Source organism: Pleurodeles waltl, chromosome 4_2 (assembly GCF_031143425.1).
Source record: "Pleurodeles waltl isolate 20211129_DDA chromosome 4_2, aPleWal1.hap1.20221129, whole genome shotgun sequence".
Taxonomy (NCBI): domain Eukaryota; kingdom Metazoa; phylum Chordata; class Amphibia; order Caudata; family Salamandridae; genus Pleurodeles; species Pleurodeles waltl.
The window spans coordinates 983,279,340-983,567,697 of NC_090443.1; the positions used below are offsets into that span (position 1 = coordinate 983,279,340).

At 44.7% G+C, this 288,358-nt stretch overlaps 2 protein-coding genes and 1 non-coding gene across 6 annotated transcripts; 2 read left to right on the forward strand and 1 right to left on the reverse strand.

The window, feature by feature from the left end:
- Positions 1-24,832: 24,832 nt before the first annotated feature.
- On the reverse strand, positions 24,833-157,105 carry MUTYH (mutY DNA glycosylase). Its single transcript, XM_069232833.1, has 16 exons — positions 156,656-157,105; positions 131,355-131,470; positions 124,013-124,131; positions 120,509-120,548; positions 115,136-115,209; positions 110,853-110,894; positions 108,097-108,168; positions 97,100-97,213; positions 56,813-56,910; positions 50,435-50,579; positions 43,173-43,260; positions 38,381-38,572; positions 37,022-37,167; positions 34,200-34,367; positions 30,112-30,162; positions 24,833-26,865 (listed from the first exon to the last, which is right to left on the reverse strand). Exons 2-16 carry the CDS (start codon positions 131,461-131,463, stop codon positions 26,743-26,745), a joined length of 1,581 nt encoding a protein of 526 aa, XP_069088934.1. The 5' UTR covers positions 131,464-131,470; positions 156,656-157,105; the 3' UTR covers positions 24,833-26,742.
- Positions 157,106-157,641: 536 nt separating this feature from the next.
- Positions 157,642-224,017, forward strand: TOE1 (target of EGR1, exonuclease). 4 transcript variants are annotated; one of them, XM_069232829.1, is made up of 8 exons: positions 157,642-157,753; positions 177,021-177,142; positions 179,139-179,179; positions 182,768-182,864; positions 191,845-192,003; positions 193,065-193,324; positions 205,949-206,120; positions 223,008-224,017. In XM_069232829.1, the coding sequence occupies exons 1-8, from the start codon at positions 157,723-157,725 to the stop codon at positions 223,812-223,814; spliced, it is 1,689 nt and encodes a 562-aa protein (XP_069088930.1). In that variant the 5' UTR covers positions 157,642-157,722; the 3' UTR covers positions 223,815-224,017. The 4 variants fall into 4 exon arrangements, with proteins under 4 accessions (XP_069088930.1, XP_069088932.1, XP_069088933.1 ...); XM_069232831.1 differs by having other exon boundaries at positions 157,657-157,753; positions 177,016-177,142; XM_069232832.1 differs by having other exon boundaries at positions 157,727-158,015.
- Positions 217,678-217,805, forward strand: LOC138294426 (small nucleolar RNA SNORA11). The gene has a single exon (XR_011203435.1). It is a non-coding gene; the product is annotated as a small nucleolar RNA SNORA11 (small nucleolar RNA).
- Positions 224,018-288,358: the final 64,341 nt, after the last annotated feature.

Genomic DNA, 288,358 nt, shown 5'->3' on the forward strand with positions numbered 1-288,358 from the left:
CCTATGCTGCATTGTCATTTGACTATATACTTAGATTTTTCTTCACTTATGAAATATATTGATACTAATCTGAATTGACTAACCAATTGCTCTTTTTTGCTTTCTGTAATGTTTCTTAACTTGGTATAAACCTTCATGATTTTGACTTTGAATATTGTCCCACATAGGCTTCCTTTAATTACCTTGGGCCCTTGTCCTTTGGGACTTATGCGGTCATGCTAAGCGGCCCTTTGATAATTTATTGGTGCAAAGCATGTGCAGTCAAAAGAGAAGGATCATCAGTGCGAGGGTCACAGACTGAACAAATGGCATAGCATCCTGCTCCAAGAGCCATGTGTACAGTTATCCAGCTGCCTTGATTATCGTTTGGCACACAATGAACCTGCCATACCTCATTATGGGCAAGTATAACACCTGCTTGTCTGTATAGACATCTGTTGAGAAGTGACTGCAATAATTTCATATCCAAGCTGCTTCAGTAGCGCCTGATCTTCACATGGTACATGCGTCTTCAGCAAACAGAATGCTTGCTGTTATATTCTTTATCTCCTTCTGAATCAGGAGTCATTTACTGGGCCTACTAGGCCTCTGTTTTGGTATCTTAATATCAGACATTTAATATTCACTCATTCATCCAATTAGAGAACTCTCCCAAACTCCCCACCGAGATACAGGAAAACCCTGACCCCAATTTTATCTAATTTCTAAGAAAACAAATGCCACTACTAGCAGCCGCCTTCAGTGACAGAAACAAGGCAGCAGTAAGTAGACCAATAGGCAGTGCCAGGTTTCTCCTGTGCCGTTCTTAACCAAGCGGATCATGTCACACGGATCAATCTGGTTGGTAGGACTCAGCATTTTTACTCTACATCGGAGATGACTGTGTATTGCATATTATGCTTTAATCAAGAATGTGCAAACAAATGTATGCCCATTATTCACAACCTGCAGCTTGGCTGGCTCTTGTAAGTAAACCTGAACACCAACATCTTGAAGAGTACCAAGAGTACCAGTCAACTGCTGAAGACACTAGCAGCACCCTACAGTTGTATGATTTAAAAAAAAAAAAATCAGATCTACTGAGAAACGAAATCCCATCACTCTCTGTAGGCTGAGGCCCATATTTACATAGATTCTGCATTTGGTTTGAGTTACTTTTTAATCCAGACCCAATAAATTGGTATTTAATTGGTTTGTAACTAAAAGTAGCACAATGCAGTGCAATGCATCGGGTACCATTCCCGTACATTCACCCATGGATTTTGACTTAAATTCATACCTACACAGAATTATACTCATGGAATTGCGCCATAATACTGTGCCTCCCTCAGGCTGGATGAAAAATATTTTTGTTTCTTCTTGTTTTTCCTCTTTGCAAGTGTGCTCCATTCTGCAGCACATGTACTATGAGGGAATTGCTTTAATGCAAAGTTTTGGTCCAGGACGGAGCCCCTTCCTGCACAAAAACCACACTGATCACAACGCAGATACCCTTGCACTATATCGCAATGGTGCCTGCATTGGTGGTGACTGCTGAAAGTGCGCCAGCACAGAGAGAGAGCAGAACTACACCACTTTTTTCTAGAAATGACACATTTATGCTCTCTCCAGTTCATGCAATGCTCTACAGGAACTTTATTTGCTGCCCTGCGTTGCTTCACGTCTTTGCAAATCTGGGCCTTAGTCTGTTAAGATCTATTGTAAATCATATGCCTATGGAGAAAGTTATCGGTACAAATGCACTTTGCTCTCGACTGTGGCTTGCCTGTATAATTAGTGAAAGTGTGAAAGAAATTTAAGCTAACACAGAACTTGAATCTGAAATCTCAGTTCCACGTGCTTTTTGAAACAGCTCGACCACAAACTATCAGACATCTGCCCCATCCATGCTTCCTTTAACTACTAGATTATGAAGACTTCTCTGGTGTTGCTGATTCTCATTATGTTCAGACTTTGATTGAAAGTCAGCAAACGTAGAACTAGATTTACAAAGGTGTCAAACAAAACAGTGCAGGAACTTAAGTGACTGTTGTGTGAGGGGTAAAAAGCAGGAAAGTGCCATATCTACTATGATATGGCACAAAACTGCTCTCCCCCAGTGCAGACACACAATCAGGCTGCCTAGCGCCATGCACACATCTTTGCACCATAGTGAAAAGGTGTCTGTCACGTAGAGCATAGTTTTTGTACTGGAAGGCTACTCTTCCAGTTCAAAAGCCAATGCTTAAATTAACTTTGAAACTCTCATCACTTAAGATGAGTGCTGTAGAGTGCAGCTCACGAGCAACATGGGAAGGGTTAGTTGAAACAAAAGCATTGCTCTTCTTTAACACCTGCTTCAAAGTGAAGTAACTTTTTGGTGCAAAACCCTGTGTACTATTTTTAGTAGATCTGCTTTTGGGTCAAAAACCACGGGTGGTTGCATAGGAACAGCCAGGTAGAACCCATGGATGCAGAACAATGCAAAGCAGTTCTTTGCCTTACTTTGAGGCAACATTCCAACACAAAGAAAGTAAATCCAAATAAAAAGTGTTTGTCAGAACGGTGTTCTTTTATCCGAAAAAAAACGGGTTTCGTTTTTGACGCAGCATCCGATCTAGAAATATAGTCAAAATGGGGAGCACCCTGTCTTCCATTCCAGCATTTGTGACCCCAAGGCATCATGGTAAATGCAGTCATTAGCACGAATTTGAATATAATACATGACAGCTCATTTTACAACTAAGGTACGTAGAGCCCTTTCTGCAACTGAATGAGGTGGGTGGGGGAACTGGCAATTCAATAGATTAAGGTGGAATTGAGACACTACTTTTGGAAGAAATGTAGGATTGGTACTCAGTACTACCCAATCTTTGTTTAGCTGAAAGAAGGGTTCTTCTAAAGTTAATGCCTGAAGCTCACTGACACATCTGAGTGAAGTGATGGCAACTAAGGAATGTTACCTTCCAGGATAAAAAACTGGAGAGGGCAGGAGTGGAGGGGCTCAAAGGGAAGGCCCGTCAATCTTGTTAATAAAATATTTCTTGTTAATACAACATTGAGAATCCAAGTGGGAGCTGGTGGCACCCTAGTAGGAATAACTATTAAGACTTTCTAGGAAGGCTTTTATGACTGGAATCTTGATTAAGGAATTGTGTTGTCTTTTTTGTAGATATGCAGCTACTGACGCTAGGTGTAGCCTTACAGATGTAAAAGCTAAATCAGAGGTATGTAAATGAAATAAATGCAGACAGTATCTTGAACCTTGGCTGCTAAGGGATTCATGTGTTTGGAATGACAATGGTGAACAAACCTTTTCCATTTAGCAGCATAACACGCACGAGTGGTGAGCCTGCATGCTTCCTTAAGAATGTTCATACATGGCTTTCGTAGATTTGTTGTGGGTTCATCTTAGCCCCTTGCTTGGGCACACTTATTTTAGCTTCAGGCCTGCGTCCTTTTACCCAGATAAACATTTCATTTTGTATATTTGTTTTATTATATTGTAGCATGGCTTGCTTTTAGCAGGAATGTTTTTATTTTCTAATCAACTGCCTTTCTCTGAAAGCTTTGTTGTCCATTCCTTTGCACGCCATTTAATACTGTGCCTCTGCTCAAGGATGTACATGATAGTTTACCTAGTACTGCCAACCCAAGAGTATGGAGCCAACCTTCTAAACCTAGATATATTATTATGTCAGGCCTGTTCTCAGAACACAACACATTTTGTTATAAAAACACCACACAGGCCAAATGAGGGCAGAGGGAACATTCCGCAAACCATCTTACGCTGTGTGCCACTTTGTCGCAGCTTTGCTGAGCTTGGCCTCGTCTATCACACCAACAGCAGCCCAAAAGGTAGACCCTTGCGTTCCAGGAATGGGGTTGAGAGCTCCTTTAATTGACTAGTATGGGCAGAAGGGCCAATACTGCTATGCTCTCATGTTAGATGCTAGAAGTGTATGTAGGAATTCTTAGACTAATGATTCTGCCAGGATGCTGGGACTGTTTATATGTTTTCCTCTAATGGTCGCAGCCATAACCGCATTATGTTTCATCTTCCTAATAATTGCAGATTATGCCTTTTAGCATAGACTGCAGTTGCTTCAATAAAAGACGTTGACACCTATCCTGCATTTCTCTTTCTTCGCCTGTATGAGACTTGCGCAAATGCGGAAAAAGGGTAAGATCTGTTCTAAGACAACTTACCTGAGGAGTTGGAGTGTCATGTGTCAGGCGGCCACAAATCACCTTTACTTTCTAGGTTTGGGTGAGGTGCTGCTAGCTAGCTGACAGCTTCCAGTGGGTGTGGGACTGACTCCCACACGTGGTGGTGGTGCTGCCCAAAACCAAGCAACCTTATACCCCATAGAAAGAGTCCTACAACAGACTTGGGTAACCAAACTCTAAGACTTCAGGAGCCAAATCGTAAGGTTGAGGGACCTGGGTTCTGGGTGTCTGATTTCTTCATGGCTGTGCCTGATAAGGTCCTGCCTGTTCTGCAGTATCTCGTGTGGAACCACTAAGAGTACTAGGAGTGTGATAAACCATGGTTGTCGCGCCCATGGAAGAGCCACTAGGAAGAGGATGAGAGATGTCTGTCGAAGTTTGCAAATTACAAATAAAAGCAGTGGAAGAGGAGGAAAAGCATAAGAAAATTTCCAGGACAAACTCATCCATAATACATGGCCCCTGGACTGTGGGTGTGGAAACCTGGAGTCCCAGTTTGGGCAGTTGGCATTTTCTGTTGTGGCAAAAAGGTCTATTTCTGTCTGAGCAGCTACCACTGCAAGACATTTGGTAAAGCCTCTTAGGGGCGGTTGTGACCCCAAAGAGAATCACTTTGAATTGGAAATGCTGCCTGTTTATTAGAAACATGTGGTATTATTGATGCACGGGGTGAATATAGATGTGGAAATAGGTGTCCTTGAGGTTGAGTGCAGCCTTGAAGTCGCCTCGTTGTGATAATGGTATGGCATCTTGAAGAGTAACCACAGTGAAGTGCTCTGAGAGAACATATTAGTTTAGGGGTCTGAGATCCAAGATTGGTCTGAGGTATCCATCCTTTTTGGAAATAAGGAAGTAGAGGTAAACTCCTGTGAAGTGCTGTTGTACTGGCACTAGTTCTATGGCCACATTTTGAGGAGTGCCTCCTTGAACAACTGTTGGGTGTTCTGGTGAGAGTCTGTGTAGTGAGGCCCTCTTGGACCTAGATTGGTTCCCCATTTTAGCTTTGTTTTATATTTTACACATTTTAGCTGCATCGCTTTTAGCAGTGTCAAGAACCCTCAGAGTTGCAATGTCCTGACTCCTGTAAAGTAAGAACGAAAAGCAAAATACCTGCAGGTCAAGAAGTATCCACAGTGGAAAAGGCGATGTCCTTATTGGCAGATTGTTCTTAGAATTATGTTATAGACATTACACGAAAAGAACGGCGAGAGAAATCCAAGATGGCTGCCAGGTTGTTCAGTTACAAGTTTGCAGGTCTAGTGTTTGCACTCCTAAGATTGAGATGTTAATACGCGCACGTGGCTTAGGTGCCGCCCACTTCAACGGTGTTCTGACTGAATTCCGGAGGAGTTTGGAGAGAGCGCATTACGTGAGGTAAAAGTTTCCAGCAAAGTCCGTGCTACACAGAAATTACAAGGACCATTCAAGTACGCCACAGACAATATTTGTAACTGTTCGAAGCTGATAAAAGTTCCGAAGTATTTGGCAGTGTTATTAAAAGTTTCCAGCAGAGCTCCTGCTATGCGGAAATAGCAAGGACCATTCAAGTAAGCCACAGACAATATTGGTAACTGTTCGAAGCCGATAAAAGTTCTGAAGCATTCAGTGGTGTTATTCTTGGAAGGCTCTTTGAAGGCCAAGAAATCTCAGAAGTCAGAAACTAGTAATTTTGTTTCGCCTTTGAGAATGCATATTAAATTACTTCCATACAGTCGTCTGAATTGAGAGAGGTATGTTCTGCAACACTCGTGTATGGAATACAAGGATATTGTTACCTGATAAAAGTTAATGAAAATACTGTCAGCAATTATCGCATCTTTATAAGTCACGTGGCTATATTCAACTCATATGTATATATATATGGAAAATGTCACTTACCCAGTGTACATCTGTTCGTGGCATGTTGCGCTGCAGATTCACATGCTGTGCACTGTCCCTGCCATCTAGTGTTGGGCTCGGAGTGTTACAAGTTGTTTTTTTTCGAAGAAGTCTTTTCGAGTCACGGGACCGAGTGACTCCTCCTTTTCGGCTCCATTACGCATGGGCGTCAACTCCATCTTAGATTGTTTTCCCCGCAAAGGGTGAGGTAGGAGTTGGTGAAGTAAGGATACTAGAGGTGCTCATGCAATGGAGTAGATATGTATGTACATAGTGTGTAGTAAAGGAATATTTATTTACATATTTACAATTTACATGCAACTAAAACGGCTACAGGCTCCCGGGGAGGTGGGAGGGCGCATGTGAATCTGCAGCGCAACATGCCACGAACAGATGTACACTGGGTAAGTGACATTTTCCGTTCAATGGCATGTGTAGCTGCAGATACACATGCTGTGCATAGACTACAAAGCAGTAATCTCCCCAAAAGTGGTGTTTGCCTGTAGGAGTTGAAGTTGTCAGAAATAATGTTCTTAGTACAGCCTGTCCTACTGTGGCTTGTTGTGTTGCTAACACATCTACACAGTAATGCTTAGTAAATGTATGGGGCGTAGACCAGGTGGCTGCTTTACAAATCTCTGTCATTGGTATATTACCAAGAAAAGCCATTGTGGCGCCTTTCTTTCTAGTGGAGTGTGCCCTTGGAATAATGGGTAATTCTGTTTTATCTTTAAGATAACAGGTCTGAATGCATTTGACTATCCATCTGGCAATGCCCTGTTTGGATATAGGGTTACCTGCATGCGGTTTTTGGAAAGCTACAAACAATTGTTTTGTTTTACGAAATTGTTTTGTTCTGTCAATGTAATACATTAGCGCTCTTTTTATATCTAACGTATGTAATGCCATTTCTGCTACTCTGGCAGTGGAAAGAAGACTGGGAGTTCCACAGTTTGGTTTAGATGAAACAGTGATATGACTTTTGGTAAGAATTGCGGATTTGTATGGAGAACCACCTTATGTTTATGTATTTGTATAAAGGGTTCTTGAATAGCAAACACCTGTATTTTGCTAACTCTTCGAAGTGAAGTGATGGCTATTAGAAAGGCTACTTTCCAAGTCAAAAACTGGATTGACAAGAATGCATGGGTTCAAATGGTGGGCCCATGAGTTGTGTTAATACAATATTAAGATTCCACAAAGATACTGGTGGTGTCCTTGGGGGTATGATTCTTTTTAGTCCTTCCATAAAGGCTTTAATAACTGGGATTCTAAAAAGCAATTTTGTATGTTTAATCTGCAGATATTGCAGTGAGATGGATTTTAATGGAAGAGAAGGCTAGATTGGAATTTTGTAAGTGTAGTAAATAACTTACAATGTTTTGTGTGGAGGCATCCAATGGCATAATTTGATTAGCCTGGCAGTAGCAAACAAACCTTTTCCATTTGTTAGCGTAACAATGTCTTGTTGTGGGTTTTCTTGCTTGTTTAATGACCTCCATACACTCTTTAGAAAGGTTTAGATATCCAAATTCTAAGACTTCAGGAGCCAGATTGCTAGGTTGAGGGATGCTGGATTCGGGTGTCTGATCTATTGGTTGTGTTGTGTTAACAGATCTGGTCTGTTTGGTAGTTTGATGTGGGGTACCACAGATCGGTCCAACAGTGTGGTGTACCAGGGTTGACGAGCCCACGTTGGTGTGCTAAGTATTAGTTTGAATATGTTTTGACTCAGTTTGTTGACCAGATAAGGAATGAGTGGGAGAGGGGGAAAAGCGTAAGCAAATATCCCTGACCAGCTGATCCATAGAGCATTGCCCTTGGACTGAGGGTGTGGGTATCTGGACGCAAAGTTTTGGCATTTTGCGTTTTCTTTTGTTGCAAACAGATCTATGTTTGGTGTCCCCCAGCGGTTGAAGTGATCTTGTAGAATCTGGGGATGTATTTCCCACTCGTGAGTTTGCTGGTGATCTCGACTGAGATTGTCGGCTAACTGATTGTGAATGTCTGGTATGTATTGTGCTATGAGGCGAATGTTGTTATGAATTGCCAAATGTTTTGTGCTAGAGACACAGCTGTGACGAGTGTCCCCCACTGTTTGTTTAGATAATACATTGTTGTCATATTGTCTGTTTTGACAAGAATGTGTTTGTGGGCTAGAAGGGGTTGAAAGGCTTTTAGTGCTAAAAAGACTGCTAACAGTTCTAAGTGATTTATGTGAAGTTGTTTTTGCTGACTGTCCCATTGACCTTGTATGCTGTGATTGTTGAGGTGTGCTCCCCACCCAATCATGGAGGCGTCTGTTGTGATAATGGCGTGAGGAACTGGGTCTTGAAAAGGCCGCCCTTTGTTCACATTTACAGGGTTCCAACATTGAAGCAAAGGGTGTGTTTGGCGGTCTAATAACACTAGATCTTGGAGTTGACCCTGTGCCTGCGTCCATTGTTTTGCTAGGCACTGTTGTAAGGGCCGCATGTGTAGCCTTGCGTTTGGGACAATAGCTATGCATGAGGACATCATGCCTAGTAGTTTCATCACAACCCTGACCGTGTAGTGTTGGTTTGGTTGCATGCTTGATCTTATATTTTGAAACGACTGAACTCTTTGTGGACTTGGAGTGGCAATTGCTCTTTGTGTGTTGAGTGTTGCTCCCAAGTATTGTTGTATTTGGGATGGTTGTAAATGTGATTTTTGGTAATTTGTAGAAAACCCTAGTTTGTGTAGAGTATCTATTACGAATTGCGTGTGAACGTGACATTGTCGTTGTGTTGAGTTTTATTAGCAAATCGTCTAGATATGGGAATACTTGCATGTGATGTCTCCCTATATGAGCTGGTACTACAGCTAGGCATTTTGTAAATACCCTGGGGGCTGTTGTTATTCCGAACAGCAACACCTTGAATTGGTAATGTTTGCCTTGTATTAACAAACCTGAGGTATTTCCTGTGAGATGGATGGATGGGTATGTGAAAATACGCATCCTTGAGATCCAGTATTGCCATGTATTCCCCATGTTTTAGTAAGGGGACTACATCCTGAACTGTTACCATGTGGAAATGATCTGATTTGATGAAGAGATTCAGGCCCGTATTTATACTTTTTGACGCTAAACTGCGCTAACGCAGTTTAGCGTCAAAAAGTTTTGCGCCGGCTAACGCCATTCTGAAGCGCCATGCGGGCGCCGTATTTATTGAATGGCGTTAGCCGGCGCAAGCAGACCGGCGCTGCCTGGTGTGCGTGGAAAAAAACCACGTACACCAGGCAGCGCCGGCGTTGGGAAAAATGGCGCTAGGGCGTCTTAAAAATGGTGCAAGTCAGGTTGACGCAAAAAATCGCCTCCACCCGATTTGCGCCATTTTTAACGACGCCCAGACGCCATTTACATGACTCCTGTCTTAGTAAAGACAGGAGTCAAGCCCCCTTGCCCAATGGCCATGCCCAGGGGACTTATGTCCCCTAGGCATGGTCATTGGGCATTGAGGCATGTAGGGGGGCACAAATCAGGCCCCCCTATGCCAAAAAAAAATATAAAAAAAATAAAAATTATACTTACCTGAACTTACCTGAATGTCCCTGGGGTGGGTCCCTCCATCCTTGGGTGTCCTCCTGGGGTGGGCAAGGGTGGCAGGGGGGGTCCCTGGGGGCATGGGAGGGCAGCTGTGGGCTCATTTTGAGCCCACAGGTCCCTTAACGCCTGCCCTGACCCAGGCGCTAAAATCCGGCGCAAATGCGGGGTTTTTTGCCCCGCCCACTCCCGGGCGTCATTTTTGCCCGGGAGTATAAATACGACGCATTTGCGGCGCAGTCATTTTTTTAGACGGGAACGCCTACCTTGCATCTCATTAACGCAAGGAAGGCGTTCACGCAAAAAAATGACGCTCTTTCCTCATACTTTGGCGCTAGACGCGTCTAACGCCAAAGTATAAATATGGCGTTAGTTTTGCGCCGAATTTGCGTCGAAAAAAAACGACGCTAATTCGGCGCAAACGGAGTATAAATATGCCCCTCAGTGTTCTGATAACGTTTTGTCTTTTTTCGGGATAAGGAAATACAGGGAGTAAACGCCTGTTCCTTTTTGGTGATAGGGTACTAGCTCTATGGCTTCTTTTGCTAGCAGTGCTTGGACCTCTATTTGTAATAGGTCTAAGTGTTGTAGAGACATTTTGTGCGGTCTTGGGGGAACATCTGGAGGGAATGTTGTGAACACTATGCAGTAACCATGTAGGATAATTGATAGGACCCACGTGTCTGTGGTAATGTGTGTCCAATTGTGGTAGTATTTGGTTAATCTCCCCCCTACCGGTGATATGTTTTGGGGAAGTGTGGCACTGAAGTCACTGCTTGCTAGGGCTTGGCTTGGCAGGCTGGAATTTCCCTCTTCCTCTTGGGAACTGTCCTCTGTAGGAACCACAAAATCCCCCTCTCTGGTACTGAGACTGGTAGGTGGGTTTTGTTTGGGAGGTGGATGGTTCTGATGGTTGTTGTCTAAACCCTCCCCTAAACTGTGGTTTCCTAAATGTTCCTCTGTATTGGGCGAAGTAGAGCGCGACCATGGCTTTGGCCGTGTCAGTGTCTTTTTTCATTTTTTTCTATTGCGGTATCCACTTCCGGCCCAAATAGCTGATGTTGATTAAACGGCATATTCAATACCGCCTGTTGTACCTCTGGTTTAAACCCATAATTTCGCAGCCATGCATGCCTTCTAATTGTTACTGCTGTATTGACAGTCCGTGCTGCTGTATCAGCAGAGTCCAGGGCAGACCGGATTTGGTTGTTTGATATGGCCTGTCCTTCTTCGACCACTTGTTGGGCACGGTTTTGGTGTTCTTTGGGCAAGTGCTGGATGATGTCTTGCATCTCGTCCCAATGCGCCCTGTCGTAGCAAGTAGGGCTTGTGAGTTGGCAATTCGCCACTGATTGGCTGCTTGCGATGCCACACTTTTCCCTGCTGCGTCAAATTTTCGACTTTCCTTATCAGGGGGTGGCTCATCCCCTGATGATTGTGAATTTGTCCTTGCAGCCCCCACAACCACTGAGTCCGGAGGGAGCTGTTGAGTAATAAACACTGGGTCTGACGGGGCGTTTTATATTTCTTTTCGACCCTTGGCGTGATGGCTCTCTCTTTTACAGGTTCTTGGAAGACCTGTTGTGCGTGTTTAAGCATGCCCGGTAACATTGGTAAACTTTGCTACGATGCATGCGTCGATGCCAGAGTGTTGAACAGGAAGTCATTCTCCACTGGTTCTGAGTGCAGTGTTACGTTGTGGAATGTTGCTGCTCTGGCCAGTACCTGTGTGTAGGATGTACTGTCTTCTGGCGGTGAAGGGTTTGTTGGATAACACTCTGGGCTGTTGTCCGATATAGGTGGGTTGTATAGATCCCAGGGGTCCGCATCGTCTCGAGTCATCCCAGTATGTGTGGGTGACCTGTGCCATTGGTGTACCCACTGGTGACAACTGTGGTGATTGGAGTGGGGATGTTTGCGGTGAGAAATGTGGGGGTGGTGACCTTTCTCTAACCACTTTGGCTTTTGGTTGCATCTCAGTCTCATGAAAAGCCAGTTTTCTTTTTGACTTGAGCGGAGGGATAGTTTGTATCTTCCCTGTGTCTTTCTGGATTTCTAACCTTTGCTGAGTTTGGTCATGCTCTTCTAAATCCAGTTCCTGCTCAAATCTGTGCCTTTCTTTGAGCTGCAGAGAGAGCACTTGCTCTTCAGTGTAGGAAGACTTTCGGCTCCGAAGCTGTTTTTTTCGGTACCGAAATTCCCATTGAAATTGTCTTTTTCGGTTCCGATAAGCTCTTTCGAGGCTTGCTCGACTCGATGCCAACTTTTTTCGGTGCTGGTTTCACGACCGGAGTCGGAAGTCTTCGGCAAAATTTTGGCCTTTTTCGGTGCCGATATTACTTGGTCACCTTCTTTTCTGTGGGTGGCGCCATGGCCTTCAGGCAGTGGCGTCCCCGTGGCCTTTAGTTTTTTGGATTGACCTTGGGTGTGGGACGGGGCAGGTGTACTCACTTTTTGCGCCGCCGTCGAAGGTCGATCACCGTCGGATTAATCCGAGTCCGATCCTTGGATGGATATCCGCATCTCGTCTTCTTCGACGTTGAGATGTTGTTTGGGCTTCGACGCCATCTGTAGTCGTCTTGCGCGTCGATCCCTTAAAGTCTTCTTGGATCGAAACGCTCGGCAGGCCTCACAAGTATCCTCTCTGTGTTTGGGCGATAAACACAGCTTACAGACCCGATGCTGGTCTGTATAAGGATACTTGGCGTGACACTTGGGACAGAAACGGAAGGGGGTCTGGTCCATTAGTCTTCGATGACGGGTGTGGTCGGGCCGACCAGGCCTCGGTGAAGTGCGGAAGCCCCGAAGGGCCGCCAAAGAGGTCTTGTTGTCGGTGCCGATGTGATGTGATGAAACTAAATCGGTCCCGTACGTAAACAATACCGCCGAATTTCGATGATTTTCTAAGTTTCCCGATTCGAATTACGGAGCGAAGAGGAACACGTCCGAACCCGATGGCGGAAAGAAAACAATCTAAGATGGAGTCAACACCCATGTGCAATGGAGCCGAAAAGGAGGAGTCACTCAGTCCCGTGACTCGAAAAGACTTCTTCGAAGAAAAACACTCCGAGCCCAACACTAGATGGCAGGAACAGTGTGCAGCATGTGTATCTGCAGCTACACATGCCATCGAACATATATATATATATATATGTATAGCAACAATTCGAAACAGAGGAAGTGAAGGCAAAACAAACTGATTACATATACCTGCAAGAAGTCAGCAAAATTCAACAAAATCAAATTGATTATTACTTCAAGTTTAAATACCGTCCTCTGAGCAACCTTTTACTAATATTAACAATTACCATATAAGAGAGAGGCAAATTCCTCAGAAAATTCAGGTAAAGGATTTTGAGGTAGAAAGCAGAAGTAAACATAACACATTTTTAGTTGAATGCTGTAGGATTGTAGAAAGCAGTGTGTCCCTATCAATTGTGGTTGTAATCTTTTCAGGTGCTGCTAACAAGATAATTTGAGAATAGTTTGACAGGCAAAGCTGAAGAAGAAGCAGACCTCTGAGGCAGTCTCTCTTTTCCCCATTCTCCTTCACTCCCCCCCCTCCCCCCCCCCCCGGGTACTCGAAATGGAGAACTCCATCCGTTGTGTGTAGTCTGTGTCGGAATTGAGGACCTTTCTTCTGCTCCTGAGGGAATCGAACTAAGGTATCATGACAAGCAGTGATATTTTACACACTTTGATATTATTCTAGGAATACATTGTGCGAGTTGCTTGTTTTAGTTAGCCTTTTCTTGAAATATAATCAGTACATTCTGTTCAAGGCTAGGAACACAGTACAAGATATCCCAATGCTTGTGTTGCCCATTTGGAGACAGCTTCTAACATCTAGACATATTATTGCATCAGAGCTATGCCTCTAACACAGTGTGGCTTTTAGTATATAAATGATGCAGTGACCGGGAAGGGGCAGAGGGGCACTCCAGCCACCACCATCCTGAGATGAATACTGTGTTCAACATGCACTCGGCTGGTGCTGATCTTCTAGTTTCCAGAAAGGGATTGCCGTCTACACTACATGCTGATTCAGTTTTCTAGGTATGGGGGCTAAGGTTATCCACTTAGATTGGGCGAAGGCAGAAAGTACATACACTATGCTCTCAGTGTATGCTTGGTGTTGGGTAGGAATATCCAGAAATCATTTACCTTGGTTAGACTGTTCATTTTCTTCACCATGTTCATAATGCTAGTAACTTTGCTTTGTTTCATCTGTTTAATTATCGCAGCTTACTCTCTCTGTATTGAAAACTTGTCTCGTACCTCTCATGTTTCACCTGGGCATGCATGAGTAATTCAACGAAAGGGTAAGATCTGTTTCCACGACTTCCTTGGGAGTCAGAGTGTCATGTTCAGGTTGCCATAATCGCCTTCCTCCCCAGTACGATTAGGGGTTCAGGTGAGGCACTGTGAGCTAGCTAGGAATGTGGCCAGCTGCTCCTGATAGTGTGGATGGACTCAGTCCTCAAATTCTGAAGTTCTGTCGTCCTAATACGCAGTCCTATTGTCTTAGTAGGAACCGTATAACATTTGTGTTTGCGAGGTGGAAAGTTTAGAGGTGTGGAGGGGAGCTCCAGGCAATTACCATGTTCGATAATATCCAACACCCACCGGTCAGAGGTGATGTTCTGCCAGGCAGAAAGAACCCTTGAATTTGAGCCACGGCAGGTTATGTGTGGTCAAAGGGTATGGCTGGCAAGTCAGGATTTATTGGTGGAAGCAGCAGATTGGGTAAATCTACCATGCCTCTACCCTTGGTATTGTTGCCCCTGTAGGAGCCTCTGTAGTATTCCCTAGGTGAGCTGATATGTGCCTGGGGTCGCTGGTAGGAGGTGGGGGTATCAGGGGAGATGGTTTTCAATCCTCGACAAAAAGAGGATTGGCGAAAGGAGCCACGTTGCAATGGTGCTTGCAACGCCCCCTTGGTGTTGGCCATCTTGTGTTCCTTGTTATGTTTTTCTAGGAGATTCCCAACCTGGGGTCAAAAAGGTTTCCCCCTTCGAAGAGGAGAATCAAGAGGTTTTGCTGGACCTCAGTATTAAAACCTGAGGCTCAAAGCCAGACATGTCTTCTGAGTAGGACACTGGAATTTATGCCTCTAGCTGCAGTGTCAGCAGCATCAAGGGCACAGAGAATAGTGGTATTAGAAATTAGCTTACCCTCGGAAGCAATCTGATATGCCCACTTTTTTGGTATAGTACTTTACTGGTTTCCAACTCAGTCATACAATAAAGCATTGCAGAACTCATCCTACCTCTCCCCCGAACTCCCACCCCCAAAAGTTGCCAGGTCTTCAATGACCACAATTTACTTGTCCATCCTTTCCACAGTTTATCACAATTGTTAGGACAGCCTCTGTCTTTGTATATTTAGCCTTTTCATGTATGGAACATTTATCCATTTCTCTTTCCCAGTCCGATATGTGTGTTGATAGGAGGTGGCGTCCGAATCTGTCCATATTCTCAATAGTGCCCGAGGGGCCAACTTCTCTAACTTTACTCTAGCCGTCTCTTCCAACCGCTGGTGTACCTTTTCCCAGAAGGCTGCCAAAACCGGGCAATCCCAAAGCATGTGATAGAAGGTCCCCATCTGCCCACACCCACGCGGACAAGAGGGGTCAGGGATCCTCCCTATAGTGTGTGTGTTCTGGTGCAGTATACTCTGTACAGTATTTTAATTGTATTCACTTCGTATTGTGCTTTTATTGCTGCCTGGTTAGGGAATTGTAATGCTTCTAGCCAATCATTATCCTCCAACTGTCCTATGTCCATGTGCCATTTATGTCTCAATGCATCTAAATCTTTCTGGGTAATTCTCATGAGGGTTTGATATGTGCAAAATATAATTTGTGTCACCAGAGGGGCATCCAGTAATCTGTACTCCAATAGAGAGGACTCCATAGTTTCCTCTCCTGGTGATATCTGCGCTTTCAAGGCGTGGCTCAGTTGGAGATATTTGAATCTTTGCGAGGGGTGCATGGAATACTCTGTTTGAAAATGTGAGAATGGTGCTATGCCATTGGCATCCCACACGTCAGCTAGTGTGCTGATTCTTATGACGTTCCACCTTCTAAATCGTTCCAGCGCCGCAACACCCGGCAGTCTAGTGCCCACCCATAATGGGGTCCCTGGGGTCAGTTTATTCTTCCAGCCCATTTCCTTATGTAACTGATGCCATAGTTCCACTGTTAGTCTTGTAGCTGGGGGAGCGATATACCAACTTTTTGTGCCCTTCTGGAAGAGGATCTCCTCCATTTCATCCTAGTGTGCCCTGTCATAGAGGAAGAGCTGGCCAATGGAGTTGCCGATTGTAGGAAGTTGGCTCTGTATGCACTATTTCAAAGTAAGGAATAGTATGCACAGAGTCCAAGGGTTCCCCTTAGAGGTAAGATAGTGGCAAAAAGAGATAATACTAATGCTCTATTTTGTGGTAGTGTGGTCGAGCAGTAGGCTTATCAAAGGAGTAGTGTTAAGCATTTGTTGTACATACACACAGGCAATAAATGAGGAACACACACTCAGAAACAATTCCAGGCCAATAGGTTTTTGTTATAGAAAAATATATTTTCTTAGTTTCTTTTAAGAACCACAGGTTCAAATTCTACATGTAATATCTCATTTGAAAGGTATTGCAGGTAAGTACTTTAGGAACTTTGAATAATCACAATAGCATATATACTTTTTACATAAAACACATTTAGCTGTTTTAAAAGTGGACACAGTGCAATTTTCACAGTTCCTGGGGGAGGTAAAGTAATGTTAGTTCTTGCAGGTAAGTAAACCACCTACGGGGTTCAAATTGGGGTCCAAGGTAGCCCACCGTTGGGGGTTCAGAGCAACCCCAGAGTTACCACACCAGCAGCTCAGGGCCGGTCAGGTGCAGAGTTCAAAGTGGTGCCCAAAACGCATAGGCTCCAATGGAGAGAAGGGGGTGCCCCGGTTCCAGTCTGCCAGCAGGTAAGTACCTGCGTCTTCGGAGGGCAGACCAGGGGGGTTTTGTAGGGCACCGGGGGGGACACAAGCTCACACAAAAAGTACACCCTCAGCGGCACTGGGGCGGCCGGGTGCAGTGTGCAAACACGCGTCGGGTTTTCAATAGGTTTCAAGGAGAGACCAAGGGGTCTCTTCAGCGATGCAGGCAGGCAGGGGGGGGGGCTCCTCGGGGTAGCCACCACCTGGGCAAGGGAGAGGGCCTCCTGGGGGTCACTCCTGCACTGGAGTTCCGATCCTTCAGGTGCTGGGGGCTGCGGGTGCAGGGTCTTTTCCAGCCGTCGGGATTTTAGTGTCAGGCAGTCGCGGTCAGGGGGAGCCTGGGGATTCCCTCTGCAGGCGTCGCTGTGGGGGCTCAGGGGGGACAACTTTGGTTACTCACAGTCTCGGAGTCGCCGGAGGGTCCTCCCTGAGGTGTTGGTTCTCCACCAGTCGAGTCGGGGTCGCCGGGTGCAGTGTTGCAAGTCTCACGCTTCTTGCGGGGATTGCAGGGGTCTTTAAATCTGCTCCTCTGGATACAAAGTTGCAGTCTTTGTTGAACAGGGCCGCTGTTCTCGGGAGTTTCTTGGTCTCTTGGAAGCAGGGCAGTCTTCTGAGGATTCAGAGGTCGCTGGTCCCAGGGAAAGCTTCGCTGGAACAGTTTTCTTTGGAAGGCAGGAGACAGGCCGGTAGGACTGGGGCCAAAGCAGTTGGTGTCTTCTTTCTTCTTCTGCAGGGGTTTTCAGCTCAGCAGTCCTCTTCTTCAGTAAGTTGCAGGAATCCGAGTTCCTAGGTTCTGGGGAGCCCCTAAATACTGAATTTAGGGGTGTGTTTAGGTCTGGGAGGGCAGTAGCCAATGGCTACTGTCCTTGAGGGTGGGTACACCCTCTTTGTGCCTCCTCCCTGAGGGGAGGGGGGCACATCCCTATTCCTATTGGGGGAATCCTCCTTTTACAAGATGGAGGATTTCTAAAAGTCAGAGTCACCTCAGCTCAGGACACCTTAGGGGCTGTCCTGACTGGCCAGTGACTCCTCCTTGTTTTTCTCATGATCTCTCCTGGACTTGCCGCCAAAAGTGGGGGCTGGGTCCAGGGGGCGGGCATCTCCACTAGCTGGAGTGCCCTGGGGCATTGTAACACGAAGCTTGAGCCTTTGAAGCTCACTGCTAGGTGTTACAGTTCCTGCAGGGGGGAGGTGTGAAGCACCTCCACCCAGAGCAGGCTTTGTTTCTGTCCTCAGAGAGCACAAAGGCTCTCACCGCATGGGGTCAGAAACTCGTCTCTCAGCAGCAGGCTGGCAGAGACCAGTCAGTCCTGCACTGAACAATTGGGTAAAATACAGGGGGCATCTCTAAGATGCCCTCTGTGTGCATTTTTTAATAAATCCAACACTGGCATCAGTGTGGGTGTATTATTCTGAGAAGTTTGATACTAAACTTCCCAGTATTCAGTGTAGCCATTATGGAGCTGTGGAGTTCGTTTTTGACAGACTCCCAGACCATATGCTCTTATGGCTACCCTGCACTTACTGGGCATATTTATACTCCGTTTGTGCCGGAATTGCGTCGTTTTTTTTTAACGCAATTTCGACGCAAAACTAACTCCATATTTATACTTTGGCGTTAGACGCGTCTAGCGCCAAAGTCCATGGAGTTAGCGTCATTTTTTAGCGTGGACACCTACTTTGCGTTAATTATATGCAAGGTAGGCGTTCCCGTCTAAAAAATCGACTCCGAGGCATGTGCGTCGGATTTATACTCCCGGGCAAAATTCACGCCCGGGAGTGGGCGGGTCAAAAAAAAATGACGTATGGCCGCTTTTGCGCCGTTTTTTAGCGCCTGCAAAAGGCAGGCGTTAAGGGACCTGTGGGCTCTGAAGGAGCCCAGAGGTGCCCTCCCATGTCCCCAGGGACACCCCCTGTCACCCTTGCCCACCCCAGGAGGACACCCAAGGCTGGAGGGACCCATCCCAGGGACATTAAGGTAAGTTCAGGTAAGTGTTTTTTTTTTTTTTTTTTTGGTGGCATAGGGGGGCCTGATTTGTGCCCCCCTACATGCCACTATGCCCAATGACCATGCCCAGGGGACAGAAGTCCCCTTGGCATGGCCATTGGGCAAGGGGGCATGACTCCTGTCTTTGCTAAGACAGGAGTCATTTCTATGGGGGTTGGGAGTGAAAAAAAATGGCGCAAATCGGGTTGAGGCGAAAAAATTGCCTCAACCTGACTTGCCCCATTTCTTGACGCCCAAGCCCCATATCCCCCTACGCCGGCGCTGCCTGGTGTACGTCGTTTTTTTTTAACGCACACCAGACGGTGCCGGCGGCTAACGCTGGCTAACGTCATTCAATAAATACGGCGCCCGCATGGTGCTTCAGAATGGCGTTAGCCGGCGCTAATTTTTTTGACGCAAAACTGTGTTAGCGCAGTTTTGCGTCAAAAAGTATAAATATGGGCCCCAATGTCTAAGGTTATGCCCTCACCTGTGGTATAGTGCACCCTGCCGTAGGGCTGTAAGGCCTGCTAGAGGGGTGACTTACCTATGCCACAGGCAGTGTGAGGTTGGCATGGCACCCTGAGGGGAGTGCCATGTCGACTTAGTCATTTTCTCCCCACCAGCACACACAAGCTGGCAAGCAGTGTGTCTGTGCTGAGTGAGGGGTCCCTAGGGTGGCATAAGTCATGCTGCAGCCCTTAGAGACCTTCCCTGGCATCAGGGCCCTTGGTACCAGGGGAACCAGTTACAAAGGAACTTACCTGGGTGCCAGGGTTGTGCCAATTGTGGAGACAATGGTACATTTTAGGTGAAAGAACACTGGTGCTGGGGCCTGGTTAGCAGGGTCCCAGCACACTTCTCAGTCAAGTCAGCATCAGTATCAGGCAAAAAGTTGGGGGGTAACTGCAACAGGGAGCCATTTCTTTACACCGATCTTCCAGGGATTTGCAGACTGGGCAGTCACCTTCTTAACCGCTGCATCAATCTTCTACCTCTCTTTATCTGGTGCGGGTGCCTCACCAGATGTTTGAGAGTTGGTCCTCTTACATGCTGTAGCAACTTCCAGTGAATCGGGTGGAAGGTGTCCTAAGGTGTCCTCTTGTGTATGTGGGGTCATTGGGTGACGCCTTTTATTTTTTTGTTGACCCAGGGTGTTATCACATGCGACCTAACAGGGTCGTTGAAAATGTCTGGAGTGTGTTGTAACATGCCTGTCGACAGGTATGGTGGGGAAAGCGTTGGCTGGAGGAAAGAGTCTCAAACAAAATGTGATCCTCTAAAGGCTCAGTGTGTAGCTGGATTTTGTGTTAAATGGGAGCTCTACCTATAAGGTCATGGTAGGTGATGGTGTTGTCTGGGAGAAGGTTTAGCATGATACATCTGTAGCGACAGGTGGGTCTACATTATAAGAGTCCCACGGGTCATCTTGTGGTGGGAAGAAAAAGTGTTATCGCCCTCCCACACATGTAAGAGAGGGTGGAACTCTCTGGAGAGCATGGTGCGGTAGCAAAAGAAGGGGGCTAGTGGTGGACTGAGGTGCACCCAGCTTGTGGCCTTGTCTGCCTTCTTTCTATGGTTTGGTAGTGGTGGGATCTCCAAAGCTTCCTCAAAGGTTATTGTTTGGGTGGCTGTATCCCAGTATGAGGAGCTCTTGCAGAGATAAAAGCTGGTGTCCAGAGGTATCATTATGAGTTTTTGCCTGGAGTCTAACACCTCTTACATCCGTTGCACAGGTTCCACAGGCTCGGAATCATGTGCCAGAAGTGTGTCACTTTGGCTCCGTCGTTGAAGCTTTCGGTGACTGTGTTCTCAATGCTGAAGGTTTTGGGTCGGAAGCAGGAACTTTCGGTGCCGAGGTGGATTGGTGTTTCAAAGCTGAGGATTTCAGCTCCAAAGGTTGGCTCAGCTCCGATCCATGAGGAGATGAGGAGATGGATAGAAGATGTGCGGCATGTTCTGTTTTTTCAGTGCAGAGCCTGGCAAGTCCAAAGCAGCCGGTCAATGCCTACCATGGCCCGAAGGCAGTGGTGGGCCAATGATGGTCTTTGGCCGATCTGGAGTAGGTAGGCAACCCTTTGTTTGGTTTGCTGGGGTGAGGTGAAGGGGGCGCAGTACTCACAGCTTGACCTGGTGTGAGATCCTGCTTCTGTATGTCGGAGCCAGAGGGGTGAAGGTGCCTTCATCAGAGGATGATGCCTGGGCCTGTACCTCGTTCTCAAGGTCCTTATGTCCAAAGAGATCCGGTGAATCTTCAATGTTGCGTTGGGACATCTCAAGGCTTTGAGCTCCACGATCACGCAGGGTCTTCTAGTACCAAAAGGATCTGCAGACCTTGCAGGCAGCCTCCTCGTTTTCATGGGAAAGGCACAAGTTACACATCTGGTGGAGATCAGTGTGTGGGTACTTGACGAGACAGCAAGGACAGAAGTAGAAAGCTGTCTTTCATCACCGTGTGGACATGGTGCAAAGGTAACATTGAAGATATGAAGTCCGCTTCGCAGGGCGAAGGCCCACAGGGGCTGCATTTGACTCGAGTTGCACCGACAAAGTTAACGTTGAACTGACGAAGGAGACAGAGAACAGGCCGCAATCAAGAATAATACCGACGGCAAACCTAGAAAGGATAAGCAATGACCATGTCAAACCAGAGCAGAGGAGCTCAGGTCCGAACCCAACAGCAGAGAAAACAATCTAACATAGTATGGGCTTGTTGACCTCACAGTCAACATTATTAGAAGCCTTTAAAGTTGTTATCCGCAGAGTCTGCATGGCAAGACTGCCTGGCATACTTAAAGTGATCCTGCGCACGTAGCTGGCTATGTTTGAATGGGAACTACGCTCCTTTGAACTGGAATTCTAGACAACAAAAATCATACATACCCAAGCGCTCATTTGGGAGAAACTCTTGGCTTACGACGAGGAGACTCAAATTAAAAACCTTACCTGCACCAGGAGGTGATCGCACGTCCAGGGAAGACACTAGCTAATATACAGCAGAAGCCATGGGCCTCTGCTGTGGATATTATAGATGATCAACAAGGTAGGCAGACATCTCCTGATGGCCTGCTAAAAACATGTCATCCTTCTACTCCCAGCTCTACAGTGCCACAATTGTACTTAACAGGGAAGATCTATCGGCCTACCTGGACACAATCCAGTTGCTTTGGCTGGACCCGACCCGTCACCTGTACCTAGATGCCCCTTCACAATAGAGGAGGTGACGTAGGTCATACAGGGCGTTACCAGTGAAAAAGCGCTGGGTTTGGATGGACTCAGCACCTCCTTCTACAAGGAATACGCCACCCTCTTAGCTCCACACACCCTGGCTGTCTATGAGGACTCCCTGACGTTTCGTGTGCTGCCATAACCATATCGGAGGCAATCATTGTTGAGATACTAAAGCCTGACAAGCCCGGTATCTGCTGCGATTCATACTGACCGCTTTCAATATTTAATGTCAACAACAAAATCTTCATCAAACTCCTTGTGAATTGGCTACTCCCTCTACTGTCAGATATAGCTCGCCCGGATCAACCAGGATTTGTGCTGGGTCACTCCATGGCCCACAACCTTCGCACAATTTTTGCCCTCATGCATGCTATAGATCCCCAACTTGCTGTAGTGGCTGCTCTATTGGATGCCACTAAGGTATTCAACTCCTTGGAGTGGCCATATTTATTCCGCTTACTCCCGTACGAGCTTTGACATTTGATCTACAAAGAGAATAAAGTGATATTTATTTACCAGTGGTCTTATATGATGTGTGCTTGAAGTTGATGAACAGTTGTAAGGATGGTTTCCGATTGAGGAAGCAAGGGTGGCTCTTATTCTCTCCTTGAGCACCAAATACTGGAGACTCTTATCTTAAACTATTATGTCACAGTCACTACCTGTGGTCTTTGCGCCACCATTTCCAGCCACCCACATGTCAAGTCTGATTAGCAGCATAATAAGTTATTTTTTTTGCTAGCACAGCTAAACTATTTAGGGTAGGAACAAGAAACTGTTTACCATGGATTTGACAGTTTATGGATCGTTCATATTCCGGAAGGCTTTGTTTTGTTGCTTTTCCCTCTCCTCTTATAACTACACAATATTTGGGTTGTATCCAGAAGGAGTTAAGGATAAAGTTTAGCACACTATGGGGGTCATTCAAACCCTGGCGGTCCGAGACCGCCAGGGCTAAAATGACAGAAGCACCGCCAACAGGCTGGCGGTGCTTCCTGGGCCATTCTGACCGCGGCGGTAAAGCCGCGGTCAGAAAACCGGGTCCGGCGGTTTCCTGCCGGATTTCCCCCGGTTGCCCAAATCCGCCATGGCGGCGCTGCAAGCAGCGCCGCCATGGGGATTCTGACCCCCTTCCCGCCAGCCTGTTTCTGGCGGTTTTTACCGCCAGGAATAGGCTGGCGGGAACGGGTGTCCTGGGGCCCCTGGGGGCCCCTGCACTGCCCATGCCACTGGCATGGGCAGTGCAGGGGCCCCCTAACAGGGCCCCAGTATGCTTTTCACTGTCTGCCTAGTATACAGTGAAAAGCGCGACGGGTGCAACTGCACCCGTCGCACACCTGCAACACCGCCGGCTCCATTCGGAGCCGGCTTCAGTGTTGCAGGCCCCTTTCCCGCTGGGCCGGCGGGCGCTATATTGGCTAGCGCCCGCCGGCCCAGCGGGAAAGTCAGAATGGCCCCAGCGGTCTTTCGACCGCGGAGCGGCCATATGGCGGTTGTTAGAATGAGGGCCCATGTATGAACCGTCCATGCGACTAACGTGGGCCTTTTTAAATTTACTTGTGCAACTTGAAGTCGAATTTGTGTTTTATCATTTACATTTTGTGGCAGTGGATTCTGATTAACTGATGCTTTAATCTTGTTCTTATGATTCACTGTGCAAATCTTTTTTTTAAATGTTTATTTTTATGGTTATATTTATGGGGTACTCTGCTTGCATTTATGGTATATTACCGAAATAAAGCATTTTTGATGATGATGACAGTCTGGCAAGTGGATGAATTTACCATAGCATGCACACTATGGGAGATCACTGGGGCATGCCAACACACATCAAGGAGTGATAAGGTGTCAGAGAAAAACAAAGAAAACAAAACAGCAGGGTATGGTTCGGGGTGAGGGAGACAAAAGATGCAATGAGCGAAGGGAGGTCAGAATCTATGGGGAATCTGGGTACAGTGGGGGATAATGCACCCCTTGCAGAAGTAATAGCTACAAAAGTGACATGGTGGTGGAGTAGAAAGTGGACACATTTTGAACCGATATTTCGTGGTAGCCGTAAGGTAACACTGAGAGGCTGGGACCCACAGTCAAAACTGTACTGTGCAGGTAACTGTATTTTGTTTCCCTGAGTTTTGGTTTCTTGGTATGTATATTAGATATTTTAGTTTTTTGTAGTAAAAACATTTTTTTTCAAATTAATAAATTAGTTCTGCAATGCAGTTCTTTGCTCCAAAGGTTGACAGCAAAACCCCTGTATTTCCTCAGGTTTCGTGATCAAGGATCAGCTCCACTCCTTCTGTTGAAGATCCCCTCTCAGGGGCTTGTGGTCACTAGACTAGTAAGGCACATTCAGGGCCATTCTAGTTGGGGACTCTAAAGAATAGCAAAAAAATACATCAGTGGCAGTGATAAGCATAAAATTATACACCCATGCTCAGTTGTTAGCTTTATGTACAGGGATTAAGAGGCAATGCGTACGCCTTGAAGGCTTTGAAGAAACAAATGAGTTACATGAACCTATTGAGCCAGAGCAGTGTTCCCGGAGGCTGAGTGCACCATTTTAAGAGTGATGGTGGATTTTATTAGTGGCGTGACTAAATGGGCGGGTCCAGGGAGGTGATTCTAATTGTAAAGTACGGAGGGTGCTGTTCCTAGCCTTCTTCACAATGTGGCAAGATGTTTCCATCTCTTTCCATCTCTTAAGGAAATACAGATGGTCACAGTCCTGAATACCTGTGTGCACAGCACTATTGGCTTAACCCGTTGGGAAGCATCTGTTGGGCGAGTATCCACAGGAGCCTTAGGAGCTGAAGTGGGCTTGGGGTCATCCCACATCATTTTAAAGAACATCTTGACAGCCCCTCTAGCCCAAGTGCAGTTGCATCCACAGAAACCCTACTTTCGGCTGAAAATTACTTTACTGTCAACAGTACCTTATCCCGCAGACAAGGCGACTCTCAGTGCGTAATACCAGAATGTATATGGAATATAAACTTTATTTGTATGAATCAAATGTTTAAAAAAAAACATTAAAAAGCAGAATTTCCAACAACTGATAGACACTATGATGCAAAAAATCTGTTCAGTGGCAGACAGCGATCAACAGGGCAACACATACTGACACAAGTGTTAGGTACTTGAACATTTCTAAACCTCACGTTCATGATGAATTAAAATGTGTCAATGTCCTTTATCTGACAGCGCAGGAGCATACTTGGGACTTCACGTGCTATCCACAGGATGTGTGAGTTCTTGTTCTATTATGTCCGGAGAACATCCTCTTGATGGGTTCTGTATTTTATGGCGGTTCCATTCTCTTTGGCGAACCTGGAAAGCTGTTGAGGCCTCATCGCCATAGTCCTGGGTTCTCCGATGCAGGTAAACATGGGCAGAGCCCTGGACTGGAGTGCTGAACTGCAGTTACTCAGTGCTCGGAAAAGACTCCTTGTCTTGCTACCCTGGCCATCCTTGGCGCATGCGTGTAAGAGCTGGAGGGCTGACAAAAACGAGTAGGCCTAAAAATGGCCACAAGTAAACCCAGATTATTTAGGCGAGTCACCCCGGATTCACCTTTCATAAGTTTAATATGTTGTACTTCTGAAGCGTTCTCTGGTGGTAACACAGACAGCAGTCAATCGTAATGCACACAATATGCACAGAGGGAAACACCCTAAATTAAAAGTCAATAAAAGTACATGGCTTTGGTCTAGTGCTACCAGCTATTGTGTACAATGGGCCTTCGGGTGCTAGCAGTTTGGCTCCTTGCTGCATAGTATTGATAAACTACAGAGAGAGTTGCTTGTAGAGGCAGATCGTGGGGTCTGACTGGAATGTGAAATGCAGCAATTGCCTGTGTTGATCAAAACTACGCTGGCAGGAAATCACAAGGCGCTGGAATTTGTTCAGGGGGTATATGACGTGTTTTAATCTAATGCATTTGAAATAATTTATATTACTCTTAACCTGACAAGCAAAGAGCACTGGCTGCAGCTGGCCATGGTGATGTTGCAGGCACTTCTCGCATGTAGAGTTCTTTCAACTGGATGGAAGGGAGATTTCGATCCCACCAGCCCCATCCCCCCTTAACCTAAAAATGTGGATAGGTCTATCTAATTAAAATCTTGGCATATCAGAGTGCCCTGTACATCACTCTAATGCTACAAGATGCAAAAGTGAATTTCTTGAGTGCGGCACAAATCAAGCATGTCCCACGTGTGGTCATTTTTTAATGTGCTGAGGTAGTGATCAACACTTAATGCATCCTGTGTGTGGACAGCAATGAAAGAGTCTTGTATTTGGCCAGATCTGACCAAGAACCAGCATATCAGGAAGCAAGCATGTCCTGAGATGGGCCAGACCTGACTGTGCCCTGGATATTAGCAGAACTGAGAATATTCTGTGTGTATCCATAATCAAGAGTGTTCCAGTTATGCCATAATGGAGGGGTACCATTGTGGTCAGTATTAAGCACACTGTATATAAGACTGTATGACATACGTCCGTAGTGTGGCCAAGCTTGAGCAGTACATAGTGTGACCCGAACTGGCCTCGTCCTTGTTGTGGCCTGAATCCTCCATGGACCATATGTGCCCAGAGTCGATGGAAGACTCTTGATAAAATTGATTTTCTACACTGTGTCAGAATCAATGCTTACGACACCACGCAAGACCTCTAAAACAACCTAGGGTGGATTCTGTGTTTATACACTGTATGAACGCCCTCAGTTCGGCTTTAAGATCTTTGGACCACTTTTGAGTGTCCCCAAAAACTTCTAACAGATACAGGGAATATCAGCCGGAGATCAACACATGCCACAAACTGCCCGCTTTGACATTGTACCATCCTACCCTACAGATGCCCACTAGTCTAGTGTGCCTTCACTTCACTCACTTTCGGATCACAGGTTTGAAAAATTTGTTAAGCGTTAGCTGCCTGTCCACTTCAGGCTTGTGCTGAGGGCTAGGGGAGGACTTCTCGTCAGTCTTATGGCCACGTTTCCTCTTAGTACCCTGTGGAGACATTTAAAAAATACAAATAATATTAAACGACATTCTAAATCATTAATTACACAATAGGGTTTTTGTAGGAAAACATACTAGGGGGCATATTTATACTCTGTTTGCGCCGGATTTGCGTCGTTTTTTTTTACGCAAATCCGACGCAAAACTAACTCCATATTTATACTTTGGCGTTAGACCCGTCTAGCGCCAAAGATCTTGGAGTTTGCGTCATTTTTTAGCGTGGACACCTTCCTTGCGTTAATGATATGCAAGGTAGGCGTTCCCGTCTAAAAAATGACTCCGAGGCATGTGCGCCGTATTTACACTCCCGGGCAAAAATGACACCCGGGAGTGGGCGGGTCAAAAAAAATGACGTCCAGCCGCTTTAGCGTCATTTTTTAACACCTGGTCAGAGCAGGCGTTAAGGGACCTGTGGGCTCGGAAGGAGCCCAGAGGTGCCCTCCCATGCCCCCAGGGACACCACCTGCCACCCTTGCCCACCCCAGGAGGACGCCCAAGGATGGAGGGACCCATCCCAGGGAACTTAAGGTAAGTTCAGGTAAGTATTTTTTGTTGTTGTTGTTGTGGCATAGGGGGGCCTGATTTGTGCCCCCCTACATGCCACTATGCCCAATGACCATGCCCAGGGGACATAAGTCCCCTGGGCATGGCCATTGGGCAAGGGGGCATGACTCCTGTCTTTGCTAAGACAGGAGTCATTTCAATGGGGGTTGGGAGTACAAAAAAATGGCGCTAATCGGGTTGAGGCGAAAATTTTGCCTCAGCCTGACTTGCCCCATTTTTTGGCGCCCAAGCTCCATTTTCCCCTACGCCGGCGCTGCCTGGTGTAAGTAATTTTTTTTTACGCACACCAGGCAGCTCCGCCGGCTAACGTCATTCCATAAATAAGGCGCCCGCATGGCGCTTTGGAATGGCGTTAGCCGGCGTTAAATGTTTTGACGCACAACTGCGTTGGCGCAGTTGTGCGCCAAAAAGTATAAATACGGCCCTAGGTATTACCATTAGGTATGTACTCGTGGCCCTGAATGCGTCTTGAGAATTCCTGCAGTATCCCCCTTATCAAGTCTATAGGCTGCTGCTAATGTATGTACGTATACTGGGTCGGTTTTTCAGTAAGCTGTGTTCAACTGAGAAATCAAAGAGTGCTCAGTATAGGCCTCTCACTTTATGTATCTAGCGTTTTATTGCACATGGATCAGATCCTATGGAAAAGGCTGTTTCCGTCACATGACTAAGGAGGAATTGCCCTGAAGAAGTGGTAAGACCAACACTGCGAAACACGTGTTGGCTGTTTTGGGTCACAGCAACAAAAGCCCTATGCTGTTTGTCAAATGGAAGAATATTTGACTTGCTTGTTGATTTGTTGTAGCAAAAATATTTTTATGATTAAATGGAGAAAAAGACTATTTAAAAATATTTGATATTAGGTATTGTTTTTGTATTGCATTGCTGGCATAATAAAATGTAAGAATTATAGTATACGGACTAACAATTTCCTTTTTTGATTGAAGGGGTTTGTATATTAGACTTCCGACAATCATAATATCTCAGGGCATGACAGTCTGATCAAAACATACTAAATCAAACTCACTTAATGCATCTTAACGTGTGAATCACAGTGAAGGTAGCACCGCTTAAGACATTTAAGAAATCTAATACGTGTTCATGTTTTAAAATCCAACAAAAATTTTGAAACATGCCAACAAATTCAGAGTTGTCATCTTTTTATTATTAAAATAGTATGGTTTTGGATCTGTCGCTTTCAGCAAGTCATTGCGCGAGGTGGCACTTGGAGCTTTCCAGTGGGAGCATCCTTCCTCGGAATCGCTTATCACCTTGTGACTTTTGGTGTCTCTTTTGAGAACGTCCCTATGTTTGAGTTTAAGGCAACTGTACCACTGGAGAAAGATTTGTGCAAGGAGAGGAAATATGGATGTGATTCTCTTCAGCACACTCAATACAGACCCTTTCTTCTACAGCACAGGATACACCACAGAGTTAAATCCCCACTGAGCTTCACACACTTGTTGGAGGACTGAAAGTGCTTCCGGGTTGTCGAGTAAGAGCTTACTTCACGTCATTGTAACGAGCAATACTCAAGACCTTAGGAAACAACATGTGTGTAGGCCCGCCTGTAAATGCGCAACAAAAGCTGGATTTAAGCCGTTGAGTTTGCGCAAGAACTTGACAGCAGTCGCTTTGAGGCAGGTTCTCATTTTTGTCACTAAACAGAAAATACCACCCAAGAATGAATAAAAAAAAATCAACTCCACCCACAGCTTTTATTTCAACTATGTGACGTCGCGGGTAGCTTAGAGAGTTAAGTTCCTGCTACTGACCTCAGTGTGAGCTGCAGGCCTGATAGAACTGACTCTGCTCTTCACCCTTCAACAGTAGCTACCGTTAGACATTACCCCAACTAAGAGATGGTAGTAGCCACATGTAAGTGGAGTGAGTTTTTGAATGTTTCATTCATTTTCCAACCCGTGTTTGAGTTGAGAAGAAGGAGGATTTGAATTTGTCATGCAAGAGTGTAATCATGCTGATAAACATTTAAAGATTCAGGATCAGCAGGTTTCTGAGCAACAGCCATCCTCCCGACTTCTTTACTTCAAAACTGGTGAAGCTGGAGGGGGGGGAGGGGGGAGGGGGGGGGCACAGCTGCCCTGCTAATTTGTAGCCGCCATTTACTTTAGGAAGTTCTGCACTTGTCATAGTTTAAAGAAAATAAGAAACACATTAACAAGTTCTGATTTAACATGTTTCTATTTAATAAGGAAGCTGCAGCCACATTTTAGCAGAGGCAAAAATGATGAGGATGCTGAAAACATCTGAAACATAAAAATAACATTCAACTAAAATGATATGTAAACTTCAAAAACACGGCTGCGTGTCGAAAGACTGTGACATCCTTCTGTATGTGATTCTGAATCAAGATGGCTGCCAAAGGCAAAAAGCATTTGTACACTTGATGGCCTAAAAACGCATTTGGTGATGACCCTTTGAAGCAAAAGGTTTTTTTAGACGTGCCCTTGACTCACTCAAGGAAATGTTTAACAGCATACCCGAGTAAAGGGGAATAGGTTTGTCAGAAAATAAACTGTCTACATGAAAGGGCATATATTTGGCACTGGAAAGCATGACACAAGTGGGTGCTTAAACCTAGGGCACTTAAGCAAGCCTGGAATCATATATTTTTCGAAAGAGGGGTGTGGGGGTCGACTGAAGGCTTACCTTGGTAGGATCCTTCATGCCAGAGATCTTGCTTTCGTAGGCCTTCAACACCTAAGGAGTGAAAAAAACTAGGTTATCAGGGCTTGACAAATTAGCAAATTTCCTGAAGTACAAAGATATACAGGTTTACTGGTAGGAGAAGGACTTCGATGTAATTTTCACAATGCATTTGTATCCTTTCCCAAGTCTTTATGTTCCCTAGTAATATTTACCCTTGTAAAAGACAAAAATAATTACAATTGATAAGGCTGCATGCTACCATGAGGTCCACGAGCCAACAGTAGAGGGAAAGGATCTGGAATAAGCCCGCTCTGTAATTGATAATATGTTCTTTCAAAGGACCTACCATGCAGCACTAAGTCGTGTATCAGACATCAGACGAAGTCACCACTGGGACCCTCCTGCTCAGATTCAAATATCATCTCATTGACGGAGGCACACTTGTGATGTCACATCGCACAAGTAGACATCTGGATATATTCAGCACATATTCTGCTATGATATCATACAAGGACAACCACCTATACCTACCCTAACTGATACTTGATCTGACATTATGCCAGACACAGCAGGATACACTACACCCAGACCAGCTGGTCGCCTGACCTTCAAAATCATCTCCAGATGCTATCCCGCGATCAGCTCAGTAAAAGACAGGAGAGACTTCTGAGTCCCAAATACAACCTTAGCTCACAAGGAGGGCTCCCACCCTCGTAAGATTCAGGAAAAGGCTGAAGACCTCCTTGTTTGGCTCAGCGGTTTTGTAGACCAGCACCGAGAGACCAGGGGGCGTGGTAGGCGTATCAGAATTAGTCACTCACCCACCAAGTCTGATGTTACAGACACATCTGGGTTTTCCGGACCACGATTGTGATCCACCTTGGCGGCGACTCCTTGTCCGAGTTTGACTCTGCTCCACTAGTTGAGCCAGCCCCATGAAAAGAGGACTGCAATGCCAGCTGTTTGTCTCCCAGGGGAGCTTCACAGATTCTTAGAGGAGCAGACAAGCAAGAATCACAGATTAAGCAGAAGTTGTACACAATGAGGTGTACATGCAAAGTTTGTAGCGTGGTACTGCATGGACGTTTTAACCTGCAGTCGGTATTTAATGCAGAATCTAAGGCAGGTGGCGGCCTCTGGACCCTCCGCCCCTTTCTGCTCACTCATCAGCACTAGCCATACCCTTAGCTAATATGTAACATAAAAACTAGGGTCAGAGCCCAAGGAGTCTTTAGGAAATACTATAGCCCAAACTGGATCCTCTTTTACAGACAGTCCATCCAGCACTGCCAGATGTCCTGCCTGCTTTCAGTTCTGGTAGATGCCACTATATATCCTGATCCCATCAGGACCAGAATAGACAACTGGGAGACAACCAAAGAAAAATAAGAGTGATCTTGCCCAGGAAAAGGGGATTTGTGTGTCTGTCCTCGCCATTACTACCATATTGTGGCCATGCCCTAGAAGGATCATGTCCAATTCTAATCTTTGCTGGCATGATCGTTGGCAGTCCCGAGCCTGGTATAATATGGCCACCCTGGTACATGGTCACTGTCCCTGGCAAGATGATGGGTGTCTCTGAAATTTGGTAAGTACCATCATTACCTGGTAGGCACAAGGTGGGTTCCACAAACATCTTGTTGCTTAACAGGGCTCCTGATGACAGTCCCTATGGTAGACACAACTTGTGCAATGGGGCAACCATTTGCATAAGGCAGCCACCTCTGGCATCTGGTGGGCATCACTGGCATCTTGTGGGCCGCACTGCTAACTGGTCAGCACCAATGCATCAATGGGCCCTCCTAGCACATGATGGTGACACATGAGCTTGCAGGGTAGTATCCATCCTTACTGAAAAGCAGTTAGTGGTGAACTTAATGAAAATGACAATGATTATTGGGGACCATAAAAGCATATTATACTAAATTTGAAACCGTGGTATTTGTATAAAAAAAGAATGGGCTTTCATTGAACGTTAGCTATGAGCTTTTGTTGGTTAATAATAGGTTTCATTATCAAAATGAAAAACTAGTATTTGAGAGTAAAATACTGTAATTTCATTAAAAACAAAAACAGGGGCAAACTAATGCTTGGGGAAACATGTTTATTTACCAGAAATGAAAACACTGTGTGGAAAGATGTGTGTATTTTCAGAAAACTACAAGCCGGTGTTTGTGGACAAGTATCTTTATCTAAATAAATGAAAGCTTGGAATTCACCAGCAAAACTGGTGAATTTTTAGAAAATGGCATGCTGGCCATGAGTCAGCCACATTTCCAAACTCAGTGTAAAGCTGGCACGTGAGTGATAATCCTTGTTGAATTGGGGGCCCTTGATGCTGATGTTATTTCCTTGGCAACTGAAGGCTCTACTGCCTTCGCTTTATTTCACGACCTGGGATGAGCTCTGAACCCATAAGATCGGCATAATCCATAGGATTCCGGATGTCAGAACTTGGACATTTTCTAACCCGAAGAGTTCAGGTTCTGTCAGAGCCTGCCTGAGATTTTAAGATTTTTGTAACATTTCATTTTCCCATCCTGCTCCTTCCAAGAGATTCTGGCCCAGGTTTGCTCTACCAAACTGCAGGTGCACATGCGAATACTAGGTGATACTTGCGCGGCAAATGTCAGCTCCAACCAACCCACTGTGCAAAAATTCCTTTGTGTCAACAGGTGACACCAGGACAGTGCCAAAATCATTCTGGGCTGCGAATGCCAATCCTGTATTATCTATGTAAAGAGGGCGTAACTAAAATATCGTCAGCTGAAACCCTAACCCTACCGTTTTGCCTGAAACCCTAACCGAAACCCAGGGCCTCATTCACGAGGCCTGTGGCGCAGGGCGGTAAAGCAAGTGCTTTGCTGCTCCACCCTGTGCCACTGGAAAAGGGCAGAAATATACCGTATCTACAAAATACAGAGCATTTCCGTCCTCTCCCCCCTGCGCTGGTGCGCAAACTGCTGCCTAGCACCAACGCAGGCATCCTTGCACTGTGGTGCAAGGGTGCCTGCATTGTGGTGATAATTGTTTTTGTGCAGGAAGGTACGCCTTCCTGCACAAAAACAATCACAAGGCGTTTTCCTCATTCTAAGTGTGCTGCAGAATGCAGCACACACCGAAAGAGGAAAAAAACGGGGATAAATAAAGATACTTCTCTCTGTTGCGTCATTTTTACGCCACCCCTGAGGTGGCGTAGTAATCTGGCGCATTCCCAGACTTGTAAATCTGGGAATGCGTCCGATTCCATGGGTGTTGCATGGGAACACCCCAAGCAACACCCATGGAACGCTCCTTTCATGCAGTGTTATGCGTGAAAGAGGTCCATATTTACAAGGCCATGAAAACCAGCGCAAGGTGGCTTTGCGTGGCCTAGTAAATATTGGCTGGCACACTGCGCCACCAGAGCATCATAAAAATAAAATGATGCTCCAGTGGCGTAGTGTGCCGCTAGGGCCTTGTAAATGAGGCCCCCAGTGTTGTGAAGGGACAAGGGGGGTATCTCATTATGTTCCAGCAAGTAATACATATAGTTTATCTGAATGCAGCCAGTAACATGCTCAGCGCACTGCACTAAATATAGCGCTGCACAGTTTATTTTACCCTCCGTGCAATTCACTGCTGCTATTTTTCATGCAGCGCTTCGTGAATCTACATGAAGGATGGAGGGTGTGAAAATGGCGTTTAGTTTTCAGTGGGAGAGAAGGAAAATGCTACACTGACATCATATGAACTGCCCTTAAAACCAATGGCACTTTAGCTAATTTGCAAGGACACTGTTTGACCACTTTTTCACTTTTCTTGAAAAGGACAATCCTAATGACAGGATGGGCTTGCTTATCAAAATATTAAATTCCTGGAGAATTTCACGAGTGACCAGCAGAACTGTACGTAATATATGTGGCAGTGTAGCCAATTCATTTGATGAGTCTTGAGTAAAATCAATCATAAGGTGCCATTTTTCATATTCATCCCTTGGAGCTGGTTGAACTTGCTTGAGTCGCTCACTCACCTGTTCGAAAGTTCCTCGGCCACAATTAGTCTGCAAGCCACTTGGGCACAAAGTGCTGGAATGAGGGGTTCTTTACCTTTTTCATGGCAGTGGAGACAGCAGATGCGTGGAACTCGTCCCTCGTCACCCACTGCGATGGCTGCAGCTCAGTTTCCTCTTGTTTCAATGGGATATTTTCATCTTCCTCAACAGACAGGGAGTACACCAGGTAGGTCTGGTGTATGTGAGAGAATATATGCACAACCTGCATGAAGGGAGATGGCCCAACAAACATGTTAGCTAAGCACCAACTTACACTAGGGAAGAAAGAAAAATAGAAATAGGAGAGGGAGGGTGGTTGCAGAGGAAAAGAAGACCAGATGTTAAGAAGACATTGCTAAAAGAACAAGCATTTGCAATTCAAAAGGTCTTGCTTTAGCGAGAGTTAGAGCTACTGGCGTTGTAAATGATAATGACAATCTCACCTTTGGGGCCTTATAAATATTTAGCCATGAAGCACATTCAATCAGAAATAAGCTGTGTTTGTACATTCCTTCATACACTTGGCATTAGGACAGCCCCTACAGAGCACCACAATAAAAATAGCATTTGGAAGAACATGGCCATGTAACCATATAGTCAGCCCCCAGAGGGCATCATCACATAAAAAGAATGACAAAGAAGATTGCAGTGAAACCATATAATCAGCCCCCTCAGGGCATAGTGTATTACACATTTTCAGGCCTAGCAGGCCTTTTAAATATTATTTAACTGTGGAGTCAGCAGCACAAGTGTTCCCTGTGCAGACAACAGCTGAAGGTGCAGAACCACTGGTCATGGCTAGATGTCCCTGTGGAGCCGACTGAGTTAGTTGTGCATTGGGGCAATTATCATCCTTCAGCCCCTGGAGAGCATAGTGCTTTACACATCTGCAGGCCTGGCAGGGCTGTCAGAATATTATTACAAACAAGGCCCTTATGACACAAACTCCTCTCAGCTGTAAAAACAAAGGCCTATATTTATACTTTTTGACGCAAACCAGCGCTGGTTTGCGTCAAAAAGTTTACCGCCGGCTAACGCCATTCCTACGCACCATGCAGGTGCCTTATTTAAGGATTGACGTTAGCCGACGCTGCGGACTGGTCAGAGTAAAAAAAAAAAAGGCTCAAACCAGGCAGCGCCGGCGTAGGGGAAAATAGGGGTTGTATGTCAAAAAATGGTGCAAGTCAGGTTTGAGGCAAAAATCATGCCTCAAACCGGACTTGAGCCATTTTTTGACGCACCACCTCCACTGAAATGACTCCTGTCTTAGCAAAGACAGGAGTCATGCCCCCTTGCCCAGTGGCCATGCCCAGGGGACTTTTGGCCCCTGGGCATGGTCATTGGGCACAGTGGCATGTAGGGGGCCCAAATAAGGCCACTTAAAAAAAAAATACCCCATCCATGGGTGTCCTCCAGGGGTGGGCGAGGGTGGCAGGGGGTGTCCCTGCGGGCAGGGGAGGGCACCTCTGGACTTCTTCCATGGTCTGAGACCATGGAAGTGAGCCCAGAGGTCCCTTAACGCCTGCCCTGACCCAGGTGTTAAAAAACGGCACACATCAGGCTGTGCGCCGTTTTTTAAGGCCTGCCCTCTCCTGTGCGTCAAAATGACGCAAGAGCATAAATAAGGTGCACAGGCCTTAAAGTCATTTTTTGGGTGGGAACGCCTACCTTGCATGTCATTAACGCAAGGCAGTTTCCCGCATCCAAAAAATGACTCTCACGGAGGAATGTTGACGTCCACGGGCTCCGACGTCAAAGTTTAAATATGGTGCACAGTTTGCGCCAAATGCGCACATTCGGCGCAAACAGAGTATAAATATGCCCCAAAGTTTCTAGCTATAAGAGAGATTAAATATACATTGAATGGTGGAAGAGGTTATGTTTTTTGGGCCCCTCTAACCTATTGTGACCCAGAATATGGCCTGGAAAGAACACGCACATCGTTCTGAATGTTTTGATGGTGGTCACATTGTCCTAGGACCACCACAGGCTGAGTTATGGCCAAAATTGTGGTATAAAAGGAATGCCTGCAAAGCATTATGGAGTGAGTTTCCCTGAGTGCAGTGAATATTGTAGTATCAGCTCTCTGCTGTGCAGGGAGAGCGGTTGCTGAGGATTCTATACCTGGGTTGATTTCATTCTATATAAAGGCACAACAAAAATTTACAAAACACACACACACACACACACGACACAACTACATTCATTTAAAGTACAGACCAAGTTATAGGCACACGCAGAAAACGAACCATGCAGGTGTACATGAGTTCTTACTGACAAACACGAGACCGGGGAAACAAAGAAATATTCAGCCCAAACAACAGAAAAACGATCCAGGCATAATTAAACTGTACTTGGCCGGTGCTCCTCAACCAAGAACAGGAAGTGATATATCGGCTGCCAAACCAATTGAGGCAACAAAACATGACTGACACTGCCTTCAACCTATGGTAAGCGGAAGGCGGGAGCAAAGTCCTTTACTCATTCCAACAGGTCTTGCAGAAAGCGCATGCACGCTGTTTAGGCTCAACCTAAAAAGACATAAAAGGGGAAGAGGAGGAAGGAAAGGAAAAAGGAAAAAGTGAGAACAGAAAGGAAGTGAGATAGGTGGCAAGAGAGAAGAGGGAAGGAAAAAAGGAAACTGCTGTAAAAAGGAAACTGAGTAAAGAAGGAAAATAGAAGAGGAAAAAATGGCATGAGAAAAAGATAGATAAAAATAAAGAAATGCAGATAAAGGACTTTAAAGAAAAACAACTGAAAACACAGGCGTGATGAAGGACTCTACAGAGAAATTGGTAGCAGAAAAGAGGGATGAAAGGGGAAGTAATACTCAATTTTGGTATAATACTGACAATATGAGGATGTTTTGTCACCTACCTCTCCCACATAATGTAGATCGGTGGTAGATGTCACACCTCTTGTCAGGCCAGAAAGCCGCTCACACAGAACCTGTTCTTGCTTCTTCAACGAGAGGTCCGCCTCCAAAAGCAAGCTGGGAAACTCCCACATCCCTGCCAGCAATCCTGAGAAGTAAAGGAGGATAGGGAAGACTTATGAAATGAGCCCAGGCTTAATCTTCACTGCCGCACAAATTTGAGTGACTTTTGGGGTGGACATATCGGGCTGGTAGATATATAATTCAAGAAGCTGGCAACAGGCTTTCGAACAAGGCTGGCTTCAGAGTCCAACAAAAGAGGTGTTCATGGGCTAATACCAGTTCAGCTTCTGAAACCAATAGTGTAGCCTGAGTGTGGCTCAGTGGACTGCTGTTAGTGAAGTTCCTACAACTGGCCCCAGTGAGCCTTTCCAAGTCCAACACCAGAAGAGTTTGCATTTGGGCACAAGTAGGCCTTGTGAAATTGTGCCTCCAAGGTGTCTCTCCGCAACAGTACCAGTCAACTGCTGGGGTTAGGGATGGAATTAGTAAAGGTCAATAAGTGAAGCAAGCAAATGGTTGGGGGGCAGCGACAACTAACCAACCACTAGTCCTAATCTGGCTCAACAACATGAACCTGGACAGATATGAACCATAACTTTCACCCGGTGGCAAATCACTTTGTGTCCCCCTAGACACAGACCTCACCAACCAAGAAAAAACTAAATGCACAGCAATCAGGTTCTTCAACTAAAGAAAGTGAAACCCATACAAACCCTCATACTATGGAATCTGGATCATAGCAATGCCTTGTTCCACACTAACTCCCCCCATCTGTATCCTACATGCCACAGCACACATCATCAACAACTTGGAAGAAATATGACCACTACCATGATGGAACTCCACTGGCTACCTTTGCTGGCCGAAACCATCTTCAAAACCAGCAGCATCATCTATTAAACCATCACAATCAGCACCTTCTGCCTATCTGACTGGCGAGCACAGCGTCCAGGTTCTGCAGCCACATCCTCATATCCATCAGGAATGCCCTGTTCCATTTTAGGAAACAGCTAAAGACACACCTCTTTTTAAAGAGCACTGCATCATGATGCATCATTAATCCATTTTCACTCTTAAAAACCAGCCATCCCTCCTATATCATATAAGCTGTATCGGTGCCTTTGACCCCTGATAGCGCTCCATTGTTTTCACTATACAAATACCAAATAAATTGGATGTATGGACGTGTAAAAACAGACAGGTCTCCTTTGAGTGGGCACAAACGATCCTCAGGAAGGGACTCTCAAGATTAGCATCAATGGATCTAGTGGTTGGCACTGGTTCATTCATGGCTTTACCTGAGCTAGGCCTTTGCACTATCAGATACTCAGGCTCTCCAGACTTTCGTTGTCTCTTTGATACGCATGTAAGCGTCTGCTCCACCCTTGATTGCTTCTTTGAAGATTTCCTGGGAAAGTTGGCCACGCCCAAGGTGGAGTCCCACATTTCTTTTGGAGGAAGACATAAGGAGCATTGCTGTCCCTTGGTCACTGTAAGGAAGACAGCAAATTGGATCAAAAGGGTTAGTAATACCAGAAAGGTGTGTTCACACTCTCACTCTCTGACCCAAACTGTCTATGACAATGACTGCACAATCAGCAGTTGTTCTAGACATCCTCTCACAAACTACAGATTCCCACCCGATGGCCCTCCTCCAGACATCCAAATCTCCAAGCAGCCAAGCACCCAGGGATATCATCCTACAGATGGGCAACCTTGCAGGAAGAAGCCGTACAAGGGAATCCCTTCCTCCACACATCAACACCTCCAGGAAGACAACGGGCCTGATTCACAAAGGTAAACCGAAAGTCTAAACTTAGACCAAAAGTCTAAATTTACTGCTAGTAAAGTCAGACCAAGTCTAAACTTGGACTTCAGGTCTAACCTTAGACTTTTGTTCTAAGTTTACCTTTGTGATTCAGGCCCAACATTTCACACAGGCAACCCTCCAAAGGACACATCCCAGGCAGACAACCTGCAAGATGGAAGTTCATCCAGTCAGAGAATTAAAGTAGCAGAAGGATTTGTCTAAATTTCCAGTGTCGACTTTGGAGTAATACAATTGCAGGGGCAAGCTAAAACATCTTTATTATCATCTAAAGGAAAACAAAGTAAAAACAAGACAGTTTCTGCCCTAAATCAGAATAGCAAAGTTCTCTCCCAATGCCCTTGCGTGATAAGTAGATACTGTTCTGTTCTGCTTGAGGGCTGCAAGTTCAGATAAGCCATCACTGTTGGTTTCTTAAGAGCTACAGAATTTCATGCGGAGCAGGCACGTTCAAAAAAATGATATTTGATTAATTTTATGTCAGCCTTGCGGCCTGACAAAGGATCATCAGAAAGAGATGACTGCCCTGGCTTATGAACATAAGCAAGCCAAGGAGTAATGAGGCCCTTGCCATGATACAAGCAGTCTTTGATCAACGGCTGGTTCAAGCTGTCTTCTTGATTCTGCCATATGGCGATCCATGGAATGATCAGACACAATTTAATGTGGTCCTCAATGTAGCAAAGCACTAATTCTTCATAGCAGATATAATAAGACGTAGTCCGGGGGGTGAGAGAAGCTTTCTGCGAAAGCAGTTTTCCTCACCTGAATGGCTGCTCAACCGGCAATACCCCCAGATACCTGCTATGTATGTTGCAGCGGACACGCACTGCATCTTATAAATGTGCAATTAACAAGGTCAGTACTCTACCACTGGATGGTCTGGATATATTAAATAAAGCCCCAACTGCACGAGAAAGCTTTAACTGACAGTGCACTATGTTAAGGGCACAGGACCATCCAGACAAATCGTATATGACCACCATCTAGGAAAAGCTATTAGTTCTTTCTAAATGTTTTTGGCCAACAGCTACAGTAGGGAAATTCAACTGTTTGGGGTTGCAAGCCATAATATATGATTTATTAAAACTTGTAAATAGTTCTGCCATAAACTTGACATCAAACTGACATAAACTTGTAAGTAGATCTGCCATAAACTGCAAAGATGAGGTTACTAATAGGAGCAGGCATGGCTCTTGCAGTGCGGCCCATTAACACTGCACCGTCGGCATAGAGTAAATCTGGAAGGGGGACGCTGCAAATCCCAGGAATATCTGAGCTAATGCTGCTAAGGAACAGACTTAATTTATTAATGTAGAGTATAAATAAAAGTGGGGCAAGGATGCATCCCTGCCGAACCCCTTGGAAAATTTCAAATTCATCCCCTTTGGTGCCAAATCTGATTCATGCTCTGATGCAAGACTGCTAGAAAGTGCACACGGGCGTCTTCCAGCCTCCTTTCCAACAGAATTGGCCACACATTAGAGCAGTTAACGCAGTCACAATCTATGGAAAAATCCATGAATGCAAGATAGTGTACATTGCTCTGCGATGGTATATTTGCCTATAATTAAACTAAGATTAAGGAACTACTCCATGGTCCGCAGTAGTCTCGTAGGGCCATACTGACACTGATTGAGTATGCTGTTTTCTGATGCCCAGCTGTGGATCCTATTAAATATTACCCTGCCCAAGAGTTTAATTAAGGTATCAACAAGAGAAATCAGCCTAGAGCATTTTGGGTCTGACTGATCACTTTTTTTTTTTTTTTTAAAGGAACAATAATCGAGGAAGACCAAGACCTGGGTGGCACCCATAAATCGGTGTTGGAAAATGGCCTTCTCTTTGCCTTCCTCCTCCTCTTATTCTGACCTCATTGTTTGTTGGCTTTAGGACTCTGGACACTTTACCACTGCTAACCAGTGCTAAAGTGCATGTGTTTGCTCCCTAAAAACAAGGTAACATTGGCTCATATCTAATTGGCATATTTAATTTACTTGTAAGTCCCTAGTTAAGTACACTACATGTGCCCAAGGCCTATAAATTAAATGCTACTACTGGGCTTGCAGCACAGATTGTGCCACCCACATAAGTAGCCCCTTTACCATGCCTCAGGTCTGCTATTGCCAGGCCTGTGTGTGCAGTTTCACTGCCACTTTGACTTGCCATTTTAAACTACTTGCCAAACCTTAAACTCCCCTTTTTCTACATATAGGTCACCCCTAAGTTAGGCCCTAGGTAACCCATAGGGCAGGGTGCTACATAAGTAAAAGGCAGGACATGAACATATGTGTTTTACATGTCCTGGTAGTCAAAAACTCTTTGTTTCTCCTTACTGCGAGGCCTGCTCCTCTCACAGGCCAGCATCAGAACTGCCCTTAAATTATTTTAAGTGTTAGATTCTGATCTGAAAGGAGTAGCACTGTCATGTTTAGAATGGCCAGAATGGTAATGGAAAATCCAACTTACTGGCGAAGCTGGATTTACGATTACTATTTTAGAAATACCACTTTTAAAAAAGTAGGCATTTCTCTGCCCTCACTGCGGTCTGTACCTTACAGTCTGTCTCCAATCCACATATCGTCTGTGCTGGTTGATAGCTCCCCTTATGCATTCTACCCAGCCGTTCATCTGTACTGAGATGGGTTTCCCTGGGCAGGAAGGGTGGAGGGGCTCTCACTTACACTTGCCTGACCCCACACAAAAGACTGATAACCACTCCCCACAGGGATCATGGAAGACAGGGCTGGGTTGAAAGGGGAGCTTGTGCACTTCAAAACAACTCTTTGAAGTTTTCCCCACTTCAAAGGCATTTTTGGATATATATACTGGGTCTCTGTCCCCAACAAATCAGACAGTCCTGGCTCTACAACTGGACTCTGTCAGGGGGACCTCACGGCTTCCCAAGTTACCTATTTGGAAGGACTGCTGCCCTGCTTGTTGACCTGCTGCCCGCTGGCCCTTGACTCTGCTGGAAGAACTCTGCCTTCCTGAGACGTGCTCTCTAAGGGCTTGGACTGAGCTTGCCTCCTGTTCTGATGTCTCGGGGCCAGCAAAGACTTCATCTACTAGCTCCCAGCTAGGTCACTGACTTCAGTGACTCCAGAACCGGTGCCGCTGTCCGACGCCGCACCGCTGCCTGCTCAGGCTCTGTGGTCCTCGCTGCACACACCAACAGCGGCCTGCAACGTAAGTCCGATGTCGCTGTGATACCGCTTAAGTCCTGTGGTGTGACAGCGACATTGCAAAGTCGTACATTGCGTCTTCACTTGCTGGACTCATCGACCTCAACGAGTCACAAAGAACCGACGCCTCGCCACCGATGCCGCATCACCTCACCTGCAACTGGACGGAACCAACACCTCGCCTCTCCTGTGCAGCAGTAAGGAACTCACCTTCCTGGCTGCAGTCAGTAACCGATGCCGCACAGGCCCCAGCAACACCTCATCTCCCCAACTCCATGCTACTTCTTTGTTTCCTTGTTTACCAACAGTACTGATCCTGGAGACCGTGCAACTCCGTGACTGGCCTGCACTCCCCAACGATGGAGCGACTCCATCACCACATCGTGAGTGCCCCAGTTGGAGCTATTGAGTTTCTAAACACTATATTAGGATTTAATCTTACAAAATTCACAATTTAACTTGTGTACATTGGATTCTTGACATTTTGGTCTTATTTTATTCAGATAAATACTATCTATTTTCCTAAACTGGTGTGGAGTAGCTTTTGTGATGTTTTCAGTGTGTTACTGTATGGGGTATTGCGCAAATACTTTACACATTGCCTTCTAAGTTAAGCCTGCCTGCTCTGTGCCGAGCTACCGGAGGGTAAGCATAGGATAATTTGGATTGTGTTGTGACTTACCCTGACTTGGACTGTAGTCCCTTCTTGGACAGGGTGCATACCTCTGCCAACGAGAGACCCGATTTCTAACAATCGGGGTTACATTTTACTGGGCCTGGAGACCCATCGTTTTTTGTGCTTTCTCAGTAATGCTTTGCTTTATAGCTTCAGCAACCTCGATTAATGGAAATGATAAATAGAGTTGTCATTCAAAAGTAAATAGGGAAGCCACATCAGGAGCAGTTGGAGATCCTCCTGTTCTCAAGTGTTGTCATTCAGTTTCACAATATCATCTGAACCAGGAATGTGCCCCACTATTTCCAATATGCTTTTTCTGAAGGGCCAGGTAACCCCACAGCCCTTTCAGTGTAAGTTGGAAACATATGCCTCTGTCGAAAAGAGACAAAATATCTTACCACACTCCTCTATGTCAGTGACCTGGTTGGACTTTGTAGAACATTTTCCAGTCAGCCTCTGGACTGATGAACCAAACTCTTTCTCCACCTAAAAAAATGTAAGTTTGCACAACATCAGTCCCCTGCCCTCTGGAAAAAGGCAAGCTTTAGTGGCAGTCAAAAGGAATACATTGGACAACCTCCCTCCTACCAATACTGAAAATGACTGCCTTTCTACCTTTCGCCATTCCCTGTATTGCTACTCGGGCTCACAAACTAAGGGCCAATTGCGGCACTTCCTAACACAGTCTGACCACTTGGAGCCATCTAATGTTATCTGAAAATAGTGACAGATAGGTTTTGATGAACTTATTAGGGCAGGAGATTTATGAACAGCTATTCAACACACTTAGGCCCTAATTACGAGTTTGCCAGGTGGAAAAGGCTGGCTGCCAAACTCCTGCGGTTGGGTTGCCGCCAGTGTGGTCCCCTTCCTGCGGCCCCTATTAAGAGTTTCCCACTGGGTCAGCGGGAAACAGCCCACAACATTGACACTGGCTCATAAATGAGCTGGCTGCAATGTTGCGGTGCGTAGGGTGCACTAGCACCCGTCGCACTTTTCACTGTGTGCAGACAGTGAAAGTGTGAAGGGGCTGGCTATGGGACCCCCTGCACTGCCCATGCCAAGTGCATTGGCAGCGCAGGGGCCCCCTGCACCCTGTCTCAGCCAGCCTTTACATGGTGATGCTACTGCATGTAAAAGCTGGCGGAGAGGGGACTCGTAATCCCCAGGGCAGCGCTGCTTGCTTCGATCAGGACCGCCAGCCCCTCCAGTGGAGAAGTGGCGGCGCTGGCGGTCTGACTGTGGACCAACCGCCAGGTCATAATTGTGGATATTGGAACACCACATTGGTGGCAGTCAGACTGCCACTGCGGCCCTGGCGGTCTTAAGACTGCCAGAGTCGTAACGAGGGGCTTAGTGACCTCTCCATGCCAAATCATTCACTCATCACCCACTTAGCGGTGACAGATAAGCCCATACCAGCACCTGTGTAGCTAAGCTGGCTTGCTTAGGCTGTCGTGACCTGAATACACTGCAGCACCCATCTCAATATTGTTCTTTCCACGACTACACCTAATGTTATACCCTGATGAACCATTAAGTGTCACTACTGAAATATACTTCGTCTGCCTTCCCTCAGTCAATATGCTACTCCCACTGGTCACTAGGCAGCACATTTTGACTACTCCTGTGAATACTGTTATCATTACATAAGAACACTTACTGACTCCTCTAGGCCCCTTCTGCAGATGTGCTAGCCAATGTGTATGCTTATAGCCATGACAGTGGGAGGTGTGCTTGGTTTTAAAAGTGCATCCTGTACTAATGCAAGTGGTCCTTTAAATACCTCTAACTGATGGCAGACAAAGAAGCATGCACCCTCATCCTTGTGAACATCACATGACCACAGATAGGTAATCACACACTTTTTCTCCACCTGGCTTCTTGACAGGTGGGCACATACAGAGCTACAGCTACAGCAATGAACTCTGCATGCTGCAAGCTCCAGCACACTGGGGCCGATTCAGCCTTCAAGCCTTCTTTGATCAATAAGATGAGGACCACTGAGTTAACAGTGCCAAGAGAAAGTTCAGTTTGCCATGCGTGCTAGATAAATGGCCAAGAGACTCAGCGTTGAGTTGTGTCTTAAGCTGAGAAGACAAACCATCTGGAAGATCATTTTATTCTTGGATGTAAGTCAACGAGCAAGCTGGTAATTAAGCCCCTGGCTCTGTTCTTGTTCCGTTACTGTGAAGAGTATAGGGTAAGGTAATCCATAGGGTGCAAAGCTGGGTCTCCGTATTCTGTGGGCCACACAGCCAAATACTTCCCATCAACCTTCTGTCCTTCTAAGGTGATTCAGCTGAGCTGTGCTAACCCCATAGAACCACTGGGATGTGGTGATCATCCTTCCTCAGCTGCTTTAACAATATTATTGCACCAGTTTACAGGCCGTGACTCAGGCCTCCAAGTTAGAAATATTGGTTCCTTTTTGCCTCACTGACACATGACTGCAAGACGTGCAGGGCACTGGACTCAAGAGAGCTGGTGGATGATCAAGTCACCACAAGTCACTCAGAGGTCACTGGGATCACAGTACACACAACACTATTTCAACAGGCCTCAGACTCCTAGAACTTTCAGAAACTCTGAATTTTACCACTGACTGTTTAGCCTTTGTATAAAATACTCCTCTGGCTACATGCCAAGCTGCAATACCAGTGCTGACAGCTTTCTTGATTACTTCTGGCTCTTTGTTGATTATTTGCATTAATGTGCTGGATTTGTGGGCTTATTCCACCTCTTGCAATGAACGGAGCCTGATCCTAAACAAAGAGAAGGGAAAGCATAGCATAAGGCTTTCAAGCCACATGAATCCATTAGATCAGTGTTTCCCAAACTCTGGGTCTTGACCATGGACGTCAATTCAACAAAATGCCAGCGGTAGCGGAAGTGACGTCACACGCCATTTCATCTTTACTTTCACTCACACACACATGCTTACACAAACATACATTCACTCATGCTCACAGTCTCTTTTACATAAGCACGCTCTCGCCCCCAAGAATGCACACTACATACATTTAAAAGTGTTTTTTACTTGCCTTAGCTACCAAGGAGGGTCATTTTCCAGTTAACTGTACTAAATTTTTTTTTACTACACTAAGAGTGAATAATATATAATTAATTATTAGTGTAACTAAAAACAGTGATTGAAAACAAGGGAGTGGGGCACCAAGCAATGTCCATGAGGACAAACTGCACCTGTGTTCTTTGAACTGATTGTGCCACCTCAGGCGCCAGACTCTTGCACTTGGGGCCAAGGGTGCTGCCCATGTCTGCACTGTAATTATTTTTACATATTATTCCAGTAGGATGGGCCAGATCTACTTCATATGCATCTGCATTACGTTACCTACAGAGCAGTGGTGACCGGGGGGTGAGGGGGGAGGGGGATCATTTCAAAAAATGATCACATGCTTTAGGATGGACCATATGCTCAGGTTGACAATCCTGTCCCTGTGCTGCCCTGTTCTGTTCCCACGCTGCATTGCCACGCCTATTTCCACTCATGTTGTCCCATGTTAGGTCTTGCTGAGGTTTGTGAGGACTTTCAAACACAAAACATGGGCAATGTTGCAGATATAGCCGCCAGCCCTCTGAGGCGGGCTCATAGATGCTTCCTTGTGTGCATCCAGGCTTCTTTCTTCGTTGACAGGGTACCTTTCCTGATATCTGCAACTGAGGGCATGCTAGGCCTCCACTCTATCACGGAGCGCTCTCGATCAGCAATCCAGAATGCAGTCTACCCATCAGGGATGTTCTAATCTTACCCTCACTTGTACCTGTGTAGTTAAACTGTATCACTTGCAAAAAGTGGGGTTAATGTATATATCTGTGTTTCAAAAAATAAGTTACAGAGAACCATGTACATTTGAAAAATGGCAACAATAAATGAGCATGGTAGAGAGGGTGATGTCAGACTGCATGGAAGTTAACAATGCTATTGCACACCAAGTGCTAAGGGGGAGCCACAGCTACAGGAGTACAGAGTTACTTACGCCTGGTTTGAAGATGCTAAAACGTTCTTGAGCTGCTCACAATGATTTTATTAAGATTGACTTCTAATGTTGAGGGGTACAGGGTTCAGGGTAGTGGAGGACAAAAAAAATGATCTGGGACAGCCAGAGAACTGAGGAAGTTAGAGGAAGTGAGGCGATACTGAATTGGCGAGCAGAGTATGGCAGGCTCTGTATAGAGCGAGGACTAAGGGCCTGATTTAGACAGAATAGAATTTAGAATTCGGCAGACAGGATATCTGTCACCGCTGTGACGGAGTAACACCGCCACCAATATCTAAATCAGGCCCTCTATTTTTTTTTAGTATGGCAACGCAATATGTAGATTTGAATGAAGAAAGAAATTGTAGACGGCTCATCACAAAAAGCACAAGCTTTGTGTCTGTCAAAGTACATAGGAGTGCAGGGTACAGGAAAGTGAAACGGAACTAACTTAGCAAAGTTGGATGGTTTCCTTTAGCGAGGCTGAAGTATTGGCAGGCACATGGGCGGAGGGGCAGCAGGGAGCAGGGCATGCTGCTTTTGGGTTTCCCTCCTGAGTGTGGGCAGGGTTAAGAAAGTATGACATCTGTGGAAGGGTGATGATAGAGAGAGGGTGCTGTTGTGGGACATCAAGATGGAAAAGTAGAGCACAGTGGTTTCGGATGTGGCTGTACATTAATCAGTGCAAAGCCAATGTATGGAAATGCAGAGCAAGGGATGGGAAGTAGAAGAACACTTGGGTGCCAATCATCAATAGGTGGCAAGGAAAGCAAAATGAGAATATTATGTCACATAGTGAGGTGTAGGTGCCGCCGAGCAAAGGGACCTGGATCAGAGCTACCGGCAGAGGGAAGTGAGCAATTAGGCAGAGCATCCCGACATAGCGAATGACCATTCAGCGTACTCACCAGCCCATGATTCCTAAGTATCACGTGTTAGGTAGAAGGATGTCCTGGTCAACCGCGTTGATGGTAGGATGTGTTTAAAAGATTAAGGAAGGGGGACAACTGATTGCAACAGGCAGAGGAACGTCTGTTTTACACTATCATAAGGTTGACTCAAAACACTACTAGGGGTCAGGAGTAATGGAAGCGAGAGCCAGAAGGGAGGACAAGAAAGGGCAAGTACAGGGAATAAGGAAGGAGCCTTATCAATAAAGTTGTCTTCCACACAACGCTATCCTTGTAGCAGAGCAATAGCACATTGTGAGTAAATGAATTTTGGCATTTGAGTGGCAGAAGGGATCCTAGAGATGCAGAGCAGAAGACAGCAGCAGTGAAAAGGAGGGAATGAAGTAGAGGTCAAAAAGCACTGGGGAGCTATAATTTGCGACTCATGTAAGGTGGCTACAGCGGAGTGCATTTTTCAGACCCCGAACTGAAACAGAAGTACAGAGGTGGTGGTTGGAGCGGTACCTGCTGATCCTACTCATTTCCAATAAATCTAGAGCGGAAGGGGGCATAAGGTGGCAGCTATATGCAGTGGATGAGTCAGTTTACTGTTTTCATTGTAGTATACAAAAGTGATGGATGGAATGCTTGAATAAATCTCAGCCACTGGTAATTACACACAGCCGCTGCCAAGTCAATCATTATTTTGCACACCATGCCACCTCAGTTTAGACCCAGCTATATGCCAATCAGTCTTGACCCTGCTCCAATAGGAACTGTCCAGCCGAACTGCCAAGCTAGGTCCTACTTGAACCAGAAAACAAGCAACTCAGGTCCGGTTTCGCCCATGTTATGGGTGCATCGGCTGAATATAGCTTGGTTCTGTCCTATTTAGGGTGACAAAGCATCCTAGTCCATCATTAATGTGCACTCTATGCCACCTCAGTTCGGATCCAGCTATATGCAAATCAGTCTTGACCCTGCTCCAAAAGGAACAGTCCAGCCCGAACTGGCAAGCTGGTCCTCATGTGAATTGGAACACAAGCGATCCAGAACTCAAAATAAGGTGACATGGTGAGCAAAATAACAATGGACTGGGATGTGGCCACAAGTTATTACCAGTGGCTGAGATTAATTCAAGCATTACATCAATCACTTTTTCGTGTAACTTAAAACAAGGGGCATAGATGCCTGAATAGAGGCCGGTTGAATAGGCAGGATAGGTGTCTGAGTCCAAGGTAAGTGAGTAGTCTGACGATTTAGGAGTGTGAGGGCCTGGGGTAGGTAAAGGCGGCAAACCAATGTATCAGGAGCCCCTAATACTGATCCTTGGAAATGGAGGTGTGTCATTCCATCAATATGCTGATGACATGCAAATAAACCTGAAAAGAAGTTACTGATTACATCACTACACCTACACCCTGCCCCTACTCAATTATTCTTCAAAACTGGATTTCTAAAAATTTCCTGCTCCCAACCACTGAAAATAGGGTTTCTCCCCTTGCTCCTGTGCAAAATGAATGGCCAATATTTGATTCTCTAAAACTAGGTGACTTCTCTGTCTCACTCTCAACCACTCCGAAATTCATATCTCAAATCAACAATGTGGCAAAATTTGGTAATCTCTTTCTCCATTCCCCTAAGAAAAAATAAACACATATATGCAAGCCATCTAAAATTAAAGTTCTTTGTCTCCAAACTGACATATATTAATAACAGGCGCTCTACAATAACCTATCAGAACAACTCTCCACTCAGAGGGTACATTGATTACATCTAGAAACAAAATTGACTACACCTTCTATTGGCTGTCATTAAACACATTGATGTATGTAATACTTTGCTGAGTTACTTACAAAGCAATATTCTAAAACAATTCCCCCTACCTTTTGAATCTGTTTCTCAGGTGAGAAGCCTCCATAGCTAAACATCTCATAGGGCACTGTAGATTCATAGCATTTGCTACCCAAGTCTTGGAACTCACTTTCACTTAATAACTGAACACAGTATTGCCTCCAGAAAGCATCTTAAAATCAACTGTCCCCTTCCTAAACTAAATATAGTTGCATTATCCCAAAAAAAATTTGTGTTAGGCCAGCCAAAATAAATCTTTTTGTGTTAAGCCAGACCCAACGTACACAAGCTTATCTTTAGACATCCTTACTACCCTCCAGCTGAGAGCACAAAATATACTGTTTCTTGATCAAATTTAAAATCAGCTATATATTGAGCATTCATCTCATTCTTACTTCCTGTTAGTCGATATCTCGCATACGTATTTTTTTTATATTGCTTTCTCTTGCTCCCTCTATGTTACTACGGAAACCATCAATTTTTTTGTAAACTGCCAAAATGCCTCCAAGTGCAGGTGACCTACATAAAAATCTTAAATAAAAATAATTAGATAAATGTGAATTAAGACACATTTAGTTTTGCTTATTGCATGTGAGTTGTCAGTAGTCCATAGACTTTCATGGGAACTAACACATTAACTGTTGGGCCTAACCCATCAAATTTTACTCATGGAGATACATGCATCCCTCCTTCTTGAAACAAGTGATTTTTTTTCTCCAGCAAAATTGTTTCTTAAGTAAGGAGCGCTACCTAATGGGTGGTGCCGAATGAAATAACCGAAAGATCTGCACTGCTTAGGGTTTAAAGATGAAAACATATCCTCTTAAGTTTGGTATTCCGATTAAACTTAATATATAAACAATGGTGACAATCTATTGACTGCTACCTAGACCCAAAAGGAAGTTCATACTGTACCCGTCCATAAGCCCGACAAAGGCTCTTTATAGGGCACTCCTGACAGAGAGCAGCTTTGGGGGTGCACACCATTGCACCCAGCTCCATTAGAGCTTGATTGAAGTCCCCTGGCCTGGAGGGATCCACTAGTGCATTGGCTAGGTGCCTATGGAGTAGAAGAAGTCTGGTTAGGGGCATGTAAGACACAAGAACGCAACTTAATTTGTTGCCAAAAACATGGATACACTTCAATGGAGGGTATAGCTGACAGCTACCAAAAACAAGATTCAATAAATCAATAATCAGAGACGGCACTAGCCAGAAACACTTCACTTTGGAGAAGTTCATACTGAAACTCCGACACCGAGACACTCAGAAAGAGGCTGCCACAGATGAAAGGTTTAAGTTAAAAAAGGAATTATAGGATATCAGAAGATCGCACCAATGTCTTCAAAGAGAAGAGATGGTCAAGCATAAGCAGGAGCGGAAATTTTTAATGATTTCTTTGCCAATCAATAATGTACTGATCATTGATGAACTAACATGTGAAAACGGGTGACTTTTGTAAATGGTCACCATAATTCATTTTGTTCACTGCTTAAGCAAATCTTCAGTTAAAATTGCAGTTATTTTCCGTTGTTCAATGCTTACCTAAAAAAAGTGTGATTAATAGCTTATAGATGTGTAAACCGCTACACCTAGTGGATTGCTGCGTTAGGTCTTACAAGGTCAGATTTATTAAGTCATTATACGAGTTTGACTGTTCTATTGTTTAAAATTTGTCACAGTGGTTGTTACACATTAAGACGTTTCTTCCTGAGAAGAGATGTTTTGACGAGATGGAACAATGGAGCCACAGAAGAGACGGAAAAGGAGAAGTTACTGTTATAATTGTGTCCTAGTTAATACTGCAGTCAGTGTACTTTTGATTATCTAATAGTGGCCCATTGGCTGATGTGTAAAACACCCCATATACTGACCAATCGCAAACTTTTCAAGACTTAATATAACATTCTGTCATTTGTTCTGGGGAAGCATTCTTTTAGTTATTCTTCTTCATTTTCATTCGTGTGGATTGAGGGAATTCTTAATGGTGGTTCGAGTCATATTAGCGATGTGGGTTTAGCTGTCGATGTAGGCCAGACCCTATGAAGACATTCCTGATGGTGTCCCCTTGCTGAAGTAAACTGCATGTTGTTTTCTATGGGTAATGTATGAAACTGAATTGTTATATGTGTCTTATTTTGTTTTACAGATACCAGCTGCAACTTATTGATTAATTGATGCATAATGATGATGATAATTTTTATAATAACCAGAGTTAGTGTGTTTTTCTAAATCTGTGTTTCTAAATTCTTTTCACATGAAGTCCAACATGTTAATGCTAATTTGTGGTTAGTGAGGGAATTTATTTTTACATGCTCATGATTTATATTGACATTCTTTGATCTTTGGCCCAAACGCATAAAATATCACTGTTGCAAATATTGGCGTTGTTAATCAGTGTTATGATACGCGAGATAATTTGCTTTGTTTAAACTCAGATAAATACGACGTTCTAATCAACCATTATTGATTCTATATGCTTATCACTTATGTTTGAGTTATTTTCGTGACACTAGCACTGTTAATATAAGGAAATAAATTCATAATCCTTCTTAATAAACTGTTGTGGTTATTGTTTAGTGTTTGGATTATTGATTATTTTGATTATTGTTGATTACTTAGACAGTCATCATTGACATCCCCTCAATCCAATGTTGCGTCGATCCATCAACCTAAGGTGCGAAATCCACTATTTAGTTTGAAGTAACAGCTAGGATTTCTCGGCGCTTCAGCACATATAGTTGGTTTTTGGGAGACCTTCCTAATTCTTTAAAAAAAAAATACTAAACCTGTGCACATAGTTGTATAATGAATAGGTATTGTAAATGTGTAATAATGAATCTTGGAGGTGCCTACAAGATGTGTTGCGTGGAGTGTACACATTTAGTGATAGTTTCCTAAGACGGGTGCTTTTCTCCATTGCATTCAATACTTATTGAATAGGAGAGCACTTATCATATATCCATACCAAAGTAAAACCCTTTAGCACTACTGCAACACAGATCAAATAGTCAATGAGGACAGGATCATGGGGAACAAAGATCCTCAAAAACAGCCAAAGCTGGAGTCAGTGGTAATGTTAAGGTCCACACAGCAGGGTAAAAGAGCACCCAAAGGAGGCCTGTGTGCCAGTCTTGCAAGTTCACGCCAGAGGAATATGAGATACATGCTGCGGATCTGCTTTGGCTTTAGAATGCAAAAAAGCAATTTAGTGACAATTCTATCTGGAGGTAATTAAATAGAATGATTTCTACTGCATACATTAAAGAACTTGATTAGTTTGCAGGTTTCTAAGCCAGATGTTCCCTAAAGGTAACATGTCCATTCTGCAGAATGAGATCTAAGCATCAGCTGGTTTTGCACAGCATTTGTTAGAGCACTTGCTGCACACAAGTGCCCTTCCAACTATGTGGAACACGAAGGGGCGCCCAAGGGGGCTCAAAAGTGCAGCAAAGCATCGGACAACCAATACTGTTCTGCTAAAGTACTCGGGTAGGCATGTTTCTAAAAGGAAACCCATTATTCTCTGACTATTTGAACTATTAAATATTAATGTGAGAAAATATAAAAGAATAACAATGAAGAGTGATTAGAGTCATGGATTATGGGAGGTCTCTCCCGGCTGGACAGATTTAGATGACAACAGTCCGTAGATCTTGTTTCTTATTTCAGACCCTTCCTTTGCACTTCCCTTCTCTAACGCTGATGAAAAACTCAGAGAGGGGTAAACAATGTACCTGGGTATGGAAAAAGACAAGCCTCACTCAGCATCGGGTGAGGCTGCTGATGAGAAAATGGGGACTGAGTTTCCCAATATTGTGAAGTACTGTTAAGTAGCCAATCTCCACTACATGACTGAGTGGGAAAGACCAAAATCTGAAAAACAATAGAGCATCATAGACCAAATTACAGTTGGGAAACAAATATGTTTGTGAAAGAAAGCATCACATTTGACAATGTTACTCCTCCGCTATCACCAAGAATACACTTATGTACAGTGGCTGAGGTTAAAGCAAGCATTCCATCCCTCACTTTTGCATACTTTAGTTTGTTGCCCTAAGTAGGATGGGTATGCCCAGCGACTAGGACGGCTTTGAAAAACTTGTTGGTGTAGCGGTCAGAGTGAGTCAAAGGCAGGGTGCATATAATAGATAATCAGAGAAAAAAAGGGAGGTGTGAGGGGGTTGGACACTGGAGTAGGGCAAATAAGGATCAATATCTCTGGTGTGTGCAAAAAGGATAAAGAAATGTCTTCTGACCACGTTAACCTTTTGGGTGCTATGGACGTGACTGAGCCATCCCCAGCACCAGTGCTAAGGTGCTGCGGATGGCTCAAGCATGTCTGTGCACCAGAGGCAGGAAATCCCTCTGGCGCTCTCACTAGAGGGGTTTCCTTTTATTTATTTCAGACCTGGGAGTTAGGGAAGAGCTTCCCCAGAATCAGAGGCTCTTTTTTTGTCTGCAATTACATTGTTGCAGAGAAAATGACCCAAAATCTTCCTCGGGGAACAACTCAACAACACATGTGGGGTAGCATTTTTATCGGGACAAGTGGGGGAATGCTGGGTAGTAGGAATTTTGTGGATTTGTACTGAGCCCAAACATTTAGGTCAAAGAAATGCAAGGAAAATGTGCATTTTTAGGCAAAGTTTAAGGTTTACAGGGCATTATGAGTAAGAAAACTTTGTGGGATCCACGTGAGGTACACTGCCCTAAACTCCACTGGCTGTCTAGTTTTTAGAAGCATCTGGGTTTGGTAAGTTTCCCTGGGTGACCGTCAATCCTCAGCCAAATATACGCTGCAACCACATTGCCAAATCAGTTCAATTTAGTGAAAGGAAAGATATATATCTCCACATTTTATTTTGGGGGCTTTCCTGTTGCGGGCACTAGACCTACCCACACAATTGAGGTACAATTTTTAATAGGGAAACTTGGGGGCTGGTAAGTGCTAGGAAATGTGCAGCTCCCCACAGATTTCAGACGTTTTCCTCACAGAAATGTAAGGAAAATGTGTGTTTTTAGTCAAACTTTCAGGTTTGCTAGGGCTTCTGGGTAGAAAACCTCACCCCACCGTGGATTCCCCTAGTTGTCTTGTTTTAAAAAATGTACAGGTTTGCTAGGTTTCCCAGCTGGCCGCTGAGCTACGGTCCAAAATCCATAGCTAGCCACACTGCACAAAAAGTGTCAGTTTTCAGCAGAAAATGTGATGTGTCCGTGTTGTGTTTTGAGCCCTTTCCTGTGGCAGGCAGTCGGCCTACCCACACAAGTAAGGTATCACTTAATTTGTTAATATCAATTGTATTTCTTTGCATTTGTGCCTTCCAAATGTAAGCCAGTATTTAAGAAAAAGGACATTTTGAAAAATGCTCTCTGAATCACATTCAATGGATATGGATGCCCACAAATTCAGAGATGGACAAATAATCACTGCTCCTAAACTCTGTATTTAGTGTCTATTCCAGAAATGTGCAGATTTCCTTGATACTCGTTTTTCACTCTTTATATTTTACCATGTGAATTGATCTGTACCCGCTACACAATGAAAAATCATTGTAAGGTGTAGTTCAGTTGTTGGCTTAGTACCTTAGGTTTTTTGAAAACCTACAAACCATATATATACCCACAACCAGAAGGGTGAAGCGGACATAAGAATATATTGCTTTTGTAAATCGGCCATCGTGACAAGAAGTTGCAAATGAAAATGTCATAAATAGCTGTTTTTCCTACTCATTTTCAATGTTTTCTTAGTACAACAGTTCGTTTATATAGGAAAACTTAGAGGGATCTACACAAACGACTCCTTGCTGAATTTTGTCTACTTCTCAGAAATCTATAGCTTTCTTGGATCACCCATGGATTTCACCCTGGTCTCCACCACTAGCTGGTTGAAAGTACAAAAATTAGGAAAAACTGGCTACCTCTTTTAAATATGCCAAAACTGTGGCTAAGAAAATAGGTTTTTTGATTCAGCTCTGCATGTTCCTGAAAGCCTGGAAAATGGTGACTTTAGTCCAGCAAACCTTTAGTTTTTGCCATTTTTAGGGGAAAAAACACACACACTTCTTTGTGGAGCGCTAATTTCTTATTTTTCCCAAACCCCCAAAACGTAGTTATAATTTATATATTTTCTCAGTTCCCTCAGGGGGAATCTACAAACCCAGGGTGCTTTTGCAATCCCCAGAATGTTGGAAAAAGGACAGAATTTGATGTGGACACCTTATGTAGAAAAAAAACCTTATAGAGGTCTAAGTGCAAACTACGCAAATAGCCAAAAACAGATCTTCCAACTCACACGGCGCCACTGTGTGTTACACGATATTTGCTCCCATAACATGGTTACCCGATGAGGAGTCAATACCACTGAATGCAAACAATGAGCTGGAAACTTGCAGAGAGCAGGTTTCCAGCTCATTGTTTTGACGTTCTGCACAACCGATGTCCCTTACGAGATGTGAAACCTCCTCGGACATCAGCGGCAGCCTCAAATATTTTGCTTTGGTGTTGGAGGGGTGAAGGGGGCGGGCTTAGAGGCAGTGATTTAAAAATGCCTCGGGTTGTGCTCAGCACTAAGCCCCGCCCTTTCAAGGCCCAAGTCCCTCCTCACACAGTAGAAAATGTTCACAAGTTGGCAGGGCTGAAAAGGCTTACTATTCTAATGGGAAAAGGCCTAGCAGCAAAAGAGTTAAAAGAGTCAGAGTTGGAAAGAATTATGTTGAGTTGAAAGGCGGAACTGCATGGACCAAAAGCATAATGGTAACTGTATATGGGGGTGAGTGGGTTGGAATTGGGGGTAAAGCTCAATATGAACCCTAATCTCAGGAGCAAGATGAAGGGAGTAACTAAGCGGTCAGAAGATCAAGGAGAGCAGTACGAGTCCCTAAAAGATTTGACAATTACAAATGGTGAATTCTTTTATCTCGGACCAGCAATCAACCACAGCTGCCCTAACAATAATTAGGCTGCTTTCTGTATGATATTCACCCACCAGTCAGTGAGCGTGTGCAAATATGTATACATATCATTGTAGCTGTTTTAGCTCTAACTTTTTTCGTGATTACCTCCAGCTGTAATACGTATAAGGGGGAGATGTGTAACGTGGAATGCACTGGTGCATCCATTCCATGGGGCATTCATGGAATGACAGAGGCTGGAATGTTTCTCATCGAGCCTTCGGGGAACTGGCTGGTAAGAAGGATCAGACCGACTGCTTTGGGAAGTCGCTTGCTAATAAACTGGAGTTATTGCATTACTGGCTACTAACTCTTCCTTAAACAGAAAGTAATGCCTTACCAGAGTCTGTCTGTGACTGCGGGGCTCCCAGAGTCAGCACCAATGGCACGGGCTCGGCACAGGACACGGACCACGTTCCCATCCACAACTCCTGTCACCTAACATGATGGGAAGGAAACATAAGCTCTTTAATCAACTGTCCATAAAGGGGGAATACATTATTAAAACTATTAAAGCCTCTGAGTTATTCTAAGCCCAGTAGTATTATAGTGGTTTTCAGTTCCACTCATATAAAACTTATTTTTGAACAGCAGTAGGATAAAAGAAACCTTAAGGCTGAAGTGTATCTTCCAGTAAATCTGAAACCATGTAAAGAGCAGGCACACTGGATGTCAGAAGGAATTTCTGCCCTAATTAATCTGGATGCAAAACTATTTACTAGAGCAGTGGTTCCCCACCTTTTCACTTCTGTGGACCCCCACGTTATCATTACTGGAACCCAGGGACCCCCACTGACTCATTATTGGAATCCGGGGACCTCCCACTGACTCATTACTGAAAGCTTGGGACCTAATCTGTTAATCTTATTTAATTTCCTAAACAGTCGCTGACCCCCTGAGGAGGATTCGCGGACCCCCAGCGTTCCCCGGACCACAGGTTGGGAACCCCTGTACTAGAGTCCTAGTCACACAAATGTAAAGTTGTGTAATATTCTGGGTATGCCCAATTAATTGGGATTCGGGAAGGAAAGAACAACGTAACTCACATTATTGAAAATTTAGGTAAATGCGAGAAACCAATGCTGAGCATGACACTTGATGTGGAAAAAGCATTTGACAGAATCCGCTTGTCCTTAAGGAAATGAGTGTTGCTTTAATGGGTCCCTCAGATAATTAGCCAGAATTGTAATGACTAGTTACAATGCACCCACAGCAGTAAAACTCCTAAAACATAGGCCTTAAGTAATGCAATCATCAAAAGAAAAACAAGGCAGTTTCCAAATGACTCCAAGGATAGAGTGCTGAAGTAATGGAGATAAAATTTCACAGTAATAAGGCAATCACAGGAATTACCTTTGGGGAACTGGAACATACATTGTCAATCTTTGCAGATCACATAATTTTCTCATTATACCAACCAATGAGTTCAACATAAAATTAAAAGAGGGATTGGAAAGTTATCACAGGTGTTGCATGGGAAATCTCCCTGCAACACCCATGGAACCTCTCCCTGGCGCAGAGAAAGGCAACGCAGCGACTTTGCGCTGTTCTGTCCTACTCCACATCTATGAGGCCATGCAAAGCTACGCAATGTGGCTTTGCGTGGCCTCAAATATATGGTTGAGAGGCCTGCGCCATCTTGGCATAAAAAAAAGTTATGCTGCAGCAGCGCAAGCCTTGCATAAATACACCCCTAGGTGCATAGACGGGTAACATGGCCGATAATGTGGGACATCTGATGCATCACCAAGAGAGATTGGCTATTTGACTGGTATAAAAGTGCAATCACACTACGCAGCCAAGCTTATGGAAATACAGTGGAATCAAGAAATGACTCATTTCGGGACCTGGATCATGCACAGCAATACACCACAAAAGGGACTTCAACCCACCATGGCCCAGCGCATTTACTGAACTTTGGTAAAAGGGAGGCATCAGGGTGATATGGGATAAATGTTACAGATAGACAATTAAACAGTGGTGGCTCTTCCACCGAGATAACTGCAGCGCAGGCCCAACACAGGATAAAGAAGGGGAGAGTAGGAAGCCAGCACCCTTCTCTGTGTACTCCTACTGACCGCTCACACCCCTGACGAATACACATTCTGATGCGTGAGGCATCTTAACTTTTACTCCATATTAACAGGGCCATTGTGAAGGGTGAAGGCAGGTTCTAGTGCCAGGAAAGGCAGCCTTACAGTGACATCTCTTGCCTAAGTTCTGGCAAGACTTCTGCACAGCTTCCTGCTGCCTTTTCTTTGTGGCTGAAACTGTGACTGAGAGATGAGGATGTGGGCGTGAGTGTGAAGAGCGTGCAGCCTCCACTGCATCATTCACATGTTCCTGCAGCTGCCTCTCCCTCGTCTTTACCCTGCAGCCTGGGTGCTGGTGCTTGTAGCAGCCCCTTGCTCGGGATTCAGGGAGCTGAACCGTGCAGCTTTCAGCCTTCAGAGCACAAGCACAACATGCGGCACTCCTGGCATGAATCCATAGCATCTGGTGACCACTGGTGCAATAAGGAATTTCTGATGAGAATTCCCAAAATTAGGAGGCCATTACTAGTATTGGGCACTGTCAAAGGGTGCCCAGGGCTGGCTTCTTTCAAGAGCTGCAATTCTCCAATCAGCCCAGTCCAGGGCTGGGCATGCTTGGTGCACCATTAAATTACTGCCATTCACTCATACCAAGCATACATTTTATTAGCCAGCGTATTTGAAAATTGTGCAGTGGAATGCATGATTCTGCTCCACTCACATTTTTTCCAATCAGTCTTTGCAGAAGAGCAAGGAGGATCAGGCTTGCTTATTACAGTCAGGTAGAGATTTAATCCCCACCACACGGACATTCTTTACTTAATCCAGCGTGAAATGACGAACATTCGGACATGCTGGCTGTGTATAGCAGTTCTGAACTGCTCCAAGTGTTGTTCCCCAGGTGGCCTGACTCTCCTCCAGGGGCTTTGAGACTAGAGTTCTTTAGTTTCCCAACAAATTGTGTTAAAACTGAATGAGCAAATGATAAATCTCTAGCACAATAGTCCTGTGAAACTGGCTAACAACCGAAGTTATGAAGGAGCAATTATGGAACATAAATATTCAAATTCTCGAGTGTCTGCAGCAGTTTCTCGGAGCATTATTATTACTTTGCAGCAGCGCGTCGTGCGTGGAACTATCTGAACATTGTGTTCCAAACAGATAACACCAGATATCGAGCAGACACATAGTTGTACCACAACAGTATCCCACAACAAAGTAATGCCAACTATATACATAAGTTACATGTAATGCAGCAGGAGATCCAATGCACATCCTTCACCCTGTGCCAGATAAAAGGTCATCAAAATAAGTGTGGCAGAAAACAAAATACGACTAGCTCTTCCCATTGCAGGAGCCAGTCCACAGGATCACTGGCATTCAGATGTTCATACTGCTACCAGAAAACTGTCCTGCCAGTTTCAAAATAGTAATTCTAGTTTCACAGCCTGTTATATTTATTGTATTGTTAAATATGTGCATCATCTGTTTTCCTCTCCCCATTCATGCCCACAGGCGTGCCTCCAACACGAAGACCACAACTTGCAATGAAGTTCCCAAGCACTGAAGAACTCTCACTGTGGCTTCAGTTTCTCCCTGCTCAGTGCCCTGCCTAGTTAACAGTACGCCCGCCTCTAATGAGAGACGTCTTTTTACGTAGTCCTTCTCACAGCACATCAAGCCTCGCTTTGGTTACAGCGAGCCATTTTGTTTCCAATTAGTTACAATCGATTACACGGGTGTTCCAGCCAGCGGACAGACATGTTGAGGTGGTGATTTTTAGAGACCTGTCCATGAAGTTGATTTTTAATCCCATTGCTCCACAGTGAGTTTTTCATTCTTCTCTCGCTTTCGGAATGTCCACCTTACCAAAATTAACAGTTTTATTTCCATCCAAACCTTAAATAAATAAAAATTCCTGATCTTCCTTCCTCATTATCAGTTTTGTCAAGTTTTCATCAGTAACGTTTGGAGGTTCACCTTACTCCCGCTTCATTAATCCATTTACAATAATTTATAGTAACTTATTGCTGCTATCCTCCTCCACGTCATGCAGCTCGGCCCATTACGAATTCCATCCAGCGCAACTGAACGATCCACGTCATGGGTTAAAGAGGCCAATGATGACAGACAAGTTTAAAATACAACCAAGGAAGCCTGCTTTACCAACATTAAACCAAAGAGAGCTCTTATAAGCACCATAGAAACACATCTGCGTTTGTTTGTTACAGGTGTGGCAGTAGCTCCACGTGGGCGATTTCAGAGGATCTCCCGCAGTCAATGAGAAAGAGAGTACCAAGGACACCTTACTCGAGTGTACAGCAAAAGCAACAAAAATGGCAAAGTGAAACTTGCATATCTCAGAAGAAACCATCACTGGAAATGAACAACGAAGAACTATTTGACTGGAAGGTGCTGGTACTAATTTTGCGAGAGGATGATTAATCTATTTAGGAGAAGCCTTCTAAACCTCAGACGTGTACTCTAACCGTGCTTGGAGTTCACACGACACTATTTGCTATTGTATCTAAAAGGATCTTTGAGTCTTTATTCGCTATTAAAGTGACTGGACTTTCAGCACCCAATGTTAGATGGTAATAGAATAAACATCTTTGGATACTTCAGAGCTACTGTTCAAAAACAGATCAGTCAAAATTAAAAATCTATGTTGTAAAGAATGGTGTGCGCATAGCAGGACAGGGTGATTAAAGTTACTGAAGATAACACTTACTCCCTGTACTTAGGTCCTGTAAGGGTTATCACCAAGGAGGAAGAAGCAATCAAATCACTAACCTGCTTCCAGAAGTGTTCAATAACAGCAGAGGGAAGATGAGGGGATTTCATACCAAATAAAATTGAAGGATGATAATAAATATCACAGTTGACAGTCAACTTTTCCCAAGTATAAAAGACCTGCTGTCCATGCTGAGTGTTGCGACCGTCTTCTCAACCTTAAACCATTTCAGCGCATACCATCACCTTGAACTTTCAAAAGTATCCAGATCGCTCAATGCTTTTGCGAAACCTTTAGGAGCTTTCCAGTAAAAGAGGGTTCCGTTCCGACTGACCTCCAGTGGCGTCCGTTTTTCAATGTGTGATGTACCATATTGTACATGATATGGAACAAAAGGCAGATGTTTCCAAGAAAATGCCCCTGTCTTCACAAGGAATACTGAAGAGCATTTCATTATACTGCAGGAAGTTTGTGGAAGATTATCTAAGGAACGCTTGGTTCAGAATTCTATGCAAGTTGTTCAAAGCCCAAGTAGATAATTTTGGTCACATTATTTCAGTCAAAGGTGAAATTCCCAAAGAATATCTACTGGATTCAAACTGAGAAGCCCCTGCACCAGATGACAAAGAAAAATTTAAATATTTTGCCAGTCTCTGTGACTTTTACAGGACATTTGTTAAAAACGTTGCCACATTGCTGGACCCACTGCACAATATCTTTCACAAAGATGCTGAGATTGTGTGGGACAGAGAGAAAGATAAGGCCTTTGAGCGCATGAAAAGATAACTAATGACTGCACTGACCTTGCAACCCTTTCTAAGTGGTAAACGTATCTTTACAGTTGATGCCAGCCCCCATGGATTGGGAGCGGTTGTTGTCAAAGACAGTGGTCTGCAGAAATATATCTTTAAGCAAGACAATATTCCATCACTAAACAAGAGTTGCTTGAATGCATATTGTCTGTACATAATTTGAGGCATTTTATGTGAGGAACACACAGACCTTAAGCCCTAGTACAAATACTAGAGAAAGAACCACCACCACTGCATGAGTTCTAAGACTATGAGCCTGACTTAGAGTTTGGCAGACGGGTTACTCTGGCACAAATGTGACGGATATCCCGTCCGCCGTATTATGATTCTCATAGGATATAATGGGACGGTAATATGGCAGACGAGATATCCGTCACGTTTGTGACTGAGTAACCCCTTACGCTAAACTCTAAATCAGGCCCTATGTTTTAAACTTCAAGAATATAGTTTTGATATTGAACATGCATCTGCCATATTAAGCTGTCTTCTGTTTATCTAGACTTTGCATTAAACCCCCTGGAAGAAAGGTTGATGAAAAACTGGATGTGGTTGCCTGTGGCACTGATGCCATACAAGGGCAAAATGTGTGTAAGGATAAATGTTTTTCACAGAATGCTAAAGATGGGGAACTAACTCTTAGTTAAAAAGAACATATGTGAAGTTTAGCTTCAAACAAAAAATCTAAAAGGCTGACTTAGTTCATTTTCTCACTCTGTATCCAAGTTAAGTGTTGAGGGAGATTTGGTGTTCCGTAATGACAACTTTAAGTGTGTTCCTCCTGAGGGAATGAGAGAGATTCTCATTAATGAGCGTCACCAAAGACAGGGAAATGTTCTATGAGAAATACCTAATGTGAAACATTTTCTAAAGGCCATGAATGAATGTAGAAGTTGAATTATGGGTAAAACAGTGCAAGACATCCTCTGCCTCAGACAAGTCTAGTAAAACCACCATTCCACCTATGCATAATGTTTTTGGTCAATGTCCACCAGGCAGAAAATGGGTCTGGCTATTACAGGCTCTTGTAGGAATTTCCCTGCTATCCTGCAATATGCATTAGTCCTTGTAGATTACCACTCAAAATGGCCAGAGGTTATGTTTACATGTAGAGTTTCCATTACTGTTATTCTAGATTTCCTCATGGATATTTTTCGTGAGTGTTTCCCCTAATATCTTGTCACCGACTACAGTGTACAATTCACATCTGTAGAAATGACTGAATTTCCTAAAACCCACAACACCAGGCATCTCACGACAGCATTAGACAATCACAAGATCAATATGAGGGGTGGGTGTTGAACTCTGCTCGTGGAGTTCTTTGAATTTTTCCCACTCCGCTCCCCACTTTCGAAAAACAAAGAGTAGCGGAGTGTTTTCCTCGCTTGCCTGGGCGGTCGCAGATGGTTGCGTCTGCTCGCTTGAGAAACCTTCCATTCGCTTTGAAGAAGCTGCCGCTCAAGTAGCAAATCTACTCGAGCAGCAGAAAAGAAGCAGAGCCCTCTTGCGCTGCGCAGGGAGCCGTACGTGCTAATTGTTCAGTGCGGGGCAAACAGCTGGCACTAAAAATCAGCACGAACGGCACGACCTAACGCACTCCGCCACTTGCAGAACTCTGTGTAGCTCGGCATAGTTTTTTGGGCACTTTGCGGAGCTCCGTGTAGTGGAGCTCCGCCAAGACCTATTCAATATCCAGGTGGCACGCATCAATATGTACACCAAGGACGGTATCCATCTTGCATTTGTCGGGAAAATTCCTCTGACTTTGTCCATCAGGAAAAAACTATGGGCATACAAGATCTCTCCTAATTCTGTCACTGGCAGGTCTTTAGTTGAATGGCAAGGATCCTGATTCTTCCTTAAGTTCCTGTAGCTCAGATCAAAATACCAGCTCCCATACTTGACTGAACAATCGCCAATCCAGACAACGTCCAGTAAAAGATACTACACTATCAGAGTAAATCTAAGGCACGTTATGATTACTGTCATAATGACGTTGACACAAGTGTTAAGACTAGTGGCCTAGTCAGGATTCACATTCGCCAGGTGTAAGGAAATGCCTCCTTGGCATGGTTACCCCCTGACTTTTTGTCTTTGCTGATGCTAAGTTTTGATTTGAAAGTGTGCTGAGGCCTGCTAAACAGGCCCCAGCACCAGTGTTCTTTCCCTAACCTGTACTTTTGTTTCCACATTTGGCACACCCTGGAATCCAGGTAAGTCCCTTGTAACTGGTAACCCTGGTACCAAGGGCCCTGATGCCAGGGAAGGTCTCTAAAGGATGCAGCATGTCTTATGCCACCCTGGGGACCCCTCACTCAGCACAGACACACTGCTTGCCAGCTTGTGTGTGCTAGTGAGGACAAAACGAGTAAGTCGACATGGCACTCCCCTCAGGGTGCCATGTCAACCTCACACTGCCTATGCAGTAAAGATAAGTCACCCCTCTAGCAGGCCTTACAGCCCTAAGGCAGGGTGCACTATACCATAGGTGAGGGCACCAGTGCATGAGCACTGTGCCCCTACAGTGTCTAAGCAAAACCTTAGACATTGTAAGTGCAGGGTAGCCATAAGAGTATATGGTCTGGGAGCCTGTCATGCACGAACTCCACAGCACCATTATGGCTACACTGAAAACTGGGAAGTTTGGTATCAAACTTCTCAGCACAATAAATGCACACTGATGCCAGTGTACATTGTATTGTAACATACACCCCAGAGGGCACCTTAGAGGTGCCCCCTAAAACCTTAACCGACTATCCGTGTAGGCTGACTAGTTCTAGCAGCCTGCCACACACCAGATATGTTGCTGGCCACATGGGGAGAGTGCCTTTGTCACTCTGTGGCTAGTAACAAAGCCTGTACTGGGTGGAGATGCTTATCACCTCCCCCTGCAGGAACTGTAACACCTGGTGGTGAGCCTCAAAGGCTCACCCCCTTTGTTACAGCAACCCAGGGCACTCCAGCTAGTGGAGTTGCCACCCACCTCTGACCACGGCCCCGCTTTTGGCGGCAAGGCCGGAGGAGATAATGAGAAAAACAAGGAGGAGTCACTGGCCAGTCAGGACAGCCCCTAAGGTGTCCTGAGGTGACTCTGACTTTTAGAAATCCTCCATCTTGCAGATGGAGGATTCCCCCAATAGGGATAGGAATGTGCCCCCCTCCCCTCGGGAGGAGGGACAAAGAGGGTGCACCCACCCTCAGGGCTAGTAGCCATTGGCTACTAACCCCCCAGACCTAAACACGCCCATAAATTTAGTATTTAAGGGCTCCCCAGAACCTAGGAACTCAGATTCCGGCAACCTAAGAAGAAGAGGACTGCTAAGCTGAAAAACCCTGCAGAGAAGACGGAGAAACCAACTGATTTGGCCCCAGCTCTACCGGCCTTGCTCCCCACTTCTAAAGACACTGCTCCAGCGACACTTTCCACAGGGACCAGCGACCTCTGAAGCCTCAGAGGACTGCCCTGCATCTAGAAGGACTAAGAACTCCCGAGGACAGCAGCTCTGTTCACCAAAGACTGCAACTTTGCAACAAAGAAGCAACTTTGAAATAACTTGCGTTTCCCGCCGGAAGCGTGAGACTTGACACTCTGCACCCGACGCCCCCGGCTCGACTTGGGGGAACAATCACTTCAGGGAGGACTCCCCGACGACTGTGAGACCGTGAGTAGCCAGAGTTGCCCCCCTGAGCCTCCACAGCGACGCCTGCAGAGGGAATCCAGAGGCTCCCCCTGACCGCGACTGCCTGCTTCTAAGATCCGACGCCTGGTAAAGACTCTGCACCCGCAGCCCCCAGGACCTGAAGGATCCGACCTCCAGTGCAGGAGCGACCCCCAGGAGGCCCTCTTCCTTGCCCAGGTGGTGGGTACAGTTGGCTCAATCTGTGTGACAGCAACCTCAGATTTACGATTAAATACGACCATCATTTGGTTGAATTCCTGGATGTGTATATCAAACACTATCAAGGGCACTTGCTTATGACCCTATACACTAAACCCACGGCTAGGAACACGCTGCTTCACTTTGATAGTTTCCATCCCCGTAACCAGAAGCAGTCTATTCCTTTTTCACAATTCCTGAGACTCAGGAGAAATTGCACCAGCATGGCAGACTTTTTGAAACATGCCGCAGATCTTACGTGCAAATTTGAGCAGAGAGGTTATCCGATTAGAACCATCAAAGATTCCTTAAAAAGAGCCAAGTTTTACAACCGTGAGGCCCTGTTTTCAAAACAACGATGCAAGACCAGTGACCGGCTAGCCTGTGTGATTCACCATTCTACCCTGAATAATCAAATCAGGGGTATTATTAACAAAGAATGGCACATTTTGAATTCCAATACTGAAGCGGATAAACTTGAAAAACCATTGTTCGCTTTCAGGAGGAACAAAAACCTACGGAACCATTTGGTGAAATCAGCTACCAATTTTGTATCTACTTTTGGCCAAAAGTCACTAACAGGATCTAATCCAGTTACGGGCAATTACAAATGTGGCCAATGCCACGCCTGTGACTCAGCCATTGTTGCAAAAGAGTTTACATTCAATGACAAGACTATCCCATTAATGGACATGACTAATTGTAGATCTAAAAATGTAATTTACTTGATTATTTGCCCCTGCAACCTGGGATATATAGGTGAGACCTCCAGGGAATTTAGAACTAGGCTATCGGAACATAAATCTGCGATTAGGACACAAAAGATCAACGCCCCCCTAGTTGCTCATTGGTTATCTTTAAACCACAAGGAGGTAGATATCAGGTGGATTATTCTTGAGAAAGTACTGACAAGAAACGATGTGGACCCTGAGAAACAAAGGAAAAAGAAAGAAGTGTTTTGGATTTTTTCTTTAAACACATATGAGAATGGCCTGAACGAAGATCTCCCTTGGAGCAATGCCATCTGAGTACTTATGTACAGGATTGCCTGAGGGGTCAATAATGTTCCAGGTGCCTACCACAGGGTTGCTTTGTGCTCTCCTGTGGTGGCCCTTTATCTTACTTTGAAGTGAATTATTCACTTTATACGATAAAACCGTTTTCGGTTCCTTCTTATAAAACCTTATGTTATCGATTTGTATTATATACACGATACGTATTGTATTTTACTAACCCATTTTGTGCCTACCCTTGGGACATTGAGTACCCTGTACTTTGACGTTCCAAGATGGCGCCCACTGTTTTGGGCGTGCTGGTAAGTGATATCTACTCTTTGGTTTGATTTAGAATTGGCCATTATTTTTTATTTTTGGTTATTTCCTTTTGCCACTACTATATGGCTATGACTCTACAGTTTGATTGTACCTCTTATTCTCTGTAGATTTTGGCATGTTTCATGCTGTTTTGACGGTTCTAAGATGGCGCATGTTTGACCATTTCCTTAGATGGCCCCTATGGGCCTGTTTCTATGTTCATCGCATCACCTGTGGTGATTTGGTTTAAATAGGAGGCAGCTGGGGAAGTACGGGTTATTGCTCCTCGAGAGATCATCGTGCTGGTCATATGTCCTGGATCCTGCTGATACTGGTAGGCTAGCTTTGTTGAACCTTTGTGGATTGAATTATTTTATACCGTCTGGATTGTGTCATTTCTATCTGGCTCATGACTCCCCCCTGTTCCCTTGCAGTTAGCAAGTTGTTCCCTACCAGTTTGGTATCCTTGTGGGTTTCCCCTGTGGATTACGTTTTTTAAACCATGTGAACTTGTAGGTAAGTCTGTAGTTAGCGATTGTACATATGAGCAGATTTTTTCTTTTCTATTCTGTGGACTTTCCTGCCCTGTGCAAGCTAATGATTTCATTATGTTTGCTTTTAGAGTGAGAAAGCATAGCTTCATTTAGCTATATCCATGTGTTAGTCCTTTATTTTGGAGTACAAATTTGAAGTTGGAGAGTGTTTAATCCAGCCTGTAAGGGATATCTAAGTTCTTTCATATCTAAGGTATTTTATCTTATTTTAATATAAACAAACTAGTCTTTTACTATTCTTGACTAGATTCTCTCGGTGGTAATCCAACACTTTTAGGCTATAGGTGATTCTATTTCTGCACTGTATCTAGTATTTTGCTGGACACTAATGGTGCTTTCCTTGGATCTTTAGATTTATTTACCTTTATTAAGCATTGGTTTTATAGATTTTGATCTTGGGCACTTTATCTGTGTTTTTTCTTAATTAAGTCACTTGAGTTGGTCTGGTTGCAAATCTGACATGATTCGAGCCTTCCCCCTATGCAAAGAATTGTAATGAATAATTTTGATGTTTCTTTGATAGGCAGATTACAAGATGTACGTATGCCAATTATACTGAATCATAAAGTCCTGATGAAGGTGTATTTATATTTTTCTTCACTCACCGAAACGCGCGTCGGCTTGTAAATTGGCATGTCTTGAACATTGGCATGAAGTGTTTGAAATTGGCAAATTTGAAGCCCTGACCAGGATTGGCTACCATCAGGCCTGTAACACGAGAATTTGAATCAGGAAATGATAACCTAGAGTTGGCTGTTATTATGTTGAAATTTATACAATTCAAACTACAACGCATAATTGTAGCATCAAAGCAGTAACTTTATTGTGCGGTTTAAATATCCTCTCATGTATGAGGCGGTTGTAAATTTGTATGTATACTATTTTGTGATTTTGTTGGTTCTGTGTTATTTGTTTATTTTTGCGTATTTACTGGTATGTTATTTATGTTTTCATATATGTATGTTTCATTTAGGGTAGGGGGTTGTATTATATTTTTTGGGTTGATTCTATGTTGATTATATTATGTGCGAACTGAATGTTTAATTAGCTATAATAAATATCTAAATTGAAATATATTGTATGTTGTATATTTGAATTTAAGATTTCCATTCCTATGTTTGCTATGTTAATGGAGAGTAAACTACGTTATACTCATAGTATTGCTTCCCTGTGTGTTACTCTCTGTATCTAGCTCAGGGACCCTGTTTAGATACGAGGATTTGCTTACTTACAGCTCTGCTGTCAGGGTTTGCTCGTGTGATTACTTTATTTATCTTGGGTTTTTCTGTGCACCAGACCTTCTTTCTTTTTTTTATTTGGGATTATATTGTTTTTGGGCCAATTTTTTGTTTTATTTTATATTCTTTTCTCTCTTTTAAGAAGTTCTTTAGAGTTAGTTTAATCTGTTTTCTTTGATGGAGAGTATTAAAACCTTTGGTTTCACCGAGGAGGATTTTTCAAGAATAGTGGGCACCAGTACCAATTCGAGTTCAGAGTCCTTATTTTCCAACAGCCTGAACAATGACTGGCTTAATTTACTCAATTTAAAAAAGAAAGCCCGCAGGACTGAAGCACACGCTGAATTTCTTTTAGAATATCTTAAGGCTGGTACTATCCCAAACGGCCTAAGAATAAGAAACATTCCAGGCCTCTTTGTTGAGATCAAACAATTCCTCGAAAAGTGGTCGCTTATTTCTAATAGATGCTCTCGTGATCACATGCTGTTGATTATAGAAACAGCCAGAGAAATAGCTTCTTCTCTGTTTTCTGAGATTCAGGAACTTGAAAGCAAGCTCAGGCAGGCAGTATCTGTGGAGGAAGCCAAAAGAAAGCTAGAGGAGATAAATACGGATTTGGAATCATTTAATATATATTTGATAAAGAGGAAATCAGACAAATTGAAAAAAGATATCAGGTATTTCACCCGGGAGAGGACATATCCTTATCTTGCTGACCAGTACTACAAACAATCCTCCATACCACAGGAAAGACAGGAGTGGGTTCCTAAGAAAGTGGTGACGTTTTCCGATACTTCTGAATCTGAAGGGGAGGGTAGTTCATATCAATTCGATGAATATGGCAATAGACTGAATCATTCGGAACAGTACCAACAGAATCCCCGTTTTTTAGGTCACCGCAGATTCAATCACAGATCAAGATTCAGACAAAATCGGGGAAATCGTCCCCCGAACTCAGAACAATCTCACCACACATTACAAACAAGACGCAATCAGTATTGGAGGGACTGAAGGAGATTCCGATCTTTAATCTGAGTCAAATTACCTTGGATGACCATTGCATCAGCTTGTTATCGAAAGGCTTGTCCTTTGTACCGAATTCAGACATAAATAAATTTGAATTGATGAGAAACCTTCAGGCATTCTTCAGACGAGTGAGACTAAAAAGGTTTTTTTCATCGTCTCCCCCTACTACCACTGTTAGCAGATCAGGACTCAAATTGCCGTCTACGTTTACTCCCCCGTTAGAAGCTTTGGGTCCCGAAATAGCTATATTTGAGAGGACAGTGACTAGTAAAATTAAGAAAATGCTTCTACATGCCCCAAGATCCAGGTACAATCTTAGCAAAGATGAAAGCATGGCCCTAAAAAGTCTTAAAAATACCAGGACTATCACTGTTAAACCATGTGATAAAGGGGGTGGTATAGCTATTCTAGACACCAATTTGTATATGGACAATATGGAAAACATGTTGCAGTGTCCGGTCTTTTATAAATCTATACCAGGCCACCCTGAAATCAAATTGAAGAGACCAATCAAAACTACGAATCTAGAAGCATTAGAAGCGGGCGTTATTTGTAAGAAAGAATTTGATTTTTTTACTCCAGTCCATACTAGAATCCCGATTATCTATGGTCTACCTAAGATTCACAAGGACGCCAGTAATCCACCTATGCGTCTGATTGTATCCACCATAGGCTCGGCCATTGAGCCATTGTCAAAGTACGTTGATACCTTTCTGAAACCGATGGTAGCCCTTTTACCATCTTACATCAGAGACACAGGCCACTTCATTTCTAAGATCGAGGGCCTGCAATATAGACCTGATGGGGAATATCTGGTGACCATGGACCTTGAGTCTTTATATACGAATATACCCCAGCAAGAAGCCATTGATGTTGTAGCACTATATCTAAACAGACGGGGAGATGATCCAGCATTGAGTTTCATTCTGAAATGTTTGGAAACTGTACTATTTAATAACTACTTTGATTTTAATGGCAAAATGTATCATCAAATCAAAGGAGTCAGTATGGGTGCTGCCTGTGCACCTAGTGTGGCGAACCTATATGTGGGAGCATTCGAGGACAAGTTAATTTACAACAAAATGGCCCCTTTCTATGAGAATGTGCAGGCCTAGAGTAGATTTATTGATGATGTTTTCTTCATTTGGAAAGGCAGTGAAGACCAACTACTAGAATTTTACAGTTGGCTCAATCTGTGTGACAGCAACCTCAGATTTACGATTAAATACGACCATCATTTGGTTGAATTCCTGGATGTGTATATCAAACACTATCAAGGGCACTTGCTTATGACCCTATACACTAAACCCACGGCTAGGAACACGCTGCTTCACTTTGATAGTTTCCATCCCCGTAACCAGAAGCAGTCTATTCCTTTTTCACAATTCCTGAGACTCAGGAGAAATTGCACCAGCATGGCAGACTTTTTGAAACATGCCGCAGATCTTACGTGCAAATTTGAGCAGAGAGGTTATCCGATTAGAACCATCAAAGATTCCTTAAAAAGAGCCAAGTTTTACAACCGTGAAGCCCTGTTTTCAAAACAACGATGCAAGACCAGTGACCGGCTAGCCTGTGTGATTCACCATTCTACCCTGAATAATCAAATCAGAGGTATTATTAACAAAGAATGGCACATTTTGAATTCCAATACTGAAGCGGATAAACTTGAAAAACCATTGTTCGCTTTCAGGAGGAACAAAAACCTACGGAACCATTTGGTGAAATCAGCTACCAATTTTGTATCTACTTTTGGCCAAAAGTCACTAACAGGATCTAATCCAGTTACGGGCAATTACAAATGTGGCCAATGCCACGCCTGTGACTCAGCCATTGTTGCAAAAGAGTTTACATTCAATGACAAGACTATCCCATTTATGGACATGACTAATTGTAGATCTAAAAATGTAATTTACTTGATTATTTGCCCCTGCAACCTGGGATATATAGGTGAGACCTCCAGGGAATTTAGAACTAGGCTATCGGAACATAAATCTGCGATTAGGACACAAAAGATCAACGCCCCCCTAGTTGCTCATTGGTTATCTTTAAACCACAAGGAGGTAGATATCAGGTGGATTATTCTTGAGAAAGTACTGACAAGAAACGATGTGGACCCTGAAAAACAAAGGAAAAAGAAAGAAGTGTTTTGGATTTTTTCTTTAAACACATATGAGAATGGCCTGAACGAAGATCTCCCTTGGAGCAATGCCATCTGAGTACTTATGTACAGGATTGCCTGAGGGGTCAATACTTTTCCAGGTGCCTACCACAGGGTTGCTTTGTGCTCTCCTGTGGTGGCCCTTTATCTTACTTTGAAGTGAATTCTTCACTTTATACGATAAAACCGTTTTCGGTTCCTTCTTATAAAACCTTATGTTATCGATTTGTATTATATACACGATACGTATTGTATTTTACTAACCCATTTTGTGCCTACCCTTGGGACATTGAGTACCCTGTACTTTGACGTTCCAAGATGGCGCCCACTGTTTTGGGCGTGCTGGTAAGTGATATCTACTCTTTGGTTTGATTTAGAATTGGCCATTATTTTTTATATTTTTTATTTTTGGTTATTTCCTTTTGCCACTACTATATGGCTATGACTCTACAGTTTGATTGTACCTCTTATTCTCTGTAGATTTTGGCATATTTCATGCTGTTTTGACGGTTCTAAGATGGCGCATGTTTGACCATTTCCTTAGATGGCCCCTATGGGCCTGTTTCTATGTTCATCACATCACCTGTGGTGATTTGGTTTAAATAGGAGGCAGCTGGGGAAGTACGGGTTATTGCTCCTCGAGAGATCATCGTGCTGGTCATATGTCCTGGATCCTGCTGATACTGGTAGGCTAGCTTTGTTGAACCTTTGTGGATTGAATTATTTTATACCGTCTGGATTGTGTCATTTCTATCTGGCTCATGACTCCCCCCTGTTCCCTTGCAGTTAGCAAGTTGTTCCCTACCAGTTTGGTATCCTTGTGGGTTTCCCCTGTGGATTACGTTTTTTAAACCATGTGAACTTGTAGGTAAGTCTGTAGTTAGCGATTGTACATATGAGCAGATTTTTTCTTTTCTATCCTGTGGACTTTCCTGCCCTGTGCAAGCTAATGATTTCATTATGTTTGCTTTTAGAGTGAGAAAGCATAGCTTCATTTAGCTATATCCATGTGTTAGTCCTTTATTTTGGAGTACAAATTTGAAGTTGGAGAGTGTTTAATCCAGCCTGTAAGGGATATCTAAGTTCTTTCATATCTAAGGTATTTTATCTTATTTTAATATAAACAAACTAGTCTTTTACTAGTCTTGACTAGATTCTCTCGGTGGTAATCCAACACTTTTAGGCTATACGTGATTCTATTTCTGCACTGTATCTAGTATTTTGCTGGACACTAATGGTGCTTTCCTTGGATCTTTAGATTTATTTACCTTTATTAAGCATTGGTTTTATAGATTTTGATCTTGGGCACTTTATCGGTGTTTTTTCTTAATTAAGTCACTTGAGTTGGTCTGGTTGCAAATCTGACATGATTCGAGCCTTCCCCCTATGCAAAGAATTGTAATGAATAATTTTGATGTTTCTTTGATAGGCAGATTACAAGATGTACGTATGCCAATTATACTGAATCATAAAGTCCTGATGAAGGTGTATTTATATTTTTCTTCACTCATCGAAACGCGCGTCGGATTGTAAATTGGCATGTCTTGAACATTGGCATGAAGTGTTTGAAATTGGCAAATTTGAAGCCCTGACCAGGATTGGCTACCATCAGGCCTGTAACACGAGAATGTGAATCAGGAAATTATAACCTAGAATTGGCTGTTATTATGTTGAAATTTATACAATTCAAACTACAACGCATAATTGTAGCATCAAAGCAGTAACTTTATTGTGCGGTTTAAATATCCTCTCATGTATGAGGCGGTTGTAAATTTGTATGTATACTATTTTGTGATTTTGTTGGTTCTGTGTTATTTGTTTATTTTTGTGTATTTACTGGTATGTTATTTATGTTTTCATATATGTATGTTTCATTTAGGGTAGGGGGTTGTATTATATTTTTTGGGTTGATTCTATGTTGATTATATTATGTGCGAACTGAATGTTTAATTAGCTATAATAAATATCTAAATTGAAATATATTGTATGTTGTATATTTGAATTTAAGATTTCCATTCCTATGTTTGCTATGTTAATGGAGAGTAAACTACGTTATACTCACAGGGTACCCCGAGGAGCCCACCCCCCCCCTTGCCTACCTGCACCGCTGAAGAGACCCCTTTGTCTCCCATTGATTTCAATTACAAACCCGACGCTTGTTTGCACACTGCACCCGGCCGCCCCCGTGCCGCTGAGGGTGTACTTTCTGTGTGGACTTGTGTCTCCCCCGGTGCCCTACAAAACACTCCTGGTCTGCCCTCCGAAGACGCAGGTACTTACCTGCTGGCAGACTGGAACCGGGGCACCCCCTTCTTCATTGAAGCGTATGCATTTTGGGCACCACTTTGACCTCTGCACCTGACCGGCCCTGAGCTGCTCGTGTGGTAACTTTGGGGTTGCTCACAACCCCCAACGGTGGGCTACTTTGGACCCAAACTTGAACCCCGTAGGTGGTTTACTTACCTGCAAAAACTAACAAACTCTTACTCCCCCCAGGAACTGTTGAAAATTGCAGTGTCTAGTTTTAAAATAGCTATATGTGATTTATGTGAAAACTGTATATGCTATTTTGCTAATTCAAAGTTCCTAAAGTACCTACCTGCAATACCTTTCATTTGAAGTATTACATGTAAATCTTGAACCTGTGGTTCTTAAAATAAACTAAGAAAATATTTTTTTCTATACAAAAACCTATTGGCCTGGAATTGTCTTTGAGTGTATGTTCCTCATTTATTGCTTATGTATGTACAACAAATGCTTAACACTACTCCTTTCATAAGCCTACTGCTCGACCATACTACCACAAAATAGAGCATTAGAATGATCTCTTTTTGCCACTATCTTACCTCTAAGGGGAACCCTTGGACTCTGTGCATACTATTCCTTACTTTGAAATAGTGCATACAGAGCCAACTTCCTACATTGGTGGATCAGCGGTGGGGTACAAGACTTTGCATTTGCTGGACTACTCAGCCAATACCTGATCACACGACTAAATTCCAAAAATTGTCATTAGAAACTGATTTTTGCAATTTGAGCTATTTTTCAAAATTTTTAAAAGTCCTGCTAGGGCCTTGTGTTAGTCCCTGTTAGCATTTATTTTAGAGTTTAAAAGTTTTGTGAAAGTTTGAATTAAGTTCTGGAGATAGTTTTAGATTCTTAAAAAGTATTCCAACTTTTAGAAACATAATGTCTAGTGCAGAAGAGAGAATGATGGAACTCGACCTCACACCTTACCTCCATCTTAGGATGAGGGAGCTAAGGTCTCTCTGCAAATTAAAAAATATCAAAGCTGGCATAAACCCTTCAAAGTACAGCTCCAGGAGCTGCTGGCAGAGTTTGCCAAAGCCAACCCCTCTGAGGATGACCTCCCAGAGGATGAAGCTAGTGACTTGGAGGAGAATTCCCCCCTCCAGTCCTAATTAGGGAGATCGGGGCCCCTCAAGCCCTGTCTCCAAATGTGATAGTCAGAGATGCTGCTTCCCTCACAGGAGGGTCCAGCACCTCTTTAATCACTGAGGATAGCCTCAGTGAAGATGACCTCCTGCTAGCCAGGATGACCAAAAGATTGGCTTTAGAGAGACAGCTCCTAGCCATAGAAAGGGAAAGATAAGAGATGGGTTTTGGTCCCATCCATGGTGGCAGCAACATAAATAGGGTCAGAGATTCTCCTGACATGTTGAAAATCCCAAAAGGGATTGTGACTAAATATGAAGATGGTGATGACATCACCAAATGGTTCACAGCTTTTGAGAGGGCTTGTGCAACCAGAAAAGTAAACAGATCTCACTGGGGTGCTCTCCTTTGGGAAATGTTCACTGGAAAGTGTAGGGATAGACTCCTCACACTAACTGGAAAAGATGCAGAATCTTATGACCTCATGAAGGCTACCCTGATTGAGGACTTTGGATTCTCCACTGAGGAGTATAGAATTAGGTTCAGGGGGGCTCAAAAATCCTTGAGCCAGACCTGGGTTGATTTTGTGGACTACTCAGTGTTGGATTCAAGGCAGTGGTGTAAATGATTATGATGGGCTGTACAATTTATTTGTGAAAGAACACCTAGTAAGTAATTGTTCAAATGATAAACTGCATCAGCATCTGGTAGACCTAGGACCAATTTCTCCCCAAGAATTGGAAAAGAAGACGGACCCTTGGGTCAAGACTAGGGTGACCAAGACTTCCACAGGGGTGACCAAAAGAAAGGGGTCACAAAGATTCCCCAAGGGAAGAGTGTTGAGACATCCAAAGGGAAAAATAGTAAAGAGTCTTCTACAGGCCCCCAAAAACCTGCACAGGAGGGTGGGCCCAGAGCCTCTTCACAATCCAATTTTGGGTACAAGGGTAAAAACTTTGATCCCAAAAAGGCCTGGTGTCGTAGCTGTAATCAGCCTGGACACCAAACTGGAGACAAGGCCTTTCCCAAGAAAAGTACCACTTCTAACTCCACTCCAGCTAACACTGGAATGGCCAGTCTTCAAGTGGGATCAACAGTGTGCCCAGAGCAAATCAGGTGTCACACTGAAGCTACATTAGTCTCTGAGGGTGGGGTGGATTTAGCCACACTGGCTGCCTGGCCTCCTAACATGCAAAAATACAGGCAGCAGCTCTTAATTAATGGGACAAGTGTAGAAGGCCTGACGGATACAGGTGCCAGTGTCACCATGGTGACAGAGAAAATGGTTTCCCTTGGTCAATACCTGGCTGGACAAACTTATCCAGTCACCAATGCTGACAATCAGACTAAAGTACATCCCATGGCTATGGTAACTTTAGAGTGGGGAGGGGTCAATGGCCTGAAACAGGTGGTGGTCTCCTCAAATATCGCTGTAGACTGTTTGCTTGGAAATGACCTGGAGTCCTCAGCATGGGCTGAGGTAGAACTGAAAACCCATGCAGCCATGCTGGGTATCCCTGAACTGGTGTGTGTCAAGACAAGGGCACAGTGCAAGGCTCAGGGTGAAAAAGTAGTGTTGGAGCATGGAAGAAGGGCCCAGCCTACCAAGAGAAAAGGAAAGACAACTGGGGAACCAGTTGCAACACAACAAGAAAAAGAGAACCTCTCTTCTCAGGAAGAAGTTCTGCCCTCTGAGGGAACTGAGCCTATGGAGTTAGGACCTTATCAGGTTGAGCTCTTAGGCCAAGGGGGACCCTCAAGGGAGTAGTTGTGTAAGGGGCAAGAAACCTGTCCCTCTCTTGAAGGCCTTAGGCAGCAAGCTGCTGAAGAGTCCAATGGAAAGAAAACAGGAACACATAGGGTCTGTTGGGAAGATGGACTCCTTTACACTGAGGCAAGAGATCCCAAACCTGGGGCCACTAGGAGAGTGGTAGTGCCTCAGGAGTTTGGGGAGTTCATACTGACCTTAGCCCATGATATTCCTCTTGCTGGGCATTTGAGACAGACCAAGACGTGGGAGAGACTAGTCAACCACTTCTATTGGCCCAACATGTCCCAGAAGGTCAAGGAGTTTTGTGTCTCCTGTGCCACCTGTTAAGCCAGTGGTAAGACAGGTGGACACCCAAAGGCCCCCCTCATTCCACTTCCAGTGGTGGGGGTCCCCTTTGAAAGAGTGGGTGTGGACATAGTGGGTCCACTTGAACCTCCCACAGCCTCAGGGAACCTATACATACTAATAGTAGTGGATCATGCTACTAGATACCCTGAAGCAATTCCCCTTAGGTCGACTACTGCCCCTGCAGTAGCCAAGGCACTCATTGGTATCTTTACCAGAGTGGGTTTTCCTAAGGAGGTGGTGTCTGACAGGGGTACCAACTTCATGTCAGCATACCTGACACACATATGGAATGAGTGTGGGGTGACTTACAAATTCACCACACCATACCATCCACAAACCAATGGTCTTGTGGGAGATTCAACAAAACATTGAAAGGCATGATCATGGGGCTCCCTGAAAAACTCAAAAGGAGATGTGATGTCCTCTTGCCATGTCTGCTTTTCGCTTACAGAGAGGTGCCTCAGAAGGGAGTAGGGTTTTCACCCTTTGAACTTCTGTTTGGCCACCCTGTAAGGGGACCACTAGCTCTTGTGAAAGAAGGCTGGGAGAGACCTCTTCATGAGCCTAAGCAAGATATAGTGGACTATGTACTTGGCCTACGTTGAAGGATGGCAGAGTACATGGAAAAGGCAAGCAAAAACCTTGAGGCCAGCCAACAGCTCCTGAAGTTTTGGTATGACCAAAAGGCTGCAATGGTTGAATTTCAACCAGGGCAGAAAGTCTGGGTTTTGGAGCCTGTGGCTCCCAGGGCACTTCAGGACAGATGGAGTGGCCCTTACCCAGTGCTAGAAAAGAAGAGTCAGGTCACCTACCTGGTGGACCTAGGTACTAGCAGGACCCCCAAGAGGGTGATCCATGTGAACCGCCTTAAGCTCTTACATGAGAGGGCTGATGTGAATCTGTTGATGGTAACAGATGAGGACCAGGAAGCTGAGAGTGAACCTCTCCCTGATCTCCTCTCCATAGACCCTAAAGATGGCTCAGTAGATGGAGTGATCTATTCAGACACCCTCTCTGGCCAACAGCAATCTGACTGTAGGAAGGTCCTGCAACAGTTTGCTGAGCTCTTTTCCCTAACCCCTGGTCAGACACACCTGTGTACCCATGATGTGGACACATGAGACAGCATGCCTGTCAAAAACACAATTTTCAGACAGTATGACCAAGTTAAGGAAAGCATCAAAGTGGAAGTCCACAAGATGCTGGAATTGGGAGTCATTGAGCACTCTGACAGCCCCTGGGCTAGCCCAGTGGTCTTAGTCCCCAAACCTCACACCAAAGATGGAAAGAGAGAGATGAGGTTTTGTGTGGACTACAGAGGACTTAATTCTGTCACCAAGACAGATGCCCATCCCATTCCAAGGGCTGATGAACTGATTGACAAATTAGGTGCTGCCAAATTCTTAAATACTTTTGACTTAACAGCAGGGTACTGGCAAATCAAAATGGCACCAGGAGAAAAAGAAAAGACAGCATTCTCCACACCTGATGGGCATTATCAGTTTACTGTTATGCCCTTTGGTTTAAAGAATGCCCCTGCCACCTTCCAAAGGTTGGTGAATCAAGTCCTTGCTGGTTTGGAGTCCTTTAGTGCAGCTTATCTTGACGATATTGCTGTCTATAGCTCCAGCTGGCAGGATCACCTGGTCCACCTGAAGAAGGTTTTGAAGGCTCTGCAATCAGCAGGCCTCTCTATCAAGGCATCCAAATGCCAGATAGGGCAGGGAACTGTGGTTTACTTGGGTCACCTTGTAGGTGGAGGCCAAGTTCAGCCACTCCAGCCTAAGATCCAGACTATTCTGGACTGGGCAGCTCCAAAAACCCAGACTCAAGTCAGGGCATTCCTTGGCTTGACTGGGTACTACAGGAGGTTTGTGAAGGGATATGGATCCATAGTGACAGCCCTCACAGAACTTACCTCTAAGAAAATGCCCAAGAAAGTAAACTGGACTGTAGAATGCCAACAAGCCTTTGACACCCTGAAACAAGCAATGTGCACAGCACCAGTTCTAAAAGCTCTAGATTACTCCAAGCAGTTCATTGTGCAGACAGATGCCTCTGAACATGGGATAGGGGCAGTTTTGTCCCAAACAAATGATGATGGCCTTGACCAGCCTGTTGCTTTCATTAGCAGGAGGTTACTCCCCAGGGAGCATCGTTGGAGTGCCATTGAGAGGGAGGCCTTTGCTGTGGTTTGGTCCCCGAAGAAGCTGAGATCATACCTATTTGGTACTCACTTTGTAGTTCAAACTGACCACAGACCTCTCAGATGGCTGATGCAAATGAAAGGTGAGAATCCAAAACTGTTGAGGTGGTCCATCTCCCTACAGGGAATGGACTTTATAGTGGAACACAGACCAGGGACTGCCCATGCCAATGCAGATGGCCTTTCCAGGTTCTTCCACTTAGAAAATGAAGACTCTCTTGGGAAAGGTGAGTCTCATCCTCTTTCGTTTTTGGGGGGGGGGTTGTCTAAGGAAATCCCTCCTTGGCATGGTTACCCCCTGACTTTTTGCCTTTGCTGATGCTAAGTTTTGATTTGAAAGTGTGCTGAGGCCTGCTAAACAGGCCCGAGCACCAGTGTTATTTCCCTAACTTGTACTTTTGTTTCCAAAATTGGCACACCCTGGCATCCAGGTAAGTCCTTTGTAACTGGTACCCCTGGTACCAAGGGCCCTGATGCCAGGGAAGGTCTCTAAGGGATGCAGCATGTCTTATGCCACCCTGGGGACCCCTCACTCAGCACAGACACACTGCTTGCCAGCTTGTGTGTGCTAGTGAGGACAAAACGAGTAAGTCGACATGGCACTCCCCTCAGGGTGCCATGCCAACCTCACACTACCTATGCAGTATAGATAAGTCACCCCTCTAGCAGGCCTTACAGCCCTAAGGCAGGGTGCAGTATACCATAGGTGAGGGCACCAGTGCATGAGCACTGTGCCCCTACAGTGTCTAGGCAAAACCTTAGACATTGTAAGTGCAGGGTAGCCATAAGAGTATATGGTCTGGGAGTCTGTCATGCACGAACTCCACAGCACCATAATGGCTACACTGAAAACTGTGAAGTTTGGTATCAAACTTCTCAGCACAATAAATGCACACTGATGCCAGTGTACATTTTATTGTAACATACACCCCAGAGGGCACCTTAGAGGTGCCCCCTGAAACCTTAACCGACTATCCGTGTAGGCTGACTAGTTCTAGCAGCCTGCCACACACCAGATATGTTGCTGGCCACATGGAGAGAGTGCCTTTGTCACTCTGTGGCTAGTAACAAAGCCTGTACTGGGTGGAGATGCTTATCACCTCCCCCTGCAGGAACTGTAACACCTGGCGGTGAGCCTCAAAGGCTCACCCCCTTTGTTACAGCACCCCAGGGCACTCCAGCTAGTGGAGTTTCCCGCCCCCACCGGCCACCGCCCCACTTTTGGCGGCAAGGCCGGAGGAGATAATGAGAAAAACAAGGAGGAGTCACTGGCCAGTCAGGACAGCCCCTAAGGTGTCCTGAGGTGACTCTGACTTTTACAAATCCTCCATCTTGCAGATTGAGGATTCCCCCAATAGGGATAGGAATGTGCCCCCCTCTCCTCGGGAGGAGGCACAAAGAGGGTGTACCCACCCTCAGGGCTAATAGCCATTGGCTACTATTCCCCCAGAACTAAACACGCCCTTAAATTTAGTACTTAAGGGCTCCCCAGAACCTAGGAACTCAGATTCCTGCAACCTAAGAAGAAGAGGACTGCTAAGCTGAAAAACCCTGCAGAAAAGACGGAGACACCAACTGCTTTGGCCCCAGCTCTACCGGCCTGTCTCCCCACTTCTAAAGACACTGCTCCAGCGACACTTTCCACAGGGACCAGCGACCTCTGAAGCCTCAGAGGACTGCCCTGCATCTAGAAGGACCAAGAACTCCCGAGGACAGCAGCTCTGTTCACCAAAGACTGCAACTTTGCAAAAAAGAAGCAACTTTGAAATAACTTGCGTTTCCCGCCGGAAGCGTGAGACTTGACACTCTGCACCCGACGCCCCCAGCTCGACTTGTGGAGAACAATCACTTCAGGGAGGACTCCCCGGCGACTGCGAGACCGTGAGTAGCCAGAGTTGCCCCCCCCTGAGCCTCCACAGCGACGCCTGCAGAGGGAATCCAGGGCTCCCCCTGACCGCGACTGCCTGCTTCTAAGATCCGACGCCCGGTAAAGACTCTGCACCCGCAGCCTCCAGGACCTGAAGGATCCGACCTCCAGTGCAGGAGCGACCCCCAGGTGGTCCTCTCCCTTGCCCAGGTGGTGGCTACCCCGAGGAGCCCCCCCCTTGCCTGCCTGCACCGCTGAAGAGACTCCTTGGTCTCCCATTGATTTCAATTACAAACCCGACGCTTGTTTGCACACTGCACCCGGCCGCCCCGTGCCGCTGAGGGTGTACTTTCTGTGTGGACTTGTGTCCCCCCCGGTGCCATACAAAACCCCCCTGGTCTGCACTCCGAAGACGCGGGTTATTACATGCTGGCAGAGTGGAACCAGGGCACCCCCTTCTCTATTGAAGCCTATGCGTTTTGGGCACCACTTTGACCTCTGCACCTGACCGTCCCTGAGCTGCTGGTGTGGTAACTTTGGGGTTGCTCTGAATCCCCAACGGTGGGCTACTTTGGACCCAAACTTTAACCCCGTAGGTAGTTTACTTACCTGCAAAAACTAACAAACTCTTACTCCCCCCAGGAACTGTTGAAAATTGCAGTGTCTAGTTTTAAAATAGCTATATGTGATTTATGTGAAAACTGTAAATGCTATTTTGCTAATTCAAAGTTCCTAAAGTACCTACCTGCAATACCTTTCATTTGAAGTATTACATGTAAATCTCCTGTGGTCCTTAAAATAAACTAAGAAAATATATTTTTCTATACAAAAACCTATTGGCCTGGAATTGTCTTTGAGTGTGTGTTCCTCATTTATTGCTTGTGTATGTACAACAAATGCTTAACACTACTCCTTTGATAAGCCTACTGCTCGACCACACTACCACAAAATAGAGCATTAGAATTATCTCTTTTTGCCACTATCTTACCTCTAAGGGGAACCCTTGGACTCTGTGCATACTATTCCTTACTTTGAAATAGTGCATACAGAGCCAACTTCCTACACCAGGCTTATGGGAAAAATGAGTGGCAAGTTTATTAGGCTGATAAAAGTGGTCAAAGTCAACAAAGAAAGTGTCATCAAACAAGATGGCATGTGTTTGAGTTTCAAATAGGGTGTCAAAATGTAATAAACAGCCCCTTCCACGCTATTCAGGTATGAGAAATGACAATGATTGACTGAAACCATGGATTTCACAAGATGAGAGTGATCAATCTGTATTTACGGAAGACTTGTCTAAAGCGCCAGGCTCTAACACCCAGTCTCCAACTTCAAAACATGTAGGTCCCACTGGAGCTGGAGCGTTGTGATAGAAATTTGACTCTGTAGCTCAGTAAGCGAAGAATGTTCGCAGAACCTGTCGTAGCCAACTGGGAAACAAAGGAAATTAATTTGGTATCTTTTAACACAATGTTCTGCAGTTTCATAGGTGACAATTTAAAATAATAAGACATCATGCTGAGTAAAATATGCAAACTTTTCTACATTTGTTTTGGAAATCCCCACCGGCGGAGTTGGACAATGTTCCCATTGTGTTTAATTATGAACAGTGTTCAGGGTGCTGACGTATGTATAAAATTATGTTTGTAATGATGGTAACAGAACACGTCTCCATAATTTGTTGTTATTTGATAAGCATCTTCACTTTCAAACACAGTGTAATATTCAAGCTCAGGAAGCATAGAATCAACTGCGTTGAGATCCCAATCATCAGAAACAACCCCTGGTGTTATTATATCAATTAAAGAAACTTTGACTACATATGAAATTTGAATAATTTCTGCTGGTCCGAATATATCGAATGGCACTTCATCCCAAACAATCCCATCTGGAATTGGAATAGCTGAAATGTTCACTAGGGACAGGTCTCTTCAGACCTTATGTGAGGGTAGGTAAGGCTTTAAATCCACCAGTTAAACAGTAGAGCGTTCAGGAAGATAATGTCCATGTATCAGCAAAAAGAAAACAATGACAAAACCAATCCAGAGAAGGAAGGCAAGCAAAGTTGACAGAATCCACAGATAACTCCATGGGCGTTATAAGCCAATTGAATAGCTTATGTGCTCTTGATGAAGGTGCTGCAGAAGACACTGAAAATTTGGAAAATGAGTCATTGATGTTGGCAAAATATCCAGAAGCAGTTTGTGCAAACACTGGAGCAAAGTGTTAAAGAATAAGGACTGGCAGAATGGTTTCCTATGAACCTTTGGTGGTTCGTAGTAAACAATCCCATCCATTTGTGCAGAATTTGAGAAAGATAGCTCAGAAATTCTGGCATTTCTTGTCATGATGTAGTGACAGGTACTAATGAAAGTTTAATTTCCACCCTTCCAAAACTTGGTGAAGTTTCATCACTGTTGTTTAAAATTTGTAGAGGTACATCATGATTGGCAGTGAGAGGGGTGCAGGAACTACCCAGCAGTCCTCTTAGTCTGTGTAGGACCGGCTACATGGAATAACTTGACATCATCAACTGAAACAAAGTGATTTTCTTTGGAACCAGGCAGCGGTGGTAGAATGACAGTTCTGGTAACATGTATTCCCAGGACTGAAACTGGTGCTTGATATGAAGGACCAAATTCCTTTTTTACAGCAATATTTTCTCGCAATGGATCGCCAATTTTTGGAATCCAGCCTATTGTTAATAGTGAATTCAATTGCATGTACATGCAGATGAATTTGTCACTGAACTGTTGCAATTCCTGCAAGACAGTGATACATTCATTTATGCCAAAATGTGTATCTGCCGCCACTGTGTCAGAGCCATCAAGATCCGGGACATACATAGGTATGCCAAACAGTACCTCATGTGGGGTATGACCTCCCAAAGACCGTCTGGGCAGATTATTAAGTGCTCTCTGGAATCCATACAGGTGGTTAGGCCAACTTCAACCTGTCCCTGGTACTCTTGCTGTTAAGGATTGCTTTAAGCATCATTTTTTACGCTCCAAAACCGCGTTTCTCTCAGGATGGTAGGGAGACAAGAAATGGAGTTGGACACCCATCGTTGCCATGGTGTCCCTCAAAGCCCTGGAGGCAAAGGCACGGCCCTGGTCTGAATGGTATGCCGCAACTGGATATGCCCAGATGAAGACTTGCAAATCTTTAAAAACAGTTTGAGTGTCAGTTGATTGTTGTGGCCATAACCACAAAAATCTGGAGGAAGAATCAACAGCAACTAAGATGTATTTGTATGCACCATCAGGTGTTGAGGGACCACAATGCTCCAGGTACACACATTGTGTCGGTTTGTTTGAAATCTGGAGGGGTGTCTACTGTGGGCATTTGATGGTGGACTCTCTTATTTGTTGACAGATGTCACAACAGAGGACATACTGTTTGGTCTGTCTGTATAGACCTGGCCACCAGTAGCGTTTTTGGGCCAACAAAATAGTAGCCGCCACACCTGCATGGGCAGAAGCAAACCTCTCATGCGCTGCTTTTATGAAAACGTATCTTTGTTCTTGGTTGGGGATCACACGATCACCCACCCCTGAATGTTGTGAATGCAACATTTTGGGCGCTTAGGTGGTAAGAATATTTGGTGGGATATGCCTTTGGCAAGGGCTTGCCGTCTGCCGAAGCTTTTACAGTAGCCAAAATATCATCCAACCTCGTACGAGAACGAGTAATCACAGCAACAGAAGCCGCAGCTACTGCTAAGTTGGCTGCTTTATCAGCCAAAGTGTTTCCTTCAAGGTGTACTCCTACATGTTGATGGCCCAGAGTATGCACTAAATGGGCATTTGGTAGCGTTTCCCTCAGGTCTGCTTCCTTCCCCCACAGCAATCTGTGTTTGATGGTGTTCCCTTTTGAGTCTCTGAACCCATTTTGGCACCAGTAATGAAGATATTCTTTTTAGGACTGGACGCAATAGTACGAATCACACACAATCAGTGTGAAAAGTTCAGGATCCGTATGTTCAGTTGAGTCTTGAGCTCTGTTAATTGTGCGGTGCAATCCCATAGGGTCTGCGTTTATGTGTTCTGAGGGTGGACTTTACCATCCCTCATGAAACCATTCACAGCTGCGTAAGTGGCCGAGTATTGTTGTTTAGTGCCTACTGCTGGTTGCGCTGAACCATCACTGTAGATGATCATTTGGTATTGATCAAGAGGAAAATATTTGTAGGCATTGAGTATTTAAGTGCATATTGAAGGCATTCTTGGGTCTATAGTTTTGGATCAAAAACATAAACAACATTAGTGACCGTCAGCGACGTTGCCCATTGGATCCAACGTGGATGTAATGCTCTTGCTTTGGGAACCCTGGCTTTTGTAACAGCCTCTAATGCTGGCATTGGGGTCACGACAATAGTGCGTTTCCCTTGGCTGGAAGTCTCTATTTTATGACAGCCATCTGAACAGCAGTCTGATTTTTTTTCAATGGGAGCAAAACGTTGTTCAGCTGTGGAATACAAATGTGATTTATATGCTACTGGAACAGTGTCACTTTCATTGAATGTTTCATAGGTGAATCCGATGGCACCAGCAATTACTCTGATGACCAACTTTGTTTTGTTATCACGTGTATTTAAGTGTTTTGCTTCATGCATGTCCTGCTGTAGTGCTCAAAGGATGCGTGTATGTTCAACTGTCCAATATTTAATTGAATAGTCTGGGCGTGTTAATTATAAAGTGGTTTTATGCGTTGCGCATAATCTGGAATGTATATTCTGACAAAATTGAAAAATCCCAAAAACAATTGTAGCTTTTTGATAGTATTTGTTGATTGTAACTGTGCGTACTTTTCTAGAAAGTGGGGTGCCAGGCTCTTCCATTCATCTGATAACTCGTATCCTAGGAACAGGACACTGAGAAAGGTAATTTTTGTTTTATTGAAATTAAATTTGTAGCCCAATTCGGCAAATCCCATAACAATGCTACACACCCGTCTTAGCTGTGTGACCAGGTCATCATCTGTTAGGTAGATATCATCTACACAGGACAGCGCCTCAGGGTCAATATTGTGTAATACTGATGTTACACCTGCTGAGAACAGTCCAGCACTGTTCTTTTATCCTTGTGGGAGTTGGCAACATTTTCTTTGAGAGGTGAGCACGGTGATGGCGCTTAGATCCCTACTTTGAGGCTCTAGATTTTGGCAGAAAAAAACATTGGAAATATCTAAGGTTAGCTTGTATTTTTTGTGCACTAAATCGTTAATCAGTGCTGTGCTGTGTGCATTTTGTTTAGCAGATGTGCATGTGTAACTGTTTAAATGTCTGTATTCCAAGACTATTCTGTATGAATGGTCTGGCTTAGCTACAGGGAACAAAGGGTTGTTCATTGGTGATACGCAGGGTTCTATTACACCCTGGTACTCAAGTTGTATGAGTATTTCTCTCACTGGTGCTTTAGCCTCATGTTTAATGGGGTATTGTGGTTGAGGCTGGGGGGTCGATCTAATTGGTATAATATGGTAGGGGTATCTTTATCCCATCCTACATGACTGTAATAAAGCGCTGGCGATGGTGCCAATGCCCAATCTAAGGCGTAAGCCTCTCTTAATTCTTCAGAAACCAGGGCTGAGAAAGATGGCAAAATTACCTCTTCCCCTAGTGGGAGAATACAGACAAACTCTGGTGGCCAATCTTTTTCTGCCAAGAGGATATCATAACTCAATGCTAATTTTCCCTAAAATATTATTTTAATTGTGCACTCTATGTCTCCCTCTATGTAAACCCTATCAGTGGGGTGGGGTGGGGTGGGTGTCAGTTGCTGTCACATCCAGAAGCTCTTCAAGATTACAAACTATTGTGACCTCTGCCGCTCTGTCTATCGGAGTCACTGCCAACTTCCTGTTCTTCAATAAAGTTCTCATTATGTGTGGCATTTTTAGCCAAAATTGCTGCCACTTTTTAATTCTTGAATTGTGCTTTCTGTTGGGGACGTTTCTCTTCCTTTTTTATAGAAACTTCAGATGAGCGTTGTGAATCTTTTCTTGGTTTCACACAGTCGTTTTGTTGTTCTGAATGCCTTCCTCTCTCAACGCGTTTATTTGGTGAGTACTGAAAGGAGCGAGATTGGCGTATATCAGTACATTGATATCTATCAGGAGTATCTAAAGTCCTTCTCTTTGTTTTACACTGGCTTTATTTTGTTTTTGTTTATCCCAGTGTTTTTGGAACCCTCTGCTACTTGCTTGGTAGAAACCCTATTTGATTTACCTTGTAGTGTGGTTTACCTGGTCTGGCTCCCAGACTATCTGAAACTATACTAGAATAGGTCTCTGCAATCATCTTTGGCAGCTCACGTTCTTGATCCTGTGCAGGAAAGTCCCAGAGCCGTTGACGTACTGCCAATGCTGCTCCTTACCATTTAAGATTTCTCAAAATTATTGAGGATACTGTGGCAGAATTGCCCATGAATTGCATCCCCAAGTCTAGGGCCGGGGCAGCCACGTATTCATCTTATAGATGCTTTATCTCTTCTGGAAGATTCACAAGTGGTGGTGTACCATGTGTGGTAATGTAAAGTGCAGCAAACACTGAACCCAAAGTGGCGGAGTGGTTCACTGAAGGAACCATCAAAAATAGCAAGCACATTGTGAGAATTCTATGCTTATCTTGGGGTCCCGTACACCTCCAAAGCGCTTATTTCTTCACATTTGGTTGGTACTTAACCATAATTGAATGCACAGTGGCAGGATTAATACCCGCTATAGCCACATGTGGTTACGCTGGGTCAGCCCTTGCTGGGGCAGTATTTAAAGTCTGCATGATGAATTGTATTGAGCGTTTATATATTTCAACTAAATTAGTGTACAGGCGGCATACTTTCGCTACTGTCATTGTACCAACATTAGAGTATGGTGTATAGGTGGCCAATTCTGGCCATGTAGGACCGTCATTACTTAAAGGACCTAATCTAACATTCTAAGGAATGTGTGGTAGGATGCCATCAAGTCGATTTTGGTGTTCTTGATAAGATAGTGGCATTTCTAAATACGCATATGGTCTACATTGTGCAGGTGCATTTGCTGGAGTGCAGTGGTGAAATGTGTGTGTGTTCCCATCTGCTGCTGGGAAGGTGAACCAAAAATAGAACATGTCAGTTCTGCATGCTGCGTGAGCCTAACCAACAAATGTAACTTCTCCTCCATATTTTTACATTCTCTCTAAACTCTCCCTAAAATACGCAAGAACAGATTACCTCCACCAGGATGCCCCATAGTGTCGGGAATACGCTCACTGTTGAAACCCTTATCTGGATTTTGCAATTTCTACTTAAAACCTGTGGTGCAGAGGACCCCAGCATACCTAAAGGACACAAAGGAACTATTGATTCTTTTACAGAGATGGAGCACGAACCTGAAAATAACATATTAGTGAGCATGGATGTGTAGAGTCTGTATGAGTCTCCCTCAAGGAGACACCTTTGAAAGCAATTGAAGAGGCCCTAAATGAGGGGGAATGGGATCACACAACACCAAAACACTTCATCACGGAATGCTCACACTTAGCGCTCATCAAAAACTACTTCAAAATGAGGGAACACTGTATCTACAAACGTTCAGCACCTCGATGGGGAGCACTTTAGCCCTGAATGTGGCGGGGCTGTACGTCTCTGACTTTGCAAAACACCATATATTGAATGACAGTAACCCCTTCAGAATGAACATTTTATTTAGGAGATGGTACATCAATGATATTTTGGTGGTCTAGAACAGAAAAAACACAATAGTGACCCCATTCATAAGGTGGATCGATGAGCAGGACCCCAACTTGAAATTTACCCTACTATGGATACAAAGATGATCACTTTCCTAGATGTGACCATATATGCAGAGAATGGGAACCCGGGGACAAGAACATACCAAAAATCAATGGACTGAAATACGTTAGTAGAGTACAACAGCTTCCACCCAAGACCATTAAGGGAAAATCTTCCATATGGGCAGTTTTTGCACCTAATTAGAAATTGTACAAAGACATCAGATTACAAGGTTCAGGTGAACGCACCGAAAGAGAAACTAAGAAAGAAAATATCCTGAGACTACAATACAGAAGACATACAAAAGAGCAAAAAAATAAAAATAGGGAAGCCCTACTGGAGTCGGCAACTAGAAAAGAGACAACCACCCTATTGACATGTAGAACAGCATAAAACAGTCTCGAACCAGATGAAGAAAATAATAAATAAGAATTTGAAGGTACTGCATACTGGGAAATTGAAAAGGGAAAAGCCCCTATTTTATTTCAGGAAAGCTTGAAGCATTAAGGATACTGTGGTCTCGACTTAACCGAGAAAGAAAACCCTTTCCACAGAGAAAACAATTCTCAACAGCTGGGGCCAACCAGAAGTAACAGGTCACTATGCATGTGGAAACTGCAGTGAGTGCCACCTCACAAGTACAACTAGGTTTCTTAATTTGGAAACAGGCAAAACATGGATTCTGAAGAAAAATACCAACTGTAACTCCACAAATGTAATTTATCTCATCATCTGTCCATGCAACCTACGATATGTGGGGATGCCTACAAGGAAAGTGAAGGCTCGCATTTGTGAACACCACAAATCAAAAATGACGGATCACTTCTTGAAGACCAGACATACAACAAACAACATAAAAAGGGTAGTCATAGAAAAATTTGAAATATCAACAGGGAATGTAGAAAGATTACTATTTGAAAAGGAACAATGCTGAATTTACCGCAAGTACACCAATAAGAACGGACTAAATTATACTATCCCCATGGAATGAGGTAGTCCACAGAGGAATGAGGGGACTACAATCAAAAATTAAGAATGGAAAACAGCAGTGACATGTCAAGAGTGAAGAGGATGAAGCATGTCACCAACCAGGTTGATGGCCAAAGACTAGGTACCCCACGCCAATAACCAGGGTACACTTGACAAGTTCACCCACCGGCCAGGGCACGACGGACGGTAGTGCTTCCAGGATTGCAGCGATCTCCTCTGATATGGTCCTCATCCTCCCAGCCATCAACCAATTCAGGGATATGTTGGAAGGGAAAATAGGTGCAGTTGGCAGTGACGTAATGCTCCTGCACCAGGACCTTTGAAAAGCAGTTGAAAGAATCACAGCTTGCTGACAGCAAGCTTGGGGAGGACCACCTCCACATACCCCTAGAGCTACCCTGGTTAACCGGGACCACTGGCTTTCTTCCCAGAGGTAGCAATGGCTAGGGGCATGGGGTCTGAATAGAATATGCCTGTCCCATTGCCTTGCTGGTGTTGTGCTCTATCTTACTCTGCAATAGATATTTCATACTACAGCAATATGGGGAGGCGAGCTGAGTCAGTTTGTTTATTTTTGCAGTTGATACTGTTATACACCCTCCCACCCCTAGACACACACTCCCATGCATGAGGAGCGACCACGCACCTGTGGGTACCTTTGATCAACTCCATATCATCACCTGGAACATCAATGGCATGCTCGATAATATAAAACACAGGGGGGGGGGGGTCCTTAACCAGGCTACGAGGATGGGGCTGACTTACTTCTCCTCCAAGAAACGCAGCTGCTGGGTAATAAAGCTCCCTGCCTTGCCACATATTGTTTCAGACAAATATCCAATGCTGGGATCGCAAGAGAGGCCGGGGGACCGTAATACTAATTAGAAGCCAGGTACCTTTCCTCCATAAGAAAACTTGGTCTGATCCAGGTGGACAATACACAAGGGTCAAAGGTCTCCTCTATGGTGAAACCCTAACGCTGATCACTGACTACCCCGCTCCACTGTTGGGGACATATCTGGAGGCTGTCACAAGACTAGTTGCAGATGCTCCAGAGGGGTTATTAGTGGTGAGGGGAGGCTGGAACAGCGTGATGGATACATCAAAATATGGATGGCGGGAAGGACATCGGAGCCAGGATAAGTGCTCCCTTGTTGGTCCCGTTCCATGAAGCAATATGTATGGAGGCTACAACTCCCAGGGCAGGAGGACAATACCTTTTATTCATATGCACATCACTCCTTTTCCCAATTAGTCTACTTCTTTGTGCTGAAGACACAGACCCACAAGGTCACTCATACTTATATTTGCCAGGGGGTCGGTCAGATCACATGCCGATCAGACTGCAACACCACCGCCCTTGATGCGATGGCGCATGACTGCATGGTGCCTGCAGGATATACACTATAAGGAACACATAGGTCAGGCAATTGATGGCTTTTTTGCCTCAAGCTGGGGATAGGTGGATACCCTGGGTAAACTCGGGAAGGCTTTTAAAGCCACTCTTTATGGAGTGGCCACCAGTTATTTGTCAGGAGAAAAAGGAGGCGGACACAGTCTATTTCTCTACTGGAAACCCATATTTCCGCCCTCAAGAATCAGAGCCAGCAGGTTTCTAACGAACTGGCCCATTGGGAATTGAAACATGCCCAACAGCTCCTACGTCAGGTCCAGACGGATGGACCGAGGAGGTTTTGGCTTGCTTCTTGAAGCCGTATTTATCAGTGGGGTGACTAACCCAGCTCATTACTTCACAGGCTCTGTTCTACTATTCAACATTACACATCGATCCCATATCTTACAGATTGAACTGCTGGGAAAATTACTAATCCCTGACTGATTGCCCAACAATTTACATTATATTACCAGGGGCTATATGCTTGGCAAGCCACAATATCGAAGGAGCTCATAAAGGTGTTTGTCCTTGATCTACCCCTCCAAAGTCTCTTGGCGAGTGAATGGGCCTCTTTGGAGGGAGACCTCACGGCTGAGATGTTGCAAGTCCTGGCTCAACTTCAACTGGGAAAGACCCTGGGCCCGAACGGTCTCCTGACTGAAGTTTAAAAAACAATACATGCATATATTGAAGGATGCCTTGGCCGTGATCCTGCGGGAGGCCAAAGAGGTTGCTACCTCCCACCAGACTTTTGTAGGGCTGAAATGGTGGTTTTCTCCAAACCAGGAAGGGCCCTGGGCAAGTGCTCTTCAAATCGTCCCATGTCTCACCTTTACCTAGATTTTAAAATAATAGCAAAGTCATTGGCCAATAGGGTCCACCCAGAGCAATTGGGGTTAATAACCCAGAAAGACAGCAGACACAATATCAGATGCCTGCACAATGCTTTGATGCTGGCGGGGACTTTGGGTCACCAAGTGGTGATACTGCTTGCTTATCAGGGAAAGACCTTTGACTCAGTGAACTGGGTCTGTCCGTTTGCCCTGTTATGACGGTTGAATTGTGGGGCTAAATTTATTTCCTACATTTGATTATACATTAATCGTACCGCAACAGTGAGGGTGGGAAGTGACTGCTCCGATAACTTCCCAATAAAACAGGGTACGAATAAGGGGTGTCCACTGTCCTCTCTCTTATTTGATATTGCAGTTGAGTCCTTGGCAGCGTGGCTCCGGATAGTCACCCAGATGCAGGGGTTTGAGTGGAGGGAGGGAGTCTAGGCCAGTGTGGCGCTATAGGCAGATGACATCCTGATTTTCTTATCCAACACCAAGGTTACAGGCACAGGAGCCAAGCAACTGCTTAAGATATTTTGCAGGATCTTGGGCCTACACCTGAACATTGCAAAGTCCTCTGTGTTCCTGGCTAATTCCTAACCCCAAGACTTTTGATGGGCAGTGGATCTTCAGGTGGTCCCGCTATCTAGGGGTGTACATCACATTGGATGCAAAAACTGCCTGGGAGCATAACAGTCAATCATTCATGGAGTGGTTCTCTTCAGATATAAAAACTTGTTCCCTACTACCCGTCACTGCTGAGTAGATACACCATTTTTAAAATGGTATCACTGCCGAACTTTATCTATCAGCTACAAAACTACCCCTACGAGATCCCACGCTCCTTCTTTCACAAACAGAACTCCATGCTGCGCATCCTCCTGTAGAATCAGGGTTTTCCTCGCATTGCTCTAGTCAAATGTTAACAATCAACATACCCTTGCGGAATTGTGACTGCCAATGTTGAAGCATACTACAGAGCTACACAGTTATTGGTTGACAATGAGTGGTGGAGTGATACTCAAGTAGACCCAGCGTATGCATTGGAGAAATGCATCCTGCAAAGCATCCCGTTCCATTTCCTTCCTTCCTGCGGGGAGTGGGGGTGGGTTAGGAGAGCTGACAGTCTTGTTGATGACATTGTGGTACTGAAGTTATGAAAGTCCGCCCTAATGCAGATGGGTTGGGAGGGCAAACTTACAGAGCAGACGCCTTTGTGGGGAAGGAGGGCCTGGCTGCACTGCATACTAAGGCACTGGAAATCTCCCTGAATTTAACCAATTGGAAGGCAAATTATTGATGGGAGAATAGGGGTACCATAAAGTGGATAAAGTGGCAACGTTTTACCCTTCATTGCTTAACAACCAGCCCAAACCCTTTAGTGCATTGCGCACTGTTTGGGAGACTGACATAGTGGAACCTTCGGTGGAAGAGTGGACGGAGGCAATGGGGTCCCCACTGAAGCTCTGTAATAGCTGCTAGATTACGTTGGATACAGTAAAACTACCTCCACAGGATTTACCTTACCAGGCGGAGGTTGTGGAGGATGGGAGTGATCCCGTCCCTCTCTTGCCTCCAAGCAAGAGAGGGGCATCATACACATGGGCTAAAGGTGTAATAGGGTTGCCTCATTCTGGATGACTGTCCTCTGCTGCCAAGACTTGGTCCTGCCCTGAAGGATCCCAAGGATTCAAAGCTTGTCCTACTCCACACAAATGAAGACAAGAACAGATATAAATGGACATTACTTCGACTGGTGCTTTTAGTCACCAAACGGGATATAGCTCAACACTGGAAAGCCAAGAACCCCTCTGTCAGTGAGGGAGTGGAAAAAAAAAATAGATGACTGCATGCGGATGGAAAGATTGTTGCATGTGGTCCAGGGTTGTCCCTGGAAATACAATAAAATTTGGCAGGTGAGGGCAGATTACACAGGGCTACACTTGGAGCCACTGCGGTCTGGGGTTGATCAACTGGATGTGGAAATCAGGAGTTATAGAGGGCGGTCAGAAGGCAGCGACTCTCACAAAGGTTTGTCCTGATCCCAATTATTTTGGGCGGTGGGCTGACAAAGGGGGGGGGGGGGAAAGGGAGGTACACTGTCTGACTACTGTTGATAATTCACTCGTTACGTAAAGTAAAAGTAACACCTGACTTATTGAGGCATTGTGTTGTCAGAGATCCTTATGGCATCAATAAAATGGGTGTTTAAAAAAGCACAAAAAAACAACAACAACAAAAAAAAAGAAAAAAAAAAAAAGAACACAACAGTCATGATACCCAAGTGCACAGAAAACTGGAAGAACCAAAATGTTTCATGAAGATAACTGCAAAACTATGTGGAAAGAAAACTGTGAATCCAGAGTACATAATCTTGCACTGAGAACTGACAATATTTTAAAAAACAAAGAAATATGACCGAATGTTCTGATAAAGCTGCTAACCGGCCAAATGCAAAAACATGTAAAGACCCTGGATCTCCAACACCATAAACCAGAGAAACCGGAAACAGAGAAATTGTACTGTACAAGATAAATTATAGAAATAGCTAATTTAGAAATACTATTTAGACAACTGTTACTGTCAAAATAGATAATCTATCAGATAAAAAAAACACTCCAAGATTATACGCATTCAGACAGGCCTGACAAAGATGAAAAGGGTTCAAAATGAAACCTAATTACTGTGTTGATGTTAAACTTACCATTCTAAAGAAAAATCTAAGCAGGCTGAGAAACCGCAAACTTTTTGAAAGAAGGGGAAAGTGTTAGGCTGGGATTTTATAAAAGGTCTATAAATACTGTAAAACATATTCCTCAGAACTTCATGAAATATTGGCTCAAGTCAGAAGTTCTATTTGTTGATGGAGGTTTAAAAATAAATAAAACTTATTTACAAAAGATTAGTGAATCAACGGAGGAGGCATCCAATAAAACATGAAAGATATATTAAATGTCTGGGAACCCTGACATCTTGGGGGGCTATCAAAGAGTGTGCTTGAGGGCTTGAATCTTTAACATCAGCCTTTTGGGCCAGATGGTCACAGTTTATTTCAATAAGGCTCAGAGAAGTGCAGAGGTTCACGCATGGTGTAGACAAGTAGTCAACAAATATGTTGCGCTTGGGGGCTCCGTAGGACAATAAAGAATGAATTGACCATATAAAGAGCGATAAACGCATTAAACCACATTCTACGGCAAACTGATGGATGCAAATGTGTGGGACAGCACTTCGTAACAGCAGGGCATTTCTCCAGATACCTTTCCATCCCATTGTTTTCCACTAAGATGCACCACTATAGAAGGAGAACCATATGCAAACCATATGCAAACCAGGCTTAGCTATGCACTAATAAATGATGCCAACTTGAATGCTAGGAAAATCCCTTCTGCAACAGAACACATGTGATTTCAAGTGTAAGGTGGAGTTGGAAACTGATTAGTTAAGGCTGATTATGTTGTTCTTAGCCTGCAAAATGCATACACTCTTTATACATTTTGGTCCATCATTCGCCTTGCGCAACATGCACAACATCCTAGTTTCTAAGATGCTCACCGTGGGCTTTCAACCTTCCATAAGCCAACCATAGAGGTTGCAGTAGTAACAGGAGAGGTTTGAAGATTAAGAACTTTGAATTTAATATAAAAAAATAAGTAGGACCAATTATCAAGAGTTGGTAATGGGTGGTATTTTGAGGGTCATCATTGATAGAAGATCATTCGACAACAGAGTATATAATGGAAAAATGTTGAGGAGGATAAAATAAATCGGGATTCTCCCTCACCAATGTTGGTGACCGGTGGCATAAGGAAACCTTAGGGGCCACCCTAGCAATACCCAAACATTTGAACTGACAAGCTCAGGGGGCCTTCCTTTATGGATAGCTGACTGTTACACCCCCAACCCTCCACAGGGGCTGTAGGGGTGCTCATTACGCCCCATCCGTGACGCAGATATTCATGGAACATGACAACTGGAGCTCAAACCAACTTTATCAGTTTATGAGAAGCTCACAAAGATGAATGAAAAATGTGAGTAAATGAACACAATCCTTACAGGCTCATCATGACTTGCAGCGGCCAAGAAAGATAAAACATTTTGAAAGATGGAAAACGTCAAGTGCAGAGGGAGGGATGCAAAGGAGTCGGAGACAATAGGCAAAGGAAGAAGCAGAGAGGCATTTAGGCAGGGGATAAATGGTGTGGACTTTAAAGTGGTTGTATGAGAGAGGAGATGGGAAGGGATTCTTAAGAGACAGGAGGCGAGAGGAGGGGAGTATCTGACACGCAAACTTACCTGCCCATATGCTATTGAGGCAATGGCTCCAGCGGTATAACGCCCAACCCCTGGAAGCAACTTCTGAAGCTCCACTGCTGTACGCGGCATGTGACCTCTGAATTCTGACACCACCTGTTACACAGAAGAAGATTATGATACTGACGAAAAGGAAGCGCCTCTCTGTGTGCCCATCTCTTATTGATTGTCGAACTGGAGGGAGGAGAGTCCATCTCTTAACATATAACATCTCTTGTCTATCTAGGTCACATGATCACCCCTGCCATTACCCCCAACACTCACAACCGACGTTCCTTATCAGTGAGTTTTACACAAAGCATTCAAACAACTCCATAACTTGTTTAAAACAAACAGCGGCCCAGCAAAATGCAGATCACGCCTAGACAGGTTGTGAACAGCACCAGACCTGCACCGGAAGGCAGATGAAAATGAGACACACGATGAATGTGGTACCTAGGACAAAGAATGTATTTGAATGAGTAAGTAAGATAAATGAGCCATGAAAACATAAGCAGCAGTAGGGGTGTCTTTGCAAATGCGTCAGAAATACTTAGGGGGATACTTTCAGACTCCAAACACCAGTTGCCTCCACAATCCCCTACTACATAGCAAATTAAATGATATATATAATAGAGATATATAGACATATATGCACACAAAATGTAAAATTTAAAAATGTTCTATACATTTGAAGGGATTCGAAATCTGAGCCTAAAATGAAGTTGGTTTACTTGGCTGGATTCATTGTAGCAGCGCAGGTAAACAAACAGAATACAATATAGAACAGACAAGGGGTGGCCTCACTCGAAGTGTAAACAAAAAAAGAGTTTCAAATCATACAAACTGCTTAGGCTGGGGGTCCCGACTTCCAACAATGAATCAGTGGGTGTCCCCCAATTCCGGTAATGGTCCAGAGGGGTCGACAGAAGTCAAAAGGTTAATAACGGCATCATTACAGCCTCAGCATCAGGTCTGTTTTTTTATTAGAATATTTTTAGCAAAAATATCGCCCGGCAGAAACATCATCTTCCAAATATCTTTAACAAACATCCCATCCCACTGGGCGTATAGTTTCCATTATTATTGCTAACTGCAATGGGGCAATATTTTTGTTAACAATATTTTAATTATATTTTGGTGCAATGCCCTGGCAACTTTGCAACAACACATAATGAAACAATCAAACGCACGCAAACAAAAGAAAACCCAGAAACCAAACAGACTACAAAAATAATTTTTAACCAAATTTAAAGAAGCATTTGCAATGCAACAGCTCTCGCATTTAGTTGAGTTAGAGCTATTAGCATTGTAAACTCCTAACCAGACGTTTCTTGCCACATTAAATGGAAAAGAAAAAAAACGAGCGAGATTGCGCTGTGTAAAACATAGCGAGATCGCGCTGCGAAATAAAGAGAAAAAGTAGTCCAGAAACCACACAGAAAACATGGAGCCTAGTATGTTTCCAGTAGTTGGTCGGTGCGCTCGAGGAGGGCTAACCACCGGAAAAGGCATGACGTATGCATGCCTTAAACTAATGAAAGCAAGCGGATTTTAAAAGGCAAGCACACAAACCAATGTAAGGGACTGATGTGATATGGGCGTGGTTAGAAGCCCAAAGAGAGATTACATCAGGGGACAGAGCGCTTTGCGCTCGCCCCTAAAAAAAGGCCTAAGACTTTTCACATGCTTAAAAGCAGCCATCTTTCTTCAGCAAACTTACACTGGCAGTACGAGATGCTTGCACTGTTGTGACAGACTCTGGGCTACAGTGACTGCACTGTGGCAAGTGCCCTAAATCAGTGCTGCCGAGAACAAGTGCAAATGGCTGCCCTGGACATTAGGACAAAAACTACAATTTGCTCAGGAAGACAAAATACAGAGAAGTAACAAGTAACACTCACGTGTTACTAACCGTGGAAGTATCACTCAGCCAATCCTCAGAATCAGGAATATTGTTATTTCACATAGGTCTCTATGGACGACTTGTAGGGCAAACCTTTGTGGTGCGATTAGCTCAACGTCTTGCACCAGTAATATGAAAGCGTCAGATATTTTACCCAACGTGCGATTCGACTTCATCCATAGACTATGGCATTAGAGTGGGTGAAGGAAAGTCCCATGACAGCTTTGAGTAATGTAAGACATGGTCCTCCCTCAATTTTCTGGACGTCCTGACGAATACCCGCTAGCTGATATCCACTCAGTGTACTCCGAGGCTGCGGGACAAGGAAGAAGAGTAGGTTTACTCTGGGGCAGAATGAAGCATGAGGTTGGATTGGGGAGGTTTAGATTTTCAGGTGCCAGTAATATCTACCGTGTTGTTGTACACATTTCAGAATTCAGCAAGAAAGTGATGTATGGAAAATGGCATTAACGCACCTATATATAGACCTATGTTGGAATTTGTGTTAGAGATTCCAAAACGTTAACTTTACTTTATTGGCTGAATAAATGGGATCACAAACACCCAATTCATTTACCCTCTGAGCACCCATAGAAGCTTTTTTTTTAACTCTAGCTATCCAAAATGTCAAGGCAAGGTCATTTACTGGACTTAGTACAAGGAACGAAGGCGGACAACTGAAATACGTCCAAATGCCCTTGTCTTATTGAAAAATATGTTTAGAGATCATCTTCCCTCGTAACTGAACAAGAAAATGTTGGTCCCACAAAGATGTGGGGGGCAACTAACAATCACGTCCTTTCTTCAGTACCTGGTACCTTTCCAGCCTGAAAAGTAGTTTTTTTTTTTAAACTTCCTTTGAAAAAGTTAAGAAAGCCATCAAGTCTCATCTTTGCTGAAAGCATCAAGGGGAGGAACACTTGCACCTAGATCCACTCTTAGGGCCAGATGTAGCAAAGGTTTTTACCCATTCTGTGTCTATGGGAAAAAGTGTTCGTACATATGGCCCTTAATGTCTTGTGCTCTGTATGAACGTTGTTTTATCCTTACTAAGATCTTTCATAACTTTGCTTGAGTCACTGACAGTCGGGTGGATGTTGGTCAGCTAAACTGAGGATCACATTTAGGTTTTGAATTTGTTGATTGAGTGTTTGTGTCTGATGTTGAATATCTGAGGAAAAACAGAATTTGGAGTTGACACCGAGAGCTAAAAAAAATTGCTCTCTGATTTTGTTTATTTAAGGACTTTCGGTCTCAAGCAAGACAATTAAACAAGTCAGACTCAAACAATTTGCCAGTTGGTCTTCTAGGACCAAAAGTTAATCTCCAGATTATAACAAAGGGCATGAAACCAAAATCCTTCCAGGGCAGAATTCCTCCACCAGACATTGGTGCATACATTCTAGGGAGGTCGGGCAATCTGCCAACATTTGCCACCGCATCCACCAAACCAAAATAAATTCTCTGTGCTCCTATTCACATATATAGTGGACATGTTCATGTAATAAGACTTAAACATCAGGAAACAAAAAAAAGTGAGGAATGAGATGCAAACCATTAGAAAACGCAATGTATGATTGATTGAACTATGGGCGACACTAGGTGGCCAACCATCAATAAGTAAGAACCCTCACTGTGCATCCTATCAGCGAGGAGACATACCTCTTTAAATGGCCGAGGAAGAACTCTGTCCCCAAAAAAGAAAACTCTGTTATAATAATGTTTTCCTCAGTGACCATCCCAAGAAAGTTGCAGATGATGGTGTCAGAAAATGAAGTCTCGTTGATTCCAGAAGACTTGAAACCAAAGTGATAGAAGAAATAGAATGTGATTCTCTACTAAAAGGAACCATAACACAAAGGAAACTGATTAAAATGTCACAGAAACCGACCAATGCAAGGGCCCTTGTGACTAACAATATATGAAATTACCTTTGCAGGAGGAACCAATCTATCAGAATTTTATTTGACCTCTACAGCCGCACAAGCACTTATCATTCAGACAAAATAGGGTTAGAACTTCCTCAAGGTAGAGGGATTATTGTCAAAGATGGCTTATGGACCAGGCAGATATTTCAAATTCAATTCTTATTTCAATCAGGATTCAATGTAGACCCTGGAGTAGGGATGATGTGGTCGAACTACTTAGAGGGATGTATAGGCCTGGCAGAAGAATGGAGGACTTCTTTCTGAGGAGCTAAAGGGTGAGAGGTACGCCGGCCAGTTCGAATAGTGAGTGCACTACTGATCTAAGTTTCTTGGTTGGGATAAAGGATTTTTATTAGGTAGAAGACTGCAGCTTTGGTTACTTTGTTCATGTGTGGAATGAGTGTGAGTGCACAGTTTAGAGTGAACAGTATGGATCTGGCGTGGAGGAGGTTGATAGGACAATCCGTTTAAGTGCATTGAGAAAGGAGGGGGTCAAGGTACTTTTGCTGGAGGTAGAAATAATGTGTAATGCAGGTGTTCGATGGCATATGTTGCTGCAGATACACATGTTTGGCACAGTCCGCTGCCTGGTGTTGGGCTCGGAGTATTACAAGTTGTTTTTCTTCGAAGAAGTCTTTTTGGTCACGGGACCGAAGGACTCCTCCCTCCTCGGCTCCATTGCGCATGGGCGTCGACTCCATCTTAGATTGTTTTTTTCCGCTGTCGGGTTCGGACGTATTCCTTTTCGCTCCGTGTTTCGGTTCGGAAAGTTAGTCAGAATCTCGGAAGAAAGCGTCGGTATTGTTCCGTTCGGTATCGGGATAGTTAGGTACATCGACACCGATCATCGGAAGACTTTGGGGTAGTTTCGATCCCCCATCGGGGCCTGGTCGGCCCGACCGCGTGCGACATCGAAGCCGATGGAACGGAGCCCGTTTCGTTTCTGCCCAAAATGTCACAGTAAGTATCCTTATACAGATCAGCACTTGGTCTGTAACTTGTGCTTGTCCCCCGAGCACAAGGAGGATACCTGTGAAGCCTGTCGAGCCTTCCGGTCCAGAAAAACACTCCGGGACCGAAGAGCCAGGCGTCAACAAATGGCGTCCACGTCGACAAAACAACGTTTCGACGAGGAAGAGGAAACATTCTCGGTTCCGGAATCAGAATCCGGAGACTCCGACGTCGAACAACAGCAACAAACTGTGAGTAAGACGTCGAAAAGTAAATCCATCGACAAACCGAAAGCCCAGGGGACGCCACTGCCAACAGGCCATGGCTCGACCCATAAAACAGGCGACCCGTCGAAGGCGCCGAAAAAGGGCACGCCCATAGCGAAGACACCCGACTCCGGTCGAGGGACCGCCATGGAGCAACCTAGGAGCCGAGAAAGCGGCTCCGAGAGACAAAAACAAGATACCGGCACCGAAAAACATCGGCACCGAGAATCCATGCCGAAAGGAACAAAAATTCTGTCGGTGCCGAAACCGAAAAAAGATTCTCTCTCGGCGCCGAAAAATACCACACCTTCATCCTACTCAGAGGAACAAGGAATAAGTGGCCAAATGCACAGATTTGGACAAGAGCTCCAAAGTGTAGAATCGGACTACACACAAAAGAGACTGTCCATCCAGCACGACACAGGGAAGATATCAACCCTTCCCCCAATCATGAGGAAAAGAAGGATCGGACTTCCAAAGGATGACGCACAACCACAAGCCAAAGTGGTTAAAAAAGTCACGCCTCCGCCCTCTCCACCACAGGCATCGCCGGCACAAACACCGCCACAAATGCACTCACCAGCGCAAACTACCATAAGTCATGACAATCAGGATCAAGACGCTTGGGACCTGTATGACACCCCAGTGCCGGACAATGATCCCGAGTCATACCCCACAAAGCCGTCACCGCCAGAGGACAGTACCTCATACTCGCAACTGGTGGCTAGGGCAGCAGAATTCCACAATGTCCAACTGCATTCCGATCCTATAGAGGATGATTTTTTATTTAACACCCTCTCGGCTACACACAGCCAATATCAATGTCTCCCAATGCTACCAGGGATGTTACGGCACGCAAAACAAATTTATGAAGAGCCCGTAAAATCAAGAGCCATCACCCCAAGGGTGGATAAGAAATACAAACCACCACCCACAGACCCAGTGTTTATTACTTCGCAGTTACCACCTGACTCCGTGGTAGTAGGGGCAGCTCGCAAGAGAGCAAATTCACATACATCTGGCGACGCCCCACCTCCGGACAAAGAAAGCCGAAAATTTGATGCGGCAGGGAAAAGAGTAGCATCACAGGCAGCCAACCAGTGGCGCATCGCAAATTCACAAGCGCTGCTGGCCAGATATGACCGCGCACACTGGGACGAGATGCAACTTCTCGTAGACCATCTTCCCCAGGAATACCAAAAAAGGGCGCAGCAAATAGTGGAAGAGGGACAAACGATCTCAAACAATCAAATCCGCTCTTCACTAGACGCAGCCGATACTGCAGCAAGAACAGTCAACACTGCTGTCACCATAAGGAGACACGCTTGGCTACGCACTTCAGGCTTCAAACCTGTAATCCAGCAGGCTGTCCTTAATATGCCCTTCAACGAGAAACAACTTTTTGGCTCTGAAGTGGATACAGCCATTGAAAAACTTAAAAAGGACACAGACACGGCCAAGGCCATGGGCGCACTCTACTCCCCGCAGAGCAGAGGCTCTTTCAGAAAAACTCCATTTAGAGGGGGGTTTCGTGGCCAACCCAAAGACACCACCAGCCAACAAACAAGAACCACACCATATCAGGGTTCCTTCCAAAGGGGAGGTTTCAGGGGATATCAGGGGGGTCAATTCCCAAGGAGTAGGGGAAGATTCCAGACTCCAAAAACACCTCCACCTAAACAGTGACTTTCAAGTCACGCAACCCCTTCACTCAACACCAGTGGGGGGAAGACTAAGCCAATTCTACCAATCTTGGCAACAGATTACAACAGACAATTGGGTATTAGCAATAATCCAACATGGCTATTGCATAGAATTCCACAACTTCCCACCAAACATCCCCCCCAAAACACGCAAAATGTCACCACAACATTTAGAACTTTTAGGACTAGAAGTTCAAGCACTACTGCAAAAGGATGCAATAGAGTTAGTACCAGTACAACAAAAAAACACAGGAGTTTACTCCCTGTACTTTCTAATTCCAAATAAAGACAAAACATTAAGACCAATATTAGATCTCAGGACACTAAATACCTACATCATATCGGACCATTTTCACATGGTCACACTACAAGACATCATTCCACTGCTCAAACAGCAAGATTACATGACCACATTAGACCTAAAGGATGCGTACTTTCATATACCAATACACCCTTCTCACAGAAAGTACCTACGGTTCGTATTCAAAGGAATACATTACCAATTCAAGGTGTTGCCATTCGGAATAACAACTGCACCAAGAGTGTTCACAAAATGTCTAGCAGTAGTAGCAGCACACATCAGGAGACAACAGATACATGTGTTCCCTTACCTAGACGATTGGCTAATCAAGACCAACACAGTAAAAAAATGCGCAAACGACACCACATTTGTCATACAAACCCTTCATAAACTGGGGTTTTCCATCAACTATACAAAATCACACCTAGAACCGTGTCAAACACAACAATATCTAGGAGCAACCATCAACACATCAAAAGGAATTGCCACTCTAAGTCCACAAAGAGTGCAGGCATTCCACAAGGTAATAAGTGCTATGTTTCCAAACCAAAAGATACAAGCAAAACATGTGCTAAAACTTCTAGGCATGATGTCATCATGCATAGCCATTGTCCCAAACGCAAGACTACACATGCGACCCTTACAACAGTGTCTAGCATCACAATGGTCACAGGCACAGGGTCAACTTCAAAATCTGGTGTTGGTAGACCGCCAAACATACCTCTCGCTTCTATGGTGGAACAGCAAAAATTTAAACAAAGGGCGGACATTTCAGGACCCAGTGCCTCAATACGTTATAACAACAGATGCTTCCATGACAGGGTGGGGAGCACACCTCAATCACCACAGCATTCAAGGACAATGGGATATACACGAAACAAAATTTCATATCAATTACCTAGAACTGTTAGCAGTATTTCTAGCGTTAAAAGCCTTCCAACCCATAATAACACACAAATACATTCTTGTCAAAACAGACAACATGACAACAATGTATTATTTAAACAAACAAGGAGGAACACACTCAACACAATTGTGCCTCCTAACACAAAAAATTTGGCAGTGGGCGATTCACAACAACATTCGCCTAATAGCACAATTTATTCCAGGAATACAAAACCAACTAGCAGACAACCTTTCGCGAGACCACCAACAAGTCCACGAATGGGAAATTCACCCCCAAGTTCTGAACAAGTACTTTCAAATTTGGGGAACACCCCAGATAGATTTGTTCGCAACAAAAGAAAACTCAAAATGCCAAAACTTCGCATCCAGGTACCCACACCGCGAATCACAAGGCAATGCTCTATGGATGAGTTGGTCAGGGATATTTGCGTACGCTTTTCCCCCTCTCCCTCTCCTTCCATATCTAGTAAACAAGTTGAGTCAAAACCAACTCAAACTCATACTGATAGCACCCACATGGGCAAGACAACCTTGGTATACAACTCTACTAGACCTTTCACTAGTACCGCATGTCAAACTACCCAACAGGCCAGATCTGTTAACACAACACAAACAACAGATCAGGCATCCAAACCCAGCATCATTGAATCTGGCAATTTGGCTCCTGAAATCCTAGAATTTGGACACTTAGACCTCACACAAGAATGCATGGAGGTCATAAAACAAGCTAGAAAACCTTCCACTAGACACTGCTATGCATCTAAGTGGAAAAGATTTGTTTACTACTGCCATGCCAATCAAATACAACCATTACATGCCTCTACTAAAGACATAGTAGGATACTTACTACATTTGCAAAAAGCAAATCTCGCTTTTTCATCTATAAAAATACACCTCGCAGCAATATCTGCTTACCTACAAACTACTCATTCATCGTCTCTATTTAGAATACCAGTTATTAAAGCATTCATGGAAGGGCTAAAAAGAATAATACCACCAAGAACACCACCAGTTCCTTCATGGAATCTTAACATCGTCTTAACAAGACTCATGGGTCCACCTTTCGAACCCATGCATTCCTGTGAAATGCAATATCTAACCTGGAAGGTCGCATTTCTCATTGCAATCACATCCCTCAGAAGAGTAAGTGAAATACAGGCATTTACCATACAAGAACCATTTATTCAAATACACAACAATAAAATAGTTCTAAGAACAAATCCAAAATTTCTGCCAAAAGTAATCTTACCATTCCATTTAAATCAAACAGTAGAATTGCCAGTGTTCTTCCCACAACCAAATTCTGTGGCTGAAAGGGCACTACATACATTAGACATCAAAAGAGCACTAATGTATTACATTGACAGAACAAAGCTAATCAGGAAAACAAAACAACTGTTCATAGCTTTTCAAAAACCACACATAGGAAATCCAATCTCTAAACAAGGCATTGCTAGATGGATAGTCAGATGCATTCAAACATGCTATCTTAAAGCCAAAAGAGAATTGCCTATTACACCAAAGGCACACTCAACCAGAAAGAAAGGTGCTACAATGGCCTTTCTAGGAAACATTCCTATGAGCGAAATATGTAAGGCTGCAACCTGGTCTACGCCTCATACGTTTACTAAACACTACTGTGTAGACGTACTAAATGCACAACAAGCTACAGTGGGCCAAGCTGTACTAAGAACATTATTCCAAACTACTTCAACTCCTACAGGCTAAACCACCGCTTTTAGGGGAGGTAACTGCTTTATAGTCTATGCCAAACATGTGTATCTGCAGCAACATATGCCATCGAACTGAAAATGTCACTTACCCAGTGTACATCTGTTCGTGGCATTAGTCGCTGCAGATTCACATGTACCCTCCCACCTCCCCGGGAAGCCTGTAGCCGTTTAGAAGTAGATCATAAATCTTAAACATCTGAACATTTGTAAATAATTATTAGAAACTCTTAACGTACATACATATTCACTCCATTGCATGGGCACTATTTATACCAAACAACTCCATCCTCACCCTCTGCGGGGAAAACAATCTAAGATGGAGTCGACGCCCATGCGCAATGGAGCCGAGGAGGGAGGAGTCCTTCGGTCCCGTGACCAAAAAGACTTCTTCGAAGAAAAACAACTTGTAATACTCCGAGCCCAACACCAGGCAGCGGACTGTGCCAAACATGTGAATCTGCAGCGACTAATGCCACGAACAGATGTACACTGAGTAAGTGACATTTTCATTATGAGGGTTAAGTACAAGGAAGTTGTCTGCCATACAGAATTTTAGCCGTTAGAAGCAATATTTTTAGAAATGATTCGTTTTCCAAAATTGGAGATATAATAAACGGTTGTGTGTTGTCGGTGAATTGAAGCGGTGTTACCCACCTATAATTCCACAAATGAATGATGGTCCTTACTAAAGAGAAGGGAAAATAGGCGCCGAAGAAATAAACACATGATCTGCCCCTTAAAGATCCTGACCTCTGGTCAAAAGGAAATTGCACCCTGGCCCACATGGCTACCATGCTCCCCCTAATCCCTGATGTAGGGAGGCAAACCTCCCCATTCATTTCAGAAAACACTTCATCTGCCAGTTGCCTGTAGTGTAAGAATCTGAGTCTAATTCTGTGCTATACTCAAAGTAACTGATCTCCTCCACCACACTGATGGAATTATAGTTATATTCAGTAGCTGTTGTATGTGGTGCCTGGCTGTATATAAAGTGTCATGTTTCCTCACAGTCCAAGCCAGATGTTTAAGAACTCTAAATAAATAAATTAAATGGATAAACAAACAATGCACTCATTACACAGAATTCAACAATCTAATTAAGCTAAAACAGTGAAGTAGCTGGTGGCACGGCTCTTTATGGCACGAGATTTAAAAGCAAAAATGCCACACTATTTCTTTAGACACTTAGGTGAAGGCAATTTCATTTGTGTGCACTTTATGGTCTGCTGTTGAAGTTCTGCAGTCAGGCAACCCACACATAAACACCAACTAATGTGTAGCAGCAAGAGAAAAAATATAAGAAAACCTTCTGCGCCCCTGCGTGCAACCGTTTCCCTCTGGAATAGTAGCCAAGGCCAGCCCACAACTGATTCACTTCCTGTGAAAGAGAACATACAAATTCAAATCAGTGTCATCCTTAAATCAATCATTAATTCAGTCTTCCAACACTCAATGAGGGCTTGGTGACTAATTGCAAATGAAAATCAATGTAGGAAATATGAAGATTTATCATACAAACTCCACATTCAATAACATTATATAATAAAAATTATTAAAATGGAAACAAAGATATCCTACTATGGCCTAAAATAGGGAAAAGAGGTAAAAATAATGCATACAATGGGCAGCACCCTAAACCTTAATAGTTTAGAGATAAAAAAAAGAATGTCAGGTACAAATTCAAAGACTGAGCAGCTGGAATGCTCCAAATGCCCTCTACTAATTTAACGTGGGAGTACCAATGAAATCATAAATCGGCAGGACATCAGATGGAGCAGCTGAACTCAGGCGAGGAGAGGATGGGGCAGGAAGACTGTTTCCTAGACACGGCTACTCTCCTCGCATCCTCTCATAGCTTCTTCTTCTTCTCCCTGATTAAAAGCATTTATCACCTTTAACCTAGCGTCGCTCTGGAGGACACACAAGTTTTAACCTAGACCTTCAGTTAGTTCTTGTAAAATATAAGGAGTAAGCATAATGTTTTCAAATGGTTCATGCTCTTTAACACGTGCCTGCCGTGGACCACAGCCTGTGTCCCTATTTCATAATTATATCAGAATTTCACTAAGCCTGATGACACAAATTTGAGACTCACAGTGCACAGTGCTTGCTACCTCTGGACTGCCCATCTAAGGATCAAATTTGCAGGGTAAACTCCTTGGCTGGGTTCAAAACAGGGCCACTGTTGTGATTCTAATGTAAATGCTAATGACTAGCATGGTGATGTTAAGCTTAGCAGATGGCCCGATGAGACAGCGGGGACCCTGATCTTTTGACCACCTTTTTGAGAGTTCTCTGCCCGACTGGCGGAGACCTATGTGCTCAGTACACTTTTGTTACGGCCATGTTGATGATGCCTACTTGGCATTTGTTTTTGTTCTGTAGACTAAAACACCAAAATTGTAAGTATCCTTGACATCCAGGAAGCTTTCTTGTATCCCTGAGGGATATTTTCCTGTCTGGGACCACCATAGCTTAAATGGCTGTCCTGGGGAGGGGGTTCTCGCTGTGGCCCAGCACCCTTGGGATCAATGGGCTCCTGGGACAAGGCTAACTAATGCCAGAGCAAGCAGAGGCTCTGCCGTCCGAAACTTCTTGGTCTTCCCAACTCCAAATGAGGAGGGAGTGGGGGGCAGTGAATTTGACAGGGTCGGAACTATGCCAATTTATAATTAAACATCCTTGGTACCGACCACATTAATGCAACAAGCAAGAATATAGCAAATCTTGATGCGCTTGGCCCTAGTCGACCACCAACAGTTATCATATCTTAACTGCAAGCATGCCAAATCTTCACACTCTGGTAACATTTTGGCTTTTTCACTTAACCTTTCCTAAATTCCTTTAAATGTATTTCCATAGCAAAGGTTGGCATGTACGTATCAATCATCACGTAACAAAATCTCTAGGACATGAATATAAATATATCAGAAGTGCAATGGTTTATAAGCAGGCCACCCTCTCATTACAGGAGCAGAACATACACACAAACTTGCTTTTGGAAAGAAACTGGATGACTCACGAGATCATAAGGGCTTTTGAAAAAAATAAAAATAGATACTTCTATGTTAGTGAGCCATGACAAAGAGCAAGTGGATTTCCCGCCACACCATAGCTGCAGGATGCTACCACGAATACTGCTTGGTTGTGGAAAAACATTTTGCCAAAGGACACTGGCCAGCGTGGCTGATGTATCTTCACCAAAACAAAATGCCAGGTGTGCCCTATGGTCTTGCTGCCGACGTGGCATTCTTTTTTCAATCTCAAAAGACAATCACACACAAAGGGGTTTGTTTCTTAGAAAGAAAGAGAACAAGAGCTTTGACATGAAGGGAGTTTTCTCTCTATAATTTAGGGTCATTGTGATTTTCCTTTCCTGGGTCCCCAATACTTTGCACAATAGAGGCTCCACCAGCACAAACTCAGCAGTTCCCCCAACCACTAAATAGAGCTGAAAACCTGCCAGTTTGGAGCATCAGGAGATCTACCAATCAGTCTACTACAAATTCCTCTCTTGTAACAAATCAAATTCCTGTTGACTTGAAAACAGCCAACATCAGATCACTTTTAAAAAAGTGTCGTCAACCTTGACCACCCATTTAATTTTAGATCTACATCTCTACTCACATATATCACTAAACTATTAGGAAAGGGGCTGACTATGCAACTTAAAACGTCTGTTGACTCGCTTAATCTTTTAGACTTCACACCAGGTCAGTCCACGATGAAAGCAGACCTCCCAACCCACCCTACTGCCTTCTACACAACAGCAGCCTTCTTTCAAGTCATCTAAAAAATATGATTTTATTTTTTTCTGCTTTGAGCTAACATGTCAGGTTATTTCTGAGCATTTTGAAACAAGTTACACTTGTTGCAGAAAGGTGTACAAATCAACTCATTTTCTATCTTGTTAATTAACTATATTGCTTTTTGGGATGACCAGAAATTCCAATTTTAACACAAAATACAAGACCTTATGTGAACCTCGCATCCCTTACTCCATCCTCAACCACATGTTCTCCTTTAATTCACGCAGTAGCAACATTCTTGGATAGCTCTTACCTCCAATGATGCTTTTGAAAGATCCTGTAGGGTTGGCCATTTCTAAATTGAAAACATAAAGTATCTTTATTAATGAAGGACGCTTGTTCACAAATTGCACTTCTAACATCAAAAACAGACGTGACGTCATTGTACAATTCTGTTTATGTACAACATTGCAACACTGCATGTGAAGATGTGTAGATGTGTGCATGTGTAAGGCATCCACTAAAACAAGGTTGCTGAATCCAGCAGCATATTATTGGACCTAAGCTAGTCAGAAGTCCACTAGTGCTGAAGTGGACACCTGCCTTTTAAGGAAGAACTGAGGCAGAGGGCATACAAAAAGATGTACCAACCCTTTCTCTTCCATACTATTACAGGGTCACTGGTCCTGTGCACGGGCACTTCTAGCAGACACACCTCAAGTGTGGCCAGTGGTTCTAAATTGACAACCCTTGCAAAAAGAATCTCTCCCTAACATGGGGAACATACATATGTGCTAATGAGCTCGGTGGTCTATGGTTGGCCAACGCCAAATCTTTGTCATTAGGACCTAGTACAATATACCCCTCCAGGCAACGCAAAAAGCTAAATATACTGTCAAACTGCAAGTGCTGGGTGGTGGGCAGCTCACAGCACATGCTTCGAACGGGCTGCTGGTGACTGCTACAGGTAGCAACTAAAACAAAACAAAACAAAACAAAAATTGATTGGAAATTATTGAAACAAAAAACATTAAATATCACCATCCATGTTTGAAAACTATAGCAATTTAGCAGAAAAAATAAAAATTGGATTTTTCTTGCAGAAATAATATTGGGGTTTGGGACGAGGGAAAGGCTTGAACGGCCAGATGCGATGCTCGATTCCTTCGGGAGCGGGGTGAAGTGAGAAAATTATGCAACAATGCTTAAAGCATGAATTCAATGAAGATTGCATTTTTGCTTATAAACAATGCATTATGCAAATTTATTTTTCCATTTTCATAAAAATAATTTCTACTATCAAGGTGTTAGCAAGTAGAGTCGATGGGTGATCTTTTCACAAAAAGAGAACGCATCACAAGTAGATGGGTGTCTAGCCTTCATTGAAACTGTGGTTGGTCCTTGGGTAATCACAGATCTGCAGCCAATGGCTTCCAAAAGAGAGGAGTTGCTGAGGACTGAGATGTTGCTGCAAAATGCTCCAATTTTTAGCTTCAAGCATGAGAGTGTCTTTGTTCCTGAGGGTTTTTTTTTCAGTATCTGAAATGTTCAGGGAAGGACGAAGATATTTGGGTTGCTGTAGGCAAAGGCTTTTCACTACGATATACATCAAGGTGCCAATCAAGTTGTGGTTAGAGGCACTTGGACATAAAGACCACACTCCTGTTCTGATCGTCCATACTAAATCCTGTGGACTTTCTCCGAGTCTAAATTTGCAACTTTAGGAACGGATGATGAGAATAACTTACATGGCTTAATTAGGAGAAGATTCAACTTGCAGGAAGAACCTACTACCTAATTTTGATGCAATATGACCTAATATTCTTACACAAAATGAATAAATAATTGCTTATTATATTTAAATTAAAAAAAAAAAACACTTTTGTATATTTATGTGTGAGAGCTTTGCCTTTTTTTCTTGGTAAAGCTAAGGTCTTTCTTTTTTGTCCTTCGTCTGAGGCACACAATGGGGGTCATTCCGACCCCGGCGGTCGGTTCGGCGGGAGCACCGCCAACAGGCTGGCGGTACCCCGCAGGGCATTCTGACTGCGGCGGTTTGGCCGCGGTCAGAAGAGGAAAACCGGCGGTCTCACGCCGGTTTTCCGCTGCCCGACGGAATCCTCCATGGCGGCGCAGCTTGCTGCGCCGTCATGGGGATTCCGACACCCCATACCGCCATCCTGTTCCTGGCTGTTCGCCCGCCAGGAACAGGATGGCGGTATGGGGTGTCGTGGGGCCCCTGCAGTGCCCATGCCAATGGGCACTGAAGGGGCCCCCGTAAGAGGGCCCCACAAAGAATTTCAGTGTCTGCTGTGCAGACACTGAAATTCGCGACGGGTGCAACTGCACCCGTCGCACCTTCCCACTCCGCCGGCTCCATTCGGAGCCGGCTTCCTCGTGGGAAGGGGTTTCCCGCTGGGCTGGCGGGCGGCCTTCTGGCGGTCGCCCGCCAGCCCAGCGGGAAAACCAGAATGGCCTCCGCGGTCTTTCGACCGCGGAGCGGCCATTTGGCGGTTCCCGCCAGGTGGGCGGCTACTGCCGCCCGCCAGCCTCAGAATGAGGCCCAATATATTCTGTTTCTAATGTATAATGTTTGCCGTTGAGTATTAGCTTTTCTACTGCATTAAATTCAAACCAAAAAGCAAAGAAAAAAAGGCTAGCTGAAATATGCAACCTTCCAATGACTGCGTCTGCTTTTACCTCCAGAGAGGAGTCCAGGCTATGCTTTTGCCTTAACTTAACTCAGGGGGAAAGCAGTGCTGGGTTTGTATGTCGACTTCCTTAAAAACACCCTGTGACCCTGGTGAGAGCTGCCAAATAGGAACATAGAACATCACCTATCTTTGTCAAAGCCTCTATTACTCCTACTAGAGGCCTGCTTAATATCTATGATCAGCTGCCTGGTTTTTACCAGCCCAAGAGAAAATAAAGATGTCTGATGGAGATCGTGGCATTGGCAGCAGTGATGTACACAAGATGAAAAACATTAGATTTTTAAAAGATCAGTCTCTCTCATTACTAAAAGGCCAAAATGGTCTACCAATGTCACACCAGAAGGCCAGAGACTCTGTGCCCTTCACACAAATGTTTCACTGTTTTGGGATTTTATTTTATCTAACAGTCTTTGTAGCTGCCCCCGTGGCTGGTATAGTAGAAAAAAACAGAACTATTTACTGATGTGCAAGTATTAGAAAACTGTGTTCATAAGTTCATAGTATTTGTTTAGTATTTTATTTATTGATTTTTACTATTTATGCTTTTATGACTTGCTTCAGTTTTAACTCTATTCAGATATTTTTTTATAGAGTAAGGTTTATGAGTTTTGTTCAGCACTACAGTATTATAGCTTTACAAAACTGTAAACTTACAACTAGCAGAGGGTCTGTTGTCCCCAAGAACCGTGAGACGGATGGCTTGGTGTGACAAGATAGTCAGGTTCACCTTCTCAACCCACAACCTCTACTGTGGATATCTCATACAAACCCTTAAATATCTCAAAACATTCTGGCCATGAGGTCTAAAAGTGGTTACTTTCTATGAGGTTTTTAGGTCAAACTCATTGTAAAGGGGTTCATATTGTCATCATAACAGAACACACCCATCAACCCTGACACAGATACTGACCTTTCAACCGTCTGTAGATTCCAGACTGATCCCCAACCTGCTAGATACCACTCAGTGAATGTGGAGCGGGTCAGGCCTCTTTCTCCTATCTCATCTCCTCAATCATTACAGAATGAGTGAAGACTGTGTCATCTCCAAAAGAGAACTTCCTCATTACTAGCACCATCCCCTACAGGTGGGCTCGGTGACTCCTTCACGCAAATACTCCCAGAGCATGTGCTGTCGATATGTCACAGGTACGGATGGGGAATTATAATGAGCTCCAGGAGCCTTTCCTCACCAGCTTGGCTTCAATGCAGAAACCCTGGTGACAGGATGGGCAGCGATCAAGGAGTCTGTCCAGCTATTTTGACAACTGACTCTGGCCTCTCATAGCATTTCTCTTCTTACACTAGCAGCAAAGCCTGCCCCGGCTGATTCTGCACTCTCAGAGTGTGACCTTATAGTGCTTTTCTACTCACTGAGGCTACAGGGCACGGATTTAAGGGTCTCACTCCTGGCACCCTCAATACAGAACTTGACCTCTCAGGGTCTCTCCCTGATACAATGAAGACAGAGTCTGGCCATTCACAATCTCAACTGTTTAACACTGGCTGCAGAGCCTGGCTTCCCTGATGCTTTTTCTCCCACACTGGATGCCTAGGCTGGTCTCTCCATGGCACACTGGTCCAGAGATTAGCCCTCTTGTGATACTGCCAGCACAGCTTGTCCTTCCCGCTGCTCTCCTGGTCACCAGGTCACCGGTGCTTCCCTTTTATATTGGTAGAATTCTGCACTTACCCTCCCACAACAAGCCGAAAAGGACTCCTGCTGCCAAATATAGTAAAATATTTTTTTACATTTATAACTATGAAATATACATGGTTCAACACAATTTTCATTTGAGTCAAAATTAAGTACCGTGAGGTGAAACAAAGAAATAACATGTATTCAGTGTGTAATTAAGGCAAATAGGAGCAGGGTGCCACATACCTTCATCCAGGCGTTGTAATACGCTATTACAGTGGAGACCTGCGTCTGCTGCAGCATGATCTCCGACACCCAGACTATAGGCAAGAGAAAGGAAAATAGGTGAGCGACCTGCAAAGTCTCTGCAGTCTGGTCACCTCTGTTAGGTTACATTCTCTCCACATGCCCAGTTTGTATTTCCACAAATTTGCTTTACTGGTTTGTTCAATAAAATGTGTGATAAATTACGAATCATAGTCCGGAAATTAAGAGTATTTTCAGAAATGAGGAAAGCGTTGGACAGCTTTCTCTGTTTCATCAAGGGTTCAGAGTAAAGAATGCTTGCACCCTCAGGCCCAGAGAAGAAACTCAAAGCAGCTATTAAAGCATCTGGATACAGCTCGTCTAGAGAAAGCTACCTGTAACCTCTGAGAGAAAGCAGCCTCCATAGAAAACACCTTAGATGACCCCTGCCTTAGAAAACCACTTAACATTCTACCTTCCACACAGGAAGGTGCTTTTCAACATCCAGGATGCAGCCCAACCCATCCGCAGCAGTCTTGCACCTGCCACCTATGGGACGTAGCCTGATATATTCATCCAGGACAGACGCATCATACCATCTAGTACAGGTGTCTCCATCCTTTTTAATAATAAGAGCTACTTATGTTCAATGAAAATCATCCGGCCTACTAATGTTGTTAGTGTTGTACACATCAAAGAAAATTACATGAGTGGCGCCCTGATGCAGTGGAAGTGGTCTAGCCCATCCACAGGACAGCAAACGTGAATCCATAGGAAGCAGTACAGCATTGTCCACTCAAACAGCCTAACATGGAGAATCTTATGCCTATCTGCTGGAAGCACCATAGGCCCACTCATAGGAAGTAGTCGAAACCTATCCACTGGAGGCAGCCTATTGCCATCTGCAGGAAGCATGCAAGGCCCATCCATAAGAAACAGCGTAAAGTTATCTACTGGAATCACCCTAGGCCCATGCACAGGAAGCAGCCTTAACCGATCCACTGGAAGCACCCTAGGCCCATACACAGGAAGCAGCCTAAACCTATCCACTGGAAGTAACCTATGCCCATCTTCAGGGAGCACCGTAGACCCATCCATAGGGGACAACCTAAACCTATCCACTAGAAGCAGCCTATGCCCATCTGCAGGAAGCACCTTAAGCCCATCCATAGGAAGCAGCTTAAACCTATCCACTGGAGGCAGCCTATTCCCATCTGTGGGAAGCACCCTAGGCCCATCCATAGGAAGCAGCTTAAACCTATCCACTGGAGGCAGCCTATTCCCACCTGCAGGAAGCAGCCTATTCCCTTTTGCACGAAGCACCCTAGGCCCATCCACAGGAAGCAGCCTACACCTACCCACTGGAGGCAGCCTATTCCCATCTGACGGTAGCAGGCTAATATGCCTCCACACCCTCCACAGGAAGCAGCTAAATAAGCATTCCACACTTCCTAAAAGCAGCTGAAAACTCACAACAGCTACCTCTGAAACAGACACTGTCTTTGGTATCCTCTCCTATGCCTGTACAACACTGTAAAGAGAGCAGCATCAGGCCCCCTTCCCCACCACCCCACGCCAGAGTCACTGTAATGGGAGCACCTACCAGCCAGCACAGACCTATGTGTTGGCTAGGGGGTAGGCACCTGGGCACCTAAGCCAGGCAGGAACCACCACTCTAGTCAGGGCAAGGAAGTTACACACCTAAGATAACACCTGCTCACCTCCTTGGTAGCTTGGCACGAGCAGTCAGGCTTATTCCAGAGGCAATCTATAAAGTGTTTGCACAACACACATCCCAGTGACAAAATAAATACACCAAAAAAAGAGATTTACAACAAGTTATATAAAAATGAACTGCATTGTATAAACACAAAACATCACAGACCAAAACATCATTATGAATGCACATAGAGAGAAACATTCCGATATTGCCTATGTCATAATCCATTCCCTAACACATATCAGATATATCATGGAAATATGTATGCCACCAAACATGGCAAGAATGACATATAACATAACAGGTTATGGAACGCAGGGAAAACACGGAGGGCAAACCATATCTTGGTGATAGGAGAAAGCATACAGGTAATCACCCCACAGCCCCTTGTACATGAAAACCACAGCACATCTGTGCTTCTCTTATATGAGATGCGGTTACCGGGATGTACTCCATCCACACAGGATCTCCTGTGCTCCTATTATCCCTGATATGGTACTACTCCGCCAACGGGAACCGGGCCTCCACTGAGGTTCCGTTCCATCCCGCTAGTGCTAGAAGGAGGAAAGTGCCCCCCAAACACAGGTGTGCCTCTAAGATACTTTGGAGGGGTGGGGTATGCCACACAAGACCACGAATGGCGGGGGTAACCCCTCCCTTGGCTCTTTCTGCTGTGATAGGAAAGTAAATCACGGTACTTCTCCCGTGGTCCGTCTCAAGACAGTGGGAGGAATCACACTCTGCTGCCCTATGAGGGGGGAGACCCCCCCACATTCAGGAATGCGGCAGCCCTCTGAGGCGCAGGACGATTCACACTCCTTTTCAGTGTGGGAGTCCTGGACTGGTCCCCACACTCACATGTAGCACACCCGCTGCCCGCGAACCCGCAGTGCTGCTGCCTCCAACTGGGGGCTCAGTTTCCTCATGGCGCTCACTTGCTCCTCCGGTGCTGCGGTCCCAGGTGAGGGACTCTGCAGGGGGATTCCCTTTGGTGATGGTGGAATGACAACAGGGAGCGGGTGATCCTCTCCGCACCCCTCCCCGCCCCCCAACACTCAGTACGTGCTGCTGAGTGCGCACACAATACTGTGCATAGCCGGGTCATCCATTGCTCCAGCCCATATTGTGGGGGTGATTGCACTACAGTAGGTGCCTACTTGTGCCCCAGGGGCACTGGGGAGATCCAAATGTGCTCAATATGCACTATGCTGGCCAGAAGTGAAACGCTCAACAAGCGCTTCCAATAATAAATGACAGCACTCTTCCAGTGCTAAAAAAAAAGGAATAAAAAGAAAATAGCGGAAAGCAGAGGGAAAAACGGGGGCAAACCACCCAGCCCCTGGGGCAACTGTAGAACAAAAGGTGGGGGCAATCAGCAGGCTAGCACATCAGGGTCCTTGGAGTCCAGTGGCAGTCCTTATTGTGACCTAGCAGGTCAGAGGTCAGCACAGCATTGTGACCTAGCAGGTCAGAGGTCAGTACAGCAGCATGGCACTCCCAATGGCGGTTTCTTGGCAAGGCCCTTCATCAGCATCTGGTTCATCAGAGTCCAAAAAGCATGGGGGACAACCAAGTACTTATAGGTCCAACCAGCTCTAACCAGTTCCAGGAATGCCCTTTTCCTCTACACTGGCTCCAGACATCAGTAAGTGGTAAATGAGCCCTTTGAGTCAGGGCAGGACACAGCCTATACGAATGTAAGTGCGCCCTGCCTCTACCTCTCCCAACCCAGGAAGACCACTCAGTATGCAGATGTACACCTATTACACCTCCACCATCCCTGTGTGATGGATGTCTGGAAAGTATGCACAAAGCTCAGCTGTCACTCTACTTCAGATGCGGATTGGAGTCAAGCTGCAAAACAGCAGAGTCATAAAGCACAGAAAAATGCCCAGTTTCTAAAAGTGGCATTTCTACAATGGTAATAAAAAATCCACCTACGCCAGTAAGCAGTATTTCTCACTACCATTACAACCATACCAAACATGTCTGTGCTACCCCTCACAGATCAGAAAACACCACTTAGCCATATGGAAGGGCATTTCCAATGCAAGCCTATGAGAGAGGCAGCACTCACAGCAGTGAGAAACCAAATAGGCTGTTTGTGTCTACTAGGACAGACCACACAATAAGGCATGGCCTTCCTCTTACGTACACTGTACCCTGCCCATAGAGCTACCCAGGGTCTACCTTAGGGGTGACCAAAATGCAGTAAAAGGGGAGTTCCAGGCCCAGCAAGTAAATTTAGATGCCAAGCCAATGTGGCAGTGAACTGAACACTCGGGCCCTGCAGTAGCGGGCCTGATACAAGTTTAAAAAGGCTAGTTCTGTGGGTGGTGCAAGCTGCGCTGCAAGCCCACTAGTAGCATTTCATTTACAGCCTCTGGGTATATGGTTTACCCTTTACAAGGGACTTACAGGTAAATTAAACAAGCCAAACAGGTGTAATCCAATTATGCCAAGTTTTAGGGGTGAGAGCACAGGCACTTTAGCACTGATTAACAGTGGTAATGTGCCTAGAGTCCTACAGCCAACAAAGAGGTCAGAAAAACAGAAGAAGGAAGGCAAAACATTTAGGAATGACCCTGCAAAAAGGATCCCAGGTCCAACACTATCTTACTATAATGGGAGCATCCATGGGCCAGGACATGCCCATGTTACTGGAATGTGGAGCATCCACGGGCCAGGACATGCCTATGTTACTGTAACGGGAGCATCCACGGGCCAGGACATGCCAATGTTACTGTAATGGGAGCATCCACGGGCCAGGACATGCCTATATTACTGTAACGGGAGCATCCACGGGCCAGGACATGCCCATGTTACTGTAATGGGAGCATCCACAGGCCAGGACATGCCTACGTTACTGTAATGGGAGCATCCACGGGCCAGGACATGCCTATGTTACTGTAACGGGAGCACCCACTGGGCAGCATGAGCCTATGTTACTATAGTGGGAGCACTCACACACCAGCACCTGCCTATGTTACTGTAATGGACGCCCCCTCCCCACCAGCCCAGGCCCCAGTTGCTGTACTGGGAACACACCCGCAAGCACAAGCCTCAGTCACTGTAATAAAACACTCTTCCAAAAGTCCATGCCTGAGTTAGTTTATTTGAAGCTGCCATCCCACTAGCCCATGCCTAAGCTGGAAGCACCCTTGTGCCAGCAAGTGCCTGAGTTATAGCAGAGAGACTGCAAAACCATTTCCACGTGGCACAGGTTACAGAGATGGGCATGTGTTCCCACCACCAGATGCCCCATGTTACTGTGATATGAGTATTATGACACCACCATATGCCCTCACCTTGATTTGCATTCTTTCCTGCTATGCTGTACATGGAAGTTATTGTGATGATGATGCCATCCTCATGTCTTCAGTCAAAGTAATGATACAGCCTTGCCTAGACTTCCAATCATAGATCAAGTGCCTCTGAGGAAGCACCTAGTAGTCATAGTTTAATCACCCACTGCAGATAAGAAGCACCGCCAAAGAAAAGAGCTGCCATACCACAAACAATATATCACTTTAACATTAACAGTTTGAGGCTAAGATAACACTGGCACTGCACCATCTTTCAGAAAATGGCTCCATTACTGCATCTACAAATAACAGCAACACTGAAGACATCATTATTAAAGTCACTCTTACCTGCATATGCCCTTTTATTCAGGTCTGTTTCGTCCACCGCCTAAGCCAAGAAAACCACAAGAATACAACTGTTAACATGGATACATCATCTTTCCTAGCAGACAAAAATCCTTTTTAACTACAAGGAGGAAATAAAATGAATATTTATGGATAAATCTTACTACACCAGTGGTGAAGTCATCCAGTAAATAGACCTCCCCTTTGCAGAAGATGGGCTCTCAGATATCAGGAGCAGAGCCTGTTGATTCCAGGTATGCCCTTGGGGCAAGGCAGCATTTCTCTTACCTCAGGGTGTCCAACACAGCATGGCTGGATCCTGCATATTGTGACAAGCCACCAAGTGAGGACACCCTACCATAGGAGGTCACCTCAGGAGTGCAGCAGTGTGATGCAGAGAACAGGCCAGTGAAAAGGGTGAAGTAAAATCATCAGAGCTTAATCCTGTGTGGCACGTCCTTGGGGCCCAGGAGGTGTGTGAAACAGGGAGTGAGGAAGGGCGGAACACAAAAATAGAGGTTGGCTTACCATCAAAAGGATGTGAAGAACAGAAATATAAGAAAATCATTTCTGCAAAGAATTCTACCTGCCCTTTGACCCAGAACCACTGGTCCTATGTAATCTCTGCAAACAGTGCTAAAATGAGGTTTCTAACCGAGAGCAGACAGATTATGTAAATATACAAAATAGACAATACTAAGATAGGTGAGCCAGCAAGATAACCCCAGAGAAGACTGCACAATGCTCAGTTAGCTAGTGTTGCCAAGGACAGGATGGGAAGGGAGGGGATTAGTCCGCAACAGGGTGGAGCCCTGGGCAAACAAGAAGAAAAGCTACTGCAGACTGTGGGCCTTCATCACAAATGTAAATGTACACATGCGTAAATCTACTACTATACCTAGCAGTAACTTTAAACGTTTTGCGATTCACAATTTCCAAGTCTAAATTTACACCTAGGTGCAGACTACATGTCTCCACCCCGATGAAGCTTCCGAGAACAGGGCACATGGGTAGAAATGTACTACTCTTTTTTCACTTGTAGGCAGAGGTCTCTGCCGTGGGCATGGAGTTCTTGCTATGGTAAATTACAAAGTATATATTAAAATGTATTATACTTAAAAAATATAAATATTTTATTATAAAATATTGTGAAATAATTTTCTATATTTTAAAAGTAGAATTCATACAATTAAAATGTTAAAGCAGATTAACTTAACTGTGTATTAAATATGTTACTTAAAATATATAGTTACAATAATATTTCTATGGAACAAAAAAAATACATTTTTTAAATTGAATATGTGTTTTAACATTCATAAGTTATGTGTAGGATTCTTTGTGAATACTAAACATTATTTAACAAAAGATTTAAGGTGTATTATAATTTTAACAAAATATTTTTATCATACAAATTATTAATTAGTTCTGTGTGTAAATCATTTATGTACTTATTCTAAAAGGCAAGATAATTGTATTTATTATACTTTTATTTAACATTATTATCTATGGTATTAATTTAACCACTACCTCTCTATTCTACCACTGTTGTGTACTGCTGGACTTACACCAAGGCTGGGCTGAAATACATTTACAACTGTTTGGGGGCATTCTGGGCTGTAGTAAATTTAGAAGTACGGTTTGTGAATAGCAACGGGCTTATTCTTGTGTGGGTGGGTGTTTATATTTGCATGTCCCTCTCTAAAATTCTCCCATTTAAGTGAAAGTATTCCCTATATTCTAGCCACTCTCAAACATGCCTCTCAGATTTACTACCAAAATGTAGACCTAACTGTTAATAGATCTTTGCACAAGTAGTGGAGACCGCTGCATGGAAAAGATGGGAGAGGCGGAGGCGCAGGTCTCCAAACGCAGGTTTGTGAATTACATTTTGTAGTACTTGAGTAGTAAGTATGTAAATAATACTACAAAATGTGGTCTAAAATTAGGCCACTATGGTTCTAAATTGTTGCAGGCAGTGCTAATTTGTGCATGTCAGACCCAATTAATCAGGTCTTGAACAATCTGCAAACACAGATTGGGGACCTGGCATCCATTGATCCGTGGAGACTGAGTTGATGAGCAAGTTACAGCACTTTTAATGTACGCTGTATGTACACGCATACAATTATACACGCTTGCAAGTGGCCAAAACCCATCACGTAAGAGCAATTTAAGAATCTTAAAACAAATAAATACCAAGTAAAGCTCTAGGTGGCAGATGCTGCCGCTGCAAATGTCCAGGGGGGCATGGGGACGGGGGGGACAAAGGGGACGGGGGGGACAAATAATAATAATAATAATAATAAAAAAAACACTTACTCTTCCTGCCGCCAACTCCGGCCGCCTTGCTCCTCTGCTGTTCTGGTGTCCCAGCATTTACTGGGACATCGGCACAGGCTCCCCAGCAATCCTGGTGCTACTCTCATGCTAAACCTAGCATGAGAGTGGTGTCAGGATTGGGATGAGCGGCTTTGACTGCCGCTCAGACACTGCCCTGCGGTCTGCGCAGTTTCTAAAGCCCAGATGTTCAACACAGCCAGGTTGGAGAAATTTAAGTGAGCATGTGTGTTTGGCCGGCCCAAGACAGCCGGCCAAACACACATGAGAACTTAGTGCACGCCATTCCTCCTCCCCCCACCCCTCCCATGGCCCAGCCCCACCCTCCCTTCACAGGCTGGCTGAGCCAGCAGCAAAAGAATAAACCAATATTGAAGTATTGTTTTATTTTTCTGCTGCTGGCTCTTAGCCAGCAGGGGGCGACAACCCTCAACCTGTGGAGTCTTCCACTGAGGCTGGACTCCCACCCCTTGGGTAGAGGTCCAAACTACTGTGGTTGACATCAATTACAGCCTGAGGTGATGGTATGCGCCATTTAGAAACAAGACATAAAATATTCAAACAAATCCAGTCACTGGCAGGCTAAGGTAATGGCACGCTAACATTTAGAGGCAAAGCAGACAATCTTCAACCATAGTCCATCATAGTTAGAAAGAGAAAGGGTATTCAAAACACCATCATATACTCAACCCTGTAAAACACCTCTGTCTGCTGACCACATTCAGGTTAACTAGACCTATGTTGCAAGCGCCCATTGTTGAATAGCTCAAAATGTCGAGCAGTTTCCTATGAAAAATGCAACTGCTACTTTTTCATGCTGAACAGCATCAGGATTCAATAAGGTAGGTTTATTTGATAATAATATAGAGAACAAGATAAATCTCCTACTAGAGAAGAAGCCTGGGACACCTGTTAGTGGCTGAAATCTCCTCCATGTACCATTCCGCATTCCACTCCGAGATTCCAGCCACCGAGACCGCCTAAGATGTCACAATATGCGGACTGCAACAATACACAATTGCACTGATTGGGGTAGCGGGGCTGGAGTTCAGCCTGAAGGGTGTGTAAAAGAACAGTTAGGCCCCAAAAAAATATAAGCTGTATTACGTTACACACTTTTCTTCGTCGAAGGTAACAAAGATGTCTCAAATGCCTTCTTAGCAGCCTTACCAACTTCCTCCAGGGCAGATCACGTTTGCACTTGTCATACCACGACAACAGATTCTTCCGGAAGTCCGCCACTTCTGCATCACCAAAGGAGTGGTATGGGGAGATCTGCCCTCCCGTTTCTATTAAAAAAACAAAATATTAGTGGGTGGGCAGCTTAGACAGTATACCTAAAAGAATATCTGGGAGATCCAACTGCTAGTTTGGTGTCACGAGTCCAAGCTGTCATTACAGTTACATGAGCAGAGGGGGTATTATGCTTTATTTAAAACAAGGCAAGCCCAAGTTACAAAATAAAGGCTGGCCGAGCAGAAGCTAAAATTGCCTCTTGGGATCACTGGCCTATGATTAAACAATAAACTAGATAGCTGCTCTTAGCTTTCATATTTCATTATGTACGCAACTAACGCTAGACAGAGATTTTCTTCCAATCTCCATCTAGATAGCTTTCCTTATCCTGATTAATGATGTCATGGAATCGAGATCCAGTTATTAAAATAATGTACTGTAACATCAAAGCACTTGCATCCATGGTCAGTATGGATTGTGATCATTTTTGTCCTCAGACTGAGGTACTATAATAATTAGCTGAAATCATTAGTCAATGATTAGACTATGAGAAATCTATCTTCTGCCTCACCAAGCAGCTGCCAGGATCCAAAAGCCTGAAAGCCACTTGGAACACTTTACTCCCAACCCCCACAATCTCCACTAGATCCAACTTAGCTTCGGAATTAAACTTGACATGCGAGTTCCTATATTAAAATCTTCATTATACTGAAGTAGGAACTTGGGATGACAAATTCAAATTGGAAGTGAATACCTGAGCTTTAACAACTATTACTAGTCCTGTGCTCATACATGTGTGTTACTTTTTTTAAATTAATTTTTAACAAAAACATCTTAGGGCATAGCAGTACATAAGGCTTGCACATAGTTGTCAATCAACAATCAGTCACGCTAGTTAGTGATAAGGCAGAGACCATACATACACAGGTTAGCAAATCGGTAGTATCAACAGCCCTGGTGGGATATGCCACTTAAAACACTTCAAGCCATTTGGCCCAGCCATTTCCCCCATATTTTATTATGTATGCGGGGGCACCCCCGAGCCTCGTACACCGACTTCTCCCGCTGTGCACACCAGTCCACTCCTCGCCTCCATTTCAATACACTCGATGGTTCAGACCTATTCCAGCCTGCCGCAATGTCTCTCTTGGCCACCAATAAAGCAGGACCTATAAATGAGCGATCAGCTCTTTTACCCCACATCCTCCATCACCCCCCAACAACACCATTTTGGGAGATATTGGAACCTACGAGCCCACCGCCCCAGTGAGTTCCTCAAGAATCTTGACATAATATCGATGGAATGATGTGCATGTCCACATCATGTGGTAAAAGTCTGCAGGAACATCTCCACATCTAGGGCATGTGGGTATGGGGAGGAAACCAGCTCAGTGCAGTCTGGCAGGAGAGAGGTAGGCTCCATACAGATAATATGTTTGTATTAACCTGAGGCGGGAGGACATGGTGATAGATCTGGGCGCTATTAGCGCGTTGCACCACTCCTCATCCTCCAGTTGGGCCAACCAGTGCTCCCATTTATGTCCAATGTGGTTCAGGTTGCCTGGGGCATTGCTGATCAACATTCTATATATTTGGGCTATTCCCCCTTTCACCAGCACCCCCATAATTAATTTGGCCTCCAGGGGACTGTATTCCAGAAGAGGATTTATGTTTGTTATATGTGTACATAGTGCTTAGCGGAGTTGGAGGTATTTGTAGAACTGGCTGTGGTATGGCTGGTAGGTCTCTTCCCCTCCACACGTCCCCAAGGAGAGTTATGCCCAGTTGGTCCCATCGGTCAAAGCCCCCCAATGCAGCTGATTCACGCAGCCATGTACCCCTCCAAAGGGGGTCTGTTGGGACAGGAGATTCAGCCAATGATCATGACGCAGGGCCGCCCTCCATGCATAAATACCATCCTAGATCCGGGCACCATGGCGTAAGGGGTTGGGGAGCCATAAAGCATGCTTAGTATCTGGGGGAAGCTAAGAGTTGTGAGTTCAAGATGATATGCCGGGTCCCCCCCCCCTTATTGAACCAGTTGTTTGGAACAAAGAGTTGAGTTGCCAGGTAATAGAGGTATAGGTCAGTCAACCCCAGTACACAATCGTATTGGTCTCTCTGAAAAAGGTGTATTGCCAATCTGTGTCTATTGCCCTTCCACAAAAAGGATGTTCTAGCCCCTGACCAAGGTGTGAAACCATGGACGTGTCAGTGGAGTTGATATATTGTGAAAAATATATATGACCCGTGGGAGGATCATCATCTTGAAAAGCGCTATTCTACCTAGGACTTTCAGTGGGAGGGACCGTCAGCTAAAAAAATCTGCACTAGCGAGCTGAGTCAGTGGTTGGAGATTGAGGGCCCAGGTCATCTCAGGGAGGAGTGCCACCCAGATGCCCAGATATTTGAAGCTAAGCTTTCAGATGAGTACTACCTCTTGCCATGCAAAACTATCCCACAATGGTGCTAGGTAGGAGGACTAGAATGGACTTGGAGGGGTTCATTCAAATGCCCGATGCCTCCTTACGACATCGCAGGAGATAGAGACTACGCGGACCAGAAGTGGCTTGGTCTACTAAATAAAGGACATCATCTGCATAGAGCGCAATGCAGTCTTCGGAATCTGTGCCCATCTCCATCCTTTAAGGAGAGGTAGTTCCAGCCCACTGAGTCGAACGCTTTATCAAAATTCACAAAGAATAACACTAGATATGAAGATAACTGAGATCAGTGGGCCAAGGCCATCTGAAGCCTGCGTATACAATGTTGTGTTCCTCGATTAGCCATGAAACCGCACTGATCTGTGTTGACTAACAGAGGTAGCACCCGCTTAAGGCATATGGTTTGACATCTCCTCTTATAAGCGAGATAGGGCGATAGTCTGAACAGGCCTGAGAAGGAGGCTGAGTCTTTGGAATGACCACTATGGTTGCTGTATCTAGGTCAAATAAAGGTGCCTGTGCAATCTACTTCGCTATATAAGGCAAGTAGTCTGGGTGTCAATAGCTCCTTAAAGGCCCTGTAGTATCCAGATGGGAAGCCGCCAGAGTCTATGGTCTTCCCAGTAGCAACAGAGAGATCGCTGATGCTATTTCTACGCTGGTAATAGGTTAATCCAGGGAAACTTCCTCTGGTTGGGGCAGTTAGGGGAGAAACACCTCCTCGAGAAATTGGGTCGAGTAGGTGGGATAAACAACAGGGAATGCAGTGTAGAACAGCTGATACTACTTGGCGAACGCACCAGCCACCTCAGATATATTGGTCATCCGTCTACTCTCCACATCTATAATTTCGGGCACAATTTGAGATGGTTGTTGATGGGAGACCAACCAGTAAAGGAGTTAACCTCCCAGCTATAAACTCGGGCCATGGAGGCTTGCCAGAGATACTCTGCTGCCTCCATCGACTGATTACACTACCTTACTGGCGGCCCAAAGGACTCCCGGGGATGAAACTGAGCCATTGTTCGTGGTGAAGTATGTCTGTAGTTCAGTCTGCAGGTGTTGAATGTTTGATTTGTCTTGTAGATGCCAGGCATTGAGTCGTCACATGGGGCGAGTTAGGATTGGGGCATGGTCAGATATACATCTGGGGAGGATTTGTATGTGTGAGGGGAGGCCACAATCAGGGGCCGGCATCAGGATAAGATCTATTTTGGATTGTATATGATACGCAGCAGACGTGTGTGTAAATTGCCTAGTGTTCGGGTGCCAGGTCCTCCACATATCACACAGTCCCAAGAACACCAACCAGTGTGAAAGCTGGGGGGCAGACCCACCTCTAGATACAGAAACTCTGTTGGGCCGCAGGGTGGGGGAATACGCACTAACCAGACTGATTGCATTTCCCTCCAGCGCACCCGTCAATGCCACAAACCTTTCCTGTCTATCCCTCTCCACCCGATAGACCACGATGGGAAAGGGGCGCTGCAGGTGAATCGCAACACCCCTAGACCCTGGGTGAAACCAGCATGGTAGATCCTATCGTTACCTCTTCAAGCCAAAAAGGGGCATTGCTCTTCCAAAAGGTGGGTTTCCTGGAGCAGGAGTACGTCTGGCTGGTGGCAGTGGACAAAGGAAAGCACAGCCGTCTGTTTCACTTTATCCTGGAGACTGTTAACGTTCAATGATAGTACCTTGAAGGGGCCTATTGCCAAATTTTCCAGTCAATGTTTTGTTCTCAGGGAGCGATCTATCTCCCAGTGTTGTTCTATCCGTGTATATCAGGTCTATGTATCCATCTAGGATTTAAAAGCGCCAATACCTGGTGCCTGTCCCTTGTGAGTGTGTGCCTATGCCTGCCTATGCCTGCTAAAGGTACAACACGTTTTTCAATCATTATCCCAACCAACAAAAGTATTAACAGTTCCAAAAACAGGTTCCCATTCCCCCCAACACCCTCCCCTCCCCATACTTCCCCCCAGAAGCATCTGTCACATCTACATAAAAACCCTTCTATGTAAATCATAACATTGAATTAGCGGATGTTGGTCGACCCCTCCATAACTTAGGATCAAATTGCCTAGCAGATTGCCCCAACAGCGAGGATATTCATACAGTGCATTCCAGCATGCCCAGCCCCTGGGTGCACAAGGTATGTCAAAGTGTGGGACTCCAGGAAAGATTAGTGTCACTGCTCGAGGTCATTCTTTCAGGCGAGGGCTTTTCCACCCGAGTCTCTGGTGTGATGTCTCGAGCCTTTGAAGCGGCAGCTGGGCCCTTGGCTGTCGCCATCGGGGAGCCCCTCACCCCCCCGGGGCCGTGATGGTGGAGATGCGGACTGTGTCCGGTGAGCAGACCTATGCCTCAGAGAGTGGGTGCGTTTCTTTTGAGTCTTGGGTGTAGTCTCAGCCTGACGTTGGTTCGCCCCAGCATTGGAAGATGGGGGACATTCGGGCAGGCCACCGGATGGTTCTCTGTAAGCCATTCCCATGTGGATGTCGGTGTCTCAAAAAAACATTATTTGTTTCCATCAATCACTCTAAGGCGGGCCAGGAGCAGGAGTCGACTGGCCAGGCCCAGCGCCCTGAGTTTCTGCTTAACTTCAAGGAATGACCTGCGCTGTTGTTGGACCACTTTTGTGTAGTCTGGGAAAAGCAGAACTTTAGCATTCCCACATTGGAGATCTTCTCTGGTTCGGGTCTCTTGCAAGACTGCATCCCTGTTGCGAAAATTGAAGAACCAGACAATCACTGGTCTGGGGCACAAGGTGGGGGCCGCACTGTCAACCCCTGGTGGGTCCGTTTGATTGCAAACCAGGGTGACAGGCGAGTCAGGGGCACCCAGGTTTCAAACCACTTTTCTAAATAGTCAGTCATAGGTTGAGTCTCCAGGCCTTCGTGGATGCCAATTATGCGCACATTGTATTGTCTTGTCTGGTTTTCTGCATCTTCAGCTCGCTGGTGGAGTTCAGACAAGCGCGCTAGAAGAGTTGAGACCTGAGATTTAAGATTTTTCACCTCATCTTCGACATCGGAAAGTCTTATTTCGGCCTCCGTGAGCCTGGCTGTTACGGAGGTCTTGACGCACCAGCGCACCATACACTCTAACCTCTCCAAACTTTGTTTCAACCGCTTCGCTTGAAGTCTGTATCGCCTGGAGGATCATCGTAAGCTCTTCGAATGGCCGATTCCTCATACTGGATTTGTTTCCCCCTATGGAGGTTGCCAGAGGGCCAGTGGTGACTGATCTATACATGTCTTGGCGGTTGAGGAGTGTTGTGTTTTGTCCTTGCTCATGTTGAGGTCTCCTTGAAGCCGCAATGCAGTTGCTCAGCCCACATGTCTTGTGATAGCACAAGCAGCTGAGTCCGGAAGACAAAGCTGGCTCCCTGGTTCCCAGGGAGGGTGGCACTCAGCAGCCAGATGTGCTTCTGTTCGTCGCGTTTCAGGGAGTCTGATCAGGCCCTCCCCATTTGCCCCATCCAGGATAATAGCTGTGCGTTTACCCCAGTTATGCTGCCTGAAGTAGTGAAGCTGTCTCAGCTTCAACCCGGGAGGGGGAGTCACCCCCAATGACTGATACTTCTTTTGGGCCTCCTCACAACTATCTCACATCCTCCATAGAGATCACCACAGCAACAGGGCATCTAAGGGGGATCCCATGCCGCACCCCGGGGCTCCTCACGTGGGCTGCGCGGTCACCCCCCGGCCGCTGCTTCACCTCTTCTGCGTTGCCCGCGGCCCTGAATCTGGCAACCCAGGCCTTCTCGACCCCCTGGCTGCCATTTTGTCTCTGAGTGTGCTGTGGGTCGAGGAAATGTCACCTGTGAGCCGCCACCGCTCGTTCACCACCGAGAAGTGGCTCAACAGTGGCCTTCGAATCATAGGGGGTTGGAGGCACCCAAAAATTTCCCTCTGTTGGGCTGCGGAGAGAGGCAGATGACGGAGGGGTCCAGAGCACTCTTAAGGTGTGTCCGCCATCTTAATGCCTCAGCCACCCTCCATGTGTGTGGTATTTAGGATAGTTAGAAGATGATCTTCTCATTGAGGCGGGTGGCAAAGTAAGGAAGTTAGTAATCTGCTTTGCTGCACCTTGGATAAAGCGGTTTTGCATCTTTCCACGCAGTTCCTGTTCTTTCAAGGCATACTAATAAAAAAAATGTAATGTCACGTGATTTACATTGCCCTCAATTTTATATGTCTTCATGAAATATTCTACTATTGCGCCACTGGTAGTGATTTTAAAGAAACTGGAAGACTACCTAGTGAAGTCAGCACTGCTGTGAATTAGATCTTCAAGAAACAGGATGCACACAAATCTCTACTACAAAGGAATTAAGCTTCTGTGGGAATAGTCTTTCCAACTTGCAATAAAAATCGCATATTTAATCTTCAAAGAGTAAAGCCTGAAATATACCTCATGCTTGCTGAGAAGGGAGAACAGAGACTCAGTGCACACTAAGCAGCTTCTGTGCTGAAACAAGTAATAAGAGCACTAGAGGAACAGCAAGTACTGCTCGCACGAGAGACAGATCTCCTATAGCTTGACTGAGCTTACCAACTCATTGTCCAGAGAACTTTAAACAATAGCCAATCAAGAAACATGTCTAATTGCCAACAGCCTGGTCTGGAATCGGGGGCTTGGAGATGAAGGGCTTGGTCGCCCTGTGTGGAATGTTTGTGCCACTTACTGCCATGCCTTCAAAATTGACTTCCAGCTCATCATCCAAAGATCAAAAGCAGAGTAGCAGGATTTTAACACAGGAATACTTTACATGTGACAAAACTATCTTTCACTCTAGATCCTACCTGACGTGATGTTCTGTTACTTACCGGCTCCATCTTTAGAGTCCCCTTCAGTCTGTCCTGGAGCGTCAGGCTCTTCCTCAAGAGCCAGCGCACTCTTTTTAGTGTCTCTTGATGAGGTCTTTGTTTTCTTCATTGTTAACCTATAAACACATTGAAAATTGAAACTTTTTAATTATCTGAATTTATCAGACAAAGCTACAATCCAGAGCCGAGAAGAGGACTTAGCGGCCTCTTATTAATTTATTTTCCTTCGCTGAGTAAGGATTGAGGGTGGTGTTTGGGAAAACAGAAATCAAAATGATTATCGGAGATGCGAAAAACCCAGCCAAGTCTGGCTTTGCTTAAAAAAAGCATTGTCTTGGTAAAAATTGTAATGTAATGTAAATAGGCTTATACAGCTCGCGATTAACCGAGGGTGTCTTGGCGCTAGCATTCTAAAGAAAAATCACCTGCAGCCTGGTCAACAGTAAATATAATTATTAATATGTTAATGAGAAAAGCCAGGTTTATTATGTTTTCCTGAACTGCAGCAGATTTGGTTGAGATCTTTAATTCAGCGGCAGAGTATTCCAAAGTTTGATGGCCCCAAACGAAAAACTCCTGTCACCTCATCTTGCTTTATTTATTTTGGGGACCACCACTAGACTATAGCAGAGCTTGTTCTAAGTAGCCGGCCAGCTGAGTGCCAGAAAAAGATATTTTGAAAACATTCTGGTCCCACTTGGTGAAGAGCTTTGTGCACCATACACAATGAATGCTTTGAAGTTAATCCTTTCCCCAACGGCTAACCAGTAAAGGTTCTGCAAGGACTGGGAAATGGGGGCAAATTTACGAATTTTCAGAAGTAACCTGGCAACTGTGTTTTGAAGAACCTGAAGTTTTTTATGAGGTGCTTCTGGGTTCCGCTATATAAGCATTGTAATAGTCAATCCTTGAGGTAACAAGTGCCACAATGACTGTTTTTTTGTAGTTCTAGGGGAAAGAAGGGAAAGATCTTCTTTAAAATCCTAAGCAGGAATAAACAAGAGGAGGTGGTTTGATTGATTTGGTCTGAAAAACATAATTTAGTGTCAAAGAAGACACCCAGATTTTTTTGACGTTTAAACTGGGGAGGGGAGCGAACCAAGACTGGATGGCCACCATGAAGTGTTCCAAAAGGTGGAACCGTTCCCAAACAGTAAAACCTCTGAGTTTAATTTAGTTTTGTTTCTTTGCATCCAGCTCCCAATGTGGGCCATTTAAATGGAAATATTTTTGCCACCTCTTCAACCTCATATGATAGCGACACCACAATTTGTGTGTTGTCAGTGTAGGAAATTACCGCAAAACCATAGCTGCGGATGAGATTAGCCAGTGGGGGGGAGGGTGACATAGATATTAAAAAGAGTTGGGCTACAGGCAGTCCCCTGAGGTGCCCAACACGGAAGAGAAAAAGGATCCGAGAGGAAGTCCCCAAGTGGCACCACCTGATGACGACACTAGATGAGATTGTTACCAAGGTAAGCCTTACTTAGAGAACTGGTTCTCCATCAACCAAGACTCACCTACAATAAGGGAATGGAACAGATATTCTAAATGCCAATGATTCAACCTCAACCAGAACGACAAAAGGTTAAACAGTCATTCTAGGCTAGTCAAAATCATCTATGGTGAGCTGTCTATGCAAAAGGGCCTCTTGCACGGGAGATTGTAGCAAGCTAACCCAACTATTTAGGAGGGTGTTCTGCTTGCAAGGAAACACAGTTTTACATCTTAATTTTTGGATTACAGACACCCCTTTGAGTGAGAGGCACCAAAAGGGAGAGAGTGTTGAAAGAGAGAAAGAAAGAGAAAGCGAGAAGAGAGGCATGGTAAGAAAAAAAAAACTAATAATAATAATAGTTTAAAAAAATTATTTTAAGCATTAGCTTTAATTCAGAAGCCAGTCATGTACCTAACAGTCTTGTGATCCTAGCCAATACATTTGGTGATCTATGTTTAATTAGTTAAGTATTGGCCGCAGGGTGTACCCCAGGGGGTTGCACATCTGGCTAAGGCCTCAGATGTTCAGAAGTGTGTAACCTGAGAGATGAGTTTGCTACTCCAAGCTCGAACCTATGCGATCTATGCTGAATGAAACCAAGCTTTTACATCTTGTTCTTGGCGGAGAGACCTGTCTACGAGGAAAGGGGATGCCCCAACAAGTGGGTACAGATATGCAGCAATGGCAAACATACAGGGAATTGTAGTGGGCCAGCCACTGACCTGGGATATAGAGGAAGGAGACCACTGCAGAAGGAAAATGACATGGCAGATCCATAAGAAACAAGCTGATGTGACCTTTACACTAAGATAAATTGATAATCTGTACTTAAAACTAATGAATTATTTTATTTTAAAAAAACTTTTACATTTTATATCACATGAGGGGATAGTGCTACTATTTGAGGCCTGAACCTATAAATTCTTTGTAGGGTATTTCTGCTCTCTGTTGCCAACTTCTTCATGTTCGGGGTCGACTGAGCTATAGCTCTGTACATTAACCCCTTCTGTGCCGCGGACGTAGTGGTTACGTCCTGCGGCACAGTGCTGCTGTGCCGAGGACGTAAACCACTACGTCCTCGGCACACAGCCCAGAGGGAGCGCTCTCGCTCCCTCTGTGTGCTTCCCCCCACCCCCCAAAGTCAGGGATGGAAGGGAAAGCCCTTACCCTTCCACCCCCCACCCCTCCATAATGACGTCAGCGCGCGATCGCGCGCTGACTTCATTATGGGGATATCGCCGCTCAGGAAGCCATTTGCTTCCTGTGCGGCGTGGAGTGAAGAGGTGAGTTCCTCTTCCCGGTGGGTGGGGGGTTTGGGCTAAAGAGGCACCGGGGGAAAGGAAAGGCTTTTCCTTTCCCCCGGTGTCTCTTTGAGCATTCCTGCTGCCCGATCGCATTGCGATCGGGCAGCAGGAATGCCCACTAGACACCAGGGATTTTATTTTTATGTATTTGGAAACTGTTTCTGGCACGCGGGGAGTGGCCCCTTGAGCAAGGGTCGCTCCCCTTTGGGGGGCAATCATTTACGGTCATTTCTGCCCCCCTTGGGGGCAGATTGGCTACTTTTTAGCCAGATCTGGGGCAGAAAACACTAGATCACCAGGGATTTATATTTTTATGTGCATTTATGTGTAGGGGGGTGCCCCCTTGGGCAAGGGGCGCCCCCCCCCCAAGGGGGCAGAGAACTGTTGGCCTTTTCTGCCCCCCTTGGGGGCAGATCGGCCTATTTTTTTTTAGGTCCATCTGCCCCAAGGGGGGCAGAAGCCACTTAGGCACCAGGGATTGTGTGTGTAGTGGATGGGGGGGGCACCCCCTTGGGCAAGGGTCGCTCCCCTTTGGGGGGCATGTCTTTTAGGGCCATTTCTGCCCCCCTTGAGGGCAGATCAGCCTATTATTTTTAGGCTGATCTGCCCCCAAGGGGGGCAGAGACCACTAGAACGCCAGGGATGTTTTAAAATTTGTTTATTTTTGTGGGGGGGCATTGACCTGTTGGCCATTTCTACACCCTCTGGGGGCAGATGGGCCTATTTTGTTAGGCCCACCTGCCCCCAAGGGGGGCAGAAGCCACTTAGACACCAGGGATAGTGTGTGTGTGTGTGTGTGTTAGTGGATGGGGGGGGCCTTGGGCAAGGGTCGCCCCCCACTTTGGGGGCACACGTACCCAGGCCATTTCTGCACCCCTTGGAGACAGATCAGCCTATTATTTTTAGGCTGGTCTGCCCCCAAGGGGGGCAGAAACCACTAGAACGCCAGGGATTTTTTTTTATTTGTTTATTTTTGTGGGGGGCATTGACCTGTTGGCCATTTCTACACCCCCTGGGGGCAGATGGGCCTATTTTGTTAGGCCCACCTGCCCCCAAGGGGGGCAGAAGCCACTTAGACACCAGGGATAGTGTGTGTGTGTGTGTGTGTGTGTGTGTTAGTGGATGGGGGAGCCTTGGGCAAGGGTCGCCCCCCACTTTGGGGGCACATGTATCCAGGCCATTTCTGCACCCCTTGGAGACAGATCAGCCTATTATTTTTAGGCTGGTCTGCCCCCAAGGGGGGCAGAAACCACTAGAACACCAGGGATTTTTTTTATTTGTTTATTTTTGTGGGGTGGCGTCCCCTTGGTCACGGGGCACCCCCCCAAGGGGGGCATTGACCTGTTGGCCATTTCTACACCCCCTGGGGGCAGATGGGCCTATTTTTTTAGACCCACCTGCCCCCAAGGGGGGCAGAAGCCACGTAGACACCAGGGATAGTGTGTGTGTGTGTGTGTGTGTGTGTTAGTGGATGGGGGGGGCCTTGGGCAAGGGTCGCCCCCCCACTTTGGGGGCACATGTACCCAGGCCATTTCTGCACCCCTTGGAGACAGATCAGCCTATTATTTTTAGGCTGGTCTGCCCCCAAGGGGGGCAGAAACCACTAGAACGCCAGGGATTTTTTTTTATTTGTTTATTTTTGTGGGGGGGGGGCGTCCCCTTGGTCACGGAGCGCCCCCCCAAGGGGAGCATTGACCTGTTGGCCATTTCTACACCCCCTGGGGGCAGAAGCCACGTAGACACCAGGGATAGTGTGTGTGTGTGTTATTGGATGGGGGGGCCTTGGGCAAGGGTCGCCCCCCCACTTTGGGGGCACATGTACCCAGGCCATTTCTGCACCCCTTGGAGACAGATCAGCCTATTATTTTTAGGCTGGTCTGCCCCCAAGGGGGGCAGAAACCACTAGAACACCAGGGATTTTTTTTTATTTGTTTATTTTTGTGGGGGGGGGCGTCCCCTTGGTCACAGGGCACCCCCCCCAAGGGGGGCATTGACCTGTTGGCCATTTCTACACCCCCTGGGGGCAGATGGGCCTATTTTTTTAGACCCACCTGCCCCCAAGGGGGGCAGAAGCCACGTAGACACCAGGGATAGTGTGTGTGTGTGTAGTGGATGGGGGGGGCCTTGGGCAAGGGTCGCCCCCCCACTTTGGGGGCACATGTACCCAGGCCATTTCTGCACCCCTTGGAGACAGATCAGCCTATTATTTTTAGGCTGGTCTGCCCCCAAGGGGGGCAGAAACCACTAGAACGCCAGGGATTTTTTTGTATTTGTTTATTTTTGTGGGGGGGGGGGCGTCCCCTTGGTCACGGGGCGCCCCCCCAAGGGGGGCATTGACCTGTTGGCCATTTCTACACCCCCTGGGGGCAGATGGGCCTATTTGTTTAGAACCACCTGCCCCCAAGGGGGGCAGAAGCCACGTAGACACCAGGGATAGTGTGTGTGTGTGTGTGTGTTATTGGATGGGGGGGGCCTTGGGCAAGGGTCGCCCCCACACTTTGGGGGCACATGTACCCAGGCCATTTCTGCACCCCTTGGAGACAGATCAGCCTATTATTTTTAGGCTGGTCTGCCCCCAAGGGGGGCAGAAACCACTAGAACACCAGGGATTTTTTTTAATTTGTTTATTTTAGTGGGGGGGCGTCCCCTTGGTCACGGGGCACCCCCCCAAGGGGGGCATTGGCCTGTTGGCCATTTCTACACCCCCTGGGGGCAGATGGGCCCATTTTCTTAGGCCCACCTGCCCCCAAGGGGGGCAGAAGCCACTTAGGCACCAGGGATAGTGTTGTGTGTGTTTTTTTGTTTGTTTGAGGGCTGTCCCCTTTGGCAAGGGTCGCTCTCCATGGGGACACACTACTAAAGGTATTTTCTGGCTTCCTTGGGGCGGGCAGACAGGCCTATTTTTGTAGTAGGCCCATCTGCCCCTATGGCAGAATCCACTTAGGCACCAATTTCTAAATGTTTGATGGTGGGGTGTTTGTCAACTGAAGAAGTCTTTGCATTTGTGATAAAAAATGTTTTCCTCCTTTTTGTTCTAGTTCAAAGCTTTTGCTTTATTTTCTGTGGCTCCTTGCGGTTTTGGCAGTGGTTGACCTGCAGTTTGCACAGTTGCATGTTTTAGGTAAGTAAAAACAATTTACTCCAAAGGAGTATTGTTGCCATGCATGAATGACATGTTTGTAGGGGGTGTACTAAATGCAGGATTGTGTGTGAAATTGTCCTTAGGTTTGTGCACAATGATATTTGTTTTGTCTTATTTCTAATTTGCCTTTCTATCTTTATTTTTTGTGGGATATCATTGGTGATTGCTGTGTAGTTGCTGGTGAATCAAGCTTTTTCAGGCAAGTGAGCGGTATAGTTTTTGAGTTTATAACTCTTACTAACAAAGCTACACTTTGTTACTTGTCTTACACAGTGCTGGTTGTTGGTGGTGAATTTGTCCAGTTAATTTTAGCAGGAGAGATCATGGCTAGCCGCAGGATGACTGCTCAGCAGGTGGTTGGTATGCTTTTTGAGTCACAGTCTGATCATGACTATGAGACGGACTCTGCATCTGAGGCAGAGGAGGAAGTCAGAGATTCTGGCAGTGATGTTTCTGTTGGAGGGGAATCTTCTGATGATGAAACCACACTCAGTGCAGATGAAGGGCCTGTTTTAGAGGAGGACATTGATGTGCCAATAGTGCAGCAACCTGGGGCTGAAAGGTTTCCCGTTATAAGACCTGATGTCTGGGTTGCCCCAAACATGGAGCAGCCAGAATTGCCTGCCTTTACTGTTCTCCCGGGGTGTAACGCCAATACAGAGAACTTTATGCCTATCAATTTCTTTGAGTTATTCATGGATGATATGTTTTTGGAAGAGATTGTTGAGCAGACTAATTTGTATGCAGAGCAGCATTTGAGGGACAACGCTGCTAGACTTAGGCCACACTCTAGAGCTGCCCAGTGGATTCCCACAAATTTGGAGGAGTTAAAAAAGTTTTTGGGTTTGACTTTTTTGATGGGGTTGATAAGGAAGCCGTCACTGGCTTCTTATTGGTCTACTAGTCCCTTGATGGCAACAGCTATATTTCCAGCGACCATGGGTCGTAATCGGTATTTGCTTCTTCTTAGGATGCTGCATTTTGTTGACAATGCATTAGCCTTGCCACGAGATCACCCAGATTGTGACCGTCTTTTTAAGATTAGGCCTGTCCTTGATCATTTTGTAGATCGGTTTTCGGAGGTCTATGTTCCAGGCAAAGAGTTAAGTGTGGACGAGTCTTTGGTCCTCTTCAAGGGTCGTTTGGTTTTTAGGCAGTACATTCCTAGCAAAAGGGCACGATATGGAATTAAAATGTATATGCTGTCTGAAAGTAGGACAGGATATGTGTATAGTTTCCGTGTGTACACTGGTAGGGATTCTAATATTGACCCCCCTGGTTGTCCTCCCACTTTTGGAGTTACTGAGAAAATTGTGTGGGATCTTGGTAGACAACTGTTCAACAAAGGTCACCATTTGTATGTAGATAACTTCTACACTGGTGTGCAATTGTTCAAGGAATTGTTTAGAGTGGACACAGTTGCTTGTGGCACAATCCGTTCTAACCGGAAAGGCTATCCAAGGGAGCTTGTCTGTAAAAAACTTGAGAGAGGACAGTGCTGTGCCTTGCGGAACGAGGAGCTGCTAGCTTTGAAATTTTCAGACAAGAGGGATGTCTACATGCTAAGTACCATCCATGATGAGAGTACTTCCCCTGTGACTGTTTGGGGCCAGGTTGCGGAAGTGCGCAAACCTGTGTGCATTTTAGATTATAATAAGCACATGGGAGGTGTAGATAGAGTTGACCAGAGGTTGGAACCTTATACTGCTATTCGTAAGTCTTACGTTTGGTATAAGAAGTTAGCACTTCACCTCTTCCACTTAGCAACCTTCAATGCTTTTATTGTGTTTAGGGATAGGTCTCCAGAGTCAAAGATGACATTTGTGAAATTTCAGGAGTCAGTGATAGAGAGCCTTATTGTGGTGGAACAGGCCAGAGTTCCTAGAGAAGCAGTGGTGGAGGATGTGGCTAGATTGAAAGATCGCCACTTTGCTGAGCACATTCCTCCCACACCCAAAAAAGACTTTCCAGCTAAGAAATGTAGAGTGTGTTTTCGAAGAGGTATCTGGAGGGAGACTCGAATGTACTGCCCAGATTGTCCTTCAAAGCCTGGGCTGTGTGTCAGTGCTTGTTTTAAGAATTACCACACCCAGAAGAATTTCTGGGAACAACCATGAGTGTAAACTCATGTCTGTTTTGTATTTTCATGTGTTTAGTTTCATGGTTAGCATTTCTGTCATATTCTTAGTTAGAGCTTTTGTGTTTGTAGTTTTGTAATTCTTTCTACTTAGTTAGGGGTTCCTCTGTTTAAAAAAAAATAATAATAAATGCTGCCATTGTGTGTGGAGTGGGGCTTGGCTGAGAGTGTACATATTGACTTGCTGTTGGCTACTGCAACACACTGCCAGCCAAACACCAGTCCACACACTCCCATCAGCTGGTGTGATTGTTGTATCAGGCATGTGGGCGTATGTAAGTGATGGGCCCTTGAGTGGCGCTGTCTGTCAATGTGAGTGTTGTAATGTGTTGGGCCCGTGGCTGGCGGTGTGAATGGCCTTGTGTGTGTCATGTATGAAAGTTGTGTGAATGGACTGTAAAGCGGTTGGTGCCTTGTCGCGGCTTTACAGCTCACAAGCTGTGAGTCATTGGTTCAGTTTTTTGCCTTTCAGTTACTAACAGTGCATTTCATTTTTGTGAAAGCTCTTGTTAGTAAAATTTGATCCACTGAACCATCACTCACCCACGTGCCAAATCCAACCAGTATGTGTGGTAAAAATGACAAAACCTGCTCCGCTGTAATCAGGCGTCGCAGCACACCTGTGACACGCTAGGTGCCTCAGGTGGGACCCCGATGATGAAGCATGCCACCAACTTGGTTGGTGGGTGAGGGGTCTTTTTCACATAACCTAAGTGTGTTTCTTTTCAAAATTTTAGTGTTTGGCACATCACAGACATATGTGGGCACATCAAAACGATATATTACAAAACTACCTGTGTTTGGGGGGGAGAGGGCACCTATGTTTTTGGTCCTGTGTGCGGCCTTCATCTAGGGAAACCTACCAAACCCAGACATTTTTTAAAACTAGACACCCCAAGGAGTCCAGGGAGGTGTGGCTTGCGTGGATCCCCCAACATTTTCTTACCCAGACTCCTCTGTAAACCTCAAAATGTGCTTAAAAAGCATATTTTCCTTACTTTTCTTCGTAGGATCACCACTCCAGCACAAAATGCCTACTCCCCAGTGTTCCCCTTAGTCTCCCAAGTAAAATGACACCTCACTTATGTGGGTCCCCAAAGCAGAGTCAGTCTAAAGATGTATAAAAGAATATGTCCTTATAAACTTGCTGTGCTATCCCCTCTATCTCTACAAGTTTTGGGCCTTATTCTGTTGCAGGCACCTGGCCCACCCACACAAGTGAGGTATCATTTTTATCGGGAGACTTGGGGAACGCTGGGTGGAAGGAAATTTGTGGCTCCACTCAGATTCCAGAACTTTCTGTCACCGAAATGTGTGGAAAATGCGTTTTTTTAGACAGAATTTGAGGTTTGCAAAGGATTCTGGGTAACAGAACCTGGTCAGAGCCCCGCACGTCAACCCATCTTGGATTCCCCTAGGTCTCTAGTTTTCAAAAATGCACAGGTTTGGTAGGTTTCCCTAGGTGCCGGCTGAGCTAGAGGCTAAAATCTACAGGTGGGCACTGTTTTCAATGAAAAAATGTGATGTGTCCACGTTGCGTTTTGGGGTGTCTCCTGTCGCGGGCGCTAGGCCTACCCACACAAGTGAGGTATCATTTTTATCGGGAGACGTGGGGGAACGCTGGGTGGAAGGAAATTTGTGGCTCCACTCAGATTCCAGAACTTTCTGTCACCGAAATGTGTGGAAAATGCGTTTTTTAGACAGAATTTGAGGTTTGCAAAGGATTCTGGGTAACAGAACCTGGTCCGAGCCACACAAGTCACCCCATCTTGGATTCCCCTAGGTCTCTAGTTTTCAGAAATGCACAGGTTTGGTAGGTTTCCCTAGGTGGCGGCTGAGCTACAGGCCAAAATCTACAGGTAGGCACTTTGCAAAAAACACCTCTGTTTTCCTTCAAAAATTTGGCTGTGTCCACGTTGCGCTTTGGGGCGTTTCCTGTCGCGGGCGCTAGGCCTACCCACACAAGTGAGGTATCATTTTTATCGGGAGACGTGGGGGAACGCTGGCTGGAAGGAAATTTGTGGCTCCTCTCAGATTCCAGAACTTTCTGCCACAGAAATGTGAGAAACATGTGTTTTTTTAGCCAAATTTTGAGGTTTGCAATGGATTCTGGGTAACAGAACCTGGTCCGAGCCACACAAGTCACCCCATCTTGGATTCCCCTAGGTCTCTAGTTTTCAGAAATGCACAGGTTTGGTAGGTTTCCCTAGGTGGCGGCTGAGCTACAGGCCAAAATCTACAGGTAGGCACTTTGCAAAAAACACGTCTGTTTTCCTTCAAAAATTTGGCTGTGTCCACGTTGCGCTTTGGGGCGTTTCCTGACGCGGGCGCTAGGCCTACCCACACAAGTGAGGTATCATTTTTATCGGGAGACGTGGGGGAACGCTGGGTGGAAGGAAATTTGTGGCTCCTCTCAGATTCCAGAACTTTCTGCCACAGAAATGTGAGGAACGTGTTTTTTTAGCCAAATTTTGAGGTTTGCAATGGATTCTGGGTAACAGAACCTGGTCCGAGCCACACAAGTCACCCCATCTTGGATTCCCCTAGGTCTCTAGTTTTCAGAAATGCACAGGTTTGGTAGGTTTCCCTAGGTGGCGGCTGAGCTACAGGCCAAAATCTACAGGTAGGCACTTTGCAAAAAACACCTCTATTTTCCTTCAAAAATTTGGCTGTGTCCACGTTGCGCTTTGGGGCGTTTCCTGTCGCGGGCGCTAGGCCTACCCACACAAGTGAGGTATCATTTTTATCGGGAGACGTGGGGGAACGCTGGGTGAAAGGAAATTTGTGGCTCCTCTCAGATTCCAGAACTTTCTGCCACAGAAATGTGAGGAACATGTGTTTTTTTAGCCAAATTTTGAGGTTTGCAAAGGATTCTGGATAACAGAACCTGGTTCGAGCCACACAAGTCACCCCATCTTGGATTCCCCTAGGTCTCTAGTTTTCAGAAATGCACAGGTTTGGTAGGTTTCCCTAGGTGGCGGCTGAGCTACAAGCCAAAATCTACAGGTAGGCACTTTGCAAAAAACACCTCTGTTTTCCTTCAAAAATGTGAATGTCTCCACGTTGCGCTTTGGGGCGTTTCCTGTCGCGGGCGCTAGGCCTACCCACACAAGTGAGGTATCATTTTTATCGGGAGACGTGGGGGAACGCTGGGGGAAGGAAATTTGTGGCTCCTCTCAGATTCCAGAAGTTCTGCCACAGAAATGTGAGGAACATGTGTTTTTTTAGCCAAATTTTGAGGTTTGCAAAGGATTCTGGGTAACAGAACCTGGTCCGAGCCACACAAGTCACCCCATCTTGGATTCCCCTAGATCTCTAGTTTTCAGAAATGCACAGGTTTGGTAGGTTTCCCTAGGTGGCGGCTGAGCTACAGGCCAATATCTACAGGTAGGCACTTTGCAAAAAACACCTCAGTTTTCCTTCAAAAATGTGGCTGTGTCCACGTTGCGCTTTGGGGCATTTCCTGTCACGGGCGCTAGGCCTACCCACACAAGTGAGGTATCATTTTTATCGGGAGACGTGGGGGAACGCTGGGTGGAAGGAAATTCGTGGCTACTCTAAGATTCCAGAACTTTCTGCCACAGAAATGTGAGGAACATGTGTTTTTTTAGCCGAATTTTGAGGTTTGCAAAGGATTCTGTGTAACAGAACCTGGTCCGAGCCACACAAGTCACCCCATCTTGGATTCCCCTAGGTCTCTAGTTTTCAGGAATGCACAGGTTTGGTAGGTTTCCCTAGGTGGCGGCTGAGCTACAGGCCAAAATCTACAGGTAGGCACTTTGCAAAAAACACCTCTGTTTTCCTTCACAAATTTGGATGTGTCCACGTTGCGCTTTGGGGCGTTTCCTGTCGCGGGCGCTAGGCCTACCCACACATGTGAGGTATCATGTTTATCGTGAGACGTGGGGGAACGCTGGTTGGAAGGAAATTCTTGGCTCCTCTCAGATTCCAGAACGTTCTGCCACAGAAATATGAGGAACAGGAGTTCTTTTAGCCAAATTTTGAGGTTTGCAAAGGATTCTGGGTAACAGAACCTGGTCCGAGCCACAAAAGTCACCCCATCTTGGATTCCCCTAGGTCTCTAGTTTTCAGAAATGCACAGGTTTGGTAGGTTTCCCTAGGTGGCGGCTGAGCTACAAGCCAAAATCTACAGGTAGGCGCTTTGCAAAAGACACCTCTGTTTTCCTTCACAAATTTGGATGTGTCACCGTTGCGCTTTGGGGCGTTTTCTGTCACCGGCGCTAGGCCTACCCACACAAGTGAGGTATCATTTTTATCGGGAGACGTGGGGGAACGCTGGGTGGAAGGAAATTTGTGGCTCCTCTCATATTCCAGAACTTTCTGCCACAGAAATGTGAGGAACATGTGTTTTTTTAGCCAAATTTTGAGGTTTGCAAAGGATTCTGGGTAACAGAACCTGGTCCGAGCCACACAAGTCACCCCATCTTGGATTCCCCTAGGTCTCTAGTTTTCAGAAATGCACAGGTTTGGTAGGTTTCCCTAGGTGGCGGCTGAGCTACAAGCCAAAATCTACAGGTAGGCGCTTTGCAAAAAACACCTCTGTTTTCCTTCACAAATTTGGATGTGTCCACGTTGCGCTTTGGGGCGTTTTCTGTCGCCGGCGCTAGGCCTACCCACACAAGTGAGGTATCATTTTTATCGGGAGACGTGGGGGAACGCTGGGTGGAAGGAAATTTGTGGCTCCTCTCAGATTCCAGAACTTTCTGCCACAGAAATGTTAGGAACATGTGTTTTTTTAGCCAAATTTTGAGGTTTGCAAAGGATTCTGGGTAACAGAACCTGGTCCGAGCCACACAAGTCACCCCATCTTGGATTCCCCTAGGTCTCTAGTTTTCAGAAATGCACAGGTTTGGTAGGTTTCCCTAGGTGGCGGCAGAGCTACAGGTCAAAATCTACAGGTAGGCACTTTGCAAAAAACACCTGTTTTCCTTCAAAAATGTGGATGTGTCCACGTTGCGCTTTGGGGCGTTTCCTGTCGCGGGCGCTAGGCCTACCCACACAAGTGAGGTATCATTTTTATCGGGAGACGTGGGGGAACGCTGGGTGGAAGGAAATGTGTGGCTCCTCTCAGATTCCAGAACTTTCTGCCACAGAAATATGAGGAACATGTGTTTTTTTAGCCAAATTGTGAGGTTTGCAAAGGATTCTGGGTAACAGAACCTGGTCCGAGCCACACAAGTAACCCCATCTTGGATTCCCCTAGGTCTCTAGTTTTCAGAAATGCACAGGTTTGGTAGGTTTCCCTAGGTGGCGGCTGAGCTAGAGGCCAAAATCTACAGGTAGGCACTTTGCTAAAAACAGCTCTGTTTTCTGTGATGTGTCCACGTTGTGTTTTGGGGCATATCTTGTCGCGGGCGCTAGGCCTACACACACAAGTGAGGTATCATTTTTATCGGGAGACTTGGGGGAACATAGAATAGCAAAACAAGTGTTATTGCCCCTTGTCTTTCTCTACATTTTTTCCTTCCAAATGTAAGACAGTGTGTAAAAAAGACGTATATTTGAGAAATGCCCTGTAATTCACATGCTAGTATGGGCACCCCGGAATTCAGAGATGTGCAAATAACCACTGCTTCTCAACACCTTATCTTGTGCCCATTTTGGAAATACAAAGGTTTTCTTGATAGCTATTTTTTACTCTTTATATTTCAGCAAATGAATTGCTGTATACCCGGCATAGATTGAAAACCCACTGCAGGGTGCAGGTCATTTATTGGCTCTGGGTACCTAGAGTTCTTGATGAACCTATAAGCCCTATATATCCCCGCAACCAGAAGAGTCCAGCAGACGTAACGGTATATTGCTTTTGAAAATCTGACATTGCTGGAAAAAGTTACAGAGTAAAACGTAGAGAAAAATTGATGTTTTTTTCACCTCAATTTCAATATTTTTCTTTTTCAGTTGTTATTTTCTGTAGGAAACCCTAGTAGGATCTACACAATTTACCCCTTGCTGAATTCAGATTTTTGTCTACTTTTCAAAGATCTACATATTGGGGCAGGATGAAGCAATAAGCAATAGTTCCAGGGCTGGAATGCCTTTGAGTCTGGAAAGCTACTAACTTGCATCTTTAAGGATTTTCACCAGCTCTTCTCTAATCTTTTCCCATAATTAAAAAGGTTGGAAATTTACTCCTGACAAAGGCAGAAGTTAAAGTTCTTCCAGGGTTGGGAAAAAAGTAGTTGGAGGGAAAGTGAACTTGTAAATGCTCAAGAGATTTTCACATGAGCAAATCTACACATGCATTTTTGCTCATGCTAAAATACAGTTCACAAATAGTTTATAGGTGTACGATTTCCTGGTCTACTTCTGTAACTTCTTGTGAATTCATGAAAGCCACTAATTCAAAGACCTATACCATGGGTGCACTTTTGTAACTTTCTTTAAGAATTGGGTCCCTAATTAGGTCTGGCATTAACAAAGACATTTTGTTTGTATTAAACTTCTATTTCTCTCTATCAGCTGGCTTTACTGTGAGTGGTTGCATTCTGCTCTTCCACAAGGAGCATATTGGCACACAAAGTAGTTTTGTTCAGTACCAGGAACTACTGTGGGAATCAGTGGCATAACATAAATGGAGGGGGCCTCCCTTCAAAGGACATGGAGGGGCTCCCCCACAAGACTCACTCAGGGCAGGTGCTGTCCTGAAGGGGCCCCCTGGAGGGGACTGCTGGGCCTTTGAAATGCCACTGGTGGCAACGTGTACTTTTTGAGACCAAAAACTTTTTTTTGTTTTTGCCAGTGTTTTTTACAATGGTGAGGGCTTGGCAGCTCCCACAACAAAAAAAGGTGTTCAACAAGACGTGTCAAAACAAGACACGCATTGACGAAACCAAAAGACTCACAAAAAAATGTTGGATCGGGGTGCTTTGCCAGTGCTTGTTTAGTTTCATGCTTCCCATAATCTTGTTGAAAATGGTTACACTCATTTTCCATTAGGAATTATTTTTGGAAACACTACCATGCATTAACACATTTTACTAAATGACGCTTCAAAGAATTAGCACCAATAATTTCATAGTAGCTAAACTTTTTTTACCTACTTGCATTTTTTTCTGAATATTTTATTTTAAAAGCAAAGAATCACCACTCTTGCTTACAAGCTTCTGCAAACATTTGCATATATTCAGAGAGCATTCTGGGAGCATTATACGTAGCCTCATATTGTTAAACTTTTCAAACGTGTGTACACTTTTTTTTTTTTACTGGAACCACTGTCAGTAGTGCAGTGTTACCTTAAAACGTTTATTTACAGTGCTCACCCTAATAATTAAGACGTTTCATTTATGAAGCATAAATGTAAGTTCGAACAGCATTACCAGGTGGACACACATTACCTCAACTGCAGACAGTTTCCTTCTCTGAAAATGGGCAGCCAAAGGGTTTCTGCTGCAGGGGTTGGGCCTACTTGTCCTAAGGACAAAATAAATAGGAATTCCGCATCCCTGAATCTGCATTCCCTTTTCACACAAAGTACAGAATATATGTTCAAATATGGTAAAGTGCATAATACTTTGCTTTCACTGGGTGTGGTGTCAAAATAACTTAAAGTGTAGGTGGTGGTACCCTTAAACAAGAAAGCAGGATTTGATCTTGCTTTACAGTTAATCTATAGACCATCATTCTACTTTCTGCCTTTGTTACATTTCTGGAAAATCATGTGGCTTCTTAGCTATGTTCCTATCTGGAAAATGTCAAAAACCTTGATAATACAGAGTTCGAGTTCTACGGCTCTGTAAATGTCCCCCTAGGTACAGACATGGAAAAATTGATACCTTGTTATTGGTCTACCACAGTTTGATAATGTTGATCATCTCATCCAGATAGATTAGAACATCCACAAGAGATTGGGCTTGGTGATTCATTGTAGTCATGATTCTCCTCCATAAGGATACACTCACACAGTCATGTAAGTCTTTTACCGCTTCCATTTCTAAAATAGAACATATCTTTGTAATCTTTAAGTACCTCCTCTAGCAAACTTCATCAAGCCTCCTAGTTCAGAAGTTCTTTTTGAAATTCTCTTACTCTGCAGACATTTTTACTGGGTGTTACGGATTGGATGCATAGGAAATGGCAATATAGAAAAGATGATCATAGCATGCTCCACCGGGACCCACTCATTGTGGCCAAGTGAGCTTAGTCTTGCCTCTCTTCTCTTTCTACAGTAGAGTGCTGACAGAACACAGAGAAAAGCATTCTAAACTTCCTGCAATCTGAATTAAAACCCAGCTCTACCAGGTGTTACTCATCAGGGGCTAGTGTAAACCAAATGTGGTAATTCGTGCACGCTGCCGCCCTGAAAGCAACTGTAACAAAAGCTGTTCTCTCCTAACTGAACATTGCAAGCCACGGTGACGCGCCTGACGCGCTGACAAGTCAACCTGCAGACCGGTGTATCATAGGTTAATAGTAACTGAGTGAGTAACTCTGGATGCAGCTGTTTCCCAGAGCTGTCCGAATTATGCATCTGAGACAGCGTTCTGGGATGATCCCTCTGCTGCTTCATCCGATAGGTCGCAGCTAGTGAAAGACAAAACATCAAAAAGCATGTTTAGCTATGTGGTTGGAAACAGACTGCATTCTTTGAGGGTGCTTCTTTGCATGAGCCTTGAAGAGCTGGAGGCAAGCTGACTGCATGCAAAGCTCTTTATGGAGTCAGCTTATGTCTAGAAGAAGGTAAAAACAGGTAATGACAAAGCCAACAGGTCTCACACATTTTTTAAAGAGAGTGCAGCGCCATCCCAACACTAATTTGGATGTGGGCGGTGTCACTGGAAAGGGAAAAATCACCCCTTTCCAAAGTTACCTTTCCCTAGTGGATCAAGCAGGAGGGTGATCCCCGAGCAGGGCTCCAACCACCAGACACCAGTGACATTTTTGCAAAGGGCCCTTATCCCAGGCCTGAAAGTCTTTCTGCCCCCCTCCCCGGTGGCAGACCAAAGGCAGTTACTTCTAATCTACCCAGAAAGGTGTGGGGGGGGGCAGAAAGTCCACTAGACACCACAGTGTATTTTTTTTATTGGAAAATGGCTGGGGGCAGCTAGCTCAGACATTGCGCTTAGCCCCTCACATTCCCCTTTCCCCTGCAAAATATCATTCCCCAAGCAGTCTTTCTGACCTTGTCAGGGACAGAGAGGAGTGTTTTCCTCCAATTTGCACCCCATTGGGGGACAGAAAGTTCACTAGACCCCGAGGGAGGGCATTTGGAGGGGGAGCACCACATTGTGCCAATTGGCTAATGATTCCCCCTCCTCCAGCCCCAATTTTTTTTCTGCACCCTTGAGGAGATTAGAGCAAATTACCTCCAATCTGCCCCCAGAGGAGGCAGGGTGTGTGTGTGTGCGTTTTGTTTTTTATTTTAAATTGGAAAGTGGGTGGGTACTGCCCACCTCGCATTTGGCCTAGAAATCCCACTACACCCCTAGGGAACCCACATGAGGGGGGCCATGGCAACAGGCTAGTGCTCCCCAGCCCCAAAAGCCTTCCTCCCTCTTTTGGGGGGCAGATAGAAGATCATTTTCTCCAATCTGCCCCAGCCCCACCCCGGGTGGGCTGGGGGAGAGGTTAAGTCCACTAGACACTGTGAACTATTTTTTATTTTTCTGGGGTATTTTTACTGGTGGCGGGGAAGGTATGGTCCACGCAGACACAATGGCCCGTATTTATACTCCGTTTGCGCCGAATTTGCGTCGTTTTTTTCGACGCAAATTCGACGCTAAACTAACGCCAACTAACGCCATATTTATACTATGGCGTTAGAGGCGTCTAGCGCCAAAGTTCCCGGAATGTGCGTCATTTTTTAGCGTGAACCCCTTCCTTGCGTTAATGATATGCAAGGGAGGCGTTCCCGTCTTAAAAAATGACTCCCAGGCCTTTACGTGGTATTTATACTCCCGGGCAAAAGAGACGCCCGGGAGTGGGCGTGGCTAAAAACGGCGCATTTGCGCCGCTTTTTAACGCCTGGGTCAGGCATGGCGTTAAGGGACAAGTGGGCTCAAAATGAGCCCAGAGTGCCCTCCCCTGCCCCCAGGGACCCCCCCTGCCACCCTTGCCCACCCCAGGAGGACACCCAAGGACGGAGGGACCCATCCCATGGACATTAAGGTAAGTTCAGGTAAGTATTTTTTTTTTAATTTTTTGTGGCATAGGGGGGCCTGATTTGTGCCCCCCTACATGCCACTATGCCCAATGACCATGCCCAGGGGACAGAAGTCCCCTGGGCATGGCCATTGGGCAAGGGGGCATGACTCCTATCTTTACAATGATAGGAGTCATGTTGATGGGGGATGGGCGTCGAAAAAAAATGGCGCAAGTCGGGTTACGACGATTTTTTCGACGTAACCTGACTTGCCCCATTTTAAGACGCCCATACGCCATTTTCCCCCTACGCCGGCGCTGTCTGGTCTACGTGGTTTTTTCCCACGCAAACCAGGCAGCGCCGGTCTGATTGCGCCGTCTAACGCCATTCCATAAATACGGCGCCCGCATGGCGCTTCAGAATGGCGTTAGACGGCGCAAAATTTTTTGACGCTAAACTGCGTTAGCGCAGTTTAGCGTCAAAAAGTATAAATATGGGCCAATATATCAGCCCCCAGCAGTCTTTCCGACCCTGTCAGGGGCAGAAAGGAGGTGTTTACATCCAATTTGCCCCCCCCTCCCCCACTCCCCCCACTGAGGGACAGAAACCTCACTCGACCCAGAGGGAGAGCATTTGGAGGGGGTGTGCCCCACAGTGGCAATGGGCTAATGATTCCCCCTCCTCCAGCCCCAAATGTTTTTCTACACCCTGGGAGAGATTAGAGCAAATTACCTCAAATCTGGCCCCAGAGGAGGCAGGGTGAGTGTGTTTTGTTTTTTCTAAATCAGAAAGTGGGTTGGTATGGACCGCCTGGTATTTGGCCCAGTCACCCCTCCCCAAATAACCCTTGCATTCTTTATGCCCCTGTGGGTGTGCAGATAGGTGCTGTTTTCCTCCAGTTTGCCCCTTTGGCGGGGACAGAAGTCGGAATAGACACCTATGGAGCTCACATGAGGGGTCAGAATTTTTTTTTTTTTTTTTTTTTTTTACATGTGGGTAACAGAGTGGAGCGAAATCCCAATATAGCGCTACTTCTATTGCATGTTTCGGGGTTGGGTCAGCTGCCACCTGGGAATCCATACCAAAACCAGGCATTTCTCTCAACTAGACACTTGGGGCAGTACAATATGATGTGCCTCGTATGGCTCCCATGACACACTCTTACCAATAATGCCCTGCAAATCTCAAAAATTAAAAATGTTCATTGCATTTCTATGACGTAAACGTATGGAAACCACAGGGATCCACAAAATTCCAATCACCCAGCAATCCCCCTACGTGTCTTGATGAAAATGCTACCCCACTTGTGTTGCTGGACTTAGTGCAAACAACAGGCACACATCAAACCAGGGTCAATGAGAATCGCCCTGCTAGAGTCCAATTGATCTAGATTTGATGCATGCCTGTCACGGACACTAGGCCCAGACAAACAGGTGGGTTAGCATTTTTAAGTGGGTGGAGCACTGGATGGTAAGAATTTTGTGGATTCTTGATTATTTTGGGTGTTTATGTCATACAAATGCATAGAAAATGCACAATTTAAGCAAAGTTTGAGGTGTGCAGGGCACTGAGGGTGAGAAAACTTTGCGGGATCCATGCGAGGCACACCACCCTGGCTGTCTAGTTTCCAGAAATGTCTGACTTTGCTAAAAGTCCATAAGCAGGCCTCAAAAAATCTATTCATTACCTCGCTATGGCGAGTCATATTTTATCAGGTTGACCTATTTTTAGGACCTACTCGTCCCTTTTGAAGGAGCAATAAAGACTCCTTTAAATTGTGTTCTTGTCACATTTGCTCTGTGTTCAGAGATCAAAAGTCAGTTTGTCTTACAATGAATTTTCCTTTTGACTGCAGAGTTCCAGGATTTTGTCAGGTTTTCCCAAACACATAACATTTAAATACCTAAGTCAACTGTATAAACATTTCAAAATATATTTCAGTAGCTGTGAAAGCCCATTGTTTGCACTTTTGGTTGAAGAAAAAAATGTTTTAATAGGATGGATACAAATCAGAACACTTTACTTGCTGATGTGCAAACAATAAATGTTTTCTGAAACCCCTTTTTCACAGATTGTTAATACATTTAATAGTTTTATCAGTAACGCTGCAAGTTAGTAGGAAGGTTTTTGGACATTTCTTGGAAATGTTCTGTCTGTAAACAACAGTGTGCAACCACATCATGCTTTAGTAACACATTTATCAAAAGTGAGCAATTAAACATAAATTTATAAACACTTGTGCCCTGGTAGCAATACTATTAGTAAACTAAGAGGCAAGTAATGGATCATGTGTCTCCTATATGTGGGCTAGATTATTTGTATACAAGGAGCAAACATTTAGTCTATGTAATCAAACAAAGACGTTTTTTGTAGAGCAGAAATGCCGATTTATTTATGCTGACATATTTAAAGGTACACTCATATGTGACAATGAAGAAAAAGGCGACTGTAAATTAAAATATTTGCCTAGGATCATTCATTTTGTGACCCGTTTATGGGCCAACTACATTACATTTATGGCTGAGTAGAGTATTCAACTTACTCAGCCTGCAGGTCTAGTAACATTTATATGATTTTTTGAGGACTGATATGTGGCCGCTGAGCCCTGGCCCAAAAACGCAGCTATGCTAATTGCCAAATCAGGTCATTTTTGTGAGAGGGAATGTTGATGTCTCCACATTGTATTTTGGGCCCTTTCCTGTTGCTTGCACTAGGCCTACCCACACAAGTGAAGTATCATTTTTATCAGGAGACTTAGGGGAATGCTAGGTGGTAGGAAAATTGTGGCTCTCCACAGACTGCAGAACTTTTCATCACACAAATATAAGGAAAATGTGTTCTTTAGGCAAGGTTTGAGGTTTGCAATGTCATCTGGGTAAGAACACCTGGTGCAAGCCACACAAGTCACCCTCCCTGGATTCCCTAGGGTGTCTAGTTTTTAAGACTGTGCAGTTTTGCTAGGTTCCTTAGGTCTCTGCTAAGCTATATGCCAAAATCTAGTCCTACCTACATTGCAAAAAATGTGTCAATTTTCAGTGGAAAGATATGATGTGTCCATGTTGTGTTTTGGGCCCACCTAGATGTGATGTAACATTTTTATCGGGGGACTTGTGTTCTCCACAGATTCCAGAACTTTCCATCACAGAAATGTGAGGAAATTGTATTGTTTTAAGTCAAGTTTTGAGGTTTGCAAGGGCTTCTAGGTAGGAAAACCTGGTGCGTGCCACACAAGTCACTTCACCATGAATTCCCCTGAGTGTCTGGTTTTCAGAAATGTGCAGGTTTGCTAGGTTTCCTAGGTCCCTGCTGAGCTAGGACCCAAAATCCACAGCTACTTACATTGCAAAAAAATAAAAAGGTTTTTTTTCAGTGTAAAATTGTGATGTGGCCATGTTGTGTTCTAGGCACTTTCCTGCTGCATGCACTATGCCTACCCAAACAAATCAGGTACCAATTTTATCTGAAGACTTGGAGGAATGCTGAGTGGTAGGAATGTTGTGGCTCCCCACAAATTCTAGTAATTCTTCTCATAGAAATATGTGGAAAATGTATGTGTTTTAGTCAACATATGAGGTTTGCAAAGGCTTCTATGTAAGAAAACCTGGTGAAAGCCATATAAGCCACCCCACCCTGGATTCCCCTAGGTGTCTAGTTGTCATAAATGTACATGTTTGCTCGGTTTCCCTAAGAGTCAGCCGAGCTAGGGCCCAAAATCCACAGCTACCCACAGTGCAAAAAAAGGGGCAGCTTTCAGTAGAAAAATGTTATGTGCCTATGTTGGTTTTAGGCACTTTAATGTCATAGGCACTAGTCCTACGCACACAAGCATAGTACCATTTTTATCGGCAGACTTGGGAGAACATAGAATAGAAGAACATGTGTTATTACCAAATTGTATTTCTCTGTGTCTTCCAAATGTAAGCCAGAGTGTAAGAAAGAAGACATTTTGAGAAATGCACTCTGAACCACATGCTGACAAATTCAGATATGTGCAAATAACCACTGCTCCTAAACTCCATATCTCGTGCTCATTTCAGAAGTAGATAGGTTTCCCTGATACCTTTGTGTCACTCTTTCTATTTTACTATATGAATTGCTCTATACTCAATGAAAAACCATTGCAATGTGCAGCACAGTTCTTAGCTCACCTTCAAACCGTATACATCCCGGCAACCAGAAGTGTCCAGCGGAAGTAATGGTATATTGCTTTTGTAAATTAGCTATTGTGACAAGAAATTACAAATGAAAACGTTGTCACAAATGGATGTTTTTCCCTATTCATTTTCAATATATTTTTTTTTATTTCAACAGTTAGTTTTTTGGGAAAACCTTGAGGGATCTACACAAACAACTTCTTGATGAATTTAGAATTGTGTCTACTTTTTAGAAATCTATAGCCTTTCAAGATCACCCATGTGTTTCACAGTTGTTACCACCACAAACTGGAAGTAAGTTGAAAGTAAAAAATCAGGAAATATGGGCTACGTCTTTGAAAAATGCAAAAACTGTGGTAAAAAAAAAAGTTTTGGGGATTCAGCTTTGCATGTTCCCGAAAGCTGGGAAGTTGATGACTTGAGCACAGCAAACATTTCTTTGATGTCATTTTAGGAAAAAATACACTTTGCAAATCCTATTTGATCAAAAAAACAAAACATAACTATAGTTTGGCTATTTCCTCAGTCCCCTTCAGAGGAAATAAACAAACTGCTGTGTACCAGCAGAATCCTGAGGATGTTGGGGAGAAAAAGGACGCAAATTTGGCATGGATTCCTTATGTTAAAAACATGTTAAGGAGGTCTAAGTGGAACTACCCCAAATAGCAAAAAAGGACTTAGCATTCTAGTGAGGAAAGGCTTAGCAGCAAAAGTATTAAGCGGAACAACCATGAGAACAGTCACAATGCAGTAAACAAGAGACATGTTTTAAATGCTTTTCCGGACATAGTTTAAGTTTCTCTTCTCTTCTTCATAAAAAGCATTAAAAATTGCTGATTTTACAGCAGTTCCCATTTATTTTCAATTACGCTTAAAAGTGCAGTGCTCGCTGCTGCAGTTCTCTACTCTAGCTTGAATACTTATGTGACATAGGTAGAGTGACATCTTCGGTCACAGCTTTTTTATCAACAGCACATTCTTACAATGGTAAAAAGCGGAACTAAAGGTCCCACAATACAATGTCCTCTACTAGGCTGATAAAATGCTAGTGCTGGCCAAAAGTTCTACCACAGTATCCATTACTTGAAGGTGGTGCATTCCATTTCAAAGTTCATTTCCTCTACCATCATGAGACAAAGAACCACGCTTCTCTCACCTTTGGGTAAAGTCACCTCCACAACACTCTAGTCTGCTTGAAAAATATTGCTCTCTAAAAAGTAAGTGAAGCGAATCACTGGTGATACTGAATCCCAGCTCAACTTACCATGCCTTGTCAAATACATACTCCATCTGGGATCATTTCTCTTCCCACTTTTAAATAAGTAATCTGATCTTTCAAATAGTTCTCCCGCACTGAAGTCTAAAATCGCTTATTCTGCACGGTGAGACTCAACTTTTCATTTTAGGCAAGACAAGCGATATAGTGCCATGTGGAGGGCTTCAAATATGTGACTTAAAGTTGCACACGTTTCTCTAAAGCCAGGCATGTGTCTTGTCTGAATATTATAAACCTACGTCAATTCTTTTTTTTATGCAACATAAACAACACTAATCAGGGTAGGTAAACAAGCACATATGTAAGTGAGGTGGGAAGCTTTGGAAAGTAGTAGCTCCAGGACACAACTGCCACATAACTTACAATTAGTTTAAAATAATGCTTGTGAGTGCTATCATCTATGCACACATTAACTACTGCTATACTTTATAGATTGATTTTCATCTGATGTGGTGATCTCCAGATTCCAGCTATACCAAAATGCTGCTGTAAAAATGATTTGAGGACTTTCAAAGTGAGATCACATCCCATCTGCCTTGAGAACTTTACACTGCCCCCTAATTAGAGAATAGTCTTTAGGTACGTGTCTGGTTCACAAATATATATATATATATACATATATATAGAGAGAGAGAGAGAGAGAAAGAGAGATAGCTGCTTAGATCAGCGGAAAGAAACATGCTACAATGACCACAATTTTAGCAACATAACATAAGAAGAGTTGCTTGCCTACACTAGACCTAACTTCGGAGTGCCACAGAAAGCAGACTGTTGACATCTATAAACGCTTTAAAAACGTGCGCCTTTTCCACAAAGTGAATAGGGTGATTGTGCCCTCCTTAGCTTGGTGTTTTCTACATAGCAGCAAGATGCCTTCGGGTGCACTGCGCTCTATAAAACACCAATACCTAGATCAGTCCCTTTAAGTTTTCCCATATCCACGCGTAACGTGATGCTCCAGTCCAGGTTTTTTTTTTATTCTGGGACTTGTAGTCTTGTTTATTCCATTATAAATCTGGACTACAAGTCCCAGAATTTAAAGCAATGGACTGGGCTTGCATATCACACATGGACCTGGGAAACTTGGTAGGCACGATACATACTTTCCTCCAGTTTAAGCTTTTCAGGCTAGAGCTCTTTGCATTCACGGTGGAAGTGTATAATAACTTCAGAAGCACTGCAACTGGCCTTTCACATTGCACACAAGTGGTCACTCCAAAGATTTATCACACTACAGGCACAAAACTGCTTTGGTCTACTCGTGATAAACTGTTGTTCAAAGTGTCACACATAAGGCATTGAAATGTCACATTTACAACTGGGACTCATTTACCAGGCCCATGCCAGCAGAGCCAGTCCAGTTTTTTTCCCCCTTTGTATTCTGGAACATGGAGTCTTCTTTACCCAATCATAAAACCGGGACTATAAATCCCTGTACGGCCAAAAAACAACAAAATCTGGTCCGGGACAGCTGATCACACATGTACCTCGGAAACGTGGTAGCTGCGTGCACATAACCACCCTGGGATTCTGCAAATGTAATCCACAACCAAACGGAAATCTTGGCAGCTGTGGAACCCTAGCCGTTGTTTATGAAGAATATACACATTGCAGGGAGGACCTAAATTGCGCCCCTAGATCTCTTCCCCTTGCAGCCTCCCCGCATAAAACGCACACCATGGCCTCACCTGCATGTACAGCACCAGAACCTGAAACTGTATCTCTTCAGCGCTTGCAGCTTTCCTTTCCGTTGAAAGATGGACCGTACTATCTAATGCAATTTGAAATGTGTGTATTTCGTTTCAAATCCCAACTTTCTTATTAGTATGTTATACTGATATATGTTTTTGAAGAGAGTTTCGTTCGATATCGAGTGAAACCCCAATTTATGTGAATAGATTATAAGAAATACACTGCGTCAAAATTGTTGCTTTGGGGTGAAAGTTACCGGTGCCGAATTATTGGAGCGAATTTACACATAGAGCAGAGTGGTATCGGAGAGCTACAATCAGTTGCGCATGCGCGGGGCTAATACACGCTGAGTTGACCATCTGAGTCAGGCGTTTGGCTAATTTACCAGATGTTGATCGAGCATCTATTATTGAGATCGAACACGATTTACCTGACTTTAACATGGCGACAACTTCAAACATTTGCAAGCACGTGAACATTTATTTGGCCGTGACGGAAATCCACAGAGCTCGTGGTGTATGTGTGGGGCTCAGATAACCGAAACTAAAGATCAGTTATGGTAAAAGCCCTGCGTTTCTTAGTTCGCTATCAATAACGCATAAACCTAAGGTTCGTTACAGAACGCTATATTCAGCCAATGTTGTGCAGCGAAATTCTAGAAAACGAGCTCTTGCATGTGATATTGCGATAGAAGCACGAGTAACCAATATTCAAGACTAACATGTTCATCCCTAATTTAATTGAAGCCTCTCATCTAAGTCTACGACGAGTCAATTCATTCAAATCAGATAGTGTGGGCGTTTAATGGGTGAATAAGATCACTATCACTGTCAAGGAACATCAGACCCATTTCAAGATGGCTGCCACTTTAACTAAGGTCTATTTTTTCGCTCGCCAACTCTAGCCGTGAACTTTGTCTAGTTGTGCTGGTTTACTTTCAAGAAGTGTTGGTCTAGTTTTTAATGTTTTATTCCCGACCTGGAAGCACTGAACGAATGCGTGTGTCGCGTCTGACGTCATCAGCTTGCGACGTGGCGACTTAAGCTCCTGCTGGACTAGATTGATGTGGAGCCGTGTGTCTGAAGTGAAAAGAGGTGAGTGCGCCTTTTTCAGCAGGCGGAATTATCCTCTGTCATACTCATACTCTTCACGGCTTTGTGCGGAAGAGCCAAATCTTAAAACCCTCAGTTGGATCTGCGATATAGCCCGCATTTATGTCAGGGCAGGTGCACGCCTTCCTTTTTCCCCCGGAGAGGAGAGGTTCCCGAGAGTCCATCGTGGTCCATTGGAACTGAACCACCAACTCTAGTCGGCCTGAGCTCTTGCTCCCCCAGGCTGAATGCTGCAAAATGTGAGGTATGAGCTTGCCCTTCACAGCTGCTCTTTTCACAACCCTGCTCGTTCCGTTGCAAGTCCACCGTTCATGCTCATTTTACAGCCAAGTGCTTTATGGAGGCATCGATGATTAGATTTTAGTGTGTTTTTGCAAAAAAAAATTTTTGGCAGTCTTCATTTCACACACTGCCTGTTTGATGGGTCGAGTTATGTGGAAACAAGTCTGCTTGAACTAAGTTCCTCATGTATTTAGGAGTTTCAATATTGTGTTTAACTAATATTTTGGTAACATGCGTTCGAAAGAATAGCCAATAAATGCTTACCAAGAACAAGTATTTCCAATGTAATGGGTCTCGTGTTTGCTCGAGTTAGAGCCATTAGCGTTGCAAATTCCTAACTGGACATTTCTTGCAACATAAATGAAACGGCCGCCATGAGCGTGAATGTGAAGGGAACACCCAAAAGGAAAAAGAAGTTTGCTCACTGCCAAACGTATCGGCAAACGTGCAGTTATCCATGTAGCAGGGTCGATGGCTAAGGCGGTAACAAAATTGCCACAAGAAGGGACAAATGTAAAGCATTTACCATGATAAAGGTTTTTGAAAGGCAAGCCCATAAACAAGTGTTGGTGATGGGTGTGCGTTGGGTGTGGTTAAAAGCCCACGGATAGATTACAATACATCAGAGCGCTTGCATGCTCGACCTTAAAATAAAAAAGTTATATTGGGACTTGACGTGTCTGGCAAGTATGGTGGATAAACAAGTCAGCCTTTGGGTTTCCTGAAATGCATGTAACTAGAAGGATCTTGACAGCCCAGGATTGACACTTGTGTTTCATGTGCTTAAAAAAGCGCTGATGAGTCAAATGAGCAGCTGATAAGTGGGTGTTTTGTACTTGAGGTATGGGGTGGAACCAATTCCAAGAAAACTTAGGGGAGGAAACTAAGACTTTCAGTGTACCAGGCAGAAGCCAATAGTAAAGTCCAACTTAGGTTCAGTTATCATTGGTCAGCTGGGTACTTCCGGGAAAAGGTCTCTTGCGGTTTGTTGTCCCTGTAGCCATACAGGAGGTCAGCCAACTGAACTTTGGAGTCCAATTCTTTTTACTGGGTACAAGAGGGAGCAGGTATAGGTTTTTCAGGCTATAAGACAGCTGGTCCAGTACTCTTCTGCAGGTCCAAAAAGTGTTGTGTGTTTTTTTTTTTTTTTTTCTGGCGCAGCTTCATTGATGCCTCACACTAGTTGGTGGGTAGAAACTCTTCGGTGCTCCCTAAGTAATGGGGTAAAAAATTTAGAGGGACAACCCTACTCTCTTTTTCAGTAGTTTTGTGTTGGATTACTGTGAACAGTCTTAAAGTGGCCTGCACCATGGCATTTTCAAGATGGCGTAGATCTTCAGCTACACTAACCTTGGAATCAGAGGATTATAGGTGTGTAAGGAAGTTCATTATGGTAGTCACTAGCATCTTACCACACCTAACACTAAAATCCAGTTTGAAGAAGGGTCAGAGCCTACAACAAACCAGGAGACAGAAATCTGGTGGGCCAAAAGGAGGGTCCTGCAGTACCCAAACAGGGGATACATAACCATTGTCCTGACCCCTTGTTTGCTCCCTCAAGTGCACCAATGTTTTACATGTGACTCAGTCCTGCTATGCAGGATTTGACACTGTTTTTCCAACATAACAGCAGCCCCCATCCTTGTGATAAGCTCAGATGGGCCACATCTGGCTGTTCATAAGGGCAAACAGAGGAAATAGGGGGGAAGCCTGAAAAGATCACCCTATGCGAACCTGGGCATTACAGTATCCAAACACACATTGGTTCTTTATATAGCACACAATTATAGCCCTAACCTGGTTTGACAATAGTAGTACTGCTCACTATTAGACGCCATACCTATTTTTTTAACCCTAAGTGGCTCCTGACTAAGCCCTTTATTTGTATAGCAAAATACTTACATATGGAAAGTGGTGCATTTCATTCTCAACATTGATTGTATAAATACACCAGTGACCTTAATAACATAATTTAGGTTTACGCCCATGCTGTCCTTGTATTCTTTAATGTGTGTTTTCAGTGGTCGTTTCGTTTGTTCCAACTTTCAAGAGGAGGGGGGGGAGTTTTAAACAAAAGTCGGACTCTCTGGCTTCAACCACTAGGTGGCAGAATATGCACAGCATGTGAATTTAGAAGAGCTTCATACTGCAAATCATTGTTACAGGTAAGTAACTTTTTTCTTCGGAGGGACCCTGGTGAGGTGCAGGGGCTAAACTAAATTATACCTTCTATTTTTTTTTTTTTCTGTACGTTTTTGGTGCATTAACTTTGGGAAGTGGGACACAATGCCCTCAAGATGTTTATTTGGACTTGTCCGTGTCACTTGACAGGATCCCTGAACTGGAGCAATGGTACTGTGGCAGTGGTTACATACACAAGATTGACAAAAATGATAGACGAGGACCCATCTTTCTTTGCAAGCTCTTGAGGTTCTGCCTGCAAGACCATTAAGGCTACACATTCTCTTCCAGTGAGACATGCTAAACTTCTCACAGCACGCACTTTATTGCAGGAGGGGAGGACCCTATTTGACTACCGCCCATAAATGTGGGGGTGGGAATGGGTGCCACTAGTATAGTCCTAATGGGGTTGAAACAACAACCTCTGAACTGTGGCACTAATATGATTTAATATGTTTTATATATTGAACTATAATGTTGATTCTTGACTAAAATCTTTATCAGCCCCTATAGAGGAATGCACGTATATTTGTATGCAGCACCATGATACCACCTTTTCACTAATGTCACTGTTAACTTTGTCTTTAACAGCACATGTAATGTGTTATGATTTATTGAATTAAAATAATTGTCTGATTGTGATCTTATGTTTTTGAATCATGAACCCTAGAACTGGGAGGTTTAGGTGTTAAACTTCGTCCAAAGGAAACCATTGTTTTGTTGTTTTTTTAACGTTTTTTTTTCTTTCATTTGATAGCCCAGGGTTACAGGATTGCCCCATAATAGTTTTTGATGAAGTTTGTCGTAGCCTGTTTCCTTAATCTCTGGGTGTACAGCCAAGTGCCATATCTGAAGGTAACAAGTGTTCCCATTTGGGTATGCTACAGTGTCCCTTTATGTAGTAAAGCCCCATTACTGGATAAACCCTTCAATCTGAAGCACCCCTTGGTTCTCCATGTCTGAAAGTCATAGGTCACTGGCCCTGGTTAACAAGTCATTGTTGCCAAGCAGGGGTAGAAGGGTGGTCCATTTTGCTCCCTGGTCTGCAGGGGTAGAAGGGTGGTCCATTTTGCTCCCTGGTCTGCAAAATACATCACTCTTGGCCTGCGGACTAAGTGGGGGTCTACATTGCCCACAATCCACCAGCCTGTTCGACATAAACGCAGAGGTCCTAAGAAAATTTAAACTGAGCTGGAATATTGCAGGGAACGCTGACAAATTATGCATTGAAAGCTGGTTGAAAAATGTTAGGTCATATGGTATAGTTTTACTCAGGAAACCTGAGATGTCACAGGGTGTTTTGCGGTGTTTATACCTGTTTTACAATTCCTGCAATCCCCTCACCAGCAGGGTGGGTACGAGCGGGGCTAACTGCCTGGTTTAACACAACCCTAGGATGGTCTATTAATTCAACCCCTACTGATTCTGACTTTCGAATTTATTCCAAGCTTTTCACAAGAAGATATCTTCATTTTTTACCATGAAAAATTATCATCTAGTGCCAACCGTTACTTTGCCCAGCTCTTTGATTTCATAGACCAACACAACAGAGTTTGCGTTCTTCATGATATGGGGCCATATGTGGTATTATTTGGTGATTTTTAATGCTAAGGAAGGAGGCCAGCCCAAAATCCCCATTACGACTTCATTTGAAGGTGGGTAGTGGGCGTTTAAAGCCCAGGGACAGGAACACTGGAGAAGTTTGTTGCTCCCCTACATCCCTTAACGTAACATCGAGCTTCTGGACACCCCTCCAATTAGAAGTCCCACCTACATCTCCGAAAGTTGTCAATCAGTAATAGATTGTTTGTTTCCAGGCGCCTGCTAAATCATCAGGTAGACGTAGGAACTAAGCTACTATGGTAGTCCGTAGAGGTGAAAAAGTAGCCATGATGATGAGTAATAATGAACTCAACTCTAGAGGTAACAGGTGTTGATTAGACTAGAAAGGTGTAGTTTTGGCGGGGATTGTGCATCGGCTTTGCATTTCCCATATTCCCTGATGAATAGGTGCCTTACTTTTGAGCCATATTACCCACAGCCAATCAAGGATTTAGAGAAGCTGGGAAAAGTTGGTAGAGATTACTTGATGAAGCTAGTTAGGGCCCGTGCAGATAGTCCCCAGCCCTGGTATGACAGGTAATGTAGGTTAGCCTACATCCGATTACATCAAGATGTCCATAGAGACCACGTTACTATTGCTAGCTGCAGGAAAGCCTAGAAGTTAATTCAGAGGAAACGGAAATCAGAGGGCCGGTTTGAGGAATAGGAAAAAGCTAGTTGCCGCCTGTAAGGTCTAAGAAGTCAGGCTGTTCTGGCATACTGTCAATAACAGTAACCTGGTTAATGGCTGTCATTTTAATTGTAAATACCCATATAAGCAGGCCTACTGAAATTATGCAGCAAGGGAAGGCCAAAGTGTGTGGCACGGTTGAGGAAATTATTTAGCAAGAAAAGGCAAATTGTGCGATAGAATGCAGCACGTTTTATGATGGTATCACTTAATTATTTTGGCATTTTAACACTCGTTAACACTGTCTTGGCATTGTTTTCGTCTCATTGGGACCAGCTTGCCGACCAGATATAGCAATAAGATGTAGAAAGGTGACCATTCAACCTTTGCTAGGGACCTTCCACTGCTTGGCACTACATGTTGCTGCGTTTTTAGTAATTTTGAACCGTTTGTGCTAGAAACAATTTTATTTTTTGTTAGCCTGCAGATTATACAGCTGATAATATATTGTGTGGCAAATGCAACAAATCCAATATAATGCAAAAATCTCAGTAGACACACAATCGTGTACTTCATGTAAACCCTGACTAATATGTTGACCACTTCACTCCGGTTTATAGCCTAGTAGATATAAGCAAGGATGATCTGGACCAACCTCTGCCTAGTTATTCCATGAAGATCGAGTTTTTGTTGGAAGAGGTCCTCGAGGCGATCAATGTTAGGCCCTCAAACAAAGCACCTACGGACTTGTTGGCCCCTCTTATAAAAAATATATATTAATCTGGCATGTAAAACTGGTCTACCCCAGTCTTGGAGACTGGCCATTATCAATTTTTTTTAAAAGGGGTCCCACGGTAACCCCAGCTGGTATAGCTGGCAGGATTATCCTTTGAAAAGTTGTTGTTGTGAATGGGGGATAAATATGTTCTCTCTAAAAAAACAGTATTGGTTCCAAGGACAGGTGGGTACAATGGGGCGATGCCTTGTAAATACTACAGCAAAGCAGAAATCCATTGTCTCAGCATTCATGGCTCTCGTGTATTCAGTAGCATGGTGAGGTCCAGTTTTTGTGGGTGGAACTGAAATCTATGGGAGTTGATAAGGGGCTTGACGTTTTTCTGGGGGGCCTATATTATGATCTCGCTGCTGCTGGTAGATATGGGCCTGATGGGAAACTTGTTGATTCATTTGGGGCGGGTGGAAGGGTCTGCTAAGGTTGTGTACTGGCTTCAGTTCTTTTTCTCTTGTATGTCAATATCATTAAAGAGGCGCTAGTGGCTAAAGGTGTAATAGCGCCAAAGATTAAGAATAATCCTGTCCCTCCGTTAACATAAGCAAGCAATGGGGTCTGCTTTCTAGAACGCCCAAATGACTCAAATCTCTGATAGAGGTCTATAATTAGTTTTATCTCATCTTTGAGGCTGGATGTAAACCCCACTAAGACTTTCGTAATGCCTGTGGCTCCAGGAACCAGAAAAATGCAGTCCTTCTCCATTGGTGACAGACCTGTAATCAAATCAACAAATGTTCGTACTCTGGGGCTACTTTTGATTCACAAGGCTCATGGTCTCCATGAATAGCCAGTGCTAGAGTATGCTTTTTCAATTGGGTTTGGTGGTTTATATGTAATTTGGCATCAGCCATTCGTAAGAAGCCGTTTGTTTGCTCACCCCCCTTTTCTTCTTTTATTATTTATTTTCTTTTTTTTAAAGTTTACATTAGGGAATGTCTCTCGTTTTTAACCTGTTGCTCAAGTATTTGGGCCTTCAAAGAAGTACCTACCCTTTGGGTTGAAGAAAGTAGTGTCTAGAGGCCTCCTGCCAAGTTCTCCTAGCATTATACTGTACCAGGAGCTTGGATTGGAGTATGTTGAAGACTATATTAATCTGGTTCTGCTGCTTCTGTGGTGCTCAGTCTGGAGCATTCTCATTCCTCGTTTAATTGAGAGGTAGTTAAAGACTGTTAATCCTGTGACTTGGGCCTCCAAATTCCCTGGCTGGACTATATCAAGCGAAAGTGCAACTCTCTGAGCAAACTGTATATTTTACTTAGACCTTGTGTGGCATGTAGCAGGGATGTGGAATTCCTATATTGTTTGGGGTCAAGGGCAACAAGTTTTCATGTTTATTTTGTCCTTAGGAAAAGTAGGCCCAACACCAGCCGCACAAACCCTTTGACTGCCAGTTTACAGAGAAGGGAACTGTTTGCAGTTGAGGTAATGAGTGTCCATAAGTTAATTCAGTTCGAATTTGTATTGATGCTTCATTAATGAGAAGCCTTCATTATTAGGATGAGGACTGTAAATAAATGTTTTATGGTCACACTGCACTACCTGACATTGGTTCCAGAAAAAAAAAGTGTACATACGTGTTTGAAAAGTTTAACAATATAAGGCTAATTATAATGCTCCCAGAATGCTCAGTGATTAGATGCAAATGTTTGCAGAAGTTTGTACGCAAGAGTGGTGATTCTTTGCTCTCAAAAAAAATGTTCAGGAAAAATCTGCAAGTAGGAAAAAAGTTTCCCTACTGTGAAATTGTAGGTGCTGTTTCTTTGAAGCTTCATTTAGTAAAATGTGTTGATGCATGGTAGTATTTAGAAACAAAAAAAATATATATATTCCTAATGGAAAATTAGTGCAACCATTTTCAACAAGATTATGGGAAGCATGAAAATAAACAAGCACTGACAAAGCCAATAGATCCAACATTTTTTGTGAGTCTTTTGGTTTTGTCAATGCATGTCTTGTTTTGACGTGGCTTTTGTAACCCTTTATTGTTGTGGGAGCTGCTAGACAGACCCTCACCATTGTAACAAACTTTTTTTTTTTTCTTTCTTTTTTTTCTTGTCTCAAAAAGCACATGTTGCCACCAGTGGTCTAACAAAGGTCCACAGCCCCCCTCCAGGGGGCCCACTCAGCAAAGCACCTGTGCGGAGGGAGGCTGGAGGGGGGAATCCCTCCAGGTTCTTTGCGGGGGGGAGGGGCACCTCCAGTTTTGTTACACCACTGATTGCCACAGTAGTTCCTGGCACTGAACAAAACTACTTTGTGTGCCAGTATGCTCCTTGTGGAAGAGCAGAATGCGATCGCTCACAATAAAGCCATCTGATAGAGAGAGAAATATAAGTTTAATAAAAACAAAATGTCTTTGTTAAAGCCAGACCTAATTAGGGACCCAATTCTTAAAGAAAGTCACAAAAGTGCACCCATGGTGTATGTCTTTGAGTTAGTGGCTTTCATGAATTCACAGTAACTTACAGAAGTAGACCAGGAAATCGTACTCCTACAAAATATGTGTGACCTGTATTTTAGCACGAGCAAATATGCATGTGTAGATTTGCGCGTGTGAAAATCTATCTAGCGTTTTACAAGTTTACTTTCCCTCCAACCACTTTTTTCCCAACCCTGGAAGAACTTCTACTTCTGCCATTGTCAGGAGTAAAATTCCAACTTTTCTCATTATGGGGAAAGATTAAAAAAGAGCTGGGGAACGTCCTTAGAACCTGCAAGTTAGTAGGTTTGCAGACTCCATGGTAGTCCAGTCCTGGAACTATTGCTTACTGCTTCCTCCAGCCCTAGTATGTAGATCTTCAGAAAAGTGGCAAAAGAAGGAAATTGCTATAGTAGAGATTGAAATTGCAAGTATTCAAGCCCTACTGGAGTAGTAGCCTGGCATAATCAGAGAGGATTTTATCAGAGCTCTTAAATAATGAGATTGCTGCCATAACATGCCGCAATACATGGAACCAAGGGGACAAGTAGATTTTTTTTATTTTTTTTTTTTATTTTTTTTTTACAGGACACATAGATTTAAGAAGCAACATGTCCTATGGACAAGTAGATATTTTATTAAATCCCACACCCCTGGTGTAAGGAGGAAAGATCTTGGCTGGAATTTTTTTTTTTTGTGGACCTGAGACTGTGGGAAATGGAAACAAAAGAGCTAAACAAGACTCATATTAAGGATTACATTTTAATACTAACCACTCCAAGTATGTACCTGGAGTTTGTGATGAGCTCATGGAATAAGACCCTACTAGTTAGGTTTAGTCTTGGTACTTTAGATGGAAGCTGTGTTTTCCGCTTGGGTCAAAAGACTGTTCCTCCATCCTTGTCTGCGTATGCGATGAAAGCTCTCCACTGAGCCTGCTACACTTGGGTTTTTCCCAGTGGTTTTAATTTACGTTTTGCGAGCCACTTTTTCGGCCTTATTGTATTTGCTGAGCTAGCCAGTGATTTGTTATAGTGTTAGCGCCTTTCTTAAAAATGCCCTCTGTGCCAGGAATCGTGTTTTTTTTTTTTTTTTTTTTTTTTTTTTTTTTTTCTTTTTTATCTAGCATTTAATGGATTTAGCCTTTCAATGTATTTTGGCATTGTGATTTTATCTAATATTTCTATTTTTTTAACATTGTCATTTGTAATGTCTGCTTTTATGATCATTATTTAATGTTCGAATAAAGCTTTTCTGATAATTTTACTGGCATTTCACCCCATATCTAATCTACTAGGTAGGATTTTTGGGAAAACTGCCGCTAACGTGTGTGTGCTTGTGTCATTTTTCACTGACAAAAACAAAGGCTAAAGTAACATAGTTGGGTGAAATGTTCAGTAACAACCTAACATTTGTGTTGACTTAATATTTGGAATTCAGTGTGCTCTACATATTGGGAATTCTAATCAAGAGTGTGCTGCCAGCTGTGGGGATTCTACACTTAGTTACCCTGAGGCTGGTATAGCTCTGTGTTAATCGGTGCTGTGCTCCCGAATAAAGCCTTCTCTTTCTATCCAAGAGTGACAGATTCACATTACTTAATTGGTGATGATTACCAGCTCTTCATGGGAACCACAGCTAAGGAGTAAAAAACAGTGTAATCAGAAAATAGTGTCGGAAAATCTGTACGACGGTGTCGGGTGAGCGGCTCATTGACTAACTAAAAACAAGGACGATTGGAAACTCCTGGTAAACAACCCCTACAGCACCCAAATAACACGAGGCACTGTTTATTTTAAAATCAGTTGGTTTATCAGTGCCGCACAGCAGGATGTTACCACATGCCCTCAGCATCTTGTGCTTGGCCTTCACACACTCAAACCTGTGCTGCGCTTCATACGGCAGCTATCTCCTCATCGTTTAATCCAATATGCTCAGTCCCTCACTGACCTTGTGTGCTGTGCAGCCGCTACTTCTCCACCGTACCAGAATTTAAATAAAAAATGGTTGCCACACTGGCCACTTACTGTAATACTCGTTTATTTTTTATTTGAATTTTTTTTTTTTTTTTTTTTTTTTTTTTTTTTCACCACTGCTGCTCTCAACAAGCGTCCCTGGCATGTAGTCATGGGCACCTTTTGGAAAATAAGGGGACAAAGAACTACATTTATATGAGCGAGTGGTAAACAAAGAAAAGACTATCTTACTATCTGAATTTGGAAAGAAAACAACAACAGTAATAAGCCCTCACTTCGTCATCTTCTTGAAACTTCGCAACCCAACTCAATAAATTTATAATATGATATGAACTAATGGCCCAGGAAAGGTACCTCCACCATTCTTCCTTACACAAGCAGGTAATCCACCAATTTCTTGGGAGGAGTGGGTGGACACGTTTGAGAATTATTTAGCGGCACTTCATGGACACAGGTTTAGATCATCTAGAAAGAAAGTCGGCCTTTTGCTCACTTAAGGTCAAGATGGTTGGCGGTTTTTTTTTTTGTTGTTGTTTTTTTTTTTTTTAGTACTTACCTGCTATACTGAATCGGGATGGCCAGCCAACACCTTGAAAATCTATACAGGGATGCGAAGAAGAGGTTAAAAACAATATTTATAAAAGATACCAGCATTGTTATGTCCAGGTTTAAATTTTATATGCAGCTACAAAAAAATAGGCAAGAGTGTAGATGATGTAGATGTTTGTTTCCAGACTACGTGCGTTGTCCATTAAGTGCCAGTTTGGAGCTATGACAAATGAACTGATACATGACCAATCGATTGTCCTGCGTCAGAGCATAGAGATGCAAGAAAGACCCTCTGAGCAGCAAAAAAAACATTGTTAAAAGATGCTATTGAGATCAACAATTAGAATACTGTATGAAGGAAATGCAGACAGGTAAAGGGAACGACAGTCATGTTAGTTGTGTTGACAAAGATGACAATTAAGCCCTGGCAGGCACTAAGGGGTTATACAATCTGTAGGAAGTTGGCTCTGTATGCACTATTTCAAAGTAAGGAATAGTATGCACAGAGTCCAAGGGTTCCCCTTAGAGGTAAGATAGTGGCAAAAAGAGATAATACTAATGCTCTATTTTGTGGTAGTGTGGTCGAGCAGTAGGCTTATCAAAGGAGTAGTGTTAAGCATTTGTTGTACATACACACAGGCAATAAATGAGGAACACACACTCGGAGACAAACCCAGGCCAATATGTTTTGTTATAGAAAAATATATTTTCTTAGTTTATTTTAAGAACCACAGGTTCAAATTCTACATGTAATATCTCATTTGAAAGGTATTGCAGGTAAGTACTTTTGGAACTTTGAATAATTACAGTAGCATATATACTTTTCACATAAAACACAAATAGCTGTTTTAAAAGTGGACACAGTGCAATTTTCACAGTTCCTGGGGGAGGTAAGTTTTTGTTAGTTTTGGCAGGTAAGTAAATCACTTACAAGTCTCAGGTTTGGGTCCAAGGTAGCCCACCGTTGGGGGTTCAGAGCAACCCCAAAGTTACCACACCAGCAGCTCAGGGCCGGTCAGGTGCAGAGGTCAAAGAGGTGCCCAAAACACATAGGCTTCAATGGAGAGAAGGGGGTGCCCCGGTTCCAGTCTGCCAGCAGGTAAGTACCCGCGTCTTCGGAGGGCAGACCAGGGGGGTTTTGTAGGGCACCGGGGGGGGGGGGGGGGGGGGACACAAGTCAGCACAAAAAGTACACCCTCAGCAGCGCGGGGGCGGCCAGGTGCAGTGTGCAAACACGCGTCGGGTTTTCAATGGTTTTCAATGAGAGACCAAGGGATCTCTTCAGCGGTGCAGGCAGGCAAGGGGGGGGCTTCTCGGGGTAGCCACCACCTGGGCAAGGGAGAGGGCCTCCTGGGGGTCACTCCTGCACAGGAGTTCCGTTCCTTTAGGTGCTGGGGGCTGTGGGTGCAGGGTCTTTTCCAGCCGTCGGGAAATGGAGTTCAGGCAGTCGCGGTCAGGGGGAGCCTCGGGATTCCCTCTGCAGGCGTCGCTGTGGGGGCTCAGGGGGGACAACTTTGGTTACTCACGGTTTCGGAGTCGCCGGTGGGTCCTCCCTGAGGTGTTGGTTCTCCACCAGTCGAATCGGGGTCGCCGGGTGCAGTGTTGCAAGTCTCACGCTTCTTGCGGGGAGTTGCAGGGGTCTTTAAGTCTGCTCCTTGAAACAAAGTTGCAGTTCTTTTGGAGCAGTGCCGCTGTCCTCTGGAGTTTCTTGTCTTTCTTGAAGCAGGGCAGTCCTCAGAGGATTCAGAGGTCGCTGGTCCCTTGGAAAGCGTCGCTGGAGCAGGGTTCTTTGGAAGGCAGGAGACCGGCCGGTAGGACTGGGGCCAAAGCAGTTTGTGTCTTCTGTTCTTCCTCTGCAGGGGTTTTTCAGCTCAGCAGTCTTCTTCTTCTTCTTGTAGGTTTCAGGAATCTAAATTCTTAGGTTCAGGGGAGCCCTTAAATACTAAATTTAAGGGCGTGTTTAGGTCTGGGGGGTTAGTAGCCAATGGCTACTAGCCCTGAGGGTGGGTACACCCTCTTTGTGCCTCCTCCCAAGGGGAGGGGGTCACATCCCTAATCCTATTGGGGAAAGGAGGATTTCTAAAAGTTAGTCACTTCAGCTCAGGACACCTTAGGGGCTGTCCTGACTGGCCAGTGACTCCTCCTTGTTGTTCTCATTATTTTCTCCGGCCTTGCCGCCAAAAGTGGGGGCCGTGGCCGGAGGGGGCGGGCAACTCCACTAGCTGGAGTGTCCTGCGGTGCTGGCACAAAGGGGTGAGCCTTTGAGGCTCACCGCCAGGTGTGACAGCTCCTGCCTGGGGGAGGTGTTAGAATCTCCACCCAGTGCAGGCTTTGTTACTGGCCTCAGAGTGACAAAGGCACTCTCCCCATGGGGCCAGCAACATGTCTCGGTTGTGGCAGGCTGCTGGAACCAGTCAGCCTACACAGATAGTCGGTTAAGGTTTCAGGGGGCACCTCTAAGGTGCCCTCTGGGGTGTATTTCACAATAAAATGTACACTGGCATCAGTGTGCATTTATTGTGCTGAGAAGTTTGATACCAAACTTCCCAGTTTTCAGTGTAGCCATTATGGTGCTGTGGAGTCTGTGTTTGACAGACTCCCAGACCATATACTCTTATGGCTACCCTGCACTTACAATGTCTAAGGTTTGGCTTAGACACTGTAGGGGCACAGTACTCATGTACTGGTGCCCTCACCTGTGGTATAGTGCACCCTGCCTTAGGGCTGTAAGGCCTACTAGAGGGGTGACTTATCTATACTGCATAGGCAGTGAGGTTGGCATGGCACCCTGAGGGGAGTGCCATGTCGACTTACTCGTTTTTGTTCTCACCAGCACACACAAGCTGGCAAGCAGTGTGTCTGTGCTGAGTGAGGGGTCCCCAGGGTGGCATAAGATATGCTGCAGCCCTTAGAGACCTTCCCTGGCATCGGGGCCCTTGGTACCAGGGGTACCAGTTACAAGGGACTTACCTGGATGCCAGGGTGTGCCAATTGTGGAATCAAAAGTACAGGTTAGGGAAAGAACACTGGTGCTGGGGCCTGGTTAGCAGGCCTCAGCACACTTTCAATTCAAAACATAGCATCAGCAAAGGCAAAACGTCAGGGGGTAACCATGCCAAGGAGGCATTTCCTTACACAATCCTAGCAAAAGTACATATAATAACAAATCTCCTAATAGGGTATGCACCGGGTGTAGGAGTCCAAGTCTTGTGTTGCCTTGGGGAAAGTGTAAAAAAAAAAAAAAGTGTGAAAGAAAGGGATATTTTGCATGCATGTGCCAAACTGGTCCCAACTCTAGAGTGGTAATCGTACATTAAAAACATTTTAAGAGTGATGAAGTCATTATTAAGGTCTTTAGTTTTGACAATTGCATCAGTAAATGTGATCACCCACCAAGACCAACATCTTCAGAGTAAGAGGGACAATCATCCAGCTACTGGTAGACTCAGTCACTTTATAAAGTCATACCCCAAGTCATGTTTTCAGGAGAATAACCACAAAGGTGTACGTGACAGTGAGTGGTCCACTCATTTTGGGTTGTCATCACCAATACGATTTACACATCTGAGTAGATCAGACGGCTCAAAATCAGGTCATGGTTGTTGAGGATTTCACACTGAAAGAGATTTTGGATGACACCAAGGAGGTTTCCAGTAGCAAATTGAGAGAACTCTAGGGTTATGTACATAAAATTATGATGAAACATGAGACCATTCCAGTACAGCACAAATTGTGGAAGGCACCTATTGATGCACGTGAAGAGGGCTATAAGATGATTTGGGATATGGTGGAGGAATGTGTAATGGAACTGATTGAAACATCTAATTGGATCTCTGTGGTGATAATCACCGAGAAATCTGATGGGAGCTTGAGGTTCTCTGTCGACCTCCGCACAGTCAACCAGAAAATTGTTGTAGTTAATTAGCCGTCACCCAACATTAATTTTGTCATTGAAGTGTGGTAAGTACTTTACTAAATTAGGTCTTAGGAGTTCTTACCATCAGATAAAGTTGCGCGATGACTCCAAAGCACAGATGGTCTTCATTACAATGTATGGCGAATTTGAAAGAATGCCCTTCAGTTTCTCCGCTGCTGCAGGTGTATTTCAAAGGATGATGGGGTATGTGTTTATAGGCAATGTTATTTATTTCCAAGATGATATCATAGTATTTGTGGACCGTGGGAAAAGACATTGGTAACTTATTACGGATAACGAAACACAGTTAGTGTCGGAAGAGATGGAAACATTGCTCAGATCTTGTTGTATGTCATTTTCATACTTCTCTGTACAACCCACAAGCTAATGGTATAGTTGAGAGGTGTAATCCTATAGGAAAATCACGTTTTGGGAATCCGTTTTTTTTTCCTTCTCATCCCCGCTTGACGGATCACCCCAAATTATTCCATGCGTAAACTAGGCAAGAAAGAACTTTTCTGGAAAGCTTGGAGGAGATTTGCCAAACCACGCTGAAGTACTTAGCAACACAAACAATGCATTTCCTATGGAAGCGTAATCCTAACTATATAGTTTATTTTCACTGGAAGAAAACAAAGGTTAAAGCGATGTTTTATAATGAGATAAAGTGCAATAAAAACAAAACATTTTAAACTTAAAAAAAAAAAAACACTGAAATTCACCAGTTATAAGTTAACGGAAGTAACAATAACTCACACCTTCCCCATGCACAGTGCTGTCATCAATGATGTAACTTCAGATGTCATAATTGATTTTATTATGTCATAGAAAATGTTGTGTGGTGTAATATGTGCATGGCCTGGATTGCTAGTCAAGCAGGTCTTGGTCTGAGTGGAATATTCAGATTCCCAGTCATCTAAAGTTTTCTGTCTACGAGGCTGATGCGTTTGCCTATCAAACAGTGTCGACTTGCTCCTGTCTCCTGCATGAGTAAGAACATGCACATTTTTCCCCAGTCAGGTTTGAGGCCTGAGTAGTCGCCATTGGGATATTGGGCAATTTGGCCAGTCGTTTTGACGGCTCAGTAAAGAGTTTTAGCTGCTCACGGTTAGGAACATTAACAGTGGCCAGGATGATTTCTGGACCATCATCCCTACCTTCAACCAGGACATATTGGTCACCGAGATCATTTTGTGATTCTGCAGGAGTAAAAATGATCCCATGGCTGACCCAGGTTAGTGCCTCTGGTACAGGTGGAGTATTTTGGAGCGCTATGGTCTGTATATCCAGAATTAGACCATATTGTTGCCTTCAACACCCTTAGACAGAAACAAAACGCAGATATTATTGCATCTAGTATGCCCCTCCAAATCTTAATTTCTATATTCAAGGAAGCAGACTATCGATTATGTCTGCCGCACAGAAGTTGCCACCTGTATTTCATCCAAAGTTACTTTGTATGAAATGCGGGCCAAGATCTACTTGCTTCGATCTATTTTGGCCTCCGGTATATCTCTTGCCATGATGGTTGCGAGGATCACAGGGGTGTGGAATTTATTAAAATATCTACTTGTCCAGTGGACAGGTTGCTTCTCAAATCTACTTGTCCTGTAAAAAGATCTACTTGTCCCTTTAGTGCCATGTAGTGTGGCGACAAATTATGGCAGCAATCTCATTATGTAAGAGCTCCGATAATAGCCTCTCTGATTATGCCAGGGCTACTACCATAATAGGGCTTGAATACTTGCAGTTTCAATCCCTACTGTAGCAATTTCCTTATTTTGCCACCTTTCTGCAGATCTGCATACTGGGGCTGGAGGAAGCAGTAAGCAATAGTTCCAGGACTGGAATGCCTTTGAGTCTGCAAACCTACTAACCTACATGTTTTAAAGATTTTCACCAGCTTCTCTCTAATATTTTCCCATAATAAGAAAGGTTGGACATTTACTCCTGACAATGGCAGAATTAGAACTTCTTCCAGGGTTGGGAAGAAAGTGGCTGGAGGGAAAATCAACTTGCAAATGCTCAATAGATTTTCACATGAGCAAATCTACACATGCGTATTTACCCATGCTAAAATACAGTTCACAAATATTTTATAGGGGTACGACAGATACCATGGGTGCACTTTTGTGACTTTCTTTAAGAATTTGGGGCCACATGTAGGTAGGTTCAGATTTGCGACCCGCAAATTGTTAGTCAGAGCGACTCCCAATTTGCGAGTCGCAAATCCTAATGTAGGATGGTGTCCCTGACACCATCTGTGATTCGCAAGGGCTTCGCAAATGTCCACCTCATGAATAATCATGAGGTGGGTCGCAATTTGCGACCCCCTTGCGAATGATGGCCCTCACAGGGATGGTGGTCTGCTGGAGACAGCAGACCACCATGTTGGTGACTGCTTTTCAATAAAGCAGTTTTTTTTTGTAATGCAGCCCGTTTTCCTTAAAGGAAAACGAGATGCATTACAAAAATGAAAAATGAAACCTTTTCGTTTAATTTTTTCAGAGCAGGCAGTGGTCCGCACGACCACTGCCTGCTCTGAAAAAATGTTTACAATGACATTCACAATGGGGAAGGGGCCCCATGGGGACCCCTTCCCTTTTGCGAAACTGTTAGCACCCATTTGAAATGGGTGCAAACTGCGATTGGTTTGTGCCCGCGTTCGCGGTCACAAAACAATCCTACATTGCACTACGAGTCGCAATTAGGAAGGGAACACCCCTTCCTAATTGCGAGTCGCAAACCCATTTTACGATTCAGTAACCAGGTTACCGAATCGCAAAAATGGGTTTGTGCATCGCAGTGTGCTTTTTGCACATCGCGAACAGAGAAAGTCGCTGTTTGCGACATGCAAAAAGCTACCTACATGTGGGCCTTGGTCCCTAATTAGGTCTGGTTTTAACAAAGACATTTTGTTTTTATTAGACTTCTATTTCTCTCTCTTTTGGCTGGCTTTACTGTGAGTGATCGCATTCTGCTCTTCCACAAGGAGCATATTGGCACACAAAGTAGTTTTGTTCAGTGTCAGGAATTACAGTGGCAATCGGTGACGTAATGAAACTGGAGGGTGCCCCTTTGCAAAGAACATGGAGGAGCCCCCTCTCCAGACTCACTCAGGGCAGGTGCTGTGCTGAAGGGGCCCCCTGGAGGGCAGCTGCAGGGCCTTTGTTATGCCACTGGTGGCAACGTGTGCTTTTAGAGTTCAAAAATTTTTTTTTTTTTTTGCCAGTGTTTGTTACAATGTTGAGGGCCTGGTAGCTCCCACAACAATAAAGTGTTACAAAAGCCATGTCAAAACAAGACACGCATTGATGAAACTAAAAGACTTAAAAAAATATGTCAGATCAGTTGGCTTTGTCAGTGTTTGTTTATTTTCATGCTTCCCATAATCGTGTTGAAAATGGTTACACTGATTTTCCATTAGAAATATTTTTGGGAAATACTAGCATGCATCAACACATTTTACTAAATGACACTTCATTTGCATCTAATCAGAGAGCATTCTGGGAGCATTATACTTAGCCTCATAGCCTAAACTTTCAAACATGTGTATACACGTTTTTTTTTGTTGTACTGGAACCAACGTCAGTAGTGAAGTGTGACCTTAAAGCATTTATTTACAGCACTCACCCTAATAATGAAGGCTTTCAAATAATGAACCATAAATACAAGTTGGATCAGCATTATCTTTTGGAAACATTACCTCAACTGCAGAGAGTTCCACTCTCTGTAAACAGGCAGCCAAAGGGTTTGTGCTGCAGAGGATTGGGCCTACTTGTCCCAAGGACAAAGTAAACATAAAAACTTGTTGCCCTTGACCCCAAACAAGATGTCCCGGGCGTCGGGCAATAGGAATTCGTGGGATGCTCCTTTGGCTTGGCCATCTTTAGGTTATGACCACTGGTTGCAATAGGTCATCCAAGGGTCTACAGACAGAAACAGCAGAAATCTGGGGTCACAGAGCATCCCATGCGAGCGCAAGGGTCTGTAGGCACCCCTCCACCCTGCATCAGCTTGAAGAATATTTTCATGTCTGGTCGTTCCAGTTGCCTCTGCGTCACGTATTCAGGGGGAAGATCATGGTGGTGGCGAGGAAAGCAACTGAGAGACACTCCCGTTTCTCATGCCACCCAGAGTAACATGATTTCCATATTCGTTGGCTGTGGAATGGGTAGAATATTTTACTCCCTGACACCTTTACTGCTCAGGGAGACTGTTGCAGTTCAGTATAGTCTAGGTTGCCCCTTCTTCCTGTGAAAATGCTCACTGGGCTCCTACCACGCTCCCTTGCACGAGGTGGCAGACATACACTATCTGCTCACCTGGGCACAAGCTGTTTTATTAGGGCTGCTGGGACCGCTCAATTGCAGGATTGGTCCTTAGTCACTCCCAGCAGTTTCCAAGCCTCTGCTGGACGGTTACGTGGACTACTCTCCCACAGGTCAGTCCCTGGCCTCTTGCCCAGCACCATCTTTGTTTTTGGACATGTCGGGTCATGCATGCAGTTAGTTTTCTCCCAAGCTGGGGAACTAGGAGACACAGAATGCAGTGTCACCATTGCAGCGAGAAGCAACGTGTCGCACTCTCATTTCTCCACTCTGACAACAGCAGCACCAGTCATGTCAGGGTCACTGGAGTTTGGGAGAGCCTCAGGTAATATGTCACTGACCTTGGCCACACTCCGTGTTAATGTCTATATTCAATAATGATATTGAGTGCTGGGAACTGCACCACATGGGATCCTTTGCATGGTTTGCCCATCATGATGATTGTGCTTCCATCATAAAGTGATTAACATTCTGGAAAATATTGAATCTGTTAAAATCTTACGTGATATGATTTGTGTAAAATGGGATTTCCCTTCATCCATGTCTCTTGTTTACTTTCCTCAGAGCAGTAGATGTGAATATGGCCTGCTTGAAAGTTCCGGTTGTTGACGTGCAGAATGACAACTTTAAAGAGCTCTGGCCTTCTATGCTCCTGGCCATAAAGACCTCTACCTTCATAGCTCTTGACACAGTAAGTCTGGCCGAGACTGGGTAATCGATGTTGTGTATGATTGGAAGAAATTATATTGGGCTGGAAATAATAACTGGAAAAACAATGGTTCACATGATATGCTCATAACATTTTACTTTACAGCTTCATAACGAACAAAACAATTCGGGGTTTGAGGCTTCTGAAAGGCCAGAATATTCACAAAGTTTTCAAAAAAGAAAAAGGTACCCATGTGTTGTGAAACAAGCCTGTGAATTTGTCATCCCTTTTTTGTGTTCATACTGCACAAAGGTCTAGTAAACTGCCAAAGCACACTCTTCCAATTGTATGTCATAGATGCAAGGGAGGATATGTCTCACTTGGTAAGATAGTTTCCTTCCCTTCTTAATAAACACAAGAAGTTTCTTTGCCCATTTTATATTTTTAGATGAGTGGTATTGAGCTCTCGGAGATTGCACAAATTTATACTTTTACTTCGTAGGCACTAATTTAAAATTGTGTGCTTAGATGGCAAAAACGGATTAAATTGTTGGATAGAGATAAGAACTGATTATCTTTGATTCTTTAAACATGTAATCAATTGTGTGATATAAAAATTGTCTTTAATTTGGATTAACATTGTGCTTAACTTATTTCTGTATAACATCCTTAAGGCATGTGTATCAGTCTTTATTTTTTAGAATGAGAAGTGTGCAGTGCTCACTGGCCTTCGTCAATCAGATCATAATAAATAGATTTAAGTTGAACACCCTCAAAGTGCTCTCGATGTAAGACATCTCAGAAGCACGGTGCTGTGGCCAAGGACTGAGAGCACTAGAAACGCTGAATACATTTTGGGCGAACTTAAAGCTAGACCTGACAAGAATTGTAATTGAAGGTGGCACTGGAATGGCTACTGAGCAAGAATAAAATCAGCTCCTCTTTAAGCTCAGAACATCCTGGGGAAAGCGAGTAAGCTATAACCAGCAGAGTGGGAAGAACCACTGGCGGGGGGTGCTTGTGAATAGTAAGTACCATTGAAGTGGTAGCTGGAGGTGGTTACCTCGCTGTTTAGTGGTAAATGGTGATTGAGAGAGGAACCAAGGGAAAGGATTACAAACACGTTTTTTTCCATGCATGTTCCCTACTTCCCTCAATCATGTAGGTTTGTAAACATAATTAGGTTGATTTGCCAGCCCGTACACAGACTTACTTATGCCTCATGACTAGACAGTGAATGACCTGTTCTGTGGCTTTTCTCATTCTTGACCAGAAAATTCCAAGCCCTGCAAAAGCCTCTTTTTACACTTTAATCCGAAACCAGTTGTGCAAAATTCAGTCTACTTGGAAAAGACAGTTAAACAGCATGTGGGTAAGGAAATATTGAGGAGGTCACCATTTGCTTAGGGTTATGGATAGCAAAACAATCAGTTTGCTCTAAAATACAATGTGAATAGTGCAAATCTTCAGACTAATATTGTGGTCACTTTCAGAAAAAACAACATTGCCCAGCATAGGTCTTCTGTAGATCTGTGCTAGATTTTCATGCCCATCAGTGATTACTTAGAAGTTCCATTTGGATTAATTGTATGCATGTTTCTTATGAGGTTATTCTGAAAATCTGGCACGTTTGTGGGTCTCCTGGAGCTATGGTGCACACCATGAGTTAGGCTAACTTCTCCTTTACAGCTTCCGAACTCTGATTTTATAAATCACAAATGTGAGTCTGCTTGTGCATGATAGTTATGTCTCTGCCATGCCTTCATCAGGGATCGACTAGCTTTTCCATTTGTCTTTTTTGAAAACACTAGACATATTTAGAAAGAAAGCTCATGTGTTAAGGAGAGACATCGCATTTGTAATTGTTGGGATTAAAAGAAGACCATGTTGTTCAGAAAGACAAAGTCTCGGGGGGCCTGGTCATACATTGTGAGCTAATCAGTGTTTGCCATACACCTTGCAATCTTGCACTTAAATGCCACATCCAACACCTTCTCTGAATGTGATTCCTGGAACTAATCTCTGTCTTTGTGTTCAGGAGCTGAGCGGCCTTGGGTCTAGGAAGAGTTTAATGAACCAGTAAGTGATCAAACATTTTAACAAACCTTTACATGTAAGGTGCTTCATACTCTCATGCTTCCAGGTGCTGATGCAACGTTTGCGAGAGAATTCAGCAAGGGAAGTGTCAAAGTTTTTGGGAACTGGGGCTTTTGTGTGACCTGAGAAAACACTGGGGCCAAGTGGGTGGTATGTTTTAGGGAAGTTTGCAGATTAGGTGAAACTAAAAGGCAGGACTTGTCAGAAGGTGTTGTAGTATTGGGGGAGCAAGGGACAGGACTACCACTGCTACAGAATTCATGAACACCTTAATACTTATCAATCTTCTTTACATATAAGTGCTGCCCAAAGTGTGCATGCTTGGGAAGTTGTATAATTTGAATTATTTGTTTGTGCTACTGACTAGGTATTGAAAATGTCTAGAAGTCAGTCTCACAGCTTTGCTAACATTCACTGTTCTGTTCGCCTCTCCTCACATTTGGTCCTCTTAACCAAAAGTGCTTTACAGCCGGTTGCTGAAGACTCACAAAAGGGTCCTGTAGGAGGTTGGCTCTGTATATACTATTTAAAAGTAAGAAATAGTGTGCACAGAGTCCAAGGGTTCCTCTTAGAGGTAAGATAGTGGCAAAAGTAGATAATTCTAATGCTCTATTTTGTGGTAGTGTGGTCGAGCAGTAGGCTTATCAGAGGGTAGTGTTAAGCATTTGTTGTACACACACACACTCAGACTTACTCCAGGCCAATAGGTTTTTATATTGAAAAATATATTTTCTTAGTTTATTTTAAGAACCACAGGTTCCAGATTTACAGTTAATACTTTAAGTGTAAGGTACTTCACATAGATACTTTAGGAACTTTGAATGAAAACAATATCATGTACAGTCTTTGTAAAAAAAAAAAAAAAAAAAATGGCAATAAGCTATTTTCAAAGTGGACACAGTGCAAAAATCAACAGTTCCGGGGGAGGTAAGTAAAGGTTAGTTTTGGAGGTAAGTAAAACACCACACCAGCAGCTCAGGGACGGTCAGGTGCGGAGGTCAAAGAGGGGCCCAAAACACATAGGCGCCTTTGGAGAACAGGGGTGCTCCGTTTCCAGTTTGCCAGCAGTACCTGCTTCCTTATGGGCAGACTTGGGGGGGGGCCACGAGAAGGCACAGAAAGTACACCCTCAGCAGGGCAGCCGGGTGCAGTGAGCAAAGCAGGTGTCCAGTTTTAGATAGAAAACAATGGAGGGACCCGGGGGTCACTAGCGTTGCAGGCAGGCACAGGGGGGAGCTTCTCAGGACAGCCACCACCTGGGCTAGGCAGAGGGTTGCCTGGGGGGTCGCTTCTGCGTTGAAGTTCGGTTCCTTCAGGTCCTGGGGGCTGCGGGTGCAGTGTTGGTTCCAGGCATCCGGTCTCTTGTTACAGGCAGTCACGGTCAGGGGGAGCCTCTGGATTCTCTCTGCAGGCGTCGCTGTGGGGGCTCAGGGGGGTCGTCTCTGGTTACTCACGGACTCGCAGTCGCTGGGGAGTCCTCCCTGAGGTGTTGGTTTTCTGCAGGTCGAGCCGGGGGTGTCGGGTGCAGAGTGTAGTCTCATGCTTCCGGCGGGAAATGTGACGTCTTTGGAAGTTGCTTCTTTGTTGCAAAGAAGTAGCTGGTTTTGAACAGGGCCGCTGTTCACTGGAGTTTCTTGGTCCTTTAGTCCAGGGCAGTCCTCTGAGGCTTCAGAGGTCGCTGGCCCCTGTCGATGTGTCCCTGGAGCAGGTTATCGAAGTTGGAGACAGGCCGGTAGGGCTGGGGCCAAATCAGTTGTCGTCTTCCTCCTTCTCTGCAGGCTTGTAGGTCAGCAGTCCTCCTTCTTTCTTCAGGTTGCAGGAATCTGAGTTCCTGGGATCTGGGGAGCCCCTAAATACTGAATTTAGGGGTGTGTTTAGTTCTAGGAGGGAAGTAGCCGATGGCTACTGTCCTTGAGGGTGGCACATCCCTAATCCTATTGGGGGAATCCTCCAATCTCAAGAGGCAGGGGTCACCTCCGCTCAGGGCACCTTAGGGGCTGTCCTGACTGGTGGGTGACTTGTTTTTCTCATTACCTCCTCCAGCCTTGTCGCCAAAATTGGGGGCAGTGGCCGGAGGGGCGGGCATCTCCACTAGCTGGGATGCCCTGTGGCGCTGTAACAAAGGGGGTGAGCCTTTGAGGCTCACCGCCAGGTGTTACAGTTCCTGCAGGGGGAGGTAAGAAGCACCTCCACCCAGTACAGGCTTTGTTCCTGGCCACAGAGTGACAAAGGCACTCTCCCCACGTGGCCAGCAACATTTCTAGTGTGTGGCAGGCTGGCAGGAACTGGTCAGACTACACTAGAAGTCGGGAATGTATTCAGGGGGCATCTCTAAAATGCCCTCTGGGTGTATTTTACAATAAATTGCACCCTGGCATCCTTGTGCATTTATTGTGGTGAGACGTTTGATACCAAACTTCTCAGTTTTCAGTGTAGCCATTATGGAACTGTGGAGTTCGTGTTTGACAAACTCCCAGACCATATACTCTTATGGCTCCCTGCACTTACAATGTCTAAGGTTTTGCTTAGACACTGTAGGGGTATAGTACTCATGCACTGTGGTATAGTGCACCCTGCCTTAGGGCTGTAAGGCCTGCTAGAGGGGTGACTTACCTATGCCACAGGCAGTGTGAGGTTGGCATGGCACTCTGAGGGGAGTGCCATGTCGACATAGTCATTTTCTCCACACTAGCACACACAATCTGTGAAGCAGTGTGCATATGCTCAGTGAGGGGTCCCTAGGGTGGCATAAGACATGCTGCAGCCCTTGGAGACCTTCGCTGGCATCAGGGCCCTTGGTACCAGGGGTACCAGTTACCAGGGACTTACCCGAGTGCCAGGGTTGTGCCAGTTGTGGAGATAAAGGTACAGTTTAGGGAAAGAACACTGGTGCTGGGGCCTGGTTAGCAGGGTCCCAGCACACTTTCAAAACATAACTGAGCATCAGCAAAGGCAAAAAGTTAGGGGGTAACCATGCCAAGGAGTCATTTCCTCACAGGTCGTGTGACTGTGGCCCAGATAGGGTAAAGGAGAAGGAAATAATTTTATGGAAGACAGTGAGAAAATGGGAGGGGATCCAGCATAAAAAGTCTAACTGCCTTGTTGTTGCAAAAACAAGACATTACCAAATAAATAAATGTACAGTACACTGAGTGGAATATCTCTGCACTAATATCCCCACACTGACCCCTGGGAGATACTATGTGTATTGGGCTATAAGCTGGGTGGAAGAATGATACTTCAGACTACTGATTTACTTTTTTGATTTATGCTGTTGGTCCTAATCTACCCCACATAGACAGGTCTCTATTTTTAATAGTTGGTCAGCTGTGAGGGTGAATTAACCTCGTAGCAGAAAAGCTTTTTATTGTGTTTGAAGTTCATTCTGCCCCAAAAGGAGCCATTACACAACTTTACTGTAGACCTTGGAGATGGAGTGAGAAGGCAGCAGTTGAATAGTTCAGCCAAAACTAGTATGCATTTTTAAAATATGAAGTATAACACAGTTCTTGGGAGAACAAAGTGGGGACAGAAATACGCTGACCTGTTTCCAATTCTCTTTTCATCAAGATGCATCGAGGAGCGTTACAAATCTATCTGCCTTGCTGCCCGGACCCGATCTATCCTGTCGCTGGGTTTGGCTTGCTTCAAAGAACTGCCGGATAAGGTAGGATATTGTATGTAGTGAGAGGGTGGAGGCCTGGTGGGTTAACCAGGCTGTGAGAACATGGGAGCTTAGATATCCCTGCAACATACCTCCCGGAATGCAGCCAGATTGTGTGGGTTTGTATGTGTCAGTAGCCTTGCCAGGCGCTTTTTTATTTTTTTTTTAAACTTTTATTTCATTGGCATTTCATCTGGAATTCAAGCAGGTGTAACATAGCGCTGCTTATACTGTACATTATACTACATAAGTCGTATATATGATACCCATACATTGCATAGGCAAATTGTACTTTCACAGTAGCATGTTAGTACCTTTTAATCGTTAAAGTTATCCCCCGTTGTTGTGATTATCATAGCAAGGTGTTCAATGTTTCTTAGTAGCCCTCATCTGTAGTAGGCAGGAATGTTCGTATCTCTGTAATCTATTGGTTGATGCCTGCAAAAGAGCATTTATATGTATTCTAGAGATTTCCCAACCCAGTCGAGGCCTGCAGTGTGCTTCAGGCGAGATATCTAGGAATGAAGCCAAGAATATAACAGAACTAGGAGAAACAAAACAATCTGCCCATGATCCCTACTCATGCATACTCAGGTTGTGCGGCGACACTAAACCTAAACATCAGCGTTCAAAGACTGTCCCATACTCAATGCATGGGCTGGCTGTGCAGGGGGGGCTGATCCATCCACCCATATGTCCCATGTTTGGGACTCTTGAGGACAACACAGATCTACCCTCCTTACAGTCCCTCCTATAAACTCAACATGGAGCTTTCGGTATCACTCTCATGGTCCGATTCCATGGCACCATTCTCCCATCTGTCCATCACCTTTGACCACAGTGGAGCCAGTGGCCTACGCCTCAGCCCTCTGCTCTCCTCTCTCTTCAAGGCACTCATCTCCGCTCTTCCCCACCTTGTGACATCTGTGTCCAAATCTGAAGGTTAGGACCGTCAGCGTTTTTCCATGTCATGGATATTTGGCCAACACCAGAGCCATATCCACGAATCTATTGCCCACTTTCTTGGGGTGTGGTCAATTGAAGAGCCCCAGGAGGCATACTTCCATTGTGGGTTCTAGTCGTCTATGTAGTGTATCGTTAATTTTATGAATAACCTCCCTCCAAAATTGTTGCAGTTGTGGACTTTCCCATGTCATGTGCCCAAATCCCGCATCTAATAAACTGCACCGTGGGTATCCCAACCCAGCCCCCTTGTATATGAGCGTCAGTCGCCGTGGGGTTAGGTAGGTCCTATGAGTGTAGTTGTATATATTTTGTTCGGGTGTTTCGGGATACCAAGGGAGCATACGCAAGAATTCTATCCCACTATCCATCTGAGAGGCTCCTGCCTAGGTCTGTCTCCCACTTAGGCTGCAGAGCACCCATCGGGTTCTGTACCGAAGCCAGCAGCGCCCTTTATAACCAGGAGACCAAATGTGAGCACCCCCCTATGGAGAGCATAGACTGTAATATCCTGTGTGTGGGAGGTTCACCCTCTACCCCTTTCCAGAGGGCTCGGATAGTTCCTCTTATCGCCTCATGGGTCAAGAACTATCCACGAGGCAGGCCACTCTGTTCCACAAGGTCATCAAACGGTATCAGTGATCCCTGACTGTATAGTGCACCCAATTTGTTCAAGTCTGCGGCAGCCCAGCAGCGTAATTGGCGCTATGTAAAGCTAGAGAGGGGGTCTCTACAAGGCATTCACGCAAGTGGGATAGCTGGCGCGTAAGGCACTGCTGTGTGTGTCCTTCTCAGGACTCTCCGCCAGTTGGCAAGGGCCGTCTTCAGCAACACTCCACTAGCCTTGTCAGGCTCACGAGCATAAACAATTGAACACACAGACTCCTATTTTACTTTATTTTTGATTACGTCACAGCCACTTTTTTTTTTTAAATATAATTCTTCCTGCCCGTGGTAAGCTATTAAGGTCCGCTAAATGTGAGTGTGTTTTGGCTTCCTCACATGTCCACAGATTTTGAGGGGAAAAAAAGATCCCATTGGTCAAATGTAGTGTAGGAAAGCGCCCTCTTTCTTGGCATGGGTCACCCCATTTTCTGTGTGTTTGACTGTGCTCACTGGGATCCTGCTACCCAGAACCCCACTGATATGCTCTCTCTACATTTGGTTGCTACTAATCTTTTCTTCCCACAGTTGGTATACTGGTCCCTCCCATGTAAGTCCCTAGTATATGGTAACCAGGACATTGGGGTTCCAGGGGATCCCTATGGGCTGCAGCAGTTATTCTGCCACCCATAGGGAGCCCATGCAAAGGGTTCTGCAGGCCTGCCATTGCAGCCTGCATGAAACTGGTGCATGCATCCGTTTTCACTACAGGTCACTGCACCAGGCCACTGTAAGTCACCCATATGGTAGGCCCTCTCAGCCCAGAGAGCAGGGTGCAGGCACCTGTGTGTGAGGGCACCCCTGCACTAGCAGAGGTGCCCCCACAAACTCCAGATCCATTTTCCTGGACTTTGTGAGTGCAGGGACGCCATTTTATGCGAGTACTGGACATAGGTCACTACCTATGTCCAGCTACATAATGGTAACTCCGAACCTGGGCATGTTTGGTATCCAACCTGTTGGAATCATACCCCAATATCATTGCAAGTATTGGAAGTATGATTCCATGCACTCTGGGGGCTCCTTAGAGGACCCCCAGCATTGCTAACACCAGTCTTACAGGGTTTTCTGGGCAGCCCAGCTGCTGCCACCCCTCAGACAGGTTTCTGCCCTCCTACTGCTTGATCTGATCAAGCCCAGGAAGGCAGAACAAAGGATTTCCTTTGGAAGAGGGAGGTAACACCCTCTCCATTTGGAAATAGGTGTGACTCTTGGGAGGGGGTATCCTCCCCAAGACACTGGCTTGCTTTGAAGGGCACATCTGGTGCCCTCTGTGCATATACCAGTCCACATCGGTATAGAGGGTCCCTGGGTTCTGCCAGCTTGTTTCCAAGGTTGGCAGGGAACTCTGGGAGCATCTGATTGGCCAGACAGGTGATGTCAGAGCCCCTTCCTGATAGGTGCTTACCTGGTTAGGTGACCAATCCCCCCCTTTCAGGGCTATCAAGGGTCTCTCTCTTGAGTGGGTCCTCGGATTCAGCTTGCAAGATTCCAGCAGGACTCTTCTGCAACCTCTGCTTAAACGTCTGGCCTCCAGGACCGCGACTGGAACTTCCAGGACTTGACAAGCTGCTTCCAAGAAGAAAGGTCTTTTCAGCAGCATTGTTTCCACTGCTCCTGCCAGCTTTATAACATTTCGTTCGCCGTGCATCCTCAGAAGACTGCAACTCTTCAGCCTGCACAAGATGAAGAAGGAATCTCCCTTGGAGTGAGAGTCACTTCCCTGCAACCGCAGGCACCTACAACATTGGGCGACCAGCTGCATTGATCCCCCTCTCCTGCTCAGCTGTGTGTATCCTGCATTACAGGTGGTGGTCCTGAGTAGTCCTATTGGTCCTCTCTGCCAGCTGTCCAAATTTGGTGGCAGTAAGCCTTTGCCTTCCCATGCAGGACAGTACCCCCGTGCAGTGCATCTCTTGCAGCTACCAAGGCTTGTTTGCATCTCATCCAAGGGATCTTCAGGGGACATGTACCTCCAGCCCCCAGCACTCCTTCCTGCAAAGCACAGCCTGCTGCGTGGTTCTCCTGCGGTGTGGGATCCTCTTTTGTAGTGCTGTGTGGGCCTCTTCTGTGACCCCATGTATCACTGTCCTGTGGGACTCCTTGAGTGCTGCCCCTGCTCCTGTAGACTCGCTGCGACGCTGAGGAACCCCTGTGACTCCCCCCTCCTGGGTTGAGTCCTCCTGGGCCTTCCTGCTCCCCCTGCAGCACCTCTTTTCCACTAACCCCGAGGTTGCCTTTATCAAGACTTGTTGGTGGAAATCCTGCACCGACACTGCACCAGTCATGAAATCTTCTCTGGCTCCAGGGCAGCAGTGCTGACCTGTTCTTCAGTACCTTCGACCAACTCCTGTGTCCACAGCTGGGTGGGTAGTACCTCCTACTCCTGCTGGACTCCACTGTGACTCTTGGGCTTGGTCCCCCCTCTCTCCAGAGGTCTTCTTTCCTCAAGAATCCACTCCTGGTTTTCTTGCAGTCTTCTATGGGTGTCTTCTTTTTCTCCTTTTGGGTGGTTTGGGGAAAATACAGTGTGTTTGCTCCTGCATTCCTGGTCCCTGGGGGGGTGCGGTACTGTGTTACTTACCTTTGTGGTTTTCTTTTACCCCCAATCTCCCCTCTACACAGTTTACTTACCTAGGTGGGGGTACCTTGTTCACATTTCTTTTCCATTTTTTTAGCATATGGTTTGTGCTCCCCCTAGGGTCACTATTGGTTATTACTATTTGCACTGTTTTCTTACCTTTCTATGCCTATGTCTGATTGCTAGTGTATATATTTAGTGTATTACTCACCTCCTAAGGCTCGGACACCTGTCTAGTATTTTGTGGTGATTTGGACCTAAAATAAAGTATCTTTGTTTTTATACAACTGAGTGTTTTTTTTCATGTGTGTAAGTCCTGTGTGACTACAGTGGTATTGCATGTTCTTTGCATGTCTCCTAGATAGGCCTTGGCTGCTTATCCACAGCTACCTCTAGAGAGGCTGGCTTCTAGACACTGCCTACACTACACTAATAGGTGATACCTGGACCTGGTATAAGGTGTAAATACCTTAGGTACCCGCCACATACAAGGCCAGCTTCCTACATGTAGTTACCTCAATTGGACCTTACAGGGACCTATAGAATTATGAAGATTATGCAGCCACTGCCTTACAATCTTATAAGTCTTCAGATCATAGGGCACATATATATGGTAATAATGAGATCAAAAAAGGTATTCACTGGAATCAAGTTATTTCCTGCTTGTGCATGGCCTCTGACTACTGTTACGCCTAACTGAATAGACAATGTAACAATGCGTGTTGCTTGAAGACAGTCATTCTCAGTCCTTTACAGCCTTAAATGTCTGGCTGTCTCCTCAGTGAGCGAGCTCAATTTCTAGTGAGATTCCTTGATGTCTTTGCCCTTTAAAAACAGTTCTGTAGTGTCAAGTTCATGGGCCTATGTTGTGTGATACAATTTCCCACCCACCCAAAAATATGGCTCTTCGGGATCTGGATAGCGTGCCCATATGCAGTCCATCTCCTTTTTTGTGCTTGATATTGGATTTTTATCAGTTGATCCTGAAGCTATTAGTTTACAGGACTCTGCACACCATTATAGCATATTTTGCCATTGAACATGAAGGGCCACTGTTTAGATGATAAACCATATGTCAGTACCTGGAAACCTAGAAATCTCAGTCCGTTAACAACGGTCTCGTTGGTGATTGTCAAAGCATGAGTTGTGTAAATATACATCTAACAGGATCTAGGGCGATTTATGCCTTGGGTAGACCAAATTACATAGAATAAGAGTAATTTTCTAGAAAGGGCTATGCAGGAGAGAACAATTAATTTCCTGCAGCCACTGACCCTTAAAATAGAAATAAAAATGTTTCATATCTTCAGTCCACAGGTCTTGTCACCTTCATTAGGAGGGTCTACATTCAAGCTTGCAGAGCTGCCCACTTGATAAAACATACTTTTACACAAGATGGTATCTAATAAGCTTCTGTGACCATATCCAGACTCTTTGAATAATATCTGCTCCCGACAACTAGAAGAGCCCATAGTTCTGAAAACCAGTCTTCCCATTGAGAAGTAAAAGATCCCACACAGCCCTCTGGCTGCTAGAGAAGGGAGTGATAGAAGTCTACTGCAGTCATAATGCTTGCAGAAGGGGGAGTTGGTATAGAGAAGATGCTTTTAAGATTGATCAGGGTTCATCTTTTTCTCTTATCGGTCCCTGAAAAGAGAACGGTCAGACCTGTCAGCCTAGTGGTCTTCCCCGAAACGTTTTGCCTGCTTGCCTCTATTTCTGTCTGGAGTTTTGCTCTGTTGGCCTTAAGACTGTGCACTTTACCACTGCTGACCAGTTGTAAAGTGCTTGTGCCCCCTCCCCCAAACCTGGTTAAAATAGCAGACACCTGATTGGCATATTTAATTGACTTGTAAGGGCCTTGTAGAGTGATACACCATATACCCAGGACCTGTAAGTGAAATGCGACCAGTGGGCCTGCAGCACTTATTGTGCCACCAACTTAAATAGTACTACAAAACATCTCCCAGGCCTGCCATTGCAGCATGAAGGCAGCATCCCACTGCCATGTCGACTTGGCTTTTACAACCCCTTGTCAAGCCTTAAACTCACCTTTTTATTATATATGTCACCCTGAAGGTCAGGCCCTAGTGCGCCAATTAAAAGGGTTGTAATTTTAAAGTTAGGACATGTCGTAGTAATGAAACTCTCAAATTTTTGTTTTTCACTACTGTGAGACCTTCGGCTTCTGTAGGAGAAAATTGGGAATACCTTATTACATTTAATGAGCTGTAATTCCTAAAGGAGAGGAGGTATTTGGCATTTTCAAACTTGTAATGATAAACTGAACTTTTAGCATTAAAGAGTTTATCATTACAAGTTTGAAAATGCTACTTTTAGAAAGTTGGCATTTTCTTGCCTTTAATCCTCTGTGCCTGCAATCTGCCTAAGGTCACATGGCTGGGTGTAATTGACAGTTGAGACTTTTTTAAGTCACTCCAGGCAGTCACACAATAGTGGGATTAGGAGAGCCTGAATGGCCTTGCTACTGGCAGAATTGGGGAAGGGGCGGAGCGGAGCACAGCCCCACTTGCACCTGAATAGACTTTGTTCTGCACCACAGAATAGGCTTAACAAACCGGTATTGCCAGTGAGGCCACGGCAGGGGAGGCAGGAAACTCCCGGAACTTCAAAGAAACTTTTCTGGAAACCTCACCGTCTAGGAGCAGGGCATTAGGATATAAAAAAGGGCTCCTCAGACCCACTCTTCAGTTCACTACTAGGACTGCAGAAGGACTCTGAGGACTGCCTCCTACTGTGACCTACTATGCACTCTCCCAACCTGCTACTGTACCTGTAAACTGCTTTGCTGCCTGGAGCCTGCCTTGAACCCTCAGAGTTGAGCCCTGCATCTTCTCCTGCATCCAGGACTTCAGATGTGACTCCAAGGGCTAGTTTGCTGACCTCCTGTTCAGAGCCACAGGGACATAACAGGCTCCCACCATCACACCTGGACTCCACTTGAGTGAGCCCTGAACCCCCAAGAGGTTTCCATCCACTCCTGGATCCTTGGTTGTGGTGCTAAAGGTTCCCCGATGGCCAGTTTCGAAAGCCGGGGTCCAAATGTGGCCAAAAAGTGCTTTGAGAACCAGGAGGAGACTGGGACAAACCGGTTCACCTATCCACCCAAGATGCATCGCTGGTTGGATTGATTTTGCAGCTTCTCCCGCTACATTCTCTGCAGAAGCTAATCCATGTCAGCGGCCCTTCTCAAAAGGAATAGCCAACTTTGTGGAACTATCTTCGGCTACAGCCTTCTGCATTGTCCCGCTGGAGATTTTAGACTTCATCTCAACTACTAAGTCGAAAGGTAAAAATCTTTACTGTGGCTTTGCTTCATGGCTGTCTGATGACGACACTCCTCCCTCAGACACTCTTGGAGCCTTGCCCCGATTAACTTCCTCCTTCTCAGACTTTTTTTCTAAAATGTTCTAAGTCAAAGGTAAGCACTGACCTGGACAATCCACTTTGTTTCTCCGAAACGTGCTCCATCGCAGTGAGCCTTAACTTTTGACTTTGCCCCGGACTAGCATGACCAGATGTCTGTGGGTGGCGCCGTTTGCTTTTAAGTGATATTTTGAACCTTAATCTTTAAAAATGTATAACTTTTGGTTCCAATTATTTGATTTTGATAGTTTTGGTGTCAATTTCTAAAAATGTACCATAGTTTTCTAAATTGGGTTGGGATTTTATTGTGTTGTTTTCACTTTATTACTGTATGTGTTCTGCATAAGTACTTTACACATTGCCTCTAAGTTAAGCCTGATTGCTTTTTGTGCCATGCTGCCCAGGGTTAAGCAGTGGCAGAATGGTGCCACAAAGGCCATCAAAGTGACCACACACAAAAAAACTGCACTTTTTTACCAGTCAAACGTGTGAGTTCTCTGTAGACCTCCTGCTTGACTTCAAAAAAAGCTGGATGTCATTAAGAAAGGGCTGTATGGTGTAGAGTACCTAAGTCATAGTTTTCTTCGGTGCCAAGTCCATCTTCCTAACAAATGAATCTGCTAGAGAAACATTTCAGGATTACAGGGCCGAGGTGGACAGCTCAGCAGCAACAAGTCTACTTTTACAGTTCACCGCATTTGAGCTTTCATCACAGTCAAGACAGTAGCATTTTGAGAAGGAGCCACAGAGATCTGCTGTGTATCTCACAGGAATCTTACATAAGCCGTAAGACCCATGAAACCAAATGGAGGACTGAGGCCTTTGCAGATCACAAAACTGCCAACACCAGCACCTTTAGCATACTGAGATTGGTACACAACAGCACTAGACACTTTCGGTATTCTTTTTAACTACAGTGCAAACATAATTATATAGAAGACTCCTTTGCTTCTTGTTAAGTTGTTTAATAAAATATACACCCCCCCCCCCCCCCCCCAATAATTAATATAGATTTATTTGGGGGTGTGGGTTATTTTGTTTGCGCCTTAAGTCCTCATACATAACACCCTAAACAAAAGTTAGTTTATAAATATAAAGGTGCATCAGAGGGTCCAAGGGTGGTTTCCTCTCTTACAAGAGCATATTTTATAAGTGAACTTTAGCCTGCTTCAAGAGATGATCATGTTGAAAATATTCTTACAATTCATTGTACACATTAGCTCTTTTCTTATTGATTTGTACGGTATGGACTGACTGGCTAGCATAAACCTAGTCGTTTTGTGTAGGAATCTAGGGGCCAGGAAAACTCTCCCTCTGCTGGATAATATTGTTTTTAATACGTGTAACTTGACTGCTTTGCACTTTATATTTTCCCATGTGTTGTTCCAGGGTGACAATGTGTACCTCTCTCAGATCTACAACTTAACCTTGTTGTGCATGGAAGACTACACCATCGAGCCTCAATCTGTGCAGTTCCTGGTGCAGCATGGCTTTGACTTCAACAAGCAGTACTCCCAAGGGATAACTTACCACAAGGGTAATGATAAGGTGAGTGCAAAGTGCCTCCTAATGCTTTTATCACTCCTCCCCTACATTCACCTTCCACAGTGCTCCAATCTGTCTCCTTGATGGTTTGAGAGCCCTTAGCACAGCTAACAGTACTTGCAGAGAATACTTTTTATTACTTTGGTAACAGCACAGTGTGGTAAGGTTTATCTACAAGTCTCTGATTGCTTGCTCTTATTTGGAATAAACCCTCTGTGCAAAACCTGAATAAATGGGATGCAACACAGTGATTATTGAGAGTGGTACACTGTAAGGAGGATAGTATAAAGGTAGCTTCCCACATTCCACATCTCCTCCTAGACCTTCACTGATCTTCTGGTGTGTTTTGTGAAAGTCTTCGTCCCCCACCCCCTCCACCCTCCGCCTGGCCCTAAACCACCCAAGCCTGACTGTGACATTCAGCACCCTCATCACAATAAGTCGTGCCTACAGGGAATTATTTAATACTAGGGTAAACGGTAAGATTCCACTGTGAATGAAGGCGTCCAGTTACCGAAGAAGACCATTTGCTGACATTAGTCTCCCACTATCCTGTGCCATGCACATTAATTTACCTCTGACTTTGTGCCTTCTGCACAAATGGGATACAAATAATATCAGTGGAACAGTTGGTTGTGGTTGTAATTGTGGATTACCACATGCAGTATTGCAGTGTCTATCGCCACTGACATTCCTGCTGTCCCACTCTTGCATACGATATGTGGCAATACCAACTTCTTTTCTAATTCAAAACATAATTTCCCCCAATCCTCCTTCCCACTCCCTCCGTGACCCAGGAGTGCCTATCGTTAGCAGCTTTTCACAACTATAAACTGCACTGCCCACATCCTTATTGCCTCATACATACACACCTGAGAATACCCTGCACACACAGCCATACAGTAGGAGAGTGCCCTGGGGACAGAAGAAACAGAGACCTGAATGTGCCCGGTCTGCGCAAAAATCTTTCTAGTCCAAATCCCAGTAAACTTTGCTCATTATGCCAGCCTTGTATTATTAAGATTTTGTTTTTGCATTATATTCATTAACCCTTTTGTAAACAGGGCAACGAGTGGCAGGGTCAGAGTGTGCGCACCCTCTTTCTGGAAATTCTGAAAGCGAAGAAGCCCCTGATCCTCCACAACGGGCTGATTGACTTGGCATTCCTGTACCAGTGCTTCTATGCCCACCTTCCTGAAAACCTTGGCAGCTTCACTGCAGACCTTTCAGAGATGTTTCCTGCTGGAATCTATGATACAAAATATGCCTCAGAGTTCGAGACTCGGTTTGTGGCCTCCTACCTGGAGTATGCTTACAAAAAATGGTGAGTGCTTAACCAGTCATCAGACCTCGAACACTAATACAATTGTCTTGGATATAATTCATCGCCTTGTTCTGGGTTCCAGTCCTGTCACACAGTTTAGGGCAAGGAAACAAGCTGGTGCCAACTGGCACTAAGGCAGGGCCACTCGGCAAAGAAAAACACCTGTGTTTGCATTGTCGGCAACAGCATGGAATATACCAAATGCTTATGGCTTCAGTGATGCAGTTGGTGTTGGTGGTAATATTGCCAGTGATGTAATCTGTTTGTTCATTAGAGGGACATCTGGTTGTGTCAAGTGGAACTGCAGCCTTCTATCTGCTGTTGCAAACGAGCAGCGATTTATTGCAAGCGCATATAAGTGCAGCAGCATATTATCTAAAATTACTTTGTCAAAGAAAGCTGTGTGTACAGAAAATAATGTTTGCTTCAAATGTCCATGGTAGCATGTGCTTACAGGCATGGCTTTTATAGTTGGAAGGCTGTATTATCACTGCCTCTAACTAGACTAACCTGCAGAAGGTTGTATTTCCACTGTCCAGTGTACAAGTGTATAAATCTTGTTCTTTAAATCCTATTCCTTTTTCCTCTTTCTAATATGTGAGCATTGTGCCGGGAGACCAGTAAATCTGTAGGATGTCCCCATCTGGTAGAACAAATGGGTTTGCTGACAGTTGTTCCATCTGCTTGAAATTATTGCTCCCTCGGCACACATCACACTGACACGTGATGAGCAACTGAAAGCTTGATGAATTGTTTGCAGCACAGGTCTCTTGTCAAGAATAAAGAAACTTCACCTGATGGCAGGAAGAGTTAGCAAGTCTAGTAAATGGTCAGTGCTCCACAGAGTGTAAAAGGACCGAGCCGCAGACACCTATATTGGCTGCTTGAAGAACAAAGTGATCCCTTACTTGTAGCTGGCTTATATATCCCTGGTCCTCATCCTGGTCCAACATTTAAAAGGGTCTAAGGAGGCATTGGTTAGTGATACCATGTGTATGAAAGTCATTATAAACTGGACATGAGCACTGCTGAATGTTCCACTCACTGACCTGATTTAATGGTAGGACCAGCTCTTCCCTCTGCTTGCTTCTGTGCTAATAGACTAGTTTGGGAATATGTATTTTACAGAAGTACAGACTGTATTGTAAACCAAACGCATATCCATAGAAGAATTTTCTCCTCGTTTCCACTCCATATTCCAGTAGTTTGCAAAGGCAGGTAATGCTGGTCTCACAGTTGTAAAGTATCCTCTGGGCAAGCTCACTCAGGCTTTCTTGAGGAGAGATTCTGCTCCACGGCTGAGTCTCTCCGAAGGTGAATGAACATGGCATTGAAGACCACTGCTAGTGAGTCTCCTCACTTTAACACCAAGTTTTGGTGGAAAGATTACTTTCAAGGTTTCATACACAGATAGATTTCAGAAAGCCCCCTGCCCCTGCACTTCTCTACAGGTGAGTGTACTGAGAAAGAGATGGGTTTGGAAGATAACACCAAAAATAGATATTGCAGACTTGCTGCTCTTATTTAGTTTCCTTTCCTGCAAAGTGATTTATGTGAAGAAGCTTTTAGAAAGAAAGGCACATGGTTGAGTAAGAGCGATGCCTAAAAATCAGAGCAAAAATAAAGTAATGGTCACTCTTGAGGTGGACTTCCAACTTTGTTTCATGTACAATTACTTAAGAGACACAAAGAAAGCAGTCAACAGAGCTTGGCGTGTGAACCCAGATATGTTGCTAGAAATGCTAGAGCACATTATGAAGCTCTTGGTAATTGGGGAAGATGCTAACATGACTCGGTCAATGGTTTTGAAATCCTGGCCGGTTGGGTTCAGAGTATCTTGTTACTTCAGTAGCGCAAACAGTCAACGAAGCATCTTAAAGACCTTCTTTTGAAATCCAAGCAGACAAGGCAAAACCAAATGGAGCCCAGTGTCTTAACACCTTCTCATAGGAGAAACATTTGTCAGAAAGATGAACACGTTTGTCCACTCCTACACGGTTCAATAGCGGGTTTAATCCTTTATGAATGCATGCCCCCAGGAGAGGTGCAGTAACCTAGGGCAGATTTATACTTTTTCACGCAAAACTGCGTTAGTGCAGTTTTGCGTGAAAAAGTATAGCACCGGCTAGCTCCATTCCAAGACGCCGTCCGGGTGCCATATTTATGGAATGGCGCTAATGCCCTGTTCGCGTCCTTAGAAAGGACGCTAACAGGGCTGGGGAGGCGTAGGGGGAACAGGGGCTTGTGCTCCAAATTATGGCATTACACTGTTTAGAGGCAAAACAAATTGCCTCTAAGCAGTGTAGCGCCATTTTCTGGTGCACAACCCCCATTGACATGGCTCCTTTCTTTGTAAAGACAGGAGCCATGCCAACCACCCCAATGGCCACGCCCAGGGGACAAATGTCCCCTGGACATGGTCACTGGGGCCAGCGCCGTGCAGGGGACCCCAAGTCAGGGCCCGAGCGGTGTTGTGTGCTTTTAAAAAAAAAAAAAAAAAAAAAAACGGACTTACCTGGGATGGGTCCCCCATCCTTAGGTGTCCTGCTGGTGTGGGTGGGTGGGGTTGTCCATGGGGCTAGGGAAGGGAACCTGTGGGCAATTTCCATGGTCTCTGATCATGGAAATTTTCTGACAGGTCCCCTTACGCCTGCCGAGACCACCATTATTTAAGGCCCCCTCCCCCTGTGCTGGATTTTAGGACGGGGGATAAATACGGCGCAAAGGACAAATCGTCCTTTTCTGGACGGGAATGCCTACCTTGCATCTCATTGACGCAAGGTAGGTTTTCCCCTCCAGAAAACGGCGTTAACTCGCTAACTTTGGCCCAAACAGACAACTGCCCTTGTCCTCTCCGCCTTCAGTCTCAGCGTCCGGACTGACACACCCTAAGGTTAAATAGTCCTAGGTCATGTGACACCTTTGGCCAGTCAGAACCCTAGCCCTAAACCCTAGGACCAATGGGAGACCTAGAACCTCAACTAATGACAGCCCTAGCTCTATCAGCCAATCAAAACCCTAAGCCCCAATTCCAATAGAAACCCTAGCCCTCAATCAGAAAACTAGCCTATTAGCCAGTCAGATCCCCAATGCTAAGCCCTTGTTCCAGTAGAAACCCTAGCACTAGGAGCCAGTCAGAGCGCAGATACAACAGTCAGTAAGAACCTTTTATATAAGGGACATGTGATTAGGCAGTCTCTTAAACATACTTTAACTAGGCTTAGAGGAATATTTTGCCTTTTATTTGTACAAACCAATTGGGGGTGGGGGGGGGGGGCTTCTTCAGGCCTTAGCACAGTGTAGGGGAAAACCAGGAGAGACATTTAAACAGTCACGGGTAGAGGAAGAGAGCAGTTTTAAAGTTTCTAGATACACACCACAGAGTCTGTGTTCTTACCTTCTTATATGTCTTCTGTGTGTTTGCTTAGTAGGGCTCAAAGAAGCTGGGGCTACAAAATTGGCACATCCAGATTTCAAAACCATACAAGACTTTTCCTATTTAGTCTGTCATCAGATCTGATGCAAGAATTTTTTTGGTCTGCCATTTGTCTTTCTGATACAAAGTTTTGCCATGCTCTCAGGCCACTGGTGATTGCTGTGAGGGCCAGGAAGTGTCAGATGATTCTATACCTGAACAAGATGAGTTATTGGCAAAAGTCGTAACATGATTACCATTCATGGGAAGTTTGCAGCAGGGCTTGGGTTGTGTCAAAAACAGTGGTATCTTTTCAGGGTCGTTATCTTGTATTGATTGATGTTTCAGCTTCTTGCGTTTCACCTAGCTTATTATTTTTTTTAAACAACACCTTTCAGAAGATACTTAGGCTGAGCCCTGATGGCTGGGACACGTGGATGCTTGTAATGTGTGCCATTTTCGCAGTCTTTCTGACTTAGTGTCATTGTTGTACATCTGAAGGGCTAGTTGGTTTTCTTGTGGGCACATTTAGACAGGAGCCGTAAATGGTATTAGAGCTACATCTTCACACCAGTTGTCTGGAATAGCTAGAAGTTTCTTTTCCTGTGACTTTCAGTGAAGGAATATATTGTTTGAGGCTGGTTGGCATTACTGCTATCTTATGGATTTCATCAACTCTATGTTGAAACTCTAGGTCTTCAAAGGTCTGTAGTGCTATTGGGGTCCATGTTGTATGGATTTCTTTGTGTTTCAGTTGAACAGTCTAGAGGTGAATTTAGTTACTAGCCAAAGTGGAATCTGGAGTGAACCTGGTCGTGACTGCATGATTGTGGAATGTCAAGCGTGTTTTCTATATCTCCTGTAACATTGAAAAGGATACTCCCGAGTGCCCTCTCCCCTTGTAGAATTCTCCGGGGGATGTAGCAGGACAGTGAAATGTTAATATCTTCAGCAGGTCATGAATACCTGACTCGTGAGGATTAGTACTTAAAATGATATGGACTTGCTTGCCCAGTTGATTTGTGACAGCTTGTCACACACATGAATAAGTCCAGGGGAACAGGACTTTGAGATGTAGACATACCTGCTATTTCTTCTAGCCGTAATTTTTTGTTATGCAAGCTATTTTTTTTTCTCCGGGGAGACTAATCTCAAATGTGTTCAGATTTCTCATGTCTTTCCCAGGCCAGTTGATGTCACTGAAGGCTTTGTCTGTAAACTGACAGTGTCGTGGGAGCTTGAATCACGTTAATATAATGGATGTATGTGCTCAGGATATGTGAGGCAGATCCTGCTCTCTAGAGGGAGTGACTTTCGTAATTACCTGAAGAATTAAAACCAGCTCTAAAGCGGTTACTTTGTTTTCGTGGTGTCCGGCCTTGGCTTCTTCCCCTTACGTTGTCTGACGTTTATTTCCCTGTCATTACAAAGGTTATAGCTTACTTTTGTCTACATTTTGTTGACTTGTCCAATCATCCAAAGCATCAGTAAAAAAAAAAAAAAAATTGACAACGCCATGAAGTCTCTCCTGAGAAAACGACATCTGGCTTTGCTAATGTTTTGTCCCTCGATTGCTAGTTGGCACGAATGCCACACTTTTGCACCCGAATGCAAATAGTCTAGTTGAGTATGGCTCGGAACACATGACCAGGTTTGCCTGGGGTAGTTAATCTGCATTTTGGAGCTTTCTGTTGATAACATAGATTTGGTAGTGGGAAACAATGCCTGTTTTTCGGCGGATACTTATCAAAGCTCAATAGGGAACAGCCAGGTATTGCTAAGAATTGCATGATGTGTAAAAGGATAGCAGTATTTCATAATGCTCCACTTCACACAGCTGTGAGAGAGATGGAGGGCAGCCAGAATGTCAGTCGAGTACACGTCTTAATAAGCTCGAGCCTTCCCAGCGTAGGCGGCTCCTTCATTCTAAAAACTGAACGCATTTTGCTGTTTTCTCACCTCCAAGTAATAATCCAAAATGCATTCCATCTGGTTGGGGGTTTCACAGCGTCGCTGGGCGCCTTCCCCTCTAAAAGCACATGAGATTAAATGCATGAGGCTGGCGCTCTGGGGTAGATGATGCCAGAATGCAGACTGGCCATGACTCCTGGTCTATGGGGTTTCTCATTCTGCTCTATACTTGGCAGGAAGGAGCACATTAAGAAAGTTGAGGGGTGAAGGGAACAACCGGCAGGCGTTAAGTTACCTGGTTTGTGTGATCAGGATAAAGGATAAACTCGTGACTGCAAAGGCATCTGCAATGGTTGGAGATACTTGACACAAGCCCACCAGTCATTCGGAGTGATTACTTCAATGTGTTTGTGATTCCTTGCGAGCAGGCTAATTCTTCCCCGTCATGGGGTGTACGTTTCGTGCTGCAGAGAAGGATCCCCTGTCAGGCCAAAGAGTAATGGAAAAGTTTATTTTCAGGTCGGCTTATGAGCCCCAGGGTATTTATACATTTTGAAAACTCTGCTCGGGGAGTGGGTGCTGTCACACACAGCGCACCCTCGGAGCTGAATTACCCAATAACTAACAAAAACGGCTTACCAATGCCAAGGCATTCTGTTAGTCTGTTTTCAGGAGTCCCCACTCCACCCGCATTATTTATTTTTTCAAAATCCCTTAAAAACGATTTCGAGGCAACAGGAACCAGCATGATTCAACTTCTTGTGTGTGAAGTGACACAACTACTAGGGAAACCCTGCCCTCTTTAAATGACGGGAAAAAAAGTTGAAAACTTTAAGGAAGACTGCATGCATTGTAGTGGTCGTCCTTTTCAAACGTGGTATAAGAGACTGTTACGGTACAGACACGTGAATGAAGGCGCACTCCGTGTACCATGAGACACTCGACATTGTAACTGACGTGGGCTCTGGCTATTGTAGCTGATGCGCGGAGCACAGGAGCCAACAGGGGTATACTTACCACTGGGTGCCTTTCTCCATGGCTGCCGCAGCTTGCTAATGGTCTCTGAGCTGATGGTGGTCGGCTGTGGAGACCCTTCCTTGCTGCTGCTGTAATGTATAGCCGCACCGTTCTGCTTTTGGAGGTGTGGCCATAAGACACTGAAACATATTTACTTTATTTATACTTGAAGATGCATGCCTTTTACTATCAGCGGACGGCTTTGCAAGAAATCAGTAGAGAGTTAATTTACCTGTAGAAGGCTAATTTCCAGAGGCGGCCATATGTGGGACTTCTTAGTGAAGCACCCCATGTTAGCCTTTCAAGCTTTACATCAAGCTGTCCGCTAATATTCAGTTTACTAAAACTACTGCGAACTGTGTAGTCCTTTCATTCTGTGCAACATTATATCCTGTGGCGCCTGGAAGTGTGCTCGTCATGCAAAATGCTCGCAGTGAAATGTGCATTGTAATTTCGTATGGCCAGCAAGTTCTTCCCAATTCACCTGTGATGCGAGTGTGGTTTGGATGGCGTTCTGCCATCAAACCTAGGCAGGCTGCCTAGGTTTGACCTAAAGAGGAACAACCTAAAACAAATATATAACAAAAATTACACAAAAAAATAATGCTGTGGGATGGTAGGAGAGCAATGGACATTTGGGACTGGAGTGGTGATTGTGGGCCGGGGGAAGAAAGAGACATAGTGATGCACTCCATGAAGTGCTGGAAAAAATAAATAAATAAATAAGTCCCCTCATATCAGTAATAGAAGAGTGTAATTTTTCCAGTTAGTTCATGTAAGAAGTTGTACTCTAGGGGTGGGCTAAACACAAGAATATGGAGGAAAGTATTAAGGTGGAAAAAACCCTTTGTTGCATGTAATTATCGTTATTACCAAATTCACGGAGAGCCGGCACACACAACTGCTTCTCTCCAGGGCATCCAACTGAACCAACAAACAATTGCCCCTTGAAGACTGGTTGACATTCCAGATATGAGGATGGTAAAGCTTCAAATGATGACACTCCCATACTGGAGCGGAAAGTGGTGTGCTATGACCACAACTTTCATGGACAACCCATTCTAAAGGAAGTATTCCTGTCGGTCAATCTAATGCTGCTTCCAGTCCGTCCTGAAGGAAGTATTCCTATCGGTCAATATGATGCTTTTTCCAACCAGATAATTTGCTCCTTCTGCTTAACAGTTACCCAAAGGATGATGTAGATTTGTTCCTCAGTGAAGAATGCCTGTCTTCTTTAAAAACTCTAGGCATAAAGGGTACCCCATTATCTGTAACACATGTGTTCAGAAAGTCCTTCTCATACATAAACATTACAAAAGAAGTCAATAACCACCAGGGTATATGGTTGCTAACAAACATGACTTCAGTGCACTTAAATCAGTAATTAGTTAGAACCAGCATATCTGCAGCTAATTAATTATCCATTAAAAGACCCTAAAAAGTCAAAAGCAACTTTATCTTAAATACCTTCCGACAAACCAGCTGCAACCATTGTTTTTGAGTTTTAGATACCAATTGCTTTTCAGCAACTTTGCAAGTCACACACGCTCTAACCTTGAAATATACTTTTGGATATCAATATATTTCAGTTATTTTCTTAAGTCATTCCCGTGTGTCTAGTGTGGTGGAGGCACCAACATATCCCCTCTGAAAAGTGCACCATCTTCTTGGCAATATTGACAAAACTGTCCATATCCCTTCCTGACATCTCCTCTTAGACCAGTCCCCTCTCCTAAGCTTCAAAACTGTTTAAATCGCACCATCAGCATCTATAGCCTGGCACCATAGTTCCTCAGTAAGTTAACTTAGTATGGTAAATTCTGTAGTAACAACTGGACATCCAAACTACTCAGCCCGTCTCCAGTTTGTGCTCCCCTGATCCAGGCAACCATGAGAACAAATCTGCTTTAGCATTACATTTACCCGGGATGTGTTCCACTATGAAGCAATTTGATGCCAGTCTATCCATCATTCTGTTTGAGTTTATTCTGGGTTTTCAAAAACTAAAAACTAAAGGTTTACAATGTGTCCTGAGGATGGAACGTGCACCTTACAAATGTCCTGAATATCTAAATAGACCATGTACATAGTAGCATCTCCCTTTCAGTTAGAGTATTTCTTTTCTGTATCCTTTTAAACCTGCAACACAAACGCCACTGTCTGTTCACCTCTTCTGGTTATCTTTGAAAAATTTACTTAAACTACAGTCACTAGCCACAAGAGCAAACAAGGAGCTTCAATAAGTCTAATATCTTCTCAAAGGTAACCATTTGTTCATCACTCCCATACATTTTTTTTTTCTTTGTAAGATTCTTTGGGATTTCTCCACAGAAGCAAAAGTCTGCATGAATTAGGAAAAAACTCCCAAAGCCCAAGAAAAGAAAATGCTTGATATTTGGTGCTGCAGCATCTATAATAGCTTGATTAACCCAGGTCTGGGTCTGATGCTGTCTCCACAGGTGACCTGCCCCAAGTACTCCGTCTATGATCAAAAGCACACTTATCCAGTCTCCGCCTCAAACCACTCGACTGAAGCTAGTACAAAACGTTTTGTCTGTGGTTGAGCTCTGCAAATTTCAACTATAAGTAGGATATCTTGGAAAGCCAAGACACTGTACCCTTTTGAAACAATTTACTCACAACTCACTGACGAGCAGCTTTGGCAGAGGTTAAGCCAAAAATCATACTTTTTTTACTCATGGAAGCCGCCCAGAGACACAAAAGCAGTTAGTGACACCAGACAATCTGAAAAGAAGCTGACCATAGAGTCCGCTTACTAAAATACTAAAATGTTTTGCTCCATCCAAACTGGCTGACAAATCATCAGTCTTGGGAAAGGGATTGAATCGACACAAATGGCCTGGTAAAGAGAACTTATAGTTATACATACTCTCAATGTGTTGTTCCATTTAGTTGCCATAGCAGTAGGGGTTTACCACACTGTGCTGTCCAGAGTTTGTAATAACATATTTAGTGTTCAGTTTGTAAAATACTTGAGTGAGCCATGTCGAGTTCTAAGGGTAACGGCCCTCATTTAATGCTTGACTCAAACAACATTATCTTTCAGTTTTATTCTCAACACCAAATTCTTTAACGTACCCAGACCTTCCCCCAAAACACCTTCATGCTTGCTAATATCTTGGATGATATCACTGCATTTCGCTTTGCATAATCTTGTCACCGGTACCAAACAGAGTATGGTATCCCTGTCAGCGGTACCAAATGGAGAATCTGACAAGTCCCAGTCAGATGTCAGACTGACCCAAGGCCCACAGAGTGTTTGATAAGACCTCAAATAATTCTTGGAATGTCATGACTTGCGCATTCTCCCCCCCCCCCCCCTCCCCCCGAGACAAACAAACAATATCGAGTATAATGTGATGTACCCACCCTAAACTGTTATTTTCCTTTGAAAATAATATACATTTTCCTAAAACCTTTAGATCAACAATTGGCTCAAACTAGGATCTCTGAAACAATTCTGCTTCGATATCAGTCTTGCACAAGATTTCTCTTCGCCAACGAGACACTAAAATGTAATGTGTGATAATGGACACTTGAGCCCTAGAGTCCATAGGGATTTATAGGGGCACCTCACCTATCGATACTAGAGCAAAGGGATGCTTCATAGATTGAACCTCAACCCTATTGATGTTCAATACTAGGCTTTTAGTACTACTGTGAAGTTACATTGGAAGCACGGGTTTCTTTTCCAAATTCATGCAAACTTTGGCAAAATGAACACGAAAAGTGAACTGCTAGCTTGGTTACTGGGAGACAGATGTTCAGAGATGACGTGGAGGTTGGCACCACTTGAACATTCAACAATGCTCTTCTGAGCAAAAGAGTTTAAATCGTCTCTCGTGTATCCTGAAAAGTTTTTGTAAGATGAGGAATTAGATGCGATTGAACTGACAGCATGATTTGGGGTTTTGCAATGACTTTTCGCCTCCTTCTGTCAATATTCAGTACTAATGGCAACTGCAGTTGCCTCTGGTAATGCTGATGACTTGAAAGAAAGCGGTTTCTCTTGGATCGCTTTACTACAGCAGCGGAACGGATCTCTGATTGTGATTTAAAGCATTCAAACCCACAGGCTGAAGCTAGCGCTCGGTGTTGTCACATAGGAATCGGTGGACTCGATCTGACCGTGATGGTCTTTTGAGACACAACACGTCGCTCGAAACCACTGAGAGAATGCAATGTGCACATTACAGGGTAGCAGTGCTGGCGGCGTTCTCCTTACTTAAAATGCAAACCAATTCCTAAGGTTGTATACTTCACACGAGCGTCATGCTGCACAACACAGATCAGTCAGACGAGTGAGACGGCAACTTCTTGTAATAGCTGATGCGCTTATCACTGTCCTGCACTAAAAGCAATGGATGCCCCACACTAACCGCTGCTGCAGGTAATGCAGCACATTTTGCATGAGAAACTTAAATGCACCTGAGATGGCTGAGTGGTGTGTCCATCACTGTTGCGCGCACTAGGAACTCGGGCTGATCACAGTAAAATGGTGAGTACCTAATGCTCACGCAGATGTAATAAATACAAGCAGCTATCATGTTACACCAGCCTGTCTGTTGTTGATTGAAAGTAGGGATGTCTCTGATTTGGTTTGGCGTACTTATTCTAAATCTCGGGACAAATTTATGCAAAACTGGCATTTTGAACTATATATTGGCGCCAAATGTGTTCTTGCGTCCATTTTGCACGGAAGGCCACATTTCACACTAAAAGAATAGCACCAAAAGCACAAGTGACAAAGGTCAGCGGTTACTTTTTGGCCATTCACATGCTAGCATTTTGTTGTGAACTCAACGTGGTATAATAGCAGACCTTCGCATAACACGGAATTTCCGAAATTATGTGGAATACGCTGGTGTAATTGAAATGTCAACTGGGATTAACTAAAAGGCTGCAATTGGTTGCCTGCACTCTGAAGCCGTTCCTGACCAAGAGGGAAATAAACAGTCGCAGTGAACAAAAACACTGATTTGAATGCAAAAAGTCAGCAGCACCGAAAGGCCTCTCCGACCGCTGATACCATCTGCCACACGAGTCAAAGGCTCAAACCAAGCCTGTTGCAACACTTCAGCAAAACAAAAAAGCAGTACCACAGGGCAGAAGAGAACTTTGGGGGCTCTGTGGGTCGCCAGTATTAAAAGAGAAGACGTCCTTGGTTAAAGATAGTGTCTGTATTACCAAATCTATGGAGCAGAGCAGCCATGATACATTACACCTTCTCTCCAGGGGGGCATTCAGCAGAACATTCAGACCTTTAATCCTTGATCACTGGTTTTTACTTCTGTGGCATAGAAGCAGGTAATAGCCAAATGTGGAATCTGGCATTCTTTCTGTTGGCTTCAGTGGAAGCCATTCACAACAAAGGGTTCTACTTATCTGAATAAGTGCTCAGATTCTGAACACAGTGTCTTTATTCCCCTTTCCATTGTTCATGTTCGGGGTCCTTACTACTTGATGTGAGACCCAATCTTTTGAGTTGTGCCTTTTCTTATTTGAAGTTTCTTTCTTTTTGTAAGTCACTGAGACAGGTTCCTTACCCTATTTTCATTTTTTAGCTCTTGTGGTGTCTCAGACCTAGTCTTGATGTTTAAGCGCTTGTGTGGATTGGCACCCTGTGATAAGTGCCCCCCCTCTGAAAACCGGTATTTACTTCTAGAAAGTAAACTGACATTCAGACGAGGGTTCCTTTTTTATATTTTTCTCAAAATTCAAAAGTGCCTAAAAATCTGACTTTCTAAAGATATTTTAAGACGTGTTCCCGGGTCATTGGGGTTTTCAAAGTGGCCTTGTGTGCACTGCTGCACCATCTAGAGTCACTGTTATTATGGTTGGCTGAGTTTAGTTTAAAGCAATGTACTTCTTTTACCTTGAACATTAATTGTGTTATAAGCGTATCTCAGAAAACTGCAATTAAAATGTACTAAAGATGAAAAAAGATGTGCAGTTGATTTCCCTGATCTGTAAGATATAGACCATTATCTAGAAGTGGACTTGGTTCAAGACTGAAGGTGAGGAGAATTGAGCTACTAGCAAGATCTTTTTTAGGTACCAGGCAAACATACCAGTTTGAGCTGGATAAGTCGAATTTATTTTCTAGCATGGCATCCCATATGATTTTGCCTGGCAGTTATGCAAAGAACTATTTTCTTTCCTCTTCTCTTTTCTTTTTGAGGAAATCTCTCCCTAAATCTAGTGACCGTTTTATCATTGTTGCAAAACCAATAATGCACTTACCACTTTGTGTCTTTCAGCAAACGAGAGAACTTTAAGCGGATCAGCACCAACAACGAGCACTTGAAAATAGAGTTTTGCACGTACCCTGATAGTATGTCCTCCACCATAGACTATCGTTATTGTTCCTTTGTAGAGGCCATGGAAGATTCCAATGGAGCCCAACCTACATCGGTCTGTGAAACCTTCTCGGTGAGTTATTTTACTGCAGTACATGGAACTGTGATGGTGGTGGCTTTTAAAGAATCGGTAGGGTGGATGGGCAAACATACTTATCCAACGTACTTTTGACTCAAATACTTGTTTCACATATTTTATATTGCTGATTTTTCATTATGGCACTACAAATTAGATTACGAAGAATCTGGATGCTTTTTTGGTGAGTTTTAAATTGTGAATACAATTAAATGTATTCTTCTGCATTGGAGGAATAATAGTATCATAGACTTTATCTAGAGGACCCATGCGTAGCACTGATTTAATTTGTAGCTTGCTGGTCTTACTTTGAGGTTGTGGTGATGTTGTTGTACATGTTACATATTCTTTTTTTGAACTCCATTTTTTCTGTTACAAAAAGGTATTTTAAAGCGCCCCTCCGGCAGTTTAGCTGTGTTCAAGCCAGGGGCCTTCACTGTCCTCTTGCACACCATGACAGTTTGCCTTTTTCTGCAGATTTCAGCTGAATGTTCATATATGTATTTAAAACATCCTTTTCTGAGAAAGTTGAATAAAGGTGTCTGGTCCTGGTGCTTTAACATTGCCGATTTTGAATCTGACGAAATTGATATTGAGGCATACTTTCCATTGAATGTTCAGTCTGTATAAGAAAAAAAACTTACAGGTGGAATCTGCAGGGTGTGGTTTACGTTCAGCCAGCCTCCTTGAGACTGAGCGTTTGTATAGTTTCTTGAAAGCGATACAGCGCAAATGGTCACTCTAAACATTTTAAGACGAGGGTTGTGGAATTCCTATAGCCAGTCTCCCTGTTTGGGGTCAAGGGCAACACGTTTTCATTTTTGTGTCCTTGGGACAAGTAGGCCCAATCCCCTTCAGCACAAGCCCTTTGGCTGTCATTTTACAGTACTGCATTAAGGATCAGGGAAGGGTATCGTCTGATGTTAAGGTAATATTTGTGTCTATATGGTAATACTGTTCGAACTTGCATTTATGGTTCATTAATGCAAAGCCTTAATTATTAGGGTGAGCGCCCTCAGGAGATATTGTAAGTTTGGACTGCACTGCTGACAGTGGTCCCAATATAAAAATGTGTGTACACATTTGCAGAGTTTAACAATCTGAGGCTACGAATAATGCTACCAGAATGCCCTCTGCAAATACTTGCTACTAACCAGTCTTTGCTTTCAAAATAAATGTTCACAAAAAATGCGACTAGGGAACAAAACATTTTGCTAAACTACTATGAAATTTTAGGTACCATTTCTATGAAGCATCATCTGCTAAAATGTTGATGCGTGCTAGTATTCCCCAAAATATTTGTAATGGAAAATCAGTGCAACCAGTTTCAATAAGATTGTGGGAAACATGAAAATAAACAGTCATTGGCTAAGCCAATAGATATGACATTGGTGGTCAGCCTTTTGGTTTTGTCAGTGCATCTTGTTTTGACATAGTTTTTTATAACTTCACTGTTTTGGGAGCACGATTATAACCAACATTGGCAAAAAGCAATTTTTTTTAAATTATTTTTTTAGGTACATCGTGCAAGCACTTTGAATTATTGTAATATGTGGGCTTTTTAACCACGCACACCCATCACCGTCACTCGTTCATGGGCTTGCCTTTCAAAAATCCTTTATTCTCATTGGTAAATGCTTTGTTTGTCCCTCCTTGGGGCAGTTTTGTTACCGTCTTGGCCATCGACTGTCACATTGCATGATTGCCAATAGGCTTTGCTGAGCAAACTTTTCTTTTTGTGTCTCCTTCGCGTTCATGCTCATAGTGGCCGTGATGTTTTGTATTGGCTTGCTTATGTCAACTGTTTTACTTTTCATTTTCAATTTATGTGGCAAGAAATGTCCAGTTAGTAATTTACAACGGTAATAGCTCTGACTAGAGCAAGCGCAAGACCCATTGCACTGCACAGTAGTGTTTGGAACTGAACAAAACTACTTCATGTATCGATAAGCTCCTTGTGAAAGAGCAGATTGATGTCACTTATAGTGATGCCAGTATATAGATATACAGAATTTTAATGAAAACAAAAGGTCTTGGTTAACTCAAGATCTTGTTAGAGGCCCTATCCTTAAAGTCACAAAAGTGCACCAATGATCTATGCATTTCTATAAGTGTGGATTTACAACTTTCATGAATTGACAATTTACAGAAGTAGGCCAGGAAATCGTACTTCTAGAAAATATTTGTGAACTACATTTTAGCACGTGCAAATAAGCATGTGTAGACAAATATGCATGTGTGTTTGCTCATGTGAAAATCTAGTAAGAGTTTACAAGTTCACTTTCCCTCCAACCAGCGCCCCCCCCCCCCCCCCCCCCTTCCCAACAATGGAAGAATATTCATTTTTGCCCTTGTCAGGAGTAAACTTCCAACCTTTCTCAGTATGGGAAAAGATCAGAGAAGAGCTGGTAAAAACCCCTAAAACATGCAAAGTAGTAAGTGTGCTCAGACTCCAAAGCACAGACCAACCCTGGAACTATTGCTTAATGCTACTTCCAGGGATGTGGAATTCCGATCACCCCACGCCCAGGACATATTGTTTGAGGTCCAGGGCAACATGATTTTGTTTATTTTGTCCTTGGGACAAGTAGGCCCAACCCCTTGCAGCACAATCCCTTTGCCTGTCAGTTTACAGAGAAGGGAACTGTCTGCGGTTGAGGTAATATGAGTGTCCTTATGTTAATGCTGTTCAAATTTGTATTCATGGTTCATTAATAAAAAGCCTTCATTGTTAGGGTGAGCACTGTAAATACAGTCTAAGGTCAGACTGCACTACTGACAATGGCTCCAGTAAAAAAAAAAATAATAATAAAGTGTACACACGTTTTGAAAAGTTTAACAATATGAGGATAATTTTAATGCTCCCAGCATGCTCTCTGATTGGATGCACATATTTGCAGAAGCAAGAGTGATGATTCTTTGCTTTCATAATAATGTTCAGAAAAAAATGCAAGCAAGGAAAAAAAGTTTTGCTACTATGAAATTTTAGGTTCCATTTCTTTGAAGCATTATTTAGTAAAATGTATTGATGCCTGCTAGTATTTCCAACAAATATTCCCAATGGAAAATCCGTGTATCCATTTTCAACAAGATTATGGAAAGCATGAAAATAAACCAGCTCTGGCAAAGCCAACCGATTAGACTTTTTGTTTTTGGTTTCGTCAATGCGCGTCTTGTTTTGGAATGGTTTATTGTTGTGGGAGCTGCCAGGCCCTCACCATTGTAACAAACACTGGCAAAAAGGAAAAAAAGTTGGTGGTCTCAAAGCACACATTGTCAGCAGTGGCATAACAAAGGGCACACAGCCCCCTCCAGGTGGCCCCCTTAGCACAGCACCTGCCCTGAGTGAGTCTGGAGGGGGCCTCTATGTTGTTTGCAGGGGGAGCACCCTCCAGTTTTGTTGTCACTGATTGCCACAGTAGTTCCTGGCACTGAACAAAACTACTTTGTGTGCCAGTATGCTCCTTGTGGAAGGGCAGAATGCGATCACTCACAGTAAAGCCAGCCAATAGATAGATAAATAGAAGTTTAATAAAAAAACAAAATATCTTTGTTAACGCTGGACCTAATTAGGGACCCAATTCTTAAAGAAAGTCACAAAAGTGCACCCATAGTATACGTCTTTGAATTAGTGGCTTTCATGAATTCACAAGCACTTACAGAAGTAGACCAGAAAATCGTACACCTATAAACTATTTGTGAGCTGTATTTTAGCATGAGCAAATATGCATGTGTAGATTAGCTCAAGTGAAAATATATTGAGCGTTTACAAATTCACTTTTTTCCCCAACCTTGAAAGAACTTCTACCATTGTCAGGAGTAAATTTCCAACCTTTCTCATTATGGGAAAACATTTGAGAAGAGCTGGTGAAAATCGTTAAAACATGCAAGTTAGTAGGATTTCAGACTCGGGCATTCCAGCCATGGAACTGTTGCTTACAGCTTCCTCCAGCCCCAGTATGCAGATCTGCAGGAAAGGTGGAAAAATAAAGAAATTGCTATAGTAGGGATTGAAATTGCAAGTATTCAAGCCCTGCTATCGTAGTAGTAGCCCTGGCATAATAAGAGAGGCTATTATCAGAGGTCTTACATAATGACATTGCTGCCATAATTTGTTGCTGACTACATTGCACCAACGGGACACGTAGATATTTGTTTTTAATTGTTTTTTTTTTTTATACAGGACAAGTAGATTTAAAAGTAACCTGCCCCATGGACAAGTAGATATTATAATAAATTCCACACCCCTGTACTTCCATCCTTAATATGTAGATATGTGACAAAATGCCAGAATTGCTAGAATTCAAACCCTACTATAGAATGAGCTCTGGCATAATCAGATCTTTTTTGAATTTTTTTATATAGAGATAGAGATATAGATATATGTTCTATGGCATGTGTAGCTGCAGATACACATGCTTTGCACATCCCGCCATCTAGTGTTGGGCTCGGAGTGTTACAAGTTGTTTTTCTTCGAAGAAGTCTTTTCGAGTCACGAGATGCATGGCTGCGGAGTTCCAGATTCAAACCAGAAAATCAACAAGCGGTATTAAATATGCCGTTTAACCAACATCAGTTGTTTGGGCCGGAAGTCGATACTGCCATTGAAAAAATGATAAAAAGACACAGACACGGCCAAAGCCATGGGCGCGCTCTACTCCCCACAGTTCAGAGGCACATTTAGGAAACTACAATTTAGAGGGGGGGTTTCGGCAACAAACATCTGAACCTTCCACCTCCCAAACAAAACCCACTTATCAATCACAATACTAAAGGGGAGGGTTTTTTGGGTCCTATAGAGGACAATTCCCAAGAGGAAGAGGGAAATTCCAGCCCACCAAATCCGGCCCTAGCAAGCAGTGACTTAAATGTCACAACACCCCAACACTTGTCACCAGTGGGGGGGGAGGCTAACCAAATACTACCACAATTGGGCACATATTACCACAGACACATGGGTCCTATCAATTATCCAACATGGTTATTGCATAGAATTCCCAACATTCCCTCCAGATGTGCCACCAAAACCGCACAGACTGTCTCCACAACACTTAGATCTATTACATATAGAGGTCCAAGCACCGTTACAAAAACAAGCAATAGAGCTAGTACTCAATCACCAAAAAGGAACAGGCGTTTACTCACTATTTCCTCATTCCAAAAAAGGACAAAACATTAAGGCCTATCTTGGATCTCTGAACACTAAATCTCTACATCAAGTCAGATCATTTCCACATGGTAACACTTCAAGACGTAGTTCCCTTGCTAAAAAAGGGGGAATACATGACAACACTGGATCTCAAGGATGCGTATTTCAACATACCCATCCATCCTTCTCACAGGAAATACCTAAGGTTTGTAATTCAAGGCAAACATTATCAATTCAAAGTGCTACGGTTCGGGATAACAGCCCCTAGAGTATTTACAAAATGCCTAGCCGTAGTAGCAGCTCACATAAGAAGACAGCACATGCATGTATTCCATATTTGGACGATTGGCTAATAAAAGCCAACACTCAACAACAATGTCAATTTCACACTCAATACGTCAAAGAAACTCTACACTAACTAGGGTTTTCTATAAATTACCAAAAATCACATCTGCAACCATCCCAAATACAACAATACTTGGGAGCAACACTCAACACACAAAGATCAATTACCACTCCAAGTCCACAAAGAGTCCAATCGTTCCAAAATGTAAGATCAAGCATACAACCAAACCAACGCTACAGGGTAAGGTTCGTAATGAAACTACTAGGCATGATGTCCTCATGCATGGCCATTGTCCCAAACGCAAGACTACACATGTGGCCCTTACAACAGGTCCTAGCAAAACAATGGACGCATGCACAGGGTCAACTACAAGATCTAGTGTTGATAGACCGCCAATTTAAACAAAGGGCGGCCATTTCAAGACCCAGTGCCTCACGCCATTATCACAACAGATGCTTCCATGGTTGGGTGGGGAGCACACCTCAACAATCACAGCATACAAGGTCAATGGGACAATCAACAAAAACTACTTCACATAAATCACTTGGAACTGCTAGCAGTATTTCTAGCATTAAAAGCGTTTCAACCACTAATAGCCCAGAAAAAATTCTTGTCAAGACAGAGAATATGACAACAATGTACTATCTCAACAAACGGGGGAACACACTCGTCACAACTGTGTCTCTTAGAACAAAGAATTTGGCATTGGGCAATTCTCAACAACATTCGCCTAATAGCACAATACATACCAGGCATTCAGAATCAGTTAGCCGACAATCTCAGTCGAGATCAACAGCAAACTCACGAATGGGAAATACATCCCCAGATCCTACAGGATCACTTCCACTGCTGGGGGACCCAAACATAGATCTATTTGCAACAAAAGAAAACTCAAAATGCCAAAACTTCGTGTCCAGGTACCCACACCCTCAGTCCAACGTCAATGCTCTATGGATCAGCTGGTCAGGGATATTTGCTTACGCTTTTACCCCTCTCCCGCTTATTCCTTATCTGGTCAACAAACTGAGTCAAAACAAACTCAAACTAATACTCCTAGCACCAACCTGGGCTCGCCAACCGTGGTACACAACACTGTTGGACTTATCAGTAGTACCCCACATCAAACTACCAAACAGACCAGATCTGTTGACACAAAACAAACAGATCAGACACCCAAATCCAGCATCGCTCAATCTAGCAATCTGGCTCCTGAAGTCTTAGAATTCAGACATTTAAACCTTTCACAAGAGTGTATGGAGGTCATTAAACAAGCGAGAAAACCTACAACAAGACATTGTTGTGCAAACAAATGGAAAAGATTTGTTTACTACTGTCAGACTAATCAAATTATGCCACTAGATGCCTCCTCACAATATATTGTAAGTTATTTATTACACTTACAAAAGTCTAATCTAGCTTTCTCTTCCATTAAAATCCATCTCACTGCAGTATCCGCCTATCTGCAGATTAAACATACAACATCGCTTTTTAGAATCCCAGTTATTAAAGCATTTATGGAAGTACTAAAAAGAATCATACCCCCAAGGACACCACCAGTACTTTTGTGGAACCTTAATATTGTATTAACACGACTCATGGGGCCACCATTCAAACCCATGATTCTTGTCAAATCCAATTTCTGACTTGGAAAGTAGCCTTTCTAATAGCCATCACATCACTTAGAAGAGTGAGTGAAATACAAGCATTTACTATTCAAGAACCCTTTATACAAATACATAAACATAAAGTGGTTCTCCGTACAAATCCCAAATTCTTACCAAAGGTCATATCCGCATTCCATCTAAACCAAACTGTGGAACTCCCAGCCTTCTTTCCACAGCCAGACTCAGTAGCTGAAAGGGTCTTGCATACATTAGACATAAAAATAGCACTAATGTATTACATTGACAGAAGGAAACAATTTCGTAAAACAAAACAATTGTTCGTAGCTTTCCAAAAACCTCATGCAGGTAACCCTATATCCAAACAAGGCATTGACAGATGGATAGTTAAATGCATTCAGACCTGTTACCTTAAAGCTAAAAGAGAATTACCCATTACACCAAGGGCACATTCCACTAGAAAGAAAGGCGCTACAATGGCTTTTCTGGAAATATCCCAATGACCGAAATTTGTAAGGCAGCCACCTGGTCTATGCCTCATACATTTACTAAGCATTACTGTGTAGACGTGTTAGCAGCACAACAAGCCACAGTAGGACAGGCTGTATTAAGAACATTATTTCAGACAACTTCAACTCCTACTGGCTAACCACCACTTTTGGGGAGATTACTGCTTTGTAGTCTATGCACAGCATGTGTATCTGCAGCTACACATGTCATTGAACGGAAAATGTCACTTACCCAGTGTACATCTGTTCGTGGCATGAGATGCTGCAGATTCACATGCGCCTTCCCACCTCCCCGGTAGCCTGTAGCCGTTTTTAGTTGCATGAAAATTGTAAATAAATATTATTTTAATACACACTATGTACATACATTACTACTCCATTGCATGGGCACCTCTAGTATACTCACAACTCCTACCTCACCCTTTGCGGGGAAAACAATCTAAGATGGAGTCGACGTCCATGCGCAATGGAGCCGAAAGGGAAGAGTCACTCGGTCCTGTGACTCGAAAAGACTTCTTTGAAGAAAAACAACTTGTAACACTCCGAGCCCAACACTAGATGGCAGGAACAGTGCACAGCATGTGAATCTGCAGCGTCTCATGCCACAAACAGATGTACACTGGGTAAGTTAAATTTTCCATACATATATATATAATTAGTTTTTTCCTTGGGTTGCTACTTGCGTCTAAAGCCATGCTTTTATTTCCACTTGATCTGGGGTATGAGGTCACGTGATATCGGGTCTGTGGACATGTGATGTTTGTGGCTCAACATTATGCTAATTACTGGTTCTCTAGCCCCCCAAAAATCCTACCTCATATTTTGGCTGGCTGAAAGTTAACCAGATATTCTGCTAGTTAACATCAAACTGTTTCACAGGTGCCCTCCAGCAACCAGTAACACTTTGTTCACAAGTGACAGTGGAAGTGTCTCAGTGACGATATATCCTTTTCATGAGAGATACGTGATGTTATGAAGGAAGATGAGGCTTCTTAGTCAGAAGGTAGTCCTCAGTTGGAGCAGAGACCTCAGTACTGGGAGCTATACCCTCATGTAATTATCTACCACCAAATGATTTTCTCACTGCTACCCTCTAATTTCATAGTTTGTTATTGCTGCTCTTAAAGGTAATATAATCTATTTATACTCAGTGGATTAAACATTTAGCTATGGAAAAATCATGCCTCTTTCTATTGTTTGTCTCCTGGAAAAGAACACTGTGTCGACCCGCCCACTTTAATGTTTAGCCCAAGCTATCTCATCATATTACTAGATCTGCTTCCCTTCTACCCCATTGTCTCCTAGCTAGCCCTTGCTAGCCCGACCCTGTCCTCTCTTAATTCAGGACAATTTATTTAAACTTTGTGTCAAATGATTTGTCATGCACATCACCTTCCACCTGTACAAAGGGTGCACACCAGCATAATACTAGTCCCCTTTACTACAATTACCAGAAGGCACTCTGTGCACCAGCTACTTTGGTGACCAGGCCACTGTCATTTTGTCTTAAACTTTTGCTACAAGGGCACTGCAGACCCTTTCCACTCACCATGCCTCTGACTAAGGAAGCCTGATATTGAAGAGGAAAGAGGGTCAGAATTATTGTAAAAATGGATCTGTCATAGAGAGACATCTTGAAGTACTCCTCCATTTGACCTGATACCATTTTCCGATGTGTCTGTTGCCTAAATGTTTTCAAGGACACACCAAAACGGTGTCTGGACACATGAAGAAAATGTTCTTGTCACTATAGAACTAAAGATGTCTTCAGTAGTGAGAGACAAACATGCTGGTTGCACCTCATAGTTTCCAGGCTATGTAGATATGGTGGGAGAGACAGTCTTGCCCTTATCAGTTAACAGTAATACAGTCAGGTGATTAGCCTTCAAATTCTTTCTTACTTTAATCAAGTAGAGAATTATCCTGATATAGACGTTCTCCCTTGTATCACCCCGGATAACTTGAAGAGGAAGGCTCATTAATCCTCATGAGGAAAGATCTTTGTTAATTTGGATATCGTCTTCGTTGTACAGAAACCTTTAGCGGGTCAAAAAACAAGAGCCGATGTGCATTGTTTTTTGGGTGGATTGGAATATGGGCAGTAACACGTGCCACACAGTACCTATTCTAAACCTAGAGAACACAGGAGAACCATCTCTTTTACACAATCAAACTGAAAAATCTGAGAGACTCCACCCGTACTGTCAACCCAAAGGTCTTTAGGACTGTGCCTTTTTGATCATCTGGTGCAGTGTGTGTGTTTATTTTTGCGAGATTTTCTTTTATTTTGACAGTTCACAACTTTGTTAAAGTAACCTTGTCTACTTCAATATGGATCAAACAAACCTGTTTTCTCAACTATCTGCACCTGCCTATATTTAATAGGTTTCCTTCATTGGGTGATGGATCTTCTAGTGTTTTTTTTCCCCGTTAGACTTACTCCAGTGTAGCAAATGTTAAACATGCTTCAAGTTAATATTCTCAGATATGATGCAGGCGGAACTCTGGTGTTTGTACATATTTTGGGATTTGGAAAGCATTTTGTCAGATCTGTTATTTGAGACATTTTTTGCCTAGCTAGGTGTCCTCATATCAAGCCTAGTGGAAGAAGTATATTTTCCAGTCTCTCCTTAACTGCAGGAAATCTGATTAAAGTCACTGAGGGAAGGTGGAGCAAGTGGGTGTTTTGCAAGAGCTTTCTATAATGAAGATCCAGTGCACGAATAATTCTAGAGCTGAATCTAGTGAACCTAAAAGGGCAGAAAGTGCATAGATACGATGTCGACCTCGGTTATCTCTGTGGGTTCTAACACAAAACACATCAGATATAGCCTTCCGAAGTCTTGAGGTGTGACAGTTGTCTTGTTATTTTGCATGTCTGTAGCTTATGTTAAGCACTTTTAAGCAACGTGCTGTTGTCTAAAAATTTTTCTTAAATGAAATGTCACTAAGGTTCTTCGGTCAGAGCCTGACGTGGCCAGGCAGTTGGACAGTGTGGCAGTGCTGAACTTGCATATGGGGCTGAGCTGTTGGATAATGTTCCCTTGAGCCTTCCTTCCCATGTGGTGTGCTCTTAGGATGTTTGACAGTGATGCCATTTAGCCACTCGAGAGGCTCTGCAACAGCACCACTTGTTTGGCTATGGGTGCATGTTTGCGCATTTGAGCATATTGCTAGAAAGCTAAACAGAACTTTATAATATTGAATTAAATTAGATCCCTGCTTTTTTTGCATCAAGGAGTCCTTGGATTCTAAGCCTGCAGGCCACAAAGTGAATTAAGGTGGTAATCTTGGAGTTGAGCAGGTAGAATGTCTTTTGTCCCAAACAAGCACTATCCCCTAGTGTTGGGGAATCTCAAAATATTTTATGTTGTTTTAACGTAACATGAGGGAAAAACACATTTTAATAAAGTGTTGTGGGGTCTTCACTTAAGGCAAAGACTAATTCTAAATTTATCGACAAAGATGACACCACTAGAGGATTATCATGTAAGGTAAGTAACTTATTTATTCTGTTATATTTCTATCCTCAAAGGAAGGTCAGTGATTACTTGCCTATTCATTGATTCTCTCCCCCCCCCCCCCTCCCAGTTGAGAGCGAGTTTCTTTGTTTCTTCTCCTAAGTCTCTTGTCCTGTGCAGACCATGCACATTTGGGACCCTCACAACTTTGACACCTTTTTTGGTGAACATACCTTCACAACTTGGAGGCATTGCCTTTTTGAGCCTGGAGCTGTTCCCTTTCTACCTCCTACCTTGCCTGTCTCCTAAATTGTGATTCATTCTTCTCTAATTGAACTTGAAATACAGCTGTTTACTGACGCGAGAATGCAAGTGTTATGGTACTGACTGCCTTTAAGTGCATTTGACTCCCCTCATCTTGCAAGGGTATCTCGGTCTCCAGTGTAACATTCAGGACCACTTCTAACCTGGTGTGTTCAGAGCAGCCCACAGAAAGGCTCTTGCTGGGCTGTTTATGCCACACCACAGAGAATCATGCTGTCAAGACGCACAGGAGGCCTTGTGGCTTTTCTGTCCCTGGAAAGACCGTACATTATTTTTCTGAATACTACATATAGTAAACATTATGTGTAATAAATGTATATTTGCCTCAGAGATATATTGACACATTTGCAGAGTATAATACGTAATTAACATTGAATGTGTATGTTGGGGGGGACTATGAATCACAAGAGTTGTGTATAATGCCACTTCCCTCCAACAGCAATGGTATGAAACAATATACTACATTCTGCACACGTGTGTGTGTGTGTGTGTGTGTGTATATATGTGTATATATATATAAACTTTGCAAAATTGTTCTAACATGTTCTAAATTTAGTTGCTCTAAATTTTAAGTTCTAACATGTTGAGCCACTTTTGGTTTCACTTAAATGACATGTATGTATGTGTGTGTGTGTGTATATATATATATATATATATATATACACACACACACAAACAAACTCTGGGTAGTACCTAGGTTTGAGTGCAGAGTTGCTCCTGTTAGAGCGCATATACAACATCAGCGTTGCTCAAAATATGACCTCCTCAAGTGTCAGTTTTTATAGCAGAGTTTTTAAACATAGGATTAGTGGCTTCTGCTAGAAAAGCGACAAAGCTTTCTGCCAATTTTGCAGAAAAGTCTGTGAGCATTGTTTTTAGCTGATGTTATCCCTGCCAAGCTGAAAATCCTATGCATATAATTCTGCCTTGAGTCGAGACAAAGTAGAGTAAAACATGCCAGGAGGTGCGTTTATTTATTCCAGGTTGGTTTGGATGATATTTTACCAATCCAAAGCAGTCCTACTGTGCCTGGAGCGGTAAGACTTTAGTAATTTTTCAGCTCAGTGGGGATAGCACTGGCTAATCCTATGCTTAAAGACTTTTCTCGAAATATACCAAGATGCTTTTTCGGTTTTCTAGCTCAGTGTGGGTGGAACTCTGCTAATCATAGGCTTAAAATGTTTGCTAGTAAAAAACAGTTGAGCAAGTCCTATTTAAAGTGTTTCTGGTGTAGATGTGCCTAACTGGAGCAGCTCTCTTCATAAATTTGGGAATTACCTGGAGCTCCTTGCTTTGTTTGCAAAATTTATGCAGCACTCTAAACGTCTTGTATCTATGCACTGGTTCCATTCTGCTTCATTGATAATAAAATTTAATTGTTGGCTGAACAAAGTTCATGCAGAAGACCTTAAGGAAGATATTACCTGTTACTTTAAATGCTGATTTTGCTTGGTATCATGCAGAATATATATTATTTGAGAAGGAAAGATCTACCTGTGGATTCCTCGCATTTTGATTATCACCAATGTGCCAGCATTCAACAGACTTTTCTCCATACCTGTCCGAATTGACTAGGATGATATAATGCCACAGTTCCGCGTGTGACTGCATCGTCTGTGTGCTGACTTCAGTACCCTTTTTTCTGTGCCTTCAACGCGTAACATTTTTTTGGTAGCTCTCATTTACATTTTAGATTTCCTTCAATAGTGTTTTTTCCGGGGGTTGCAACTTTGTTGCTGGAAGGACAAATATCTCCTCCAAGGAAGTCCGGATTTAAGCAGGGTAGGAAATGCAAAGGTCAGATGTCTTTAACTGACCCTCACGACGATTGCCTTTTGGTGTTTGAGTTCTGACCAGAATGTAGAGACCTGTTTGTGTCAAAAAGTGAACCCCAAGGCATTAAACGAAAGGGAGGCACAGCTATTTATGGTCATGGCCAAACAAGAAAAAAGAGGTAGTCGGACGTCTCTGCCTCGTTCAAAGTCTCCAACGCTCCAGTCTTAGAAGTTGCTGAGGAGAAAATACATGAAGCGTCACTCCTGTCGGTGCTGTTCTTTGAGGGATGATTCTCCGAGGCGAAGAAGAGGAGATGGATGTGAGATGTCTCCTTCTCCATCTCCAACGGCCACTCTGACGTTGCCTATGAGCCTGGCTCCGACTTGGCCTGGGCGTCCTGATCGGGAGTCTGAAGCAGAGCTTGTGCCTCCTGCTGTACCTACTCCCCACCCCCAAACACAAGAGCAGAGTTATCCAGCATTTCCAGCTCCAAGGATGGGTCCCTTAAGTTTTCTAAATGCTATGTATGGCATCTTTGCAAGGGCTTTGACTCCATCTGGTATGCCTGCGGGCCACATGGGTTAGATGTCCTGTTCACTGAGTGGATTCCCGGCGTCCTACCAGCAAGGTCCCTTCTTGCCTTTTGTACCTATGCCTCAGGTGTCCTGGCCTCATCTAGCGCAGAGGCGGTCGACTTCGCCAGTCAAACAAGTTTCAACGGCACTGGTGCTGGCTATGCCTTCTCCGTCGCCGGCTAGAGTTGCTGCGACGTTGCGTCATTTGACGCAAGCACCCTCTTTTTTCTCAGCCCAGGGCTCTGAGTCACTGGTGCCGTTGCTGGATTTACTGGGACCGTTACTGACAACATTGATGATGTTAAGGCAGAAATCTAGAATAGAGGCTCAGAGACTTTCCTTCAAGGAAGACAACAGCAGCAATTGAATCCCCTCTGTAGAAGTTAGAACAGGCGGAGCAGTGGAAGACAGCGCGGAGACCCCCATCAGCCTACCTCTTCCTCCCTCCTCCTCATCCTCCCTCCCCCTGTCCAATGTCTTAGGAAAGCAGCCCTAGTTCTGCCATCTTGGATCATGCTTTACCCATGGGAGGGAGGTTGGTTCATTTTCTACAACAGTGAAGTTCCATAACCTGGGACCTTTTGGGTGCTGAGTCTTGTATAAGAAAAAGACAAAAATGGTTCTGTCCGACTTTTTCAGGAGCCCCCCTAATTTTCTCCCTGACAGCATTTTTGTTCAGAAGTACATCTTCTGTTACTTCAACAGGAGATCCAAACCCTACTTTTAAATGGTGCAGTGGAGTTTGTTCCAGAGCATGAAATGGGTTCAGGGATGTTATGATATTTCCCAAAAAAGTTGGTTGTTTATGTCTGATCCTAGACCTCAGGGTTTTCAATTGGTTCCTCAAACAGGAAAAATTCAAAATGTGAACCCTGGCACAGGTGTTTCGTGCAGTGGACTAGGAAGATTGGATTATTTCAATCGATTTGCAGGATGTGCAGTTCCACAACCCCATTCTGCAGTCACAGAGGAAGTACCTCTGCTTCACAATGGGGTCACATTACCAGGTTGAGGTCTTCCATTTGATCTTACTTCCGCACCTCGAGTCTTCACAAAGATGATGGCAGTGGTCACAGCACATCCCAAAAGGTGGGGAATACCAGTATTCCTTTACCTGGACGATTGGCTGCTCAAAGCCAAGTCTCCAGAGTTGGTGCTGCATCACTTGCAGTTGACAGCTCGTTGGTGGACAACCTGGGCTTTTCCATAAACGTGCCCAAGTCTCACCTGGAACCCTTTCAGCACACCTGTTTACTGTGGACACTACAGTGAATCATGCCTACCCTCCTCCTCAGGATTCAAGACATTCAGGCTATGATTCAGATGTCTCAGAATGCAGTGATGGTTCCAGTCCTGAAGGTCTTACACCTGCTCGGTCTGTATACGTCCTGCATTCTATTGGTTACCCATGCAGCTGGCACATGAGGGCCCTTCAGTGGTGCCTACACAGGCAGTGGTTTCAACACAATGGTGATCTTTGAGTCTGTAAAAAAATCTTTGATAGTGGGGTGTGGTTGGCAATCTGTCTCAATAAAAGCCATTTTGTCCTCCACCTCCAGTGATCACAGATGCCTCCACTCTAGGGTGTGAAGCTCTTCTGGGGGTTCTGGAGATCAAGGGACTTTGGTCTCCAGAGGAACAGTTGCTTAATATCAATCTGTTGAAATTGCGGGTGATACGTCTGACCGCAAATGGAAGGGAGGAAGGTCTTGAGAATCACAGTGCAGGTCTAGACATGGCAATACTACCGCAATGTGGTACATCAATAAAATGTGATGTGTAGTGTTGGATCTTCTCTGCGAAGAGGTTATATGACTCTGTTCTGGGCTCAATACCAGCAGACTTGCATCATGGCAAATCACTTTACTGGAGTTCTGAATGTACATGTGGCCCATCTCAGTTGCCATTTTTCAGCCGATCACAAGTGGGGTCTCCATCCGGAGGTGGTGCTACACATCTGGCAACCCCTCAGATAGACCTATTTGCCACTCACAAGAACATGCACTGCCTGTCGTTCTGCAGCCTCCAGTATCCACTGCAAGGAGCACTGGGGGGAAGCTTTTCAATTGGAATGGGACTCGCAGCTGCTTTACGTGTTCCTCCCCACCCCCCAAACAATGTGGTGGATGTTATTTTATCGGCCAGGCGACACTCCAAGTTGATGTATGCTGGCAAATGGGCTAAGTATGTAAAGTGTTGTGGTGATAATTCTGTAAACTCTTTTAGAAGCCCATATATCGGACAGTTTACATTTTTTGCTTTCCCTGGTTGCAACAGGGTTGTACATGCAGCAGTTAAAGGTTATTTGTCTGCCTTTCCGCAGTTCTTTGTTTACCCGACCAGCCTACCCTTTTTAAGTTCCAGATAGTGCTAAGGTTTACTAAGGGACTTGCTAATAAATATTGCTTGGACCCAAAGAGGTCTGTCAGCTTTTGCAATGCACTATTGCTTAGACTCTGAAGTGAGGAGGAACAGTCACGTTGCCCGTTCTGTTTTGCTAGATTTTTTGGTATAGGCAACAGTCACCCATCTCAAAGTGTGGGACTGCTTTGGGATTCTGTGTAGAAGGCAAGGAATCCACCAATAGATTTATCCATCAGAAGAACAAGTTACTTACCGTTGGTAACACTTTTTTCTGGTGGATACAGTATATACCTGTGAATTCCTCACTGAAACACCCGCCTCCCTGTTGCTTGTCTGTATATATCAAAAATAAATCTATTTGTAGATTATGTCTGTATTTTTCAATCCATATACATATTTGTGTATATTTGTATCTGGTTTGCAACATGTTGCATCTGTGATGTTGGTTTCATATCACCTGTTCGCCTCGAAGGCACGAAAAAAGTGGATGGAAATTGACGTAAGCGTGCCAAGGCACATGTTGAGACGTGGCAGTATGACTTTCTTGTCAGCGTGGAGAGCTATGGAGAAAAGTTTCCCTTGAATTCTGGCGCACTGGGGATATTCAAAAGGTGAGGAATCCACAGGTAGATACGATTTCCACCAGAAAAAGCATTACCGAAGGTAAGTAACATGTTTTTCGTAAACGATATTGTGTGTGTTTTCAGTGTAAGCCATGGGATGGATTTAATAAACTGCACATTTTCTCCCTGTTTTAGGCTTATGGATGGTGCGCAAATGGGATGGCATGTCCCCAATCACACAATATTGACCTCATTATCGATGAGGATGAAAAATTGAAAGGTGGTAAGCGGAGGAAACGGAGGCACCGCAAAAGGAGGAACAAGGCAGAAATGTCTGCAGTGCCTGAAGGTTTGGAAGAGGAACAGGAAACCACAGAGCATGAGAGTTTGGAGGTGGAGGAGACTGACGAGCTCTTAAACTTAGTTGGAGAAATTCCTCTGAAGAAACCCTGCAGGGGACTTGACCTAGAAGATAAGGAAGCAAAAGAACTCAGTCCTGCGTGTGAAAGTCAGTTGGAAACCAAGATGGAGGAAGAGTTAAAGGCTCCTGACCAGCAAGAGCCCTTCTCGAATCCTCCAACACTGAAGGAGTCAGACGTGGATCTCAGCATGCAGAGAAACGAAATTTCAGTCCAGGAGAAACCACACCTCATGAATAAAAGCATGTCCACAGACACAAACCAAGACATCATCAATGTAAAGCGCACACAGTGCAGCAAATGTAAATGTTATTTGGGACCCACTGAAGCTCCAGAAAGGCCTGAGGGGGGCACCCATAGGGCAGGGTTCGATGCCTTTATGACTGGCTACATTATGGCTTATGTCTGGATGGTTAAGAAAGGTTCAAATGGTGACTCCAAAGATGCACCTTGGCTCCCAGACTGTCATAATAAGGTGTACCTAAGTGGCAAATCTGTCCCACTTCAAATTGTGAAAAGCATGTTCTCCAAATCCTCCAAGGCACACAATCTTAAAATGAAGCTCATGTCTGGTGATGGATAAGCCAGAGCTGATGTTGACCACTGGAACTTTACAGACATTCTGAAAAGGTTTTATTTTCCGTATTAAATAGTTTGTTGGGGCCTAAATCACTAAAATGCACTTGTTAGTCTGAAATGTTTTCTTGTTAATACAAAAATCAACTGTATTGTTTAAATATATTTTACTTTTTAAAGATAAAATATTAGATCTGTTGTGAGCTTGAAGGTTTTTATTTATTTTTATTTTTGGAAAGGATTTAGAGATGAGTTTTCATTTGTGCTGACTGCATTAGCTTGTACGCTTTTCATTACCAAAACATGTAAACAAGAGCCCCTTGCCTCCTGCCGAGTATTACGGTGGTTTCCAAGATCCTTCATATCCATCAGCTTCCAGAACACTGTAGGTTTCACAAATCCACCGTAGTACAGGCTGGGTTTGATGAGCTCCTAGTTACCCAGGCTCTTGTCTATGTACCGTGTTGCATTATTCTGCCAAATTGTGATATTGACTTAGCTGGTGTTAATCATTGGGAAGGTTGGGTGGTGGAGATGGCTCTGCGTCAGACGATCCTATGCACACTGCAGTAGTCTGTATTGACTAAGTGTGTAACCGTATAACGTGCTGATTAAATATGGGTAAAGTACTCAAGTTACCGAATTGCAAATTGGACTTGATACATACCAAAATGCATTTTGACGATTGCAAAAATGTTTGATACATCTTGCCCTTGGTGTTGACCTACAAGACTGCTCTTCTGGACTTGAGATGAGAATGAGGCAGAGTCCAAAGCCACACCAACAGTTCACCTCAGGGTGCAGAGGTGTGTTATGGCATTGGGTGGCCCATTCACTTTAATGAGAAATGGTCCGACCACAAATTTGTTGCAAGCTGGGCCTGGAAAGTCAGTCTTGGGGAAACTCGCAGGGGGCTCGACCCTTGAGGTCCTTGGGTGCAGTGGTGTCTTTTGGCATCAGGCCCAGTGCTGGGGTTTTTTGTGGTTGCAGAAGCCATCGGGAAGTCCACAGTGGGTAGGCACAAGGTGTGGGCTTTGTCTCTGGAGGGCCTGGGAACCATGCTGGCACCCGTTAGCCCCGTTCAGCTTGGGCTAGGTTGCTTGAGTGCAGTGGTGCTGTCAGTCGTTGGGTTTTGCAGCATGAATCCTTTTCTGGATTCACATGCTATGCATCATTCTGCCCCCGTCTAGTGGTTGGTTCTTGAATTGTCTTGTTCTCTCGTAGGGGATTTCCATGTATAGTCATAAGCACTGAATAGTTCCGCGCGCCTGCGGGGACCCCGGAGCACTGTTGTGTAGTATATTCTTAAGTGCAATCATCAGCTCCTTGACAAAAAAGGTCTGTGAAAAACACTTAAGAATAACAATGTGCAGCCTATGTGAACAGCTACACAGGCCAAATTGTTAGAAGAAAAAACAGTTGTAGTGTAAATTCACGTTTAAACCTATTTATTCTATAAATACATTCTCATATTTTATTTACACCTCATGAGAATAAAACAATGTAGGGCAGTGTAGCCCATAGGCTGCCATTATACAGAATGAAAATAGAGCTGTGCCTTTAAGAAAGTAAAGTCTTCCTGTTTCCCATCATGCACAGCAAAAGGCAGTTGCCTCAGTTCTTTTTTCCGGCTCCTTTCTGACAGGACCCTGAAGCATTGAGCTCTACCTCACAAAATCCTTTTGTGACAGAAATTCATTTAAAATCTTTTGAATTTCAATTTCACTCGACGTTTTTAACATTGAGTGATCATTTTCTATTTTTTTCTGTTAGATTCTGACAGAATTTTGAGGTTTTTCTACTTCAGAAATGCCTTCACTGTTTGACAAATGCCCTTCTTGTGGCAGAAAAAAGGCCAAAACAGATCCACATCGGGTCTGCATAATTTGCCTTCCTTCCAGCCACAAACCGGAGTCGTGTGACATCTGCAAAACCTTCTCCAGAAGGACCCTTCGGGACAGGGAGAAGATCCGACTCCAGGCGAAAGAGGACAGGAGGAAAAGTGGTCATTCTACCACAGAGCGAGGAGAAGGTCAGTCTTCTACCAGGGCTCACACTGTTTCCTCTATAACTCCGACCAGACCGGCTCAAAAACGGCACAGGTCTCAGACGTCGAGGCAAGGTACGGCGCCAACATGCTCGCCGTCTAGGAGTGGTTCGCCGGCGAGAAAGACATCGCTCGCCGTCGACGACGATTTCGCCGTCGAGACGGCGTGGACTTTCGCCATCGAGATCTGGGTCGCCGTCGACACGGCGAGGACGTTCCACGTCGAGGAGATCTGAATCCGGCTTGCCGTTGACACGGCGAGAGCGTTCGACGTCGAGGGGTGCTCGACGTCGTAGGCGTTCACCGTCATCACGGCGACGTCTAGGGTCGTCGTCGAGAGATTCTCAACGGCGAGAAGAATCGACGTCGAAGGGCACTCGCCGTCACCGTACTTCGACGTCGAGGAGTGTGTCGACGTCGAGACAAGCAAAACGACCTAGAAGGGTTTATACAACCTCAGAATCCTCGGCCTCACTCATCCTCCTTCCAGCGTCTCCACAACGCTCTCCTCGACAATCACCATTGCCACAGATGCCGGTAACACCTACGGCACCTCTTCCGGCTCCTCCTTCAGAGTCTGTTTTGAGGACTCCAACGCGGTCTGTAAGACGTTCTGGACATTCCTCTAGACGCTCTTCTTCCTCTCGGCACCGTCATGAATCACAGAGATCTCAGCATTCACATCACAGGCGTTCTTCTTCGTCTACACTGGACTACTCTCCAACCCTATCGGACTCACCGTCCCCGAGAGTGTCCCCCATAGATGATGTGACTACGTTCCAGGAGGTCTTAGTACGAGGGGCGACCAAGCTGAACATCCCGCTGGCGGTACCTGCCCCATCGACGTCAGTGATCTTCGAGACCTTGCATCACAGGACATCTTCCAGACCTTTGCTTCCACTGGTTCCAGGTCTCCTCGAACCAGCAATGGATATTTTCCTTGCACCGGCCGCAACAAAGTCTGCTCCTTCCAGACTTATTAAAAAATATCGTCCACCAGAACAAGATCCTCTATTCTTGAGGTCGGACCCAGTACCTGATTCGGTGGTCATAGTAGCGGCAAAGAAACTGCATTCAACCTCACCTTCTTCTTCTTCGCCTCCAGATAAAGAGAGCAGGAAGATAGATGCTGCAGCACGAAAAGTATGTTCTACTGCAGCCGTCACGATGAAGGCAGCCAGCGCTACTGCGTTATTAGGGCGATACGACCGTGCCCTCTGGGACTCTTTAATGCAGTTTGCGGAACATCTTCCTAAGGATAAAAGGGAAGATTTCCTGGAGGTCGTGGGTGAGGGAGCCATGGTTTCTAACCAAATTAGAAGTGCTGCAGCTGACTCTTCGGTGCTATCCGCACACAATTATGCACACGGGATAGCGCTCAGAAGGCATGCATGGTTGAGACTTACATCACTCAAACCTGAAGCGCAGCAGCGAATACAAAATTTGCCTTTCTCGGGCTCCACCTTGTTCGGTTCTCATGACGAGATGGCTAGAATGAAGGCTGAACTAGATACCCTGAAAGCGGTAGGCATGGAAAGACCGAAAGAACAAAGAAAGGTTTTCCGGCCATATCAACGACTACTTTTCACACACCGGTATCAGTCGCCACACTGGATGTCTTTGCGCCCCCAGCAGCAACCACAACAGCAGCATCAAAGGGGTTTCTCCACTCAGCGAAGGTCGACAAGGGGTCGTTCAACACCTCAAACTCGGGCGACTCGACAGGCTCCCACGTCTAAGCCCTGAATCTTTGCTTCCCCCTCCTCCGTTATCCACTCCGGTAGGGGGAAGTATCTCAAATCATCTGGACGAGTGGCTACGCATCACAACAGACGCCTGGGTATTGAATATTGTGAGACATGGTTACGCTCTCAGATTCACCAGTTCTCCACCATCTGTTCCACCCAAAACAGCCAACCGCCATCTCGAAGCTCTTCAGTTAGAGGTCAATATTCTATTGCAAAAAAGAGCCATAGAACCCGTTCCCATCAGCCAGCAAGGGAAGGGGATTTATTCGAGATATTTCCTTGTACCGAAAAAAGACAAACAAGAGTTTCGTCCCATTTTAGATCTGAGGACAGCAAACAAATGGATTCGCAAAGAAAAATTCAGGATGTTAGCCTTACACCAAATTTACCCACATCTATGTCAGGGCGACTGGCTCTGTGCAATAGATCTTTGCGACGCTTACTTTCATATCCCAATAACCAAGAAACATCGGAAATTCCTAAGGTTCACCGTCGGAAAACGCCATTACCAATTTGCAGTTCTACCTTTCGGCCTAAAATCAGCGCCGAGAACTTTTTCCAAATGCATGGCGGTAGTAGCCGCCCACTTGAGGAAACAGCGAATATTCGTCTACCCCTATCTAGACGATTGGCTCATAAAGGCCTCCAGTTGTCTCGAGGCACAACAGCATTTCGAATGGACTCTACAACTGCTGCAAAAACTTGGTCTTCAAGTCAATCTCCTGAAATCTACAGCAACACCTGTTCAGAGGTTGCATTACTTAGGGGCCATTGTAGATACCAGGCTAGGAAAGGTGTTTCCTTCGGAGGAACGAAGGTTATCGATTCTCCAAAAGTGCAAACAACTGCAGGAAAGACCTCAAGCCACTGCAAGAATAATAGCTTCTCTACTGGGCTCGATGGCGTCTTGTATCCATCTGGTTCCCAATGCTCGCCTCCATATGAGACCATTGCAGGAAAATCTGGAGGATCAGTGGTGTCAACTGAGGGACGATTGGGAGAACAAAGTCCTTCTTTCTCCTCACACCCTACAATCCCTCAAGTGGTGGTGTTTACCCAGCAATCTCTTTGTGGGGATTCCGTTCCAACAACGGCCTCCATCTCAAACCATAGTAACAGATGCGTCACTGCTCGGATGGGGGGGCGCACATGGAACATCTTCGAGTCCAAGGAGAGTGGTCACAGAGAGAGAGTCTCTATCACATCAACCTGCTGGAACTTCGCGCAGTCCACCTTGCGCTCAAAGCCTTCCTTCCCTCTCTGAGAACGGAAACTCTCCTTCTCCAGACAGACAACGTGGCCACTATGTACTACGTGAACAAACAAGGAGGCACCAGGTCCAGAATTTTATCCAGAGGGGCTCAGACAATCTGGCATTGGCTTCTAGCCAGGAACCTGTCGCTAGTGGCAACTCACCTGCCCGGCATCCAGAATGTTCAAGCGGATGCCCTCAGTCGGGTAATGGACGAGAACCACGAATGGGTACTACACGACGACGTCGTTCATTCCATTTTCGCACTCTGGGGTACCCCCTCTACAGACCTTTTCGCAACCCCAGACAACAAAAAATGCCAAAACTTCGCCTCCAGATATTACCATCCAGGGACATTGGGGAATGCCCTATGGATAAGCTGGTCAGGAGCATTTCTTTACGCCTTTCCACCGCTTCCCCTGATTCCGGCGGTCCTCCAGAAGCTGTCCAATGCTCAGATCAAAATGATCCTAATTGCTCCGGAGTGGCCACGCCAGTGGTGGTTCCCAGACCTTCTTCACCGGTCACTCAAACCACACATCAGGCTACCATATCGTCCGGACCTGCTCACGAAGTTCAGAGGGCAGATATCTCATCCCAACCCCCTCATCGTTAAGTTTGGCAGCATGGCTCCTGAGCTAGTGCAATATGGACACTTGAACCTACCTCAGGACTGTATGGAAATTCTGAAGGAAGCAAAGCGCCCTTCCACACTATCAGCCTATGCAAGCAAGTGGAAGAGATTCTGCATTTGGTGTTTACACAACAACATTGACCTGGTTTCCTGTGGAGAACAATCTATCCTACCATACTTGTTAAGTTTGGCAAAATCGGGCTTACAACTGTCGTCAATAAAAGTTCACTTGGCGGCTGTCACGGCATACAGGAAGAGTCCTTCACAAACTTCCTTTTTTCGGATTACGATTATTAAGGATTTCCTAGAAGGTTTAAAGAAGGTTTTTCCTCCCATTAGAAAGCCTTCTCCTCCATGGGAACTGAACGTTGTCTTATCACGTCTGATGCTGCCCCCATTCGAGCCGATACATAAGGCATCGCTGCAACATCTCACATGGAAAGCTGCTTTTCTGGTGGCAATCACTTCGGCGCGTAGGGTCAGTGAAATCCAGGCCCTTTGCGCTCAGGAACCCTACACGGTTTTTCATTCTGCAAAAGTGGTAATGAGAACTCATCCAAAATTTTTACCTAAGGTAGTCTCAGACTTCCATGTGAACCAAACAATTTCATTACCGACTTTCTTTCAGAATCCAGCTACTCCTGCTGAGAGAACTCTGCACTCCCTGGATGTAAAGAGAGTCTTGAAATTTTACTTGGACAGGACAAAAAGCTTACGAAAATCACAACAGCTTTTTATTAACTATGGCCCAATCAGAACAGGTTTGGGCGCATCTAAACAATCTTTATCCAGGTGGATTGTTTCGTGTATAATGTTATGTTATCAGTTAGCAAACAAATCCCTTGGTGGTAGGCCAAAAGCCCACTCTACCAGAGGGAAAGCAGCTACTGTAGCCTTGATGAGAAATGTCCCTTTGGCAGAAATATGCAAGGCTGCCACTTGGAGGTCGGTCCATACCTTTACTAAGCATTACTGCCTTGATACAGACGCTAGGGCAGATGCTCAGGTTGGACAGGCTTTGCTCAAGAATTTGTTTGCATGATTCATGTTTTCTCAGTATTCTTATATCTACTCCACCGCGGTTATGGGGATGGGCTTGCTACTCTATTCAGTGCTTATGACTATACATGGAAATCCCCTACGAGAGAAGGAATGGTTTCTTACCTGTAACTCCAGTTCTCTCGTAGGGGTATTTCCATGATAGTCATAAGCAACCCTCCCTCCTCCCCGGTGGAGTTGACATAGAACATGAATATTATTGAGGTTGGTACTCCAACAAATTTTTGTTTTCCTCATGTCAGGTTAATAGCCTCCAAAAAAGAACTGAGGCAACTGCCTTTTTTTTTTGCTGTGCATGATGGGAAACAGGAAGACTTTACTTTCTTAAAGGCACAGCTCTATTTTCATTCTGTATAATGGCAGCCTATGGGCTACACTGCCCTACATTGTTTTATTCTCATGAGGTGTAAATAAAATATGAGAATTTATTTATGTATTTATAGAATAAATAGAGGTTTAAACGTGAATTTACACTACAACTGTTTTTTCTTCTAACAATTTGGCCTGTGTAGCTGTTCACATAGGCTGCACATTGTTATTCTTAAGTGTTTTTCACAGACCTTTTTTTGTCAAGGAGCTGATGATTGCACTTAAGAATATACTACACAACAGTGCTCCGGGGTCCCCGCAGGCGCGCAGAACTATTCAGTGCTTATGACTATCATGGAAATACCCCTACGAGAGAACTGGAGTTACAGGTAAGAAACCATTCCTTTTCACTAACCCCCCCCCCCCCCCCCCCCCCCCCTGTTTCCTGTGACTCATCGACCCCGATTTGGTGTTGGGTCAGTCCCCGCGTGACACGAGATGGTGCCCCAAAAGTTCCTGTGCGTGGTAGCCATCTTCAGATTCTTTTTTTCTGCCGTTGGGTCTGGTAGCAAAAGAAGAAGCTCTGAAGTTTTGGGCAGAGGATGCTGAAAAAACAGACAAAGGGGCATATTTATATTCTGTCTGTGCCCAATGTGCGTCAAAGTTTGCCGCACATTCGGCGCAAACCTTGCACCATATTTATACAATGATGCCCACGAACGCCAAAATCCCGCTGTCATTTTCTGGATGCGGGAAACCGCCTTGTGTTAATGACATGCAAGGTAGGCGTTCTCGTCCAAAAAATGACGTAAACACCTGTGCGCCATATTTATGCTACAGTGCAAAAATCCCGCACGGCCGAGAGGTGGAAAATGGTGCACAGCCCGATTTTCGTCAAAAAATAACACCTGGGTCAGGGCAGGAGTTAAAATGGGGGCAAACACACTAGTACTTAAGGAAAAAACACAAAAGCAACATCAGAGCTCAAAAACGAAGACGTGGATGTGCTTTTCATCCAGCATGCATGCAGACGCAGAGCACAGGACCAACAGCAGTTTCCACAACACCAGCAGGGACCCCAAAGGCAATGCAGAAGGCAGGAGAGGGTATTCAGGACCAGGACAGCCCTTCTGGGACTCCGGCAACAATATATCATCCAGAGGTACAGACTCAACTGGCAAGCCATTCAGCAGCTGCTGCGCCACATTGAGCCACAGTTGGCACCCAGCTTGCAGACGCCCCACACCATTCCACCAGAAACCAAGCTGCGAGTTGTCCTCCACATGTTGGCAAGTGGCTCCTTTCAAACCACTGGCGCCCTGGTTGCTGGAATCTCACAGCTCTCATCCTCTGCCTTCCTACCCAAGGTATTAGATGCCATCATCTCCCTCACACCCCGCCACATCAGGTTCCCCAACAAACCGCTGAAGCAGCAGGAGACCAAACAGGGCTTCTATCAAATCAACAGCTTCCCACATGTGCTTGGTACCATTGACTGCACACGTGTACGCACGTTCCAAATAACAGATGCCACTCCACAGACACAAGGGAACAATTTTAAAACAACACAATGACCTGGCCTTAACTGGCAGTACAACTTGGAAGATTAATCTTTCAATATCACATCAATAACACTCAATCAAACTCCCTTCCAAGCAATACGTACTATGTAAGGGGTGTGCAATGTGTTTTGCTCCAGGTCAAACACCATGAGACACATAGCATGATAACTACAATGAAGGTGACATGGAATCATTGAGGCAGTGCCAATATCTCACATCACTCCTGCTCTGACATTGCCCACTACCAATAAGCAAGTGGACTGTGCTAAGAACAAATATTGATGTGACAGTATTGAAAGTGCACATTGCTACACATATAGTTTGAGACAATTACACAACAGATGTACTGGCATATGGACCTTCTGACACTCAAAATGTCAACCTCACAACCAAGTTAGCCAGCTGAACTGGACCAGGTTCAGTAGTATAGGTACACGTTTGAACATGAGTCAACTCAGCAAGGGCAGAGAAATAGGTCAGCAGAGAACTTGTCACACGTGGGATATTTGTGCATTGTCAATTGTCAACAATTCAGTGCTGACAACTTATGGAGATGTGTTGTACATTGTCACCTAGCCAAATCAAAGGGCCTCACTGATGTTTAACAAATTCTATTGCATATGTTAAATTGGATGGGATCTCCAGGCCATATAGATGCATCCGTGTTACCACCACTGTGGAATTCATTCTGTGTAGGGAAGTATCATGTCACCCCCAGTTAAGACACATGGACACCTCTTTCACATGACAAAATGCAAGGGAGTACACAATGTACTGCAACTCTACAAAAATATCACTGACATATGGTCAATCAGCCAAACACCAGTTCAGAAAATGAAACACAATGCTGATGGTACATCCTAGAAGGCTAGGAGTCCACACAATTACACAAAGATGAGTCGCAGACAACAAAAGAGAACAACTGCCATGCAAAGTGATAATCATGGTGCTAGCAACATCAAAACTTTCTCACTCATTTTCTCTTTCAGCTGATCAGGGGTATGGGATCCAGCCATGGATCATGACCCCCATTTGCAAACCCAAGCACAGCATCAGAGCATGCCTATAATGAGGCACATCGGAGGACACGCACCATAGTCGAGAGAACTTTTGGCATCCTGAAGTCAAGATTCAGGTGCCTCGACATCTCCGGAGGCAGCATCCTATACTCCCCAGAAATGGTCTGTATGATCATTTTGACCTGTGCCATCCTGCACAACATTTGTGTAAGGAGGAACATTCCCCTCTATGAACCAGACCCACAAATGCCTGAAGAGGAGGAAGAGAAGGACGTTGTCCATCAACATGAGGGGGACCATCCAAACACAGCAGCAGGATTGCGCCGGAGACAACACGTTGTCCAAAACGTCTTTTAACTATAGTCACCATCACCACTGTCTTAACATATGTCATTAAACACATATTCTAATCACTATATCATGGTCTGGGTAATCATTTTTGCATCACATTATCCCCAAGATTCATAATCGGAGTGTAGCCTCATGGAGCATTGCAGAAATATATATTAGGATACTGAAAAATCCACATCACATTTGATGGGTATGAATATACAGCCAAATATACACACACTCTGTAAATGACATATCCTGTCCATTTCACATTTGAAGGGCAATAGCAGAGGACCACAGCTATTTTACACATACATGTTGGCAACATGGTTCATTGCAGCATATGGCACACAACTAAGACACCATCATTCACTAAGTAAAATGCCTAATACATGAGGCAGTGGATGTGCTATTGCATTGGTAACATGAATATATGTCCAGACCCTTGACAGCAGTAAGTGTGACATCAGCTATCTCTGCAAGGAGTATGGCCCATATTTATACTTTTTGACGCTAAACTGCGCTAACGCAGTTTAGCGTCAAAAAATTTTGCGCCGTCTAACGCCATTCTGAAGCGCCATGCGGGCGCCGTATTTATGGAATGGCGTTAGCCGGCGCAAGCAGACCGGCGCTGCCTGGTTTGCGTGGAAAAAAAACACGTACACCAGACAGCGCCGGCGTAGGGGGAAAATGGCGTATGGGCGTCTTAAAATGGGGCAAGTCAGGTTACGTCGAAAAAATCGTCGTAACCCGACTTGCGCCATTTTTTTTCGACGCCCATCCCCCATCAACATGACTCCTATCATTGTAAAGATAGGAGTCATGCCCCCTTGCCCAATGGCCATGCCCAGGGGACTTCTGTCCCCTGGGCATGGTCATTGGGCATAGTGGCATGTAGGGGGGCACAAATCAGGCCCCCCTATGCCACAAAAAAAAAAAAAAAAAAATACTTACCTGAACTTACCTTAATGTCCATGGGATGGGTCCCTCCGTCCTTGGGTGTCCTCCTGGGGTGGGCAAGGGTGGCAGGGGGGGTCCCTGGGGGCAGGGGAGGGCACTCTGGGCTCATTTTGAGCCCACTTGTCCCTTAACGCCATCCCTGACCCAGGTGTTAAAAAGCGGCGCAAATGCGCCGTTTTTGGCCACGCCCACTCCCGGGCGTCTCTTTTGCCCGGGAGTATAAATACCACGTAAAGGCCTGGGAGTCATTTTTTAAGACGGGAACGCCTCCCTTGCATATCATTAACGCAAGGAAGGGGTTCACGCTAAAAAATGACGCTCACTCCGGGCACTTTGGCGTCCGAAGCGTCTAACGCCATAGTATAAATATGGCGTTAGTTGGCGTTAGTTTAGCGTCGAATTTGCGTCGAAAAAAACGACGCAAATTCGGCGCAACCAGAGTATAAATACGGCCCTATGTGTCACAAGAAATCCATGTAAGCAGCAAATGGATAGCACGAGTGCCCCAGGTATGGCTAGCATTGCTCACAAGACATCCCCTGCACATGCCATCCCTGTTCATAAGTCCTGCCACTGCCATGTTTTTTCTCTCTCTCTCCCCCACCCTTCTCTAGGGGGCCCTGGAAATGGACTATTTGTACCCAGATAATCCCTCATCTACACACACCCAGACTCACATTCGGACTCCAGTGTGCTTACCTCTTTAGTATGGTATGCCATAGTCATTGTTCATCTGTCTGCATGGACTTCTGGTCGGATAATGCACTGCCTTGTAGTCTGTAGGACCTGTAATCACCTGTCCATTGCTTCCCATGCGAAAGGTTCTGTTGGCCCTTTGAACTTGATTCTCACCTACAGGACTTGTGAGACTGAAGCTGCACACACCTGTTAGCACCTCCATGCAGACCATCCATTTGAACATGCACTGTCCTTGCTGCTGCCTGTAACGGCATAGAAACTGCCATTATATGTATATCACTGTTCTGCATTACCATATAAATCACTTGTGTAACACAGGCCTTGGGTTATTGTGTAACGTTGCAGCACACAGGACAAAAACAGTTTACATTTTCCACAGTGTTGTTCCAGCTTTGACCAGTCTCAGTCTGCTCACTGTGTATTTACCTTGTTCATTTCTGTTCCTGATTGACCCTGCATCCTATTAGCCTAACTGGTTCCTGTCTTTGCGTTACCATAAATGTTCCCTATGGCTACATTTGTCTCATAGTTGCTTTCCATCACCTCACTTTCCTCCTCGGGTATTGTGTCAGGTAGGTCTACAATGAATAATCAAATACATTGTATAGTGTAATCAGTTTACTTATCGTATCATGGAGTGGAACTTGTCTTCACATAGCCTAATCACGGCCCATCTCTTGTCTGGGTTTCATGTATGCATGAATGACAAATAGTGACAGTGTACCATGGCTGTATGCATGGATTTGGTATGGTTCCTCCAGCACAACAAACAACGTTAGATAATGTGCATGAAATGTCAACACATGTTTGTACCCTGACGGTCCACACACTGATTCACATCGGCCCCAACCTATTGACTGGGCTTGCATGTTGAATAGCTGTGAGATTAATCCGCACAGAGGCACTGATGTTTCCGGCTGCAGTGGGAATTTTAGAGGCCACCCTGTGTACAAATGTTGTGAGGAAACCTGCTGGTTTAAAATTCCTGATCCATTAACTTTGTCAGCACACCAAGGTTGCCCTGTTGTCAGTCTCATAAAAATTCTGCAGTGCCATAGCTGGACTATCCCCATGTGTGTTCTCAATTCCTCTGGCTTTCGTTCAATTCAGCTGTGAAGGATACTTTGTTAATGCAGGGAATGGCTCCACAGAATCATGACTAGACCTGCACGTAACTGTGACAACATGGACCCCAATAATGACACAGGCTACACCTGGGCCCACACACTTGAACTGGACACCTTTGTGCAATTAACCACTGGAACTATGTGAACACTTGCTGCTTGGTCTGCTGGTCCTCCACTGCCACAGGAGAAACATAGGCCATTTATACGAGTCAAACTGTGGAGTGACATTACATTTGTGGATTGGTTTTGGGACTCTGTGTCACAAACACCATACCCACATAGCATTTTCAAATGCCTGACTCATGAGTAGTATACAAACAAGTGACCAAGAAGTGGTATCCAACATTCCAGGACATGTGATGGCTTAGTCTTCGAACATTGCCATGATCAACCGTCTTCCATCTATCCTGTGCATGGTTTGTCATGGGAGATGCTTATGTCCCAAAAATCTGGGAAGTTCACACAGCATTTGTTGCTACGTGTATGACAAACACATTTCCTTACTCATTTCCACACTGAATAGCATCTGATGGTTGTCCACATTGTCAACACATGCATACAAGCACATTTATGAAAACACTTCTTGTGATGTTCACACAGAGGGACAACTAAAATTGTAAGAGCCAAGTCACACATTGACACACAGGCAATGAGTTACTGTATTGAGTTGCGTAGCCTTGCTATCCTCTACTGACGCACAACCTGCTCAAACTGGGTAATACTAATTTGTATTCCAAAAATTTTGGGATCTATTGCGTCATTGAAGAGTGCAAATCCGGTACAACAACTAGAGGAGCATGGTCCGCAGTAGTGTGATCTGCCACATGTGCCCATACACCCAAATGCACAATGTAGGTGCAAACAGCCCATCTCTGTATAGTTACAGCTGTCATGTATTATAAAATATGAGAAATGACCGAAACCCAGTAAAAGACATACATTTTGATTCGTACGCGTAAAAAAAGACGCACATGCGTCAAAAAACACTGCATATGCGTAGAAAAATGACGCTCACTGCCATGCTACATCCATTGGCCCTGAGCGGTAATTCCCACATTGTACCTCATGAAATTCGTTAACTATGAAAAACATTTGAAAATATGGATGCGGGGTAATTTCTAAGCATTTGCTTCAAAATAAAGAGACTCACAGCGTAAGAGTTATAATATTTTGACGCATCATAATAAAAATGCACCGCATTTGAGGCAGGAAGTGATGTAATACAGAATTGATACAGTGGGTGTACTTTCACTTTGCAGTCTATGATTTTTCTTGACTGTGTGGCTGTGTTTGGACTTGTCTCTGTGAATATTGTGAATTTGTCTCCTGTGTGCGCTTTATATTGCCTTTTGGTGTTTTCTAAGTGTCTGTGGTATCCTGTGTAAGTGTATTTTTGTCATTTCTGGTGTCTAATTTTGTCTTTATACTGTTGGGAGTCTGTTGTGGGTAGTGTTAGTTTGGGGATAGTTGGGCTGTTGCAGTGTTATTTACTTTTCATTTCCCTCTCCTCCTTTCCCTTCATTATCCACTGTACCCCTTAATTCCTTCATTTTTTTCAAGCATGTTGGGGAGGCCACGTCTCAGTAGAATGGGAGAGGAGGAGCTGGGGGGGGGGGGGGGGGGATTCATTTGGCTGGTGTGCCACTTCCTCCCATTGATGATAGAAGCAGGTGGCCGGGTGATACATGGGTATCCCACAGAGGCAAAGAGGCTCCGGTTGGCAAAGGTCCTGTACCATGTGCAACGCATATACAGCACACCGCGTAATGACCACCAGCTAAAGCACCATTGGGCTGACCTTGTTGCCAGGGAGCAAGACCTGCTGGACCATCTGTGGATTGTGATTGGTGGCCCTGTTGGCGAGTACAATTCAGAGTAATGTGCACATTTAAATGCTCTGTAGTGACAGTAGCAAATTTGTTCATATGCTGCAGGCAATGTTTTTGGATATGTGGAATGCAAGTTAAACATACAGTGGCCGTGAGTTCTACAATAATTCTCTTCCAGGGGATCCTCATCAATAGTCATCAACATTGAATATTCCCGCCCTTGTGTGGGGACCCCGGAGCATATATAAAATACACATATATAAAGTATGAAATATGCACAAAAAATATATATAGCATTTTTAGTAGACAAAGTTTCATACTAAACTCATATATACATGTGTAAAACAGCAATGCAGACTATAATCATAAACAGGCTAAAATGCTTTATTTCTATGGAGTTTTTTTTTTTTAAATTGTTCTCAAAATTACAATAAGAGAAAAAATATCTACCAAAACCACACCACTGAGCCTAGGGAAATCAGCAGTAGTAATCATCAGAGAAAAAAGATTAAAAACCACATTGAAAAACACTAGAGCATTCTTAGCCAATAGGCTGCATGCAGGTTAACACAGGAGAACCATAAAAACGTTGGCACCATGCCTTTAAGACCCTGAGCACCTCCAGTAATCCCACCATGCCTCAGGGGTGAAGGAGAGGTGACAGTTGGTTCACAGTTAGGTCAGTTCTTTTTTCCAGCTTCTTCTGAGAGGATCCTGGAGCATTGAGCTCTCAGTTTTTCTGAGTTTTTCTAGAAAAATACTTCAGAACAGCGGTTTTTCCATCTTTACTCGACATCTAATATCATTGTCTGAGTCTGGAAGTTTTTTCCTGACTGAAAAATGCCTTCACTTTTTGTGAAATGCCCTTCCTGTGGGAAGAAGAAGGCCCAGTCAGATCCACACACACTCTGCATTGTGTGCCTGCCTCAGAGTCACTGCCCTGACACTTGCAAACACTGCAAGAACATATCAAAGAGGACTCTGAAGGACAGGGAGAAGATCAGGCTTCATGGGCTTCACGAGAGGCACCATCACACCGTCATAGATCGCCGTTGACGGCGACCCGACCGACGTCGAAGGACACGGTGTCGAGAAAACATGGCCCCTGCATGGCAGATCTCCGTCGACGGCAACCCACCGATCGACGTCAAGGAAGGCGACATCGAAATCGCCTCAGCGGCGAGAAAGAGGACATCCGCCGTCGGCGGCCCACCACTCGACGGCGAGGCACACGACGGTGAGCAGGTCGCGGTTCAGAGATCGACGTTCGACGTCGAGGCACTCAACGTCGAGAAACTCAGCGTCGAGACGGGAACAACCGGCGGCGCTCCCTTCGACGTCATTACAACTGTCGACGCAGGTTTTACCTGTCTTGCAGGGGGGCAGAGCATCGGCTTCCGCCAGCGGATAAGACCACTCCATCTCCGGTGGTCTCCATAAGGAGTGGATCATCTCGGTCGAGAGCTGCATCGTCGGGGCATGTCTCGCCCATCAATTTGTCACTGAGGTGGTTGGAGAGCCTTAATAGACCAACGGCCTCCCCGGACTCGCAGTATTCGAGGATGTACTCTCCTACTGCCTCTCTCCCGAGAACACAGTCACCGACAGCGTGAGTAGAACGGGCTCGTTCTGCTTCTCACCAGCCGACCACGAGGCCTGGGCGCTCTGCTACAGCATCTCGCAGCAGGTCACGCTCCCAGAGACGATCTAGGTCACGATCAAGACACAGAAGGTCGCCCTCTTGGTCATCGTCAGGGTCATCCGTCAGACGATACTCCCCTACCTTAACGGATTCTCCACCAGCTAGGGTTTCACCGGTGGACGACCTCACTACCTTTAATGAGGTGCTTATCAGGGGAGCACAGAAGCTAAACATAGAGGTTCCAGAACCGTCAACCTCCTCATCCGTCATTTTTGAGACTCTGCAGCATAGAGCAGTTTCGAAAAAGCTGCTGCCGCTAGTGCCTGGTCTGTTGCAACCAACCATGGACACCTTTTTAGCGCCAGCCACCCTCAAATCAGCTCCTGCTAGGATCTTGAACAAATATAAAGCGCCTGAACAAGATCCTTTATTTCTCAGGACGGATCCGCCGCCGGACTCAGTCATATTGGCCGCAGCCTGAAAAACTCACTCAGTAGCATCATCCTCCACGGTTCCACCGGACAAGGAGAGCAGACATCTAGACCCTCTGGGGAGAAAAATGTGCGGCACGGCGGCTTCTATGATGAAGGTCTCCAGCGCTTCTGCACTCCTAGGCAGTTATGACCGTTCATTGTGGGACTCTCTGAACAGGTTCGCAGAAAAATTACCTAGGGAGGACAGGCAGGACTTCAAGAGGGATATCTGGTCTCCAACCAGGTCATCAGCGCAGCGGCAGATGGGGCAGACTTAGCTGCACATGGATACGCACTTGGGGTTTGTGCAAGAAGGTCTTCCTGGTTGAGACTGACTGGATTAAAACAGGAAGCACAACAGCGTATCTTAAATCTTCCGTTCAACGGGAACTCGCTGTTTGGTACCCATACGGACGAAGAGATGGCGCGCATGAAGACAGAAGTGGACGCCATGAGGGCAGTAGGGCTGGAGAGGAAAAAGGACTTCAGGCGAAGGTATAGGCCTTATGACAGGCACCCTTTCCAGCAGAGGTTCAAACCCCTCATTGGTCCCAGAGGCCACAGCAGAGGCAAGGACGCCCACTTTTTCAGTCTCGTAAGGCCACGAGAGAACGAGGGTCAAGTAGATCACAGCAGTCCACACCCAAAGCGCCAGCCAAACAATGAGAACTCGCTTCCCTTAACACTGTGCACCACTCCGGTGGGGGGGAAGTATCACAGACTTTATTCACGAGTGGCGTCGTATGACAAAAGACAAATGGGTGCGCAACATTGTAGAGAATGGGTACTCTCTTCTTTTTCGGCAACCTCCACCGCACTTGCCACCAACCAAATGCAACCCGTCTCACGTCAGCCTATTGCGCAAAGAGGCTCACGCCCTTTTACAAAAGAAAGCAATAGAAAAAGTTCCAGTCGCGCACAGAGGGAAGGGAGTATACTCCTGTTATTTTCTGGTAGCGGAAAAAGGCCGAGAAGGTGTTTTCAGGCCGATTCTGGACTTACGACTACTGAACAAGTACATAAAAAAGCAAAGGTTCAGGATGCTGGCCCTTCCCCAGATTTTCCCTCAGCTACATCAAGGGGACTGGATGTGCTCCATCGACCTGCAGGATGCGTACTTTCACATCCCGATCGTTCCCAAGCATCGGAAATTCCTGCGCTTCCGGATAGCCTCACAGCACTATCAGTTCAAGGTGCTACCATTCGGCCTGAAATCTGCCCATCGCGTTTTCTCGAAATGCGTAGCAGTGGTAGCGGCACATCTACTGAAGCAAAAAATCTTCATTTATCCATACCTAGACGACTGGCTTCTGAAAGCCTCCTCTCCGGAACAGGTGAAAAGCCATCAGGACATTGTGCTGAAGGTTTTCAGGTCTCTAGGTCTACAAGTGAACTACCAAAAGTCCACCTTGATTCCAACGCAGAATCTCCACTACCTGGGAGCAATACTAGATACAGAGCTCGAAAGAGTGTATCCTTCGGAGGAACGACTATTATCGATAAAGAAAAAGTGTCAAGACCTGTTGAAGTCCGACGCACCTACGGCCCGTCAGGTGACATCTCTACTGGGCTCCATGGCCTCGTGCATTTTCATTGTCCCGAATGCCAAGCTACGTATGAGGCCTCTCCAAGAGGCGTTGGAAAACAACTGGAACCAAAGGACAGACCGCTGGGAGGACAGAGTGCGGCTGCCGATAGCAGCACGACAGTCATTACAATGGTGGATGCACAGACCTCACCTGTCAGTAGGAGCTCTGTTTCACCAGGTAATTCCATCCGACACTCTGGTAACGGATGCGTCTCTTCAGGGATGGGGGGCTCATCTAGGTCCCCTTCAAGCTCAGGGCCTGTGGTCCGACAACGAAAGGATGTACCACATCAATCTGCTGGAGCTCAGAGCGGTCCATCTGGCTCTCAAGTCTTTTGCTCCATCGATTCAGGGGAAATCTCTCCTAATACAAACGGACAATACGACCACAATGTATTATTTGAACAGACAAGGGGGAACGAGATCCCTACCCCTATCTCGGGAGTCTCAAACAATCTGGCATTGGCTCCTGGCGAGAGGAATGTTGCTTACAGCGGTTCACCTACCAGGTCAACAAAACGTGGAAGCAGATGTTCGATGGCATCTGTTGCTGCAGATACACATGTTGTGCACAGTCCGCCATCTGGTGTTGGGTCGGAGTGTTACAAGTTGTTTTTCTTCGAAGAAGTCTTTCGAGTCACGAGACCGAGGGACTCCTACTCTTTGCTTCCATTGCGCATGGGCGTCGGCTCCATCTTAGATTGCTTTTTTTCCGCCCTCGGGTTCGGACGTGTTCCTTTTCGCTCCGGGTTTCGGGACGGAAAGATAGTCAAAACTTCGAAAAAATACGTTGGTATTGTTTCGCTCGGGATAGTTAGAATCGACACTGAATCGCGAAGAGCTCCGGTAGCCCTTCGGGGTACTTTCGATCCCCCGTCGGGGCCTGGTCGGCCCGACCGCGTGTAACATCGACACCGATGGAACGGACCCCGTTCCGATTCTGTCCTAAATGCCACAATAAATTTCCATATACGGACCAACATTTGGTCTGTAACTTGTGCCTGTCACCCGAGCACAAAGAAGAAACTTGTGAGGCCTGTCGTGCGTTCCGGTCCCGAAAAACGCTCCGTGACCGTCGAGCCAGAAGATTACAGATGGCGTCCACGCCGACAGAACGCCGAGAGTTCGAGGAACAAGGAGAAGAGGAGGAAGCCTTCTCCATCCATGAATCGGACTCGGATTAATTCGACGTCGACGAAACTGTGAGTAAGACGTCAAAAAGCACACAGCACAAGAAAACAGACAAGGCCCAGGGGATGCCACTGCTAACTGGCCATGGCTCAACCCATAAAGGTGACCGTCCATCGGCACCGAAAAAGGCCGAACTGGTGCCCAGAACGTCCGACTCGGGTCGAGACACAGGCACGCAACATTCTCGGGACCGAGAAAGTGTTGCCGAAAAGGATCGACGCCGAGAAAGCGGAGCCGACGCTGCTCGACGCAGAGACAGCGGCACCGAGGATGATCGACGCCGAGAAGGCTCGACTCCGAAAAAGAAGAGATTCGCCTCGGAGCTGAAAACAAAAAAAGACACAGTTTCGGTGCCAAAACAACCAGCAACCGAACCCACTACCGGCTCATATTCAGAGGAACAATCATTGTCCTCTCAAATGCGTAAACACAGGTTTGAAGAGGAGTTACTGACTACTGATGTAGACCATACACAAAAGAGGTTCATCCAGAGTGGAACAGGGATGATTAGCACTCTTCCACCAATCAGGAGAAAAAGGAGACTAGAGTTCCAAACTGAACAACTAACACCACAAGCAAAGGTGGCAAAGAAAGCAACTCCGCCACCCTCTCCTCCACCTGTAACTCAGATATCACCGGCACAAACTCCGTCGCATTCACCGGCTCACACCACCATGAGCCAAGATGACCAAGATGCTTGGGACCTATACGACGCCCCAGTGTTAGACAATAGTCCAGAGTCATACCCTACCAAGCCCTCACCACCTGAGGACAGCACAGCGTATGCGCAGGTGGTAGCTAGGGCAGCAGAATTCCACAACGTGTCGTTACACACAGAACCTGTCGAGGATGACTTCCTTTTTAACACCCTCTCCTCCACCCATAGCAACTACCAAAGCCTGCCTATGCTTCCAGGAATGCTAAGGCACGCGAAGCAAATCTTCAAAGACCCTGTCAAGAGTAGAGCGATCACTCCGAGGGTAGAGAAAAAATATAAAGCACCTCCCACAGACCCTGCTTTTATCACCTCTCAACTTCCACCAGACTCAGTCGTGGTAGGAGCAGCTCGCAAAAGAGCCAATTCCCACACATCGGGCGATGCACCACCCCCGGATAAGGAAAGCCGAAAATTCGACGCAGCTGGGAAAAGAGTCGCTGTACAAGCTGCAAGCCAGTGGCGCATCGCAAACTCTCAGGCGCTCCTAGCGCGTTATGACAGAGCCCATTGGGACGAGATGCAGCATCTCATCGAGCATCTACCCAAAGAATTTCAAAAGCGGGCAAAACAGGTGGTTGAGGAGGGACAAAACATCTCCAATAACCAAATACGCTCCTCTATGGATGCAGCGGACACAGCTGCAAGGACAATAAACACTGCAGTAACCATCAGAAGGCACGCATGGTTACGCACGTCTGGCTTTAAACCAGAAATACAGCAAGCAGTACTCAATATGCCGTTCAACGAACAACAATTGTTCGGACCAGAGGTTGACACGGCGATTGAGAAGCTGAAAAAGGACACTGACACAGCCAAGGCCATGGGCGCGCTCTACTCCCCGCAAAGCAGAGGCACTTTCGGCACCTTCCGTAAAACAACCTTCAGAGGGGGGTTTCGGGGTCAGGCCACACAAGCCAGCACCTCACAATCAACACCGTCTACCTACCAGGGACAGTACCAAAGGGGAGGTTTTCGGGGCCAGTACAGAGGGGGACAATTCCCGAGAAACCTGGGAAAACTTCAAAGCCCCAAAACCCCAACAACCAAACAGTGACTTACAAGTCACTCAACCCCTCCACATAACACCAGTGGGGGGAAGACTAAGTCAGTTTTATCAATCGTGGGTGGATATAACAACAGACACTTGGGTCTTAGCAATTATCCAACATGGTTATTGCATAGAATTTCTACAGATACCTCCAAATATCCCACCAAAAACACAAAAAATGTCAAAACAGCATTTAGACCTCCTAGAAATAGAAGTTCAAGCACTACTGCAAAAAGAAGCAATAGAACTGGTACCATGTACAGAAATAAACACAGGAGTCTATTCACTGTACTTTCTAATACCCAAAAAGGACAAAACACTGAGGCCAATCTTAGATCTCAGAATACTAAACACCTACATCAAATCAGACCACTTTCACATGGTCACGCTACAGGAGGTGTTACCACTGCTAAAGCAACAAGATTACATGACAACCTTAGATCTCAAAGACGCGTATTTCCACATACCGATACACCCTTCGCACAGGAAATACCTAAGGTTTGTATTCAAGGGAATACACTATCAATTCAAAGTCTTACCGTTCGGTATAACGACCGCACCAAGAGTATTTACCAAATGCCTAGCAGTAGTAGCTGCACACATCAGAAGGCAGCAAATACACGTATTCCCGTATCTAGACGATTGGCTAATCAAGACCAACTCGCTAACAAAGTGTTCACAACACACAGAGTATGTCATACAAACCCTCTACAAACTCGGGTTCTCCCTCAACTACAAAAAATCACACATTGTGCCGTGCAAAATACAGCACTACTTAGGAGCGGTAATCAACACGACAAAAGGATTAGCCACTCCGAGTCCACAAAGGGTTCAAAATTTTCACAAGGTCATACAGGCCATGTATCCAACACTAAAAATACAGGCAAAAGTGGTTTTAAAACTCCTAGGCATGATGTCCTCATGCATAGCCATTGTCCCAAACGCAAGACTGCACATGAGGCCCTTACAACAGTGCCTAGCATCACAATGGTCACTAGCACAGGGTCACCTTCTAGATCTGGTGTTGATAGACCGCCAAACATACATCTCGCTTCTATGGTGGAACAGTACAAATTTAAACAAAGGGCGGCCGTTCCAAGACCCAGTGCCACAATACGTAATAACAGATGCTTCCATGACAGGGTGGGGAGCACACCTCGATCACCACAGCATCCAAGGACAATGGGACGTACATCAAACAAAACTGCATATAAATCGCCTCGAATTACTAGCAGTATTCCTGGCGCTAAAAGCATTTCAACCCATCATAACCCACAAATACGTTCTTGTCAAAACAGACAACATGACAACAATGTATTACCTAAACAAGCAAGGGGGAACACACTCGACACAGCTATGTCTCCTAGCACAAAAGATATGGCAATGGGCAATTCACAACCACATTCGCCTAATAGCACAGTTTATTCCAGGGATCCAAAATCAACTAGCAGACAATCTCTCTCGAGATCACCAACAGGTCCACGAATGGGAGATTCACCCCCAAATCCTAAACACTTACTTCAAACTTTGGGGTACACCGCAAATAGACCTATTTGCAACAAAAGAGAACGCAAAATGCCAAAACTTCGCATTCAGGTACCCACACAGACAGTCTCAAGGCAATGCCCTATGGATGAACTGGTCAGGGAAATTTGCATACGCTTTTCCCCCTCTCCTTCCATATCTAGTAAACCAATTGAGTCAAAACAAACTCAAACTCATATTAATAGCACCAACATGGGCAAGACAACCTTGGTACACAACACTACTAGACCTGTCAGTAGTACCACACGTCAAGTTACCCAACAGGCCAGATCTGTTAACACAACACAAACAGCAGATCAGGCATCCAAACCCAGCATCGCTCAATCTAGCAATCTGGCTCCTGAAATCCTAGAATTCGGACATTTAAACCTCACTCAAGAATGTATGGAAGTCATAAAACAAGCTAGAAGACCATCCACTAGACACTGCTATGCAAGCAAATGAAAAAGGTTTGTTTGCTACTGCCATAATAATCAAGTTCATCCATTACACGCATCCCCAAAAGATGTAGTGGGATACTTACTACACTTACAAAAGTCAAATCTAGCCTTCTCTTCCATTAAAATACACCTTGCAGCAATATCTGCATACCTGCAGATTACCCATTCAACTTCATTGTTTAGGATACCCGTCATTAAAGCATTTATGGAGGGCCTAAGAAGAATAATACCACCAAGAACACCACCTGTTCCTTCATGGAACATTAACATCGTCTTGACAAGACTCATGGGACCACCTTTTGAACCCATGCATTCTTGCGAAATACAATTCTTAACCTGGAAAGTTGCATTTCTCATTGCCATCACATCTCTAAGAAGAGTAAGTGAAATTCAGGCGTTTACAATACAAGAACCTTTTATCCAAATACACAAAAATAAGGTTGTACTAAGAACCAATCCTAAATTCCTACCAAAGGTTATTTCACCATTCCACTTAAATCAAACGGTAGAGTTACCAGTGTTCTTCCCACAGCCAGACTCAGTAGCTGAAAGGGCACTACATACATTAGATGTCAAAAGAGCACTAATGTACTACATCGACAGAACAAAGGAGGTTAGGAAAACAAAACAACTGTTTATTGCATTTCAAAAACCTCATACAGGAAACCCAATATCAAAACAAGGTATAGCCAGATGGATAGTTAAGTGCATCCAAACATGCTATCTTAAAGCAAAGAGACAACTGCCCATTACACCAAGGGCACACTCAACCAGAAAAAAAGGCGCTACCATGGCATTCCTAGGAAATATTCCAATGCACGAAATATGTAAGGCATCCACATGGTCCACGCCTCACACATTTACTAAATACTACTGTGTAGACGTGCTATCCGCACAACAAGCCACAGTAGGTCAAGGCGTACTAAGAACTTTGTTTCAGACTACTTCCACTCCTACAGGCTGAGCCACCGCTTTTGGGGAGATAACTGCTTACTAGTCTATGCACAACATGTGTATCTGCAGCAACAGATGCCATCGAACTGAAAATGTCACTTACCCAGTGTACATCTGTTCGTGGCATTGGTCGCTGCAGATTCACATGTGCCCACCCGCCTCCCCGGGAGCCTGTAGCCGTTGGAAGTTATCTTCAACATTTGTACATTTGTATATATATATATATATATTACTTAACCTTAACTTGTACATACTTATTCATTCCATTGGATGGGCACTATTACTAAAACACACAACTCCTACCTCACCCTCTGCGGGGAAAACAATCTAAGATGGAGCCGACGCCCATGCGCAATGGAAGCAAAGAGGAGGAGTCCCTCGGTCTCGTGACTCGAAAGACTTCTTCGAAGAAAAACAACTTGTAACACTCCGACCCAACACCAGATGGCGGACTGTGCACAACATGTGAATCTGCAGCGACCAATGCCACGAACAGATGTACACTGGGTAAGTGACATTTTCATTCCTGAGCAGAAACCTCGAGGACGCCCACGATTGGGTCCTGCACGACGAAGTCGTCGAAGACATCTTTGCTCAATGGGGTCGGCCTCAGTTGGATCTCTTCGCAGACGAGGTAAACAGGAAATGCCCAGACTTCGCGTCCAGGTTCTACCGTCCGGGATCTCGAGGGAATGCCCTGTTGATCGACTGGTCAGGGATATTTCTCTACGCTTTTCCACCGATCCCCCTCATACCGGCAGTGATCAACAAACTTTACAGATCCAGCACCAGAATGATTCTCATAGCTCCGCCAATGGCCCTGTCAGTTCTGGTACACAGATCTCCTCAACCTATCGGAACAAAGGTTTGAAAAAAGTTTTTCCGCCCATTCGGAAACCCTCCCCTCCATGGGAGCTGAACATAGTACTGTCAAAACTTATGGGCCCTCCTTTCGAACCTATACACAAAGCCTCTTTGCAACACCTTACGTGGAAGACGTTTTTTTTGGTAGCCATTACTTCCGCAAGGAGGGTCAGTGAAATTCAGGCTTTGTCCTCCAAAGAACCGTACACAGTCTTTCACGACAATAGAGTAGTTCTGCGAACTCACCCATCATTCCTACCGAAGGTGGTGTCAGAATTCCACATCAATCAGACTCTTTCTCTACCAACTTTCTTCCCCAATCCGGAGACTCCGGCAGAGAAAGCGTTGCATTCCCTAGATCTGAAAAGAGTGCTAACATTTTATTTGGATAAAACCAAGCTGATTAGACATTCCAACCACTTGTTTATAAATTATGGTCATTTGAGAACAGGAGAGGCAGCATCTAAACAAACCATATCAAGATGGATAGTTTATTGTATTGTTAATGCATACCAGTTGGCTAGCAAACAACTACTTGCTAGACCTAAAGTGCATTCCACAAGAGGAAAGGCGGCTACTGCTGCCCTCCTTAATAATGTTCCAATATCTGAAATTTGTAAGGCTGCTACATGGAAGTCTGTACATACATTACTGTTTGGACTCAGATGCAAGAGCAGACGCCCAAGTTGGGCAAGCCTCTCTGAGAAATTTGTTTGCATGATACATATCTATTCCTGCACTTCTATTGGACAGTCCGCAGAGTCAAGGGATGGGCTTGCTAATCTATTCAATGTTTATGACTATTGATGAGGATCCCCTGGAAGAGAAGGATAAGTTACTTACCTGTAAATCCTAGTTCGCTTCCAGGGGTATCCTCATCAAAGTCATAAACAACCCACCCTCCTCCCCGGACGCACGTCTCCTAGAAGTGCAGGACACACTATCTTTCGAATTGGCTACACAGCTTGTCACCGTAAAAAAGTACTGACCTAACTGTGAACCAACTGTCACCTCTCCTTCACCCCTGAGGCATGGTGGGATACTGGAGGTGCTCAGGGTCTTAAATGCACGGTGCCAAAGTTTTTATGGTTCTCCTGTGTTAACCTGCATGCAGCCTATTGGCTAAGAATTCTCTAGTGTTTTTCAATGTAGTTTTTTTATCTTTTTTTTCTCTGATGATTACTACTGCTGATTTCCCTAGGCTCAGTGGTGTGGTTTTGGTAGATATTTTTTCTCTTATTGTAATTTTGAGAACAATTAAGAAAAAAAAAAAAAAACTCCATAGAAATAAAGCATTTTAGCCGGTTTATGATTATAGTCTGCATTGCTGTTTTACACATGTATATATGAGTTTAGTATGAAAATTTGTCTACTAAAAATGCTATATATATTTTTCGTGCATATTTCATACTTTATATATGTGTATTTTATATATGCTCCGGGGTCCCCGCACAAGGGCGGGAATATTCAATGTTTATAACTTTGATGAGGATACCCCTGGAAGAGAACTAGGATTTACAGGTAAGTAACTTATCCTTGCTACACATTCCCGTCATTTGTTGACGCAACAGCTGCACTGAGTTACAAAACACAACTGGAGCCTGTAAATTAGTGCTGCCTTCACGTCAATTGATGATGCAAATGTGGCTCTAACATATATTTTAGGCATGGTCTGTGAGTGTACCAGGAAAGACATGTTTTTAATCCAGATATTTTCAAGAGTTAATGTCCCCCAATTATTTCTGATACATGTCTGAACTGGAATCTGACACACATGTACCACGTTATTTCTAACCTCAGGTAACCTCTTAGGCTGATAGTTTTACTTGGTTGGGCCGCAATAAAATTAGGGATGGATGCCAAAAGTAATGCACATGGGTTCATATCTGAAGGTTTGGTACTACTTTCCATAGCTGTGGCACGTACAATGAAGCAACTGATACAAATTGAGGGGTAAAAACTATCCATGGCCCTCTGTTCATTGTACCTGTGTGTTTTACATTGGTCTTGGGCACAATGGCTGGAACAGAGCTAATGCATTTGCCATCTGTGTTACTCTATAGCCATGAACTTCTCATAAGTTTATGGGATCATCATGGGATACCTGACATTGGGGAATGCATGATCACAATGTATTACGTGCATGATGTCATGCAAGGGACCCCTGACCAATTCCATCATACATATAAAGGGGCATATTTATACTCCGTTTGCGCCGAATTTGCGTCGTTTTTTTCGACGCAAATTTGACGCAAAACTAACTCCATATTTATACTTTGGCATTAGACGCGTCTAGCGCCAAAGTTCATGGAGTTAGCGTAATTTTTTGGCATGAACACCTTCCTTGCGTTAATGAGATGCAAGGTAGGCGTTCCCGTCTTAAAAAATGACTGCGATGCATATGCGTCTTATTTATACTCCCGGGCAAAAATGACGCCCGGGAGTGGGCGGGTCTAAAAAACCTGCATTTGCGCCGGATTTTAGCGCCTGGGTCAGGGCAGGCGTTAAGGGACCTGTGGGCTCAGAATGAGCCCAGAGGTGCCCTCCCAAGCCCCCAGGGACACCCCCTGCCACCCTTGCCCACCCCAGGAGGACACCCAAGGATGGAGGGACCCATCCCAGGGAAGAAAAGGTAAGTTGTGGTAAGTATTTTTTTAAATTTTATTTTTGGCATAGGAGGGCCTGATTTGTGCCCCCCTACATGCCAATATGCCCAATGACCATGCCCAGGGGACAGAAGTCCCCTGGGCATGGCCATTGGGCAAGGGGGCATGACTCCTGTCTTTGCTAAGACAGGAGTCATGTTAATGGCGTCTGGACGCCCAAAAAAAATGGTGCAAATCGGGTTAAGACGATTTTTTTTGCCTCAGCCTGACTTGCCCCATTTTTGGACGCCCAAACGCCATTTTTCCCTACGCCGGCGCTGCCTGGTGTGCGTGTTTTTTTTTCACGCACACCAGGCAGCGCCGGTCGGCTAACGCCATTCAATAAATACGGCGCCCGCATGGTGCTTCAGAATGGCGTTAGCCGGCGCTAATTTTTTTGGCGCAAAACTGCGTTAGCGCAGTTTTGCGTCAAAAAGTATAAATATGGGCCAAAGTTCCCTAATACTTTGCTAGTTTAGTTTGGCACACCCCTGCTGATCTAGTGCAGCATATGTTTAATAACTAACTTCCCAGTATGTAGGCTATCACAGACATGGATGTATGCTAAGATCAGAAGACCAGCATTCCTGTGGCTGCTGCCATTCCAAAGGTACATGCAAATAGAAACCTACATCATCGTGATTGACACAGTGGTACATTTGCAAAACCAGGCGTTAATAATATGACCGTGTCAGTTTGCTGTATAGCTGCTGATCAACCAACTTGGCAAATGTAAGATGATGAATGTGGCTCACTGTGATTTCCAAAACCCATAATGGGTACACAGGGCAAGGAGTGACACATTTCAGGTGCAATGACTACACCTATGCCCATGCAGTCTGTCATGGATGACTACAATATACACTGTCAACATATATCTCCTTGTTGTATCCAAATATTTAAACTGGTCAATCCATGGCTAGCCTCAAACTGTCACCAATTAATGGACAGGATCCCTGCCATTATGGTGTCTTGGGGGGCATATGTGGCTCAGGGTACACTGTTAATGTAGCATATGTAACCTAGACACAACACAGGCCCTACATGTAAGGGACCATAGAAAGCATGATAAATCATGACCTTAAATCAACCCACAGGTATGTCACACAGTAAATGATTGTCCCTTGATGCACAAGCCACAATACCTGAGTTACTGGTATTGCAGTGCTCCAGGAAAGTGGCTTTGCATGTCTCTCATTACTACAAATGATGAGGAGTACACTCTATAAATGAGTCTGCAAACAATTGATGGAGCATGTTTGTCAACACATGATAGTTGGGGCCACTGCATGGAGTGTGTCCAGGTCTGTACATGTTTGCAGTAGTATGTCTGTTGATGTATCATCATGCCTGAGAGGCTGGAGTTTCAGATTTAGGGCCATATTTATACTTTTTGACGTAAAACCGCGCGAACGCAATTTTGCGTCAAAACAATTTGCGCCGTCTAATGCCATTTGGATGCGCCATGCGGGCGTCAAATTTATACTTTGACGTACGGCGGCGCAACCAACAGGTGGGAGTCATTATTTCGTGATGCAGACAGCGTCCGTCTGTTGTAAAGGAAACCAACGTAAATGCGACGCACATCACTGTGGGTCGATTTACGACAGCGCAATCGTGAAAACGCCGTTTTTTTTCACGCTATTGCGTCACATTTATGCGCGAAAACTGCACTTTCAGGAGAGGAGGCCCAAAATGGATCCTAGATGCCCCAACAGACCCCAGGAGGATGAGAGCAGACCAGGAACCAGCCAGGAGGAAGCATACAGGAACCAGGACCTTTTAAAAAAAAAAAAGAAAGTGTCGCTTCAGTGCAGAGGAGCAGGAAATCCTGGTGAAAGAGGTGACGGAACACCAGCACCAACTTTTCATCACCTCTAAATTGCCACTCAGTAGGAGAGAGGCCATCTGGAAACAAATTGTGGACAAGATTAACAGTGTGGCTGAAGAACGCCGGACAGTCACCGAGTGTAAGAAACGCTGGCATGACTGCAAACGTAGGACCAAAGAGAAAATGGCCAGGAACAGGAAGGCAGCAATGCAGACTGGAGGGGGGAGTCCAGCACAACAGGAGGCCCTGGACCACATGGAGGAGATGGTCGCAGCCGTCATCCCGGAGGAGATCGTCACAGGGATTCAAGGACTGGACAGCGCAGACTACCACGACACTACGCACATGCAGGGTAAGTCGCATGGGGAATCATAATACAATAATGGGGACTGTAAGCAGGGGGGGGGATACCTACTACACAATGCATGTAAGTCAGCACATATATGAAGTGGCATGGGGAAAGGGGCACAGCAGGGGGGCATGCCCAGTACTGACCGAAGCTGGGGCACGACAAAATACAGCAACAACAACAACAGTCCCACGGGGACATCCTGTAATTACAACAAGAGAGCCAAGGGAAAGCAGTGACAGGTGGGAAGGACACTACCTCAAATCCACATCCAGGCACTTGTATTGCAAAATCTATTCCCCATCAACTAGGTCCCTACCTGTGATGCTGTAGCAAATACAACAACTGCAACTTAACTGCCACCACAGTTGACAATAACACCTCTCATCTCTGTGCAGCTATAGCACCAAATGGCAGGAACCCCACCCTGGAACATACATACCTAAATTAGGGGGTGAGGATGACATCTGCAATTACTCCTAGAAATAAGACAAAGGTACCAGTACACTCAAATGCCGAATGTCCATAACTGACACATACATAAGCCTAAGTAAACAGCAATAGGAGCCACACAGCACTAACGATACACACATGCTGCATACGTCAGGGTCCCTCACGTGCCTGGCTAACAAGGCTACATCACTAATGTCATACTGCTCAGACAACAACATTGAGGAGGGGACACAGGCAACTGGTCACTGAAACACACCTGCAAAGTCGGACAAACAAATAGGACATTCATACGATAAACAGGCCAATCCAATTCAATACACATCACCCAACATCATCTCAAAACATCAAGAATGTTTACATCCATACCACATCCTAACATTGACATGCATAGGTAATGCCACGTGACATGTACAGATCATGCAATGTGAATAAAAAGTGTATGGGGCAGGGCCTGAGAGGCAAGTGTGCTGCCAGGGCAGTCACAACACCCACAGTCAGTCAAAGTGTAGTGTGGCAAGTGAAACGTATACTTTGCGCATTAGCCTCAGGCTGGAGGCCTTTGTGCATCTTACCCTGATTGTACTTATACTCATTTGCTCACATCTAAGTGCCTCAGAGCAATTTGCACTAAATGATTTTCATTGCCCTTCCTATCAGTTAATGTAGCAAATAGTTACTCCTAAGGTGTTGTCAATTAGTCAAATCACACTGTTTTGTCTACTTCTGCACTGGAGTTTGCCAGAACATATTCACTCTGTGCCCCAGTCAAGGATACCGTCTGGTACGTTGCTGATAGATGTGGTAGGGGTTAAGGTTTGGCATTCCTGCGTAGGGAAACTTTGTCATCACCATGACATATGTCTTTTACATTCACTTCCTTGTCCCAAGACACGCATGGGGGAGTTTCCAAACAGAAAATAATAACTAGATGCTGCCTGCCTTGCTGCTGATGCACAACCAGATCCCAGCCCATTCCTCTGATATGAGGGATGATGTCTCCCCTGTGATTCTGACAGGCAACCTCCAAACTTAACATGCTGTGCTATACATAGAACATGCAGAGGGAGAGTAGAAACTGTTAGGCACCATGAAAGCTGTGTACTAATGTATTACTCTCCTGCGGACTATTTCAATTCTAACAGTGTGTATTGTTTGTGTAATTGGGGCTCACACCTAAATTCCTACAAGTCAGTTGTACAATGAAACTACATATCAAACTAATACTGTCTTTGTCATTTGTGTATGGGAACATACCGGAAAAGATAGAAATGTGTAGGACCTGAGTGACCACCACTTCCCTGAGAAGTTCCAAAGATGTCATGCGCTCGGATGTGTAAACATTCCTTTGATGTGGGAGACCAGAGGCACTGCTAGTTAGTCTTAGCTAAATTGAATATCTGGGTGACAGAGTTATTTACAAGTGGGTCAAACTTAGTCCCCCACACCATTAGCTATCCTGCTGCCTAGAAAGCCAAGAATCACATGTTGGATAATGAGAGCCCACCCTACAAAATGTCCCTCCATAACAATAGTAAAACACCGAGTGAGGAGTAGGAGAAAAAAACGCCTATTCCTAAATAATTACAAAGCAACAGCTAGAGGCGACCTGGCAGACATGTCTGAAAGATCCATATCAAACATGTGACACACAGGTGGACCATAGGCCTACAACAATGCCCTATGACGGACAGCAGATACCTAGACAAACACAGAGTACAATGTTAAGGCATCCAAAGGCTTGTATCTTACTGCAAAATTGTCACAACACAGACACACTAATTGTACCCTGTTTCATTGCAGAGGAACACGGATCTCCTGCTGATCTGCCTGTCCATGAGTTCCCTGATGACATGGATGACGAGACCATCAACCTCCCACAAGAGACCATTGACATGGTCCTTGAAAGCCTCCAAACCCCACCTTCAGTCACAAGGAGGAGCACAAAACAAGCAGCCACCACAGTAGAACCACCCGCCACCCCAATTGTAAGACCTGCCAGCTCCAACACAGCTGAGGACTCTGACGACACTGGCACCAGCTTCGAAAGAACTGTTGTTGGGGTCCAGCGGGAGCTGGCCAAGGAGGTGCGGGTGGGGATGCAAAATATGGCAGCCAGCCTTGAGGGGGTGCGTTCGTGCATGTTGTCAACTGCTGATCAGGCAGCTGCAATGCAAGCCAGAAATTTGCTCTTGGAGGACATTTCAAAAACACTGAAGGAAATTGGCACAGCTGTCATCCAATTGACACAACAACTCAAACTGCAAGCCACTCAACGTGTGCACGAATGCAACATAGAACCCCTCAGGGCCGACCTGGCTGCCTACCATCGGGATGTGGCTGCCATTCTGAAAAACCAGCAGGCCCTCCTTGCTGCAGTACTGCCCTTCCTTACTCAACAGGGATCAGCCCCCGGGATGTCTGCCTCCATGTCTTCTAACACTGAGGTGTGTGTTGCCCCTTCACAACCAACAACAACAAGGACACACCAGGCAACACACACATCAGAAGAAGAAGACATGGAACAGATAACATTCACACGCAAGAGTACCCGGAAGCCCTAGTCCCTGCACCATGCCCTAGTCCCTGCACCATGCCCTACTCTGACCAAGGTCCTACGTTTTGACACATGCCAGTCTCACTACAACTAACCTCAATGACTGTTCGGCAATCCACTGTATGACTTGTCCACCTTGCCAGTGAATGTTTCTCTCCTACCATTTGGCATTTCATGTTCCTCTGCACTGTCTGTGACATCACCCCAGCATGTCAGGAGCATCATCCACACCCCTTCTGTAGGATCACCATGTAAGAATGCACCAGAAAGGAGTCCGCAAAATGGTGAATGGACATTTTGCACAACACCACCTATAAATAAATATCACTTGCACACCTATTGTGTCTGTGTCATTTCAAAATTCAACTGTGCAGTAGATAACTCCAAAGTGGCTGTGTGGCAACCATGTCGATTCTCTATACTACTGTCCTGATTTCATGTATACTGAAACATCTGTGCAGTGGCCAGGATTGCATCATAGCTTTACTATACTGAGGAAAATAACTGATGAAGGGACTAAGCACACACAATCATGCTGTGTTGGACAGAATGATGCACTATCTATAGCTATTCTACACAACTAATGGTGGCTGAGAAATGTAGGCACCATGCAATACTAAAATTTGAAATTATGCTGTAGAATGAAAGGAATGATAAACAAATTACACAGCATCAATCACCCTTACGGCGTATACTTCCATGAAGGAAATTAATGCTGAATCAGTACACACATGATGTAGGTCAGCAATGACAGCAACAAGACAAGAGTGTGAACAAATCATCATCTATAAAGCTCTCCCTGAACTTCACAATGCTGTCCGACCTATCTATTTACCTACAATAACAAGTCTGGAAGCACTCTTTGTGAAGTAGGATACATACCAACCCCAAACCTTGATGATCAATGCACACTACCAATGGTGGCTCTCCAACATGGTGGATAATTACCAAGTTAGCACACAGGTAGCTGGCATGTTAAACCTCATAAGCCTGGGGATAGCGAGCATGGAACACAAATGTCATACTTAAACTTTCTGCTACACTGATGTCAAGGCCATGAAAAGGTAGCACCTAACGCATCAGGTAAAGGGTTAACAATTTTTTTATTTAAAAGTAGTAATAAAAGAGGCAACTAAGGGAAAGGTAAACCTACACTAATCTAACCTGACTACTACTAACCCACAACTGTCCCTAACTAACCTAAGCTAAACTTACTCTACACATGTAACGAAACGATCTAAACATCAACCCCCCACCCACCATTAAGAGACAAGACACATGCAGGACAACACTTACTAACCTACACACATACTATACTATCCTAAACAAACATATATTTTTTTGGGTTTTTTTCTTTTTATATATATATTTTTTTTGTAATTAAACAGGAATCCCAACATTGCCGTCCACCCACCCACCCACACAAAAATATTAGATAGAAAGAATAAGGACCCCCCACCCTCTTACCTAACACTAACTAAGCTAATTACCTATACTTATCCTATAACTAACCCCCCAAACCCAACTAACAGTATGAAAAGAGGAAAGAGGTGAGAGGGGAGGGGTAAAAGTTCAGGAGGGCAAAATGACTAAAGATTTGCCCTCCGAAGTGTGCGCCGGATGGAGCACACCTTCTCCTTAACCTCAGCCATGTCCTCCGTCAGGTTGTCCACCTTGCGAATTAACCTGTCCAATTTCCTAGACAATGCCTGGAAGGCTGCAGGGTCAATCGGAGGGTCACTGCTGGTCTGCGTGCCGGTGGAGGTTGTTGCTGGAGTGGAGTGGCCACGGGACAGCCCTGCTCCTAACACACGGCTGGGTCCAGGTCTTGAGGAAGATGCCTGGTCCGTCGCTGGGTCCCCTTGGGCAGACCTGGTGGTTGTAGTGGCGGTGGTTGTAGGTGGCACCGTTGGTGGAGCCTGTGGTGTGGCATACCACGCCCCGGAGGCCCGATCGGAATTGTATCTGCGGGCCATCCTCCGACACCCACACTGCACCTGCAGGATGTGCCTGTACCTCATTGCCCTCCGCTCAAAATGGTTGCGCTCTGCGGCACTCAGGTTTGCAGCTGTGAAGAGAAAAGGGAAATATTGAGCATTGAATTTACAGTGGGTTGAATCCCACAATGGATCATTTGTCCATTACTATAAATATATTGTATGCAGCAATTGTTACAACATAGTTCACGGAAATGCTCAGAGGAAGTACATGTGAATCATGCATACCTAAGGTCATATCACACCTAGCATATCCATGTCTCTACATGATGGATGACATCACCCTAAACTACTCATCCAAATCATACCTAAGGCATTTGACATTATGGCACCAGCTCTTCCGCATACTGACTTCAGTACATATGTCATTCTATTTGATAACACTCACACTCCTCACTCAATAGCATTTTTAATTAGTTGTGTGCTAAAATTGAACCCCTGGCCCAGAATCATATGTCCACACTAGGTGTCAGATGTAGGAATTTAGGAAAATCAACTAGCAATTTGTAAAGCAGAACGGTGTCTCTGACACCGTCTGCGAGTCGCTATGGGGGTCCCTAAAACCCACCTCATGAACATCAATGATGTGGGTTCCAAGTTGCCCCACCTTAGCAACATGGGCACTCACGGGGATGGAGGCCTGCTGGGACCAGCAGAACTCCATAGACGTGACTGCTTTTAAATTAAGCAAGTTATTTTTCCCCAAGTGTAGGCCGTTTACCGGAAAGGAAAATGAGCTGCAATTATTTTAAAATCACAACAATTGTACTTAGAAATTTTCACGGTAATTATTGGTCCCTTAGACCACTGGCTGTTTTGCGCAGGATTATTTTAGTCCACTCACAAAGGTGAAGCTTTACAATGAGGACCCCTTCCAGTCAGCAAGGTGGTTACCATCCACTTCAAGTGGATGATAACAGCTACTCACTTTGCAACCACGTACTCGGTTGCAAATGGGATTGCCTACCACTGTGATTTGCAAGTAGGTCTGGTAAAACCCTTTATTATATCCATTTTGAAAAGCATTTTCCTCATATGTACATGACCACCAAATACATTTTGGAATAGGAAACAGACGTTTGCAAATCCCACACATATATTTATGCAATTTGCAACGTGTAGACATTTTTCTCACTCTGGCCCAAGGTACTAACTCAAGTCACAAAAGGTGTTAAGTACGTGTAACATACTGGTTGCTACAGTCCTAGGTACCCGGTTTCACAGTAACATCCCAGTCTTTGTGGGTGGTGTGGGAAGAACAACCAACAATCCCATGTTCAATGCACATCCAGGAGTGTACAGAAAGTTCAACAATTATGTGCCTTCACACACAACACCTATGAAGGGCTAGCAACACGTTGTAGTCAGCCCAACCTTGTCACATCCCAGGTCCACACATGTCAAAATGTTATGACTTAGCCCAACATAACATACTATTAGTGAGGCATGTTTAACAACACACACAGGGGAGGTAGTACACCCATTCACATGATTCAACTGAACACCTAGGGCATTGCACTCAAGTCACACACACTTCGAGTCCACCTTGTGGAAGTACATGCCCACGGAAGATCCAACCTACAGTGTACACAGTCCATCCTCAACTAGGAAGAAGCACTTGTCATCAAAGCCATGTGCCTAAGCTATCTAGGAGACTGTCAGTCTGATATGCAGACTCAGTTCATGGCAAGTCCCTGACCAAGTCTAACATTGACCAGTGTATTCCAAATGAGTCATACCATTCCCAATTGCCGCCCTAATTGAATGGGCTACAGCCCCTCAATCTGAGAGATGACTACGTATTGCTTTGCAGAAACATTATTCAAATTTGATATCACACTAAAAGAACAAAGCCAATGAACGGCCAGCACATCAAATCATGAATTCTCTTGAACACACAGTAATCCATCATGCGTCATTACCAAACAATGTAAATAGCACTCAGGCGACACTCACTGTAGGTATCGGGGTCGTCAAAATGGGCCACCTCTCCCACGGTGTACGGGGCTGGTCCACCTGTAAAGCATGAAACAAAGATTATACTCAGACTGTGTGAACGGACAAATGATTTCTGTTACAATGACACTGTGTGAATATGACATGGTAATGATAGACTTTCACACATGCTCATCCTGCATGGATCACTTTGTATTCAACATTATCATTGGATGAGTCTCCTGCTCCAGTGTCACACCCTACTACACTCATGCAGTGGTCAGGACAGTCATGTGTAGTCCAAGTTAATCCTCCATTAGTATGCCCCAACAATAATGTTATCCATACATCTCAGCATGTGCATCCCCGAGAGACATTCCAAAACTGGTTCCATGAGGACTGCATGACCACTCACAATTAAACAGGCTATTTGGACAGGGTCAACAGACAGCAACCAGACACACATGTGACATATGTGTGAACAACATGACTAACTTCATGTGACGTGACGGCAACACACATGCATAGCATCATCATGTGTTTCCAATTTTCTGTCTAGCTATGGCGTCTGCATATGTAGGTATGTTGTTTCTACATGACGTACTCACTGGCCATTATGACCAGTGGAGTACAAATAGAGCCGTTCACGTGTTGCTTTTCTGACACAAATGCAACACTACATTACATGCAGCTACAGGCATCTGGTATGTGTTGCAAAAATGAGCCATCGGACTGGTAGCATAGGTCTTCATACACATTCTGCAACAAATACACATTAGGACACATATGTATACCTTTGTAGCGCAGCATTTGAAACATTTTGTGACGCAGAGAGGGGGCGACTTAGCATAATACAAATAGATGTTGAATTTATAAAGCTGTCATTGCGTGTACATGTGTTGCAAAAATGGGGATTAATGTGTATAACCATGGGCCTAGGTTTCCCTGGCATTACACACACTCAGCTACTTATTTTGCAGATTGGCTAACAATCATCACATGTTCACACACCGATTTCTGTCATTCCCATTTAATTGTTTTTTACTCACCAACATGGCCACCAATCCAGAGTCCCAGGTGGTCCAGCAGGTCCTGTTCCCTGGTGATCAGATCTGCCCAGCGGTGCTTGAGTTGGTGTACATTCCTGAGACTCCCATAGACCCGGACCAGGTGATGGCGCACCTTCTCCCACCGGATTTTCCTCGCCTCCGTGTGATACCCCTGTCTCACACGGCCCCCAGCTTCCAGCATTAGTGGGAGGAAATGGCTTACGAGCCATATGAACCCCCCCAATTCGTCTTCCCCCATCCTGGACAGGCGAGGCCTACCTGACATATTGAGAGGACTAAGAATGTACCAAAAAAATATGAAATAAAAAGGGGGGAATGGGGAAAGGTAGAGGTGTGAAAGAAAAAGAAGAAGGAGAAAAATAGCCCAACTAACCCCCCAAACTATGCTACCCACAACAGACTCCCACAGACAATACAAACTATCACAGGTATAGACAAAATAACACTAAACAGACTGAGACAATGTTATACAACAATAATAGATTGACACTAAGACAAAATACAAGGCACACAGGACACAAAAGCAGTAAAACACAGGACAACACCTTTCACACAACCACACAGTCTAGATAAATCTGAGACTGCAAAGTGAAAGTGAAAGTTAACTCCCAGTACAGATTTGGTAAACAGGATATCCTATTACATCACTTCCTGCATAAAATGGCCGCCGTTTTTATTTTCCCGTTATGCGTCATATTTTCACGCATACACAGTTGTGCGTAAAAATTTTGACGCATTACAGTGCACATGATGCGGAGTGAAAAAATATGATATGAATATTAATAATTAATAATGTACATGAAATGACCAACATATTGTCCATGTAGCGTCAATTTTACCACGCATACATCATGGGCGTCGTTTTTTTTACACGTACAGTGGTGCCCATGATGCGGGGTGAAAAAATATGATATGAATATTAATAATTAATAATGTACATGAAATGACCAACATATTGTCCATGTAGCGTCAATTTTACCACGCATACATCATGGGCGTCGTTTTTTTTACACATACAGTGGTGCACATGATGCGGAGTGAAAAAATTTGATATGAATATTAATAATTAATAATGTACATGAAATGACCAACATATTGTCCATGTAGCGTCAATTTTACCACGCATACATCATGGACGTCGTTTTTTTTACACGTACAGTGGTGCACATGATGCGGAGTGAAAAAATATGAAATGAATATTAATAATTAATAATGTACATGAAATGACCAACATATTGTCCATGTAGCGTCAATTTTACCACGCATACATCATGGGCGTCGTTTTTTTTACACGTACAGTAGTGCACATGATGCAGAGTCAAAAATATTGTGGATGTTAATTATATTTTGAAGGCGAAATATCAAGACACTTTTGGATACATTTGTATCTGACTCTGCATTGTGTGCACTCATGTACGTGAACAAATTATGACGGCCATGCTGTATGCGTAGAATATGGAGCACATTTATCCTAATGTCTTCATGTGTTTAGCTTTGGAAAGGTGATTTGTCATGGTCAAATGGTGCGATGTGAGACACATTTGTGTTTGTATATGACACATGTCCGTACTTTTATGTATAGACGGCCTTCACACTGTAATGTTTGGGATACTTTAACTAATATATTGACCATATTTGACAACATATTTGGGGTAATTGCTGATGGCTATTTTGAAATGATGCCTGGGATACCATTATGTATTCCGTCTCCAAAATGTGCCCACCTTTATGATGGGGATGCTTTTATCTGTAGTCCTAACAGGGAGTGGGAGAGTCACTTTCAGTTTTTATGGGGCTGACCATGTCCCATTATGTTTTGTGTTTCATATTTGTGTAGGACTTGTGACATGGAGGCCACACATGTGCCTTATGCATGTGTTTAGTTCACAAGTACATGATTCTTGTATGTTTTGGGGGCGGTAGAGGTGGACTTAGGCCCCCAGCACCCTAGGATTTGACCATCCAGAATAGCTACTGTATCCATGGAGTATTTTTATTATATCATGGCAAACCTGCAGCAGCGTGCTAATGTAAGGCCATATGGTATGAATGACTGTTGACCATTCATTCATCTCATTAGCCCATTTGACGTTTGCAGTAATGATGATTTGGAGCTAAGTTGCATACCATTTTCCTATGACTAAGTTTGCAAGCCTCTCAGCGTTCACAATGTGATAATGCGAAGATTTTTTTGGTTGTCTGTGTCCCTTTCTGCATCAACTGGTTTAGTGTCATGTTACAATCTTCCTGCTAGGTTCAAACTGGGACACAACTGTGATGGTCTACTTTCAAATATTAGGTTGGTTGTATGACATATGTGTACATGTGTGTGGGAATGTGGATCCAGTATGACCTGTCTGTGTGTATGTTGTCACTGTAACTTCAAGGTCTCCTCCTGAGTTAGTGGCAGCTGATGTTGTTGCAATTGTGTATTGCTCACATCATACACTTGAGAGAAGCCATTGATGACATGTTCACGTACACATGGATGGTCCCACGCTGTCTCTGAACACGTGTGATGCGACTTTCAAATGATCACCAATTTTGGGCTGGATGAGAGACTGTTTCAGTTGTTTGGATCCGGCATGTGTAATTGTCACATTTGTACTCTTGTTGGGCTCTGTGTATGGTAATGTAACATGTCACATCCTACCCTCTGTGCATACAGTTGTGATGTTTATTTTTGGTGTGATGAATTTTAATGGCATTCTTGATCAATGAGACGACATTCATCTTCAGCTATTTCAAACTAAAGGTGGTCAGAAATGAATAGGCCAAAGCATGATGTGGTGTTTGTTATCTGTGTTTATTTACAAGTGTGGAATACAAGTGATTATAATAAGTTAAGTAAAAAAATTGTTCACAAGCTGTTGGCGCCTACGCACTCCTGCTGCGGTGTTAGGTTGTTCCCCCTCCTGTTGCAGGCCAGCATCATCCTCATCATCATCATCCTCAGGCATGTCTGGGTCCGGTTCAAGGAGGGGAATGTTCCTTTTTACACAAATATTGTGTAATATGGCACAAGTGCATATGATCTTGCAGACCATCTCTGGGGAGTATAATAGGCTTCCGCCAGTGATGTCAAGGCAGCAGAACCTTGACTTTAGGATCCCAAAGGTCCGCTCCACAATGCTGCGTGTCCTCTTGTGGGCGTCATTGTATGCCCGCTCAGCAGCAGTATTTGGGTTCCTATATGGTGTCATTAGCCAAGGCTGGATGCCATACCCCTGATCAGCTGAAAGAGAAACACAGAATGGTATCAATTAGATGTAGGAGGCACTGTTGTACGTATCTTTGATGGAAGTAGTTGTGTTGTGTTGTCTGTGACTATTTTGTGTACGAATGTGACAACCTATGGTTGTTGGTGGAAACTTTGGCATTGTTTTTTTTCCTTGGCTGAGCAGGTGTTTGTTGGCTAACTGTTTGTCAGCAGGATGTATCGGTTTCTCAAGTACAGTGTGCCCTCCCTTGCATTGTGACTTGTGACACAGGTGTCCGTGTGTCCTCACTGGGGGTGTGATGATAGTTCCATGCAGAGTTGAAACATGAAAGGGTATTAGAAACGTTCAATTGAACATACCCAGGCCATCCCATCCCTTAAAAGTTATGCATTGTATTAGTGTACAGGTTATTGTGAGACTTCCAATTTGCAAGGTGACATTTAGGCAACCACAGTCATGAATGTCTTCACACTAAGCTGTGGAGTAAATTCCAAGATGTGAGAGGTTCAATGGTGACTTGTGAAACATGGCTAGTGATGTGAGTACCTCAGTGTGTTCCTGTCTAGGTGTTGCTATTGTGGTGTATGGGTTGTTTATCCTAGAGGGTTTCTGTGCAGTGAGTATATAAGTAGATTTTTGTCCTTACCAACAAGTAGTCCATTGCCATACCGTCCATCCTGGAAGTGTTGGTTGATGGTGCAGTGACGGAAGATGAATGCGTCATGTACACTCCCAGGATATTTAGCCACAATGTTGCTGATCAGTCCTTGGTGATCGACTATGGCCTGCACGTTGATGGAATGTGTGTGCTTCCTGTTGCGGTAGAGGTGTTCACTCGCAGCAGGTGGCACAAGGCGTACGTGTGAGCAGTCGATTGCACCAAGGACGTGCGGAAAGCCACTGATGGCGTAGAACCCCTGTTTTGTTTCCTGCTGCTTCTGCAGTGTGTTAGGGAAGCAGATGTGGCGGGGTGTCAGTCCAATGATGGCATCCAGTACTTTAGGCAGGAATGCGGAGAAAGATGGTTGTGAGATTCCACCAACCAGGGCACCAGTTGTCTGAAAGGAGCCACTTGCCAGCATGTGAAGTACGGCAAGCAGCTTTGTTTCGGTTGGGATAGTGCGTGGAGTCACTAAAGTGGGGGCCAATTGCTGTTCAATATTTGTCAGCAGCTGCTGAATGGCCTGCCAGTTCAACCGGTACCTCTGTATGATGTCTCGTTCCCTGAGGCCATGCAGGGTTGTTCTTGGGCCGAATATCCTCTCCTGCCTTCTGCGCTGTCTTTGGGGTCCCTGCTGTTGTTGTTGTGGCTGCTGTTGTTGCTGCAGGGCTCTGCGTCTACGTGCACGTTGTAGAAAAATCACCTCCATCTCTCCCTGTTGCTGCTCTGCTGCTCTGTTGTTTGTTCTGTGTGTTCTGATTAAGTACAGGTGTGTTTGCCCCATTTTAACGCCTGCCCTGACCCAGGCATTAAAATTTCACGATATTCGTGCTTTGCGCCATTTTTTTGCGCCGCCTGCCACGCGGGAGTGATTTTTGCCCTGAAGCATAAATACCACGCACCGCTATGTGCGCCTGTTTTTGGACTGGAACGCCTACCCTGCATGTCATTAACGCAGGGCGGGGTGCCGCTTCCAAAAACTGGCGCACATAGCGCCATTTTCCTGGTGCGCCGGATCGGGCGTCAGGGTTTAAATATGGGGCAACGTTTGCGCTGAAAGTGCGTCAAAATTTTTGACGCACATTCGGCGCAAACGGAGTATAAATATGCCCCTTAATGCTACACACAGTAATTTTATTTGGAAGTGTTGTACAGTGTACAGACATTGAGCACATTTCTCCCTTCCATGCTTTATAGGTGGACCTGCCCCCTACACAATTGGAGAGGTGGCTCGATTTGCGGACCCAGACATATCCAGTAAATGTTGATATTTCAGTTCTGTGTTGTGTTTGCAGCTGTTGTGTGGATGACTCCTGTGTGTTGGACACATTACAAGGTATCATGTGCTGGGAAATGATCAGATATGTTACTTGAGTGGAATGTCACTTTTTTTTCCATCTTTGAGTTGGACAGTCCATTAGCGTATAGTCATATTTTGGGATTGTAGTGCAGCCCTGTAGGCATGGCCATGTGAATAATGTGACATTTGTTGTTAAATTTTTATAAAGAAAATTTCGCAGAGGGCCATATTTATGATTTAGTCAGCAAGTCAGAACCTGAATCTCACAGAATAGGGGTTCCAAAGTCTTACCCACAGACTTGAGCTTCTCTGTTCACTAATGAACATGTTTGACTGTATGTTTGACTTCCTAGCAGCATGTAGCTCCACATGTTGTGCTACGTGTATGTGGCACTTGAGTACAATGTCATAGGTGTGCATGCAGCACATGGCCAGATGTGTGCATGCCATCTATCAGGTTGTAGTACGACAGGTATTTGTAGTATTAAATGATGTTGAAAGTTGTCAGCATTTACAAACATAAATGTGGATGGGATTGGCCAAGGTTTGGGTGTATCCTAGTTGGACATCCTCCTTACCTGCGGTAGACTTCCCAAACCCCTGTACAGCTGTCCAAAGCTTCCTGGGTGTCCTAGATGTTTGAAAGTATTTGTTGCTTCTCCCTTCTCCCCCCCCCTTCCCCCCGAGGTACAGGCTTAGGGTTATGAAATGTGTACCTAGGTGTGATGATCCAAGTTTAGTACACAGACATGTAACTCTGTAAATCACTTGTCCAAAACTAGGATACCCACTCATGATTAGCAACTGCATTCCATCCTGGCAATTCCATTTACAATTCACAGATCTATTGGCCCTTGATTGTCATCCAGAAGATAGTCATTAGTTGGCCTGTCACATGTGGAGGAGTTGCAGCATTTTTTACGTAACAAATGGCTGAACAATGACGCATAGCTCACACATCTTTTAGAGCATTGCTGTGCTGTTAGACGGGACATGTGTAGGCTGCGTTGGCATGTACTTCCTCAGGCACAATCTATGATCTTTATGGTGATATGGCCTGTTTCAGCTACATTAGATGTATTGTCTGATTTTCTTCAGTAGCTATATCACACAGTGAAGTACCTAATGTTTGGCTTTATCTCTTTTAATAGCAGCCAATATGAATGCCATCCAGATTCTGGAGTTTCAGCGCCGGGCGATGCGTTACCGCCACATTCTGTATGTGGCGTCTGGGTTCCGCCACATGGCACAGCGTTATTGCCATGAAAGAGCCTCAGCAGTGTGGAGGGCATTTGCCCAAGGGGGCCCTTCAGTGTCCACAACAGTCACCAGCACCACCACCACTACCACTACCACTACCACCCAGGTGGCGCCAAGCATATCAGGCACCACTGCAGGACCATCGACATCCACTGCTCCCGGACCTATTACAGCACCACCTGCACCTCCCCCTACAAGCATGGCACCGACAACCGGGCAAACATCTACAACTGGCACCCAGACCACCCCTGCTGCAGTCATTGACCCTGCAGATTTCCAAAGGATGCAACGTGACATCCAACTTATGTTGAGGAGAATGAACAGGCTGCAGCAGGAGGTATCACAAATGAATAAGAGGGTGCGCGCCATCAAGAAGACTTGAACTTGTGAAAATTATACCCTCTGCCTTGAATCCCTCCCCTTCCTCCTCTTTCCTGGTTCTTTTAATGAGTGGGTTTAGGGGGCTTAGTGTTAGGTTAGAATAGGCTGTTAGTTTAGTTGGTAGTAGTGGGTTGGGGGGTGGGAGTATGATTTTAATTTTTTTGTTTGTGTAGGGGGATGATGGTTTTTGGTGTTGAAAATATATATACATAAAAATACAAAAAATATGTATTTGTTTAGTATAAGATAGTATGGGCCTTATTTATACTTTTTGGTGCAAAACTGCACTAAGGCAGTTTTGCCCCAAAAAGTTTTGCACCGGCTTGCACCATTTTTTAGCACCAGCTGGGCACCATATTTATGGAATGGTGCAAGCCGGTGCAAAGGGTAGGCTAGCTTAAAAAAAAATGACGTTAGGCAGTTTTGAGTCAAAATAAATTATTCTGACCAGATTAGCATCATTTTTTGACGCTAAGGGGCATATTTATACTCTGTTTGTACTGAATTAGCGTAATTTTTTTTTTTTACTCTAATTCAGTGCAAAACTAACTCCATATTTATACTTTGGTGCTAGACCCGTCTAGCACCAAATTTATGGAGTTAATCATTTTTTGGAAGTGTAAACCTACCTTGCCTTAATGAGATGCAAGGTAGGCATTCCCGTGCAAAAGAATGACTCTATGGCCTTAACACCATATTTATACTCCCATGTAAAAATGGTGCGAGGGAGGGAGGAGGGGTCAAAAAATGGGGCAAAGCTTGCTTTGCCCCATTTTTTAAGACTTGGGTCAGGGCAGGTATTAGGGGACCTGTGGCCCTATTTCCATGGTGGAACACCAAGGAATAAGCCCAGAGGTGCCCTCCCTAGGCCCTAGGGGCACCCCCACCCACACTAGAGGGACTGTGAGGATGGGGTACCCTATCCCAGGTAAGTACAGGTAAGTGCATTTTATTTTTGAAAGTGCCATAGGGGGCCCTGAAATGGCCCCCATACATGGCACCAGGTGCAGTGGCCATGCCCAGGGGACCCCTGTCCTCTGTGCTGGCCACTGGGGTGGTGGGCATGACTCCTGCCTTTTCTAAGGCAGGAGTCATGTGGCATGGTAGATTTAGCACCATAAAATGACGCTAATCTGGTTAGAGTCTTTTTTTTTTTTTTTACTCTAACCTGCCTAAAGCCATTTTGTGGTGCTAAACCCTCTTCTTCTATACTGCCAGCCCCACCCGACTAAAGTCATTTTTTAAAACTCTAGCCTACCCTTTGCACCGGCTTGCACCATTCCATAAATATGGTGCCCAGCTGGTGCACAGAAATGGTGCAAGCCGGTGCTAAACTTTTTGGTGCAAAACTGAGTTAGTGCAGTTTTGCAGCAAAAAGTATAAATAAGGGCCAATATTTTGTAAGTTTGCACCACTTTTGTGTCATAAAATGACGTTAATGCAGTGCAAAAAAAGTTTAAATCAGGGCCTTGGTGCTAGATGGGTCTAGCACCAAAGTATAAATATGGAGTTAGTTTTGCACCGAATTAGAGTAAAAGAAAAATGACACTAATTCGGTGCAAACTGAGTATAAATATGCTGCAGAGTATAAATATGCCCCTAAATATGGCGTTAAGGCCATAGTCATTTTTTGCACGGGAACGCCTATCTTGCATCTCATTAAGGCAAAGTAGGTCTCCACTTTCAAAAAAGGACTTTAACTCCATAAATTTGGTGCTAGAGGGGTCTAGCACCAAAGTATAAATATGGAGTTAGTTTTGCACCGAATTAGAGTAAAAAAAAAAATGACACTAATTCAGTGCAAACAGAGTATAAATATGCCCCTATGGCCCATATTTATACTTTTTGACGCAAAACTGCGCTAACGCAGTTTTGCGTAAAAAAAATTAGCGCCGGCTAACGCCATTCTGAAGCGCCATGCGGGCGCCGTATTTATTGAATGACGTTAGCCGGCGGCACCGTCTGGTGTGCGTGAAAAAAAACGACGTACACCAGGCAGCGCCGGCGTAGGGGAAAATGGAGCTTGGGCGTGAAGAAATGGGGCAAGTCAGGTTGAGGCAATTTTTTCGCCTCAACCCGATTTGCACCATTTTTTTTCACTCCCAACCCCCATAGAAATGACTCCTGTCTTAGCAAAGACAGGAGTCATGCCCCCTTGCCCAATGGCCATGCCCAGGGGACTTCTGTCCCCTGGGCATGGTCATTGGGCATAGTGGCATGTAGGGGGGCACAAATCAGGCCCCCCTATGCCACCAAAAAAAATAAAAAAACACTTACCTGAACTTACCTTAATGTCCCTGTGATGGGTACCTCCAGCCTTGGGTGTCCTCCTGGGGTGGGCAAGGGTGACAGGGGGTGTCCCTGGGGGCATGGGAGGGCACCTCTGGGCTCCTTCAGAGCCCACAGGTCCCTTAACGCCTGCCTTTTGCAGGCGCTAAAAAACGGCGCAATAGCGGCCGTACGTCATTTTTTTTGACCCGCCCACTCCCGGGCGTGAATTTTGCCCGGGAGTATAAATCCGACACACATGCCTCGGAGTCGATTTTTTAGACGTGAACGCCTACCTTGCATCTCATTAACGCAAAGTAGGTGTCCACGCTAAAAAATGACGCAAACTCCATGGACTTTGGCGCTAGACGCGTCTAACGCCAAAGTATAAATATGGAGTTAGTTTTGCGTCGAAATTCCGGCGCAAACGGAGTATAAATATGCCCCTATGTGTTTAGGTTAGTATATGTTGTCCTCCATGTGTCCCGTCTTATAATGGGGGTTGATGTTTAGAGTGCTTAGTTAAATGTGATGAGTAAGTTTAGCTTAGGTTAGTTAGGGCCTGTTGTGGGTAATGTATAGTTAGGTTAGGTTAGGTGTTTCCCCAGGTTTTATCTTCCTTTTATACTGTTAAATAAATATTTATGGTACTCCTTTACAGTATGTGTAATATGCTCGGGGATCAGGGCCTTGCCATGGCTGAACAGTGTCCCTCTAGTATTTACATTTGTGTCCCATACTGCAACCAATTCCCAATTGAGCTGTTACATTGGCAGCTACGCCAGAGTTAATTTGCTAAGACTCTGCCATCCATTGCACCCACAACTCAAGGTTATTCTGGATCCCAATGTGTTGTATGTTTTCAATCTCACATACTTTGGAACCAGATTTGGTATTGAGGACACTGTTACGTCTGCCTGCAGCCTGATGTTCAAGTGACGCCTTATAAGGTGAGTGGTGGTATGATCTCATGTAGTATGGTATACATAACTCACACCTATCATTTGTTAAATTGTTCAGCCAGGTTACTTATTTGTACGTACACTCATACACATACATTCCTGCTGTATGTTGTGTGTGAGGAAAAATATGGGTCAAATGTCACACATGTAAAGATTGTATTGAAGAAAAATTTGAAGACCATTTTTGGCTAAGACAGCCCTTGAGGAAGACTTATTCTGTCCAACACATCATTATACTGTATAGTTTCTATTTACCTCAGAATTAACCCTCAGGAAGGGCAGATGATGGTACAATCCAGACCCCAGTGCATAGTTATCAGCCCCCCTTCTTTCAGGGCAGTTGTATTGACATTCTAAATTCATTGACATGAGGCAAACATCACTGATCTCCCTCACGGTTGATGTGTCACATTACACAGAGACTAAGGGCCATATTTATACTTTTTGACGCAAAACTGCGCTATCGCAGTTTTGCGCCAAAAAGATTAGCGCCGGCTAACGCCATTCTGAAGCGCCATGCGGGCGCCGTATTTATTGAATGGCGTTAGCCGGCGCTAGCAGACCGGCGCTGCCTGGTGTGCGTGGAAAAAAACCACGTACATCAGGCAGCGCCGGCGTTGGGGAAAATGGCGTTAGGGCGTCTTAAAATGGGGCAAGTCAGGTTGAGGCAAAAAAATCGCCTCCACCCGATTTGCGCCATTTTTAACGACGCCCAGACGCCATTTACATGACTCCTGTCTTAGCAAAGACAGGAGTCATGCCCCCTTGCCCAATGGCCATGCCCAGGGGACTTATGTCCCCTGGGCATGGTCATTGGGCATTGTGGCATGTAGGGGGGCACAAATCAGGCCCCCTATGCCAAAAAAAAATTAAAAAACAAAAAAATTATACTTACCTGAATGTCCCTGGGATGGGTCCCTCCATCCTTGGGTGTCCTCCTGGGGTGGGCAAGGGTGGTAGGGGGGGTCCCTGGGGGCATGGGAGGGCAGCTGTGGGCTCATTTTGAGCCCACAGGTCCCTTAGGGCCATATTTATACTTTTTGACGCAAAACTGCGCTATCGCAGTTTTGCGCCAAAAAGATTAGCGCCGGCTTACGCCATTCTGAAGCGCCATGCGGGCGCCGTATTTATTGAATGGCGTTAGCAGACCGGCGCTGCCTGGTGTGTGTGGAAAAAACCACGTACACCAGGCAGCGCCGGCGTTGGGGAAAATGGCGTTAGGGCGTCTTAAAATGGGGCAAGTCAGGTAGAGGCAAAAAAATCGCCTCCACCCGATTTGCGCCATTTTTAACGACGCCCAGACGCCATTTACATGATTCCTGTCTTAGTAAAGACAGGAGTCATGCCCCCTTGCCCAATGACCATGCCCAGGGGACTTATGTCCCCTGGGCATGGTCATTGGGCATTGTGGCATGTAGGGGGGCACAAATCAGGCCCCCCTATGCCAAAAAAAAAAAAAAAAAAAAAAAAAATTATACTTACCTGAACTTACCTGAATGTCCCTGGGATGGGTCCCTCCATCCTTGGGTGTCCTCCTGGGGTAGGCAAGGGTGGCAGGGGGGGTCACTGGGGGCATGGGGGGGGCAGCTGTGGGCTCATTTTGAGCCCACAGGTCCCTTAACGCCTGCCCTGACCCAGGCGTTAAAAAGAGGCGCAAATGCGGGGTTTTTTGCCCCGCCCACTCCCGGGCGTGATTTTTGCCCGGGAGTATAAATACGACGCATTTGCGTCGCAGTCATTTTTTAGACGGGAACGCCTACCTTGCATCTCATTTACGCAAGGAAGGCGTTCACGCCAAAAAATGACGCTCATTCCTCATACTTTGGCGCTAGACGCGTCTAACGCCAAAGTATAAATATGGCGTTAGTTTTGCGTCAAAAAAACGACGCAAATTCGGCGCAAACGGAGTATAAATATGCCCCTAAGTGGTTGTGTAAGTGTTATTTATAATAAAGTGCTGTAGTGCTATATTCACATTGTCCATGAATGTGAGTCCATTAGTGTGACACCTTCCATTGTGATCATACACAAGTGCCAAAGGACATGTCATTGTACATGCTGGGGTGAAGTGTCAGTACAGAGGGACAAGATTTGCCAATGATTTAGTGAGAGACAACCACAGGGCAGAGTGACAAGATCAACAGTGGGCTGGAGAACAGTGCTTGAGAGCAGCTGTTGCAAGACTGGCATGTTACAAAGCACAGGACCTTCATTATAAGTGGTCAGGTGGCAGGGACTAGTGCTACCGGGTACTCTTACGGGTGAAGGTAATCTTGTCAGAGTCACCAGATCCTCAGGGTCTGTGCACGTTCCCAACACGTCCACCATTGAACAGCTCCAAGACTCTGATAGATAAATCACAGAGACTGAGATAGTTCAACAGGGGAAGAAGGGATTAGGAAGGGAACAGCTGGGAAGGAGACCTGTAGTAAGAAAAAGGTTAGAACACACAATAAGAAAATTATATCTCCTGAAATCAATACTAGACTATGATTCTAAGCCTAGTCACTCTGAAAACATGAACAATCTAAGAGTTAAGTTTAAAATGACTAAGGGCCATATGTACGAACACATTTTCCCATAGACACAGAATGGATAAAACGGTTTGTTACATCTGGCCCTAAGTTTCAAGATGGCCGGATACCTGTAGGGGAATCAAGATGAATTAAATGAAAACTTTCTTATTCAAGTACTTTCCTTTACATGAGAATCAGAAAAACATTCTGACAAAATTTTAAACCAGTCATATAAATCCTGTTTTGAGAATGTATACTAGGACCATACAATATTGCATCTAGAAACTCTGGCCTTCTGTGTACTCTTAAAATGTTTCAACACAAATTGCGCATATTGCAGAGATATATATATATGTTTGATGGCATGTGTAGCTGCAGATACACATGCTGTGCATTATCCTGCCATCTAGTGTTGGGCTCGGAGTGTTACAAGTTGTTTTTCTTCGAAGAAGTCTTTTCGAGTCACGAGACCGAGGGACTCCTCCCTTTCGGCTCCATTGCGCATGGGCATCGACTCCAGCTTAGATTGTTTTCTTTCCACCATCGGGTTTGGACGTGTTCCTCTTCGCTACGTGTTTTGGTTCGGAAAAGATAGTTATCAATCGGAAAATTCAACGGTATTGTTTGCGCTCAGTACCGGGTTAGTGCTAGCACATCGACACCGAAGAAAGAAGAGCTCTGGCAGCCTTTCGGGGCTTCCACTCCTCGGCGGGGCCTGGTCGGCCCGACCGCGTCCATCTTCAAGGCTCATGGACCGGACCCCCTTCTGCCCCAACTGCCACGCTAAGGGGCATATTTATACTCTGTTTGCGTCGAATGTGCGTCAAAATTTTTGCCGCACATTCAGTGCAAACACTGCCCCATATTTATACTTTGACGTCCGACGCAGCGGGCGTCAAAGTTCCACCATGTGCGCCATTTTTTAGAAGGGCGAACCAGCCTTGCGTTAATTATATGCAAGGTAGGCGTTCCCTTCTAAAAAATGACTTTAAGGCCTGTGCCCCATATTTATACTGTGATGTCATTTTGATGCACAGGAGGGGGCAGGCCTTAAAAAACGGCGCCCAGCCTGATGGTCGCCGTTTTTAACGCCTGGTCAGGGCAGGCGTTAAGGGACCTGTGGGCTCGGAAGGAGCCCAGAGGTGCCCTCCCATGCCCCCAGGGACACCCCCTGCCACCCTTGCCCACCCCAGGAGGACGCCCAAGGATGGAGGGACCCATCCCAGGGGACTTAAGGTAAGTTCAGGTAAGTATTTTTTATTTTATTTTTGGTGGCATAGGGGGCCTGATTTGTGCCCCCCTACATGCCACTATGCCCAATGACCATGCCCAGGGGACATAAGTCCCCTGGGCATGGCAAGGGGGCATGACAGTCATTTCAATGGGGGTTGGGAGTAAAAAAAAATTGCGCAAATCGGGTTGAGGCCAATATTTTGCCGCAGCCTGACTTGCCCCATTTTTTGACGCCCAAGCTCCATTTTCCCCTACGCCGGCGCTGCCTGGTGTGGGTCATTTCTTTTGACGCACACCAGTCCGCAGCGCCAGCTAACGTCATTCAATAAATAAGGCGCCCGCATGGCGCTTTGGAATGGCGTTAGCCGGCGTTAAATTGTTTGACGCACAACTGCGTTGGCGCAGTTGTGCGCCAAAGTATCCTTATACAGACCAACACTTGGTCTGTAATCTGTGTTTGTCCCCCGAACACAAAGAGGATATGTGCGAGGCCTGTCTGGCATTTCGATCCAAGAAGACACTGCGTGATTGTTAAGCTCGAAGATTTCAAATGGCGTCGACACCGGCAGGACACCCCGACGTCGAAGAAGAGGAGACTTTCTCCATTCCAGATTCGGACTCGGACGAGCCCGAGAGTGAGCAGCCGACGAGGCAACAAACCGTGAGTAAACCAGCCCCAGCAAAAACTCACTCAAAAATAATGAAGGCCCAGGGGACGCCACCGCCAGCAGGCCATGGCTCTACCCGAAAACACGGTGACCAAACATCGGCACCGAAAAAGGCCTCCCAGCAGCCGAAGACATCCGACTCCGGTCGAGATACCGCCTCCGAACAGACTCAGCACTGAGATACCGGCTCCGACCAGACTCGACACCGAGAGATTGGCACCCCGAAGGCCAAAAAGGTTTCCTCAGAACCGAAAAAGACTACCGAAAAGGTTTCCGTACCGAAACATGCGGCCTCGGAGCCGAAACACAGCTCCTATACAAACGAACAGGGCCTTTCCTCACAATTACAAGGCCACAGGTTTGAACAAGAACTGGGCATGGGAGAGCCAGACCATACCCAGAGGAGGCTCCATATACAAAAAGACACGGGGAAAATCAGAACTCTTCCTCCAATAAAGATGAAGCGGAAGCTCGCATTCCATGAGGCGGAAATGCAGCCAAAAGCAAAAGTGGCTAAAGAAAAAACACCACCACAGTTTTCTCCACAGCCATAGCCATCGCCACCGCACTCGCCACATCTGTCCCCAGTAGCAACACCCCCAATGATGCAGTCACCAACGCACAGGGATGAGCCAAGATGATCTGGATGCATGGGATTTGTATGATGCACCGGTCTCAGATAATAGTCCGGGTTGCTACCCCGCAAGGCCATCACCACCGGAGGACAGTACTGCTTATATGCAGGTGGTTTCCAGGGCAGCTACTTTTCATAACGTAGCATTGCATGCAGAGCCCATAGAAGATGAATACCCTGTCATCTACGCACAGCCAATACTAAAGTTTACCAATGTTACCAGGCATATTAAAACACGCCAAACAGGTGTTTCAAGACCCTGTCAAGAGCAGAGCCATCACACCTAGGGTGGAGCAAAGATTATAAACCTCCCCCTACAGACCCTGTGGCCCATATTTATACTTTTTGACGCAAAACTGCGCTAACGCAGTTTTGCGTCCAAAAAATTAGCGCCGGCCAACGCCATTCTGAAGCGCCATGCGGGCGCCGTATTTATCGAATGACGTTAGCCGTCGTCGCCGTCTGGTGTGCGTTAAAAAAAAACGACGTACACCAGGCAGCGCCGGCGTAGGGGGATATGGGGCTTGGGCGTGAAGAAATGGGGAAAGTCAGGTTGAGGCAATTTTTTCGCCTCAACCCGATTTGCACCATTTTTTTTCACTCCCAACCCCCATAGAAATGACTCCTGTCTTAGCAAAGACAGGAGTCATGCCCCCTTGCCCAATGGCCATGCCCAGGGGACTCCTGTCCCCTGGGCATGGTCATTGGGCATAGTGGCATGTAGGGGGGCACATATCAGGCCCCCCTATGCCACCAAAAAAAATAAAAAAACACTTACCTGAACTTACCTTAATGTCCCTGTGATGGGTACCTCCAGCCTTGGGTGTCCTCCTGGGGTGGGCAAGGGTGACAGGGGGGGTCCCTGGGGGCATGGGAGGGCACCTCTGGGCTCCTTCTGAGCCCACAGGTCCCTTAATGCCTGCCTTTTGCAGGCGCTAAAAAACGGCGCAAAAGCGGCCGTACGTCATTTTTTTTTTTTGACCCGTGGGTGGTGTATAGGTAGTTTGTGGCTCTAGTTTTGACTGTGGTTGTGGTGTCTGTCTTGTGCCAATGGTTTGTAGTCGCAAAGGGTTGTGGGTAATGTGGGTGTGTGTTTTATAGTGGTGTGGTGTGTGTATGGGTGCCAGGTGTGTGTTGTTTGAATTGTCCACTGTGGTGGTGTTTTGAGTGTGTATTTTGAGCGCGGCGGTATGTTACGCCAATGGTTTACCTCCATTGAAGGTCCGCCATGGTGATTCATGGGTCATAATGTGGTGGGCTTTGTTCTGCTGGTGTAACGGTGTGGGTGGTGATACCTCCACTTTATTACTGACCTTTGGACTGGCAGAGTTGTGTATGTGGCTGAATAGTGACGGATTGGTGTGTGTGTGTGTGTGTCATAATATGGTGGACGGATATCTGCCACCGCTGTAAGTTGGTGGCAGTCAGCGTGGCGGTAAGTGGGATTTACTGCCAATGTCATAATGAGGGCCATTATCTTAAATACCAGTACTTAAGTTTTCAATTAATGAATGTGGTTTCCTTGATATTCTCATATTTTCTTTCTAAAATATCAGACTCTGAATGATAATTATCAGTCTTCATGTTTTCTTGTCCATTGGTTCTCACTTCAAACCTCTTAAAGGTTTGTTTCTTGTTACTACTCTGTTTTTGTCTTCTGCTGTAACTGCTATTCCATAAACTTTGGTTTCTTCCAAAGGAGAAAGGTGACATCTAATTTTCAAATGATAATTTTGCTCTTTTTCTTATATTCTGCAAAATATGTAATCTTTTCCGCAAACCTTTTTTTTTTTTTTTTTTTTTATAACTACAGCATGTTCCTTTGGCGGACTTGTCAGAAGATGTGGTAAATATGTTTGCGGAGACTGACCAAAATTAACAGAGAGGGACTTTTGCTGTAGAACTACGAGGTGTATTTCAGTAGTTACACAAAACTTGACATATAGCTTGATTTATAGGTATGAGGGAGTTTTGTTCTTTGAGGTTTTTTTTTATTTTTATAATGATGGCCATTAACTTTTCCACCATTCCATTTGCTTGAGGCAACATTGGTGCTATCTTACTGCGAGTTTGCAAGATGTTTCTAAATACTCCATTTTTTTTTTTTTTTTTTAAACTCGCTTGTACTGAATGGCTCCATTTTTTGTTTTCAATACTTCTGGTATTCCCCAAGTAGAAAAAAATATCATCTAGAACAGGAAGTACAGATGAGTTTGATGATATTACTTTTACAATTAGAAATCGAGAATATTCATCAATTATTGCCAGCAAATAATGCCCACAGTCTAACAGTCCATAAAAGTCGCTGTCACATTAGACCATCCTACATCTGGGAGTCTGGACATGTGCAATTCTTCCACATTTTTTTTAATTTTTGGCAGTACATTAACATAAACGGCATGTCTGAACAATTTCATCCACGGGACTATGTAATCTTGGAAACTACGGGCCTCATTTACAAGAGGCCTGTGTCACCGGAGCGGCACTTTCTATGGCACAGACTTCTCAATCACATCTATGAGGCGATGCAAAGCCACTCTGCGTTGCTTTCAATGGCCTCCTAGATATGAAATAAGGCAGGGTAGAACAAAGCGCTGCCTTACTCTAGGTAAAGGAGGCCTTCCACGCATGCAACATCCATGAGTTTTGACATATTCCCAGATTTACAATAATCTGTAAACCTGGGAATGCGTCAAAACTGTGCCTCCCCAGGAGAGGCTTAACGAGGAGAAATAACTTTATTTCTCTTTGTTTTTTCCTCTTTTACTGCATTCTGCAACAAACATAGAAAGTAAACCCCCTCCATTGATTGTTTTTGTACAGGAAGGTGCTCCCTTCCTGCACAAAAACAATCATGGTAACACAGACACTCTTGCACCATCCTGCCAAGGGTAGCGCTAGGCACCAATTTGTGTACCAGCAGAAGGAACAGGAAGGTGCTGTATTTCATTAATACAGCGCATTCCTGCCCTTTCCTTTTGATGCAGGACAGCTCAGCAAAGTGACTTGCTGCACTGTCCTGCAGCACAAACTACTAAATAAGCCCCTATGTTTTTTGTTGGTCAAAAAAACTCTAGGCTGCTGACATGCCTTTATGACTCAAGAACTAAATTAAATGACATGCCTTTGCAAGCTCATTGGAGTTATTTCCTCTGAAAATGATGCCAGATGAGGCTACCGATAATTCAGACTGGACATTCTTGAATGCAAGAATGTCACTTTTTCTTACATTAGACAGAATTTCTTTTGCACTATTTATCAAACTCCAGTTGTTTGAGATTTATTTTTTTTAATCTCGAATTGTTTCATCTTTTTGCAAAGCATCAATCAGGTCTTTTTCTGAAACAACTTCTGATACTGTTGATCTGATGCTGGATTCCGAGCCAACCACAGCACCAAGACAGCTCTGATCGCAGCCGCCAACGGCATCGGGGCCCTCCTGGACTGTGGCAAAACTGTGGCAAATCAGCAGCCCTCATCCTCCTTGACCTACAGTCAGATTAAAGAAAACCTCATTCTATGAAAGGTGTGATCAACATGACTTACAATGCCCTTGGATGTGGGTGGGAAGAAGGCTGGTTCTAGGACAGTTCTAGAGGTCCACCACATAAGTAGATTGGGTTTGGTGAGATGTCTAAAAATTGCTTTCAGAAGCAAAGTCGTCCAAACATTTGAAAGATTCTATATATTGGTCACACGGATGCAAAAAGAGCAGTCTCCTCAAGACATGCAATATGCCCATATCAGAACAAACTGAGACATTTATTTAGATGTCTCACAAAGGATACCTTACAAAAAAATCACCAAATTTATATTTATTCATTCATGCTAAATTTGGCCCCATCCATAAGTGAGGTTTTGTTTTTTTCCTCTTTTCTTTTTGCTCTAACAGACAAGTTTTGTACAGACATGACTATACTGGAAAAATATACCACCATATGAAATGCCATTAAAAAGAAGGCATATTTGCGATGCCTATGTGGTATGTGCAGCTGATATATACCATACTTGCTTTTATTTTAAAAGGACAATATAATAAAATAGGTTTAAAAAAGAAAAGAAAAGGAGTTACTTGTTTGCACATGGGATTACCACATGTTTTTGTGGAGGAATTGATTTGCCATAAAAGATGTCCCCAACTGGAGGGAGAATGCACACTGTTAGGTTAACACGTCTTATAGACAAGCCGTAAGTTTATCAGGGGGACAACAGAGAATGCGTCACAGAAAAACAGTTATCTGGCACATTGCATAGCAAGATTGCCTTTAATGGCAGAAGACCAAAGTCAATATGAAGCAGAGTTACTGCTGAGTTGGCCCAATTGAACCACAATGCCGATGACTATTTGTAGATATGGAGAATTAACAGAGAACAAGTGGCAGATGGAGAAGGAGTTATATTTTTGAAAAAAAAAAGTTATGAAATACTTTGAGGTTAAGAGATACATGGAGGCAGGGTTAAGAGATACCTGGAGGCGGGGTTAAGAGATACATGGAGGTGGGGTTAAGAGATACATGGAGGCGGGGTTAAGAGATACATGGAGGCGGGGGGCACAATGAAAAGAGTTTGAGAAGGAATCATGATCCTTTTTCAAGATTAAAGAATAGTTAACCTTCGAAAATTGAGTTTTGGTATGTGGGGATAAAAGGACTGTTCCGTTAAATCATTGTGGACAATGCGATATGCCTGCAGCTAAAGAACAGGGTAGAGATATAATAGGTGGCCATGTATGGATGTTGTGATTGATAAATAGATCAGAGAATGTATATTACACAGCAAAGGTGTTAGCTCATAAAAACTGTATTGTTTCCTCCTTAAGTGTAAATACTGTGAGGGCATGGAGAAAATGAATCATTGATTAACCCCTTCTGTGCCGAGGACGTAGTGGTTACGTCCTTCGGCACAGTGCTGCTGTGCCGAGGACGTAACCACTACGTCCTCGGCACACAGCCCAGAGGGAGCGCTCTCGCTCCCTCTGTGTGCTTCCCACCACCCCCCAAAGTCAGGGATGGAAGGGGAAGCCCTTCCCCTTCCACCCCCAACCCCCCCATAATGACGTCGCTGACTTCATTATGGGGATATCGCCGCACAGGAAGCCATTTGCTTCCTGTGCGGCGTTGAGAGAAGAGGTGAGTTCCTCTTCCCGGTGGGTGGGGGGTTTGGCCCAAAGAGGCACCGGGGGAAAGGAAAGGCTTTTCCTTTCCCCCGGTGTCTCTTTGACCATTCCTGCTGCCCGAACGCATTGCGATCGGGCAGCAGGAATGCCCACTAGACACCAGGGATTTTATTTTTTTGTATTTATTTACTCTGTCTGGCACACGGGGAGCGGCCCCTTGGGCAAGGGTCGCTCCCCTTTAGGGGGCAATTATTTACGGTCATTTCTGCCCCCCTTGGGGGCAGATTGGCCTACTTTTTAGCCAGATCTGCCCCCAAGGGGGGCAGAAAACACTAGATCACCAGGGATTTTTATTTTTATGTGTATTTATGTGGGTGGGCAAGGGGCAGCCCCCCCAAGGGGGCAGAGATCTGTTGGCCTTTTCTGCCCCCCTTGGGGGCAGATCCGCCTATTATTTTTAGGTCCATCTGCCCCCAAGGGGGGCAGAAGCCACTTAGGCACCAGGGATTGTGTGTGTGTGTAGTGGATGGGGGGGGCGCCCCCTTGGGCAAGGGTCGCTCCCCTTTGGGGGGGCATGTCTTTTAGGGCCATTTCTGCACCCCTTGGAGACAGATCAGCCTATTATTATTAGGCTGATCTGCCCCCAAGGGGGGCAGAAACCACTAGAACGCCAGGGATTTTTTTAAATTTGTTTATTTTTGTGGGGGGGGGGGGCATCCCCTTGGTCACGGGGCGCGCCCCCAAGGGGGGCATTGACCTGTTGGCCATTTCTGCACCCCCTGGGGGCAGATGGGCCTATTTATTTAGGCCCACCTGCCCCCATGGGGGGCAGAAGCCACTTAGACACCAGGGATAGTGTGTGTGTGTGTGTGTGTGTGTGGGTGTGTGTTAGTGGATTGGGGGGGGGGGGGGCATTGGGCAAGGGTCGCCCCCCACTTTGGGGGCACATATACCCAGGCCATTTCTGCACCCCTTGAAGACAGATCAGCCTATTATTTTTAGGCTGATCTGCCCCCAAGGGGGGCAGAAACCACTAGAACGCCAGGGATTTTTTTTATTTGTTTATTTTTGTGGGGGGGCGTCCCCTTGGTCACGGGGCGCCCCCCCCCCAAGGGGGGCATTGACCTGTTGGCCATTTCTGCACCCCCTGGGGGCAGATGGGCCTATTTTCTTAGGCCCACCTGCCCCCAAGGGGGGCAGAAGCCACTTAGGCACCAGGGATAGTGTTGTGTGTGTTTTTTTTTTTTTTTTTTTTTTTTGAGGGCTGTCCCCTTTGGCAAGGGTCGCTCTCCATGGGGACACACTACTAAAGGTATTTTCTGGCTTCCTTGGGGCAGACAGGCCTATTTTTTTAGTAGACCCATCTGCCCCTATGGCAGAATCCACTTAGGCACCAATTTCTAAATGTTTGATGGTGGGGTGTTTGTCAACTGAAGAAGTCTTTGCATTTGTGATTAAAAAAAAAAAATCCTCCTTTTTGTTCTAGTTCAAAGCTTTTGCTTTATTTGCTGTGGCTCCTTGCGGTTTTGGCGGTGGTTGACCTGCAGTTTGCACAGTTGCATGTTTTAGGTAAGTAAAAACAATTTACTCCAAAGGAGTATTGTTGCCATGCATTAATGACATGTTTGTAGGGGGTGTACTAAATGCAGGATTGTGTGTGAAATTTTCCTTAGGTTTGTGCACAATGATATTTGTTTTGTCTTATTTCTAATTTGCCTTTCTTTCTTTATTTTTAGTGGGATATCATTGGTGATTGCTGTGTAGTTGCTGGTGAATCAAGCTTTTTTAGGCAAGTGAGCGGTATAGTTTGAGTTTATAACTCTTACTAACAAAGCTACACTTTGTTACTTGTCTTACACAATGCTGGTTGTTGGTGGTGAATTTGTCCAGTTAATTTTAGCAGGAGAGATCATGACTAGCCGCAGGATGACCGCTCAGCAGGTGGTTGGTATGCTTTTTGAGTCACAGTCTGATCATGACTATGAGACGGACTCTGCATCTGAGGCAGAGGAGGAAGTCAGAGATTCTGGCAGTGATGTTTCTGTTGGAGGGGAATCTTCTGATGATGAAGCCACACTCAGTGCAGATGAAGGGCCTGTTTTAGAGGAGGACATTGATGTGCCAATAGTGCAGCAACCTGGGGCTGAAAGGTTTCCCGTTATAAGACCTGATGTCTGGGTTGCCCCAAACATGGAGCAGCCAGAGTTGCCTGCCTTTACTGGTCTCCCGGGGTGTAACGCCAATACAGAGAACTTTTTGCCTATCAATTTCTTTGAGTTATTCATGGATGATATGTTTTTGGAAGAGATTGTTAAGCAGACTAATTTGTATGCGGAGCAGCATTTGAGGGACAACGCTGCTAGACTTAGGCCACACTCTAGAGCTGCCCAGTGGATTCCCACAAATTTGGAGGAGATAAAAAAGTTTTTGGGTTTGACTTTTTTGATGGGGTTGATAAGGAAGCCGTCACTGGCTTCTTATTGGTCTACTAGTCCCTTGATGGCAACAGCTATATTTCCAGCGACCATGAGTTGTAATCGGTATTTGCTTCTTCTTAGGATGCTGCATTTTGTTGACAATGCATTAGCCTTGCCACGAGATCACCCAGATTCTGACCGTCTTTTTAAGATTAGGCCTGTCCTTGATCATTTTGTAGATCGGTTTTCGGAGGTCTATGTTCCAGGCAAAGAGTTAAGTGTGGACGAGTTTTTGGTCCTCTTCAAGGGTCGCTTGGTTTTTAGGCAGTACATTCCTAGCAAAAGGGCACGATATGGAATTAAATTGTATATGCTGTCTGAAAGTAGGACAGGATAGGTGTATAGTTTCTGTGTGTACACTGGTAGGGATTCCATTATTGACCCCCCTGGTGGTCCTCCCACTTTTGGAGATACTGAGAAAATTGTGTGGGATCTTGGTAGACGACTGTTCAACAAAGGTCACCATTTGTATGTAGATAACTTCTACACTGGTGTGCAGTTGTTCAAGGAATTGTTTAGAGTGGACACAGTTGCTTGTGGCACAATCCGTTCTACCGGAAAGGCTATCCAAGGGAGCTTGTCTGTAAAAAACTTGAGAGGGGACAGTGCTGTGCCTTACGGAACGAGGAGCTTGTAGCTTTGAAATTTTCAGACAAGAGGGATGTCTACATGCTAAGTACCATCCATGATGAGAGTACTTCCCCTGTGACTGTTTGGGGCCAGGTTGCTGAAGTGCGCAAACCTGTGTGCATTTTAGATTATAATAAGCACATGGGAGGTGTAGATAGAGTTGACCAGAGGTTGGAACCTTACACTGCTATTCGTAAGTCTTACGTTTGGTATAAGAAGTTAGCACTTCACCTCTTCCACTTAGCAACCTTCAATGCTTTTTTTGTGTTTAGGGATAGGTCTCCAGAGTCAAAGATGACATTTGTGAAATTTCAGGAGTCAGTGATAGAGAGCCTTATTGTGGTGGAACAGGCCAGAGTTCCTAGAGAAGCAGTGGTGGAGGATGTGGCTAGATTGAAAGATCGCCACTTTGCTGAGCATATTCCTCCCACACCCAAAAAAGACTTTCCAGCTAAGAAATGTAGAGTGTGTTTTCGAAGAGGTATCCGGAGGGAGACTCGAATGTACTGCCCAGATTGTCCTTCAAAGCCTGGGCTGTGTGTCGGTGGTTGTTTTAAGAATTACCACACCCAGAAGAATTTCTGGGAACAACCATGAGTGTAAATTCATGTCTGTTTTTTATTTTCATGTGTTTAGTTTCATGGTTAGCATTTCTGTCATGTTCTTAGTTAGAGCTTTTGTGTTTGTAGTTTTGTAATTCTTTCTACTTAGTTAGTGGTTCCTCTGTTTAAAAAAAAAAAAAAAAATGATGCCATTGTGTGTGGAGTGGGGCTTGGCTGAGAGTGTACATATTGACTTGCTGTTGGCTACTGCAACACACTGCCAGCCAAACACCAGTCCGCACACTCCCATCAGCTGGTATGATTGTTGTATCAGGCATGTGGGCGTATGTAAGTGATGGGCCCTTGAGTGGCGCTGTCTGTCGATGCGAGTGTTGTAATGTGCTGGGCCCGTGGCTGGCGGTGTGAATGGCCTTGTGTGTGTCATGTATGAAAGTTGTGTGAATGGACTGTAAAGCGGTTGGTGCCTTGTCGCGGCTTTACAGCTCACGAGCTGTGAGTCATTGGTTCAGTTTTTTGCCTTTCAGTTATTAACAGTGCATTTCCTTTATTGTGAAAGCTCTTATTAGTAAAATTTGATCCACTGAACCATCACTCACCCTCATGCCAAATCCAACCAGTATGTGTGGTAAAAATGACAAAACCTGCTCCGCTGTAATCAGGCGTCGCAGCACACCTGTGACACGCTAGGTGCCTCAGGTGGGACCCCGATGATGAAGCATGCCACCAACTTGGTTGGTGGGTGAGGGGTCTTTTTCACATAACCTAAGTGTGTTTCTTTTCAAAATTTTTGTGTTTGGCACATCACGGATGTATGTGGACACATCAAAACGATATATTACAAAACTACCTGTGTTTGGGGGGGGGGAGAGGGCACCTATGTTTTTGGTCCTGTGTGCGGCCCTCATCTAGGGAAACCTACCAAAACCAGACATTTTTTTAAACTAGACACCCCAAGGAGTCCAGGGAGGTGTGGCTTGCGTGGATCACCCAACATTTTCTTACCCAGACTCCTCTGTAAACCTCAAAATGTGCTTAAAAAAGCATATTTTCCTGACTTTTCTTCGTAGGATCACCACTTCAGCACAAAATTCCTACTCCCCAGTGTTCCCCTCAGACTCCCAAGTAAAATGACACCTCACTTATGTGGGTCCCAAAAGCAGAGTCAGTCTAAAGATGTATAAAATAATATGTCCTTATAAACTCGCTGTGCTATCCCCTCTATCTCTACAAGTTTTGGGCCTTATTCTGTTGCAGGCACCTGGCCCACCCACACAAGTGAGGTATCATTTTTATCGGGAGACTTGGGGGAACGCTGGGTGGAAGGAAATATGTGGCTCCACTCAGATTCCAGAACTTTCGGTCACCGAAATGTGTGGAAAATGCGTTGTTTTAGCCAAAATTTGAGGTTTGCAAAGGATTCTGGGTAACAGAACGCGGTCAGAGTCCCGCAAGTCACCCCATCTTGGATTCCCCTAGGTCTCTAGTTTTAAGAAATGCACAGGTTTGGTAGGTTTCCCTAGGTGCCGGCTGAGCTAGAGGCCAAAATCTACAGGTAGGCACTGTTTTCAATGAAAAAATGTGATGTGTCCACATTGTGTTTTGGGGCGTCTCCTGTCGCGGGCGCTAGGCCTACCCACACAAGTGAGGTATCATTTTTATCGGGAGACGTGGGGGAATGCTGGGTGGAAGGAAATTTGTGGCTCCTCTCAGATTCCAGAACTTTCTGCCACAGAAATGTGAGGAACATGGGTTTTTTTTAGCCAAATGTTGAGGTTTGCAAAGGATTCTGGGTAACAGAACCTGGTCCAAGCCACACAAGTCACCCCATCTTGGATTCCCCTAGGTCTCTAGTTTTCAGAAATGCACAGGTTTGGTAGGTTTCCCTAGGTGGCGGCTGAGCTACAGGCCAAAATCTACAGGTAGGCACTTTGCAAAAAACACCTCTGTTTTCTTTCAAAAATGTGGATGTGTCCACGTTGCGCTTTGGGGCGTTTCCAGTCGCGGGCGCTAGGCCTACCCACACAAGTGAGGTATCATTTTTATCAGGAGACGTGGGGGAACGTTGGGTGGAAGGAAATATGTGGCTCCACTCAGATTCCAGAACTTTCGGTCACCGAAATGTGTGGAAAATGCGTTTTTTTAGCCAAAATTTGAGGTTTGCAAAGGATTCTGGGTAACAGAACCTGGTCAGAGCCCCGCAAGTCACCCCATCCTGGATTCCCTAGGTCTCTAGTTTTAATAAATGCACAGGTTTGGTAGGTTTCCCTAGGTGCCGGCTGAGCTAGAGGCCAAAATCTACAGGTAGGCACTTTGCAAAAAACACCTCTGTTTTCTTTCAAAAATTTGGATGTGTCCACGTTGTTTTTGGGGCATATCCTGTCGCGGGCGCTAGGCCTACCCACACAAGTGAGGTATCATTTTTATCGGGAGACTTGGGGGAACATAGAATAGCAAAACAAGTGTTATTGCCCCTTGTCTTTCTCTACATTTTTCCCTTCCAAATGTAAGACAGTGTGTAAAAAAGACGTCTATTTGAGAAATGCCTTGTAATTCACATGCTTGTATGGGCACCCCGGAATTCAGAGATGTGCAAATAACCACTGCTTCTCAACACCTTATCTTGTGCCCATTTTGGAAATACAAAGGTTTTCTTGAAAGCTATTTTTTACTCTTTATATTTCAGCAAATGAATTGCTGTATACCCGGCATAGAATGAAAACCCACTGCAGGGTGCAGGTCATTTATTGGCTCTGGTTACCTAGAGTTCTTGATGAACCTACAAGCCCTAT

What these genes read in the sequence shown, in the direction of transcription:
- TOE1 (XM_069232829.1), top strand. Translation starts at nt 157,723, where the DNA reads ATGTGGAGCCGTGTGTCTGAAGTGAAAAGAG. An exon ending in AGGAAGAGTTTAATGAACCA is followed by an intron (nt 179,180 to 182,767) that starts GTAAGTGATCAA and finishes CTTTTCATCAAG; the next exon opens with ATGCATCGAGGAGCGTTACA. An exon ending in CGGTCTGTGAAACCTTCTCG is followed by an intron (nt 206,121 to 223,007) that starts GTGAGTTATTTT and finishes TCCCTGTTTTAG; the next exon opens with GCTTATGGATGGTGCGCAAA.
- MUTYH (XM_069232833.1), bottom strand. Translation starts at nt 131,463, where the DNA reads ATGAAGAAAACAAAGACCTCATCAAGAGACACTAAAAAGAGTGCGCTG. An exon ending in ATCTGCCCTGGAGGAAGTTG is followed by an intron (nt 120,549 to 124,012) that starts GTAAGGCTGCTA and finishes TTCTTGGCTTAG; the next exon opens with GCGGTGGACGAAACAGACCT. An exon ending in TTTCAAAAGCATCATTGGAG is followed by an intron (nt 108,169 to 110,852) that starts GTAAGAGCTATC and finishes TCTCTTTCACAG; the next exon opens with GAAGTGAATCAGTTGTGGGC.